The sequence below is a fragment of the Procambarus clarkii genome, chromosome 50, assembly GCF_040958095.1.
Source record: "Procambarus clarkii isolate CNS0578487 chromosome 50, FALCON_Pclarkii_2.0, whole genome shotgun sequence".
Classification (NCBI taxonomy): domain Eukaryota; kingdom Metazoa; phylum Arthropoda; class Malacostraca; order Decapoda; family Cambaridae; genus Procambarus; species Procambarus clarkii.
The window spans coordinates 20,441,381-20,673,661 of record NC_091199.1 but is presented as its reverse complement, the minus strand read 5'-3'; the positions used below and the strand labels follow the sequence as shown (position 1 = coordinate 20,673,661).

Sequence of the window (232,281 nt, the reverse complement as noted above, 5' to 3'; positions counted from 1 at the left end):
CACCACACTGCCACCCCTGGCACCACCACCACAACCACCATACTGCCACCCCTGGCACCACCACCACCACCACACTGCCACCCCTGGCACCACCACCACCACCACACTTCGAATTCTGGTACCAATATCACCACCTCACTGCCAGCCGTAGCACCACCACCACCACCACCGCACTGCCACCCCTGGCACCACCACGACCACGACACTGCCACCCCTGGCACACCACCACCACGACACTGCCACCCCTGGCACCACCACCACCACGACACTGCCACCCCTGGCACCACCACACTGCCACCCCTGGCACCACCATCACCACCACGACACTGCCACCCCTGGCACCACCACACTGCCACCCTTGGCACTACCACCACCACACTGCCACCCTTGGCACCACCACTACCACACTGCCACCCTTGGCACAACCACACTGCCACCCCTGGCACCACCACCACCACACTGCCACCCCTGGCATCACCACACTGCCACCCCTGGCACCACCACTACCACACTGCCACCACTGGCACCACCACCACCACACTGCCACCCCTGGAACCACCACCACCACACTGCCACCCCTGGCACCCCCACCACCAAGACACTGCCACCCCTGGCACCACCACACTGCCACCCCTGGCACCACCACCACGACACTGCCACCCCTGGCACCACCACACTGCCACCCTTGGCACTACCACCACCACACTGCCACCCTTGGCACCACCACTACCACACTGCCACCCTTGGCACAACCACACTGCCACCCCTGGCACCACCACCACACTGCCACCCCTGGCACCACCACCACCACGCTGCCACCCCTGGCATCACCACACTGCCACCCCTGGCACCACCACTACCACACTGCCACCACTGGCACCACCACCCCCACCACCACACTGCCACCCCTGGCATCACCACACTGCCACCCCTGGCACCACCACTACCACACTGCCACCACTGGCACCACCACCACCACACTGCCACCCCTGGAACCACCACCACCACACTGCCATCCCTGGCACCACCACCACCACGACACTGCCACCCCTGGCACCACCACACTGCCACCCCTGGCACCACCACCACCACCACGACACTGCCACCCCTGGCACCACCACACTGCCACCCTTGGCACTACCACCACCACACTGCCACCCTTGGCACCACCACTACCACACTGCCACCCTTGGCACAACCACACTGCCACCCCTGGCACCACCACCACCACACTGCCACCCCTGGCATCACCACACTGCCACCCCTGGCACCACCACTACCACACTGCCACCACTGGCACCACCACCCCCACCACCACACTGCCACCCCTGGCACCAGCACCACCACCACACTGCCACCACTGGTACCACCACCCCACCACCACACTGCCACCACTGGCACCACCACCACCACACTGCAACCCCTGTGACCACCACCACCACCACTCAGCCACATTTAGTACCACCACCACCACACTGCCACCCCTGGAACCACCACCACCACACTGCCATCCCTGGCACCACCACCACCACGACACTGCCACCCCTGGCACCACCACACTGCCACCCCTGGCACCACCACCACCACCACGACACTGCCACCCCTGGCACCACCACACTGCCACCCTTGGCACTACCACCACCACACTGCCACCCTTGGCACCACCACTACCACACTGCCACCCTTGGCACAACCACACTGCCACCCCTGGCACCACCACCACCACACTGCCACCCCTGGCATCACCACACTGCCACCCCTGGCACCACCACTACCACACTGCCACCACTGGCACCACCACCCCCACCACCACACTGCCACCCCTGGCACCAGCACCACCACCACACTGCCACCACTGGTACCACCACCCCACCACCACACTGCCACCACTGGCACCACAACCACCACACTGCAACCCCTGTGACCACCACCACCACCACTCAGCCACATTTAGTACCACCACCACCACACTGCCACCCCTAGCACCACCACCATCACGACACTGCCACCCCTGGCATCACCACCACCACCACCACACTGCCACCCCTGGCACCACATCGAAACTCCCACCCCTGGCACCACCACCACCACGACAGTGCCACCCCTGGTACCAACCACACTGCCACCCCTGGCACCACCACCACCACACTGACGCCCCTGGCACCACCAACACCACACTGCCACCACTGGCACCACCACACTGCCACCGCTGGCACCAGCAACACCACACTGCCACCGCTGGCACCACCACACTGCCACCTCTGGCACCACCACCACCACACTGCTACCACTGGCACCAACCACCCCCACCACCACACTGCCACCCCTGGCACCACCACCACCACGACACTACCACCCCTGGCACCACCACCACCACGACACTGCCACCCCTGGCACCACCACCACCACCACAATGCCACCCCTGGCACCACCACCACCACCACAATGCCACCCCTGGCACCATCACCACCAGCACACTGCCACCCTTGGCACCACCACCACCACACTGCCACCCCTGGCACCACCACCTCATTGCCACCCCTGCAACCCCCACCACCTCACTGCCATCCCTGGCACCACCACCACCACCACACTGCCACCCCTGGCACCACCAATACAACGACACTGCCCCCATGGCACCATCATGACACTGCCACCCCTGGCACCACCACCACCACCACACTGCAACCCATGGCACCACCATGACACTGCCACCCCTAGCATCACCACTACCACCACCTCACTGCCACCCCTGACACCTCCACCACCACACTGCCACCCATGGAACCACCACCACCACCACGAAACTGTCACACCTGTCACCACCACCACCAGGACACTACCACCCCTGGCACCACCACACTGCCACCCCTGGCACCACCACCATCACGACACTGCCACCCCTGGCACCACCACACTGCCACCCCTTGCACCATCACTACCACCACCACACTGCCACCCCTGGCACCAGCACGACACTGCAACCCCTGGCACCACCACCACCACCACGACACTGCCACCCCTGGCACCACCACCAAACAGCCACCCCTTGCACCACAACCACCACACTGCCACCCCTGGCACCTCCAACACCACCAAACTGCCACCCCTGGCACCACCACCACCACCACATTGCTACCCATGGCACCACCACCACCACCACCACCACCACACTGCCACCCCTCGCACCACCACCACCACCACACTCCTACCCCTGGCACCACCACCACCTCATTGCCACCCCTAGTACCACCACAACGACCACGTCACTGCCACCCCTGGCACCACCACCACCTCACTGCCACCCCTGGCACCACCACCACCACTACCTCACTGCCACCCCTGGCACCACCATCACCACCACCACACTGCCACCCCTGGCACCACCACCACCACTACCTCACTGCCACCCCTGGCACCACCATCACCACCACCACACTGCCACCCCTGGCACCACCACCACCTCACTGCCACCCCTGGCACCACCACCATCATCACCTCACTGCCAACCTTGGCACCACTACCACCTCGACACTGCCATCCCTGGCACCACCACACTGCCACCCCTGGCACCACTACCACCACCACAATGCCACCCCTGGCATCCCCACCACACTGCCACCCCTGGCACGACCACCACCACACTGCCACTTCTGGCATCACCACCACCGCACTGCCACCCATGGCACCACAACCACCACCACAATGCCACCCCTGGCACCATCACCACCACCACAATGCCACCCCTGGCACCATCACCACCACACTGCCTCCCCCGGCACCACCACCATCACCACAATGCCACCCCTGGCACCACCACCACCACCACACTGCCACCCCTGGCACCACCACCACACTACCACCCCTGGCACCACCACCACCACACTGCCACCCCTGGCACGACCACCACCACACTGCCACCCCTGGCACCACCATCACCACACTGCCACCCCTCGCACCACCAACACCACACTGCCAACCCTGGCACCCCCACCACACGGTCACCCCTGGCACCACCTACACCACCACGACACTGCCTCCCTGGCACTACCACTGCCACGACACTGCTACCCCTGGCACCACCACCACTGCCACGACACTGCCACCCCTGGCACTACCACCACCATCACACTGCCACCCCTGGCACCACAACCACCACACTGCCACCCCTGGCACCACCACCACCAGATTGCCATCCACTGGCACCACCACACTGCCACCCCTTGCATCACCACCACACTGCCAACCCTGGCACCACCACCACACTGCCACCAATGGCACCACTACCACCACACTGCCACCCCTGGCACCACCACCACCACACTGCCACCCTTGGCACCACTACCACCACACTGCCACCCCTGGCACCAGTACCACCCACTGCCACCTCTGGCACCACTACCTCCACACTGCCACCCTTGGCACCACCATCACCACCACCACACTGCCACCCCTGGCATCATCACCACCACACTGCCACCCTTGGCACCACTACGGCCTCACTGACACTCCAGGCACCACCACACTGCTTCCCCTGGCACCACCACCACCACACCTCTATCCCTGGCACCACCACCACCACATTGCTACCCACTGGCACCACCACACTGCCACCCCTGGCATCACCACCACACTGCCACCCCTGGCACCACCACCACACTGCCACCCCTGGCACCACCACCACCACACTTCCACCCCTGGCACCACCCCCACCACATTGCCAACCCTGGCACCACCACCACACTGCCACCCCTGGCACCACCTCCACAACCACGACACTGCCACCCCTGGCACCACCACCACTACCACGACACTGCCACCCCTGGCACAATACCACCACGACAGTGCCACCCCTGGCACCACCACCAACACCACACTGCCACCCCTGGCACCATCACCACACTGCCACCGCTGGCACCACCACCACCACCACGACACTGCCACCCCTGTCACCATCACCACCACGACACTGCCAGCCCTGGCACCATCACCACACTGCCACCCCTGGCGCCACCACCACTACCATCTCACTGCCACCCCTGGCACCACCACCACCTCACTGCCACCCCTGGCACCACCACCACCACCTCTCTGCCACCCCTGGCACCACCACCACCACCACACTGCCACCCATGGCACCATCACCATCACCACACTGCCACCCCTGGCACCACAACCACCACGACACTGCCCCCCATGGCACCCCCATGACAATGCCACACTTGGAACCACCTCCACCACCACACTGCCACCCCTGTCACCACCACCACCACTACACTGCCACCCCTGGCACCACCATGACACTGCCACCCCTGGCACCACCTCCACCACCACATTGCCACCGCTGGCACCACCACCACCACCTCGCTGGTAGTGCGGGTTAATTAGGGTAATTTAGGTAAAGAACAGTGTTGGAAAGTGTCTACTCTTGACTATTTTCAGTTGATTGACGATGGATAAAGTTAGTTTTGAACAGTGCTGGATATTTTCCTTGACAATTCTTTAGCTAAGAGAAAGGCCATTTTAGTTAAGAACAGTGTTGAACGAGGCTAATCCTGACTATTTTTAGTTGATTGAATAAAAAGTTTAGGTGAGAAATGACGAAAGTGACTATGTTTTTAGCTGATCGGCAAAATATTTTTTTAGTTAAGGAACGTTAAATAACATGTAAGGGAATGAACATGGAGAACATAAGGGGAATATGAACTTACACAGAAAACATGTAAGAAAAGTTGATGAACACAGTCAACATGCTGGGAATATGAACTTACAGAGAACATAAAGACATGATAAGGAACATAGGGAATACAAAGAATGAACAATGAACTTGTGAAGAACATAGAGAATATGACAAAGAATGTAGAAAACATGTAAGTGAAGGTGATAAACGAAGTGATCTTGTGGGGAACATGAACTTGTAGAGGAACATGAATATTGCCAAAGAACACCAAAAAATATGGAAGACAGCATGAATATTGAGTATAAACGTTGTACAGAGAACATGCGATGAACATGAAAACCATCCCACTTAACCTTCCTTCCTTCTTTTACTTTGTTTCTCCTACTCCTTCTCTCCCCCTTTTTCTCTCTATCTTCCTCCTTCTATCTCCCCTTTTTCTCTCTATCTTCCTCCTTCTATCTCCCCTTTTTCTCTCTATCTTCCTTCTTCTATCCCCCCTTTTCTCTCTATCTTCCTCCTTCTATCCCCCCTTTTCTCTCTATCTTCCTCCTTCTATCTCCCCTTTTTCTCTCTGTCTTCCTTCTTCTATCCCCCCTTTTCTCTCTATCTTCCTCCTTCTATCTCCCCTTTTCTCTCTATCTTCCTCCTTCTATCTCCCCTTTTTCTCTCTATCTTCCTCCTTCTATCCCCCCCTTTCTCTCTATCTTCCTCCTTCTATCCCCCTTTTCTCTCTAACTTCCTCCTTCTCTTTCCCTTCTCTCACTCTCTCTCATTCTCTTTTTTTTCTTTTTCTCAAATTCAAGTCTTAGTGCTCCCATGCTCTCACTCTCTCTCATTCTCTCTCTTCCTCCCCCTCTCTCTTACTTCTTGCTCCCACTCCCTTGCTCTCTTGTTTTTCTCAATTTCAAGTTTTAGTTGATCTGATTCTTAAAACTGTACTTACTAAGATAAAGAAAAACTTATATGTAAAATCAAAGTAAAAGAAGGAAGGAAGGTTAAGTGGGATGGTGGGTTTGGGTAAAATATACAAAAAGGAGAAAGAAAACTACATCTGAATGGTTAGGATAAGGATAATATATTCAACAAATACGTCAAACACAATAAACAAATAAAGTACATCTGAAAGGTTAGGATAAAGGGTGGGGAATAAGAACATACGATAAAAAACCTAATAAATACACTAAGATCACAAGAAGTTAGGTTAAAGGGTGGAAGAATAAGAAAAATTATAACAAACATAATAAATACAACTTATGAGCAACTTGATGAACTTTAACAAATAAACCCTGAAATGCAAAAAATTACCATATGAGAAATTAACCCTTGAAACAAGTAATTGCCCATATATAACAAAAATCCTTTGAAATGCTTAAATACCCAATCTTTAACAAATATCACTTGAAATGCATAAATGGCCATTTGAGAAAGTAACCCTTGAAACGAGTAATTGCCCATATATAACAAAAATCCTTTAAAATGCTTAAATCCCCAATCTTTAACAAATAACACTTGAAATGTATAAATGACTATATGAAAAATTAACTATTGAAACGAACAAATGAATATGAGACATTGATTGATGAAACACAAAAGGCAAGCAGGAATAATTATGTACGCTAGGGAACATCAGTTTGGATATGTAAGGTTAAGTTAGGTAATTTACGTTAAGTTAGGTTAGGTTGGGTAATTTAGGATATGTAAGTTAGGTTAGGTAAGTTAGGTTAGGTAAGTTAAGTTAGGATAGGTAAGTTAGGTAAGGTAAGGTAAGTTAAGTTAGGTAATGTAAGTTAGGATAAGTTAGGTTAGGTAATGTAAGTTAGGTTAGGTAATGTAAGTTAGGATAAGTTAGGTAATTTATGTTAAGTTAGGTTAGGTTAGTTTGGGTAAGTTAGTTAAGTTAGGTTAGGTTAGTTAAGTTAGGAAAGATAGGTTAGGTAAGTTAGGTTAGGTTAGTTAACTTTGGATAGGTAAGTTAGGTTAGGGTAAGTTAGGTTAAGCTAAGTAATTTACATTAAGTTAGGTTAGGTTAGGTTGGGTAAGTTAGGTTAGGTTATGTAAGCTAGGCTAGGTTAGGTTAGGTTAGGTAGGTTTGGTTAGGTTAGTTAAGTTAGGATAGGTAAGTTAGGTTAGGTAAGTTAGGTTAAGTTAGGTAATTTACGTTAAGTTAGGATAGGTAGGTAAGTTAGGTTAGGTTAGGTAAGTTAGGATAAGTAAGTTAGGATAGGTAAGATAGGTTAAGTTAGGTTAGGTAAGTTAGGTTAGGTAAGGTAAGGTTAGGTTAGGTAAGTTAGGTTAGGTAAGGTAAGGTTAGGTTAGTTAAGTTAGGATTGGTTGGTTAGGTTAGGTTATGTCAGCTAGGTTAGGTAAGTTAGGGTAGGTAAGTTAGGTTAGGTTAAGTTAGGTTAGGTTAGTTAAGGTTGGATAGGTAAGTTAGGTTAGGTTAAGCTAAGTAATTTACGTTAAGTTAGGTTAGGTTGGGTAAGTTAGGTTAGGTTATGTAAGCTTGGCTAGGTTAAGTTAGGTTAGGTTAGGTAGGTTTGGTTAGGTTACTTAAGTTTGGATAGGTAAGGTAAGTTAGGTTTGGTTAAGTTAGGTTAGGTAAGGTAAGTTAGGTTAGGTTAGTTAAGTTAGGATAGGTAAGTTAGGTTAGGTAAGTTAGGTTAGGTCAAGTTAGGTTAGGTTAAGTTAGGTTAGGTTGAGTTAGGTAATTTATGTTAAGTTAGGATAGGTAGATAAGGTAGGTTAGGTTGGGTAAGTTAGGTTAGGTTAGGTAAGTTAGGATAGGTAAGTTAGGTTAGGTAAGGTAAGGTTAGTTAAGATAGGTAGGTTAGGTTAGGTTATGTCAGCTGGGTTAGGTAAGTTAGGGTAGGTAAGCTAGGTTAGGTAAGTTTGGTTGGGTTAAGTTAGGTTTGGTTTAGTTAGGTTAGGTTATGTAAGCTAGGTTAGGTTTAGGAACGTTATGCTAGGTAAGTAACATTAGGTAGGGAGGATAGGTTAGGTAGGTTTATGCAGTGTTGTTCAGAGAACAGTTTTAAGGTAAAGTGACGAAGAAAATATATTTTAACAGAAATGTAAGTTTGATATGAAAAACTGAACAAGTTACATTTTGGAGAGAAATTTTATGTCTGAGGTTGTCTTAGAGAACAACTCTGATGAACGAAGATATCTTAGAAAGCTTCTCTGATGAACGAAAGGTTACTTAGAGAATAACATTTGATGACTGAGATTAACTTTTTGTTGACTGAGATTAATTTTTTAATGTCTCTGGGAATAACTTTTATGACTTACAGAATAACTTTGATGAATGAAAGTGACTTAGAAATTACCTTTGATGACAGAGAATAAGTTTTGATGACTGAGAATGACTTTGATTTCTTAGAGAACAACTTTGATGACTTAGAGAATGACTATGATGAACGATGGCGAGTTAGAGATTACCTCTGATGACTCTAAGAATATCTTTGATGACTTTGATAATGACTTTTGTGAACATGAGTAGTATTTTTGATAGCTCAGAGATTAACTTTTGATGACATTGAGAATAACTTTTTATGTCTTAGAGAACAACATTGATGTCTTAGACAATAACCTTGACTCTGGAAATACCTTTGATGACTCTGAGAATAACTTTGATGAACGAAGATGTTTTGGAAAGTTTCTCTGATGAACGAAGGTGTCTCTGAGAATAACTTTGATGACTTACAGATTAACTTTGATGACTTAGAGATTAACTTTGATGACTGAGAATAGCTTTTGCTGACTCTGAGAAAGACTTTGATGTCTCTGAGAATATCTTTGACGACTTTGAGAATAAGTTTGATGAACGATGATATCTTACAGAGCAACTTTGATGTCTCGAAGAATAACTTTGATATCTCGAAGAGTACCTTTGGTATGTTTGAGAGTGTCTTTGATGATTAGAAGAGTGTCTTTGTTGTCTCGAGAGGTGTCTTTGATGTCTTAAAAGATGTCTTTGATGTCTCAAAGGATGTCTTTGATGTCTCAAAGGATGTCTTTGAGTGCAACTTTGATGTCTTTGAGTAAGTCCGTGATGTCTGGAAGAGTGTCTTTGACTATATTTCTTACTTAACGACATATAATTTTAGTTACGAAAGTGCTGAAAAAGTTACATTTGACTATTTTTTACCGAAGTGAAAGGTTAATTTAGTTAAGAACAGTGTTGGAAAGTGTCTACACTTGACTATTTTCAGTTGATTGACGATGGATAAAGTTAGTTATGAACAGTGTTGGATAGTTTCCTTGACAATTTTTTAGCTAAGAGAAAGGCCATTTTAGTTAAGAACAGTGTTGAACGAGGCTAATCCTGACTATTTTTAGTTGATTGAATTAAAAGTTTAGATGAGAAATGACGAAAGTGACTATGCTTTTAGTTGATCGGCGAAAGATTTTTTTAGTTAAGGAACGTTAAATAACATGTAAGGGAATGAACATGGTGAACATAAGGGGAATATGAACTTACACAGAAAACATGTAAGAAAAGTTGATGAACATAGTCAACATGCTGGGAATATGAACTTACAGAGAACATGAAGACATGATAAGGAACATAGGGAATACAAAGAATAAACAATGAACTTGTGAAGAACATAGAGAATATGACAAAGAATGTAGAAAACATGTAAGTGAAGGTGATAAACGAAGTGATCTTGTGGGGAACATGAACTTGTAGAGGAACATGAATATTGCCAAAGAACACAAAAATATGGAAGACAGAATGAATATTGAGTATAAAAGTTGTACAGAGAACATGAAAACATAGAAAATATGACCAGAATTTGTAGAGAACATCATGAGACTAAGAGAAAGATGATAGAAAAAATGGAGATAATTGTGAAAATATGAACTGAATGGGCAGTGAACATTTAAAGAACATGGAGTGAACACAGAAAACATGGATGAGAATACGAAGAACACAGTGAACATAGAGAAAATATGCAAATACAGTACGATTATTGAAGGTTTAGATAAGTTGGGGATGAGAAGGTAAGAGAGGGAAAGAGTAAGGCGAGTTCTTTGACCGTGTGATTATTGCTTACTTGGGTAAACAAAAGGTATTGAAGGTAAGGTGTTATATTACCGTGTAAATATTACATACCTGAGTACAAAAAGGGTATTAAAGGCGATGATGTTTACTTTGATAAATGGAGAGGGGCTTGATCTGAAATAATTTGATGAACATTGAACTACGGTGGAGGACATGAGCTGAAACTCGGTTAATGTCTTGATTTATTTTACTACGTAGAAATATAGTGATCTTAAATTTCAGGGGAATTGATCTGATAGTACTGAATTCACAGGAGTGAACTTGGACAGAGGACAAGAGCTAGAATTTTGTAACACTATTTTTTCTTTATTTACTTAGTTAGAAGTGCGATGGGTTTAAATTTCAGGAAAATTGATGGGTTATTAGCTGTTACGGCCCTACTGGGACACAACCGGGTTCTTCTCTGATGGTAGTAGAGTTTGGGAATCCGGCCCCAAGTTAGTAGAGGCTTTCAAGGGGTGTGTTCCGTAACGCAAGTTAAATTAAGGGGGAGGGATACAAATGTTCCAGTTTTTCTGATATATATTTCCACCACCATGTATAAATAAAGAACAGTCACACACGGGGATTATAACTACACAATTATGTACAGGTTCGTCTTCCTCGGAAGACACTGGATGCTCGACGGTGCTCACTCTGGGTAGCCCTGGTTCCTTCTTCCGTGGCCCACGATGAATCCACTATGACTATGACGAATCTACCCTGGCCACAGGCCAGCCAAATCACAGTCCCACTGGGTGCTTCGTCGTGGAGGCCTTCAACCACAATCCAGCCTGTAGCTGGCAGGTACCGATCAGCTCTGCTGTGTAGGCCACTCCACGACCGATACTAGGGTTGCGAGCCCTAGGCAGGAGCCTCGTGTGACCCGCTGATCACTCTCCTCACTAAGCACCACAGTGGCTAGTCTCTTCCACCAGCCAGCCCCGGATAAGGCGATTCCCGACACTGCCACGCCTCAGGCAGGCTATTACACTTTCAACAGAGTTCGTCCGGGGGTGACTCACAGCTTCTTCAAAGCAGACTCGTGAAGAGACCTTGGCTGCCTTGGGTAGACTGCCCCATCGTCCAACGCAGCAGTCCCAGGTCGACTCTGCAATCAGATACGTCATTAATACTGGGACGCTCTAGGGCACCTCACTTACAGGCTTAGACACAAACGTCCACCTCTCTGCTCCATAGATGGCGTTCACTGTCTAAGTGCCACCTCACCAGAGGTCAGCAGCGGCTACGTTATGAGCTGATTAAGACGGGAATCCAGCACCAGTGGCCGGTATATCCCGTCCTCACTAGATGGCGTTGTCCATTTGGAGGGGGTTTCGGGAGCGGACTCACATATGGCATTGTCGTCACTGCTTCGTGCTCCGACGCTGGACTCGGGTCCATAACATTAGCGAAGATACGAGAGGGAAGTAAGGTGGAGGACGAGAGCTGGAGCTCGGTAACTAAATTGTTGTATTGTACGACGTTTTGAAATAGCTACGTTTAAAATTAAAGGGGGTTTTGTTAGATACTAGGGAAGATATGAGAGGGTACTAAGGCGGAGGACAGGAGCTGGAGCTTGCTTACTGAAATGATTTGATTGATTTATTAAGTCTGAAAGAAGTCTGTTTTAAAATTTCAGGGAGATTGGGCTGATAGTATTCAATCTACAAAAGGGGACTAAGGAGGAGGACAGGAGCTGGAGCTTGCTTACTGACTCGGTTGATTTGTGTAAACTGACTTGTTTAATGTAAAGGAACTAGAATTACGAAGTCTAAAATATCTGTACGGATTTTATGCAAGAACAATATTAATGATAATGAATAAGGAAAGAGAGTAAAGTAACAGGTAGAGCGGGACGGTCTATATAAGATTACGGCGGTGAGTTGGCGGCAGCGTTTGGTGGGGTCGGCGTAGGTGACGCGGGAGTGAGAGGCGGGGGCAGGTGATGAGAGGTGCGAGGTAGGAACAGGCGTTGAAGGCCTCGGGGCAGGTAGCCGGCGGCAGATTAGATAGTCTCGGAGGTAGCTTAAGTATTAAAGGTTACATTGAGATGCCTCGGTTGATTTGTGTAAAACTGACTCGTTTAATGTAAAGGAATAAACATTATGATGTCTAAAATAGCTGTACGGAATTATGAATGAACAATATGAAGACGGAGAGGGGGCAAGGTAACAGGTAGAGAGAGGGGGAGGGACGGTCCAGATATTATGGAGAAGATAAGATAAGATTATGGAGGTGACCTGCAGGCGGCGTCTGGCTGGCTGGCTGGAATGAGGTCGGAACAGGTGACGCAGGGGAGGGAGAGGGTGTGAGGTGAGGCTAAAGGGGTGAGAGGTAGGAGCAGGCGATGCAGGGAATGGGTGGGGGTGAGCGGGGGATGGCTGGGTAATGTCACAGTTTTAGTTATATAGTCGTACTTGTTTCTAAGTAAGAATTTCTACTTAAAAGTATACGGACTAAAATTACTTTTTATGACATTTATTCTCGGTAATAAGAAAGCTAACTTGCCCTGACTTTTATAACAAACTTCTAAAATCTCAGAAATTGTTTTCCTCATAAGAATTCCTTAATTCCAAAACTGTGACTGGCCAAATTCACCTGGAACACCTGACACCGTAGCGTCTTCTTTCTAAAGTTCGTTGAATCCGGTGTGCCGTATCGTCCTCTGCCCTAATTTACCTGAAACCCCTGACGCTGTATGCGCCTCTTTCAAAAGTTCGGTGAATCCGGTTTGCCATATTCGCCTCTTTCAAAATTGGTGTAAACCCCGACGCCGTATGCGCCTCATTTGCCCAAAATCCAATGAGGCGCATACGCCCCTGAGGTAATATCGGCCCTTTTTTCCCGAAATCCAATGAGGCGCATGCGCCGCCATCCCTACTACTCACCGTCACCACCACACACCACCGTCACCACCACACACCACCGTCATCACCACACCCCACCTTCACCATCACACACCACCACCGTCACCACCATACACCACTGTCTCCACCACACACCACCGTCACCATCATAATCCACCGTCACACAACATCGTCACCATCACACAACATCGTCACCACCACATGCCACCGTCACCATCACACTCCACCGTCACCATCAAACTCCACCGTCACCATCACACACCACCATCACCAACACACACCACCGTTACCATCACACAACACCGTCACCACCACACACCACCGTCACCATCACACAACACCGTCACCACCACTCACCACTGTCACCACCACACACCACCGTCACCATCACACACAACCGTTACCACCGTCACCATCACACATCACCGGCATCACTACACACTATCATCACCATCAAACACCACTGTCTCCATCACTCACTATCGTCACCATCACACTATCGTCACCATCACACACTACCGTCACCATCACACACTATCGTCACCATCACACACCACCGTCACCATCACGCACCACTGTCACCACCACCAATGTCACCACCACACACCACTGTCACCACCACCACTGTCACCACCACACACCACTGTCACCACCACACACCACCGTCAACATCACACACAACCGTCACCACCAAACACCACCATCACACATCACCGTCACCATTACACACTATCATCACCATCAAACACCACCGTCTCTATCACACACTATCGTCACCATCACACACTATCGTCACCATCACACACTATCGTCACCATCAAACACCACCGTCTCCATCACACACTATCGTCACCATCACACACTATCGTCATTATCAAACAGAACCGTCTCCATCACACACCACCGTCACCATCACACACCACCGTCACCACCACCACACCACTGTCACCATCACACACCACCGTCACCACCACCACACCACCGTCACTATCACACATCACCGTCACCACCACACACCGCCTTCACCATCACACTCCACCGTCACCACCACCACACCACCGTCACTATCGCACTTCAACGTCAGTAGTAGGGTGTAAGCCACACAGGTCATTTTTTTTTTCTGGGGGAAAAAATTACCTGTGTGGCTTAGGGTTTTCAGGTCCAGAGGGAAAAAGTTACCTGGGTGGCTTAGGGTTTTTCAGGCGAATTTGGGCAGTCACAGATTTGGAAGTAAGGAATTCTTATGAGGAAAATAATTTCTGAGATTTTAGAAGTTTGTTAAGGTTTCTTATGATGAAAATAAGTAGGAAAATCTTAAAGAAAAATTTTAGAAAATATCGTGTTTGTGTCACAGCATTTCCAGGTGAACTCTACGGACATATTTTGCCTGTTTTCAACTTCTGAAAAAGTTACCTGTGTGAGCCATGGTTTTCAGGTCCAAAGGGGAAAAATCCCCTGTGAGGGCCAGGGTTTTCAGGTAAATTTAGAATATGTTTATGACCAAATTTTGTAAAAAAAGACCATTTTCAGAGAATATTGTCTTAGATGTTTTGTTAAGGAAAACAGACAACTTAGCCTAACATTTAGTTTATATCCATTTACAGCTATTTCACCTGTAAAGACCAAAATTGAACAGAGACCAGTTATAGACAGAATTTTTGTCAGAGAGCATTTTATACCTAAAAATGAATAGAGTCCACTTTGTGAGCAAAATTAGTCAGAGACAGTTTTTAGCTCATATTTCATCAGAGTCCAATTATCAACAGAAATTCGCCAGAGTCTACTTTGAGAGCAAAATTAGTCAGAGACAGTTTTAAGCTCAAATTTCATCAGAGTCCTGTAATCTGCGAAAATTTGACAGAGTCCATTTTATACCCAATTTTCGTCAGAGTCCACTTTGCTAGCAAAATTAGTCAGAGACAGTTTTAAGCTCAAATTTCATCAGTGTCCTGTAATCTGTGAAAATTCATCAGAGTCCAGTTCTTGATCGAAATTCATCAGAGTCCAGTTTTCTAGCAAAATTCGTCAGAGTCCAGTTTATACCGAAAATTCGCCAGAGTTCACTTTGTGCCAAAATATTCAGAGTCCAGTTCATGATCGAAATTAATCAGAGTCCAATTAAAGACCCAAATTTGACAGAGACCACATTTTCGCTACTAGCAGTCCAATCCCCCTGAAATTTTAAACAGTCATATTTCAGACGTAGTAAATAAGATCAAGTCAGTTACTGAGCTCCAGCTCTTGTCCCCCTGTATTTGCATATTTTCTCTATATTCAGCTGTGTTCTTCACATTTTTTCCATTTTTTCTGTGTTCATTCCATGTTCTACAAATGTTCACAGCACGCTCAGTTCAATTTTTTTTCACCTGTTTTTCACATTTTTTCTGTTTTCTACAATTTTCCCCGTATGTTCTCTATGTTCTTTGTCATGTTTTCATGTACATCATATGTTCTCTGTATAACTTTTATACTCAATATCCATGTTCTCAATGTTCTTAGCTTGTTCTTCACATGTTCTGTGTTCATTCTTTGTATTCCCTATGTTCCTTATCATGTCTTCATATTCTCTATAAGTTCATATTCCCTGCATGTTCACTCTATTCATCAACTTTTTCTTACATGTTTTCTGTGTTCACCGTATGTTCACTGTGTTCATTCCCCTACTTAACCTCATTTTTTTTATGTTCTTTGTTTCTTTAAACCAATTTGTTTTCTTCCATTCACTAACTAGTTCTTTGCCAAATATTATACAGCAATACAGTTCCCTCAACAATTTTAGTCACTCAGTTTCATTTGCAAAAATAATGTCAAAGTAATTCTCGTTGTCAACTTAATAGTTCTACCAACCCCGTTCTTAAACAAATCTACACTTTATTCAGTTCCAAATTTACAAAGACAAACCTTTCTTGTAACTTCTTAACTAAAAATCTTTCGCCAATCAACTAAAACATAGTCACTTTCGTCATTTTTCAACTAAACTTATCCATAGTCAACAGAAAATAACCGTGTTCATCATGTTTCATTGTCATTTCTTATCTAAAAATTATCCGCCAATCATCAGAAAAGTCATGTTCATCATGTTTTGTCTTTTGCTCAACTAAAGTATTCATCGGTCAACTAAAAATAGTTACTTCATCATGTTTCCTTGTCATTTCTTAACTGAAATATCACTTCTCTCATCTGAAAATAGTCATGTGTAGCCTCTTTCCAACACTGTTCTTAACTAAAGTAACCTTTCACTTCGCTAAAATAGTCATATTCATCATTGTTCCTAACTAAAATTATATGTCGTTAAGTAAGAAATATAGTCAAAGACACTCTTCGAGACATCAAGGACTTACTCAAAGACATCAAAGTTGCACTCAAAGACTTCCTTTGAGACATCAAAGACATCCTTTAAGACTTCAAGAGGACACTTCGAGATACCAAAAGACACTCTCAAACACTCAAAATTTACTCGCATCCTCAAAGTTATTCTCAGAGTCATCAAAAAGTTAATCTCAGTCATCAAAATGCTATTCTTTAAGTAGCCTTTCGTTCATCAGAGAAACTTTCTAAGACATCTTCGTTCATTAAAGTTAATCTCAGAGGCACAAAAGTTATTCTCAGAGTCATCAAAAAGTTAATCTCAGTCATCAAAATGCTATTCTCTAAGTAACCTTTCGTTCATCAGAGAATCTTTCTAAGACATCTTCGTTCATTAAAATTAATCTCTGAGGCATAAAAGTTATTCTCAGAGCTATCAAAATTATTCTCGATGCCATCAAAAAGTATTTTCTCGTTCATCAAAGTTAATCTCAGAGTTAAAAAAGGTAATCTCTAACTCACTTTCGTTCAACATATTAATTCTCAAAGTCATCAAAGTTATTCCAAGAGACGTCAAAGTTAATCTAAGACATCATCTTTCATCAAAGATATTCTCTCTAAGCCATCAATGTTCTTCTCTAACTCACTTTTGTTCATCAAAGTTGATCTCAGAGTTAACAAAGGTAATCTCTAACTCACTCTCGTACATCAAAGTTGTTTCAAAGACATCAAAGTTATTCTCAGAGTTATCCAAAGATTTTCTCATGTCCACAAAAGTTATTTTGAGCTATCAAAGTTAATCTCAGACATCTCCGTTCATGAAAGTTATTCTCTAAGAGCTATCAAAAGTTATTCTCAGTCATGAAATGTTATTCTCTAAGTAACTTTCCGTTCATCAAAGTTATTCTCTCTAAGCCATCAATGTTCTTCTCTAAGACATAAAAAGTTATTCTCTGTCATCAAAAAGTTATTCTCTGAGCTGACAAAATACTACTCATGTTCTCAAAGACATTCTCAAAGTTATTCTAAGAGCTAGCAAAAGTTATTCTCAGAGTCACCTTCGTTCTTCAGAGAAACTTTCCAAAACATCTTTGTTCATCAAAGTTATTCTCGGAGTCATCAAAAGGTATTCTCTAACTCACTTTTGTTTCATTAAAGTTAATTTCTATGTTATAAAAGTTATTCTCAGAGACCTCTAAAGTTATTATGTAAGACATAAAAGTTATTCTCAGAGTCATCAAAGTTGTTCTCAAAGACATCTTTGTTAATCAAAGTTGTTCTCTAAGACATGTTGTTCTCTAAATCATAAAAGTTATTCTCTAAGTCACCTTCGTTTATTAGAGAAACTTTCCAATCCATCTTCGTTGATCAAAGTTATTCTCAGAATCATCAAAGTGATCTCTAATTCACCTTCGTTCTCCAAAAGTTGTTCTCTAAGACACCTTCGTTCATCAAAGAAACTCTCCTTCTTCCATCATGTTATTCTTTAAGACATCTTCAGTCATAAAATTTATCTCCAAAATGTAACTAGTTCAGCTTTTCATACCAAACCTGCACTTCTGTTAAAACATATTTTCTTAGTTGCTTTACCCTAAAACAGTTCTCTGAACCACACTGTTCAAACCTAACTTTACCTATCCTAACGTAACTTACCTTACCTATCATACCTAACTTACCTAACCTAACTTACCTACATTTACCTAACTTAACCTGCTTAACCTAACTTTACCTATCCTAACTTAACTTACCTAACTTATCCTGCTTAACCTAACTTACCTACATTACCTAACTTAACCTGCTTAACCTAACTTTACCTATCCTAACTTAACTTAACCTAACTTACCTAACTTACCTACATTTACCTAACTTATCCTGCTTAACCTAACTTAACCTGCTTAACCTAACTTACATAACTTAACCTAACTTACATAACTTAACCTGCTTAACCTAACTTACATAACTTAACCTAACTTACCTAACTTACATAACTTAACCTAACTTACCTAACTTAACCTAACTTACCTTACCTTACCTAACTTAACCTGCTTAACCTAACTTACCTTACCTTACCTAACTTAACCTGCTTAACCTAACTTACATAACTTAACCTAACTTACATAACTTAACCTGCTTAACCTAACTTTACCTATCCTAACTTATGTTACCTAACTTAACCTAACTTTACCTATCCTAACTTAACCTAACTTTACCTATCCTAACTTAACTTAACCTAACTTACCTAACTTACCTACATTTACCTAACTTATCTTGCTTAACCTAACTTACCTTACCTTGCCTAACTTAACCTGCTTAACCTAACTTACATAACTTAACCTAACTTACATAACTTAACCTGCTTAACCTAACTTACATAACTTAACTAACTTAACCTAACTTACCTTACCTTACCTAACTTAACCTTCTTAACCTAACTTACATAACTTAACCTAACTTACCTAACTTACATAACTTAACCTAACTTACCTTACCTTACCTAACTTAACCTGCTTAACCTAACTTACCTTACCTTACCTAACTTAACCTGCTTAACCTAACTTACATAACCTAACTTACATAACTTAACCTGCTTAACCTAACTTACATAACTTAACTAACTTACCTAACTTAACCTAACTTACCTTACCTTACCTAACTTAACCTGCTTAACCTAACTTACCTTACCTTACCTAACTTATATAACTTATCTTACCTATCCTAACGTAACCTAACTTGCTTTACTTAACTTATTCTCACATTCCCAAACTGATGTATCCTAACTTATCTAGTCCAGCCAGACATGATCTAACTTACATAAGTATTCCTGCCTGTCTTTTGTGTTTCGTCAATCATTGTCTCATATTCATTTACTCATTTCATTAGTTAATTTCTCAAATGGTCACTTATGCATTTCAAGTGCTATTTGTTAGAGATTGGATACTTAAGCATTTCAAAGGATTTTTGTTATATATGGGCATTTACTCATTTCAAGATTTCAAGGGTTAATTTCTCAAATGGACGTTTTTGCATTTCAAGTGTTATTTGTTTAAGATTGGGTGTTTAACCATTTCAAAGGATTTTTGTTATATATGGGAATTTACTCGTTTCAAGGGCAAATTTCTCAAATGGTCATTTTTGCAGATCAAGGGTTATTTGTTAAAGTTCATCAAGTTGCTCATAAGTTGTATTTATTATGTTTGTTATCATTTATTCTTATTCCCCAACCCCTTAACCTAACCTCTTGTAATCTTAGTGTATTTAGTAGATTCTATCATATGTTCTTATTCCCCAACCCTTTAACCTAACCTTTCAGATGTAGTTTATTGTGTTTTTGACGTATTTGTTGAATATATTATCCTTTTCCTAACCTTTCAGATGTAGTTTTCTTTCTCCTTTTTGTATATTTTTACCCAAACCCACCATCCCACTTAACCTTCTTTCCTTCTTTTACTTTGTTTTCACATATAAGTTCATTCTTTATTTTAGTAATAATAAAATTACAATAGTAAAGAAACAGATCTACTAAGACTTGAAATTGAGAAAAAACAAGAGAGCAAGTGAGTGAGAGCATGAAAAGAGGAGAAAAAAGTAAGAGAGAGGGGGAGGAAGAGCATGGGAGCACTAAGACTTGAATTTGAGAAAAAGAAAAACTAAGTGAATGAGAGTGAGGGTGAGAGAATGGGAGCATTAAGACTTGAATTTGAGAAAGGAGAGAGCATTTGAGCAAATGAGGGAGAGAGAGGGGGAGGAAGAGAGAGAATAAGGGAGAGAGATAGAAAAGGAGGGTTAGAAGGAATAGGAGAATCAAAGTAAAAGAAGGAAAGAAGGTTAAGTGGGATGGTGGGTTTGGGTAAAAATATACAAAAAGGAGAAACAAAACTACATCTGAAAGGTTAGGAAAAGGATAATATATTCAACAAATACGTCAAAAACACAATAAACTACATCTGAAAGGTTAGGTTAAAGGGTTGGGGAATAAGAACATATGATAGAACCTACTAAATACACTAAGATTACAAGAGGTTAGGTTAAGGGGTTGGGGAATAAGAATAAATGATAACAAACATAATAAATACAACTTATGAGCAACTTGATGAACTTTAACAAATAACCCTTGATCTGCAAAAATGACCATTTGAGAAATTAGCCCTTGAAACGAGTAAATTCCCATATATAACAAAAATCCTTTGAAATGGTTAAACACCCAATCTTAAACAAATAACACTTGAAATGCAAAAACGTCCATTTGAGAAATTAACCCTTGAAATGAGTAAATGCCCATATATAACAAAAATCCTTTGAAATGCTTAAATATCCAATCTCAAACAAATAGCACTTGAAATGAATAAGTGACCATTTGAGAAATTAACTAATGAAATGAGTAAATGAATATGAGACAATGATTGACGAAACACAAAAGACAGGCAGGAATACTTATGTAAGTTAGATCATGTCTGGCTGGACTAGATAAGTTAGGATACATCAGTTTGGGAATGTGAGAATAAGTTAAGTAAAGCAAGTTAGGTTACGTTAGGATAGGTAAGATAAGTTATATAAGTTAGGTAAGGTAAGGTAAGTTAGGTTAAGCAGGTTAAGTTAGGTAAGGTAAGGTAAGTTAGGTTAAGTTAGGTAAGTTAGTTAAGTTATGTAAGTTAGGTTAAGCAGGTTAAGTTATGTAAGGTAAGGTAAGTTAGGTTAAGTTAGGTAAGTTAGGTTAAGTTATGTAAGTTAGGTTAAGTTATGTAAGTTAGGTTAAGCAGGTTAAGTTAGGTAAGGTAAGGTAAGTTAGGTTAAGTTAGGTAAGTTAGTTAAGTTATGTAAGTTAGGTTAAGCAGGTTATGTTATGTAAGTTAGGTTAAGTTATGTAAGTTAGGTTAAGCAGGTTAAGTTAGGCAATGTAGGTAAGTTAGGTTAAGCAGGATAAGTTAGGTAAATGTAGGTAAGTTAGGTAAGTTAGGTTAAGTTAAGTTAGGATAGGTAAAGTTAGGTTAAGCAGGTTAAGTTAGGTAATGTAGGTAAGTTAGGTTAAGCAGGATAAGTTAGGTAAGTTAAGTTAGGATAGGTAAAGTTAGGTTAAGCAGGTTAAGTTAGGTAAATGTAGGTAAGTTAGGTTAAGTAAGTTAGGTATGATAGGTAAGGTAAGTTACGTTAGGATAGGTAAAGTTAGGTTTGAACAGTGTGGTTCAGAGAACTGTTTTAGGGTAAAGCAACTAAAAAAATATGTTTTAACAAAAGTGCAGGTTTGGTATGAAAAGCTGAACTAGTTACATTTTGGAGAGAAATTTTATGACTGAAGATGTCTTAAAAAATAACATGATGGAAGAAGGAGAGTTTCTTTGATGAACGAAGGTGTCTTAGAGAACAACTTTTGGAGAACGAAGGTGAATTAGAGATCGCTTTGATGACTCTGAGAATAACTTTGGTCAACGAAGATGGATTGGAAAGTTTCTCTAATGAATGCAGGTGACTTAACGATTAACTTTTATGATTTAGAGAACATCTTTGATGTCTTAGAGAACAACATTGATGTTTTAGAGAACAATATTGATGTCTTAGAGAATAACTTTTACGTCTTAGAGAACAACTTTGAAGAGCAAGATTAACTTTAGATGTCTCTGAGAATAACTTTATAAAATAGAAATTAACTTTAATGAACAAAAGTGAGTTACAAAATAACTTTGATGACTTTGAGAACAAGTTTGATAGCTCTTAGAATAACTTTTGTGGACATGAGAATATCTTTGGATAACTCTGAGATTAACTTTGATGTCTTTGAAACAACTTTGATGAACAAGAGTGAGTTAGAGATTACCTTTGTTAATTCCGAGATCAACTTTGATGAACAAAGTGAGTTAGAGATTACATTTGATAACTCTAAGATTAACTTTAGATACCTCTGAGACAAACTTTTATAACATAGAAATTAACTTTAATGACCAAAAGTGAGTTAGAGAATACCTTTTGATGACTCCGAGAATAACTTTGATGAACAAAGATGTTTTGGAAAGTTTCTCTGAAGAACGAAGGTGACTCTGAGAATAACTTTGTTAGCTCTTTGAATAACTTTGATGACTTTGAGAATGTCTTTGAGAACATGAGTAGTATTTTGTTAGCTCAGAGAATAACTTTTTGACGACATAGAGAATAACTTTTTATGTCTTAGAGAAGAACATTGATGGCTTAGAGAGAATATCTTTGATGAACGGAAAGTTACTTAGAGAATAACATTTCATGACTGAGAATAACTTTTATGAATGAAGATGTCTGAGATTAACTTTGATAGCTCAGAATAATTTTTGTGGACATGAGAATATCTTTGGATAACTCTGAGAATAACTTTGATGTCTTTGAAACAACTTTGATGTACGAGAGTGAGTTAGAGATTACCTTTGTTAACTCTGAGATTAACTTTGATGAACGAGAAAATACTTTTGATGGCATCGAGAATAATTTTGATAGCTCTGAGAATAACTTTTATGCCTCTGAGATTAACTTTAATGAACGAGAAAATACTTTTTGATGACATCGAGAATAACTTTCATGTCTCTGAGATTAACTTTTATGTCTCTGAGAATAGCTTTTATGCCTCTGAGAATAACTTTGATGTCTCAAAGGATGTCTTTGAGTGCAACTTTGATGTCTTTGAGTAAATTTTGAGTGTTTGAGAGTGTCTTTTGTTATCTCGAAGAGTAACTTTGGTGTTACGGAGAGCACCTTTGACTATTTTTCTTACTTAACGACATATAATTTTAACGAAACTGCTGAAAAAGTTACATTTGACTATTTTTAGTGCTCCACAAAGTATAAATGTCAGTTAAGAACGACGATGATAGATATCTTTGACTATATTTTCTTACTTGACGAAAACATAATGGCTGTTACGAAATAATGAATATGACTTTTTCTGTTGATTGATGGATAATTTTAGTTATGAAATGACAATGAAACATGAAGAACACGGTTATTTTCTGATGACTAGGGAATAAGTTTAGTTATGAACAGTTTTGGAAAGTTTCCTTTGACAATTTTTTCTTACTTGATGAAACATAGCGGCTGTTAAGAAAGTGCTGAAAGAAGTTTCCTTTGTCAATTTTCAGCTAAGAGAAAGGTTGTTTTATTTAAGAACAGTGTTGAACGAGGCTATTTCTGACTATTTTTAGTTGACTGGATAATAAGTTTAGTTGAGAAATGACGAAAGTGACTATGTTTTAGTTGATTGGCGAAAGATTTTTTTAGTTAAGGAACGTTAAATAACATGTAAGGGGAAAAACCCAGAGAACATATGGGGAACATGGCAAAAAACATATGTAAGAAAAGTTGATGAATACAGTGAACATGCTGGGAATATGAACTTACAGAGAACATGAAAACATGATAAGGAGAATAGGGAATACAAAGAATGAACAATGGACTTGTGAAGAACATGGAGAATATGACAAAGAATGTAGAAAACATGTAAGTGAAGGTGAAAAACGAAGTGATCTTGTGAGGAACATGAACTTGTAGAGGAACATGAATATTGACAAAGAACACAAAAATATGGAAGTTAGCACGAATATTGAGTATAAAAGTTGTAAAGAGAACATGTGCTGAACATGAAAACAGAAAATATGACTAGAATTTGTAGAGAACATAATGAGACTAAGAGAAAGATTACAGAAAAAATGGAGATACTTGTGAAAATATGAACTGAATGGGACTGTGAACATTTGAAGAACATGGAGTGAACACGGATGAGAATACGAAGAACACAGTGAATATAGAGAAAATATGCAAATACAGTACGATTATTGAAGGTTTGGATAAGTTGGGGATGAGAAGGTAAGGGAGGGAAAGGGTAAGGTGAGATGAGATGAGATGGAGGAAGGTGGGAGGGGGTGAAAGATAATTACACAGGTTGGGGTTATGTGTGTACTCGGATAAGAGTTAGGCTGGAGACGGACTTGATCGAATATATTTATGTCTGATGATCTAAGGCCGAGGAAATGGAGCTTGGCTAATGTCCAGATTAATTTTACTACGTTAGAAATAAGGTGATCTTAAATCTCAGGGTGATTTAGTTAGAAAAATAAAGAACTTGTACAAAATGAACTAAGCTGGGGCACAAGAGTTGAAACTTGATAACTGAACTGGTTTTTATTTACTATGTCTGAAAATGTAGTTGGGTGTTTAAATCTCAGGGGGATTTGGACTGATAGTAATGAATTTACATGAGTGAACTTGGACAGAGGACAAGAGCTAGAGTTTTATAATTGTTTACATCATATTTACTATGTCTGAAATACAGAGGGTAAAAATTTGGGGGAAATTGATGGGTTATTTACAAAGACTTGAGGGTGGAAGAGGGTGGGGGGACGAGAGCTGGAGCTCAGTAACTGACTTGATCTTATTTTACTATGACTGAAATATGACTATTTAAAATTTAAGGGGGATTGGGCTGCTAGTAGCGAAAATGTGGTCTCTGTCAAATTTGGGTCTTTAATTGGACTCTGATTAATTTTGATCATGAACTGGACTCTGAATATTTTGGCACAAAGTAGACTCTGGCGAATTTTCGGTATAACCTGGACTCTGACGAAAATTGGGTATAAAATGGACTCTGTCAAATTTTCACAGATTACAGGACACTGATGAAATTTGCTCTCAAAGTAGACTCTGGCGAATTTCTCTTGATAATTGGACTCTGATGAAATTTGAGCTTAAAACTGTCTCTGAGTAATTTTGCTAGCAAAGTAGACTCTGGCGAATTTCTGTTGATAATTGGACTCTGATGAAATATGAGCTAAAAACTGTCTCTGACTAATTTTGCTCACAAAGTGGTCTCTATTCATTTTTAGGTATAAATGGTCTCTGACGAAATTCTGTCTATAACTGGGCTCTGTTCAATTTTCACAGATTACAGGTGAAATAGCCGTAAATGGATATAAAACTAAATGTTATGGCTAAGTTGTCTGTTTTCCTTAACAAAACATCTAAGACAATATTCTCTGAAAATGGTCTTTTTACAAATTTGGTCATAAACATATAAATAAACTTCTATGATTATTTGAAACTCTGAAAATAGTTGTAAGGAAATAGGAGGAGAGAGAGAGAGAGGGACGGTCCAGATATTATTATGGAGAAGATAAGATACGATTACCGAGGTGACCTGAAGGCCGTGTCTGGCTGACGTCTAAAGTAAACACAGGTGAGGTGACAGATTGCGAGGTAAGGGGGGAGGGAGGGGGGTGTGGTTCAATTACAGGTACACATAAACACACATAGCTTCACGTGTCTGTCGGTCTTGACAATAGTACACATGGATATGCACACAAAACAGTCCATACTCGTATGACATTATTTTTAATTATAAGAACTTTAACAACTTCTAAAAATCTGTGACTGACAAAATTCACCTGAAAACCCTGGCTCATAAACACTTTCTCCATACATAAACACAACATAAACAACATAAACACTTTGAATTTCTCCCATAAGGCCTTTAACAATTTTCTAAGTCTCGGAAATTATTTTCATCATAAGCCCTTTAACAAACTTCTAAGTCTCGGAAATTATTTTCATTATAAGAAACCTTACAAAACTTTTAAAATCTCAGAAATTATTTTCCTCATAAGAATTCCTTAATTCCAAATCTGTGACACAAAATTTACCTGTAAACCCTGGCTCACAGACACGATATTTCCCTGAAAAAAAAAAAATTACCTGTGTGGCTTACACCTCACAGGGGATCTCTGGCATGAAAAAAAAAATTACCTGTGCGGCTTACACCTCACAGGGGTTCTCTGGCCTGAAAAAAAATGACCTGTGTGGCTTACACCCTACTACTAACGTCACCACCACACACCACCTTCACCACCGTCACTATCACACTCCAGCGCCACCATCACACTCCACCGTCACCACCACACACCACCGCCGTCACCACCACACACCATCGTTATTACCACCGTAACAACCACACACCACCGTCACCACCACACACCACCGTCACCACCACACACAACCACACACCACCGACACAACCACACACCACCGACACAACCACACACCACCGACACAACCACACACCACCGTCACCACCACACACCACCGTCACCACCACCACAGACCACCGTCACCACCACACAGCACCGACACCACCACCATCACCATCACACACCACAGGCACCACCACCACACTACCGTCACCATCACACACCACCGTCACCACCACCACACCACCGTCACCACCACACACCACCGTCACCACCACATACCATTGACACCACCACCACACTACCGTCACCATCACACACCACCGTCACCACCACCACACCACCGTCACCACCACACACCACCGACACCACCACACACCACCGACACCACCACACATCACAGTCACCACCACCACACTACCGTCACCATCACACACCACCGTCACCAACACCATCACACACCACCATCACCACCACACACCACCATCATCACCACACACCACCGACACCACCACCGTCAACATCACACACCACAGTCACCACACCCACACTACCGTCACCATCACACACCACCGTCACCATCACACACCACCGTCACCACCACCACACAACTGTCACCATCACACACCACCGTCACCACCACCACACCACCGTCAATATCACACATCACCGTCACAACCACACACCACCTTCACCACCGTCACCATCACACTCCACCGTCACCACCACACACCACCGTCACCACCACACACCACCGTCACCACAACACACCACCGTCACCACAACACACCACCGTCACCACCACACACCACCGTCACCACCACACACCACCGTCACCACAACACACCACCGTCACCACAACACACCACCGTCACCACCACACACCACCGTCACCACCACACATCACCGTCACCACCACACACACCCCGTCTTCACCACACACACCCCGTCATCACCACACACCACCGTCACCACCAAACACCACCGTCACCACCAAACACTACTGTCACAACCACTCACCACCGTCATCACCACACCCCACCTTCACCATCAAACACCATCGTCACCATCACACACCACATTCACCACCATCGTCATCACCACACCCCACCTTCACCATCACACACCACCGTCACCATCACACACCACCGTCACCATCACACACCACCGTAACCATCACACACCATCGTCACCACAACACACCATCGTCATCACCACACACCACCGTCACCACCACACACCACCGACACCACCACACACCACCGACACCACCACACACCACCGACACCACCACACACCACAGACACAACCACACAAACCACCACACACCACCGTCACCACCACACACCACCGACACCACCACACACCAACAAACACCACCACACACCACCGTCACCACCACACATCACCGACACCATAACTAACTTCCGTCACCACCACACACCACCTACACCACCACACACCACCGTCACCACCACACACCACCGTCACCACCACCACAGACCACCGTCACCACGACACACCACCGTCACCACCACACACCACCGACAACACCACACACCACCGACAACACCACACACCACCGACACCACCACACACCACCGTCACCACCACACACCACAGTCACCACCACCACAATACCGTCACCATCACACACCACCGTTACCATCACACACCACCGTCACCACCACCACACCTCCGAAACCATCACACACCACCGTCACCACCACCACACCACCGTTACTATCACACATCACCATCACCAAAACACACCACCTCCACCACCGTCACCATCACACTCCACCGTCACCACCACGACACCACCTTCACCACCGTCACCATCACACTCCACCGTCACCACCACGACACCACAGTCACTATCACACTTCAACGTCACCACCACACACCACCTTCACCACCGTCACCATCACACTCCACCGTCACCACCACACACCACGGTCACCACCACAAACCACCGTCACCAACACACACCACCTTCACCACCACACTCCTCCGTCACCACCACACACCACCGTCACGGTAAAACACCACCATCACCACCACACACCACCTTCACCACCGTCACCATCACACTCCACCGTCACCATCACACACCACCATCACCAACACACACCACCGTCACCATCACACAACACCGTCACCACCACACATTACCGTCACCATCACACACAACCGTCATCACCAAACACCACCGTCACCATCACACATCACCGTCACCACTACACACTATCATCACTATCAAACACCACCGTCTCCATCACTCACTATCGCCACCATCACACACTATCGTCACCATCACACACTATCGACACCATCACACACTATCGTCACCATCACTCATCACCGTCACCACCACACACCACCGTCACGGTAACACAACATCGTCACCATCACACACCACCATCACCAACACACACCACCATCACCAACACCCACAACCGTCACCATCACACAACACCGTCACCACCAAACACCACCGTCAAGATCACACATCACCGTCACCATCACACACTATCATCACCATCAAACACCACCGTCTCCATCACACACTATCGTCACCATCACACACTATCGTCACCATCAAACACCACAGTCACCATCACACACTATCGTCACCATCACACACCACCGTCATCACCACACACCACCGTCACCACCACCACAGACCACCGTCACCACCACCACAGACCACCGTCACTACCACACACCACCGTCACCACCACACACCTCCACCACACTACCGTCACCATCACACACCACCGTCACCACCACCACACCACCGTCACTATCACACATCACCGTCACCACCACACACCACCTTCACCACCGTCACCATCACACTCCACCGTCACACACCACCGTCACCACCACACATCACCATCACCACAACACACCACCGTCACCACCACACACCACCGACACCACCACCACAGACCACCGTCACCACCACCACAGACCACCGTCACCACCACACACCACCGTCACCACCACACACCACCGTCACCAAAACACACCACCGTCACCACCACCACAGACCACCGTCACCACCACACACCACCGTCACCACCACACACCACCGTCACCACCACAGACCACCGTCACCACCACAACACCCCGCCGTCACCATACAACAGCAACCACTACACAACGGTCACCACCACACACCACCGACACCCACCACACACCACCGATAGCACCACACACCACCGTCACCACCACACAACACCGTCACCACCACACACCACCGTCACCACCACCACACTACCGTCACCATCACACACCACCGTCACTATCACACATCACCGTCACCACCACACACCACCGTCACCACCACACACCACCGTCTCCACCACACACCACCTTCACCACCACACACCACCGACACCACCACACACCACCGACACCACCACACACCACCGTCACCATCAAACTCCACAGTCACCATCACACACTACCATCACCAACACACAAAACCGTCACCATTATACACCACCGTCACCACCACACACCACCGTCACCACCACACACTACCGTCACCACCACACACCGCTGTCGCCATTATACACCACCGTCACCACCACACACCAAAGTCACCACCACACACCATCGTCACCACCACCGTCATCACCATCAAACACCACCGTCACCATCACACACTATCGTCACCATCACACACTATCGTCTCCATCTCACACTATCTTCACCATCACACACAATCGTCACCATCACACACCACCACACACCACCGTCACCAACACACACTACCGACACCACCACACACCACCGTCACCACCACACACCACCGTCAGCACCACCACAGACCACCGTCACCACCACCACACCCCACCGTCACCACCACCACACAACAGCAATCACTTCACAGCGGCCACAACCACACACCACCGTCACCACCACACACCACCGTCACCACTCACCACTGTCATCACCAAACCCCACATTCACCATCACACACCACCATCACTACCACACACCAACGTCACCACCACACACACCACCGTCACCACCACACACCACCGTCACTATTATACATCACCGTCACCACCACACACCACCGTCACCACCACACACCAATGTCACCATTATACACCACCGTCACCTCCACACACCACCATCCCCAACACACAAAACCGTCACCATACTGTAAGTAGGCAAATATTCAGCTCACCTGCATCACTGTCAATGTCACTGCCCTTATCTTCCTTTTCAGTGGAAGCTACTTCCTCACTTGCTTTTGTACCTTGTGCCTCACTTTCCTCTTTCTCTTCGGCTTTCAAATGCCGGTTAACCTTGGACAAGATCTCCACACGGGAATCACTGGCACGTATCTTGATCTCCAGGTAGGCACTAACTAAGACGAGTTCTTGTTTCCCCAGATATTTTAATCTGGCAAGACAGTCCTCCCTGTTCAGAAAGGCCTGAACATCGTTCAGATCATCGATGGTCGCTTTTTCCGCCATTGTCACTGAGATGGAGCACTAGCACTTAACACACCGCTTTCACTTTAGCACTTAACGCACTGAGCACTGTTCTACATCAATATTGCACTTTATCGCACCTTATACCGCACTTGCCAATATTGCACGTAATTACACCGGGCACCGCACTACACAATATTGCACTTAATCACAGCGAGCACCGCACTCTACAATATTGCACTGAATCACTCCAAGCACCGCACAGGACGTATAACATCCTAATAGTTACACACAGGGGGAATTATTTACAGGGATTGCGCCACTTCACCACCCGTCAAACATACTTGACAAGGGGTCGGATCCGCTGGGGATGCCAATTATGTTACGGCCCTATTGGGTCGCAACTGGGTTCTTTCTCTGATGTTTGTAGAGTTTGGGTATCCGGCCCCAAGCTAGTAGTGGCTTTCAAGGGGTGCGTTCCGTAAAGCAAGTAAATTAAAGGGGAAGGGATAAAACTGCACTTAAACTTAAATATATAATTACACCACCACCATAAATAAATATATAAATTATCACACGGGGGGGATATAAACACTATAATATACAATATGGTCTTCCTCTGAAGACTCGGAGTGTTCCACGGTGCTCAACGATGCTTAGCGCTTGGTCATATTCTTGTGGCCTCACGTTGAATCCTTCGATTCTCTCGAGTCTACCCTGGCCACAGGCCAGCCAAATCACAGTTCCACTGGGGGCACTGTCGTGGAGGCCTTCAACCATAAATCCAGCCTGTTGCTGGCAGGTTCCAATCAGTTCCGCTGGTTAGGCCACTCCACGACCGATACTAGCGTTGCGAGCCCTAAGCAGGAGCCTCGTGTGATTTCACAGATCACTCTCCTCACCACAACACCCCAGTGGCTAGTCTTCTCCACCAGTCAGCCCCGGGTACAACAATCCCTGGTTCTGCCACCTCACAGGCAGGCTAACACAACAGTGTTCATCCGGGGGGTGACTCACAGCTTCAGCAGCAAATGCGTGAAGGTTCTACGGCTGCCTTGGGTAGACTGATCCAACTTCCATTACAGCATTACAGCAGGTCGACTCTGTAATCAGACACGTCATCAGTACTGGTTACACTCTAGGGCACCTCACTCACAGGCTTAGACACAAACGCCCACCTATCCACTCGATAGATGGCGTTGCTGTCTAAGCGTCACCTCACCAGAGGTCAGCAGCGGCTGTGTTATGAGCTAATCAGGACGGGAAACCAGCCCCTGTGGCCGGTATATCCTGTCCTCACTAGATGGCGTTGTCCATTTGGAGAGGGTTTCGGGAGCTGACCCACAGATGCGCGGTCGTCACTGCTCCATGCTCGGACGCTGGGTTCGGATCCGTAACACACCATAACACACCACAGTCACCACACCCCACTTTCACCATCAAACATCATCGTCACCATCACACACCAACCTCACCAACACACTCCACCGTCACCATTATACACCACTGTCACCACCACACACCACCGTCACCACCACACACACCACTGTCACCATTATACACCACCGTCACCACCACACACCACCGTCACCAACACACACCAAAGTCACCACCATCGTCACCAACACACACCAAAGTCACCACCATCGTCATCACCACACCCCCCCTTCACAATCACACACCATCGTCCCCACAACACACACCACCGTCACCACCACACACCACCGTGTTATGGCTGTACTGGGACGCAACCGGGTTCTTCTCTGATGGTAGTAGAGTTTGGGAATCCGGCCCCAAGTTAGTAGAGGCTTTCAAGGGGTGTGTTCTGTAATGCAAGTCAAAGCTATCAAGGAAGGTACATTGAAGACAAGTATTCTAATTTATATATATATAATATATATATATATATATATATATATATATATATATATATATATATATATATATATATATATATATATATATTGTGACGGTAACACGTTGGTGTCCGGCTGTTTAAGGCTAGGGGTATGGCCTCGTCACATAGTTATAAAAAAAAAAAATAGAAAAACTGGAACTTCGTCTGTGGTAAGGTAAGGAGAAGACACACAAAACACAAGAAAATTTTAACAATGAAATTTTAATTACGTTAAATAAATCAAAACATGAAAAAAAGGGACTAACAAATTCTTATAATAAAATCAATCAATCAAAATAATAAGAATAATTAAATGACACAATGAAAAGTTACGTTAAGACAAAATAACAAGAAGTGCAATACAAAAATAAAGGGAAGGTGCTGGAATATTGGCTTTAAGCTACCACCTCTCTCAGTACACGTATTCAAAAGCTGTACGTCTAGCCGGGAGAAGTGGTAACTGTGGAAGCACAGAATATTCTGAGGTCTGAGGTCGTGGCGACCCCAGACATCAAGTAGTATGGGGGGGGGGGCGAGTGCAGTTGCAGCCAGACCGGCGACCAATCAGCGAGGAGCCGGCAGCGATCAACAGGTAGTTTGGCGGTTTGAGTCTGAACAGGTGTCTCTGGCTGCATACGTTTTGCGCTCTGGCAAACCTTGCTGGTGTTGTTGTCGTTGTTGGACATTTCTTCCATAGTAGTTTTACATAATTTCAACGACGTAATTGTGGAGGGAAGAGCAGGCTCAATCTCTTGAAGGAGATTATCGTCACAACTCTCCCCCGAAGCCTGCGGTTCTGGAAGAAGTACGTCGTTATGTGGTGGAGTAATGGATGGAGTCGCTTCTACTTCATAAACTCTGGAGAGATCATGGGCTAAGATGTTGTCAGACTCTTGGTATAGCGTGTCTCCAGGTTGAATTTCTGCAGTTAGCAAGCCCATAGTAGAAGACGTTGAGATGAGAATTGGGCGTGCTGCAGGAGGTGTAGGGTGGTGTGGTCCGTATTGATGGTGGACCGAGCACTTTTCAGGTGTGGAGTGAAGTGCTGAAGCTTCAGGATGAGGAAGAGTAGCTCCTTGCCAATTGTTCCGTAGTTCCTTGTAGCAGTAGTCGCTGACAGGTGTATTCTTCTCGCCTCGTTGCTGCATCACGACACCACCAACGTCGGTACCATTGGCGTCGACATGGAGGATGAAGGGCTTATCTGACGAGGTGAGAGTGGAATTAGAAGAGGGCAAAGGAGCACGATTATTATCCTGAAAGCATTTGGGAAGATCATTAAGGATTTCGGAATTAGAAAGCGCTGACTCCTTGTCAGTGCTTTCGGGAGGAGAAGCTGGGAAGGTCTCACTGTGGATGTAGGGTTCTGTGAAGGTAGAACAATTAGTCAGGACAGTGGGAGGAGTACCATTATATTGCTTCAGGAGGTTGACGTGGCACAGCTGGGTCTTCCGCCGCCTATCTGGAGTCTCTATTACGTAGTTGTTATTATTCCTGCACTCTTTGACGCAGTAGGGTCCTGAAAACCTGTTTTGTAAAGGTGAACCTGGGATAGGGAAGTAGGCAAGGACGAAGTCTCCCGGCTTGAATTTTCTTACTTTGCTGGTCTGGTCATAATGAGTCTTCATTCTCTCCTGGGTTTTCAATAGATTATTATGGGCAAAACGGTGGACTCTCTCTAGAATGTGTTGAAGGTTTTGAAGAAACTGGGGCACATTCTGATGCTCACTGAAGGTGGCATCTCGGAGAGAGTCTTTGAAAGCCTTAAGGGGAGTACGGCACTTACGGCCGTAGAGCATCTCATAAGGAGATACTCCTAGGGACTCATTGGGGAGACTTCTGAAAATACACATTATAAGGTCAATCTGCTTATCCCAATCCTTCGAGGTTTCACTACAAAACTTTTTCAAGAGTGCTTTGATGGTCTGATGACTACGTTCAAGAGAACCCTGTGAAGCAGGATGATAGGGGCTGGACAATACCTGTTTGATGTTGAACTCCTCCAGTGTCCTTTTGAAGAGATCACTGGTGAAGTTGGTACCACAGTCGCTTTGAATCTCCCTGGGAAATCCGTATTGAGTGAAGATCTTCAATAGATGTTTTATAAACGTAGCAGCCGTGATGTTCTTCACTGGAACTGCTATGGGAAATCTGGTGGTAGGACACAGGATGGTTAGGATGTAGGCATTACCTGAACTGGTCCGAGGTAAAGGACCAACACAGTCTATTATGAGTCTGTGGAAAGGTTCCGCAGGCACCTGTATGGGAATCAGTGGCGCTCTGGGAATGGAGATGTTCGGTTTGCCTGCCATCTGACATGTATGACACTGTTTTACGTACTGTTTGACGTTATTTACCATACCTGGCCAGTAGTAGTCTTGACGAATTCCATGGTAAGTCTTGTTGAAGCCGTAGTGGGAGAATGCTCCGTGGGCCAGTTGTAGAATAGTGGGCCGCAGGCTGGTGGGAATCACAAGTTGTTCGATGTTGGCCCAATCGTCCTCCTCCTTCAGTTTACTGGGTCTATATCTGCGGTAGAGCAAGTCGTTCTCTAGGAAGAACCCAGGAATACTGTCGGGTTGAGTCTCAGCCTGGAAAAACAATGGTGTTAAAGTAAGATCTTCCCTCTGGAACTTACGGAACTCCAACTTGGTCAGATGCGGGGGGGAGTTTCTGAGGGTCTTGAGGGACAGCGGTAGCAGTACAGTCAGCTGGCTGTGGACGTGCGGCTTGTGCACGGGTGGTCACGAGAACCGGAGGAGAAACTTCATCACTCTCTTGAACCTCTGCTGGAACATACTCTAGAATTGGGTTACTTGGCACAGAGTTACACACCTGGGGTTTGTCCATGACGATCAGGTTGGTCGGTTGCAGGTCTTCTGCCAAGTCGTTGCCTAGGAGAAGTTGCACTCCAGGCATGGGAAAAGGTTTTTCCCTGACGGCGACTTGGACTTCCCCGTTCACGTAGGGACAATCCAGGTGGACTCTGGCGAGAGGGTATGGAGTGGTAGCAGTGAGGTCAGTGATGAAGACAGTTTCTCCGGTGTAGGTGATGTTGGGCACAGCCGACTTCAAGATGATCGATTGAAGAGCCGCTGTGTCCCTCAAGATCTTCAATTTGAAACGTCCCTCCGGATTTGAATCGTTGGCAGAGACAGTTCCAGTATACAGGTGGTTACTGAAAAGAGAAAGATCATTAACATTAACACCAACATTCATCACAGGCTTACCGGACTTAGGAGGAGTTGGTTTGGGTTTTTGTTGGTCAGTGGTTCCCTTGTATTGAGACTTACCACACTTGTCTATGGTATGTCCATAGAGTCTACAATACTTGCAGTACAGTTGTGAACCAGCTTGATCGGGGCTCACCTTCTCGTAACTGTACCACGACTTCTTACTGGAGGATGGTTCGGGTGTCAGCCGGTGGATGAGGCTGTAAGTGTCAGCCGACTTAGCACACTTCAGGTAGTCGGTTTCTTCTTTATCTGCTAAGTAGAGGCGGACAGGAGGCGGCACACGCCTCAAGAATTCTTCAACAAGCATCAGGTTGACGAGTTCTGTAAAAGTAGAGACATGTGCTGCTTCCAGCCATTTCATGAAATACCTCCGTTTCGTGTTAGCAAACTCAAGGAAGGTAGTGGTACTTGCCTTCAGGTGGTCACGGAATTTCCTTCTATAACTTTCGGTGGAAAGTAGGTAGGCGTCCAACACTGCTTGTTTCAGAGTGTGGTAGTCATTTTCAGACGCCAAAGTACTGAGTGTGACTGCAGCTCTACCTGTAAGATGGACTCTGAGAAGTGTGGCCCATTGGTCGACAGGCCAACTGAGTTGATTAGCAAGAGTTTCAAAGGTGGTGAAAAACACATCAACTTCTGCTTCTACAAAGGATGGCATTAACTTACTTGCATGTGATATATTAAAACTGACGGGAAGATTGGCAGTAGCTTGCTGGCGTTGAGCGAGGTGTGAAGTTTCCAACGTGTATTCTCGTTGACGACACTCTAGAGCCAGAGTCGCTTGTTGCTTGTCATGCTCGCGTTGCATCTCCAACTCGCGTTGTTTGGTTTCAAGCTGTACGCGTTCCCGCTCCTGGAGTGTTTCAAGCTGTACTCGTTCACGTTCACGGAGTAATGCGACCTCGCGTTCTTGTTCGTCTCTCCTCAAAGCAGTTTCACGTTCTCTGAGGGTGATTTCTCGTTCTTGTTCTTCCCTTCGTATGGCAGCTGCTTCTCTTTGCTGCTCACGTTCAATCTTGGCCAGCTCAAGTTTGAGTTTCAGCGTTGCCAAGTCAGGTTTATCTGCAATATAGTAAGTTTCATGAGTTTCAGAGTCTATCTTACCTTGCTCTAAATAGTAATCCAGCAACAGGTTGTGTAGGTCATTTTTGTTGGCTTGGTAGGGAACTTCTAGTTGATACTCATGTGCAAGAGTTTGTAATTCAGTCTTCTTGGCACGACTTAAAGTCCCTATTTCACCTGCTGGATTTGTACGGAAAGCTTGGAGACGAAACATGGTGAAATTAGCAAATAAAGGTACACGAATATTCAATAGTGAATGTCAGAAACAGGACAACGTGGCAACTGGTACCTATCCTGTGAGATCTTTAACAATTAAAGTTAAGTAAAAGATGTTAAATGATTAAATTAAATCAAGGGCGCAGGAAATCTTGTACCCGGTACTCATGTAAGAGGATAAGGGCAAGAAAATCCTACTAACAAATGAAACAGAGTTTCGAAAACAAATGAAACAGTTAAATGCTTCAAAAGTAAAATTGGTAGTCCAAGGATGTAGGCATACCTTGCCAAGTCTCTATAGGACATAAAGCAAGTTTTTCCTACTGAATTTAATATGATACTTACAGAATTAGCGAACTTTTGTGCTCTGAAATGTAAGCTAATTCCCTACCGTTGTATGTATCATCATCTCTGACTGACGTGTAGGGGTGCCAGGTGTCAACTGGTGACGAGAACTGTTGCCGAGGTCCCAATTCAGCAACTAAAGTTCGAGCTAGAGGAACTATGGCCCTCTTTGTCCTCCTACAGTCAGATTGCAGAAGATTGGGTACTCTTGACCCGGGGCAGACCACAGTACCAGGGTACCAATATGATGATCTGTCAAAATGAGAAATTTTCAAGGGACAAAGATGGTAAACACGAGTAATAACACGGAGGGAGAGATGACCAATTAAGAGTATGACTGCGGCCTACAGTCACCACGTAATCCAAAGTTGTCTCACCTTCACCATATGTTACTCTCGTAATGCACAATACACCGCACCTTATAAAAAATGAAATTGAATATGAAAAATAGTAAAGCTACGTTAACAAAGTTAAATACGCTTACCATAAATTACCACTTGGCACCAGTACCTGAGTGAAGCTCCTAGGACAGGCCCCCATATAACTTGTGACGGTAACGCGTTGGTGTTCGGCTGTTTAAGGCTAGGGGTATGGCCTCGTCACATAGTTATAAAAAAAAAATAGAAGAACTGGAACTTCGTCTGTGGTAAGGTAAGGAGAAGACACACAAAACACAAGTAAATTTTAACAATGAAATTTTAATTACGTTAAATAAATCAAAACATGAAAAAAAGGGACAAACAAATTCTTATAATAAAATCAATCAATCAAAATAATAAGAATAATTAAATGACACAATGAAAAGTTGCCAACGGTTCAAATCCGGAGGGACGTTTCAAATTGAAGATCTTGAGGGACACAGCGGCTCTTCAATCGATCATCTTGAAGTCGGCTGTGCCCAACATCACCTACACCGGAGAAACTGTCTTCATCACTGACCTCACTGCTACCACTCCATACCCTCTCGCCAGAGTCCACCTGGATTGTCCCTACGTGAACGGGGAAGTCCAAGTCGCCGTCAGGGAAAAGCCTTTTCCCATGCCTGGAGTGCAACTTCTCCTAGGCAACGACTTGGCAGAAGACCTGCAACCGACCAACCTGATCGTCATGGACAAACCCCAGGTGTGTAACTCTGTGCCAATAAACCCTATTCTAGAGTATGTTCCAGCAGAGGTTCAAGAGAGTGATGAAGTTTCTCCTCCGGTTCTCGTGACCACCCGTGCACAAGCCGCACGTCCACAGCCAGCTGACTCTACTGCTACCGCTGTCCCTCAAGACCCTCAGAAACTACCCCCGCATCTGACCAAGTTGGAGTTCCGTAAGTTGCAGAGGGAAGATCTTACTTTAACACCATTGTTTTTCCAGGCTGAGACTCAACCCGACAGTATTCCTGGGTTCTTCCTAGAGAACGACTTACTCTACCGCAGATATAGACCCAGTAAACTGAAGGAGGAGGACGATTGGGCCAACATCGAACAACTTGTGATTCCCACCAGCCTGCGGCCCACTATTCTACACCTGGCCCACGGAGCATTCTCCCACTACGGCTTCAACAAGACTTACCTTGGGATTCGTCAAGACTACTACTGGCCAGGTATGGTAAATAACGTCAAACAGTACGTAAAACAGTGTCATACATGTCAGATGGCAGGCAAACCGAACATCTCCATTCCCAGAGCGCCACTGATTCCCATACAGGTGCCTGCGGAACCTTTCCACAGACTCATAATAGACTGTGTTGGTCCTTTACCTCGGACCAGTTCAGGTAACGCCTACATCCTAACCATCCTGTGTCCTACCACCAGATTTCCCATAGCAGTTCCAGTGAAGAACATCACAGCTGCTACGGTTATAAAACATCTATTGAAGATCTTCACTCAATACGGATTTCCCAGGGAGATTCAAAGCGACTGTGGTACCAACTTCACCAGTGATCTCTTCAAAAGGACACTGGAGGAGTTCAACATCAAACAGGTATTGTCCAGCCCCTATCATCCTGCTTCACAGGGTTCTCTTGAACGTAGTCATCAGACTATCAAAGCACTCTTGAAAAAGTTTTGTAGTGAAACCTCGAAGGATTGGGATAAGCAGATTGACCTTATAATGTGTATTTTCAGAAGTCTCCCCAATGAGTCCCTAGGAGTATCTCCTTATGAGATGCTCTACGGCCGTAAGTGCCGTACTCCCCTTAAGGCTTTCAAAGACTCTCTCAGAGATGCCACCTTCAGTGAGCATCAGAATGTGCCCCAGTTTCTTCAAAACCTTCAACACATTCTAGAGAGAGTCCACCGTTTTGCCCATGATAATCTATTGAAAGCCCAGGAGAGAATGAAGACTCATTACGACCAGACCAGCAAAGTAAGAAAATTCAAGCCGGGAGACTTCGTCCTTGCCTATTTCCCTATCCCAGGTTCACCTTTACAAAACAGGTTTTCAGGACCCTACCGCGTCAAAGAGTGCAGGAATAATAACAACTACGTAATAGAGACTCCAGATAGGCGGCGGAAGACCCAGCTGTGCCACGTCAACCTCCTGAAGCAATATAATGGTACTCCTCCCACTGTCCTGACTAACTATTCCACCTTCACAGAACCCTACATCCACAGTGAGACCATCCCAGCTTCTCCTCCCGAAAGCACTGACAAGGAGTCAGCGCTTTCTAATTCCAAAATCCTTAATGATCTTCCCAAATGCTTTCAGGATAATAATCGTGCTCCTTTGCCCTATTCTAATTCCACTCTCACCTCGTCAGATAAGCCCTTCATCCTCCATGTCGACGCCAGTGGTACCGACGTGGGTGGTGTCGTGATGCAGCAACGAGGCGAGAAGAATACACCTGTCAGCGACTACTGCTACAAGGAACTACGGAACAATTGGCAAGGAGCTACTCTTCCTCATCCTGAAGCTTCAGCACTTCACTCCACACCTGAAAAGTGCTCGGTCCACCATCAATACGGACCACACCACCCTACACCTCCTGCAGCACGCCCACTTCTCATCTCAACGTCTTCTACTATGGGCTTGCTACCTGCAGAAATTCGACCTGGAGACACGCTATACCAAGAGTCTGACAACATCTTAGCCCATGATCTCTCCAGAGTTTATGAAGTAGAAGCAACTCCATCTAATACTCCACCACATAACGACGTACTTCTTCCAGAACCGCAGGCTTCGGGGGAGAGTTGTGACGATAATCTCCTTCAAGAGATTGAGCCTGCTCTTCCCTCCACAATTACGTCGTTAAAACTATATAAAACTACTATGGAAGAAATGTCCAACAACGACAACAACACCAGCAAGGTTTGCCAGAGCGCAAAACGTATGCAGCCAGGGACACCTGTTCAGACTCAAACCGCCAAACTACCTGTTGATCGCTGCCGGCTCCTCGCTGATTGGTCGCCGGTCTGGCTGCAACTGCACTCGCCCCCCCCCCCCATACTACTTGATGTCTGGGGTCGCCACGACCTCAGACCTCAGAATATTCAGTGCTTCCACAGTTAACACTTCTCCCGGCTAGACGTTAGCGTATACTGAGAGAGGTGGTAGCTTAAAGCCAATATTTTAGCACCTCCCATTTATTTTGTATTGCACTTCTTGTTATTTTGTCTTAACGTAACTTTTCATTGTGTCATTTAATTATTCTTATTATTTTGATTGATTGATTTTATTATACAAATTTGTTTGTCCATTTTTTCATGTTTTGATTTATTTAACGTAATTAAAATTTCATTGTTAAAATTTACTTGTGTTTTGTGTGTCTTCTCCTTACCTTACCACAGACGAAGTTCCAGTTTTCTATTTTTTTTATAACTATGTGACGAGGCCATACCCCTAGCCTTAAACAGCCGAACACCAACGCGTTACCGTCACAATATATATATATATATATATATATATATATATATATATATATATATATATATATATATATATATATATATATATATATATATATATTCCCACCACCGTAATTTAAAGTCATTAAAGGGAATTATTACTACACAATGTACAAAGAGGTCTCCCTCTCTGAAGACGCTCAACACTCGGTGATGCTTCTTCTGGGTAGCCCTGGTCTCTGCTTCCGTGGCTCACGATGAATCCATGATAACTCTACGACGAGTCTACCCTGGCCACAGGCCAGCCAAACCACAGTCCCACTGGGTGCCCCGTCGTGATTGCCTTTAACCACAATCCAGCCTGTAGCTGGCAGATACTGGTCAGCCTCGCTGTCAGGCCACTCAACAACTAATACTAGGGTTGCGAGCCCTAGACAGGAGCCTCGTGTGACCCGCTGATCACTCTCCCCATTAAGCACCACAGTGGCTAGTCTCTTCCACTAGCCAGCCTCGGATAAGGCGATTCCCGACACTGCCACGCCTCAGGCAGGCTATTACACTCTCAACAGAGTTCGCCCGGGGATGGCTCACAGCTTCTTCAAAGCAGACTCGTGAAGAGACCTTGGCTGACTTGGGTAGACTGGTCCATCGTCCAACACAGCAGTCCCAGGTCGACTCTGCAATCAGACACATCATTAATACTGGGACGCTTCACTCACAAGCTTAGACAGTAACGTCCACCTCTTCACTCCATAGATGGCGTTCACTGTCTTAAGCATTACCTCACCAGAGGTCAGCAGCGGCTACGTCGCTAGTCGACTAGGACAGGAATCCAGCACCTGTTGCCGGCATATCCTGTCACCACTAGATGGCGTTGTCCATTTTGTGGGGTTTTCGGGAGCGGACTCACAGATGGCGTCGTCGTCACAGCTCCGTGCTCCGACGCTGGACTCGGGTCCGTAACACACCGTCACCACCACACACAACCGTCACCACCACACATCACCGTAACCACCACCCACCACCGTCACCACCACACATCACCGTCACCACCACACACCGCCGTCACTACCACACACCACCGTCACGACCACACACCATCGACACCACCAAACACCACCGACACCAACAAACACTACTATCACCATTATACACCACCGTCAGCACCACACACCACCGTCATCATCACACACCACCATCACCAACACACAAAACCCTCACCATTATACACCACCGTCACCACCACACACCACCGTCAGCACCACACTCCACCGTCACCACCACACACCACCGTCACCACCACACACCACCGTCACCATTATATACCACCGTCACCACCACACACCACCATCACCAACACACACCAAAGTCACCACCACACACCACCGTCACCACCAAACACCACAGTCACCACCACCGTCATCACCACACCCCAGCTTCACCATCAAACACCACCGTCACCATCACACACTATCGTCACCATCACACAATATCGTCACCATCACATACCACCGTCACCACCACACACCACCGACACCACCACACACCACCACACACCAACGTCACCACCACCGCACCTCTGTCACCATCACAAACCACCGTCACCACCGCCACACCACCGTCACTATCACACATCACCGTCACCAACACACTCCACCGTCACCATCACACTCCACCGTCACCACCACACACCACCGTCATCACCACACCCCACCTTCACCATCACACACCACCGTCACTAACACACACCAACATCACCACCACACACCACCGTCACCATTATACACCACCGTCACCACCACACACCACCGTCAGCACCACACACCACCGTCACCACTACACACCACTGTCACCACCACACACCACCGTCACCATCACACACCACCGTCACCACCACACACCACCACCACACATTACCGTCACCACCAAACACCACAGTCACCACCATCGTCATCACCACACCCCACCTTCACCATCACACACCACCGTCACCACCACACACCACCGTCACCACCGTCACCATTATACACCACCGTCTCCACCACACACCACCGTCACCACCACGCACCACCACCACACACCACCGTCAGCACCACACATCACCGTCCCCACCACACACACCACCGTCACCACCAAACACCACTGTCACCACCACACACCACCGTCACCACCAAACACCACTGTCACCACCACACACCACCGTCACCATCACACACCACCGTCACCACCACACACCACCACCACACATTACCGTCACCACCAAACACCACAGTCACCACCATCGTCTTCACCACACCCCACCTTCACCATCACACACCACCAGACACCACCGTCACCACCAGACACCACCGTCACCACCGTCACCATTATACACCACCGTCTCCAACACACACCACCGTCACCACCACACACCACCACCACACACCACCGTCACCACCACACACCACCGTCCCCACCACACACCACCACCACACACCACCGTCACCACCACACATCACCGTCACCAACACACACCACCGTCACAACCACACTCTGCCGTCACCACCAAACACCACCGTCACCACCACACACCACTGTTACCACCACACACCAAACACCACAGTCACCACCACACACCACCGTCACCACCACACAAAACTATCACCATTATACACCACCGTCACCACCACACCCCACCTTCACCATCACACACCACCGTCACCACCACACACCACCGTCACCACCACACACCACCGTCACCACCAAACACCACCGACACCAACAAACACTACTGTCACCATTATACACCACCGTCACCACCACACACCCCCGTCATCATCAAACTCCACCGTCACCATCACACACCACCATCACCAACACACAAAACCGTCACCATTATTCACCACCGTCACCACCACACACCACCGTCAGCACCACACTCCACCGTCACCACCACACACCACCGTCACCACCAAACACCACAGTCACCACCACCGTCATCACCACACCCCAGGTTTACCATCAAACACCACCGTCACCATTACACACTATCGTCACTATCACACACTATCGTCACCATCACATACCACCGTCACCATCACACACCACCGACACCACCACACACCACCGACACCACCACCAAACTACTGTCACCATCACACACCACCGTCACCACCACCGCACCTCCGTCACCATCACACACCACCGTCACCACCGCCACACCACCGTCACTATCACACATCACCGTCAACACCACACACCACCCTCACCACCGTCACCAACACACTCCACCGTCACCATCACACTCCACCGTCACCACCACACACCACCGTCACTAACACACACCACCGTCATCACCACACCCCACCTTCACCATCACACACCACCATCACTACCACACACCAACGTCATCACCACACCCCAGGTTTACCATCAAACACCACCGTCACCATTACACACTATCGTCACTATCACACACTATCGTCACCATCACATACCACCGTCACCATTATACACCACCGTCACCACCACACACCACCGTCAGCACCACACACCACCGTCACCACCACACACCACCGTCACCACCACACACCACCACCACACATTACCGTCACCACCAAACACCACAGTCACCACCATCGTCATCACCACACTCCACCTTCACCATCACACACCACCGTCACCACCACACACCACCGTCACCACCACACACCACCGTCACAACCACAATCCGCCGTCACCACCAAACACCACCGTCACCACCACACACCACCGTCACCACCACACACCACCTTCACCACCACACACCACCGTCACCATTATACACCACCGACACCACCACACACCACTTTCACCACCACATACCACCGTCACCACCACACACCACCAACACCACCACACACCACCGACACCACTACCGTCACCATCACACACTACAGTCACCACCACCACACTACCGTCACCATCACACACCACTGTCATCATCACACACCACCGTCACCACCACCACACCATTGTCACCATCACACACCACCGTCATTACCACCACACCACCGTCACTATCACACATCACCGTCACCACCACACACCACCTTCACCACCGTCACCCCTCACACTCCACCATCACCAACACACACCACCGTCACCACCACACACCACCGTCAGCACCACACACCACTGTCACCACCACACACCACCGTCACCACCACTCACAACAATCACCATTATACACCACCGTCACCACCACACACCACCTTCAGCACCACACACCACCTTCAGCACCACACACCACCGTCACCATCACACACCAAACACCACAGTCACCACCAAACACCACCATCGTCATCACCACACAACACCTTCACCATCACACACCACCATCACCATCACACACCACCGTCACCATCACACACCATCGTCACCATCACACACCATCGTCACCAACACACATCACCGTCACCACCAACGTCACCACCGCCGTCACCACCACACACCATCGTCACCACAACACACCACCGACACGAACACACACCACCGACACCACCACACAACGCACACCACCGTCACCACCACACACCACCGAAACCACCACACACCACCGACACCACCAAACACCACCGTCACCACCGACACAACCACACACACCACCACACACCACCGTCACCACCACACACCAACCAACACCACCACACACCACCGTCACCACCAGACATCACCGACACTATAAATCACTTCCGTCACCACCACACACCACCTTCACCACCACACACCACAGACACCACCACCACACTACCGTCACCATCACACACCACCGACAACATCACACACCACCGTCACCACCACCACACCACCGTCACTATCACACATCACCGTCACCACCACACACCACCTTCCCCACCGTCACCACAACACCACCGTCACGGTAACACAACATCGTCACCAACACACAACATCGTCACCACCACACACCACCGTCACCATCACACAACACCGTCACCATCACACACAACAGTCATCACCAAACACCACCGTCACCATCACAAATCACCGTCACCACTACACACTATCAAACACCACCGTCGCTATCACTCACTATCGTCACCATCACACACTATCGTCACCACCACTCACCACCGTCACCACCACTCACCACCGTCAACATCACTCACAACCGCCACCACCAAACACCACCGTCACCATCACACATCACCGTCACCATCACACACCACCGTCACGACCATACACCACCGTCACAACCACACACCGCCGTCACCACTAAACACCACCGTCACCACCACTCACCACCGTCATCACCAAACCCCAACTTCACCATCACACACCACCGTCACTACCACATACAAACGCCACCATCACACACCACCGTCACCACCACACACCACCGTCTCCATTATACACCACCGTCACCACCACACACCACCGTACTCACCACACACCACCGTCACCACCACACACCACCGTCTCCATTATACACCACCGTCACCCCCACACACCACAGTACTCACCACACACCACCGTCACCACCACACACAACTATCACCATTGTGCACCACCGTCACCACCACACACCACCTTCAGGACCACACACCACCGTCACTACCAAACACCAAACACCACAGTCACCACCAACATCACCATCACCGACACCACCACACACCATCGTCACCACCACACACCACCGACACCAACACACACCACCGACACCACCACACACCACCGTCACCACCACACACCACCACCACACACAACTGTCACCAACACACATAAACGTCACCACTACACACCACCGTCACCACAGACCACCGTCACCACCCCACACCACCGACACCACCACACACCACCGACACCACCACACACCAACCAACACCACCACACACCAACCAACACCACCACACACCACTGTCACCACCATACATCACAGTCACCACCACACACCACCGTCACGACCACACACCACCGTCACAACCCCACACCACCGTCACCACCAAACACCACCGTCACCACCACACACCACCGTCATCACCACATCCCACCTTCACCATCACACACCACCGTCACACACCATCGTCTCCATTATACACCACCGTCACGACCACACACCACCGTCACAACCACACACCACCGTCACCACCACACACCACCGTCACCACCACACAACACCGTCTCCATTATACACCACCGTCACCACCACACACCACCGTCACAACCACACACCACCGTCACCACCACACACCACCGTCAGCACCACACACCACCGTCACCACCACACACCACCGTCACCACCACACACCACCGTCACCACCACACACCACCGTCACCACCACATACAAACGCCACCATCACACACCACCGTCACCATTATACACCACCGTAACCACCACACACCACTGTCACCACCACACACAACTATCACCATTATACACCACCGTCACCACCACACACCACCGTCACCACCACACACCACCGTCACCACCACACACCACCGTCAGCACCACACACCACCGTCACCACCACACACTAAACACCACAGTCACCACCACACACCACCGTCACCACCACACAAAACTATCTCCATTATACACCACCGTCACCACCACACACCAAACACCACATTAACCACCATCGTCATCACCACACCCCACCTTCGCCACCACACACCACCGTCACCACCACACACCACCACCACACACCACCGTCACCACAACTCACCACCGTCACCACCACACACCACCGTCACCACCACACACCACCGTCATCACCACACCCCACATTCACCATCACTACCACACACCAACATCACCACCACACACCACCTTCACCACCACACACCACCGTCACCATTATACACCACCGTCACCACCTCACACCACTTTCACCACTTCACACCACTTTCACCACCACATACCACCGTCAACACCACACACCACCAACACCACCACACACCACCGACACCACTACCGTCACCATCACACACTACAGTCACCACCACCACACTACCGTCACCATCACACACCACTGTCATCATCACACACCACCGTCACCACCACCACACCACTGTCACCATCACACACCACCGTCACCACCACACACCACCGTCACCACCACACAACACCGTCTCCATTATACACCACCGTCACCACCACACACCACCGTCACAACCACACACCACCGTCACCACCACACACCACCGTCAGCACCACACACCACCGTCACCACCACACACCACCGTCACCACCACACACCACCGTCAGCACCACACACCACCGTCACCACCACACACTAAACACCACAGTCACCACCACACACCACCGTCACCACCACACAAAACTATCTCCATTATACACCACCGTCACCACCACACACCAAACACCACATTAACCACCATCGTCATCACCACACCCCACCTTCGCCACCACACACCACCGTCACCACCACACACCACCACCACACACCACCGTCACCACAACTCACCACCGTCACCACCACACATCACCGTCACCACCACACACCACCGTCATCACCACACCCCACCTTCACCATCACTACCACACACCAACATCACCACCACACACCACCTTCACCACCACACACCACCGTCACCATTATACACCACCGTCACCACCTCACACCACTTTCACCACCTCACACCACTTTCACCACCACATACCACCGTCAACACCACACACCACCAACACCACCACACACCACCGACACCACTACCGTCACCATCACACACTACAGTCACCACCACCACACTACCGTCACCATCACACACCACTGTCATCATCACACACCACCGTCACCACCACCACACCACTGTCACCATCACACACCACCGTCACCACCACCACACCACCGTCACTATCACACATCACCGTCACCACCACACACCACCTTCACCACCGTCACCCTCACACTCCACCGTCAGCACCACACACCACAGTCACCACCACACACCACCGTCACCACCTCACACAACTATAACCATTATACACCACCGTCACCACCACACACCACCTTCAGCACCACACACCACTGTCACCATCACACACCAAACACCACAGTCACCACCAAACACCACATTAACCACCATCGTCATCACCACACCCCACCTTCACCATCACACACCACCATCACCATCACACACCACCGTCACCATCACACACCATCGTCACCATCACACACCATCGTCACCAACACACATCACCGTCACCACCAACGTCACCACCGCCGTCACCACCACACACCATCGTCACCACCACACACCACCGACACGAACACACACCACCGACACCACCACACAACGCACACAACCGTCACCACCACACACAACCGAAACCAACACACACCACCGACACATCCGACACAACCACACACACCACCGTCACCATCACACACCAACCAACACCACCACACACCACCGTCACCACCACACACCACCGTCAGCACCACACACCACCGTCACCACCACACACCAAACACCACAGTCACCACCACACACCACCGTCACCACCACATACAACTATCACCATTATACACCACCGTCACCACCACACACCACCTTCAGCACCACACACCACCGTCACCATCACACACAAAACACCACATTAACCACCATCGTCATCACCACACCCCACCTTCACCATCACACACCACCATCACCATCACACACCACCGTCACCATCACACACCATCGTCACCATCACACCACACCATCGTCACCAACACACATCACCGTCACCACCAACGTCACCACCGCCGTCACCACCACACACCATCGTCCCCACCACACACCACCGACACGAACACACACCACCGACACCACCACACAACGCACACCACCGTCACCACCACACACCACCGAAACCAACACACACCACCGACACAACCACACACACCACCAAACACCACCGTCACCACCGACACAACCACACACACCACCACACACCACCGTCACCATCACACACCAACCAACACCACCACACACCACCGTCACCACCACACACCACAGACACCACCACCACACTACCGTCACCGTCACACACCACCGACAACATAACACACCACCGTCACCACCACCACACCACCGTCACTATCACACATCACCGTCACCACCACACACCACCTTCACCACCGTCACCACCACACACCTCCGTCACGGTAACACAACATCGTCACCAACACACAACATCGTCACCACCACACGCCACCGTCACAATCAAACTCCACCGTCACCATCACACACCACCATCACCAACACTACCACATACAAACGCCACCATCACACACCACCGTCACCACCACACACCACCGTCTCCATTATACACCACCGTCACCACCACACACAACTATCACGATTGTACACCACCGTCACCACCACACAACTATCACCATTGTACACCACCGTCACCACCACATACGGTGGTGTGTAGTGGTGACGGTGGTGTGTGGTGGTGACGGTGGTGTGTGATGAAGGCTCATCACACACCACCGTCACCACCACACACCACCGTCTCCATTATACACCACCGTCACCACCGTCACCACCACACACAACTATCACGATTATACACCACCGTCACCACCACACACAACTATCACCATTGTACACCACCGTCACCACTACACACCACCGTACTCACCACACACCACCGTCACCACCACACACAAATATCACCATTGTACACCACCGTCACCACCACACACCACCGTACTCACCATGTTATCTATCGTTCGTTACGGCTCGTGACCCTACAGCAGCCAAACTTTAATTACGTCTATGGATACGAGACAACTGCTGTTCTCAATAGCGAATCACCAGTATAACCCCTTGATAAGTAATGAGCACAATAATAAATCTTCCTTAGGACTGAAGAATAGAGACAAAATCTTATATATATATATATATATTAAATAAATCTCAATAGCAAACAGATGATTATATGGTCACAATATATCACATTAAAAATATCACTGTATCTTCCAGACATTAAATTAATATTATTATATGTATGGCTATGACAGAACAAAAATGTATAACTTAACTCCAACAAGATGTTATCTCTCTGGTTCCGGATCAGCTACTGAATAACATAACGCGAGAGTCAAAACACATTGCCTTGCCCCGCGAACAAATTGCCAAAGTTACAATATTTATTATTTCAACAATGGAGCAATACATTGTGACAAGAGTAATCTTAAACTAACTTAATGAATAATAAATACATATTGATATACACAAATAAGGTACTTATTTCTTTACATAGTAATTAAAATATGCATACAGAAGGGAATAATGGCATGCACACCCAGCAACGGACGGTCCCACGACAATTTGCCAGATACAGTTCACTCAATTATTATTCACCTCTGTTACCCACATATGATCACATATAAATCATTAGTTCCCGTGGGAAAACTGAGCACACAAAGAAATAAAACAATCATTCCCACGATACGTTGGGCCTAACGCCAACACTGTAACATGAATGTACGTTTGCATAGAACATATAAGTATATCAATATACATGCTTGTAATTTACACACAATTATAAATGTACATATTAATTTATTTACTTACGTATCTTATAGGGGTACGTAACACACCACACTCCACCGTCACCACCACACACAACTATCACCATTATACACCACCGTCACCACCACACACCACCTTCAGCACCACACACCACCGTCACTACCAAACACCAAACATCACAGTCACCATCAAACACCACATTAACCACCATCGTCATCACCACACCCCACCTTCACCATCACACACCACCATCACCATCACACACCACCGTCACCATCACACACCACCGTCACCATCACACACCATCGTCATCAACACACATCACCGTCACCACCAACGTCACCATCACCGTCACCACCACACACCATCGTCACCACCACACACCACCGACACCAACACACACCAACTGTGTGGTGCTGAAGACGCCAAAATTATGAGAAGGATTAAGACAGAGGAGGACAGCTTGAGGCTTCAAGAAGACCTGGACAAGCTGCAGGAATGGTCGAACAAATGGATGTTAGAGTTTAACCCAAGCAAATGTAATGTAATGAAGATAGGAGTAGGAAGCAGGAGACCAGATACAAGGTATCACTTGGGAGATGAAATACTTCAAGAGTCAGAGAGAGAGAAAGACCTGGGGGTTGATATCACGCCAGACCTGTCCCCTGAAGCTCATATCAAGAGGATAACATCAGCAGCATATGCCAGGTTGGCTAACATAAGAACGGCCTTTAGAAACTTGTGTAAGGAATCTTTCAGAACATTATATACCACATATGTCAGAACAATCCTGGAGTATGCGGCTCCAGCATGGAGTCCATATCTAGTCAAGCATAAGAGTAAACTGGAAACGGTTCAAAGGTTTACCACCAGACTAGTACCCGAGCTGAGAGGTATGAGCTACGAGGAGAGACTACGGGAATTAAACCTCACTTCGTTGGAAGACAGAAGAGTTAGGGGGGACATGATCACCACATTCAAGATTCTCAAGGGAATCGACAGGGTTGATAAAGAAAGGCTATTTAACACAAGGGGCACACGCACTAGGGGACACAGGTGGAAACTGAGTGCCCAAATGAGCCACAGAGATATTAGAAAGAACTTTTTTAGTGTCAGAGTGGTTGACAAATGGAATGCATTAGGAAGCAATGTGGTGGAGGCTGACTCCATACACAGTTTCAAGTGTAGATATGATAGAGCCCAATAGGCTCAGGAACCTGTACACCTGTTGATTGACGGTTGAGAGGCGGGACCAAAGAGCCAGAGCTCAACCCCCGCAAGCACAACTAGGTGAGTACAACTAGGTGAGTACACCACCGACACCACCACACAACGCACACTACCGTCACCACCACACACCACCGACACCACCACACACCACCGTCACCACCGACACAACCACACACAACACCACACACAACTGTCACCACCACACACCACCGTCACCACCGTCACCACAGACCACCGTCACCACCCCACACCACCGACACCACCACACACCACCGACACCACCACACACCAACCAACACCACCACACACCAACCAACACCACCACACACCAACCAACACCACCACACACCACCTTCACCACCATACATCACCGTCACCACCACACACCACCGTCACGACCACACACCACCGTCACAACCCCACACCGCCGTCACCACCAAACACCACCGTCACGACCACACACCACCGTCACGACCACACACCACCGTCACAACCACTCACCGCCGTCACCACCAAACACCACCGTCACCACCACACACCACCGTCATCACCACATCCCTCCTTCACCATCACACACCACCGTCACTACCACATACCAACGCCACCACCACACACCACCGTCTCCATTATACACCACCGTCACGACCACACACCACCGTCACAACCACACACAACCGTCACCACCACACACCACCATCACCACCACACACCACCGTCTCCATTAAACACCACCGTCACGACCACACACCACCGTCACAACCACACACCACCGTCACCACCACACACCATTGTCACCACCACACACCAAACACCACAGTCACCACCACACACCACCGTCACCACCACACACAGCTATCACCATTATACACCACCGTCACCACTACACACCACCTTCAGCACCACACACCACCGTCACCACCACACACCAAACACCACAATCTCCACCAAACACCACATTAACCACCATCGTCATCACCACACCCCACCTTCACCATCACACACCACCGTCACCATCACACACCACCGTCACCATCACACACCATCGTCACCAACACACATCACCGTCACCACCACCGTCACCACCACACACCATCGTCACCACCACACACCACCGACACCAACACACACCACCGACACCACCACACAACGCACACCACTGTCACCACCACACACCACAGTCACCACCACACACCACCGTCAACACACACCACCGTCACCACCACACACCACCGACACCACCACACACCACCGACACCACCACACACCAACCAACACCACCACACACCAACCAACACCACCACACACCAACCACCACACACCACCGTCGCCACCACACATCACCGACACTATAACTCACTTCCGTCACCAACACACACCACCTACACCACCACACACCACCGTCACCACCACACACCACCGTCACCACCACCACAGAACACCGTCACCACCACCACAGACCACCGTTACCACCACACACCACCGTTACCACCACACACCACCGTCACCACCACACACCACAGACACCACCACCACACTACCGTCACCATCACACACCACCGTTAAAATCACACACCACCGTCACCACACCACCGACAACATCACACACCACCGTCACCACCACCACACCACTGTCACTATCACACATCACCGTCACCACCACACACCACCTTCACCACCGTCACCATCACACTCCACCGTCACCACCACGACACCACCGTTACTATCACACTTCAACATCACCACCACACACCACCTTCACCACCGTCACCATCACACTCCACCGTCATCATCACACTATACCGTCACCACCACACACCACCGTCACCACCACACACCCCTTTCACCACCATACACCACCTTCACCACCGTCACCACCACACACTACCGTCACGGTAACACAACATCGTCACCATCACACAACATCGTCACTACCACACGCCACCGTCACCATCACACTCCACCGTCACCATCAAACTCCACCGTCACCATCACATACCACCATCACCAACACACACCACCGTCACCATCACACAACACCGTCACCACCACACATTACCGTCACCATCACACACAACCGTCATCACCAAACACCACTGTCACCATCACAAATCACCGTCACCACTACACACTATCATCACTATCAAACACCACCGTCGCCATCACTCACTATCGTCACCATCACACACTATCGTCACTATCACACACTATCGTCACCATAACACACTATCGTCACCACCACTCACCACCGTCAACATCACACACAACTGTCACCACCAAACACCACCGTCACGATCACACATCACCGTCACCATCACACACTATCATCACCATCAAACACCACCGTCTCCATCACATACTATCGTCACCATCACACACTATCGTCACCATCACACACTATCGTCACCATCACACACTAACGTCACCACCACACACTATCGTCACCACCACACACTACCGCCACCACCACACACCAACGTCACCACCAAACACCACCGTCATCACCACACACCACCGTCACCACCACCACAGACCACCGTCACCACCACCACAAACCACCGTCACCACCACCACACACCACATTCACCACCACACACCACAGTCATCACCACCACACTACCGTCACCACCATACACCACCGTCATCACCACACACCACCGTCATCACCACACACCACCGTCACTCCCACACACCACCATCACTACCACACACCAACGTCACCACCACATACCACCGTCACCACCACACACTACCGTCACCACCACACACCACCGTCACCACTACACACCTCCGTCACCATTATACACCACCGTCACCATCACACACCACCGTCACCACCACACACCATTGTCACCTTTATACACCACCGTCACCACCACACACCACCGTCAGCACCACACACCACCGTCACCATCAAACTCCACCGTCACCATCACACACCACCATCACCATCACACACCACCATCACCAACACACAAAACCGTCACTATTATACACCACCGTCAGCACCACACACCACCGTCACCACCACACACCACCGTCACCATTATACACCACCGTCACCATTATACACCACCGTCACCATCACACATCACCGTCACCACCACACACCATCGTCACCACCACACACCACCGACACCAACACACACCACCGACACCACCACATAACGCACACCACCACACACCACTGACACCACCACACACCACTGACACCACTAAACACCACCGTCACCACCACACATCACCGTCACCACCACACATCACCGACACCACCAAACACCACCGACACAACCACACACCACCGTCACCACCACACACCAACCAACACCACCACACACCACCGTCACCACCACACACCAACCAACACCACCACACATCACCGACACTATAAATCACTTCCGTCACCACCACACACCACCGTCACCACCACACACCACAGACACCACCACCACACAACCGTCACCATCACACACCACCACACACCACCGTCAGCACCACACACCACAGACACCACCACCACACTACCGTCACCATCACACACCACCCACAACATCACACACTACCGTCATCACCACCACACCACCGTCACTATCACACATCACCGTCACCACCACACACCACCTTCACCACCGTCATCACCACACACCACCGTCACGGTAACACAACATCGTCACCAACACACAACATCGTCACCACCACACGCCACCGTCACCATCACACTCCACCGTCTCCATCAAACTCCACCGTCACCATCACACACCACCATCACCAACACACATTACCGTCACCATCACACACAACCGTCATCACCAAACACCACCGTCACCATCACAAATCACCGTCACCACTACACACTATCAAACACCACCGTTGCCATCACTCACTATCGTCACCATCACACACTATCGTCACTATCACACACTATCGTCACCATCACACACTATCGTCACCACCACTCACCACCGTCACCACCACTCACCACCGTCAACATCACACACAACCGTCATCACCAAACACCACCGTCACCATCACAAATCACCGTCACCACTACACACTATCAAACACCACCGTTGCCATCACTCACTATCGTCACCATCACACACTATCGTCACTATCACACACTATCGTCACCACCACACACTATCGTCACCACCACTCACCACCGTCACCACCACTCACCACCGTCAACATCACACACAACTGTCAACACCAAACACCACCGTCACCATCACATATCACCGTCACCATCACACACCACCGTCACGACCACACACCACCGTCACAACAACACACCGCCGTCACAACCAAACACCACCGTCACCACCACACACCACCGTCATCACCACACCCCACGTTCACCATCACACACCACCGTCACTACCACATACCAACGCCACCATCACCACCACACACAACTATCACCATTGTACACCACCGTCACCACCACACTCCACCGTCATCACCACACACCACCGCGTCACCCCTCACACAACTATCACCATTATACACCACAGTCACCACCACACACCACCTTCAGCACCACACACCACCGTCACTACCAAACACCAAACACCACAGTCACCATCAAACACCACATTAACCACCATCGTCATCACCACACCCCACCTTCACCATCACACACCACCGTCACCATCACACACCACCGTCACCATCACACACCACCGTCACCATCACACACCACCGTCACCATCACACACCATCGTCACCAACACACATCACCGTCACCACCAACGTCACCATCACCATCACCACCACACACCATCGTCACCATCACCGTCACCACCACACACCATCGTCACCACCACACACCACCGACACCAACACACACCACCGACACCACCACACAACGCACACCACCGTCACCACCACACACCACCGACAGCACCACACACCACCGTCACCACCACACACCACCGTCACCACCGACACAACCACACACACACCACCACACACCACCGTCACCACCACACACCACCACCACACACCACCACCACACACCACCACCACACACCACTGTCACCACCACACACCACCGTCAGCACCACACACCACCGTCACCACAGACCACCGTCACCACCCCACACCACCGACACCACCACACACCACCGACACCACCACACATCACCGTCACCACCACACACCACCGTCACCACCACACACCACTGTCATCACCACATCCCACCTTCACCATCACACACCACCGTCACTACCACATACCAACGCCACCATCACACACCACCGTCATCACCACACACCACCGTCTCTATTATACACCACCGTCACCACCACACACCACCGTCACCACCACACACAACTATCACCATTACACACCACAGTCACCACCACACACCAAACACCACAGTCACCACCACACACCTCCGTCACCACCACACACAGCTATCACCATTATACACCACCGTCACCACCACACACCACCTTCAGCACCACACACCACCGTCACCACCAAACACCAAACACCACAGTCACCATCAAACACCACATTAACCACAGTCGTCATCACCACACCCCACCTTCACCATCACACACCACCGTCACCATCACACACCACCGTCACCATCACACACCACCGTCACCATCACACACCATCGTCACCAACACACATCACCGTCACCACCAACGTCACCATCACCGTCACCACCACACACCATCGTCACCACCACACACCACCGACACCAAAACACACCACCGACACCACCACACAACGCACACCACCGTCACCACCACACACCACCGACACCACCACACACCACCGACACCACCACACACCACCGTCACCACCACACACCACCGTCATCACCGACACAACCACACACACCACCACACACCACCGTCACCACCACACACCACCACCACACACCACTGTCACCACCACACACCACCGTCACCACCACACACCACCGTCACCACAGACCACGGTCACCACCCCACACCACCGACACCACCACACACCACCGACACCACCACACACCAACCAACACCACCACACACCAACCAACACCACCACACACCACCGTTACCACCACACATCACCGTCACCACCACACACCACCGTCACGACCACACACCACCGTCACAACCACACACCGCCGTCACCACCAAACACCACCGTCACCACCACACACCACTGTCACCACCACACACAACTATCACCATTACACACCACCGTCACCACCACACACCAAACACCACAGTCACCACCACACACCTCCGTCACCACCACACACAGCTATCATCATTATACACCACCGTCACCACCACACACCACCTTCAGCACCACACACCACCGTCACCACCACACACCAAACACCACACTCACCACCAAACACCACATTAACCACCATCGTCATCACCACACCCCACCTTCACCATCACACACCACCGTCACCATCACACACCATCATCACCAACACACATCACCGTCACCATCACACACCATCGTCACCACCACACACCACCGACACCAACACACACCACCGACACCATCACATAACGCACACCACCAACACCACCACACACCACCGACACCACCACACACCACCGTCTCCACCGACACAACCACACACACCACCGTCACCACCACACACCACCGACACCACCACACACCACTGTCACCACCACTCACCAACGTCACCACCACACACCACCTTCAGCACCACACACCACCGTCACTACCAAACACCAAACATCACAGTCACCATCAAACACCACATTAACCACCATCGTCATCACCACACCCCACCTTCACCATCACACACCACCATCACCATCACACACCACCGTCACCATCACACACCACCGTCACCATCACACACCATCTTCATCAACACACATCACCGTCACCACCAACGTCACCATCACCGTCACCACCACACACCATCGTCACCACCACACACCACCGACACCAACACACACCAACTGTGTGGTGCTGAAGACGCCAAAATTATGAGAAGGATTAAGACAGAGGAGGACAGCTTGAGGCTTCAAGAAGACCTGGACAAGCTGCAGGAATGGTCGAACAAATGGATGTTAGAGTTTAACCCAAGCAAATGTAATGTAATGAAGATAGGAGTAGGAAGCAGGAGACCAGATACAAGGTATCACTTGGGAGATGAAATACTTCAAGAGTCAGAGAGAGAGAAAGACCTGGGGGTTGATAAAACGCCAGACCTGTCCCCTGAAGCTCATATCAAGAGGATAACATCAGCAGCATATGCCAGGTTGGCTAACATAAGAACGGCCTTTAGAAACTTGTGTAAGGAATCTTTCAGAACATTATATACCACATATGTCAGAACAATCCTGGAGTATGCGGCTCCAGCATGGAGTCCATATCTATTCAAGCATAAGAGTAAACTGGAAACGGTTCAAAGGTTTACCACCAGACTAGTACCAGAGCTGAGAGGTATGAGCTACGAGGAGAGACTACGGGAATTAAACCTCACTTCGTTGGAAGACAGAAGAGTTAGGGGGGACATGATCACCACATTCAAGATTCTCAAGGGAATCGACAGGGTTGATAAAGAAAGGCTATTTAACACAAGGGGCACACGCACTAGGGGACACAGGTGGAAACTGAGTGCCCAAATGAGCCACAGAGATATTAGAAAGAACTTTTTTAGTGTCAGAGTGGTTGACAAATGGAATGCATTAGGAAGCAATGTGGTGGAGGCTGACTCCATACACAGTTTCAAGTGTAGATATGATAGAGCCCAATAGGCTCAGGAACCTGTACACCTGTTGATTGACGGTTGAGAGGCGGGACCAAAGAGCCAGAGCTCAACCCCCGCAAGCACAACTTGGTGAGTACAACTAGGTGAGTACACCACCGACACCACCACACAACGCACACTACCGTCACCACCACACACCACCGACACCACCACACACCACCGTCACCACCGACACAACCACACACAACACCACACACAACTGTCACCACCACACACCACCGTCACCACCGTCACCACAGACCACCGTCACCACCCCACACCACCGACACCACCACACACCACCGACACCACCACACACCAACCAACACCACCACACACCAACCAACACCACCACACACCAACCAACACCACCACACACCACCTTCACCACCATACATCACCGTCACCACCACACACCACCGTCACGACCACACACCACCGTCACAACCCCACACCGCCGTCACCACCAAACACCACCGTCACGACCACACACCACCGTCACGACCACACACCACCGTCACAACCACTCACCGCCGTCACCACCAAACACCACCGTCACCACCACACACCACCGTCATCACCACATCCCACCTTCACCATCACACACCACCGTCACTACCACATACCAACGCCACCACCACACACCACCGTCTCCATTATACACCACCGTCACGACCACACACCACCGTCACAACCACACACAACCGTCACCACCACACACCACCGTCTCCATTAAACACCACCGTCACGACCACACACCACCGTCACAACCACACACCACCGTCACCACCACACACCATTGTCACCACCACACACCAAACACCACAGTCACCACCACACACCACCGTCACCACCACACACAGCTATCACCATTATACACCACCGTCACCACTACACACCACCTTCAGCACCACACACCACCGTCACCACCACACACCAAACACCACAATCTCCACCAAACACCACATTAACCACCATCGTCATCACCACACCCCACCTTCACCATCACACACCACCGTCACCATCACACACCACCGTCACCATCACACACCATCGTCACCAACACACATCACCGTCACCACCACCGTCACCACCACACACCATCGTCACCACCACACACCACCGACACCAACACACACCACCGACACCACCACACAACGCACACCACTGTCACCACCACACACCACAGTCACCACCACACACCACCGTCAACACACACCACCGTCACCACCACACACCACCGACACCACCACACACCACCGACACAACCACACACCAACCAACACCACCCCACACCAACCAACACCACCACACACCAACCACCACACACCACCGTCGCCACCACACATCACCGACACTATAACTCACTTCCGTCACCAACACACACCACCGTCACCACCACACACCACCGTCACCACCACCACAGAACACCGTCACCACCACCACAGACCACCGTTACCACCACACACCACCGTTACCACCACACACCACCGTCACCACCACACACCACAGACACCACCACCACACTACCGTCACCATCACACACCACCGTTAAAATCACACACCACCGTCACCACACCACCGACAACATCACACACCACCGTCACCACCACCACACCACTGTCACTATCACACATCACCGTCACCACCACACACCACCTTCACCACCGTCACCATCACACTCCACCGTCACCACCACGACACCACCGTTACTATCACACTTCAACATCACCACCACACACCACCTTCACCACCGTTACCATCACACTCCACCGTCACCATCACACTATACCGTCACCACCACACACCACCGTCACCACCACACACCCCTTTCACCACCATACACCACCTTCACCACCGTCACCACCACACACTACCGTCACGGTAACACAACATCGTCACCATCACACAACATCGTCACTACCACACGCCACCGTCACCATCACACTCCACCGTCACCATCAAACTCCACCGTCACCATCACATACCACCATCACCAACACACACCACCGTCACCATCACACAACACCGTCACCACCACACATTACCGTCACCATCACACACAACCGTCATCACCAAACACCACTGTCACCATCACAAATCACAGTCACCACTACACACTATCATCACTATCAAACACCACCGTCGCCATCACTCACTATCGTCACCATCACACACTATCGTCACTATCACACACACTATCGTCACCATAACACACTATCGTCACCACCACTCACCACCGTCAACATCACACACAACTGTCACCACCAAACACCACCGTCAAGATCACACATCACCGTCACCATCACACACTATCATCACCATCAAACACCACCGTCTCCATCACATACTATCGTCACCATCACACACTATCGTCACCATCACACACTATCGTCACCATCACACACTAACGTCACCACCACACACTATCGTCACCACCACACACTACCGCCACCACCACACACCAACGTCACCACCAAACACCACCGTCATCACCACACACCACCGTCACCACCATCACAGACCACCGTCACCACCACACACTACCGTCACCACCACAAACCACCGTCACCACCACCACACACCACATTCACCACCACACACCACAGTCATCACCACCACACTACCGTCACCACCATACACCACCGTCATCACCACACACCACCGTCATCACCACACACCACCGTCACTATCACACACCACCATCACTACCACACACCAACGTCACCACCACATACCACCGTCACCACCACACACTACCGTCACCACCACACACCACCGTCACCACTACACACCTCCGTCACCATTATACACCACCGTCACCATCACACACCACCGTCACCACCACACACCATTGTCACCTTTATACACCACCGTCACCACCACACACCTCCGTCAGCACCACACACCACCGTCACCATCAAACTCCACCGTCACCATCACACACCACCATCACCATCACACACCACCATCACCAACACACAAAACCGTCACTATTATACACCACCGTCAGCACCACACACCACCGTCACCACCACACACCACCGTCACCATTATACACCACCGTCACCATTATACACCACCGTCACCATCACACATCACCGTCACCACCTCACACCATCGTCACCACCACACACCACCGACACCAACACACACCACCGACACCACCACATAACGCACACCACCGTCACCACCACACACCACTGACACCACCACACACCACTGACACCACTAAACACCACCGTCACCACCACACATCACCGTCACCACCACACATCACCGACACCACCAAACACCACCGACACAACCACACACACCACCACACACCACCGTCACCACCACACACCAACCAACACCACCACACACCACCGTCACCACCACACATCACCGACACTATAAATCACTTCCGTTACCACCACACACCACAGACACCACCACCACACTACCGTCACCATCACACACCACCATCACCAACACACACCACAGTCACCATCACACAACACCGTCACGACCACACATTACCGTCACCATCACACACAACCGTCATCACCAAACACCACCGTCACCATCACAAATCACCGTCACCACTACACACTATCAAACACCACCGTTGCCATCACTCACTATCGTCACCATCACACACTATCGTCACTATCACACACTATCGTCACCATCACACACTATCGTCACCACCACTCACCGCCGTCACCACCACTCACCACCGTCAACATCACACACAACCGTCATCACCAAACACCACCGTCACCATCACAAATCACCGTCACCACTACACACTATCAAATACCACCGTTGCCATCACTCACTATCGTCACCATCACACACTATCGTCACTATCACACACTATCGTCACCACCACACACTATCGTCACCACCACTCACCACCGTCACCACCACTCACCACCGTCAACATCACACACAACTGTCAACACCAAACACCACCGTCACCATCACATATCACCGTCACCATCACACACCACCGTCACGACCACACACCACCGTCACAACAACACACCGCCGTCACAACCAAACACCACCGTCACCACCACACACCACCGTCATCACCACACCCCACGTTCACCATCACACACCACCGTCACTACCACATACCAACGCCACCATCACCACCACACACAACTATCACCATTGTACACCACCGTCACCACCACATTCCACCGTCATCACCACACACCACCGCGTCACCCCTCACACAACTATCACCATTATACACCACAGTCACCACCACACACCACCTTCAGCACCACACACCACCGTCACTACCAAACACCAAACACCACAGTCAACATCAAACACCACATTAACCACCATCGTCATCACCACACCCCACCTTCACCATCACACACCACCGTCACCATCACACACCACCGTCACCATCACACACCACCGTCACCATCACACACCATCGTCACCAACACACATCACCGTCACCACCAACGTCACCATCACCATCACCACCACACACCATCGTCACCATCACCGTCACCACCACACACCATCGTCACCACCACACACCACCGACACCAACACACACCACCGACACCACCACACAACGCACACCACCGTCACCACCACACACCACCGACACCACCACACACCACCGTCACCACCACACACCACCGTCACCACCGACACAACCACACACACACCACCACACACCACCGTCACCACCACACACCACCACCACACACCACCACCACACACCACCACCACACACCACTGTCACCACCACACACCACCGTCAGCACCACACACCACCATCACTACATCCCACCTTCACCATCACACACCACCGTCACTACCACATACCAACGCCACCATCACACACCACCGTCATCACCACACACCACAGTCTCTATACACCACCGTCACCACCACACACCACCGTCACCACCACACACAACTATCACCATTACACACCACTGTCACCACCACACACCAAACACCACAGTCACCACCACACACCAAACACCACAGTCACCACCACACACCTCCGTCACCACCACACACAGCTATCACCATTATACACCACCGTCACCACCACACACCACCTTCAGCACCACACACCACCGTCACCACCAAACACCAAACACCACAGTCACCATCAAACACCACATTAACCACAGTCGTCATCACCACACCCCACCTTCACCATCACACACCACCGTCACCATCACACACCACCGTCACCATCACACACCACCGTCACCATCACACACCATCGTCACCAACACACATCACCGTCACCACCAACGTCACCATCACCGTCACCACCACACACCATCGTCACCATCACCGTCACCACCACACACCATCGTCACCACCACACACCACCGACACCAAAACACACCACCGACACCACCACACAACGCACACCACCGTCACCACCACACACCACCGACACCACCACACACCACCGACACGACCACACACCACCGTCACCACCACACACCACCGTCATCACCGACACAACCACACACACCACCACACACCACCGTAACACCACCACACACCACCACCACACACCACTGTCACCACCACACACCACCGTCACCACCACACACCACCGTCACCACAGACCACGGTCACCACCCCACACCACCGACACCACCACACACCACCGACACCACCACACACCAACCAACACCACCACACACCAACCAACACCACCACACACCACCGTTACCACCACACATCACCGTCACCACCACACACCACCGTCACGACCACACACCACCGTCACAACCACACACCGCCGTCACCACCAAACACCACCGTCACCACCACACACCACTGTCATCACCACATCCCACCTTCACCATCACACACCACCGTCACCACCACACACCACCGTCTCTATTATACACCACCGTCACCACCACACACCACCGTCACCACCACACACAACTATCACCATTACACACCACCGTCACCACCACACACCAAACACCACAGTCACCACCACACACCAAACACCACAGTCACCACCACACACCTCCGTCACCACCACACACAGCTATCATCATTATACACCACCGTCACCACCACACACCACCTTCAGCACCACACACCACCGTCACCACCACACAGCAAACACCACACTCACCACCAAACACCACATTAACCACCATCGTCATCACCACACCCCACCTTCACCATCACACACCACCGTCACCATCACACACCATCATCACCAACACACATCACCGTCACCATCACACACCATCGTCACCACCACACACCACCGACACCAACACACACCACCGACACCATCACATAACGCACACCACCAACACCACCGACACCACCACACACCACCGTCTCCACCGACACAACCACACACACCACCGTCACCACCACACACCACCGACACCACCACACACCACTGTCACCACCACTCACCAACGTCACCACCACACACCACCGTCACCACACACCTCCGTCACCACCCCACACCACCGACACCACCACACACCACCGACACCACCACACACCAACCAACACCACCACACACCAACAAACACCACCACACACCACCGTCACCACCACCACAGACCATCGTCACCACCACCACAGACCACCGTCACCACCACACCCCACCGTTACCACCACACACCACCGTCACCACCACACACCACCGTCACCACCACACACCACAGACACCACCACCACACTACCGTCACCATCACACACCACCGTTACCATCACACACCACCGTCACCACACCACCGACAACATCACACACCACCGTCACCACCACGGCATCACCGTCACTATCACACATCACCGTCACCAAAACACACGACCTTCACCACCGTCACCACCACACACCACCGTCACCACCACACACCACCTTCACCACCATACAAGACCTTCACCACCGTCACCACCACACACCACCGTCACGGTAACACAAAATCGTCACCATCACACAACATCGCCACCACCACACGCCACCGTCACCATCACACTCCACCGTCACCATCAAACTCCACCGTCACCATCACACACCACCATCACCAACACACACCACCGTCACCATCACACAACACCGTCACCACAACACATTACCGTCACCATCACACACAACCATCATCACCAAACACCACTGTCAACATCACAAATCATCGTCACCACTACACACTATCATCACTATCAAACACCACCGTCGCCATCACTCACTATCGTCACCATCACACACTATCGTCACTATCACACACTATCGTTACCATAACACTCTATCGTCACCACCACATACCACCGTCAACATCACACACAACCGTCACCACCAAACACCACCGTCACCATCACACATCACCGTCACCATCACACACTATCATCACCATCAAACACCACCGTCTCCATCACACACTATCGTCACCATCACACACTATCGTCACCATCACACACTATCGTCACCATCACACACTATCGTCACCACCACACACTATCGTCACCACCACACACCACCGTCACCACCACACACCGCCGTCACCACCAAACACCACCGTCATCATCACACACCATCGTCACCACCACTACAGACCACCGTCACCACCACACACCACCGTCACCACCACACACCACCGTAAGCACCACCACACACCACCGTCACCATCACACAACACCGTCACAACCTCACATTACCGTCACCATCAGACACAACCGTCATCACCAAACACCACCGTCACCATCACAAATCACCGTCACCACTACACACTATCAAACACCACCGTCGCCATCACTAACTATCGTCACCATCACACACGATCGTCACCATCACACACTATCGTCACCATCACACACTATCGTCACCACCACTCACCACTGTCACCACCACTCACCACCGTCAACATCACACACAACCGTCACCACCACACACAACTATCACCATTGTACACCACCGTCACCACCACACACCACCGTCATCACCACATACCACCGTCACCACCACACACAACTATCACCATTATACAGCACCCTCACCACCACACACCACCTTCAGCAAAACACACCACCGTCACCACCAAACACCAAACACCACAGTCACCATCAAACACCACATTAACCACCATCGTCATCACCACACCCCACCTTCACCATCACACACCACCGTCACCATCACACACCACCGTCACCATCACACACCACCGTCACCATCGCACACCATCGTCACCAACACACATCACCGTCACCACCAACGTCACCATCACCATCACCACCACACACCATCGTCACCATCACCGTCACCACCACACACCATCGTCACCACCACACACCACCGACACCAGCACACACCACCGACACCACCACACAACGCACACCACCGTCACCACCACACACCACCGACACCACCACACACCACCGTCACCACCACACACCACCGTCACCACCGACACAACCACACACACACCACCACACACCACCGTCACCACCACACACCACCACCACACACCACCACCACACACCACCACCACACACCACTGTCACCACCACACACCACCGTCAGCACCACACACCACCATCACTACATCCCACCTTCACCATCACACACCACCGTCACTACCACATACCAACGCCACCATCACACACCACCGTCATCACCACACACCACAGTCTCTATACACCACCGTCACCACCACACACCACCGTCACCACCACACACAACTATCACCATTACACACCACTGTCACCACCACACACCAAACACCACAGTCACCACCACACACCAAACACCACAGTCACCACCACACACCTCCGTCACCACCACACACAGCTATCACCATTATACACCACCGTCACCACCACACACCACCTTCAGCACCACACACCACCGTCACCACCAAACACCAAACACCACAGTCACCATCAAACACCACATTAACCACAGTCGTCATCACCACACCCCACCTTCACCATCACACACCACCGTCACCATCACACACCACCGTCACCATCACACACCACCGTCACCATCACACACCATCGTCACCAACACACATCACCGTCACCACCAACGTCACCATCACCGTCACCACCACACACCATCGTCACCATCACCGTCACCACCACACACCATCGTCACCACCACACACCACCGACACCAAAACACACCACCGACACCACCACACAACGCACACCACCGTCACCACCACACACCACCGACACCACCACACACCACCGACACGACCACACACCACCGTCACCACCACACACCACCGTCATCACCGACACAACCACACACACCACCACACACCACCGTAACACCACCACACACCACCACCACACACCACTGTCACCACCACACACCACCGTCACCACCACACACCACCGTCACCACAGACCACGGTCACCACCCCACACCACCGACACCACCACACACCACCGACACCACCACACACCAACCAACACCACCACACACCAACCAACACCACCACACACCACCGTTACCACCACACATCACCGTCACCACCACACACCACCGTCACGACCACACACCACCGTCACAACCACACACCGCCGTCACCACCAAACACCACCGTCACCACCACACACCACTGTCATCACCACATCCCACCTTCACCATCACACACCACCGTCACCACCACACACCACCGTCTCTATTATACACCACCGTCACCACCACACACCACCGTCACCACCACACACAACTATCACCATTACACACCACCGTCACCACCACACACCAAACACCACAGTCACCACCACACACCAAACACCACAGTCACCACCACACACCTCCGTCACCACCACACACAGCTATCATCATTATACACCACCGTCACCACCACACACCACCTTCAGCACCACACACCACCGTCACCACCACACAGCAAACACCACACTCACCACCAAACACCACATTAACCACCATCGTCATCACCACACCCCACCTTCACCATCACACACCACCGTCACCATCACACACCATCATCACCAACACACATCACCGTCACCATCACACACCATCGTCACCACCACACACCACCGACACCAACACACACCACCGACACCATCACATAACGCACACCACCAACACCACCGACACCACCACACACCACCGTCTCCACCGACACAACCACACACACCACCGTCACCACCACACACCACCGACACCACCACACACCACTGTCACCACCACTCACCAACGTCACCACCACACACCACCGTCACCACACACCTCCGTCACCACCCCACACCACCGACACCACCACACACCACCGACACCACCACACACCAACCAACACCACCACACACCAACAAACACCACCACACACCACCGTCACCACCACCACAGACCATCGTCACCACCACCACAGACCACCGTCACCACCACACCCCACCGTTACCACCACACACCACCGTCACCACCACACACCACCGTCACCACCACACACCACAGACACCACCACCACACTACCGTCACCATCACACACCACCGTTACCATCACACACCACCGTCACCACACCACCGACAACATCACACACCACCGTCACCACCACGGCATCACCGTCACTATCACACATCACCGTCACCAAAACACACGACCTTCACCACCGTCACCACCACACACCACCGTCACCACCACACACCACCTTCACCACCATACAAGACCTTCACCACCGTCACCACCACACACCACCGTCACGGTAACACAAAATCGTCACCATCACACAACATCGCCACCACCACACGCCACCGTCACCATCACACTCCACCGTCACCATCAAACTCCACCGTCACCATCACACACCACCATCACCAACACACACCACCGTCACCATCACACAACACCGTCACCACAACACATTACCGTCACCATCACACACAACCATCATCACCAAACACCACTGTCAACATCACAAATCATCGTCACCACTACACACTATCATCACTATCAAACACCACCGTCGCCATCACTCACTATCGTCACCATCACACACTATCGTCACTATCACACACTATCGTTACCATAACACTCTATCGTCACCACCACATACCACCGTCAACATCACACACAACCGTCACCACCAAACACCACCGTCACCATCACACATCACCGTCACCATCACACACTATCATCACCATCAAACACCACCGTCTCCATCACACACTATCGTCACCATCACACACTATCGTCACCATCACACACTATCGTCACCATCACACACTATCGTCACCACCACACACTATCGTCACCACCACACACCACCGTCACCACCACACACCGCCGTCACCACCAAACACCACCGTCATCATCACACACCATCGTCACCACCACTACAGACCACCGTCACCACCACACACCACCGTCACCACCACACACCACCGTAAGCACCACCACACACCACCGTCACCATCACACAACACCGTCACAACCTCACATTACCGTCACCATCAGACACAACCGTCATCACCAAACACCACCGTCACCATCACAAATCACCGTCACCACTACACACTATCAAACACCACCGTCGCCATCACTAACTATCGTCACCATCACACACGATCGTCACCATCACACACTATCGTCACCATCACACACTATCGTCACCACCACTCACCACTGTCACCACCACTCACCACCGTCAACATCACACACAACCGTCACCACCACACACAACTATCACCATTGTACACCACCGTCACCACCACACACCACCGTCATCACCACATACCACCGTCACCACCACACACAACTATCACCATTATACAGCACCCTCACCACCACACACCACCTTCAGCAAAACACACCACCGTCACCACCAAACACCAAACACCACAGTCACCATCAAACACCACATTAACCACCATCGTCATCACCACACCCCACCTTCACCATCACACACCACCGTCACCATCACACACCACCGTCACCATCACACACCACCGTCACCATCACACACCATCGTCACCAACACACACCACCGACACCACCACGCAAAGCACACCACCGTCACCACCACACACCACCGACACCACAACACATCACCGTCACCACCGACACAACCACACACACCACCGTCACGACCACACACCACCGTCACCACAGACCACCGTCACCACCCCACACCACCGACACCACCACACACCACCGACACCACCACACACCACCGACACCACCACACACCAACCAACACCACCACACACCAACAAACACCACCACACACCACCGTTACCACCACACATCACCGTCACCACCACACACCACCGTCACGATCACACACCACCGTCACAACCACACACCGCCGTCACCACCAAACACCACCGTCACCACCACACACCACCGTCATCACCACATCCCACCTTCACCATCACACACCACCGTCACTACCACATACCAACGCCACCACCCCACACCACCGTCACCACCACACACCACCGTCATTGATACCAAAATGAAAAACGTAGCTCGAGAATTGATGTTAGGAGCGTGAAAAGATTATACACTTTTTTTGTGTTTACGCTTGAGCGCCCAGAACGCCGCACGCACAACCCGCTTTATTTTCAGCAAGTGCCGCGAGCACTAAAGTGTTAAACAAACACTCTACCCGTCGAGCATTCAATGAATATATCCCATTAATCCCTGTACTTCCAGACCGCTGTTTTTCTCTTTATTAGTTTCTACTACTACTACTTTAGTAGTAGTAATTAGTTTTATTTATTAGTTAAATTAACTGCAATCGTTAATTTACATTATCGACTACTATCACTCAAAGATGGTAAACTCTGATTTACAATGTCCCAAGTGCTAAGAGAACTGTAATCACTCGTGATTATGTTTAGAGCAATTAATTACTATCCTCAAGATCAATAGTTAAACAATTAAATACGCAACCTTTCACACAGCTCAGCAATTTACATTAAGGTATGAATTCCGTCTGAGCCTTCCATACTCAGACCAATTCAGGTGATTAAGGACGCTAATCACCACATTTACGTTATTCTAAAATGACGTTACTCTTCCTACGAGTCAATCAAGTGCCGGTAATTCCGGACGTATAAATAACGACGATACGTTAATGGAACAATGGAGCCTTCGTGTGAGTCGATCAAACATGAATCGAAGTTAATTACTTTGACTTCCTGAAACACGTCAATTACCTGGCCCACTGACCGTTAATTACGACAGACAATACTCAAATTTCTTATCTGGCTCATGGCTAGGCTACCCTGAGACTACCGTAGCTGTTTGCAGGAAAATAATTAACCCAAACGTATTCTACGTTACTCAAATTGTCAAAGAATAAATTCTCTTAAAGCAATGGGTGTTCCCTAGGTTACGTTACATTAATTGCCTCGCAATCACCTCATTGAATACTGGACATCGATGTCCTACCAGAAAAACAGGAGAATATAAAACCCAAGTACTCGTCTTCAGCCGAGTTCACCCATGACAATAATAATCACACTAACAAATCACAGTGATTTACGTTACAATCCAGTTGCAATGACAATAATGCAGAACACTAGTAAATAACCTTCAGATCATGAACCCTCAAGAACACGGCCCCCACAATGACTTACTGAACTGCAATCACAAACGGTGATCGATCCACACTAGCAACAATCACCATCAATGACAACCCTTTTGCAATAACACACACGGCAATGTGCACTAAATCAAACTATATTAGTACACTGCCCAACACTTACTGTTGCAAATGACCCCAGTGCTCTAATTACCACTTAAAACACTGGTTCATACGTTGCAATCACCACAGTAAATAACAGACAATAACACTGGGCTTCGTGACACTACGATCATATATATATATAAATATATATATAATTACTGCTGACACATGTAGCCTACAGCTATCAAAAGGTTAATGGAACAATAAGAAGAACACAACTCCTTAAATCACTTGGGTGAGTGATTTATTACGCGACGCTTGAACGCATTTCCCTAATAACTTATTACATTTTCAAAGACTTTAGCTTACACACACAACTGTAGTAGGCCAACTATAAAATAAAAAAAACGGCCAACCTACTCATGAAAAACTCTCCAGACAAAAAGCAAAATGCCTTGAAAGAGACCAACGTCGTCTATGCCTTCAAATGCCCACTTGGGGGCTGTAAGCCCCAAAGAACTCAGTATATAGGCAAGACAACAACGTCTCTTTCCAGGCGATTAACAATGCATAAGCAACAGGGCTCCATAAAGGAACACATAATCTCCTCTCACAACCAGACCATCACCAGAAAAGTCTTAACAGACAACACAGAAATCATCGATAAGTACAGCGATAGCAGGTAGGTCGACATCTGCGAGGCACTACACATCAAAAAGTCAACACCAGCAATCAACAGCCAATTAATGCACAACTATATTCTACCCACTTCAAGACTCCGAACTAATATAGAAGCATCAAGAGGAACTATGTGCCAATAGGCCCTCTGCAGTTACTTCCATTCTTATGCTCTCATATCCATCTAATACCCATTGTTTCGTGTTCTGTCTTCCATTTGTCACAAATTTGTTCACCTCATCCAAAACTGTTGTACCATATAACCTCACCCAAGTGCGAGTACATATAAGACGGATAAGCTGTTTAGTGTTAGAATAAGTAAAACTGTTTAGTGTTTTCAGGTTACAGTTGTGTGTGTAAACTAAAGTCATTGAAAATGTAATAAGTTATTACAAAACACGTTCAAGTGTCGCGTCAGACTAGAAATAAAAATGAATTTTGGATATTTGATTTTTCAATTACCATCGACAGTAAAAAGAAACATAACAAAATATTGAGAAAATTCATGTTAGAATTATTAATCTCACTTTTTCGGTCATATTTAACAACATATGTTTACAAGAAACACTGCTACCAAAATATACTAATATATATATATATATATATATATATATATATATATATATATATATATATATATATATATATATATATATATATATATATATATGTCGTACCTAATAGCCAGAACGCACTTCTCAGCCTACTATTCAAGGCCCGATTTGCCTAATAAGCCAAGTTTTCATGAATTAATGTTTTTTCGTCTACCTAACCTACCTAACCTAACCTAACCTAGCTTTTTTTGGCTACCTAACCTAACCTTACCTATAAATATAGGTTAGGTTAGGTTAGGTAGGGTTGGTTAGGTTCGGTCATATATCTACGTTAATTTTAACTCCAATAAAAAAAAATTGACCTCATACATAGAGAAAAGGGTTGCTTTATCATTTCATAAGAAAAAAATTATAGTAAATATATTAATTCAGGAAAACTTGGCTTATTAGGCAAATCGGGCCTTGAATAGTAGGCTGAGAAGTGAGTTCTGGCTACTAGGTACGACATATATATATATATATATATATATATATATATATATATATATGTCGTACCTAGTAGCCAGAACTCACTCCTCAGCCTACTATGCATGGCCCGATTTGCCTAATAAGCCTAGTTTTCATGAATTAATGTTTTTTCGACAACCTAACCTACCTAACCTAACCTAACCTAACGTTTTCGGCTACCTAACCTAACCTAACCTATAAAGATAGGTTAGGTTAGGTTAGGTAGGGTTGGTTAGATTCGGTCATATATCTACGTTAATTTTAACTCCAATGAAAAAAATTGACCTCATACATAATGAAATGGGTAGCTTTATCATTTCATAAGAAAAAAATTAGAGAAAATATATTAATTCAGTAAAACTTGGCTTATTAGGCAAATCAGGCCTCGCATAGTAGGCTGAGAAGTGAGTTCTGGCTACTAGGTACGACATATATATATATATTATATATAATATGACATATTGCAACACTCAACCGTGGCCAGGATGGACCTCCCAGCAACGCCTCCCTTCAGTACATGTTGTACCTCACCACACGAGGGGGGGGGGGGAGGGTTTCAGGGGTGGGAGCTACGAATGGTTAGATGGTTGTTCGTAGACCGAAAATGGGATAGTTGTTAGTTTATGAGGGTAGGGAATTGTGGGGTGGTTGTTAGTGGAACTAGGGTGGAGGTGGTTGAGGTAGTGTAGATGGCGGGTGGTGGTAGTTGGTGAAGAGAGAGCGGTGGAAGGTGGGGTGGTAGTTGGTGGAGAGTGGTGGATGGTGGGGTGGTAGTTGGTGGAGAGAGAATGGTGGATGATCGGGTGGTAGTTGGTGGAGAGAGAATGGGGGATGGCGGGGGGGGGGTAGTTAGTGGAGAGAGAATGGTGGATGGTGGGGTGGTAGTTGGTGGAGGAAGAGTGGTGGATGGTCGGGTGGTAGTTGGTGGAGAGAGTGGTGGATGGTGGGGTGGTAGTTGGTGAAGAGAGAGTGGGGGATGGTGGGGTGGTAGTTGGGGGAGAGAGAGTGGTGGATGTTGGGGTGGTAGTTGGTGAAGAGTGGTGGATGTTGGGGTGGTAGTTGGTGGAGAGTGTGGAGGATGGTGAGGGGGGGGGGGGTTAGTTAGTGGAGAGAGAGTGGGGCATGGTGGGGTGGTAGATGGTGAAGAGAGTGTGGTGGATGGTGGAGAGTGGTGGATGGTGGGGTGGTAGTTGGTGGAGAGAGAGTGGTGGATGGTCGGGTGGTAGTTGGTGGAGAGAGAATGGTGAATGGTGGGGGGGGGGTAGTTGGTGGAGAGAGAGAGTAGTGGTTGGTGGTGTGGTAGTTGGTGAAGAGAGCGTTGTGGATGGTGGGGGAAGTAGTTTGAGGAGAGAGAGTGGTGGATGGTGAGGTGGTAGTTGGTGGAGAGAGTGGTGGATTGTGGGGGGTAGATTGTGGAGAGAGAGTGGTGGATGGTGGTGGGGGTAGTTGGTGGAGAGAGAGTGATGGATTGGTAGAGGTAGTTGGTGGAGAGAAAGTGGTTGATGGTGGGGTGTGGTAGTTGGTGGAGAAAAAGTGTTGGATTGTGTAAAGATAATTGGTGGGAAATTGGTGGATTGCGGGTGGTAGTTAGTGGAGAGAGAGTAGGGGATGGTGAGGTGGTAGTTGGAGGAGAGAGAATGGTGGATGGTGGGTTGGTAGTTGGTGGAGAGAGTAGTGGATTGTAAGGGGTAGTTGGTGGAGAGAGAGTGTTGGATGGTGGTGGGCGTAGTTGGTGGAGAGTGAGTGGTGAATGCTGGTGAGGGACTAGTTGGTGGAGAGAGTGGTGGATTGTGTGTGGGGGGGGGGTAGTAGTTGGTGGAGAAAAATTGGTTGATGGTGGGGTGATATTGGGGGGGGGTGGTAGTTGGTGGCGAGAGAGGGGGGGGGATGTTGGGGTGGTAGTTGGTGGATAGAGAGTGGTGGATAGTATGGGTATGTTGGTGGATAGAGAGTTGTGGATGGTGGGGTGGGTAGTTGATGGATAGAAAGTCGTTGATGGCGGGAGGGGGGGGGTGTTGGCGGAGAGAGAGTAGTTGATTATGTAGAAGGGGGGGGGGTAGTTGGTGGGGAGAGAGTGTGGTGGATGGTGGGGGGGAGTAGTTGATATAGAGAGAGATTGATGGATGGTGGAGCGGTGTATTTAATGGAGAGATAGTGGTGGATGGTGAGGTGGTAATTTGGGGAGAGAGAGTGAGGGGATGGTGGGGTGGTAGTTGGTGGAGAGAGTGGTGGATTGTGGGGGGTATTGGTGGAGAGAGAGTGGTGGATGGTGGTGGGGTTAGTTGGTAGAGAAAGAGTGGTGGATGGTGGTGGGGGAGTAGTTGGTGGAGAGAGTGGTGGATTGTGGGGGGTATTGGTGGAGAGAGAGTGGTGGATGGTGGTGGGGTTAGTTGGTAGAGAAAGAGTGGTGAATGGTGGTGGGGGAGTAGTTGGTGGAGAGAGTGGAGGATGGTGGGGAGGGAGGGTTGGTAGTTGGTGGAGAAAAAGTTGTTAATTTTTTTTTATTTTTACATGCAAGCATGCCAGGGAAATACAATAAAACAAGTGAAATATAACAAAACAAAACAAGAAACCGCCGGCCAGAAGGACCAACAGCCCAGTACAACAATTATCAAAACATGAGAAGGCAACAACGTATACATGAAACACACACATCAAGACACAAAACATGAGAAGGCAACAACGTATACATGAAACACACACATCAAGACACAAAACATGAGAAGGCAACAAGGTATACATGAAACACACACATCAAGACACAAAACATGAGAAGGCAACAACGTATACATGAAACACACACATCAAGACACAAAACATGAGAAGGCAACAACGTATACATGAAACACACACATCAAGACACAAAACAAAAAACAAGTACAAACAGGCAAACAATGCAAGCAAAACAATAAAACATAGTAAGGTTATCTTGAGGTTATCTTGAGATGATTTCGGGGCTTTTTAGTGTCCCCGCCGCCTGGTCCTCGACCAGGCCTCCACCCCCAGGAAGCAGCCCGTGACAGCTGACTAACACCCAGGTACCTATTTTACTGCTAGGTAACAGGGGCATAGGGTGAAAGAAACTCTGCCCATTATTTCTCGCCGGCGCCTGGGATCGAACCCAGGACCACAGGATCACAAGTCCAGCGTGCTGTCCGCTCGGCAGACCGGCTCCCAGTAACATTACAAAACATTATAACATTTTAGAACAAAAAATCACCGGCCTGAAGGACCAACAAACAAAGTACATCAGCATGAACAACATGAAATACAACAAAAAAGCACAGCAGACAACAAACAAGCACAACACGTAAAGCATAAATAGGACACACAGTGGAAAATAATAACACAAAAACAAACACATGAATAAAAACACTCACACTAAACCACCTGTCTCGTCCCAAACAAAGGGAGAGGCACGGGCATAAACTACAAGAGGGCAATCAAACAGCCAGAAGGGCATACAGTACAAAAGGAAGCACAGAAACAGGAAATCAGCGGACATACTTGCCCGGAAACATGTCCCGAGGGAACCGTACATTAAACGCTTCCCAAAGCAACCACATCCAGGAGCCTGGACCATCCACCGGGGACGCCATTTCATCCGGCACCTGGGCAACAAACACCCGTAAACATGGGACCCAGACGGTATCACACCTGAGGTGAGTGATCGCCACACGCACCCACACCATGGGACTCGCCCCATCATGAAAGTCCCTCGGGTCCTCGAATCTCTGCAATTCTCTGCAAATTATCTCTGCAATCCGCGACCAATGACCCGGCGGCATCACGGACCCCAGCAACACGTCCTCCAGACCCCCAGTGCACACCCCAATAGGAGGGACCCGGACAGAGGGTACCACTACAGGGTCACCAACTTCCACAGACCCACTACCGGACGACTGCCAGGAACCCAATCGACGCGCATCCTTCCTTAAGGTCATCACCAGGCCACGCCCATCACCAGTATCCCCACCATCCCTGGCAACGGAAGCCACCACACCCCACCGCGTAGAGGCTCCCGGCGGAGAAGGAACAGAAGGCACACCCGCGACACGGTCACCATCACCAGCAGGCACATATACCTCCACCTCCACTAACCATGGAGCCACTGACGCATCCGGATCCACACCGTCGACACCCGAAGACCCACAGTCATTGAATTCCCCAACATCGGCCCAGGCAGACGACGAATGCCTAGAACGTTTGGGCTCCGGCCGGAGATCATAAGAGCCGGAAGCGGACTCAGAAACACGGCCACCACCAGCCGGACGAACAGACGCTCGACGCAGAACGGCAGCAGCCTCTACTACAGGGGGAACCAGGCCACACACAGCAGGAGGCACCGCAGCAACCCCAGCACCCAGCACAGCCGGGACCCGAGGGGAGGATGCAGGGCCAGGCGCAGCAGCCGAAGACGAGTAAGAAGATGACGACGCCTCACAGGGAGCACCAGGAAGGCCCACGGAAGCAGCAGGGACAGTGACATGAGCAGGACAAACATCCGATGGCACTGCAACATCCGGAGGAGGGCCTGCGACAACTGGAGGAATGTCGGGCGACGCTGGGGGAGCCTCATCAGCTAATGGAACGTCCACCTCCTCACCCCCGGAGTCCTGCTCCAGAGGGAGCGGCGAGAAATCCTCTTCACGGAACAAATTTACGGGAGCAACCGGATCAGCAGTGCACCCGGCAGCCTGATGCCCCAACATGCCACACCGGAAACAAGTGCGGGGTTGTCGGGCATAAAAGACCCACACGTAGTACCCTAAAAGCCAGACAGAGGATGGAATGTCCAACCTCAGTCGCATCCCGAGGATACGAATGTTGGTCTTCACACCCGAATATTTCCCAGAAGACAGCGAGTTCACCCGCACACTGACGACGGGGCCATACCTCTGGAAGAAACGCCGGAGGAGGGTCTCGGGAAACTCCATGGGGGCGCCATGGACACTTATATGTCACCGCACCACTTCAGTCCGAAATGGCCACAGACCTGTTGCCGTCCTGCAGCTGCAAAGTACGCCAATCGTACCGTCGGAGAAAGTCACGGTACACCGCCTCACCCACAAAGTTGATGACCACACTGCGAGCAGTGACCAGCTCGACACTGTAGACGTCCATGACCGGGACCTTGAGCATGTCACTCAAGACCAAATCCACGAGAGGGTAACCCGCACGGCCAGTAAACTCCAAACCTATGGAGTTTACCCTCACGACAGGGGGAAGATGGCCGCCCATCGCAAAAGCGTCACGTCCACACCACCAGGAACAGCAGGGATGGTAGAGACACCCACACCCCCTTCCGGCAAAAACGGCAACCACCCCAAACTACCGGAGAGGACAGGCGACACGTCCTCACTCCACGACAGCTCAGGTTGGACTCAGTAGAGAAAAAGTGGTTGATGGTGGGGTGGTTGTTGGTGGAGAGTGGTGGATGGTGAGGTGGTAGTTGGTGGAGAGAGAGTGGAGAATGGTGGGGTGATAGTTGTTGTAGAGAGAGTGGTGGATGGTGGGGTAGTAGTTGGTTTAAAGAGAGTGGTGGATGGGGGCGGGGTAGTTGATGGAGAGAGAGTGGTGGATGGTGGGGGGAGGGTAGTTAGTTAAGAGAGTGTGTGGTATGTTGGGGGGGGGGGGTTGTTGGAGGAGAGAGAGTGGTGATGGTGGGGTGGTAGTTAGCTGAGAGAGAATGGTGGATGTTGGGGGGTAATTGGTGGAGAGAGAGTGGTGGATGGTGGGGTAGTACTTGGTGGAGAGAGAATGGTGGATGGTGGGGTGGTAGCTGAAGGAAAGAGTGGTGGATTGGGAAGGTAGTTGGTGGAGAGAGAGTGGTGGATGGGGTGGTGGTAGTTAGTGGAGAGATAGTGGTGGATTGTGGGGGGTAGTTGGTAAAGAGAGAGTGGTTGTTGGTTGGGTGTGGTAGTTGGTGGAGAAAGAGTGATGGATTGCAAGGGGGTAGTTGGTGGTGAGTAATGGACTGTGGGTGGTAGTTGGTGGATGGTGAGGTGGAAGTTGGTGGAGAGAGAGTAGTGGATGGTGGGGTAGTAGTTTGTGGAGAAAGAATGGTGGATGGTGGGGTGGAAGTTGGCGGAGAGAGGGGGGTGTTGGGGGTAGTTGGTGGAGAGAGAGTGGTGAATGGTGGGGGGGGGGGGGTAGTTAGTGGAAAGAGAGTGGGGGGGGTGTTGGTGGGATAGTTGGATGAGAGAGAGTGGAGGATGGTTGGGTGGTAGTTGGTGGAGAGAGAGTGGATGATGGTGGGGTGGTAGTTGGTGGAGAGAGAGTGGGGGATGGTGGGGTGGAAGTTGGCGGAGAGAGAGAGAGAGAGGGGGATGGTGGGGTGGTAGTTGGTGGCGAGAGAGTGGTGGATTGTGGGTGGTAGTTGGTGGAGAGAGAGTGGTTGATGGTGTGGTAGTAGTTGGTGGCAAGAGAGTGGTGGATGGTGGGGGGGGGGGGGGTAGCTAAGTGAGAGAGAGAGAGAGAGAGAGTGGTGGATGGTGGGGGGGGGGGGTAGCTAAGTGAGAGAGAGTGGTGGATGGTAGAGGGGGGTAGTTAATGGAGAGTGAATGGTGGATGGTGGGTGGGAAGTTGGCGGAAAGAGACTGGTGGTATGTGGGGTGGTAGTTAGTGGAGAGAGAGTGGAGGGATAGTTGGTGAGGAGAGAGTGGTGGATGGTGACGGGGGGTAGTAAGTATGGAGAGAGTTTGGTAGATGGTGGGGTAGATGGAGGGAAGAGAGTGTGGTGAATGGTGGGGGTAGTACTTGGTGGATAGAAAGTGGTGGATAGTAGAGGGCATTGGTGGAGAGAGAGTTGTGGATGGTGGAGGGGGGGGTAGTTGGAGGAGAGAGAATGGGGGATGTTTGGGTATATATGGTGGAGAGAGAAAGGTTGATGGTGGGGTGTAGTTGATGGAGAGATAGTTATGGATGATGGGGGGGGGGTAGTAGGTAGAGAGAGAGTGGTGGATGTTGGGGTAGTAGTTGGTGAAGAGAGAGTGGTGGATGTTGGGGTAGTAGTTGGTGGAGAGAGTGTGGTGGATGGTGGTATGGTTAGTTTGTAGAGAAAGGGTGGTGAATGTTGGGGGGGGGGGTAGTTGGTGGAGAGAAAGTGGAGGATGGTGGTCGGGGTGTAGTTGGTAGAGAGAGTGGTGGATGGTGGGGGGTAGTTGTTGGAGAAAAAGTGGTTGATGGTGGGGTGGTAGTTGGATGGAGAGAGAGTGGTGGATGGTGAGGTGGTAGTAGGTGGAGAGAGTGGTGTATGGTGGGGTGGTAGTTGGTTTTGAGCGAGTGATGGATGGGGGGCGGGGTAGTTGGTGGAGAGAGAGTGGTTGATGGTGGGATGGTAGTTGGTGGAGAGTGGTGGATGATGGGGTGGGGGGAAGGTAGTTAGTTGAGAGAGAGTGGGGGATGTTTGGGGGATAGTTGGTTGAGAGTGTTTGATGTGGGGTGGTAGTTGGAGGATACAGTGGTGGTTTGCAGTGGGGAGTTGGTGGAGAGAAAGTGGTGGATGGTGGTGCGGCTTGGGGAGTAGAAGAACTCCCTGAACCCCATCAACCAGGTATCAACCAGGAGGAGAAAGAGTTGTGGATGGTGGGTGGGGGGGTGGGGTAGTTTGTGGGGAGAGAGTGTGGTGGATGATGGGGGTGGCAGTTGGTGAATAGTGGAATAGTGAGGGGGGGGGTAGTTGGTTGACAGAGAGTGGTGGATAGTGGCAGAGGGGTGGGAGGGTAGTTGGTGGAGAGAGTGGTTGATGATGGGGGATAGTTAGTGGAGAGAGAGTGGTCGATGGTGGGGTGGTAGTTGGGGGAGAGAGTGGTAGTTTGCCAGGGGGTAGTTGGTGGAAAGAAAGTGGTGGATGGTGATGGGGTAGTTGATTAAGAGATAGTTGTGGATGGTGGAGGGGTAGTTGGTAGAGAGAGAGTGGGTGATGTTGGGGGTGGTAGTTGGTGAAGAGAGTGGTGGATGGTGGGGTGGTAGTTGGTGGAGAAAGAATGGTGAATTGTGGGGTGGTAGTTGATGGAGAGAGTGGTGGATTGTGGGGGGTAGTTGGTGGAGAGAGAGTGGTGGATGATGGTGGGGGTAGTTGGTAGAGAGAGTGGTGGATGGTGGGGTGATAGTTGGTGGAGAGAGAGTGGTGGATGGTGGGGGGGGGGTAGTTTGTGGAGAGAGAGTGGTGGATGATGAAGGGGGGGGGCAAGTACGTGGGGGGAGAGTGGTTGATTGTGGGGGGTTGTTGGAGAGAAAGTGGTTGATGGTGGGGTGTGGTAGTTGGTGGAGAAAGAGTGTTGGATTGTGTGGGGGTAGTTGGTGGAGAGTAGTGCATTGTGGGTGATAGTTGGTGGAGAGAGAGTAGTGGATAGCGGGGTGGTATTTTCTTTTCTTTTTTATTACATGCAAGCATGCAAGTGAAATACAATAAATTACAATAAAACAACATAGGAAACATAACAAAAAAAAAAACGGCCAGAAGGACCGATAGCACAGTACAACAAGAAACAAAACTGGAGAAACGCAAGACACACACAGCAAACATTAAGACAAGAACATAAAACAAAATAGAAAACAATATAAAGACATTCAAATCAAACAAAATATTATAAGAAAACAAAACATAGTTACATTAAACAAATCAAACAGAAGCACCGGCCGGAAGAACGGACTACAAAGCACATCATGAAGAACAACACGAAACAGAAGACAAGAAAATCGTAACATACAACAAGCCAGATATAATAATAAAAAACAATACAACATGTAAGGCATAAATATCACACACAGGGCATAGTAACAACACGAAACAAATACATGATCAAGAACATGCACACCAAACTACCGGCCTCACCACAAACAAAGGGAGAGGCACGAGCACATAATATAACAGGGCAAACAAACAGCCAGAGGGCCACACAGCATTACATACAGCAAAGAAACCGGAAATCAGTGGACATACTTGCCCGGGAACTGTACATTGAAAACTTCCCAGAGCAACCACTGCCTAGGGTCTAGACCATCCACCAGGGACGCCATAACATCCGGAACCCTGGCAACAAAAACCTTCAAATAGGGGACCTATATGGTAGTACTGACAAGGCGAGTAGTCGCTACTCGTCCCCACATGCAGGGAACCTGCCCACCATGAACGTTCTCCGGGTCGTCAAACAACAGTAATTCGGCAATCTCTGTCCAGTGACCTGGCGGCATCACAGGCGCTGGCAACACATCCCCCAGGTCCTCAACGTGCACCCTGACAGGAGCGTACCTGACATAGGGCACCACAACAGGGGCACCTGTGGCAACGGGCGCACCACCAGACGACAGCAGGGAACCTGGACGGCGACGTCCTCGGGCGACGCAGGGGGGTGGGGGGGGGGGGGGGGGCGCAGCAGCTAACGGGATGCGCACCTCCTCATCCCTGGAGTCCTCGTCCAGAGGGAGTGGCGGGAAATCCTCTTCCTAGAACAAGTTGACAGGAGCAGCTGGGGCCTCAGAGCACCCGGCAGCCTGATGCCCCAACAGGCCACACCAGAGACAGGTACGGGGCTGCCGGGCATAATACACCCGGACATTGTATCCCGTAAGCCGGACAGAAGATGGTATATCCGACTGCAGGTGCATTCCCAAGGTACGGATGTTCGTCCAGCTTCCAGCATACCTCCCCGAGGAGAGTGTGTTCACCCGGACACTTACAACAGCACCAAACCTCCCAAAGTAGCGCCGGAGGAGGTCTTCAGGAAACTCCAGCAGCGCCCCATGAACACTGACATAAGTCAGGGCACCACTATAGTCTGAAATTGCCACAGAGCCGGCATCACCCGACAACGGCAACGTACGCCCCTCGTAACGACGGAGGAAGTCCCGGTACTCCTCCTCCCTCATGAAATTGTGAAAAGCTCCCGGTGGGCTGTTACAAGCTCCACACCGTAGATAGCCTCCACCAGGATACGAAGCATGTCACACATAACCACCTCGATTTCCTGATATCCAGCCCGACTAATGAACTCTAGGCCCACGGAGTTCACACGCACAACAGGGGGAAGATGGCCACCCATGTCAAACTCGTCACATCAACTCGCAGCCAGGCAGCAACAACTGAGAGGGCAGAGACGCCCACACCACCTGGCGACCAAAACGTCAAACAAACCCAACAACCAGGGAGGGTCGGCAAGACGTCCTCACTCCACGACTGCCAGAGCACATCCAGTGGGGTGGTAGTTGGTTGAGAGAGGGTGATGGATGTGGGGAGGGGGGTAGTTTGTGGAGAGAGAGTGGTGGATGATGGTGGGGGGTAGTTGGTAGAGAGAGAGAGGTGGATGATGAGGGGGTAGTTAGTGGAAAGCGAGTTGGGGATGTTGGTGGGGGGGGGTAGTTGGATGAGAGAGGATGGTGGGGGTGGTAGTTGGTGGAGACTGATTGATGGTTGGGTGGTAGTTGGAGGAGAGAGAGTGGTGAATGGTGATGGGGTGGTAGTTGGTGGAGAGAGAGAGTGGTGGATGGTAGGGGGGATGTAGTTGGTGGAGAATGAGTGGTGGATGGTGGGGTTGTAGTTGGCAGAGAGATAGTAGTGGTTGATGGGGGGGGTTGTTGGTGGAAAGAAAGGGGGGATGGTGGGGTGGTAGTTGGTGGCGAGAGAGTGATGGGTGGTGGGGTGGTAGTTGGTGGAGATATAGTGGTGGTTGGTGGTGTGGTAGTTGGTGGAGAAAGAGTGGTGGATGGTGGGGGTGGTAGTTGGTAGAGAGGGAGTGGTGGATAGTGGGAGGCATTGGTGGAGAGAGAGTGGTGAATGGTGGGGGGGTAGTTGGTGGGTAGAAAGTAGTTGATGGTGGGAGAGGGGGTGTTAATGGAGAGAGAGTAGTAGATTGTTGAGGGGGGGGTAGTTGGTGGGGAGAGTGTGTGGTGGATGGGAGTTGGTGGAGAGACAGTGGTGGATGGTGGCGGGGGGGGGGGGGGAAGTTTCTGGAGAGAGAGTGGTGGAGGATGGGGGGGGAGGTAGCTGGTGGAGAGAAAGTGGTTGATGGTGGGGTAGTTGGAGAGAGTGGTGGATGGTGTGGGTGGAAGCTGGTGGAGAAAGAGTGGTTGTTGGTGGAGTGGTAGTTGCAGGAGAGAGAGTGGAGGATGGTGGGGGGGGGTAATTGGAGGAGAGAGAGTGGTGGATGGAGAGGTGGTAGTTGGCGGAGAGAGAATGGGGGGACGCTGGGGGGGTAGTTGGTGGAGAGACAATGGTGGATTGTGGGGGGTAGTTGGTTGAGAAAGAGAGATATGGATGGTAGTGGGGGGTAGTTGATCGAGAGAGAGTAGTGGATAGTGGGATGGTAGATGGTGGAGAGAGTTAGAGTGGTGAATGGTGGGGTGGTAGTTGGTGGAGAGAGTGGTGGATGATGAGGGTGTAGTTGGTGGAGAGAGAGTGATGAATGGTGAGGGGGTAGTTGGGGGAGAGAGAGTGGTGGATTGTGGGGTGGTAGTTGGTAGAGAGATAGTTGTGGATGGTGGGGGTGCGTAGTTGGTGGAGAGAGATTGGTGGACGGTGGGGGGGGGGATAACTGGAGGCGAGAGAATGGGGGGATGGTGGATGGTGGGATGGGTAGTTGGAGAGAGAGTGGTGAATGGGGGGGGGATAGTTGGTGGAGAGAGAGTAGTGGATGGTGGGGGGGGGGGGGTATTTGGTGGAGAGAGAGTGGTGGATGGCGGAGGGATAGTTGGTAGTGAGAGAGTGGTGGATGGTGGAGTGGTAGTTGGTAGTGAGAGAGAGGTGGATGGTGGGGTAGTAGTTGATGGAAAGAGAATAGTGAATGGTTTGCTTGATAGTTGGAGGAGAGAGAGAGGTGGATAGTGGAGGAGTAGTGGGTGGAGAGAGAGAGTGGTGGATGGTGGGGGGGGGTAGTTAGTGGAGAGAGAATGGTGGTTGGTAGGGTGGTAGTTTTTTTTTTGCAGAGATATTCCTGCGCGGGCCCTAGGCCTCTGGCTGTCCCACTAAGTGTTGCTTGTTTCTGCTTTACTTGGGCGGAGTATGAGTATTTATGACTCGTATGGTCGCTTCAGTAAGATTTTACCTTGGTAGTTGGTGGTGAGTGAGTGGTGGATTTTGGGGTGGTAGTTAGTGGAGAGAGAGTGGTGGTTGGTGGGGTGGTATTTGGTGGAGAGAGAGTAGTGGTTGGTGGGGTGGTAGTTGGTGGAGAATGAGTGGTAGATGGTGGGGTAGTAGTTAGTGGAGATTGGTGGTTGGTGGGGTGGTAGTTGGTGGAGAGATAGTGGTGGATGATGGGGGGTGGGTAGTTGGTGGTGTGAAAGTGGAGGGTAGTGGAGCGTGATGGTTGGTGGAGTGATGGTGGAGGGCAGTAGAGGGTGGTGGTTGATTGTGTGAAGGAGGAGGGTAGTTGGGGATGGTGGTCGGTGGTGTGAAGTTGGAGGGTAGTAAGGGGTGGTGGTTGGTTGTGTCAAGTGGAGGGTTGTGGTTAGAGTTGTGAAGGTGGAGGGTAGTGGGGGATGGTGGTTGGTGGTATGAAGGTGGAGAGTAGTTGGGGATAGTGGTTGGTGGTGTGAAGGTGGAGGGTGGTAGGGGGTGGTTGTTGATTGTGTGAAGGTGAAGAGTAGTTGTGGATAGTGGTTGGTTGAGTGAAGGTGGAGGGTGGTGGTTGGTGGTGTAAAGGTGGAGGATAATGGGGGATGGTAGTTAGGGGTGTTAAGGTGGAGGGTAATAGGGGATGGTGGTTGGTGGGTGTGAAGATGGTGGGTGTTATGAACCCCATGATCCTCATGGTGAAGGTCTGCCCCACACTGAGAGTTATTCCCCACCTGACCATAGTGAGGAGTCAGGGAAGTTAAATGGTGCAAGCAACCATCATTAAATGTGACTAAGGAGGAGATACGTTCCCGAGGAGCACTTGGATAAGTCACTTGGAGGTCAGAGGTCGACTGTATGCGGCGACTCGTGTGCAAAAATGACGTCATCGCAGGAGCATGTTGCGTGCAATGGTCTTAAGACGTCACTTGTGAGGAAGTCTGAAAAGAAGGACGCAGGTCATCTCTCCAGAGGAAAATAGTTATTTGTGACTTGTGTAGAAGAATTTGTAATGAATTTCACTGAGTGAAGCGTGAGGAAGCTTTGGGAGGGCAATGACTGCACCATACAAATGTTGGGACCCGTGTTTATGTTGAGAATGATAAGAGTTTCAAAAGTGTTTGTGCGTTGTACTGCGACGAGGCAGTTGCTTTGTGTGTTTAGCTGTTGGTGGCGCCAGGTATAAATGTGGCACGGGTCAAATGTAGCTTAATTTGTTAGTCGAATGGAGATATTTAGCCAGTGTTATGACTATTTTATATTTTTCCTGTAACGAGAGGTCACCTCCTCCTAATATATACTCGATGGTAAAGGGTATTTTAAGTGCAGTAAATACTTGTTTGAAGTTTAATCTGGCACTATGATGTCAGAAACAGTGAAGGAGATAGTGTTCGATTGTCTGAAGCCCCTGACAGTGGATGCAGAGTTTGTTGATGTCTGATCTGTACTTAGAGCTGAGTGCTGCCAGTTTGGTGTGTCCAAGCCTGAATCTGGTCATCGTTACATCAGTTTCTCTGCTTTTTATAACTGACGTGTTTCCAAGTTTCCGTTTTCTTTTTAATGGACCCATAGTACAAAACTGAGCATGACGTTTTCCATTTCATTAAAAAATCTTGGGTGATAGTATATTTGAAGGCTACTTTTCGTGCAATATGAGGAAATGGATGACGGGTAATGTGAGGTGTGTTGTGCATCGATTTGGCCAGTTGATCTACAAGTTTATTATGGAGTATACCACAATGCGCTGGGATCCAATGGATAGAGATGTCATAACCGTTCAATCGATGTTCATGAAGAAGTTAAAGGCATGGGTAAACAAACTCTTTGCAAGTCGTTGAAGAGTACATAATTGCTTGAATCGCACTCTTGGAGTCACTACAGATTGTATCTCTCCCAACTGGTAATGATGTGATTATTTGGAGAGCTTGGTATAAGGCATATAATTCAGCAGTGAAAATAGATAGTTGGTTTAGTAACTGCCATCCCTGCTGGAGATGGTATTCCGGTATCCATACAGCGCTAGTGACCGAAGGTGCGTTGTTCATGAGGATGCGAGATCCATCTGCATAAATCTCTGTGGTATTTGGGTACCAATTTTCCAATCTTGAGACAAAGACTGAGGCTATGGCTGAGAATGGTGCAGACTTTGGAATGTTTTCTTCGAGTTGTATTGATGTATTAGGAGTTGTATAAAGTCAAGGTGGAATTGGGGGGCACAGTAAGTTGAGTTTCAGAGTTTTGGAGTAAAGTGAGGTCTATATTGAGGTTATCTGTAGCCCGTGTGAGGATCGGTTGTGATTGGTGGGGAAGTGGGGATTATGTGGGTTAATTGTTGGGTTAATTTTTTATCTGTATGGGTGTGTCTGGTGAGCAGTGGTACAGAGTGACAGATAGTTGGCACACATTATGTCCCGTCTGGTGGCTAAGCTTGTGAGGCCTGTTACCACGTGAAGTCCAAAGAAACGAGTGGAAAGCATTGCGCCACATGTAAGTCGCAGAACATTGTTTTGTATGACCTCAAGGCTCTGTGGCTGCTCTGTAGGAGCAGCCGATGCAAATGCCTACCAACAATAGTCTAGTTGGCTGCGAATGTAGGCTGTATATAAACAGGGCAAAATTTTATGGTGTGCTCCCCAGGTAGTGTGGCCAGGGTCAGGGGCTGACTGAGGGGGAGAGCCTCCTGGCGGATCAAGATTTTTGGTGTGGACTCGTCCATGTGGGGGAGTACCCCCCACAGTACAGGCCGGTGCACGGAATATAGAATTGCGAGGATAATTTTATTTAATGAATGTTATTTGTATTTCGATAAAAGGATATAGTTTATTATTTTGTGGTAATGGAATTACAGGTTCATGTATGATAGTCATGGTGCGTCCAGAGTTGATGTAGCAGTGGTACATGGTGGCCATTATCCATCATTAGTTGAGGTAGCAGCGATATAGAAGAAGCTGCAAGAGGATATACTTAATTTGCGGACCCACTGATTGAAGGTCCCTGTAGTGATTCCCAGGAAGATCAATCACCATAGAGGAGACTTGTTGTGTAGCGAGAGTAGCTGATCTTGCGGGTGACATATAGAGGGTTGTGAGGGCAACAATATATGCTTCAGAGATAGATGGATTTATGTAATATGCCTGACACATTGCAAGGTGAAAGTGTTGATATTTTGTTGTTGGTGTTAAATTACATTTAAAAAGCCTAGTCGCCCAAACAGATGGCGAGATGACTGAGGCACTGTGGGTAAATCTGGCTCAGAATATTATTTATAATGATAATTAATTTCGATAGCTGCGAAGGACCACCCAATAATTAAAAGGAAAATAAAATGAATAAATAATATTAGAAATATATCCTAGAACTAGTGCCTATGGATCTCTCAATAATTAATCATGTAATTCAAGAGCATTAAGTGAACTGTTGATGGAAATTAAAATATTGAGCCACATCGCACCACATCCTTTGGGGGGTTAAATTGGTACACAGAAACTAATGCGTTACTTGCACAATAAAATAGATACAAATTCGCATGAAATATTAGCCATTAAGATATCAAGAATATCAGAAATAATTACATGACAAATAATAAATGGTTAGTAAACATATGATCTTATATTGAAGATCAGTAATTAAATAAATGTTAGTGATTTACTAATTTAGAAAATAAACAGCAGCTTAGCTGTGTTGCAGAAATAGATGTAAGCGTTAGGGCAGTCACGTCAAGAGAACTTGTCGAAACAATCTGTCCTAGAACACGCCTTGGGGGTAGAGGCTTTCTTCTCTTCTTGTCACTATGGAACAAGCTGAAATATGGGTAAAATGTAAGAATTGCCTATACCAATGTTGATTTACATCTATTTCTAAATGAAACTGTGGAGGCGATCGAGCGTGGGACTGACGTGTTGATATTAAGAGTCCATGCCGCCTGACAACGAACATCCTACAAATTCATTACCTTGTGATCACAAACTACCAACTATTAGTAGGACTTATCGTTATAATGTTCGCCAAGTTGAAATACTTGGCGACTCCATTAATGATGGAGTCGCTCTAGCACTCTGACATCCGCTGATGCTGGGTGGCACAAATACGGGCTGATAAAATACGCAAGGTCCAGACACTGCTTGTCGCCAGGAAAATGGCTGCCGTCTCTCTCCACCTTCCTCCTCGAGGTGGCGCATGCGCAGTAGCTCCCAGTAGGATCCCCGAGCATAAATTATATTATTTATTTAATGGTAAATATGGAAGGAAGAGAGTATTACGAATATTTACGTCATAAATAAATGTGTTATGCGGCCATATATTTTCTCGTGGTGCAAGTCAATTAATTTAGACTCCGTTAAATAAACGAAAATGAGTTAGAGTGGAAATTGTTTTACATTATATTATTATTCACTGGAACAGATAGTCTAGCTGGGTAAATGAATTCCAGTAAACGGTAATATACTAATTAAAGTAAACTTATTAGTAAATGTTTATCCTTAATAAAGGTAGGTAAAGAACTGGACTCTATTTGATCAACAGATATGTGAAAATTTATTCTCTGTGGCTAGCTGGCTGACGCAACTTCGACATAAACAGTAGGAAAGATTTGACGCGGTTATTACACAGTAACAAATGAATTAATATTATTGCACTACTGGTTAGTGGTATTTGAAAATATAATTGTTAGTACAAGAATTCTTCTTGAAGTACTAATTGTGAGTGATTATGTGTTGGAAATTTCCAACAGACACAATGGGTTGCTGAAAAGAAGCAGGCAGCAGCCTAGCCCAGATGGCGAAGTGACTGAGGCACAGCGGGTGGCTGAATCAGAGCAGGCAACAGAGTACCCCAGATGGCGAGGTGACTGAGGCACAGAGGGTGGCTGAATCAGAGCAGGCAACAGAGTACCCCAGATGGCGAGGTGACTGAGGCACAGCGGGTGGCTGAATCAGAGTAGGCAACAGAGTACCCCAGATGGCGAGTGTTGGGTTTTCACCTCACTTCACTCTTACTCTAGTCTTGCTCTGGGGTGAGCAATAGTTATGCTCAAGGTCACTCACCGTAGCCCTGCGGGTCTTCACTCGATCCTCACGGCGCCTCTGCACGCCAGGAGAGTCTCCCAGTCAATCTTAACGGCCTCTGATTAAGAAAGAGTGAGAACACGACCCGTGCACTTGACTGTCGTGTGCCCTCCCCAACAATCGGGCTCTACGGTTAACCACAAGGTCGCCAACTGGTATTTTAGGTGGCCAGTAACACCATCAGTGGACTGGTGGAATTAGTGGTAGCCTTGGCAAGGTCACACTCAAAAGATCAGGAATCAAGCAGGTACTTATTGTTATCACTCTATGCTTTCAGTGTAATATAGCCACAAGATCAATGGAGGGAATGATAAAAACACAAAGGTGATTTTGTATTTTACTTAAAATGTATGAAAGATGTCACAAGGCCAAACAATAATCAATAAATCAACTGATCCTGACGCGGCCGGTAATTTCCACGAGTAGTATGCAATCACTAGGTGGCAACACCTCCCCTCCTCATCAAGTGTCAAGAACAGCTGATCGCCTGGCCCCCGCGCGGAAGCTCTTTGCTTGTTTTCAGAATCACGCGCGCTGTTTCTTTAAGTTCTCCAATATTACTATGAACTCGCACACATGATATTGGCTACAATAGCACGTATCACTTGGTTACACTGTACTCAGGCTCAAACAGTCTTTTCTACAATCAATGCTACCATGACTCACTGTAATGGTCTTACACTGTTATTCATCCAACAATATATTATGACATATTAACACTGGAGTTTTCAGTACTTTCTCTCGTGGGCGATAACGCAATAATTCACTGTACTCACAAATGAATAATCACTGCATGAACATAGCATATATAATGTAGATACATCAAATATCAATACATGGAAAATAAATGATTTCTGGGTACACAGCCTAACTTTCAAATACTGGCATAATATTATATATAATTTACCACTATATGTTCATATCAAAATCTATAGAAAGATATACACAACACAGTAAATTTATCACTTGTTCCTGGTGCCTGTACACACCAATAATCAACATGAATATTACAAGTACTCTTGATAGTACTGTCTAGCACACTGGTGCTTTACCATGACATGGGTGAGACTTGCTCACGACATATAAAATCCTCAGGCTAGATAATATAGCCGAATAACATAGCTAACTAAAGGGGAATGGGGAGGGAACTAGAAACACCTACTTCACCCTATCCTCCGATGAGAGTCGAGATGTAGCTCCTGGTCCTCGTGTCGGGAACGCCCCCACACACACGTCGTCGTGTCCTACCAGAGCCTCTCGTCGTCCCACCGTTTAGCGCGTCGTCTCCGTGCCTCCTCACTGCAGGTCCGTCCTCCTTCTTGACTTCTTGAAGGTTGGAGTCGGTCTCCTGGCCGTCGTCTTCTCCCAGCAACGGCTGTCGCCTACGTCTCAGCTACAGTCGTCCGGTTTCCCCAAATAGTCCTCTCTTCCTCAGCTACCCAGTGGCTCTGTCTGCCACTACGCTGTCACGAACTGGTGAATTGCCACAGACGTCACATACGTCACTGCACGGCTTCACAGCTTCTTGCACAGCACCTGACTGGAGCACTTGTTGCTCAAATAACCGTCAATTCCCTCTTCTGGTTCAACACATGAACTAGGGAAGACTTCTCAGAGTACTGGCGGACTTCAGGTGACGCGTAAATCCACGGGAGCGGGAAACAACTGTCCAACTGACAGGACCAACCATCGCACGTCCGACCTCTATGACGTGTCGTGTCTGACTGCTGGCGCCAGCCCGGCTCGCGGGCCGGACCCCCTTCCTTCGTGACGTCACTTTTGCTACGGGAGGTTTTCATTGGCTCCCGGTGCCACATTGCTGTCGGTGACCAATCCGGTGCCACTGACGTCACACGGTTTTGGCGGGAGATCAGGGAGGCAAGCGCCATCTTGGCTCCCAAAAGGGCCTAAACCACAGGCCAAAATATTGCTATTTCACAAATTTCTCGGCTCTCCGAGAACACTTCACTCTCTCCCATATATCAAATTGTAGCCTGCAACGTAGAGAACGCTTGGGAAAAGTAGACATGACTCTTACTGCAGGCGTGGGAGAAATATAAGGGGGAGAACACCGTCACACGAGGTGAATGAGGCACAGAGGGTGGCTAAAGAGGAACAGGCAGCAGACTACCACAGAACTGTCTCACACACACACACACACACACAGAGCTTGTGTCTGAAACGAGTGCCTTACCCACAGCCTGAGTCTGAGAGCAGGTAACTGTTATAAGCTCGTGTAACTGCAGGTCGAGTTATTTCTCTCTCTTTTAGTCAACTCAAAGGACAAGATGCATAAGGTGCAAATGTTTGTTGATTTAGGGAAACCTGAGGCCTTGGAAGGATGTACAAAGGAACAGATGAGACACATTGCAGGGAGATGTGGCATTAGGATAAAATCATCCAAGGAAGCACTGATGAAAGATTGGATCCTTAAGGATTTGAGAGTCAAGAGTGAAGTGGTAAAGCAAGGGGCTCAAAATGGAGCTGAGAGGGGAGTGGAAGATGATGGGCAAGATGGAGTGAGGTCACAGGTGTCAAACAGTAGTAGTAAGAGTAGCCACAGTAGCAGAAGCAGCCAGAACAGATGCTTGGAATGGTTCCAGCTTGAATTGCAGATGCAACTGAGGCGAGTCAGTTCCAACTAGAGAAGTTGAAATTAGAACTGCAGAGAAAAAAATAAGTAGAAAAAGAGTAGACTAAACTAGAAGCTAAACTGGTTGTTGGTGGAATGAAGGTGGGGGGTGGTGGGGGATGGTGGTTGGTGGTGTGAAGATGGAGGGTAGTGGGGGATGGTGGTTGGTGGTGTGAAAGTGGGGGGGGGGGGTGGTTGGTGGTGTGAGGATGGAGGGTAGTGGGGGATGGTTGTTTGTGGTGTGTAGGTGAAGGGTAGTGGGGGATGGTGGTTGGTGGTGTGAAGGTGGTGGGTGATGGTGGTGTGAAGATGGAGGATAATGGGGGATGGTGGTTAGTGGTGTGAAGATGGAGGGTAATGGGGGTTGGTGATGTGAAGGTGGGGGGTAGTGGGGGATAGTGGTTGGTGGTGTGAAGGTGGTGGGTGATGGTGGTGTGAAGATGGAGTATAGTGGGTGATGGTGGAAGGTAGTGGGGGATAGTGGTTGGTGGTGTGAAGGTGGTGGGTGATGGTGGTGTGAAGATTGAGTATAGTGGGTGATGGTGGTTGGTGGTGTGAAGGTGGAGGGTAGTGGGGGATAGTGGTTGGTGGTGTGAAGGTGGGGGGTAGTGGGGGATAGTGGTTGGTGGTGTGAAGGTGGTGGGTGATGGTGGTGTGAAGATGGAGTATAGTGGGTGATGGTGGTTGGTGGTGTGAAGGTGGAGGGTAGTGGGGGATAGTGGTTGGTGGTGTGAAAGTGGTGGGTGATGGTGATGTGAAGATTGAGTATAGTGGGTGATGGTGGTTGGTGGTGTGAAGGTGGAGGATGGTGGGGAATGATGGTTGGTGGTGTGAAGGTGGGGGATAGTGGTTGGTGGTGTGAAGATGGAGGGAAGTGGGGGTGGTGGTTGGTAGAGGGTAGTGGGGGATGGTGGTGTGAAAGTGGTGGAGGTGGTGGCTGGTGGTATCATGGTGGAGGGAAGTGGGGGATGTTGGTTGGTGGTGTGAAGGTGGAGGGTGGTGATGTGAAGGTGGAGGTTGGTGGTGAGAAGGTGGAGGTTGGTGGTGTGAAGGTGGAGGGTGGTGGTGTGAAGGTGGAGGGTGGTGGTGTGAGGGTGGAGGTTGGTGGTGTGAAGGTGGAGGGTGGTGGTGTGAAGGTGGAGGTTGGTGGTGTGAAGGTGGAGGTTGGTGGTGTGAAGGTGGAGGGTGGTGGTGTGATGTTGGAGTTTGGTGGTGTGAAGGTGAAGGTTGGTGGTGTGAAAGTGGAGGGTGGTGGTGTGAAGGTGGAGGGTGGTGGTGTGAAGGTGGAGGGTGGTGGTGTGAAGGTGGAGGTTGGTGGTGTGAAGGTGGAGGTTGGTGGTGTGAAGGTGGAGGGTGGTGGTGTGAAGGTGGAGGTTGGTGATGTGAATGTGGAGGGTGGTGGTGTGAAGGTGGAGGGTGGTGATGTGAAGGTGGAGGGTGGTGGTGTGAAGGTGGAGGTTGGTGGTGTGAAGGTGGAGGGTGGTGATGTGAAGGTGGAGGGTGGTGGTGTGAAGGTGGTGGTGTGAAGGTGGAGGTTGGTGGTGTGAAGGTGGAGGTTGGTGGTGTGAAGGTGGAGGGTGGTGGTGTGAAGGTGGAGGTTGGTGATGTGAATGTGGAGGGTGGTGGTGTGAAGGTGGAGGGTGGTGATGTGAAGGTGGAGGGTGGTGGTGTGAAGGTGGAGGTTGGTGGTGTGAAGGTGGAGGGTGGTGATGTGAAGGTGGAGGGTGGTGGTGTGAAGGTGGAGGGTGGTGGTGTGAAGGTGGAGGTTGGTGGTGTGAAGGTGGAGGTTGGTGATGTGAAGGTGGAGGGTGGTGGTGTGAAGGTGGAGGGTGGTGGTGTGAAGGTGGAGGGTGGTGGTGTGAAGGTGGAGGTTGGTGGTGTGAAGGTGGAGGTTGGTGGTGTGAAGGTGGAGGGTGGTGGTGTGAAGGTGGAGGTTGGTGTTGTGAAGGTGGAGGGTGGTGGTGTGAAGGTAGAGGGTTATCTTGAGGTTATCTTGAGATGATTTCGGGGCTTTTTAGTGTCCCCGCGGCCCGGTCCTCGATCAGGCCTCCACCCCCAGGAAGCAGCCCGTGACAGCTGACTAACTCCCAGGTACCTATTTACTGCTAGGTAACAGGGGCATTCAGGGTGAAAGAAACTTTGCCCATTTGTTTCTGCCTCGTGCGGGAATCGAACCCGTGTCACAGAATTACGAGTCCTGCGCGCTATCCACCAGGCTACGAGGCCCTACGAGGGTGGTGGTGTAAAGGTGGAGGTTGGTGGTGTGAAGGTGGAGGGTGGTGGTGTGAAGGTGGAGGTTGGTGGTGTGAAGGTGGAGGGTGGTGGTGTGAAGGTGGAGGGTGGTGGTGTGAAGGTGGAGGGTAGTGGATGATGGTGGTTGGTAGTGTGAAGGTGGAGGGTAGTGGGGATGGTGGTTGGTATTGTGACGGCAGAGGGTGGTGGGGGATGGTGGCGTGAGGGTGGGATTTTTTTTTTTGAGTAAAGAGGGTGGAGAGGCATAGGTGAAGCAAAGTTTAGAAGTGGGAAATACAGTGAGAGTTATGAAAGCAGGCGGGCTGTCCGCCTTGCTGACACGATGTGTAGGTGTTGGCAGCTAAGCTAAGCTTTCTCTCTCTTGTCAGGGAGCTGTGAGTGTGAGGTACTTCACATGTATTTCAGCATATACGGATGTCTATTGATGAATACTGTGTAGCATTTATATATACACACCCTGATGCTTCCAAACATGTTGTTCTGTTTAAGGCTCTTTAGTTCTGTTTTTTATTATTATTGATTTATTTATGCATGCATATATATTCACATATGTACACTGTGACGATAATCTCCTTCAAGAGAGATTGAGCCTGCTCTTCCCTCCTAAGTACATCCCTAACAACAATGCAACTAATATAGAAGATATATCCAACAAGTACAACACCAAGGTTTGCCCAGAGAGCAAACGTATTCAGCACCAGGAACACCTGCTCCACCTCCGCCACTCAAACCAACCAACCGTCGCCTGCTCTTCACTGATTGGCTGGTGCCTGTCGCACCTGCTCCCTCCACCCGCCACACTAGTTGACGTCTGAGCCACCACGACCTACAGACCTCAGAATATCCCGTGCTTTCCACAAGTTAACACGTCTCATTGGTAGACTAAGCCTGGCTTACGTGTACTAAGGGAGGTGGCAGCTTGAAGCCAATATTCCTGCACCCATATATCTCCTTGTATATTATTCACTTTGATATTACTCACTTGTATTAATGTAACTTTTCATTTTGCCAGTGATTATTCTTATTATTTTGTTTGATTGATTTTATGTTGCAATTTTTATGTCCATTTTATTCATGTTTTGCTTTTCTAATGTAATTAAAATTTCATTGTTAAATTTACTTGTGTTTTGTGTGTCTTCCCATTACCTTACCTCAGACGAAAGTTCCAGATTTTCTCTTTTTGTTTCTTTATGTGACGAGGCCATACCCCTAGCTTTTGAAACAGCCGAACACCAACGTGTTACCGTCACAACACACACATGTATCCATATACACACTTATATATACTAAATTGTTTCCAATTATTGGGGGGTTTCTGGTGAGTATTTCACCTGGGAATTATGTACTGTGGGGCGGGGTTTTCCTCTAGTGAATTGAGGCTCTTGGGCCACCAGCTGTGGGAGCGGCGTCTCATCTTGGAGTAATCTTTCTAACATTGGGTCCTCTAACATTTCGATGGTGTTCCACACCCTGATGGGTTGGTGATGTAGTCTGATATTTAGTGGTTGTATGTTCACGAGTTCATGGAGTTCCTGGATTGTCTGGTCATATGGTGGACGGAGTTTTGCTGTTCTCCTTAGTGCCTTAGTTTAAACTGCTTTTAGTTTTCGCAAGTTAATTTTCTTTAAGGTGTGCAGTGGTACTGGGGGATACTCAAGATGCGGCCGAACTAGAGCACTATATAGGTGCATCTGAATGTTCGTGCTGAGGCTTCGGAATCTCCTCAGTTTCCCAAAGGCTGCTTTGACTTTGTTTAATCGGTCCTTTATGTGAATTTTTATCCCTGTTTTATTGATCAAGGGTCCCAGTATTCTGCCTACCTCCGCATATTGCCCGAAACGCTATGCGTACTAGTGGCTTTAGGTATTGTATGTACTACCTCTATCTTTAAATCTAACAGAATGTTTGTACTGTAACTCTGCAACTATGTATGTACTTTTCCTAAATAAATTATTAATATTATTATTATTATTATTATTATTATTATTATTATTATTATTATTATTATTATTATTATTATTATTATTATTATTATTATATTGGATCGGGCAGTTGTCAAGGATAATGGGGTCAGGGTTTCATTTTGCAATGTGTATTATCTGGAGCTTTTGTTTGTTTGTGCTGATTTTCCATTGTTTCTGAAAGATATTTATGGATTTAATTGCTGCCCTGGTCTTGTCGGCTAGTAGTGGCTTTGATGGACCCGTTCCGTTCTGGGTGTGAGAGGGAAAGGGCCACGCTATGCGAGCTCCGCGGAAAACAATATATATCTAGGGATATTTCAGTGATACAGGAACTAAACACAGTCAGATAACTTTTAAAGTGTGTCTCAACATATTAACCAATATGTCATAGTGATTACCATCCGACCGTTTGTGTTCAAGGAAAAATAAGTGAAATTCGTGTGTAGTCAAGGCCTGCACTCATGGTGCCAGGAGACCTTAGGCGATAGTTGCCAAGTCGTCATTAAATCACATCCCTCGCTATTGAAACATCAAGAAATCAGTGTACATAGTGCTAAGCTCTCTATGCAAAACGTGTGTCTATTATAAAAAAAATAAGATAACATATCTTAATATCAAGTTAACAGTTTATACACAAAATAAGTCCGTCGTGTGTATGTAAACAAGGGCCATTTGGATGTAGGCCCACCCCAGTACCCACTGTGTGTGTATTCTTTCAAATAGTGTAACGTACTCAGGTAACTAGTGCCCAGACACAGAAACTAGACGCCTCTACTGTAAAATAACTAGTGGGAAAATGCAAGTAATGTAATCTAACAAGTGAACAAAACAAATTAAGAGTGCTACACGTGGTGACAACACTGCCAGTCCATACAGCCTCCTCCAGGCCTATCTCAAGTTGGTAAACACCCACGGTCAACACCCACGGTCAACCCCCAACGGTCAACACCCCACCTTGTAAGACCTTGTAAGATCACCACCACTGAACAGAAGTGTTCAACAAAAATGGCTTTGATAAGAACGTGCATAGAATGCAACATGAAGGTAGATTACCAACATAGCTTTCACTGCCAACTCTGTTCAGCAGCCATACACAAAATATGTGCCAACATGACTAATAATTCAAGGAGAAATAGTCCCAGTGACCACTCTGTGTACTAGCTCTGCAAAAAGGATGATGTAACTTTTTTGAAGATGATGGAAATCCCGGATAAAACTCCCGCCGAAAACAGAGAATCACTAATAAATGCCTGTATAGCAATTTCTAATGTCTTCAAACAAACTGTACATGACACCAAGGTACAACCAGATGCAGCACAGAGCTCGGTGGCAGCGGCGCCGGAGCAGAGCAGGGAGTCGGGGACGCCTGAGCAGAGCGGGGAGTCGGGGACGCCTGAGCAGAGCGGGGAGTCGGGGACGCCTGAGCAGAGCGGGGAGTCGGAGACGCCTGAGAAGAGTGGGGAGTCGGGGGCGCCTGAGCAGAGCGGGGAGTCGGGGACGCCTGAGCAGAGCAGGGAGTCGGGGGTGCCTGAGCAGAGCACGGTGTCAATGGCGCCGGAGTAAAGCGCGGTGTCGCGGACACTGAAGGAGAGCATGGTGTCAATGGCACCGGAGCAGAGCGCGGTGTCGCAGGCCCCAGAGCAGAGCACAGTGTCGGGGACACCGCAGCAGAGTGCGGTCCCTGGCAAAGGGACACAAACATAACAAGACCCCAAAATCAGTTGGTATTACAAATGGGCAACCTGTAAACATGGGATATCGGGAAGAACAAATGGAACATGCATGTACGATCACCCTAGAACGTGCAGAAACCTCCTCAATACAGGTATATGTACCAAAAGCTGCGAATTCTTTCACCCAGAAGCTTGCAAGAACTCTATGGACAGGAAAGAGTGCTTCAATGCTGAATGTCCAGCTTTTCATATAAGAGGTACCAGGCAAATAAAACCGACAGACCGCCACTATGAAAACAGCCACTACTCCATCGACTGGGATAATTTTTTAGCAAGAGGAGGAGGAGAAAAATGGCTGAAAATTACCAGACTCTACCACCAACTCGGTCAAATGCTAGAGAGGACGCAAACACAGTGGCCTCCTTACCAGAGCCTTAGATATTAACACCAAGTAAGGCATCCAGCATCTCCACTAACACGATAACATCATTTATATTTGCCAACATCCAGGGTATAAAAACACGCAAATCCAACTAAGTTCACTTTATAGATGGTCTCCTTCATGAGGCAAATGCAGTGTTTGCAGCCCTAACAGAAGCCCACACAAAGGACTACCATAATGGTGAAATATGGATCTCAGAGTACAATCTTTTCAGATGTGATAGGAAACACCGGCTTCAGGGTGGGGTCAGCCTCTACGTCAAAGACACACTCATCTGTACTGAGCTGCTAAACACCTCAAATGATATGGTGGAAGTGCTGATAATCAAAATAGAGATCCTAAATGTAGTTATTGTCCTTGCATATAAGTCACCTGAGGCAAACCCTCAGCAGTTTAAAGACCAACTAATGAAAATAGAACACTGCTTGGAAAACCTCACAAATCCAGCTCCGAACATCATCCTGCTTGGGAACTTCAACCTACGACACCTGAAATGGAAGCACCTGGCTAATACAGTAATATCAGAAAGAATACCAGGAAGTAGCCTAAATGAACAGGCACATGCAAATGACCTGCTACGAATGTGTGACAGGTTTACCTTAAACCAGCAAATAGTAGAACCAACTAGGAAGGAGAACACGCTGGACCACATTTTCACTAATAATGATGAATTGATCAGGAACATAATGATTACAAATACCTGTTACTCAGATCACAACTTAATTGAAGTTATGACAACCATGGGGAATAGACCATCAAAACCAGTCCAGATTCTAGGTGGAGGAGATTTCAGCAAATTCAACTTCAATAATAAACAGATAAACTGGGAGCAAATAAACCAGGACTTCACAGAAATAAACTGGGAAGATCAGCTAGAAAATGCAAACCTGAACCAGTGCCTTGAAAAAATAAGCTCAGTAGCACTAGAAATATGTTCAAACCACATACCCCTAAGGAAAAAAAGAGGACGAGATGCAGATTGGAACGGGAACGTCGTTTCCTATATAGGCGAAGAAAACGAATCGCGGAGCAACTTGAGAGTCGCATCCTATCTCAAGAACGGCGAAGAAGGTTAGGTAGAGAAATAGAAACAATTGAACTCAAGCTACAAGAATCATACAAAACCCAGGAGAGGCAAAGAGAGCAAAAGCCCATCAGTGAATTAGAGAAAAATCCGAAATATTTTTTCTCCTATGCAAAATCAAGATCAAAAACCACATCTAGTATCGGGCCCCTGCGAAAGGGAGATGGAACTTTCACCGATGACAACAAAGAAATGAGCGAGCTACTGAGGAAACAGTATGACTGTTCTCAGCGAGCCATTAAACGCACTAAAGATTGATAACTCAAATGAATTTTTCATGGATATGATACCAACATCAAATCATATATCAGACGTCATCCTATCCCCACTGGATTTTGAAGAAGCCATAAACAGTATGCCTATGCACTCTGCACCAGGCCCGGATTCTTGGAACTCCAAATTCATAAAGAACTGTAAAAAACCACTATCGCAAGCCCTCCACATTCTGTGGAGACAAAGCCTAGATACTGGCGTTATCCCTAATATACTAAAAACAGCAGAGATAGCACCACTTCATAAAGGAGGAAATATGGCAGAAGCAAAAAATTACAGACCGATAGCACTAACATCGCACATCATAAAATTTTTTGAAAGAGTGCTAAGAAGCAAGATCATAAAATACATGGAATCACAGCATCTCCATAACCCCGGACAACATGGTTTCAGAACAGTGCGCTCTTGCCTGTCCCAGTTGCTGGACCAGTATGATATGGCATTAGATGATATGGAAGACAAACAAAACGCGGATGTAATTTACATAAATTTCGCAAAAGCTTTTGATAAATGTGACCATGGTGTTATTGCACATAAAATGCGTTCAAAAGGAATTACCGGAAAAATAGGCAGATGGATCTACAATTTACTGACTAACAGAACAAACCGTGAAGAGCTCAGTCCCCCAGGGTACTGTGCTTGGTCCAGTACTTTTTCTCATCCTCTTATCGGACATAGACAAGAACACAACCTATAGCACTGTATCATCCTTTGCAGATGACACTAGGATCTTCATGAGAGTAGGCAACATTGAGGACACGGCAAACCTCCAATCAGATGTAGATCAGGTCTTTCTATGGGCTACAGAAAATAATATGGTGTTTAACGAACATAAGTTCCAGCTCATGCGCTACGGAAAAAATGAAAATATAAAAACGGAAACCACGTACAAAACTCAGGCAAATCATAACATAGAACGAAAAGGCAATGTAAAGGATCTGGGTGTACTCATGTCGGAAGACCTTACCTTTAAAGAACACAATAAAGTAGCCGTCACAATTGCAAGAAAAATGACAGGTTGGATAACAAGAACTTTTCACACTAGAGATGCTAAACCGATGATGATACTTTTCAAAATGCTTGTGCTCTCTAGAGTGGAGTACTGCTGCACAATGACAGCCCCTTTCAAAGCTGGAGAAATTGCTGACCTGGAGAGCGTGCAGAGATCTTTTACTGCTAGAATTCACTCAGTAAAACATCTAAACTATTGGGACCGACTAAAGAGCCTAAATCTGTACTCCCTTGAGCGCAGGCGGGAGAGATACATAATAATTTACACGTGGAAATTATTAGAGGGGCTGGTCCCAAACCTGCACACAGAAATGAGACCACATCACACGAGACCAGAAGACATGGCAGGATGTGCAGAATACCCCCGTTGAAAAGCAGAAGTGCAGCAGGTACTCTGAGAGAGAACTCTATCAACATCAGAGGCCCGAGACTGTTCAACACACTTCCGCTACACATAAGGGACATAACTGGCAAACCCCTCACAATGTTCAAGAGAGAACTGGATAAGCACCTCCAAAGGATACCTGATCAACCAGGCTGTGACTCATACGTTTGGCTGCGAGCAGCCGCGTCCAACAGCCTGGTTGATCAGTCCAGCAACCAGGAGGCCTGGTCGACGACCGGGCCGCGGGGACGGTAAGCCCCGGAAGCACCTCAAGGTAAGGACCCGGTTGGCATATTATTTGGGTGATATCGTCAGCGTACGTGATGTATTCTCCATGTTGGGGTTGGGGTAGGTCACCTGTAAATATGTTGAATAGAGTGGGGGAGAGGCAGCTTCCTTGTGGTACTCCACTTTTCAGTTCTATTATGTCACCCAAGTAGCTGCCGATATTGAGCCTAGCAGTTCTGTTGTCTATAAAGCTGCAGAGAGTAGCTGTAAATCTCACAGGGAATCCTAGCTCATATATCTTATATTTTAGGCCTGTGTGCCATACTTTTTCGAAGGCTTTCGAAACGTTTCTAAGCACTATATTACACTGATCTTTTTTCGACACTGCGTTGGCTATATGCTCGTAGATCAGGGCTATTGCTGTATTGGGCCCTCTGCGGTTCCTAAACCCTTCCTGCCTGGTGTAATACTTCTCCTCCTCTTCCATGTACTTCACAAGTCTCTGACTGATTATTTTTTAAACTATTTTGCCTCGTACTTCGAGGAGGGAAATTGGCCTGTAATTTTCAGTTTGGGTTGGGGGTTTACCTGGCTTGGGCATTAATCCTATTGTGGCATTCTTGAAGTATGTGGGGAATAGTTCAGATGCAAGAGCTGTATTTACTATACAAGTGTATTGATGGAGTGCAATCACTGGTAGGTTGGATAATACCATCTTATTTATCTTGCTGTTGCCCGGCGCCGTGTTCTTGGAACCCATAATTGTTTTATGGACCTCTGCAATGGTTATGTGTTTCATAAGGTGGCAGTCATTGCAGATGTTGTTAAGGTCTATTATTTGCGTCGGGAGTAGTGCTTCAGCTCAGTTAACGACTTGAGTTGTAATTTCCCTTTCAATAATGGGGCAAAAGTTTAAATTTGTTTCCGGGTTTATCCTGAATATTTTTTCACAGAACTTCCTGAATTCCTGTTCTTGTTCACTTTCCTCATAGAGTTTATTTCCTGAGGCATCTATGATTCAGGGTGTTCCTTCAGCTGAGTTTTCCATCACTTTCTTCCAGAACTTTCCTGGGTTTCTGTAGTCGGCTTAAATTTTGCTTATTAGGTCATCCCATTTTTTGGTGTATTCTATTTTGTATAGATCTTAAAGCTCGTCTTGTAACTCTCTTTGTAGTCTTTTGTGCTCGTCCGTCCACCCGTTGTGCGTTATGAGTTGTAGAGGATTGTTATATCTGGTTTGCAGTGTCCTAAGTGTCTCAGTGGCTTGGGGGTGTGGGAGCATTATGTAGTGAGCTACGGGGATATGATCGTTCATGCATTTTTCTATGGTGCTAATACACGTATTTAGCTCTGTATTTATGCATGATGTTTCCTTTCCATTAAAGTCTGTGACACTGATTTCCTGTGCACTGCTTTTGAACGCTTCCCAGTCAGTTTTTTGTGTATTGAAGTCTTGGTGGTGAGGGTTTCTGAATGGGGTTAGTTGACAGCGTCATTATTATTGGTAGGTGGTCGCTTGTGCTCTCTGGGCCCCTTTCTATGCGGGTGTTTAAGAAGTGGTGGTTGTTTGACAGTATTATGTCTGGTTTACCACTGTGTCGTTGTCTGACATAAGTTGGGAAGTCTGGGCCCAGGTGGGTTAGATTGCCGTTCCTTATCATATTGTGGATGGCATCTCCTGCCTGATTGTTCCTTCCGTGTCCCAGTGTTCTGTATCTGGCGTTCAGATCTCCCAGGAAGTAGGCAGGTCTGTTCCTTCTGGTGAGTTTCATGATGTCGGTCAGGGGAAGGTAAGGTCGTCTTGGTGGTTGGTAACACGTTCCTATGAAGATTGTACCTTTCGTAGTTCGGAGTTCCATTGCAAGGAAGTTTACTTGAAAATTATCTAGAATTTTGTTTGGAATATTTTTTCCTTACAGCAATTGCTGCTCCATCGTTGGCTTGGTCAGCTCTGTTGACCTGGTAAATTTTGTAATTGAAAATCTTTATCTTCTCACTATCCTTTTTTCCATGGCTGTTAATGAGTATTAAATCTGGGTCTATTTCTCTGTACAAGTTGCTGAGTTTCAATGCTCTGTATGGAGTCCAGCTTAGAACATTGTGTTGAATTATTGGTAATAACTGGATGGCTATGTTGAAACTGATAGGTCACTTCCACCTCGTGGATTGTTTTGGATCGATGCATGTCCGTTGTGCATTGTGTTAAACAGACTGCTGCTTATCTGTTGAATGGTTATGGGGGTTTGGTTGAAAGCATGCGACATTATATAATTGTAGACGTATTTCGTATTAGCATTAGGGATATTGTGTTGGAATTTTACGTGCTGAGTTCGTATACGTTCTTCGAGGATCTTGCAGTTAACCGTGTGGGTTTCGTTTCTTGAGAAGAATTCGGTATTGTTTGGGATCTCTGCTGAGTCCTGGGTGACTGTGTCTGAGTTTGCAGCATTGTCTGTGGATGTGTGGTCAGCATTCATGCCCACTATGTGTCTGTGATCTGCCTCAGTTACCTCATCGGAATTCGCTAATAGTTGTGTCTCCTGTGGTGCTCATATGTTTGTAGGCCCTCCTTGGGGGTCATTAGTGGTGGATGGTGCAACTGGTGTTAGTTCAACTTCCCCTTCTGACACATCGAGGGTCTCTGCATTCGTGGGTCCTGACACTTGTTGGGAGTTAGTCTCAGATGTGGAAGTGCTGATTATATTGCTGGCCACCAGGGCTATTATGATGTTAAGTGTGGAAGGATTGTCAGGGAATACCATTTCTGGGAGACCATTCCTCCTGTACGTTTCTTTAATTACGGATCCAAATGACCCTGGACTTGCTACGTTTTCTAAGTGAGCAAAGATCCTACTGCTCAGGATCTTTGTTGGTAGGTCCCCAATTACCTGTCAGGTCGTGTTTGCTGGATTGTGTGGGGTAGCGTTTGCTGGATTGTGTGATACCTTATTTGACCAAGCATTGGTGGTAGTTATAACTGCATAGGTATTATTGGTTGTTGCTCTCTTTGTTGCTGAGTCATCGGCCCTTTTTTGTTTTAGGATGTTCTTTCCAGTGGGATAGATTGATGCCAGCATGCGGTGGGGACCCCCACAATTGAGACATTTGGGGTTTGATTTATTTGTGCAATCTCTGAATATGTGTCCCTGCTCAGCGCATTCTGAACATACTCTGTCCGTTTGTTGGCAATCTGCGGCTGTGTGGTCGTATTTATAGCATGTCCAACAAGGGGTTATGTTACAGTATTCTTCTTGCTCAAGGTTGTAGTTGTCCATGCTAAGGTGGTAGTAGTGGCAATGGATACCTTGACTGAGAGCTTTCTGTGCCATGGAGATTTCTTCGAATCTTATTTTTATCATGGTAGACAATCTCGGCATGAGAATTACTTCTTCTACCTTGGCCCAATCATTCCTTTCTTCTATGTGGCGTTTTATATTTTCCGGGGTATTGTTAGTAAGTGATGCATCAAGTCTCTTCAGGACTATTGTCTTCCTGGCCTGCAGCTCTGGGGAAATAATGACCTGAAAATGTTTCCCCGTCAATTTACATATACTTTTTCCCTTGACGACTGTGTCAACATCTTCATCCTGGTAACATAGTGCTATGAATGAGGAGTCCCTTGTGGTTATTAGTTTAGAAAATCGTACCTTGAGAGTGAACAAGAGATTGGCTAGTTCATTCTGTTTATCATAGCTTGTGTCCCCCACCCCCACAAGGGGGAGGATTTTTACCCGGTGACCTCTCATAGTCTCAGTACTAGTTCATTCTTTTCTGTTTTCTTGTTTCTCTTCCTATCCCTTCCTAAGAATAAGCTCTCCTTAGCTGAGGGCTAAGCACTCCGTCCTTCTACTTGGTTGGTTGTGACTCGTAGAGGTTAACCCTCAGTGACTTATTCTCCTATGTCCTATTTGTGGATAGAAGGTCCCCAAAGACAGTCTAACCCTGCTACAAGGGTGAACAGATACACAAATCAATTGGTCTCCCAGATTTTACAGGTAACCGCATGGGCCATGGACCGTTCCACTTGACTTATTGAAATGGCGAAGTGAAAAGAGTAAGAGATAATGAGGAAGTCTTATAACTATGAATGTACAGGTGCTCTATACAAAGCTGGCATCATTTAATGTTGGTGGCTGTGTCACCCTTCTGTTAGGGAGGGGGTGGGAAAGACTGTTGGGACAGTGGGCCCGTGGGGGGTCAGGTTACAATCCCACCACTCTCATTGCTGTAGTTGTTGCCTGAAGCTGGGGATGTCTTTAGATATATCTCTTCTTGCTAGAGAGTCTTACAGTGAGTCCCAAGTACCCTGTGCAAGTAATGCTGTGTTATTAGCACCAGCAATGCATCAAACACTAACGTTTGGTAGGCTTCCCCTGGTAGGGAGCGGTGGAGGCCAGCTAGCCTCTCTCCAGGCCTCCAGCTCCTAAGCCTGAGTGTGCTCCCAGGATATTAGTTCACTCTAGGGTTCCTCTTTTACTAGTGACTTATGCTATAGTGTCAGAACACTCAGCTACACAATAGTATTGTCTCGATACATCCTGGCTATCAAACACAAGAGTTGGGTACGAGGAACTTAACCCCTAGAGGGGAGAAGAGGCACGCACATCCTATCAGCTCAAGGCCTGGCGGAAGTGTCAAGGTGGAGGGTTGTGGGGAATGGTGTTTTTTTTTTTTTTTTTTTTTTTTTTTTTATTGTTAAAACAAGGTAAAACAGCGTACATGAGTTGTTGTTGACCCGGCGAGGGGTGAGGACCTGGTGTCGCTGCTGACATGGCTTGTGTGCCGTGTTATTGCTGAGGGGCCCTTGGGGCCGTGACGGTCTGCGATCATGGGGGAGCCTGTGCCCCGTGTCTCCAGGCAGGCCTCCATTGGCCTGGAGTTTTCTGGGATTGCTTTGTACCACGCTGTGGAGGTGGTAATGATTGATATGTTACGTGTCCAAGTGGAGTCTGTATGTGGTGTGCAGCTGCTCGCCGGCCGGCGGGCAATAGTCAAGTTCAACTCTCCGGCGATTTATCAAGATATCGTCACGCGCTATGATGGGCGCTCTTTCGATCTTCCTGGGGATGGTGGGTCGGTAACCCTATCCGACCGTTGTGGAGCCACGACGTATGTGGCTGTGCATGGGATGCCCTTTGAGTTCCCTGAGGATCTTCTACGTAGGTACTTTGCCCGGTTTGGGCGGGTTCAACATGTGAGGATGAATGCTGTCCCTACCGGGAGATGGAAGGGGGTTCCGTGTGGGACCCGCACTCTCGCCATGCGCCTCCGGGGTTCTGTGCCGTCCTCCATCATGCTGTTGGGGTTCCCGATTCGTGTTTTTCACGCAGGACAACCTCGGACTTGTTTCCGGTGCGGCCTGCCGGGTCACCTGGCCGCCGGGTGTGAGGAGCGCCGGGTCACCCCTGTCAACCTTTTCCAGGAGGAGGATTTTCCCCCGCTGTCGGCCCCGGACCTGTCTCCCCGTGATGGTCAGGATGTTGCTTCCCTGCTGGTTTCTGCCCCGGTGTTGGATGGTGGTGTGGATGTTGACGTAGGGGTTGTGGCGGCCTCACCCCCGTCACCGGCTTCCCCGCCTTCGACGTCCCAGCCCCTGTCGCCCCTGCCCGCTCCGTCTCAGCCGCCCGTGCCTGCTCCGTCCCTACATGTGGCGTCTCCTGCCCCTTTGGATGTTAGCGGCGAGGAGTCTCCTGTGGTGTGTGGTCCAGTGCCCCCGGTCGTGGAGGCTGCGGTTCTTAGGGGCCGGGCCTTGAAAGCGCGTCCATTGGAGTGTTCTACTGTGTTACGGGATGATGGGGGTGATAGCTTGGATGACCGGCAGCCTGTCCCCAAGCGCTCGAGGCGGGTCCGGAGTGTGTCCCCCCTTCGTGGGGTGCCTTGGGTAGAGGTGGAAGAATCCGTGGTTCCGACGTCTCCTGTCGTGGTTGGCGGTGCTGTGAGGGGCTCTGTGCTGCCTCTGGAATCACCCCCTATACCTACTGCTGATGACTCCCCTCGGTGGGAGGTTGTTCCTGCCGCACGGGACCTCGCCGTGGTCTTACGGAAGGATGTGCGCCGAGGTGCCTCTGCTCATCTGTTTGGTGGAGGGGGCCCCGACTCGTCTGTGTCCTCTGCGGGTTCCCCTAGTGTACAGCCTCGTGTGAAGCCTCGTGAGAGGCCTTGTGAGAAGCCTCGTTCGCCGGTTGGTACGGAGCCCTGTGCGGCGCCCGACGAACATTCCAGTGCCAGTGCCGATACCAGTGCAAAACCACCTAGTGTAGACCCCCTCCCTGTGCTCGCAGCCGGCGGGGGCGTGGTCCCTAAGTCACGGGTTTTGGACCTCGTTTGGGACGACCGGGTGCGTGAGGGCCCGTGGTGCTCGTCGACTATTTGGGTACCGAGGTTGAAGGGGTTTATTTATGGGGTGCCTGATTGGATGCCTCGGCCTTGTGCGTCTCCTGGTAGACAAGTGTCCGAGGACGTCCAGCTGATCTGGGAGGCGTACTGCTTGCGCTTCCCAGTCAAGGAGTTTCCAGACAAGTATCGTTAGCGCCTGTGTTTCTTTGGGTACTCTGTTTATTTTCTTACCGTGTCTGCGGTTCTATGTCTGATTTGGTTTCGCCCTGTTGGGCGGTGTGTTTGTGTATTTGTTCTGAGTGCATTTTTTTTTTGGCTGTGCTGTGTGTGTGTTGTGTTCTGATGCTTGTGTTGGTTCTAGGGCTGTTTGTGTGTGTGTTTGTTGCCGGTTCCTGCGTGTTCCAGTTATGAACTTCCTGTCTGTCTTGGCTTGTAGTATTGCTTGTGTGGCCTTTCAGGCTGGCTTGTTACCAGATTTGTATTATTTTGTACCGTGTCATTCTGAGTCTTTTTTTTTTGTTTCTGTTGTACGCTTATTTGTTTTTTTTGTTTTCTGTTTTTTTTGTTGTTCTCATGTTTCTTTGTGCTATATAGATCACTGCTTGTACTGTTTTGACTAGCTGTTTTTATGTGTAGTTCATGTACTTTCCTATGTATTTTTTTGTTCTTTGTTTTCCCTTTTCTGTTATGTTGCTCTGTGTTATTTTATGTCTTTCAATGTTCTTTGTAATTCTATGCTTTACTGTTTATATGGTTGCATGTACGCTGGGGGATGGTGGTTGGTGGTGTGTAGGTGGAAGGTAGTGGGAGATGTTCTATTGTAATTTATAGAGCATAGATGCAGGGTAGTGGATGGTTTAGTGAAGGTGGGGGTGATGGGGTGGATGATGGTGGTGGTGTGTGTAGTGAAGGTGGTGGTGGGGTAGTGAGGAAGGGGGGTGGTACTTACCAATCAGTGACCAAGGGCAGCGCGTCCTCGTAAACGAAGACCAAAGACCAATCCATGCACCCGCCAAACCACCCGTTTATGAATGATAAATGGTTTACACACTACTCATGTGGGGAAACTGACCTGTGGGCTTTATTTTGCAATTTACATTAAACTTTATTGCATTTTAAACAGGAATTTATTTCTATGTTTATTTATTTCGATAGTAAACTGTATGATGTTTAAAATGGACTGTATGATGTTTAAATTTCCCACAAATCTCTTTCCTTACACATTCTGGGGGGTTTATTATTTATATACTTCGTCTAGCAATAAAAATTTTTGATTGGTAGACATCCACTACAGTATTAGACTACATAGTAATTAAATGGGGAGGCCTTATCTTGTATTGCTGATTTTGTCCTAGGCAACCAGATATGAACTCGGATGAAGAAGCCAGTTGATACACTTTGTTTGTGAAGCTAGCTGCCAACTCATGTACTGCAGTACTAGATAACTAGTAATTCTTGTTCCTCTTCAATTACACCTGTCAAAGGGCACACACTGTACTGGCAGTAATCCTAATATGACAGCTATATCAGAGGAAATAGAGGCAATTTAAATAATGAGAGGTGAATATCTATCACCTTGTTGTTTGTTCTCGCTTTGCATTCTGACCGGTTTACCCTATAGCTACATAACATTACTGACCAGAAATGAAAGATAATAAATGGGTTTCGGAAGAACACTTCCCCTTATAGTAGACATATATCATGTGTTGACAATGAGAGTACTTTATTCACATAACACTGTGTTCCAAGGGAAATTATTGGGGCTAGATTTGCCCCAGCAAGACTGGTATGATGTTAATGGTGACTGCTCTCTCCCTCCCTCTTTCCACTGATGCCTCGGCTATGTTGTCCAGATGTCAAGAAGTGAATGGAAGGCTTACATTTATTCTATTTTAGTACTGATAATTAAGTTGATTCAAGTGAAATGTTTTTAAGATGTTTACAGTCCAAAAACTATGGTATTAAGAAGATTTCCCATTAATATAGCTGGTGAATCTCATAGTGATGTGGCAATGACATCCCCCGTTTTCTACTGCCGGAAATTTCCACTGTGTCTCATTTTCTATGTGTTAATTTGAGAGTTGGTAAATGGTGTCGGTTTTTCCAACAATTCACGACTGATGACGTCAGAACACTTCCAGAACATGTGATTCACTGAGGCCTTTTGTTTGAACCACATCGCTGTAAATGCTTTACCTGCTTATATACAAATACAAATAAGCGCCAACAGAACCTAAACACCTAACCTAACAAATGCCTAAATATGCGCAATTTGATAATATACTAATTTATATTTCAGAAAACTTCTGTTTTAAATGAACAAAATGTTAAAACTGATGAATGTGTCTTATGGGTCAGCCACTGGATGGAATGGACTTGGTCTTTGGACGTGTTGCTAAGGTAAGTGAAGCGTAGCTCTCTAAACCTCTCCTACTCGGGCTTTGTTGTACTTGTTGTATTACAGTTTAACTATTCTCACGTTCACATTCTTTGTCGGATCTTGTCTTAAAAGTTTTGAAGAGAGGTGGCTTCTGCAACTTCTTCTTCCAGTGCATACTACTTGTTGACTACACATACAGGGTATGAGTATGTCCTTATCTTTTTCTATTAATTTGTGTTTCTATCCTCAACTTAGGTTCTATTAATCTTTCTCTCATTAAAAACAAGCTGTCCCTGTTCACCTTGTACATTACACTCAGTATTTGATGTTATGATCAAATCCTCTCAGTTAGTTATAACCTCCCTGGTTGTGAGGCGCAGTTCTCTTAACTCTCATAGCTTAACCTTCTTATTAACAGATCTCTACATTCTTTCTTATTCTTTTATGCTCATTATTCTCACAGGACTTCTCCTCTTTGTAAAAGCATGTATAAGAACTGGCCATATTGAAGGAGAGTTTCCTGGTGATTCAACGCCCCACTACCTATCAGTGTGGGCGGTGAGCGCGGGTGTACTTAGTGCGTGGTGGCCAGCCAGCCAGCCAGCAGTCATGCAGGGTGTTGGTTAGTGTGTAGTGTGAGTGTGGTGGTGAGAGTCATGTCTGTCTGTCTGCTGCCTCTCCTCTGTGTCCTGGTGGTCTGGTCGGCCGCCTTCCCGGAGGCCACCATGGGCCACACAGAGGAGTTGGACCTGACAGCGACCGTCATTATTAACCAGATTGCTATACACCAGCTGCAGGAGGAGCAGCGAGGCGTCCAGGAAGGTGAGAGTAAGAGCAAAGTTATGTTCACAGTTCCTTGTGACTTATTTAATGAGTTAGAAAACTGAATATTAGCGGCATATATATAAAAATCACGATAAGGCACCAGTACACACCATAAGGCACCAGTACACACCATAAGACACCAGTACACACCATAAGGCACCAATACATACCATAAGGCACCAGTCCACACCATAAGGCACCAGTACACACCATAAGGCACCAATACACACCATAAGGCACCAGTACACACCATAAGACACCAGTACACACCATAAGGCACCAGTACATACCATAAGGCACCAGTCCACACCATAAGGCACCAGTACATACCATAAGGCACCAGTACACACCATAAGGCACCAATACACACCATAAGACACCAGTACAAACCATAGGGCACCAGTACATACCATAAGGCACTAGAACACACCGTAAGGCACCAGTACACACCACAAAGCACCAGTACACACCATAAGGCCCCAGTACACACCATAAGGCCCCAGTACACACCATAAGGCACCGGTACACACCATAAGGCACCAGTATATACCATAAGGCACCAGTACACACCATAAAGCACCAGTACACACCATATGACACCAGTACACACCATAAGGCACCGGTACGCACCATAAGGCACCAGAACACACCATAAGGCACAAGTACACAACATAAGGCACCAGTACACACCATAAGGCACCAGTACACGCCATAAGGCACCAGTACACACCATAAGGCACCGGAACACACACCATAAGGCACCAGAACACACGCCATAAGGCACCAGTACACACCATAAGGCACCAGTACACACCATAAGGCACCGGAACACACACCATAAGGCACCAGAACACACGACATAAGGCACCAGTACACACCATAAGGCACCAGTACACACCATAAGGCACCAGTACACACAATAAGGTACGAGTACACACCATAAGGCACCAGTACACACCATAATGCACCAGTACACATCATATGGCACCGGTACACACCATAAGGCACCAGAACACACACCATAAGGCACCGGTACACACCATAATGCACCAGTACACACCAAAATGAACCAGTACACACCGTAAGGCACCAGTACACAATAAGGCACCATTACACACAATAATGCACCAGTACACACCATAAGGCACCAGTACACACCATAAGACACCAGTACACTCCATACGGCACCAGTACACGCCATAAAGCACCAGTACACACCATAAGGCCCCAGTACACACCATAAGGCACCTGTACACACCATAAGGCACCGGTAAACACCATAAGGCACTGAAACACACAATAAGACACCAGTGCGCATTATAAGGCAACAGTACACAGTATAAGGCACCAGTACACACTATAAGGCACCAGTACACACCATAAGGCACCAGTTCACTCCATAATGCACCCGAACACACCATAAGGCACCAGTACGCACCAAAAGGCACCAGTACACACCATAATGCACCAGTCCACACCATAATGAACCAGTACACACCATAATGCACCAGTACACAGTATAAGGCACCAGAACACACCATTAGGATCCAAAACACCCCATAAGGCACCTGCACGCACCATAATGCACCAGTACACACCGTAAGGCACCAGTACAAACCATAATGCACCAGTACACATCATAAGGCACCAGTACACACCATAAGGCACCAGTACATACAATAAGGCAACAGTACACACCATAAGGCACCAGTACATACCATAAGGCACCAGTACACACCATAAGGCAAGAGTACACACCATAAGGCACCAGTACACACCATAAGGCACCAGTACACACCATAAGGCACCAGTACACACCAAGAGGTACTAGTACACACCATAAGGTACCAGTACACACCATAAGGCACCAGTACACACCTTAAGGCAACAGTACACAGTATAAGGCACCAGTACACACCATAAGGCACCAGTACACAACATAAAGTACCAGTATACACCATAAGGCACCAGTACATACCATAAGGCACCAGTACACACCAAAAGGTACCAGTACACACTATAAGGCACCAGTACACAGTATAAGGCACCAGTACACACTATAAGGCACCAGTACACACCATAAGGCACCAGTACACACTATAAAGCACCAGTACACACTATAAGGCACCAGTACACACCATAAGGCACCAGTACACAGTATAAGGCACAAGTACACACTATAAGGCACCAGAACACACACCATAAGGCACCAGTACACACCATAATGCACCAGTACACACCAAAATGAACCAGTACACACCGTAAGGCACCAGTACACAATAAGGCACCATTACACACAATAATGCACCAGTACACACAATAAGGCACCAGTACACACCATAAGACACCAGTACACTCCATACGGCACCAGTACACGCCATAAAGCACCAGTACACACCATAAGGCCCCAGTACACACCATAAGGCACCTGTACACACCATGAGGCACCGGTAAACACCATAAGGCACTGAAACACACAATAAGACACCAGTGCGCATTATAAGGCAACAGTACACAGTATAAGGCACCAGTACACACTATAAGGCACCAGTACACACCATAAGGCACCAGTACACTCCATAATGCACCCGAACACACCATAAGGCACCAGTACGCACCAAAAGGCACCAGTACACACCATAATGCACCAGTACACACCATAATGAACCAGTACACACCATAATGCACCAGTACACAGTATAAGGCTCCAGTACACACCATTAGGATCCAAAACACCCCATAAGGCACCTGCACGCACCATAATGCACCAGTACACACCGTAAGGCACCAGTGCACACCATAATGCACAAGTACACATCATAAGGCACCAGTACACACCATAAGGCACCAGTACATACAATAAGGCACCAGTACACACCATAAGGCACCGGTACATACCATAAGGCACCAGTGCACACCATAAGGCACCAGTACACACCATAAGGCACCAGTACACACCAAGAGGTACTAGTACACACCATAAGGTACCAGTACACACCATAAGGCACCAGTACACACCTTAAGGCAACAGTACACAGTATAAGGCACCAGTACACACCATAAGGCACCAGTACACAACATAAAGTACCAGTATACACCATAGGGCACCAGTACATACCATAAGGCACCAGTGCACACCAAAAGGTACCAGTACACACTATAAGGCACCAGTACACAGTATAAGGCACCAGTACACACTATAAGGCACCAGTACACACTATAAAGCACCAATACACACTATAAGGCACCAGTACACACCATAAGGCACCAGTACACAGTATAAGGCACAAGTACACACTATAAGGCACCAGTATACACCATAAGGTACCAGTACACACCATAAGGTACCAGTACACACCATAAGGCATACGTACACACCTTAAGGCACAAGTACACACCATAAGGCACCAGTACACACCATAAGGCACCAGAACACACCAAAAGACACCAGAAAACACCATAAGGCACCAGTAAACACTATAAGGCACCAGTACGCACCATAAGGCACCAGTACACACCATAAGGCAACAGTACACACCATAAGGCACCAGTACATACCATAAGGCACCAGTACACACTATAAGGCACCAGTACACACCATAAGGCACCGGTACACACCATAAGGCACCAGTACACACCATAAGGCACCAGTACACACCAAAAGGTCCCAGTACATACCATTAGGTACCAGTACACACCATAAGGCTCCAGTACACACAATAAGGCACCAGTACACACCATAAGGCACCAATACACACAATAATGCACCCGTACACACCATAAGGCACCAGTTTACACCATAAGGCACCAGTACACATGATAGAGCACCAGTACACACCATAATGCACCAGTACACACCATAAGGCACCAGTACACACCATAAGGCACCAGTACACACCATAAGGCACCAGTACACACCATAAGGCTCCAGTACACACCATAAAGTACCAGTACACACCATAAGGCACCAGCACCAGTACACACCATGAGGCACCAGTACACACCATAAAGAACTAGTATACACAATAAGGCACCAGCACCAGTACACACTATAAGGCACAAGTACACACTATAAGGCACCAGTACACATCATAAGGCATCAGTACACACTATAAGGCCCCAGTACACACTATAAGGCATCAGTACATAGTATAAGGCACCAGTACACACTATTTGGCCCACGTACACACTATAAGGCACCAGTACACACCATAAGGCACCAGAACACACTATAAGGCACCAGTAAACACTATAAGGCACCAGTACGCACCAGTACACACAATAACCAAAGTACACACCATAAGGCACCAGTACACACTATAAGGCACCAGTACACACTATAAGGCACCAGTACACACCATAAGGCACCAGTACACACCATAAGGCACCAGTACACACCATAAGGCACCAGTAAACACTATAAGGCACCAGTACGCACCATAAGGCACCAGTACACACTATAAGGCAACAGTACACACCATAAGGCACCAGTACATACCATAAGGCACCAGTACACACTATAAGGCACCAGTACACACCATAAGGCACCAGTACATACCATAAGGCACCAGTACACACCATAAGGCACCAGTACACACCAAAAGGTACCAGCACACACCATAAGGTACCAGTACATACCATAAGGCACCAGTACACCATAAGGCACCAGTACATACCATAAGGCACTAGAACACACCATAAGGCACCAGTACACACCATAAAGCACCAGTACACACCATAAGGCCCCAGTACACACTATAAGGAACCAGTACACACCATAAAGCACCAGTATATACCATAAGGCACCAGTACACACCATAAAGCACCAGTACACACCATAAGCCACCAGTACACACCATAGGGCACCACTACGCACCATAAGGCACCAGAACACACCATAAGGCACCAGTACACACTATAAAGCACCAGTACACACCATAAGGCCCCAGTACTCACCATAAGGCACCAGTACACACCATAAGGCACCGGTACACACCATAAGGTACGAGTACACACTATAAGGCACCAGTACACACAATAAGGCACCAGTATACACAATAAGGTACACGTACACTCCATAAGGCACCGGAACACACCATAATGCACCAGTGCACACAATAAGGTACGAGTACACACTATAAGGCACCAGTACACGCCATAAGGCACCAGTACACACCATAAGGCACCAGAACACACACCATAAGGCACCAGAACACACCATAAGGCACCAGTACACACAATAAAGTACGAGTACACACCATAAGGCACCAGTACACACCATAATGCACCAGTACACATCATATGGCACCAGTACACACCATAAGGCACCAGAACACACACCATAAGGCACCAGTACACACCATAATGCACCAGTACACACCATAATGCACCAGTACACACCGTAAGGCACCAGTACACAATAAGGCACCAGTACACAATAAGGCACCAGTACACACAATAAATAACCAGTACACACCATAAGGCACCAGTACACTCCATAAGGCACCAGTACACTCCATACGGCACCAGTACGCACCATAAGGCACCAGAACACACCATAAGGCACCAGTACACACCATAAAGCACCAGTACACACCATAAGGCCCCAGTACTCACCATGAGGCACCTGTACACACCATAAGGCACCGGTACACACCATAAGGTACGAGTACACACTATAAGGCACCAGTACACACCATAAGGCACCAGAACACACACCATAAGGCACCAGTACACACCATAATGCACCAGTACACACCATAATGCACCAGTACACACCATAAGGAACCAGTACACTCCATACGGCACCAATACACACCATAAGGCACCGGTACACACCATAAGGCACCAGTACACACCATAAGGCACCGGTAAACACCATAAGGCACCGGTACACACCATAAGTCACCGGTACACACCATAAGGCACCAGTACACACCATAAGGCACCGGTAAACACTATATGGCACTGAAACACACCATAAGGCACTGAAACACACCATAAGGCACTGAAACACACCATAAGACACCAGTGCGCATTATAAGGTAACAGTACACAGTATAAGGCACCAGTACACACAATAAGGCACCAGTACACACCATAAGGCACCAGTACACTCCATAATGCACCAGTACACACCATACGGCACCAGTACACACCAAAAGGCACCAGTACACACCATAATGCACCAGTACACACCATAATGAACCAGTACACACCATAATGCACCAGTACACAGTATAAGGCACCAGTACACACCATTAGGCACCAATACACCCCATAAGGCACCTGCATGCAACATAATGCACCAGTACACACCGTAAGGCACCAGTACACACCATAATGCACCAGTACACATCATAAGGCACCAGTACACACCATAGGGCACCAGTACATACAATATGGCACCAGTACACATCATAAGGCACCAGTACATACCATAAGGCACCAGTACACACCATAAGGCACCAGTACACACCATAAGGCACCAGTACACGCCATAAGGCACCAGTACTCACCATAAGGCACCAGTACACACCAAAAGGTACCAGTACACACCATAAGGTACCAGTACACACCATAAGGCTCCAGTACACACCTTAAGGCAACAGTACACAGTATAAGGCACCAGTACACACCATAAGGCACCAGTACACAACATAAAGTACCAGTATACACCATAAGGCACCAGTACATACCATAAGGCACCAGTACACACCAAAAGGAACCAGTACACACTATAAGGAACCAGTACACAGTATAAGGCACCAGTACACACTCTAAGGCACCAGTACACACCATAAGGCACCAGTACACACTATAAAGCACCAGTACACACTATAAGGCACCAGTACACACCATAAGGCACCAGTACACATTATAAGGCACAAGTACACACTATAAGGCACCAGTATACACCATAAGGTGCCAGTACACACCATAAGGTACCAGTACACACCATAAGGCAACAGTACACAACATAAGGCACCAGAACACACCAAAAGGCACCAGAAAACACCATAAGGCACCAGTACACACCATAAGGTACCAGTACACACTATAAGGCTCCAGTACACACTATAAGGCACCAGTACACAGTATAAGGCACAAGTACACACTATAAGGCACCAGTATACACCATAAGGCACCAGTACACAGTATAAGGCACAAGTACACACTATAAGGCTCCAATACACACCATAAGGCACCAATACACACCATAAGGCACCAGTACACAATATAAGGCACCAATACACACAATAATGCACCCGTACACACCATAAGGCACCAGTTCACACCATAAGGCACCAGTACACATGATAGAGCACCAGTACACACCATAATGCACCAGTACACACCATAAGGCACCAGTACACACCGTAAGGCACCAATACACACCATAAGGCACCAGTACACACCATAAGGCTCCAGTACACACTATAAAGTACCAGTACACACCATAAGGCACCAGCACCAGTACACACCATGAGGCACCAGTATACACCATAAAGTACCAGTATACACAATAAGGCATCAGCACCAGTACACACTATAAGGCACAAGTACACACTATAAGGCACCAGTTCACACTATAAGACACCAGTACACACTATAAGGCACCAGTACACATCATAAGGCACCAGTACACACTAGAAGGCACCAGTACACACTATAAGGCATCAGTACATAGTATAAGACACCAGTACACGCAATTTGGCACAAGTACACACTATAAGGCACCAGAACACACTATAAGGCACCAGTAAACACTATAAGGCACCAGTACGCACCATAAGGCACCAGAACACACCATAAGGCTCAAGTACACACCATAGGGCACCAGTACACACTATAAGGCACCAGTACACACTATAAGACACCAGTACACACCATAAGGCAACAGTCCACATTATAAGGCACCAGTACATACCATAAGGCACCAGTACACATAATAAGACACCAGTACACACCATAAGGCACCAGTACACACAATAAGGCACCAGTACACATCATAAGGCACCAGTACACACTATAAGGCACAAGTACACACCAAAAGGTACCAGTACACACCATAAGGTACCAGTACACACCATAAGGCACCAGTACACACCTTAAGGCAACAGTACACAGTATAAGGCACCAGTACACACCATAAGGCACCAGTACACAACATAAAGTACCAGTATACACCAAAAGGCACCAGTACATACCATAGGGCACCAGTACACACCAAAAGGTACCAGTACACACTATAAGGCACCAGTACACATTATAAGGCACCAGTACACACCATAAGGCACCAGTACACACTATAAAGCACCAGTACACACTATAAGGCACCAGTACACATCATAAGGCACCAGTACACAGTATAAGGTACAAGTACACACTATAAGGCACCAGTATACACCATAAGGTACCAGTACACACCATAAGGTACCAGTACACACCATAAGGCATACGTACACACCTTAAGGCAACAGTACACAGTATAAGGCACCAGTACACACCATAAGGCACCAGAACACACCAAAAGGCACCAGAAAACACCATAAGGCACCAGTACACACCATAAGGTACCAGTACACACCATTAGGCTCCAGTACACACAATAAGGCACCAGTACACATCCTAAGGCACCAGTACACACTATAAGGCACCAGTACACACCATAAGGCACCAGTACACACCATAAGGCACCAGTACACACAATAAGGCTCCAGTACACACCATAAAGTACCAGTACACACCATAAGGCACCAGCACCAGTACACACCATGAGGCACCAGTACACACCATAAAGTACCAGTATACACAATAAGGCACCAGCACAAGTACACACTATAAGGCACCAGTACACACCATAAGGCACCAGAACACACTATAAGGCACCAGTAAACACTATAAGGCACCAGTACGTACCATAAGGCACCAGTACACACCATAAGGCATAAGTACACACCATAAGGCACCAGTACACACTATAAGGCACCAGTACACACTATAAGGCACCAGTACACACCATAAGGCACCAGTAAACACCATTAGGCACTAGTACACACCATAAGGCACCAGTATACACCATAAGGCACCAGGACACACCATAAGGCACAAGTACACACCATAAGGCACCAGTACACACCATAATGCATCAGTACACACCATAAGGCACCAGTACACTCAATAAGGCAAAAGTACACACTATAAGGCACCAGTACACACCATAAGGCACCAGGACACACCATTGGCACTAGTACACACCATAAGGCACCGGTATACACCATAAGGCACCAGTACACACCATAAGGCACAAGTACACATCATAAGGCTCCAGTACACACCATAATGCATCAGTATACACCATAAGGCACCAGTTCACACCATAAGGCACCAGTACACACCATAAGGCACCAGTGCACAATGTAATCTCTAGAGCTGAACTCATCATAGAAACATGTAAGGATACGATCTTAATGATGGCAACTGTTAAAGGTGTGAGAAGTATGCTGATGGTGATAGCCAACATGACTGAAGGTAAGGAGTCATTTATAGAGTCGACTTGTCGATGTTGCTTTGTCTGTCAGTTTCCTCACTCGATTCATGTCTGTTTGACTTCACTCAAGATTTTAGGCACAGACTACAGAAAAGTGCACTCTGTACCTTTTGTGTACCTGTTGAACACTTTTGTTCTACACTAAAGTATACAACAATAATTTTGTTAAAAAACTATTCTCTTGTTCCAAGCGCCATTATGTCGCCAATTTGTTAATGAAACTTGGGATTGAACTATTCAGTCTTTTCGCCTTCAGCATCAAGCACTGCCTGTCATCCACAGACGATAGTACCTATAGCGTCTATGGATTGACGAAAATAGTATCTATAACCACTAATGATGGACGAGAAAATTACCAATACTTACAATGGATGGACGAGTATAGTACCTATAGTTACTATGAATGGACGAGTAAACTACCAATACTTACTATTGATGGACGAGCATTTTACCAATAGTTACTATAAATGGACGAGTATAGTACCTATAGTCACTATAGATGGACAAGCATAGTACTTTTAGTCACTATGGACGGACACATATAGTAACTATAATAACAATGGATGAACGAGCATAGTTCCAATAGTCACTATGCATGGACGTGCATAGTACCAATAGTAACTATGGATGGACATGCATAGTACCAAAAGTCACTATAGACGGACAGGCATAGTACTTATAGTCACTATGGATGGACGAGCATAGTACTTATAGTCACTATGGATGGACGAGCATAGTACTTATAATCACTATGGATGGACGTGCATAATACCAAAAGTCACTATAGACGGACAGGCATAGTACTTATAGTCACTATAGATGAACGAGCATAGTTCCTATAGTCACTATGGATGGACGAGCATAGTACCTATAATCACTATGGATGGACGACCATACTAACTATAGTCATTATAGATAGACGAGCATAGTACTTATAGTCACTATGGATGGACATATATAGTAACTATAATCACTATGGATGAACGAGCATAGTTCCTATAGACACTATGGATGGACGAGCATAATACCTATAATCACTATAGATGGGCGCGTATAGTACCTATAATTACTATGGATGGACGAGCATAGTACCTATAGTCACTATTAATGGACATATACAGTAATTATATTCAATATGGATGGACATATATAGTACCTATAGTCACTATGGATTGATGAGCATAGTACCAATTGTCACTATAGATGGACGAGCAAAGTAACTATAGACACTATGGATGGACAAGCATAGTACCTATAGTCACTATGGATAAACGAGCATAGTACCTATAGTCACTATGGATGGACGAGCATAGTACCTATAGTCACTACGGATGGACGAGCATAGTACCTATAGTCACTACGGATGGAAGAGCATAGTACTTATAGTCACTATGGAAGACCATGCATAGTACCTATAGTCACTATTGATGGACGTATATGGTACTTATAGTCACTATGGATAGACGTACATAGTTCCTATAGTCACTGTGGACTGACCTGCATAGTATGTATAGTCACTATGAATGAACGAACATAATATCTATATTCACTATATATGAACAAGCATAATACCTACTGTCACTCTAGATGGACGAGCATAGTACCTATAGTCTCTATTGATGCACGTATATAGTTACGATAGTGTTACGGCCCTACTGGAATGCAACCGGGTTCTTCTCTGATGGTAGTAGAGTTTGGGAATCCGGCCCCAAGTTAGTAGAGGCTTTCAAGGGGTGTGTTCCGTAACGCAAGTTAAACTAAAGGGGGAGGGATACAAATATTCCAATTTATATATATATATTTTCCATCACCACGAATAAATAAATATCAGTCACACGCGGGGTTTATAACTACACTTATTATGTACAGATTCGTCTTCCTCTGAAGACACTGGATGCTCCACGGTGCTCTCTCTCTGGGTAGCCCTGGTTCCTTCTTCAGTGGCCCACGATGAATCCACTATGATTCTATGACGAATCTACCCTGGCCACAGGCCAGCCAAATCACAGTCCCACTGGGTGCTTCGTCGCGGAGGCCTTCAACCACAATCCAGCCTGTAGCTGGCAGGTACCGATCAGCTCCGCTGAGTAGGCCACTCCACGACCGATACTAAGGTTGCGAGCCCTAGGCAGGAGCCTCGTGTGATCCCGCTGATCACTCTCCTCACTAAGCACCACAGTGGCTAGTCTCTTCCACCAGCCAGCCCCGGATAAGGCGATTCCCGACACTGCCACGTCACAGGCAGGTTAATACTCTCAACAGAGTTCGTCCGGGGGTGACTCACAGCTTCTTCAGCAGACTCGTGAAGAGACCTTGGCTGCCTTGGGTAGACTGATCCATCATCCAATACAGCAGTCCCAGGTCGACTCTGCAATCAGATACGTCATTAGTACTGGGACGCTCTAGGGAACCTCACTTACAGGCTTAGACACAAACGTCCACCTATTTGCTCCATAGATGGCATTCACTGTCTAAGCGCCACCTCACCAGAGGTCAGCAGCGGCTATGTTATGAGGTGATTAAGACGGGGATCCAGCACCTGTGGCCGGTATATCCCGTCCTCACTAGATGGCGTCGTCCATTTGGAGTGTGTTTCGGGAGCGGACTCACAGATGGCGTTTTTTCACTGCTCCGTGTTCCGTTGCTGGACTCGGGTCTGTAACAGATAGTCAATATGGGTTGACGGACATAGTACCTATAATAACTATGGATGGACGAGCAAAGAACCTATAGTCACTATGGATGGACATATATAGTGAATATGGTACCAATGGATGAATGCGCAGTGTATCTATAGTCTCTATAGATGTACAAGAATAGTGCTTATAGTTACAATAGATGGACGTACATAGTACCTATAGTCACTATGGATAGACGAGCATAGTACCTATAGTCACTATAGATGGACGAGCATAGTACCTATAGTCATTATGGATGGGCGAGCATAGTACCTATAGTCACGATAGATGGACGAGCATAGTACCTATAGTCATTATGGATGGACGAGCATAGTACCTATATTCACTATGCATTAACATTGTGTGGGAAAACTCGACTCATATAATTCATTTAAATTGATGCTAGATTTCGATAGCGGCGAAGGACCACCACTTTTTAAAGGAAAAGTGGAAACTGGGTAGAGCATGTGGTTTACTATTAAATCCATGAACTAGTGTCCTATGGATATTATTGATAATTATTATCTTGAATATTAAAGGGACTGTAATTTATCAATCAAATGTTCTCACCCAAAATGGGGGGTTATATGTCAAAAGACTATTGTATTCCTGACATCATTTCAGTGTGGTTCGTTCACTGAAGTAAATCAAATAAGTAATTGCAAGTTGGGCAATAATAATTAGAATCGAATTGACCTCAAGATACTTCGATAGACAAGTATTACTACCAGGGGTTAGTAACATGGGTCTCAATGGGAGATCATTAAAATGTCTACGTAAATAGTATCTACATTAATTTATACAGCTTAGCTGTGAATTGCGAGAGATGTGAAGTTAACTGCCACACTCCTGACGACATATTGCGTCTGACAAAATTGTTGCCTGAAGGTGGGACAGCCTAGTACCTCGCTTGATGCGGACCCGGTGTGGGATATCTGGGGCTTGACTCAATTTATTTAATTATTAAATTAATGAAATCAATTACGAAGGACCACCCACTTTTAAGAAAAGAGGGAAACTAATAAAAGGTGATCATTAGAAACACAAGGAAGAACCAGTGTCTATGGATAAATATTAGGAAGCATAATCACTTAAATAATTAATGGGCTGTATGGTTAATTACCTAAAGTCAGAGCCTCAAACACCTACATTGGGGGGGTATTGCTAGAACTTCATATACGTCTAGGAACTAGTGTGGTTCATGCACCAGTTCATTGTTTGATAAATAATATTGTGACCAAATATTAAAGAATCAATAGGCAATTACCAATAGAAATTATAAAGATTATTAGCATTAGAAAGCAATCATCCAAATAAACACATTTTATCTCCAGTGTACATGAAGAGTATTCAATTTGATAGTATCATGAACAAGTAGCAAAAATTGAAGTAATTAAATGTGTACAAAAAGTCTTAGCTTTAAGACGATTTCTATGACATCATTCACGCCTCGTACTCGTGATCTCAGGAATTCCTCGTAGAAGCCCTTAGAGGTGAATAACACGAATGTAGGTAACAGCTCGTTGACTCCTCACATACGAGCTGTAATTTAAGGGATATTACGTAGCATTGAACTAGGCTACTTAAATCTCAATATTCATGAAATATAAAATAAAAATTAGTGCGGTACTAACGTTGGATTTTTTGTAGTCGTTCGATATAACGACAGGCTGCCCACGACATATACAATCTCTAATGATGCATCAAAAATGAACTATATACTTATCGAAAGGTGCAAATTATGTTGAAGCCTGCCGGTATTGCGTCTCAGTCTCAAACTTCCACAATGTCGTACACGTGGTTGAGACCTTGGCCTGAATATCGACGCGTTATTAGTTGACCGAGCACTGCAGATCACGTAGAAGAATAATTATTCGTTCTGGGTTGAGTATCAGTGTAATTCTTGCTGATAATCCCAACGTCACGTGTCTCAGACCCTGACGCCACGACTTTTGTTGCTCAATTCCGCAACACGAGTTCACCACTCCCCTTTCCAGTGGATGGAGCAGTCCTAGGTTTAAATTTATTAGACTTATTTAAAGTCGGTTTGGGTTTGACTGAGGTGTCAATATTAGGTGGTTTAGACTCAGGTTTAATCTCATCATGGGTCTTCAACCTGTTAACCGTTATTCTCAGTCCCTCGAATATTTGTTCGAGAGTGAGAAACTCGGTTTTATAGTGTGAGCAGATTTCTGCTAAGATATTTCGAGGTAATTTCCTCTGCAGAAGTAACTTGATTGACCATTCTGAGGCTGGTATATCAACTTTAGTACCTAAGGCTTTTACTAGAGACTCTACTTCTAGCCTGAAGCTTTGAAGTGAGTCTGGTCTGTTACTTGGTGCATTCAGATCTAGCAACTGGTATTAAAAGGTTAGCTATACTCAACTCCTTGTTGCAATAGTTCAACTGTAGCAGTTTTATAGCTTCCTCATAATTACTCTCAGTGAGAGCTAGGTTATTTATGACTTTTTTAGCCTCTCCTTTGAGAAGACTAATCAGGTATGAGAATTTAGAAATCTTGTCAAGAGAAGATTATCTATGTATATGAACTTCAAATGAAGTCCAAAAGTTGTCCCAATTTTCTTTATCAAGCCCTGCAAATGTAGGTAAGTCTATAGTAGGTAAACGAACCTCAGGTAATTGGTTACTGGATTGAGACATAGTATTATTTGTATTAGATTTAGATTGTGTTACTAAATTGGATAGTACGTCAAGTTAATCTTGAGTCTCATCTTCATACTGGGAAATATCTGCTATAATTCGATCCATTTCATCAGGATCAGTTTCTATGGTATTCAGTAGGTCGAGATAAGACTGGCTTGTAGATCTAACTTGATCATATTTCAGATCAGCCACTCTCACTGATGTTTCTAATCGATGGGAATCAATGGGAGTTGCTTTAGACAAGGCCTCAGACTTGTTAATTAGTCTAGTTAAATGACCTTTGAGGCCAATATAGGTTCTCCTTAATTGTTCAGGAGTAGCCATGATGGTTTTAAGTCCAAACTTCATGGGACTTGAATAAGTATTAATAATGAAGCTTGGGTACTTGCTCGTTGGTTGACAAGTAATATTAAGTATAGCCGAATTTAATGTGGCTAAATTACACTCTACCTCACTCGAGGTTAAATGTACCTACCTAACAATAAGTAGCTAAGGATTTTGAGCAGTGCTTGAACTTCACCATTAACTTTCTTCCGGCTAGCTCATCTTTATCACCATTAGATGTAATAGTGATCATTCAGCAGCACTCAAAATATATACACAGAAAATAATGAGTACAAGAAGAAATAATATGGATATACTCTAATTAGAGTTATCTTAAGGTTTAATCCCACCCTTGCTAGGGTCAGCACAAAATGAATAATATATGTACTACTAACTAGCTCAAGCCTAGTCGTGAGAATTTCTACCTAAGAAACTACAAATTTATTTAGTCTGTGTTTGTGCCAAATTCAGCACAATCACAGCCTAAATTCCTACCTAATAAAGGTTGGCAAAGATTATTGTGGTGCAGTAATGTGAATATATAGTTGTGCTGTATTTTTGTTTTTTTTGGATTTTATAGTTTATATAAATGTGCCACTTGCACACACAAGTGAAAAACAATTATGTACAGTTAATTTTGGCTTGCTAGCCACAGCCGTTTGTGATAATTGATTGTGTTGATCAATTTGTCAACTACATGTGACCTAGACTCACCTGACAGGTGTACACCATCTCTTGCCAGGTTTTGCCTGTATGGTCTGGCTGTAAATTGGATATAAGTGGCATCCAATCGTACTCGTTTTTTCAGCCTGAAGTTTATGTATTTGGCAGCTCTCTGGTAATATTCTGGTGTTACTCCCCAACGATTATCATTATTCAGTTGGCGAGGTTCCACTAATGTGAATACTACCGAATTGCTGATGAGTTTAAATGAAGAAATTATGGTTTTAAGGTGATTAATCACCTCAGCTGGATGACGAGTAGGATGGATGTCATTACCACCTAAATAAATAATGGTTAGATGGTGAGGCCACTCTAACGCAGGTGTTAGTGTGGAATTGTTGTAGAAGTTATGAGCTGTTGCTCTTGGTGACCTAAAGATTCTCACCTCAGTATGAGGTATAGGTCTAAGTGTTGTGGGTAACTGACTGTGTCCCACGAGTGCTACCTTATACATGAGGTATAAGTAGCAAAGTATTGGTGTGAATTAGGCTAACCTATGTGTTACGCTGCCGGTAGTCACAATTAATTAATGTGGTTAGTCTAGACTACTTCACACGATGATTAGTTATTACTAATTAGTATATTTATATTTATATTTATCCGGTTCGATAAGGACCAAAATGTGGGATATCTGGGGCTTGACTCAATTTATTTAATAATTAAATGAATTGAGTCAAGCCCCAGATATCCCACACCCGGTTGCTGCAAGGCAAGTAGACTAGAGAATCTTTCTACTTGACTATTAATAATACTTCCTAATTAAAGGAAATATTCCTACTGAATATAGCAATCAGTGTAGAATTTATCTACAGGTATTAATGCAATATTGATTCCTATATAAATTAAGAATATTGTTAAAGAGACGTACTGGGGTTTTGTTTTAATTGATTGGCCTAACGACAACTAGTCTAAATGTTAAATGTGTACACAGTATAACAAATAGAAAAAAATTATAGTTGCCGAGCCGCGTGTCCGTTTATGGCGAGAAACACGCAATCCTTCGTCTTCAGCTGCTGTGTGAAGGACATTGACTTCGGATTTGTTATCACTCTGATTCCAGGACACGGCTATTGATTGTAAATTTAACGTTGAAACGCTCTTGTGATTGTAAGAACGAATAATTAAACTAAGCAAATGCTTTACTATTGCGTTGTCTCTCTCGCACGCTGCTAATATGGCGTCACTCGTCGGGGTCGGGCAGCAAGCACGTCGCTCTCCTTCCTCCCAGGCTGTGCTACGCATGCGCAGCCCGCTCAAAGTATTCTCGAGCTTAAAGTACTTTATTTTTACTTGCAATTAATTCGGAAGGAAAGGACTGGTGACAAGTGCTTACGTCACTAAGTAATGCATTAACGTGCAATATATTTTGCACAATTGAGGTCAGCTTATTACGACTGCGTGAAGAAATATCATATAAATTGCTTTACTTTGCAATATTTTCTACTATATTTGTTAATACACCTAAATGAACGAATTAAGTATGTAATAATATGTTACGTAAATAATCAACTTAATATATGATTATCCTTAGTAATGGAACGTAATTAACTAAACTTTTTTTTAGATGCAACTAAATGTTGAGAGATTAATGTTTTAGCCTGTAGCTTCCTCCCGGCGTCATTGAGACTGTGGGAAGAATTTGGCAAATATTGCGTCGCAATAGAAACATTAATTGAATTAGTTCTACATAATAGTAGAGTTAGTAAATACTATGGTTAATACAATAATGATGTATGGTAATACAAGAAATGGTGTATTAGTGTTGGAAGATTTCCAACACATAGTACCTATATTCACTATGCATGAACAAGCATAGTACCAATAGTCACTATGGAAGGACGTACATAATATATATAATCACTATGTATGGACGAGCATAGTATCTATAGTCACTATGGATGGACGAGCAAAATATCTATAGTCACTATGGATGGACGAGCAAAGAACCTATAGTCACTATGGATGGACATATATAGTAAATATTGTCGCAATGGATGAACGCGAAGTGTACCTATAGTCACTATAGATGTACGAGCAAAGTGCCTATAGTCACTCTAGATGAACGAGCATAATACCTATATTCTCTATTGATGCACGTATATAGTAACTATAGTCACTATAGACGGGCATAGTCCCTATATTCACTATGGATGGACAAGCATAGTACCTATAGCCACAATGGATGGACAAGCATAGTACCTACAGTCACAATGGATGGATGAGCATAGTACCTATAGGCACTAAGGATGGACGAGCATAGTACCTATAGTCACTATGGATGGACGAGCATAGTACCTAAAAACATTAAGAATTGACGAGCAGAGTATCTATAGCCACAATGGATGGACAAGCATAGTACCTACAGTCACAATGGATGGATGAGCATAGTACCTATAGTCACTATGGCTGGACGAACATAGTACCTATATGCAGGCGATGAGTCACAATAACGTGGCTGAAGTATGATGACCAGACCACACACTAGAAATTGAAGAGACGACGACGTTTCGGTCCGTCCTGGACCATTCTCAAGTCGATTGTGGACGAGCATAGCACAATCGACTTGAGAATGGTCCAGGACGGACCGAAACGTCGTCGTCTCTTCAATTTCTAGTGTGTGGTCTGGTCATCATAGTACCTATAGTCACAATGGAAGGACGAGCATTGTAATAATTGTCACTCTTGATGGACGTGCATATTACCTATGCTCAAAATGAATGAATATACTCAGTACCTATAGTCACTATAGATGGAGGAGCATAGTACCAATATTCACTATGAATGGATGAGCATAGAAACTATAGTTACTCTGGATGGACGAAAATAGTACGTATAGTCATTATGGATGGACGAGCACAGTTCTTATAGTCAATATGGATGAACAAGCATAGTACCTATATGCACTATGCATGAACAAGCATAGTACCTATATGCACTATGCATGAACAAGCATAGTACCTATAGTCACTATGGATGGACGTACATAGTATCTATAGTCACTATGGATGGACGAGCAAAGTATCTATGGTCTCTATGGATGGACGAGCAAAGTACCTATAGTCCCTATATATGGACTTATATAGAACCAATATTCACTATGGATAGACGAGAATACTACCTATTGTCACTATGGATGGCCATATATAATAATGATAAGGATTGTGATGTTGTGTACCTTGACTTTAGCAAAGCTTTTGATACAGTGCCACATGAAAGACTAATTAAAAAAAATAGAAGCTCATGGTATTGGGGGTGCTATATTAACTTGGATTAGGGCATGGCTATTCCAAAGGAAACAGAGAGTTAGTATTAATGGGGTTAAGTCAGAGTGGGATAATGTTGTTAGTGGAGTACCTCAGGGCTCTGTCCTGGGACCTCTGTTGTTTATAATATATATAAATGATTTAGATTCAGGTTTGAGTAGCAACATTTGCAAATTTGCCGATGATACGAAAATCGGTAGGGAAATTAATTCGGAGGAAGACTCACTATCACTTCAAGTTGATCTAGATAGGGCTTTGAAATGGTCAAATGATTGGTAAATGCAGTTTAATGCTGATAAATGTAAAGTTCTGAGGCTAGGTAATGATGATAGAGTTACAAGATACGAGCTAGATGGTGTTGAGATTGTGAAGTCGGATTGCGAAAGGGATCTGGGAGTTATGATTAGTAAGAATTTAAAACAAAAGGATCAATGCATGAATGTTCGTAATAAGGCGAATAGGACACTGGGATTTATTAATCGAAGCGTTAGTAACAAGACACCTGGTGTGGTTCTTAAGCTATATCTTGCTCTGGTTAGGACCCATTTAGATTAGGCAGTTCAGTTTTGGTCGCCATATTATAGAATGGATATAAATTCACTTGAACGTGTCCAGCGTAGGATGACTAAGTTAATTCCCCAAATTAGAAATCTTTCATATGAAGAAAGATTAACAAAGCTTAAGTTGCATTCACTTGAAAGGCGAAGAGTTGGGGGTGACATGATAGAGGTTTACAAGTGGGTGAATGGACATAACAAAGGGGATATTAATAGGGTATTAAAAGTATCAACACAAGACAGAACACGAAACAATAGGTATAAATTGGATAAGTTTAGATTTAGGAAAGACTTGGGTAAATACTGGTTCAGTAACAGGGTTGTTGATTTGTGGAACCAATTGCCGCGTAACATTGTGGAGGTGGGGTCCCTCAATTGTTTCAAGCGCAGGTTGGACATGTATATGAGTGGGATTAGGGGGTTATAAATAGGACCTGCCTCGTATGGGCCAAAAGGCTTTCTGCAGTTGCCTTTGTTCTTATGTTCTTAGTCAATATTGATGGACATACAAAGTAACTATATTCACTATGGATTGACGAGCATAGTACCTATAATCACTATGGGTTGATGACCTTAGTACCTATAATCACTATGGATGGATGGACATAGTACCTAGTCACTATGGATGGACGTATATAGTATCTATAGTTACTATGGATGGAAGTATATAGTACCTATAGTCAATATGGATGGACGTATATAGTATCTATAGTTACTATGGATGGACAGATACAGTACTTATAGTCAGTATTGATGGACGAGCATAGTACCAATAATCACTTTGGATGGATGAACATAGTACCAATAGTCACTATGGATGGACAGATACGGTACTTATAGTCAGTATTGATGGACGAGCATAGTACCTATAGTCACTATAAATGGACTTACATAGTTCCTATAATCACTAAAGATGGGCAATCAATGTTCCAAAAGTCACTATGGATGGACGAGCAAAGTACCTATAGCCACTATGGATGGATGAGCATAGCACCTATTGTCACTATGGATGGACATGCATAGTTCCCATAGTCACTATGGATGGACAAGCATAGTACCTATAGTCACTATAGGTGGACATGCATAGTACCTATAGTCACTATGGATGGACGAGCATAGTACCTATATTCGCTATTCATGAACAAGCATAGTACCTAGAGTCACTATGGAAGGACGTACATAATATATATACTCAATATTAATGAACGTACATGGTATCGCTAGTCACTACGGATGGACAAGCAAAGTACCTATAGTCACTATGGATGGTTGTATATAGTTCCAATATTCATTATGGATGGACGAGTATGCCTAGCAAACATTTTCACGTTTAAAAAACATGTTAAAAACGATATTTCATTGTTTTCGGCTCGTTTGTAATTACTTTTAAAAAACGTATTATGAGAATTTTTAAAAAGACCTTAGAATGTGAGTTGGAAACGTTTCAAGAAACCTTTTAATAATCTTTTAATTACTTACTTTAAAACTTTTCGAATAAACGTTTTTAATACCTTGTTCCTAATTTATATTGTAATATAAATTAGGCTATAATCGTATTTTCTAAATTCAGATCTGTAATAGAAAGGGACAGACATCCTATATATGTCAATCTATATAAATAAAAATGGAAATGTTTATTTGTTCAAAATCGCTAATCCCCGAAAGTTTTTCACCGATTGCTTTGAAATTTTCAAACAATGTTCCATTCGCATCCGAGCAGGTTTTTATATACATACTATATAGATGTCACTTCTGTGATGAGAAAAAACATGCTTTTTCTGATAAACTGTGTTTTCATGTGAGGGAAATCTTTGAAACCTCTTTATTGATTGCTTTGACATTTTGATATAATGGTGCATTCGAATAGGTGAATGTTTTTATATACCTACTATATAAAAGCTTCACCTGTAACAAGAAAAAAACAGTTTTTTTTAAACAGTGCCATATGTAGGTAGTAAGAGCAACACGCTGCAATCTCCAAAAGTTTTCAAAGCTCTCCAAAAGTTTTCACAGATTGCTTTGAAATTTTTACACAACATTCCATTCGAATATGTGTGTGGTTTTATATACCTACTATTTAAATGCCACACCTGTGAGAGGTAAAAAATTTTTTTTTTTAACAGCGCCATCTGTTGCACATAAGAGGAACACGCACTAAATAGAATATGCTACGATTTCATTTCAATGTTTCCGATTGCATTGATAAATTGAATTTTCATAGATTTTGATTTTTTTTCATTTTGATATAAATATTTTGTGTGACATTGCATTGGAATTGAGCTGTGTTGTTTACCATACTGCTCATTTCGTGAGTATAGTTTATTTGATTCTATTTTAATTTCTTTTCATTTCGTTTTTTAAACTGATCTTCATATTTTTCAGTGCAATTGGTGGTGAAATTGAGTTGTGTTGGTTGATCTGCGTTTGAATTAAAATATTTCTTTAGTATTTTTTGTTTTTGTTTTGAAACAAGAAAATGGACAAAACGTTTATTTCACAGCTGCAAATGTACAACAAACAACCATGAATCCACCGGCTGCAACGTTATCTGCTTTCTTCACCTTATGTCAAAATGAGGCATTTGCAAAAACACTGCTGTATTCTGAAGTTCCTACGTATTACACATGGAATGCCAATAGGAAATCATTTGAACGACGCAAACGAGGAGAGCGAGTCGACGGACGACCTGGCATATTTAAATAAACTACGATAGGCAGACTGTACACTGTGCTTCCCAATCAAGATGAATGCTTCTCTCTTCGCATGCTGTTCGTAAATGTGTCCGGTCCAACGTCTTTCCAGCAATTGAGATTTGTCAACGGCGTAACAGATGCTACTTCCTGTAGTGTATGTCAAGGTCTGAATTTATTGGAAAATTTCTGACACTGGGATGTATGTCTTAATATGCGTTCAACACGTCACATCCAAATCAAATTCGTGTATTGTTTGTAATCATATTGACCGCCGGCTCTCCTTCATCTCCAACAGAGTCATGGGAGAAATATAAATCGCACATCGCGGAAGATATTGTCCGTCGAATACGCAAGGAAAATTCAAATATGAACATGGATTTCACACCAAAAATCTACAATGAAGCGTTGATAATGATTGAAGATTTGTGCTTAGAAATCGCGAACAAAGTTCTCAATCAGTTGGAAATGCCATCACCGAATCGATCTGCTGAGGCTTCTTCAATGTAGAATTGGGTCGTGAACAAAATTACATCGCAGGTGATCTGTTGTCGTATGTGCAATCAAATATTCCTAATCTAATGCTTGAGCGAAAAGGCATTTACAATCAAATAATTCAAACTGTCAATAACGGGCTTGGAGAAATCTTCTTTGATGCGCCAGGAGGAACTGGTAAAACCTTCTTAATTAGATTGATTCTTGCAGCATTTCGATCCTAAAATGGCATAACCTTAGCTCTTGCATCGTCCACAATTGTTGCAACATTGCTACCATGTGGAAGAACTGCTACTTCAGCTTTGAAATTGCCATTGAACATGCAATTCATTGAAACTCCCACGTGCAACATTTCCAAAGCATTCTTCATAGGAAAAGTATTGCAGAAATGCAAACTTATTGTTTGGGATGAATGCACAATGGCCCACATAAAATCGCGCGAGGTTCTTGATCGATAATTGCAAGATTGGCCTGTAAACATCAGGCCATTTGGGAACGCAGCAATATTGCTTGCAGGAGTTTTCAGGCAAACATTACCTGTAATTCCTCGATCGACACCAGTGGACAAAATAAATGCTTGCCTGAAATACTCTGCTACATAAGGACATTTAAATTAACTACAATTATGCGTTTCCAGCTGCAAAACGATCCACCAGCTGAGATATTCTCACATCAATTGCTGGAAATTGGGAACGGAAACACGCCGGTTGTACTGACCTCAGGACGAATTTCGTTGCCTCATAACTTCTACAATTTAGTGACGTCAAAAGAAAAATGTGTTGAAAAAGTATTTCCCAATATCCAAACCAATTATAAGAATCACGTTATAGCATATAGCAAAGCTGTATTCAGTTTCAGTTGTGTGTTTGTAAACTAAAGTCTTTGAAAATGTAATAAGTTTTACGAAACGCGCTCAAGTGTCGCGTCAGACTATAAATAAAAATGAATTTTGGAGAATTGATTTTTGAATTACCACCAGTAGTGAAAAGAAATGTACGAAAGATTGAGAAAATTCGTGTTAGAATTATTAATCTTACTTTTTTGGTCATATTTAATGATATATGTCTACAGGAAAGACTGCTACCAAAATATATATATATATATATATATATATATATATATATATATATATATATATATATATATATATATATATATATATATATATATATATATACATATATATATATATATGTTACAGCCCTCTCGGGTCGCAACTGGGTTCGTACTCTGATGTCGTTAGAGGAAGGGTATCCGGCCCCAAGCCAGTTGTGGCTTTCAAGGGATGAGATCCGTGACGCAAGAAACTTAACCCTTAAACTGCGCATGGCGTATATATACGCCCTGAGTAACATGTCCCATGGTGCGCATGGCGTATATATACGCCATAGGGTGCCAGGCCTGATTCAAATGGCCCGCGGCTACACGGGGTTCACAGTAGCTTCTTCAGGGCTCTTGTAAACAGATGCCATTTTAAAAAAAAATCGTGGGCAATATTCTCAGGTGTGAGAGGCACAGTACTGTTGGAGCAACCAAGGCCGGCGCATGCAGCATGAGCGAACAGCATTGATGTTCAGCTTGTGACCACAGCATCGCCGAAAAATGTCAAAATAAATATATAATTGTTATTATTTAGCGATGACAATATTACAGATGACCAATGACTGTTATATAAATAACCAGGGTTGTGATAATAGCAGGATTGTTGTAATAATTAGCACTGTGTGAGGAGTGATGCTGAGAGACGGAGGGAGACAGCATCGTTTACTGACTGTGTGGCCACCTGTTATTGTTTGCGTTCACCATACCAGGTCAGTGGTTCTCTATGGTGAACACAAATGTAGATACTTATATATAATGTGTGTATTAGTGTAATAACAGCAAAAGGATTATGCTGGGAGGAGCCATATGGGTGACGGAGGTGACGTCGTCTGCACGATTTCTCTAGCTGTTTAGAGGGTGGCCACTATGCTCTTTGGGCGCTCTACAAGCTTAGGTGTACAGTTACGGTGCATAAAACATGTAGATATTTATATATAATAAGTGTATATAGGGTAATAACACTGCAAAAGGTATTGTTGGGGGAGAAAGTTTAGTGCGTGTGACCTTGAAAGAGTGAGGGAGCCGCCAGCCGCCATCTGTGTATAGCGACGACTCTTAGTGCCTGAACTAACTATATCAGCTTAGCTGTACAGTTGTGGTGAACAAAATATACACATACTTATATATAACGTCTGTATATAGTGTAGTAACACCACAACTGGTATTGTTGGGGGAGAAAGTTTAGTGCGTGTGTTGAGGGAGTGGCAGCGAGTGGCTGGCTGGTGTGTGGCGGTAACTCCTCGTTGCTTTTCGACTCTCAATACCAACTTAGTGGTTCGTTATGGTGACCAAAACATGCCAATACTTAATATAACCTGTGTATAGAGTGTAATAGCAGCAAAACTATTTGTTTATTGTTTTATAAACATAATAATTGAATCACTAATATGCACATCATACTTTTGAGTATAGCGATTATTAACCACTTTTATTATATAAATATATTACAATACACACTATTGAATAATATTACTGCAAAAAAACTAAGAAAAAATCAATCGGAGACATTGAAACAATTAGGTAATAATATCTTTGTGGCAACTCCCATCTGTCAACGCGGGTGACGCTGACCAGGTCTGACGACCGCTCTGTCAATGCCCACTTTTTGCCAGACTTCCTCGGTCAATTGCGCCCAAAATATGTCACCTACGATTTTTTTTTTCCGTGCTCAGGGGACACAAATTAACATGTTTAGAAGACGAAAAAATTTGTTTGAATTTTTTTTTTCTTGCGCACAGGGGTGTAAATGTCCATATGACCCCTGAGCAGTGTAAGGGTTAAAGGGGAAGGGAAATAAAGTCAAGAACTTAATACTATAATTATTACCATCACCAATAAATAATTTATAAAAGATTACACAGGGGGAGGGGTATTAACACTGCACAGGGGACTTATTTACACTGTAGTCTTCTTCTGAAGACTCTGGATGTTCTTGGTGCCAAGTTCTCGGTGCTCTTGTGGTCTCTCGACAAATCCTTCAACAAGCTGAGTCTACCCCGGACACAGGCCAGCCAAAACACAGTTCCACTGGGGGCACCGCCGTGGAGGCCGTCAACCACAAGTCCAGCAGAACAGCTGGCAGGTTCCGGATCAGCAACGCTGTTCAGGCTACTCCACGAGCGATACTAGGGTAGCGCCCTAGTCAGGAGCCTCGTGTGATACCACAGATCACTCTCCTGTCCTCAATACCCCAGTGGTCAATCGTCTCCAGCAGTCGGTCCCGGGTACGACAATCCTTCTACTGCCACTTCACTGGCAGGGTAACACCACAGTGTTCCTCCGGGAGGCGACTCACAGCTGCTGCAGCAAAGCACAAGGTACGGGGACGGCTGCCTTGGGTAGACTGACTCAACTTCCCTTACAGCAGTCCCAGGTCGACTCTGTAAACAGACACGTCATCAATATCAGGGACACACTAAAGCACCTCACTTACAGGCTCAGACACAAACGCCCGACATATCCACTCCATAGATGGCGTTGTAGTCTGAGCACCACCTCACCAGAGGTCAGCAGCGGCTGTGTTGTGACCCGAACAGGACTGGAAACTGGCCCTTGTGGCCAGTACTCTTCGTCCTCACCAGGTGTCGTCGTCCATTGGGTGGGGGTTTCGGGAGCTGACCCACAGATGGCGTGGTCGTCACTGCTCCAGGCCCGGACGCTGGATTCGGGTTCGTAACACCTCCCCACCAAAAAGAATTTGGTTTGGGTTTCTAGAAAGAGAATTACAAACCAAATTAGTACGGTGACACAACTCCAAATGGACTCACTTATACCGTAAACTGGAACGGCGAGGCTGTCTCGTCCACAGAACTGTCCTACTGGGCAATTCCGGCACAACGGGAACTTGCAGATAGAAGGCAATGACCTGCCTGACGTAATCTTCCACGTCTCCACTGCGATGTCAAGCAGGGGCATCATCTCGCCTCTCTCGAGTAAGGATCGGTATAGACACGATGAGGGGCGACTCGACACTTCCCTGTGTCGGGGCACCGATGATGGCTGGTCACAGACGGCATTTCTAGTGCCGGTCCGGTAGTCCTTCTGGGAGACAGGAACCTGGAATACAGAGGTCTGATAATTCAGAGTGACAGCGACAGCGGGTAAAACAGTACTTACAGCATACTCTACTAGGTCCACACCTAGTTCCAACGGGGCTGTTCGTACATCGAAGATGGCATTCGCTCTGCCACCGTCAGGTCGACCAACGTTCCGCATAACGCTGCATCCAGGCTCAGCAATCACGCGGGGGGTGTCAACCTGTCGGAAACAGTCACTCATATTATCACATGTCGTACCTCCTGTATCAACCATCACCTTCCAGGTCCCTTCTTCGACTGCAACACTCACAGTGCATGTCTCTAATCCCTGGGATCTCTTCACGATGTTCAAGGGAGCCATCATCCTTCGGGTCGTCCACTGGTCCTTACTGAGAGCACACAGGAGAATAAAACAAAATACTGCTAAGAGACATGCGGCCAACTGAGGGATAAGCTTCCTGAGCTTGTAATGTCCATAGCCGGCTACATCCACTAGCCTGGTTTGGACCAAAGAGGGCACTAGACCTTTCGAACACACCTCACATACCTCTGACGTCTAGGGAATCTCTGGCCGGTTCAATGAACGCTGTACAATGCCATACCGCAAGTACACATCCGCCTTCGCTCCAGACTCGTTGGTATCCGTGGGTGCCTGCACACAAGGCCTCTCTTCTAGCTCAGGTACTTCTACTATCGTAACCGCATGTTCCTTGTCGAGAGAAGAATCAGGAGACTCTGCTAGAACACTGTCGATCTGCGGGTGAGAGGACAAATTAAACATGTTTAAATCCGGGTCTGTTTTTACCTGGACATTACCACTGCCTGTTGTCACCTCTGACTTTGCTGTTTCGGCTGACTCGTCCACAATCTTGGGATGATTGGTGCTCCAATCCGATACCAAGTCATTGGCTAGTACCACGTCAATCCCAGCTATAGGGAGGGTATCGACTACTGCCAACGCACATGTGCCGCTGAAGTAAGGCGAGTCGAGATGTACTGGCACTAAGGGGGCGATGTACTGCGTCCTAGGAAACCCAACCAGGACAACCTCTGGTCTCCCATCCACACTTACTCGCTCGGGTAACGAGTTCTTCACGATCAGGGACTGGGCTGCTCCACTATCTCTGAGAACTACAACCGATCTACCAGTATGATCACTCGATACATACCCGCCTGAAGTGTGAGGGGAAAACAATCTGGGTTCTTCCTGCGTCGCCGTCGACTGGCTTCCTGCTGGTGGTGTAACATAGCTCATCATCATCACCTCCCTACGTGCGCCGCCACCTCTTCTGCCTCGGCACATAGCAGCTACATGCCCTTTCTGCCCACAGGTCCAACACACCACATTCCTCCTCGGACTCCGATGTTTCGGAGTGCTAGGACTCGTCCTTCGAGGGCTACTTGGGGGCGTCTTCTTAGCGCTTCGTGGGACGGGGGTCTCCTCTTCGTCCTGAGGTTTATCAAACCGACGTTGGTAATGCCTTGAGACGTACTTAGCAGAAGGCCTATGCGTCAGGATATACTCTTCAGCCATGGTGGCTGCCGCACTCAAGGTCTCTATCTGCTGTTCCTCTAAGTACGTCTTCAGGTCTCCAGACAAACAATCCTTGAAGTCCTCTAGCAGTATGAGCTGCTTGAGGTCTTCTTTGGTCTCCAACTTCCGAGAGGCACACCATTCCTGAAAAAGTCGCTCCTTGATGGTGGCGAATTCGGTGAAAGTGTGCTCTGAGGTCTTCTTCAGGTTCCTGAACTTCTGCCTGTACGCCTCAGGTACCAATTGGTACGCCATGAGCACAACCTTCTTCACCTTGTCATAATCGCCGGAGTCGTCAAGGGATAACGTGGAGTAGGCGATTTGGGCCTTCCCAGTCAAGACTGACTGTATCATGATGGCCCAATTCTCCCTTGGCCACTCCAAAGAGGCAGCGACTTTCTCGAGGCTGCGAAGAACTTTGAAACTTCCTTTTTGTTGAATTTGGGGACCATTTTGATGTTCCTTACCGGATCGAAACTGCTCGTTTCCGTTGTTGGCCTCCAACCGCCGCCTAATCGTAATACTTCTAGTTCATGTTGTCTCTGTCTTTCTTTTTCTTCTCTCTCTCGCTGTTTCTCTTCCCTTTCTCGCTCTTCTCTCTCTCGTCTCTCTTCTCTTTCTCGCTCTTCTCTTTCTCTTTCTCGTTTCTCTTCTCTTTCTCGTTCTTCTCTTTCTCGTTTCTCTTCTCTTTCTCTTTCTGCCTTCCTTTCTTCTAATTCTAAACGCCTCATCTCTAATTCTTTATCTTGTCTCTCTCTTTCCATTTCTAATTTCTTCCATTCTATCTCCCGATTTATCTCTAAGGCACGCATTTTGACTGTAAGAAAGCTAATATTCAGCTCACCTGCATCACTGTCAATGTCACTGCCTTTATCTTCCTTTTCAGTGGAAGCTACTTCCTCACTTTCTTTTGTACTTGGTACCTCACCTTTCTGTTTTTCCTCGGCCTTCAAATGCCGGTGAACCTTTGACAAGATCTCCACACGGGAATCACTGGCACGGATCTTGATCTCCAGGTAGGCGCTCAACAGTACGAGTTCCTGTTTGTTCAGATATTTTATTCTGGCAAGACAGTCCTCTCTGTTCAAAAAAGCCTGAACATCGTCCAGATCATCGATGGTAGCTTTTTCTGCCATTGTCACAGATGGAACACTTAGCACTTAACACACCGCTTTCACGTTAGCACTTAACGCACCGAGCACTGTTCTACGTCAATATTGCACTTTATCGCACCTGGCGCCTCACTTGCCAATATTGCACGTAATTACTTCGGGCACCGCACTACACAATATTGCACTGAATCACAGCGAACACTTCGCTCTACAATATTGCACTGAATCACGCCGAGCACCGCACTACACAATATTGCGCTTAATCGCTTAATCACAGCGAGCACCGCACTGCACAATATCGCACTTAGTCACTCTGAGCACCGCACGGGACGTATAACGTCCCAATCGTCACACACAGGGGGAATTATATATAGGGATTACGCCACTTCACCACCCCTGTCAAACATACTTAACAAGGGGACGGATCCCGCTGGGGATGCCAATTATGTTACGGCCCTCTCGGGTCGCAACTGGGTTCGTACTCTGATGTCGTTAGAGGAAGGGTATCCGGCCCCAAGCCAGTAGTGGCTTTCAAGGGATGAGATCCGTGACGCAAGTAACTTAAAGGGGAAGGGAAATAAAGTCAAGAACTTAATACTATAATTATTACCATCACCAATAAATAATTTATAAAAGATTACACAGGGGGAGGGGTATTAACATTGCACAGGGGACTTATTTACACTGTAGTCTTCTTCTGAAGACTCTGGATGTTCTTGGTGCCAAGTTCTCGGTGCTCTCGTGGTCTCTTGACGAATCCTTCAACAAGCTGAGTCTACCCCGGACACAGGCCAGCCAAAACACAGTTCCACTGGGGGCACCGCCGTGGAGGCCGTCAACCACAAGTCCAGCAGAACAGCTGGCAGGTTCCGGATCAGCAACGCTGTTCAGGCTACTCCACCTTGGGGAGCATAACTAGTGCTCACCCCAGAGCAAGACTAGAGTAAAGTAAGTGAGGAAAACCCCAATGTTGTCGTTTTACCTCACCTACTCTTACTCTAGTCTTACTCTGGGGTGAGCAATAGTTATGCTCAAGGTCACTCACCATAGCCCTGCGGGTCTTCACTCGATCCTCACAGCGCCACTGCACGCCAGGAGAGTCTCCCAGTCAATCTTAACGGCCTCTTATTAAGAAAGAGTGAGAACACGACTCATTCACTTGACTGTCGTGTGCCCTCCCCAACAATTGGGCTCTACGGTTAACCACAAGGTCGCCAACTGGTGTTTTAGGTGGCCAGTAACACCTCAGTGGACTGGTGGAGTCAATGGAAGCCTTGGCAAGGTCACACTCAATAGATCAGGAATCCAGGCAGGTACTTACTGTTATCACTCTATGCTTTCAGTATAATATAGCCACAAGATCAATGGAGGAGATGATAAAAACACAATGGTAATTTTGTATTTTACTTAAAATGTATGAAAGATGTCACAAGGCCAAACAATAATAAATAAACCAACTGATCCTGACGCGGCCGGTAGTTCCCACGGTTAGTATGCGATCACTAAGTGGCAACACCTGCCCTCTTTGTCAAATGTCAAGAACAGCTGATCGCCTGGCCCCCGCGCGCGAAAGCTTTGCTTGTTTCCTAGATTCACGCGCGCTGTTTCTATAAGTTCTTCAATATTACTATAAACTGGCGCACTCGATATTGGCACAATAGCACATATCACTTAGTTACACTATACTCAGGCTCAAACAGTCGTTTCTACAATCAATGCCATAATGATTCACTGTAATGGGTTTCACTGCCCTTCATTCAATAACATATTATAAAGTATTAACACTGGAGTTTTCAGTACTTTCTCTCGTGGGCGATAACGCAATAATTCACTGTACTCACAAATGATTATTCACTGAATGAACATAGACATATATATGGTATATAAATCAAACATCAATACATGGTAAATAAATAGTTTCTGGGCACTTAGCCTAACTTCCAAATACTAGCATAATATTACATATAATTTATCACTGTATGTTCACCTCAACATCTGTAGAAAGATATACAATACACAGTAAATTTATCACTTGTTCCTGGTGCCTGTACACACCAATAATAAACATGAATATTACAAGTACTCTTGATAGTACTGTCTCGCACACTGGTGCTTCACCGTGCCGTGGGTGAGACTTGCTCACGACATATAAAATCCTCAGGCTAGATAATATAGCCGAATAATATAGCTAACTAAAGGGGAATGGGGAGGGAACTAGAAACACCTACTTCAACCTATCCTCCGATGAGAGTCGAGATGTAGCTCCTGGTCCTCGTATCGGGAACGCCCCCACACACACGTCGTCGTGTCCTACCAGAGCCTCTCGTTGTCCCACCGTTTAGCGCGTCGTCTCCGTGAATCTTCACTGCAGGTCCGTCCTTCTTCTTGACTTCTTGAAGGGTTGGAGTCGGTCTCCTGGCCGTCGTCTTCTCCCATCAACGGCTGCCGCCTACGTCTCAGCTACAGTCGTCCGGATTCCCCAAATAGTCCTCTCCTTCCTCAGCTACCCAGTGGCTCTGTCAGCCACTACGCTGTCATGAACTGGTGAACTGCCACAGACGTCACAGACGTCACATACCCCTTCCCTTAAAATAAGAGTCATGTCTGGTTAGTGTATGCGGGATAGGGCGTCCGCTACTACGTCGTCCTTCCCCTTTATGTGCTCGATCTTGATCTTTGTCAGTCTCTCTGTGGTGAGACGGGCCCCGTCCGCCCTGGACCACTTTTCTTCCTCCTCCGGGAGTTCTCGGTCCCCCTGTACACACAGAACCATCTTCCGCTGGGGTTCTCGGGTACTCGTTCCGTCCTGCCTGGCGGCTCTTCCTTCCACATTGAAGAAAGGTTTTAGGTGGCCTACGTGACACACCTGTTTCTTTCGGGGTTTGTCCGGCTTCCCAATCTCGTACGACACTGGACCCAACCGTCGCGGCACTTGGTTTGGTCCCTTGAACCACGACTTGGTCACCTTACCTTTACCTGGCAGCACAACCATTACTTGGGATCCAACCTGAAAATCCCTCTGCGCAGCTCTCCTGTCGTACCACTCCGACATCTTACGTTGCGCCTCCTTCAGGTGTTTCCCAGCCAGTTCCTTTGCTCTAGTGAGACGTTCTTTGAACTTCTGGACATATTTATTCACCGTTCCCACGGTCGCTCCTGGTGTCCATCGTTCCTTCATCATAGATAGCATGGCATATATAATATAGATAAATGGAAAGTAAGCCTTCTCAGGACCCACACGTCCTCCTTCGGCCTTACTAACCAATTCGGGGAACTCCTCCTGCTGCAACTCTCCGAGACGAGTGCAGTCTACCCCAGGAGAACTGGTGAGGGTCACCTGCAACTCACCATTCGGGCTACCTTCGCCCTCCGCTCGTTCTCCGGGTCCTACGCAGAGGTGATCTGTTCCCAGGCTGTCTGTCGTCACCTCAGCCCCATCAGATCCACAACCTCCTGGTTCTTCGCGTTGCCTCGGTGTCACAGTACAAACTGGGATCGCCACTGGTGTGATTCCCTTCTCGTCCCCACAGGCGTTCAACTCCCCGCCTGTCTCCTTGTATTGTTCTAGGCATTCTTCGCCTTTCATGAGATGCGGGAGGACGTATCCTCCACATGCGTCATTCCCCAAGATGACCTGTGCCTCCATCTTGGGCATTGATGTACAGACTCCCACCACAAGGGTCTGGCAGCCATAATCGGAATCCAAAGTTACCTGGTGTAGGGGCACACTCACCGGGCCTCTCACAGTGGTCACACTTGCCACCCCCACACTGGTACTCTTGTAACCCTCGGGGAACAGGGTTTCACTTACCAGGGTAAAATCAGCCCTGGTGTCTCTTAGCATCTTCACGGGGATGGGGTCTGCGACCCCCATCCTTACGGTTCCTTTACACATGAATGGGTGAACTTTCTTCTCCCCATTCAGCACGGGTTCATCCCGCACTCCCTCGGCCCTCTGGTCCTCGAACATCACTAAAGCAACGTGTCCCCGCTGCTTAAAGCGTCTGCACTCCCGCGCGACGTGTCCGATTTTCCCGCAGTTGTAGCAGCGGACCCTAGGCGGATACCATTCGCCACCGCTCGCCTTAGCACTGCTTTCAGAGGCCGTCGCTCCCTGTGTCCTTCTCGCCTCATTGGTCGTTTCCTTCGTTGCGGTAACAGTTCCCGAGCTTTCAGCTTGGTTCTCCTCTATCAGCTCTACAGCACCTTTTGATCCTCGGGTGTTCCAACTTGAGAGGTGGGACTTGGGAGAACTCGCTCCTGTCCTCCATCCATCCGTCCTTCTATAACTCCTATCGTTTCCGACGTATATGGGTGGTCGGTGCTGTCCCTCTCGGCGTGGGCGTAGGGCTTCTTCTAACATGTCGGCTCGGTCGGCTGCGGCCCTCAGGTTCTTTATGTCCGCCTCCTTTACCCTCATCCTGATCTCAGGAGGGAGCACGGACATAAACTTTTCCATGACCATTAGTTCCTTGATTTCTTCGGCCGACCCCGCTTCTTCAGAGTCCATCCACTTAAGGAACTTTCTTTCCATGTCCCTCGCCGTCTCCGCATACGATTTTCCTGGCGACCGGGTACATTCTCTAAACCTCTTTCTGTAACACTCTGGCGTGAGCTTAAAGGAACGGAGCACAGCTCGTTTTACCACATCGTAGTTGGTGCATTCTTGGAAGTCGAGCATAGTGAAGGCTTCGCGCGCTTCACCTGTGAGCCTCCCTTGGACCAACTCCGCCCACTCCGCCCTCGGCCACCTCTTCATAGCAGCAACTCTCTCAAAGTGATCGAAGAAACTTTCGGCTTCACTAGGCACAAAGACCGGCAGGTCTCGTTCCCTCACTCGTCGGTCTTCCTGTGGCGGCGGAGCAGGTGCAACCATTCCTAGTTCAGCTCGCTTCAGCTCTACCTCCTTGTTGGCTTCTATTTCCAGTTGTCTCAGCCCTCGCTCTTCGCTGCGCTGCTGTGCTTCTCGCTCCTCACGCTTCATCTGGGCTTCTCACTCCTCACGCTTCATCTGGGCTTCTCGCTCCTCATGCTTCAACTGTGCTTCTCGCTCTTGCTCTTCTTTGCGCTGTTGTGCTTCTGCTTCTCGCTCTTCTTTGCGCTGCTGTGCTTCTCGCTCTTCTTTGCGCTGCTGTGCTTCTCGCTCTTCCTTGCGCTGCTGTGCTTCTTCTCTCCTCAGCTGCGCTTCTAGCTGCAGTTTCATTATTTCCAGCTTCACGCTGTGCCTGCTGCCGCTGGATCCCCTGCTGCTTCCACCAACACTCAGGTGTTCACCCACGCTGGCAGGTGTTTGGGGCCGTTCTTCCCCCAAAGCTTCCTCTCGAGCCCCGAGTTGAGCCATTATCTCTAGTCTTCTTTCACCAACTCTGGCAGATTTCAGCTTTATTCCAAAATGATCCGCTATAGCCTGTAACTGTGCCTTGGTGCACTCTTCCAGCACCTGTTCATCTCTAGAGTCAATAAACCTTGCTACTTTATCATCCTCCATCTTGTGCTATGAGTGATAACCTGCGCCTGATCTCTAACACCACCGCCAAGTATCACCACTGCAACCTTTACTTCGATCGTATCCTGGCAAGGTCGCCAATGTTGGGGTTTTCCTCACTTACTTTACTCTAGTCTTGCTCTGGGGTGAGCACTAGTTATGCTCAAGGTCACTCACCGTAGCCCTGCGGGTCTTCACTCGATCCTCACGGCGCCACTGCACGCCAGGAGAGTCTCCCAGTCAATCTTAACGGCCTCTGATTAAGAAAGAGTGAGAACACGACTCGTTCACTTGACTGTCGTGTGCCCTCCCCAACAATCGGGCTCTACGGTTAACCACAAGGTCGCCAACTGGTGTTTTAGGTGGCCAGTAACACCATCAGTGGACTGGTGGAATTAGTGGTAGCCTTGGCAAGGTCACACTCAAGAGATCAGGAATCCAGGCAGGTACTTACTGTTATCACTCTATGCTTTCAGTATAATATAGCCACAAGATCAATGGAGGAGATGATAAAAACACAATGGTAATTTTGTATTTTACTTAAAATGTATGAAAGATGTCATAAGGCCAAACAATAACAAATAAACCAACTGGTCCTGACGCGGCCGGTAGTTCCCACGGTTAGTACGCGACCACTAAGTGGCAACACCTTCCCTCCTTGTCAAATGTCAAGAACAGCTGATCGCCTGGCCTCCACGCGCGAAAGATTATTGCTTGTTTCTAGATTCACGCACGCTGTTCCTTTAAGTTCTCCAATATTACTATAAACTCGCTCACTCGATACTGGCACAATAGCACATATCACTTTGTTACACTATACTCAGGCTCAAACAGTCGTTTCTACAATCAATGCTATAATGATTCACTGTAATGGATTTCACTGCCCTTCATTCAATGACATATTATAAAGTATTAACACTGGAGTTTTCAGTACTTTCTCTCGTGGGCGATAACGTAATAATTCACTGTACTCACAAATGATTATTCACTGAATGAACATAGACATATATATATGGTATATAAATCAATCATCAATACATGGAAAAAAAATAGTTTCTGGGCACGTAGCCTAACTTCCAAATACTGGCATAATATTATATATGTGGCAGTCTCCGTGGTGTAGTGGTAAGACACTCGCCTGGCGTTCCGCGAGCGCTATGTCATGGGTTCGTATCCTGGCCGGGGAGGATTTAATGGGCGCAATTCCTTAACTGTAGCCTCTGTTTAACGCAACAGTAAAATGTGTACTTGGATGAAAAAACGATTCTTCGCGGCAGGGGATCGTATTCCAGGGACCGTAGGATTAAGGACTAGCCCGAAATGCTACGCGTACTAGTGGCTGTACAAGAATGTAACAACTCTTGTATATATCTCAAAAAAACAAAACAAAAAAAAACAACAAAAAAAAAAATATAATTTATCACTATATGTTCACCTCAACATCTGTAGAAAGATATACAATACACAGTAAATTTATCACTTGTTCCTGGTGCCTGTACACACCAATAATAAACATGAATATTACGAGTACTCTTGATAGTACTACACGGCAAACTGGTGCCTTACTGTAACACGGGTGAGACTTGCTCACGACATATAAAATCCTCAGGCTAGAATATATAGCCGAATAACATAGCTAACTAAAGGGAAATGGGGAGGGAACTAGAAACACCTACTTCAACCTATCCTCCGATGAGAGCCGAGATGTAGCTCCTGGTCCTCGTGTCGGGAACGCCCCCACATGACACGTCGTCGTGTCCTACCAGAGCCTCTCGTCGTCCCACCGTTTAGCGCGTCGTCTCCGTGCCTCTTCACTGCAGGTCCGTCCTCCTTCTTGACTTCTTGAAGGGTTGGAGTCGGTCTCCTGGCCGTCGTCTTCTCCCAGCACGGCTGTCGCCTACGCCTCAGCTACAGTCGTCCGGATTCCCAAATAGTCCTCTCCTTCCTCAGCTACCCAGTGGCTCTGTCAGCCACTACGCCGTCACGAACTGGTGAACTGCCACAGACGTCACATACGTCACTGCACGGCTTCACTGCTTCTTGCACAGTACCTGACTGGAGCACTTGTTGCTCAAATAACCGTCAATTCCCTCTCTGGTTCAACACATGAACTAGGGAAGACCTCTCAGAGTACTAGCAGACTTCGGGTGACGCGTAAATCCACGGGAGCAGGAAACAACTGTCAAACTGACAGGACCAATCGTCGCACGTCCGACCTCTGTGACGTGTCGTGTCTGACTGATGGCGCCAGCTCGGCGCGCTGGCCGGACCCCCTTCCTTCGTGACGTCACTTTCGCCATGGGAGGTTTTCATTGGCTCCCGGTGCCACATTGCTGTCGGCGACCAATCCGGTGCCACTGACGTCACACGGTTTTGGCGGGAAATCAGGGAGGCAAGCGCCATCTTGGCTCCCAAAAGGGCCTATACCACAGGCCAAAATATTACTATTTCACAAATTTCTCGGCTCTCCAAGAACACTTCACTCTCTCCCATATATCAAATTGTAGCCTGCAACGTAGAGAACGCTTGGGAAAAGTAGACGTGACTCTTACTGCAGGCGTGGGAGAATTATAAGGGGGGGAACTCCGTCACAATATATATATATATATATATATATATATATATATATATATATATATATATATATATATATATTGTTCTGTCTTGTGTTGATGAAATTAATACCCTATTAATGCCACCTCACCCCATCCACCTCACTCAAATGTAGATATAAACAAAATCGGAGATGCGTAAGTTCTATTCAGTTGTGTATTTGTAAAGTAAAATCTTTGAAAATGTAATAAGTTTTACAAAACGCGCTCAAGTGTCGCGTCAGACTAGAAATAAAAATGAATTTTGGAGAATTGATTTTTGAATTACCTCCAACAGTGAAAAGAAATGTACGAAAGATTGAGAAAATTCGTGTTAGAATTATTAATCTTACTTTTTCGGTCATATTTAATAATATATGTCTACAGGAAAGACTGCTACCAAAATATACTAATATATATATATACATATATATATATATATATATATATATATATATATATATATATATATATATATATATATATATATATATACCGTTTTATATATATTCTATATATATATATATATATATATATATATATATATATATATATATATATATATATATATATATATATATATATATATATATATATATATATATATATATATAGAACTTTAGAACACTTTCCCACCAGGAGACTCGAACCCTAGCCAGCACAGAAGCCTTCCAGCAACTGGCATAACAGGTACGCCTTAACCCGCTCCACCACCCGCTTAAAAGAGATGGTAATTTCGGAGTATTTAAATACACCAAAGATCACCACCTCCCAAGAGCACTAGAGCAAGTGAGGGGTCATTTAGACGTTAATTTCATCAAGTCCCTGTTAATATGGGAAGACACAGTGTCTATGCTTAAGGCACAACTCTCCTAAACACGAGAGTGAAGTATAGAACTTTAGAACACTTTCCCACCAGGAGACTCGAACCCTAGCCAGCACAGAAGCCTTCCAGCAACTGGCATAACAGGTACGCCTTAACCCGCTCCACCACCCGCTCAGACCCTTAAAAGAGATGGTAATTTCGGAGTATTTAAATACACCAAAGATCACCACCTCCCAAGAGCACTAGAGCACTTGCTCTCACTTGCTCTAGTGCCGGCGGGAAAGTGGTTAAAATAGCTTCGGCTATCACTTCCTTTTGTCCGGCCGTGATGGTCAAGCGGATTAAGGCGCCCTGTAGTTACCAGTTGCGTGCCCAAGATTACCATCCGAGTTGCCGGCGGGGAAGTGGTTAAAATAGCTTCGGCTATCACTTCCTTTTGTCCGGCCTTGATGGTCAAGCGGATTAAGGCGCCCTGTAGTTACCAGGTGCGTTGCTCCTGGGAGTATGGGTTCGAGTCACTTCTGGGGTGTGAGTTTTCAGTCGCATATAGTCCTGGGGACCATTCAGGCTTGTTCGCATTTGTGTTCCTCACGTGTGCCCCAAAGAATGAGATGATTTGGTGAAATGCTATGCCCAAGATTACCATGCGAGTTGCCAGCGGGGAAGTGGTTAAAATAGCTTCGGCTATCACTTCCTTTTGTCCGGCCGTGATGGTCAAGCGGATTAAGGCGCCCTGTAGTTACCAGTTGCGTTGCTCCTGGGAGGATGGGTTCGAGTCACTTCTGGGGTGTGAGTTTTCAGTCGCATATAGTCCTGGGGACCATTCAGGCTTGTTCGCATTTGTGTTCCTCACGTCTGCCCCAAAGAATGAGGTGATTTGGTGAAATGCTATGCCCAAGATTACCATCCGAGTTGCCGGCGGGGAAGTGGTTAAAATAGCTTCGGCTATCACTTCCTTTTGTCCGGCCGTGATGGTCAAGCGGATTAAGGCGCCCTGTAGTTACCAGTTGCGTTGCTCCTGGGAGTATGGGTTCGAGTCACTTCTGAAGTGTGAGTTTTCAGTCGCATATAGTCCTGGGGACCATTCAGGCTTGTTCGCATTTGTGTTCCTCACGTGTGCCCCAAAGAATGAGGTGATTTGGTGAAATGCTATGCCCAAGATTACCATGCGAGTTGCCGGCGGGGAAGTGGTTAAAATAGCTTCGGCTATCACTTCCTTTTGTCCGGCCGTGATGGTCAAGCGGATTAAGGCGCCCTGTAGTTACCAGTTGCGTTGCTCCTGGGAGTATGGGTTCGAGTCACTTCTGGGGTGTGGGTTTTCAGTCGCATATAGTCCTGGGGACCATTCAGGCTTGTTCGCATTTGTGTTCCTCACGTGTGCCCCAAAGAATGAGGTGATTTGGTGAAATGCTATGCCCAAGATTACCATCCGAGTTGCCGGCGGGGAAGTGGTTAAAATAGCTTCGGCTATCACTTCCTTTTGTCCGGCCGTGATGGTCAAGCGGATTAAGGCGCCCTGTAGTTACCAGTTGCGTTGCTCCTGGGAGTATGGGTTCGAGTCACTTCTGGGGTGTGAGTTTTCAGTCGCATATAGTCCTGGGGACCATTCAGGCTTGTTCGCATTTGTGTTCCTCACGTCTGCCCCAAAGAATGAGGTGATTTGGTGAAATGCTATGCCCAAGATTACCATCCGAGTTGCCGGCGGGGAAGTGGTTAAAATAGCTTCGGCTATCACTTCCTTTTGTCCGGCCGTGATGGTCAAGCGGATTAAGGCGCCCTGTAGTTACCAGTTGCGTTGCTCCTGGGAGTATGGGTTCGAGTCACTTCTGGGGTGTGAGTTTTCAGTCGCATATAGTCCTGGGGACCATTCAGGCTTGTTCGCATTTGTGTTCCTCACGTGTGCCCCAAAGAATGAGGTGATTTGGTGAAATGCTATGCCCAAGATTACCATCCGAGTTGCCGGCGGGGAAGTGGTTAAAATAGCTTCGGCTATCACTTCCTTTTGTCCGGCCGTGATGGTCAAGCGGATTAAGGCGGCCTGTAGTTACCAGTTGCGTTGCTGGTTGCGTTGCATTTGTGTTCCTCACGTGTGCCCCAAAGAATGAGGTGATTTGGTAAAATACTATGCCCAAGATTACAATCCGAGTGCCGGCGGTGGGGTGTTTCAAATAGCTTCGGCTATCACCTCATTATGTCCGATCGTGATGGTCAAGTGGATTAAGGCGTCTTGTACATACCAGTTGCGTTGCTCCTGGGAGTATGGGTTCGAGTCACTTCTGGGGTGTGAGTTTTCAGTTGCATATTGTCCTGGGGACCATTCAGGCTTGTTCGCATTTGTGTTCCTCACGTGTGCCCCAAAGAAAGAGGTGATTTGGTAAAATGCTATGCCCAAGATTACCATCCGAGTGCCGGCGGTGGGGTGGTTCAAATAGCTTCGGCTATCACCTCATTATGTCCGGTCGTGATGGTCAAGTGGATTAAGGCGTCTTGTACATACCAGTTGCGTTGCTCCTGGGAGTATGGGTTCGAATCACTTCTGGGGTGGGAGTTTTCAGTTGCATATTGTCCTGGGGACCATTCAGGCTTGTTCGCATTTGTGTTCCTCACATGTGCCCCAAAGAATGAGGTGATTTGGTAAAATGCTATGCCCAAGATTACCATCCGAGTGCCGGCGGTGGGGTGGTTCAAATAGCTTTGGCTATCACCTCATTATGTCCGGTCGTGATGGTCAAGTGGATTAAGGCGTCTTGTACATACCAGTTGCGTTGCTCCTGGGAGTATGGGTTCGAATCACTTCTGGGGTGTGAGTTTTCAGTTGCATATTGTCCTGGGGACCATTCAGGCTTGTTCGCATTTGTGTTCCTCACGTGTGCCCCAAAGAATGAGGTGATTTGGTAAAATGCTATGCCCAAGATTACCATCCGAGTGCCGGCGGTGGGGTGGTTCAAATAGCTTTGGCTATCACCTCATTATGTCCGGTCGTGATGGTCAAGTGGATTAAGGCGTCTTGTACATACCAGTTGCGTTGCTCCTGGGAGTATGGGTTCGAGTCACTTCTGGGGTGTGAGTTTTCAGTTGCATATTGTCCTGGGGACCATTCAGGCTTGTTCGCATTTGTGTTCCTCACGTGTGCCCCAAAGAATGAGGTGATTTGGTAAAATGCTATGCCCAAGATTACCATCCGAGTGCCGGCGGTGGGGTGGTTCAAATAGCTTCGGCTATCACCTCATTATGTCCGGTCGTGATGGTCAAGTGGATTAAGGCGTCTTGTACATACCAGTTGCGTTGCTCCTGGGAGTATGGGTTCGAGTCACTTCTGGGGTGTGAGTTTTCAGTTGTATATTGTCCTGAGGACCATTCAGGCTTGTTCGCATTTGTGTTCCTCACGTGTGCCCCAAAGAATGAGGTGATTTGGTAAAATGCTATGCCCAAGATTACCATCCGAGTGCCGGCGGTGGGGTGGTTCAAATAGCTTCGGCTATCACCTCATTATGTCCGGTCGTGATGGTCAAGTGGATTAAGGCGTCTTGTACATACCAGTTGCGTTGCTCCTGGGAGTATGGGTTCGAGTCACTTCTGGGGTGTGAGTTTTCAGTTGCATATTGTCCTGGGGACCATTCAGGCTTGTTCGCATTTGTGTTCCTCACGTGTGCCCCAAAGAATGAGGTGATTTGGTAAAATGCTATGCCCAAGATTACCATCCGAGTGCCGGCGGTAGGGTGGTTCAAATAGCTTCGGCTATCACCTCATTATGTCCGGTCGTGATGGTCAAGTGGATTAAGGCGTCTTGTACATACTAGTTGCGTTGCTCCTGGGAGTATGGGTTCGAGTCACTTCTGGGGTGTGAGTTTTCAGTTGCATATTGTCCTGGGGACCATTCAGGCTTGTTCGCATATATATATATATATATATATATATATATATATATATATATATATATATATATATATATATATATATAAATATATATATATATATATATATATATATATATATATATATATATATATATATATATATATATATATATATATATAAATATCCATAAAACTAAACCTGAAGACAGCACACTCCTAGGAGCTCCCCTGGGGTCGAAAGCTATCGATGAGGTCCTTGATAAGAAAATCGCCGACCTTAAGAGGATGGATGGGAGGATTGAGGATATTGATGCTCATGATGCACTCTACCTCATCACAAGATGTCTGTCCCTCCCCAGGTTAACCTGCTTTCTGAGGTGTTCACCATCTTACAGTAGCCAAAAACTAAGTGAGTATGACCGGTTACTGAAATCAATGCTAGAAAAAGCCCTTAACCTCTCTCTTGATGACCTACAGTGGAAACAAGCCTCTCTTCCCATAAGACTTGGGGGCCTCGGAGTTCGAACAGCAACGCAAATCGCTGTTCCAGCCTTCCTGTTCTCCTTGTCAGCATCCGACGACCTTGTGAAGGAAATTCTACCTGCCCACTTACATCGGCTGGCAGGTGTACATGATCCCAATTTTACACGCTGTGCCACAGAGTGGGCCTCTCGTGCAGGCCCATCACCTCAACCACCATCCCCAAAAGCCCACAAGCAATCCAGCTGGGATGGCCCCATTGTAGACCAAGATGCTGCAGAGTCCCTGGGTGCTGCAACAACACAACACAACATTGGTCGCCTCACAGCAGTAGCAGCCCCACATGCAGGGAATTTCCTGTTAGCAACCCCAATGTCGGCAACTGGCACGCGTCTCACACCACACGCCCTCCGAATTGCTGTGGCCCTTCGCCTTGCTGCCCCAATCCACACCAGATATAGGTGTATTTGCGGCGAGGTGGTGGCTGACAGGTACGGCCACCATGGCCTACTGTGCCAAACACAGGGGGATGGCACTCGAGGCACAGTGAAGTTAACGACATCATCAAGAGGAGCCTCACCACAGCTGGATGCCCAGCTGAAAGAGAGCCCCATTACCTAACACCCCGTAACTCTGATGCTCTTATTGTTCGCCCGGATGATATCACAGTGAACCCCTGGAAGAATGGCAAGCAGTTGGTATGGGACTACACGTGCGTATCAACCCTGGCTAACACCTACATTAACCTCAGTGTTGCACAACCAGGTGGCGCTGCCACCCACAGGGAAGCAGCCAAATCCCGTAAGTATAGAGAACTGGATCACCACTACAATTTTGTCCCCATTGCTTCTGAGACACTCGGCGCCTGGGGTAGAAGTGCTACCAAATTTTTTGAAGGAACTGGGTTCTAGGCTCATTGAAACAACAAGGGACCCTAGAGCAGCCAGCTTTGTTTTCCAGCGCTCAGTGTGGCGATACAGAGGGGAAATGCGCACTGCATCCAGGGTTCCTGCCTGCCATCTGAGGAGCTGGAGGAACTCAACAACCTATGATAACCATCTTTGTAACCAATTTGTAACTTTTTTTTGTAACAAGGTTCAAATAAAGCAAATATATATGTGCACATAAAAAGGAATGGGGGTGGTAGAAGATAATATTAGTGTTCAGTGAGAGACCACAAGGTCTCCTCTGAATACTTTTTATAAGCCAAGTTTTCATGAATTAATTGTTTTTCGACTACCTAACCTAACCTAACTTAACTTTTTCGGCTACCTAACGTAACCTAACCTATAAAGATAGGTTAGGTAGGGTTGGTTAGGTTCGGTCATATATCAAAAAAGCATGTTTTTACCTGTCACAGGTGTGGCATCTATACTAATGCTCATGAAATGAATGGTACGGTAAACAACACAGTTCAATTCCAATGCAATGTCACACAAAATAATTAAAACAAAATGAAAATAAATTGAAAACTATGAAAATTCAAATTATCAATGTAATCGGAATCATTGAACTGGAATTGTAACATTTTAGTATGGTGTGTGATGCTCTTACGTGCAACAGATGGCACTGTTACTTAAAAAAAGAAAGTTTTTACCTGTCACAGGTGTGGCATCTATTCTTATACTTACGAAATGAATGGTATGGTAAACTACACCGCTCAATTCCAACGCAATGTCAAACAAAATAATTAAATCAAAATGAAAATAAATTAAAATTTATGAAAATTCAATTTACTAATGCAATTGGAAACATTGTATATAGTATAGCGTGCATTGCTATTACATGCAACAGATGTCACTGTTTTTCAAAAAACCATGTTTATACATGTCACAGGTGTGGCATCTATATAGTAGGTGTATAAAAACACAGGCATATTCATACTTTCAAATTTTGTGGCAAAATTTAAAAGTAATCGGTGAAGAACTTTCGGAGATTATAGCGTGTGTTGCTCTTACGTCCAACAGATGGCGCTGTTTATCAAAAAACCATGTTATTTCCTGTCACAGGTGAGACATGTATATAATAGGTACATAAAACACTCGCCTATTCGAATGCAACATTGTATCAAAATTTCAAAGCAATTGGTAAAGAGGTTTCGAAGATTTTCCTCAGTCAAAAAACACATGAAAAACGCAGTTTAAAAAAAAAACATGTTTTATCCCGTCTCAGACGTAACATCTATATAGTATTTATATAAAAACTCGCTCGGATGCGAATGGAACGTTGTGTGAAAATTTCAAGGCAATCGGCGAAGAACTTTCGGAGATTAGCGATTTTGAACAAACGAGCATTTACATTTTAATTTATATTGACAAGCTGTAACTGGCCATGCGTTGCTTTGGCTCAGCAATGTATGTATGTTGCTGAGCGACAGCAACCTTCACCTGTCTTTCTGTCCTCCCCAACGTTCCCTCTCTCCCATCCCCTCGTTCTCCCAACCATACCCCACTCCCCCGTCCCCTCATCTTTCCCACCATCTCCCTCGTCCCTTCGTCCTCCCACCATCCTTCACTTCCCCATCCCCTCGTCCTCCCAAACTCTCCCTGACCCCTCGTCCTCCCCACAATACCTAACTTCCATGTCCCCTTGTCCTCCCTACCATCTCCCCCCCCCTCCCCTGTCTCCTCGTCCTCCCCACCATCCCACACTCCACTGTCTCTTTGTCCTCCACACCATGTTCCATTCCCCCGTCCCCTCGTCCTCCTCACCATACCACACTTCCCCGTCCCCTCGTCCTCTCCACCATTACCCCCCTTCCTTGTCCTCTCGTCCTCCCATTCATCCCCCACTTCCCTGTTCCCTTGTCCTTCCCACCATTCTCCACTCCACCATCCCCTCGTCCTAAACATCCCCCACTCCCCTATCCCCTCCTCCTCCCCACGATTTCCCCCACCAACGTCCTCTGGTCCTTCCCACTATTCCCCACTCTCATCCCCTCCACCTTCCAACCATTCCCTAATCCCGTCCCCTTGTCTTTCCCATCATTCCCCACTCACTCATCTGGTGCATTCCCAAATGATCTGATGTTCCCATCAGAGAAATGCGAACATCAAATAATCTGATGTTCCTATCACTGAAAAATAAGTAGAATAACGAAATGAAAAAAAATAAATAAATAAATAAACTATACTCATGAAATAAACAGTATGGTAAATAACACAGCACAATTCCAACGCAAAGTCACACAAAATAACTAAATCAAAATGAAAATAAATCGAAATCTATGAAAATTCAATTTATCAATGCAATTGTAACACTGAAATAGAATCATAACATATTTATTATAGCATGTGTTGCTATTTCGTGCAACAGATGGCGCTGTTCTAAACAAAAAAAAAATATATTTTTACCTGTCACAGGTGTGGCATTTATATAGTAGATATATAAAAACACAAGCATATTCGAATCAAACATTGTGTCAAAATTTCAAACCAATCGGGGAAGAGGTTTCGAAGATTTCCCTCTCACGAAAAACACAGTTTCTAACAAAAAAAAACATGTTTTTCCCGTCTCAGATGTGACGTCTATATAGTATGTATATAAAATCTCTCTCGGATGCGAATGGAACAAAATTTCAAAGAAATTGGTGAAAACTTTCAGAGATTAGAGATTTTGAACGAACGAACATTTAAATTTTTATTTATATAGATGATGGTAATTACTTAGCTACTAGAACCACAGCAATTATTAAATACAGTATTGAATATTAAAATAAATTTCTCTAATTTAAATGAATAATACACAAGAAGGTTGATAGCAATTTGCTACCATGGACGCCTCAAGCGTCTCTACCAGGAGAAACTAGTTCCCATATCCTAAATGACTCATCTGCCCTTGTCCCAGCATCATCATCCCTTTAGAAGGATTTTTTTTAGGATATATACAAAAGTCGTTACATTCTTGCACAGCCACTAGTACACGTAGCGTTTTGGGCAAGTCCTTAATCCTAAGGTCCCTGGAATACGACTCCCGCGAAGAATCGTTTTTACAACCAAGTACCAATTTTACTGTTGAGTTAAACAGAGGCTACAGTTAAGGGTTTGAGCCCAGTAAATCCTCCCCGGCCAGGATACGACCCCATGACAGAGCGCATGCGGAACGCCAGGCGAGTGTCTTACCACTACACCACGGAGACTGGTGAAACTTCTAAGGTGAAACTCCTTTCATAATGATTACCTTGGAGGAAGACTCAGATATACAATACTCTCAAAACTAAGTAATACTCTTTCACATAGCATATTAACTAAGATGGAGTCTCGGAGTAGAAGGGGGGGAGAGGAGTGGATGGGGTGGGAAGCTGTATCACTGGTGACCTGGCTTAGTTCAGTGTTGCCCGATCAAAAGTCAAACCGCTCTGCCTTAGTTCTTTAGCAAAATGGTAGAGCCCCTATCTAAATTAAAAAAACATTTTATTATCTCTTTTGCATAACATACAAGGAGGGCTCATACCTTTATTATGCAAGTGCAGTCCGTGGATGAACAGTCCCAGGTCATATAAAATACATGTGGCACCCTTGCTTCCACACATAAACTCTTAATCCCCATAGTCCGAACTTTTGCAAGAATTAGGTCAGAAATACACTCTGCCTCCCACCCTAGATTGACCCCCTGTATACATTATCATACAATCACTACAAGATATATTATCTTCAACTAAACAGCTGAACTGTTACAGTAGAGGGAATTGTGATAGAGGAAACGGTGGACGAGGAGTGGTGGTGGTAGAGGAAATGGTGGTAGTGTGGGTGGTGGTAGAGGGAGTGGTGGTAGTGTGGGGTGGTGGTAGAGGGACTGGTGGTAGAAGCAGTGGTGAAGAGGGAGAGGTGGTAGAAGGAGTGGTGGTAGAGGGAATAGTGGTAGTGTGGGTGGTGGTATAGGGAGTGGTGGTAGAGGGAGTGGTGGTAGTGTGGGTGGTGATAGACGAAAGGATGGTACAGGGAGTGATAGTAGAGGGGGTGGTGGTAGTGTTGTTTGTGGCAGAGTTAGTGATGGTAGAGGGACACACACACACACTACCACACACACACTACTACACACATTACCACACACACACACACACTACTACACACACTACCACACCACACTACCACACACACTACCACACAAACTACCACACACACACTACTACACACACTACCACACCACACTACCACACACACTACAACACAAACTACCACACACACACTACTACACACACTACCACACACACACACTACTACACACACTACCACACCAAACTACCACACACACTACCACACACACTACCACACATACTACTACACACACTACCACACCACACTACCACACACACTACCACACACACTACCACACAAACTACCACACACACTACTACACACACTACCACACCACACTACCACACACACTACTACAACACACCACCACATGTACTACCACATAACCACACAGGTGTGCCACTAGACTAGTCCCAGAACTAAGACGCATGAGTTACGAGGAAAGACTGCGGGAAATCCACCTTACGACACTCACCAGACCACATTATATCACTAGACCACCAGACCAGGCCACATCACCAGACCACCACACCACACCACATCACCAGACCACCAGACCTCACCACATCACCAGACCACCAGACCACACCACATCACCAGATCACCACACCACACCACATCACCAGACCACCAGACCACACCAGATCACCAGATCACCAGATCACCACACCACACCACATCACCAGACCACCAGATCACATCACATCACCAGACCACTAGACCACACCACATCACCAGACCACCACATCACCAGACCACCAGACCACTAGACCACCACATCACCAGACCACCAGACCACTAGACCACCCCACATCACCAGACCACCAGATCACATCACATCACCAGACCACCAGATCACATCACATCACCAGACCACTAGACCACACCACATCACCAGACCACCACATCACCAGACCACCAGACCACACCACATCACCAGACCACCAGATCACATCACATCACCAGACCACCAGATCACCAGACCACCAGACCTCACCACATCACCAGACCACCAGACCACACCACATCACCAGACCACCAGACCACACCACATCACCAGACCACCTCTATACCATCACTATCACGTCACAACCATCAACTATCAACACCAACAATCACTACCATTAACCACTATTGCCACCAACACCACTGCCACAAACCACAGTTATCATTCGCATCAACAACCATTACCACCAACCACATCAACATCAATTACCACTACCATCAAACATAACCACCATTACCACCAACTATAACTACCACTACCTCCAATCACAACTATCAACCACAAATGACACTAACCACAACCACCAACAACAATCATTACAACCACTACCACTAACCACAATCATTAACCACAAATGACACCAACCACTTCCTTCAACCACCAGTTCCACCAACCATCACAGTCATCAACCACCAATTATCAAACACAATAACCATCAACCACCACTATGGTCAACCTCCATAACCGTCAACCACCACTATGGTCAACCTCCATAACTATCAACCATCACTACCACCATCCACCACTATCAGCAACCAAAACCACCAACCACGACAACAATCAACCACCACAACCATCAACCACCACAACCATCATCAACCACAGCCATCAACCACGACAGCCTTCAACTACCGCATCCATCAACTACCATGACCATTTACCAGCACTTTTAGCAACCACCATAATCATTAACCACCACAATCATCAACCACCACAATCATCAACCACTATAACCATCTACCACCACTACCACCAACCTAAACCATCTACCACCACCACCACCAACCATCACTACCATCAGCCCCGACTACCATATTCAACCACTTAAAATGAACCACCACTTCCATCATCAACTGCTTTCGTCAACCACCACTTCCGTCAACAACCACTTCCATCAACCACCAATTCCATCAACCTCCACTTCCATCAACCACCACAATCTTCAATCACAATAACCATCAACCCCCAATTACCATCAACCACCAGTACCACCAACCAGCAGATTCATCAACAACCTTCGTCCGTCACGACACCTTCCTCCACTACCACCAACACCTCCACTACCACCACCACAAACAGCACCTCCACAACCACTACCACCACCACCTCCACTACCATTACACTACTATCGCAATCAACTCCACTACCACCGCCTCCACTACTATTACACTACTACAGCAATAAACTCCACTACCCCCACCTTCACTATCAGCACCACCAACAACAGCACCTCCACTGCCACCAGCACCTCCACTACCACCATCACCGCCTGCACCTTCATTATTACCACCACCAGCACCTCTAGTACAATCACTAGCACCTTCACAACCACCACAAGCACCTTCTCGACCACCACAATCAGCACCTCCACTACCACAACATGCACTTCCACAACCACCACCAGCATCTCCACTACCACCTCCACCAGCACTTCCACTACCACCAACAGCACCTCCACTACCACCACCAGCATCTCCACTACCACTGCCACCACCACCTCCACCAACAGCATCAACACACACTACCACACATCATTAACACACTTCACCACACCGCCACCACCACACCTTACCACACTGACACCACACACTACCTCTATCACAATACACCACCAACAATACAACAATACTCCACCACCATTTCCACACGAAACCACCACCAACACACATTTCCACACTATACCACACACCACTATCACACTACTCCACACCACCACCACACACCACCACTACCACACTACAATACAATCACATAGGCAGCAGAAGCAAGGAAGAAAATGCAGGGCGAGAGGAGAAAACCAGGAAATCACAGCTCCCAACACAACATCCCCAGAGGTGAGGGGAGAACCCACAACCAGCAACCTAGTAACCCCAGAAGGAAGGGCAACTCCACCACCCTCCTCTGCATAGAAACCCCCCCAACCCCATACCCTCCCTGCCCCCATTCAAGTGCTCAGCCAAATCTCCCACCCCCCACACCCCATTCTGACCCTGCAACACCTACCCTCCTCCCACGATGTCCTCCTCCCCCTTTTCCTTCCTGTCCTCCCTCCACCTCCCCCTTCATCCAATACCCTCCCTGACCCACTTCACATGACCCCTCCCCACCCATCACCCCAGTATCCTCTGAGACGCTGTTATCCACCTCACAAATCCTCACACCCATGGAACAGCTTCCCCATCAGCAGAACGCTCACCAAGGAGGCGATATCAGAAGAGACAGAAGAAAGTGAGCCTCAAGGCAATGTACACTAACATAGATGGAATTCAAATAAAGCAACTGAACTTGGAGAATGGGTACTTGAAGAGAACCCAGACGTAACAGCACTCACAGAAGCAAAGCTAACGAAAACCATAACAAATGCAGTGTTCCCACAGGACTACTGTGTTGTGAGGAAAGAGAGAGAAGGAAGAGGATGCGGTGGTGTAGCTTTGATGGTAAGAAAAGACTGGGGTTTGAAGAGATGGTTATGCAGGGCTGTGAAGGTTTCAGTGACTACAAAACAGGTACCATAGCAACTGTAGGACAAAAAAAATTGTATTCGTAGTCATATATAACCCACCACCAAATGACAGAAGACCCAGACAGGTATATGATAGAAACAACATGGCCACCATTAACATAATAGAGAGAGCAGCTTCTGTCGCTAGCAGGAAAGGATCTGGACTACTAATCATGGGAGACTTGAACCACGGGAACATAGATTGGGAGAACAGAGACCCACAAGGCGGACAAGATACATGGGAAGATAAGCTGTTGGATGTGGCAACAAGAAGCTTTTTAAGCCATCACATCAAGGGACCAATAAGAATGAGAGGGGAAGATGAACCAGTTATGCTTGATCTAATATTTACCCTTAATGAGTGGGATATAAGGAAAGTTAGGTTGGAAGCACCCTTGGGAATGAGTGATCACTGAGTATTGATCTTTGAGTACCTGGTAGAGCTAGGATTTATCTCTCCCCGAATAGAACTAGGAAACAAAAGGCTGGCATACCGAAAGGGAAATTATGAGATGAGACGTTTCCTAAGGAATTTACCATGGGACACAGACCTCAGAGCTATGTCTGTACAAGACATGATGGACTATGTCACCCAAAAGTTTCAGGAGGCAGTAAACAGGTTCATCCAGGCCCAAAAAGAAAAATACGAGAAGCAAAAGAAGAATCCATGGTTTAACAGGGCATGTATGGAAGCAAAGGAACTGAACAATAGGGCGTGGAGGAACTTCCGAAATAACAGAACACCAAAAAGCAGAGAGAGATACCAGAGAACCAGGTATGAGTATGTTAGTGTGAGAAGAAAAGCATAGAAAAATTACGAAAATGATATAGCAAGCAAAGCCAAGACCGAACCAAAGCTACTCCATAGTCACATCAGGAGGAAAACAACAGTGAAAGAACAGGTAATGAAACTTAGAACAGGCGATGACAGGTATACAGATAATGACAAAGAGGTGTGTGAAGAACTCAACAAGAGGTTCGAGGAGGTCTTCACAATAGAACAAGGTGAGGTCACTGTGCTAGAAGAGGTGGCAGTAAACCAGGTGGCCTTGGAAGGGTTCGAAATTATGAGAGATGAGGTCAAGAGACACCTGTTGGATCTGGATGTGAGAAAAGCCGTTGGTCCCGACGGGATTTCACCATGGGTATTGAAAGAGTGTGCAGAGGCATTCTGCTTGCCACTCTTCATAGTGTATTGTAAGTCACAGGAGACCTATCAGAAATATGGAAGATGGCTAATGTGATCCCAATATACAAAAAGGGTGACAGACAAGAGGCACTGAACTACAGGCCAGTGTCCTTGAATTCTATACCATGCAAGGTGATGGAGAAGATTGCGGGAAAAACCTAGTAAAACATCTGGAGAGAAGGGACTTCGTGACAAATTGCCCACATGAGTTCAGGGAGGGTAAATCTTGCCTTACAGGCTTAATAGAGTTCTACAACCAGGTGACAAAGATTAAGCAAGAAAGAGAAGGTTGGGTGGACTACATTTCCTTGGACTATTGGAAAGCCTTAGACAGTACCCCATAAGAGGCTGGTGCATAAGCTGGAGATAAAGGTAGGAGTGACTGGTAAGGTGATCCAGTGCATAAGCGAGTACCTAAGCAATAGGAAGCAGAAAGTTACAGTGAGTGGTGAGACTTCAGATTGACGTGAATTCACCAGTGGATTCCCACAGGGCTCTGTACTCAGTCCTTTCCTGTTTCTGATATACGTAAATGATCTCCCAGAGGGTATAGACTTATTCCTCTCAATATTTCCTGACGATATTAAAATTATGAGAAGGATTAAGTCAGAGGAGGACTGCTTGAGGCTTCAAGAAGACCTAGACAAACTGAAGGAATGGGTGAACAAGTGGTTGTTAGAGTTTAACCCAACTAAATGTAATGTAATGAAGATAGGTGTAGGGAGTAGGAGACCAGTTACAAGGTCTCACTTGGGAGATGAAATTCTTCAAGAGTCAGAGAGGGAGAAAGACTTGGGGATTGATATCACACCAGACCTGTCCCCTGAAGCCCATATCAAGAGTATAATATCAGCGGCACATGCCAGGTTGGCCAACATAAGAACGGCATTTAGAAACTTGTGTAAGGAATCAGTCAGAACTTTGTATTCCACATATGTCAGACCAATTCTAAAGTATGCAGGTCCAGCATGGAGTCCATATCTAGTCAAGCATAAGACTAAACTGGAGAATGTTCAAAGATTTGCCACCAGACTAGTTCCCGAGCTGAGAGGTATGAGCTACGAGGAGAGACTGAGTTAAACCTCTCGTCGATGGAAAACAGAAAAGTTAGGGGGGGACATGATCACCACGTACAATATTATCAAAGGAATTGATAGGGTAGATAAGGACATGCTATTTAACACAAGGGGCACATGCACTAGGGGACACAGGTGGAAATTCAGTGCCCAAGTGAACCACAGAGATATTTGAAAGAACTTTTTTAGTGTCAGAGTGGTTGACAAATGGAATGCATTAGGAAGTGATGTGGTGGAGGCAGACTCCATACACAGATTCAAGTGTAGATATGATAGAGCCCAGTAAGCTCAGGACCCTGTACACCAGTTGATTGACAGTTGAGAGGCGGGACCAAAGAGCCAGAGCTCAATCCCGGAAGCACAAATAGGTGAGTACACATTACCATTACCATACTACACCGCACCACCACCACCCACACTGGCAGCTGGTGGCTGAGTGGACAGCACTCTAGACTCGTGGACCGGGGACCGGGGTTCGATCACCGGCGCCGGCTGAAAAAACAAATGGGCAGAGTTTCCTTCAGTCTGATGCCCGTGTTAAATAGCAGTAAATAGGTACCTGGGAGTTAGACAGCTGCTATGGGCTGCTTCCTGGTGTGTGTGTGTGTGTGTGTGTGTGTGTGTGTGTGTGTGTGTGTGTGTGTGTGTGTGTGTGTGTGTGTGTGTGTCTGTGTGTGTCAGTGTGTGTGTGTTTGTGTGTGTGTGTGTGTATGTGTGTACTCACCTAGTTGTGTCTGCAGGATCGAGCATTGACTCATGGATCCCGCCTTTCGAGCATCGATTGTTTACAGCAATGACTCCTGTCCCATTTCCCTATCATACCTGGTTTTAAAATTATGAATAGTATTTGCTTCCACAACCTGTTCCTGAAGAACATTCCATTTTCCCACTACTCTCATGCTAAAAGAAAACTTCCTAACAACTCTGTGACTCATCTGAGTTTCAAGCTTCCATCCATGCCCCTCGTTCTGTTACTATTCCGTGTGAACATTTCGTCTATGTCCACTCTGTCAATCCCTCTGAGTATCTTATACGTTCCTATCATGTCCCCCCTCTCCCTTCTTCTTTCTAGTGTCGTAAGGCACAGTTCCCTCAGGCGCTCCTCATACCCCATCCCTCGTAGCTCTGGGACGAGTCTCGTTGCAAACCTCTGAACCTTTTCCAGTTTCATTATATGCTTCTTCAGATGGGGACTCTATGATGAGGCGGCATACTCTAAGACTGGCCTTATGTAGGCAGTGTAAAGCGCCCTAAATGCCTCCTTACTTAGGTTTCTGAATGATGTTCTAACTTTTGCCAGTGTAGAGTACTCTGCTGTCGTTATCCTATTTATATGTGCCTCAGGAGATAGATAAGGTGTTACGTCCACCCCCAGGTCTCTTTCACGCGTCGTTACAGGTAGGCTGTTCCCCTTCATTGTGTACTGTCCCTTTGGTCTCCTATCTCCTAGTCCCATTTCCATAACTTTACAATTGCTCATGTTGAATTCCAGTAGCCATTTCTCTGACCATCTCTGCAACCTGTTCAGGTCCTCTTGGAGGATCCTGCAATCCTCATCTGTCACAACTCTTCTCATCAACTTTGCGTCATCCGCAAACAACGACGTGTAGGACTCTACGCCTGTAAACATGTCGTTAACATATACAAGAAATAGAATTGGTCCCAACACCGATCCTTGTAGTACTCCACTTGTTACTGTTCGCCAGTCCGACTTCTCGCCCCTTACCGTAACTCTTTGGCTCCTTCCTGTTAGGTAGTTCCTTATCCATGCTAGGACCTTTCCCCCCACCCCCGCCTGCCTCTCGAGCTTGAACAGCAGTCTCATGTGCGGTACTGTATCAAAGGCTTTTTGGCAGTCCAGAAATATGCAGTCTGCCCAACCATCTCTGTCCTGTCTTATCCTCGTTATTTTATCATAGAATTCCAGAAGGTTTGTTAGGCACGATTTCCCTGTCTAGAACCCATGTTGATGTTTGTTCACAAACCTAATGTTCTCCAGGTGTGCAACCAGTCGTAGCCTAATCATTCTTTCCAGTATTTTACAGGGGATGCTTGTCAGTGATACAGGTCTATACTTAAGTGCCTCCTCCCTATCACCTTTCTTGAAGATCAGCACGACATTTGCCTTCTTCCAGCAACTGGGCAATTCTCCTGACATAAGTGACTCATTAAAGATCATTGCCAGAGGCACGCTGAGGGCCTGTGCTGCTTCTTTTAGTATCGACGGTGATACTTTGTCTGGTCCAACTGCTTTAGTTGCATCTAGAGTTGTCAACTGTTTCATTACCTCCTCTGCTGTCACCTCTATATCTGATAGTCTTTCATCTAGGGTAACCCCTTCCAACAATGGGAGCTGCTCAGGCTCGGTAGTGAACACTCCATGGAAACTGGCATTCAGTGCCTCGCAGATTTCCTTGTCACTTTCAGTATATGCCCCCTCTGTCTTCCTTAGTCTTGTCACTTGGTCGTTCACCGACATTTTTCTTCTTATATGACTGTGTAGTAACTTAGGTTGTTTTTTCGCTTTGATTGCAATATCGTTCTCATAGTCCCTTTCCGATGTTTGTCTTATGTTAATGTAATCGTTCCTAGCTCTGTTGTCCTCTGTTCTTTGTCTTCTGTACTTCCTCCACTCCCGCCTGCTGGCCATTTTTGCTTCCTGACACTTTCTATTAAACCATGGGTTATTATATTCCTTCTTATTTTTTCCCTTTACCGTTGGTATAAATCTCTCTTTGGCCTCCTGGCATTTCTGTATGACTAGGTCCATCATATCTTGGACTGTTTTTCCTCTAATTTCTTCCTCCCACTGCACTTCACCCAGATAGTCCCTTATCCTCATATAGTCCCCTTTCCTGTAGTCAGCTCTCCTTTCCCAGATCTCTTGTCCCATGGTCATAAGTTTGAATTCCATCATGTAGTCAAAGACTAGGACACAATGGTCACTGGCCCCTAGAGGTATTTCATGCTCTAAATTCTCGATATCTTCTACGTTCTGGGTGAAAATCAGGTCTAATAGGCTCGGTGCATCTCCTCCTCTTTCCCTTGTGTCTTCCTTCACATGTTGTGTCAGAAAATTCCTGTCTAGAACATCTACTAATTTTGCTCCCCGCGTTTCGTCCCCTCCATGGGGATTCCTTGATTCCCAATTTATCTCTCTATGATTTAGGTCCCCCATGATCAGCAGCTTCGCTCTCATTCTGTGGGCTAGTGTTGCTGCCTTCTGCAGTTCATCTATACATGCTTTGTTGTTGTCATCATACTCCTGCCTGGGTCTTCTACTGTTTGGTGGGGGATTGTAGATTACCAAGATCACAATCTTCCTCCCATCTACTGTCAGAGTTCCATGTATGAAGCTTGTGCACTCATTGGTAACTCGATTTCCCAGGTCTTCAAACTTCCATTTCCGCTTTATTAGGAGTGCTACTCCCCCTCCCTGTCTCGTGTCCTCTCTTTTCGTATCACCTGGTACCCTTCAGGAAAGATTGCATCTGAGATCATGTCATTAATTTTAGTTTCCACAATTGCAACTATGTCAGGATCTGCTTCACTCACTCTTTCTTTTATCTCTTCTGCTTTATTAGATACCCCATCAGCACTGGTGTACCAAACCTTGAGATTCTTCATGGAAACTCTTGTACCAGAGTTCTCCCTTTCTCTGGGGGTCTGGGGGGATCTGGAGGGTGTCTGGGGGGTGACTGGTGGCAGGGGGGGTCTGGGGGATCTGGGGGGTGTCTGGGGGATGACTGGGGGCATGGAGGATACGGGGGATGTCCGGGGGGATCCGGGGGGTGTCTGGGGGGGTCCGGGGGGGTGTATGGGGGGTGAAAGAGGTCAGGAGGGGTGCTTGGGGGGCTACTGAGGACTGGGCTTCTAGGAAGGTAGGTAGGAGGGTCTGGGGTAGGGCCTGGGTAGGTAGGTCTGGAGTAGGAAGGGCATACTGGGTCTGAAGATTAGGGAGGCCATAGAGGGGTTGGGAGATAGCGTAAGGTTGGGAGTCAGATAGAGGTTGAGAGGTTGGGAGGGGGAAGGATAGAGGGGGTGGGGGGAACCTCCCACCCCCCTCGCAAGGGTGGGGGGTCACATGGAAGGAGAGGGGATGAGGAGGGGTGAGGGCTGGGTAGGCTTTGGGTGTTGAGGGGATGAGGGCTGGGTGGGTTCTTGGGGTAGAGGGGATGAGGGCTGGGTGGGTTTTGGGGGTTGAGGGGATGAGGGCTGGGTGGGTTTTGGGGGTTGAGGGGATGAGGGCTGGACGGGTTTTGGGGGTTAAGGTGATGAGGGGGTCCTTGGAATGTGGGATGAATTTGACTGCAGTGGGGTCAGAGGGGTCAAGGGATGTGTTGGGGAGATAAGCAGGGGGCGGCTGATTTGGGGAAGGGGTGACCTGAGAAGCAGGTGTGAGCTGGTTAGCATGGGGTGGATTAGAACTGGGGTGTGTAGCTACTCTCAAATGGGAAGAGTTGTATTGTTGTTTGCTTGCTCTGTGGGCAATCTGTTCCTCCTTCGACATGAATTTGTCAATATATACGTTGTAGTAATTTTCGCTACTTCTGAGTAAGTGTTTGTGATGCAGTATGTAATCCACTGCCTCTTTGTTAGTGAACTGTACCAGGACAGGTCATTTCCTGTTACAGTTGTATGGTCCAATGCGTCGTTGAACTTGCACCTCATTCCCTGCCATCTGGGCTCTCATGTCTCTCAAGATCGCCTGTAGCTCCAAATCCTCAATCTCCATCCTTTCCTGCCTCGATGGTGCCCTGGCTTCAAGCAATCCATGGATTATGATTGTCCTCTTTCTCAGTTCAGGGTCATGCTGGTGGCCCTCTTCCTGGCTGACCCCCATCCCTCCTACACCCGCTACTCCACCTACTACTACTCCCCCTTCCCCTGCCAAGCTTCCCTTATTCCTGCCAAATTCATTAGTAAGCCTGTGTGTGTGTGTGTGTGTGTGTGTGTGTGTGTGTGTGTGTGTGTGTGTGTGTGTGTGTGTGTGTGTGTGTGTGTGTGTGTGTGTGTACTCACCTAGTTGTGTTTGCGGGGGTTGAGCTCTAGCTCTTTGGTCCCGCCTCTCAACCGTCAATCAACAGGTGTACAGATTCCTGAGCCTATCGAGCTCTGTCATATCTACATTTGAAACTGTGTATGGAGTCAGCCTCCACCACATCACCCCCTAATGCATTCCATTTGTCAACCACTCTGACACTAAAAAAGTTCTTTCTAATATCTCTGTGGCTCATTTGGGCACTCAGTTTCCACCTGTGTCCCCTTGTGCGTGTTGCCCTTGTGTTAAATAGACTGTCTTTATCTACCCTATCAATTCCCTTCAGAATCTTGAATGTGGTGATCATGTCCCCCTAACTCTTCTGTCTTCCAGCGAAGTGAGGTTTAATTCCCGTAGTCTCTCCTCGTAGTTCATACCTCTCAGCTCGGGTACTAGTCTGGTGGCAAACCTTTGAACCTTTTCCAGTTTAGTCTTATCCTTGACTAGATATGGACTCCATGCTGGGGCTGCATACTCCAGGATTGGCCTGACATATGTGGTATACAAAGCTCTGAATGATTCTTTACACAAGTTTCTGAATGCCGTTCGTATGTTGGCCAGCCTGGCATATGCCGCTGATGTTATCCGCTTGATATGTGCTGCAGGAGACAGGTCTGGCGTGATATCAACCCCCAAGTCTTTTTCCTTCTCTGACTCCTGAAGAATTTCCTCTCCCAGATGATACCTTGTATCTGGCCTCCTGCTCCCTACACCTATCTTCATTACATTACATTTGGTTGGGTTAAACTCTAACAACCATTTGTTCGACCATTCCTTCAGCTTGTCTAGGTCTTCTTGAAGCCTCACACAGTCCTCTTCTGTTTTAATCCTTCTCATAATTTTAGCATCGTCCGCAAACATTGAGAGAAATGAATCGATACCCTCCGGGAGATCATTTACATATATCAGAAACAAGATAGGACCGAGTACAGAGTGTGTGTGTGTGTGAGTGTGTGTGTTTGTGTTTGCGTGAAAAAATAGTAGTTTGTAAAAATTTATTGATTGACAGTTGAGAGGCGGGCCGAAAGAGAACTCAACCCCCGCAAGCACAACTAGGTGAATACAAGGGAATTCAAGATTCTCAAGGGAATTGACAGGGTTGATAAAGACAGGCTATTTAACACAAGGGGCACACGCACTAGGGGACACAGGTGGAAACTGAGTGCCCAAACGAGCCACAGAGATATTAGAAAGAACTTTTTTAGTGTCAGAGTGGTTGACAAATGGAATGCATTAGGAAGCAATGTGGTGGAGGCTGACTCTATACACAGTTTCAAGTGTAGATATGATAGAGCCCAATAGGCTCAGGAACCTGTACACCTGTTGATTGACGGTTGAGAGGCGGGACTAAAGAGCCAGACCTCAACCCCCGCAAGCACAACTAGGTGAGTACAACTAGATGAGTATACACCACCACTACCACATTACACCAACACCACATACTCCACACTACACAACACCCCACACCACGATTACCACACCATCCTATCACACCACCCCACCACACTACTCCATAACACCATATTATCACACAAACACATAACCACACCACACTACAACATCACACTGCCTCACAACACTACCTCACTACACTACTACACCCCACTACCACACTACCACAGCACATTACTACACCACACTAACACACCACACTACCACACCATGCCACCACACCACATCACCACACTACCCCACCTCACTACACCACCACACCATATTACCACACTACCACTACCATACTATCATTACCATGCCACACCACCACACCACAATTACCACACCACCCCACCACACTTCCATCACCATTACCACATCACCACACAATACTACCTTAACACACTTCCATCACCGCCACAACTTGTACCCCACCACATCTACCACCGTGAAATTACTGCACAATGCCATCATACTACCACACCACACTACCACACCACACCACCACCGCACCACCAGTATACCATAACAACTGCATCACACTACCATGCACAACACAACCACAAACACCATCAATCACTACCACCAACCACAGCAACCAACCACCACTGCCTCCAACCACAACCCACCAAGAACAACCACCAACACCACAATGGATTCTCCATTAGTTAAAAATAATGAATACAAATTGTTGAAACCACCTTTATTATGCTCCTGTTTTATTTTTACTGAATGTAGAATATATATTTTTTTTATTTCTTTATTTTTATATATAACATCAGTCAAGAAAACTACTTTTTTCAATACTATCTGTACCCCGACACGCGTTGCTGTGGCTCAGCAACGCATGTGCGTTACTGAGCCACAGCAACCTTCTCCTGTCTCCCAGTCCTCCCCACCATTCCCCCCTCCACCGTCCCATCGTCCTCTTAACCATTTCCCACTCTTCAGAGCCCCTCGTCCTCCCTATCATTCCCCCCTCCCTGTCCCCTCGACCTCCCCACTATCCCCCACTTCCCTGTCCCCTTCTCCTACACACCATTCTCCATTCACCCATCCCCTTGTCCCAAATATCCCCAACTTCCCCTGCCCCCTTGTCCTCCCCACTATTATTCCCTCCCCCGCCCCCTCGTCCTCCTCACCATCCCCCACTCCCGTCCCCTCATCCTCCCCACCATTTCCCACTTCCTCGTTTGGTGCATTCCCATATGATCTGATGTTCCTATCAGAAAATTGAGAACATCAAATGATCTGATGTTCCTATCACTGAAATGTAAGAAAAACAGTTAAAAAACGAAATGAAAATTTTTTTAAATAACAAAATAAACTATGCTCACCAAATGAACAGGATGGCTCAATTACAACGCAGTGTCACCCAAAATAATTAAATCAAAATGACAATAAATCGAAATCTATGAAAATTAAATTAATCAGTGTTATCTGAAACATTGAAATGGAATCATAATATATTTAGTACAGCATGTGTTGCTCTTACGTGCAACAGATGGCACTGTTTTTCAAAAAAGCATGTTTTTACCTGTCACAGGTGTGGCATCTATACTTATATTCATGAAATGAACGGTATGGTAAACAACACAGCTCAATTCCAACGCAATGTCACTCAAAATAATTAAATCAAAATGAAAATAAATCGAAATCTATGAAAATAAATTTATCAATGCAATCGGAAACATTAAAATGGAATCGTAACATATTTAGTATAGAGTGTGTTGCTATTATGTGCACATGGCACTGTTTAAAAAAAACGTTTTTACCTGTCACAGGTGTGGCATCTATATTGTAGATGTATAAAAAACACGCGCATATTCGAATGGAACAATGTGTCAAAATTTCAAAGCAATCGGTAAAGAGGTTTCAAAGATTTCCCTTACATGAAAAAACACAGTTTTTCAAATAAATCATGTTTTTTTCCCGTAACAGACGTTACATGTATACAGTATGTATATAAAAACCCGCTTGGAGGCGAATGGAACGTTGTGTCAAAATATCAATGCAATCAGCGTAGAATTTCGGAGATTAGCGATTTGGAACAATCGAACATTTCCATTGTTATTTATATTGATCTAAGGTTGCCACAAGGTCTCAAATTTTGTTTAACCAACGTTGTGCAGTAAGTTGTGGAAACCTATTTACGATTCTACACAATAACATATCTAAAATGTGAAAACAAATGTTGCTGCTGCTTTCAAACACTTTCCTGGAACGTTGTGGCAACCTAAAATTGTTTCCTGGAATCTTCCAATACAGCCACCAACCACCACCATCTACCAACACTGCACCCTTAAACTACCATCTACCAACACTGCCACCAACCACAACCATCTACCAACACTGCCACCAACCACAACCATCTACCAACACTGCCACCAACCACAACCATCTACCAACACTGCAACCTTACACTACCATCTACCAACACTGCCACCAACCACAACCATCTACCAACACTGCCACTAACCACAACCATCTACCAGCACTACCACCAACCACAACCATCTACCAACACTGCCACCAACCACAACCATCTACCAACAATGCCACGATACACTACCATCTACCAACACTGCCACCAACCACAACCATCTACCAACACTGCCTCAATCACAACCGTCTACCAACACTACCACTAACCACAACCATCTACCAACACTGCCACCAACCACAACCATCTACCAACACTACCACCAACCACAACCATCTACCAACACTGCCACCAAACACTACCATCTACCAACACTGCCACCAACCACAACCATCTACCAACACTGCCTCAACCACAACCATCTTTCACACTTTCACGTCTTTCACACTTTCACGTGAAAGGCACGGAACGCTACATAAAGAGTGGCAAGCAGGATAATGAATTTGGAGGAAACTCTATGAATTTTTTATACCAGACCGAAAGAGAATTCAAAAGGAGAAGCATGGAGAGTGTATGGAACTGAATGCCAGATCCACTTGCATTCCAGAATTACAGATACAATTACACACCGAAAGGGAACTACAACTACGACAGGCAACTGCCCTACAACAATCAGTACTGGTCAGAACAAACTCATTATGTCCACGCATAATGGGCTTGCCGAAAAAGTCTCCCATTCAAACTATCACAAATAGAATAACTTCATTCATCTTTGCCAACATACAAGGACTGAAAACACGAACAAACAACAAAGTACAGTTCATAAATGGCCTCCTCACGGAGTCAAATGCAGTATTTGGAGCTTTCACAGAAACCCATGCCACTCCGCCACTCTTTATGTAGCGTTCCGTGCCTTTCACGTGAAAGTGTGAAAGACGTGAAAGTGTGAAAGATGGTTGTGGTTGAGGCAGTGTTGGTAGATGGTTGTGAATTGTTGGACAGTGAGATCTGGATTCCAGGATATAACCTATACAGGTGTGATAGGAAAATTAGGTCACATGGAGGAGTGGGTCCGTATATTAGCGAAGACCTTGTATGCTCTGAGCTCCTAAACGTTACAAATGAGGTGGTAGAGGTACTGGGATTAAAAATAGAGAAAATAAATTTAGTGATTATTCTAATTTACAAACCGCCAGATGCAACGGCTGAGGAATTCACAGAACAGATAAACAAAATAGAGAATAGCCTTGATAATTTGGAGAACCCGATACCTGATATTATCTTCCTAGGTGACTTCAACTTGCCTAGTCTCAGGTGGAAAATAGCAAACAATAATATTATACCAGGAAATCTATCAGGACCTAACCAACCACAGATTAGAGAACTACTTAGATTCTGTGACAAATTTTCACTCAATCAGCAGATATCGGAGCCAACGAGAAATGAAAATATTCTAGATCTGGTCTTTACGAACAATGAAGACATTATCAGATACATTACGGTATCAGATACCACATACTCAGATCACAAGCTCATTGAAGTGCAAACGACCATTAATAATCAGAATAGACCTAAAACGTTGATAAAGCGAGAGGGGCTATACAGTAAATTCAATTTTAATAGTAAAAGGATAGACTGGGAGATAATAAACAGGGAACTTACAAACATTCCATGGGAAACTGTTCTAAGTAATATAAGTCCTACAGAAGGAATAGAAAAACTGACTTCGGAAGCGTATCAAGTCTGTCTGAAACATGTTCCTTTGAGGAAAGCCAGAAAGAGATCCATCGTAGAAAGAGAACGCAGACGACACTATAAACGCAGGAAAAAATAACGGAACTGCTTATGCAGACACGAATTTCCCGTCAAAGAAGGAATAATTTAAATAGGGAGATTGAAGAAATCGAGCGGAAATTGAAACACTCATATGAAACTGAAGAAAGGCAGTTAGAACAGAAAGCAATTCAGGAAATAATAAAAAATCCTAAATATTTCTTCACATATGCGAAATCAAAAGCAAAAACCACTGCCAGTATTGGACCTATTCGTACAAGTGAAGGTTCATACACGCAGGATGACAAAGAAATTAGTGAAATCCTAAAAAAGCAGTATGAGGACACGTTTAGCACTCCAATAAACAACATGAAAGTGGAAGATCCAGACAATTTCTTTATGCGGGATATTCAAACCCCTGTAAATATAACTGATATCAACACGAGCGCACTAAATTTTGAAAGAGAAATTGAAAACATGCCCATGCACTCGGCCCCAGGTCCAGACTCATGGAATTCAATATTTGTAAAGAAATGCAAAGTGCCGGTAGCACAGGCACTCAGTATAGTGTAAAGGAAGAGCTTCGACACGGGGGAGATACCAGATGCATTTAAAGTATCAGACATAGCCCCTCTACACAAGGGAGGGAGCAAAGCATTGGCAAAGAATTATAGACCAGTTGCACTAACATCGCACATCATAAAAGTATTTGAGAGAGTGATTAGGAGTCAGGTCACCAATTTCATGGAGACCAATGACCCTCACAACCCAGACCAACATGGATTTCGAGCGGAAAGATCGTGCCTCTCACAGCTACTTGAGCACTACGACAAAGTCACTGAGGCATTAGAAGAAAAACAGAATGCTGATATGATATACACGGACTTCGCAAAGGCTTTCGATAAATGTGACCATGGCGTGATAGCACACAAAATGAAGTCAATGGGAATAAGCGGTAAAGTAGGACGCTGGATACTCAGTTTTCTGTCAAACAGGACTCAGCGAGTAACGGTCACCCATATAAAATCTAGTCCAAGTGCAGTTAAAAGCTCTGTACCTCAGGGTACAGTCCTTGCACCGCTGCTTTTCCTTATTCTCATATCAGATATAGACAAAAATACAAGTCACAGCTTCGTATCATCCTATGCAGATGACACAAAAATCAGTATGAAAATTATCTCGGCTGAAGACATTGAAAAACTTCAAGCTGATATTAATAAAGTTTTCGACTGGGCATCAGATAATAACATGATGTTTAACAGTGGTAAATTCCAAGTACTCAGGTACGGTAAATATGAGGACCTTAAACAAAACACAATCAAATGTACCCATAGTAGGAAAACAGCATGTAAAGGATTTGGGAATAATAATGTCTGACGACCTAACGTTTAAGGAGCATAACCAAGCAAATATTGCGACAGCCAGAAAAATGAAAGGATGGATTACGAGAACTTTCAAATCCAGGGATCCAATCACAATGGTTGTACTCTTCAAGTCACTTGTGTTTTCTCGTCTTGAGTACTGCTCAGTACTCACTTCCCCCTTCAGAGCAGGAGAGATTGCTGAAATAGAGGGAATACAGAGAACATATACGGCACGCATAGACGCAATAAAGCACCTAAATTATTGGGATCGTCTCAAAGCCCTCCAAATGTACTCACTAGAAAGAAGACGAGAGAGATATCAAATAATATACACCTGGAAGATACTGGAGGGCCAAGTACCAAATCTACACAGTAAAATAACCACGTACTGGAGTGAACGATATGGAAGAAAATGCAAATTAGAACCAGTGAAGAGCAGAGGTGCCATATGCACAATCAGAGAACACTGTATAAACATCAGAGGTCCGCGGTTGTTCAACGTCCTTCCAGCAAGCATAAGAAATATTGCCGGAACAACCGTGGACATCTTCAAGAGGAAACTAGATTTATTCCTCCAAGGAGTGCCGGACCAACCGGGCTGTGGTGGGTATGTGGGCCTGCGGGCGGCTCCAAGCAACAGCCTAGTGGACCAAACTCTCACAAGTCAAGCCTGGCCACGGGCCGGGCTTGGGGAGTAGAAGAACTCCCAGAACCCCATCAACCATTTATCAACCAGGTATCATCTACCAACACTACCACCAACCACAACCATCTACCAACACTGCCACCAAACACTACCATCTACCAACACTGCCACCAACCACAACCATCTACCAACACTGCCATCTAAGAAATAAATACAAAGGTGAACTCGCCTTTATTATGCTCCTGTTTTATTTCAACTAATATTTTGTATATTTATAGTTTCTATATTTATATATCATAAATAATAGAAACTACTTTTATGCAGTAATTAAGGTTGCCACGAGGCCTCAATTTTTTGTTACCCAACGTTGTGTAGTAAATTATGACAAACAATTTATGACTGGACACAAAAACGTATTGATTATATAAAAACTAACTTTGCCCCAGCTCTCAAAAAATTCCCAGGCACATTCTGGCAACATAAAGTATTTGCTGGGTAGTTTACCTCAGGATCTGGAGTGTATTGCAATGCCTGGAGTGTACATTTCGTCCAGGAGTGTACTTCAGGGCTTGTCGTTTACTTTAGAGTCTTGAATATATATCAGGGCCTGAAATGTACTTCAGGGTCTGATGTGTACTTCTCATCATTATGTGTATTTCAGGGTCTGGAGTGTTTTTCAGGGTCTGGAAAGTACTTCATGGTCTGTAATGTCTTTCGGGATTGGGGTGTTCTGTAGGACCTGGACTGTACTTCAGGGCCTGGAGTGTACTTCACTTTCTGGAGTGTACTTCAGTGCCTATAGCCTTCTTCATGGCCTATAGTTTACTTTATGTCCTATAGTGTGCTTCAGGGCATGAAGTGTGCTTCAAGTCCTGATTAGTGCTTCAAGGTCTAAAGTATACCTCAGGCCCTGCAGTGTGTATAAGAGTCAGAAGTGCACCTCAGGTTCTTCATAAATCAGGGTCTGAAGTGTATTTTTCATTCTTGAATGTACTTCAAGGTCTGGAGTGTACTTTAGGGTCTGATGTGGTCATGGTACACTTCACGTCTTTGAGTGTACTTCAGTGTCTGGAGTGTTCTTCGTGGTCATGAGTGCAATTCATGTCATGGAGAGTATTTCAATGTCTAGAGTGGACCTCAGGTCCTTGAGTTAACTTCAGGGTCTGTAGTGAACTTTAGGGTCTGGAGGTTTTTTTCAGGATCATGAGTGTTCTTCAAGATCTGGAGTGGAATTCAGTTTTGGAGTGTACATCAAATCCTGAATTGAACTTCAGTGTTTGAAATGTGCTTCAGGGTCTGCAGTGTACTTCAGGGTCTAAAATGTAGTTGAAGGTCTGTAGTACACTTCAGATACTGGAGTGTCCTTCAGGGACTTTAATGTATTTCAGGGGTCTTGAGTGTAGTTTAAAGACAGGAGAGTACTTTGGTCCTGGAGTGTATTTCAGAGCCTGAAGTCTACTTCATGATCTGAAGTGTACGTCAGGGTATTGATTATACTTCTGGATCTTAAGTGTACGTCAGGGCCTGGCATGTACTTCTGCTCCTGGAGTGTACTTCAGGTCCTTGACTGAATTTCAGGTACTGAGTGCATTTCAGGGTCAGCAGTATATATCTGATATATACTAGTAGTAGTAGTTGTGGGTGGTGGTAATATATATAGCAGTATATATTTAATATTTGATGTGTTGGCAGGTGTGAAGGAGAGGGAGAACGCCACCCGCCGCCTCCTGGACACTCTGGACCAGCTGGAGTGTGTCAACAAGGCTCACCAAGCTGACAACCTCAAGCTGGAGGAGGAAAACACTCGCCTAAATACAGCGAATCATTTGCTCGAGGAGGACAACAGGAAGACTAAGAACGAAGTGCGCCTTGCTCAGGAGGAGATTGTTCTATTAAAGTCCCAGATCCGTCAAGTGGAGGAGGACTCGAGGCTGGTCAAGGAGGAGATCCGTAAAGTGGAGGAGGACTCGAGGCTGGTCAAGGAGGAGATCCGTAAAGTGGAGGAGGACTCGAGGCTGGTCAAGGAGGATAACATGAAGACTAAGAACGAAGTGCGCCTTGCTCAGGAAGAAAACATTCAATTAAAGTCCCAGATCCGTCAAGTGGAGGAAGACTCGAGGCTGGTCAAGCAAGAGATCCGACAAGTGGAGGAGGACTCGAGGCTGGTCAAGACGAGGAACCAACAGCTGGAGCTTGCGGAGACCCAAGCCCAGGAGAGGGTCAAGACGGCGTTGACGAGGATCGCTGAGCTAGAGCGAGAGACACAACAGCTGCAAGAGATGAATAATAACACAGCAAGAGAGAAAGGACTTGTTCAAGAGCAACTCTCACTCCTGGAAGAACAGGTCAGGGTCCTTCAAACAGCAAACGCTGCTCTAAATGAAGAAAAGGAAGAAACAATCAGGAAGACTAAAGAGGAGAAACGACTTGTTGAAGAGCAACTCTCCGTCAGTGAAGAAGAGGCCAGTAAGTTACGGGAAGCAAACACGGCTCTACAGAGTGATAAAGACAGACAGGCACAGCAACTCAGAAGTACTCAAGAAGAACACGAGAAGTGCAAGCGGAATGTCAGTGAGCTGTACACAAGGTAAACTGTGCTACTTCACTTCTGACCTTCACTCTCCTTCCTGCTTATTTTGCCTTACTTCTGAGGGAGTAAGAGGGAGTGAGGTGTGTATGAATATGTGTGAATGTTTATGAATGTGTGAATGAATGTGTGTATGAATGTGTGTGTATGAAAGGCAGACCATGATAGACACACCGAATGATAAATGCAAAATGAGAAATTGATTGAGACAGAGACGTACAGAGACAGAGAGATGTACAGAGACAGAGAGACGTACAGAGACAGAGAGATGTACCGAGACAGAGAGATGTACAGAGACAGAGAGACGTACAGAGACAGAGAGATGTACAGAGAACGAGAGACGTTCAGTGACAGAGAGATGTACAGAGACAGAGAGACGTACAGAGACAGAGAGATGTACAGAGAACGAGAAACGTACAGAGACATAGAGATGTACAGAGACAGAGAGATGTACAGAGACAGAGAGATGTACAGAGACAGAGAGACGTACAGAGACAGAGAGATGTACAGAGAACGAGACGTACAGAAACAGAGAGATGTACAGAGACAGAGAGATGTACAGAGACAGAGAGATGTATAGAGAACGAGACGTACAGAAACAGAGAGACGTACAGAGACAGAGAGATGTACAGAGACAGAGAGACGCACAGAGACAGAGAGACGTACAGAGACAGAGATGTACAGAGAACGAGACATGTACAGAAACAGAGAGACGTACAGAGACAGAGAGATGTACAGAGACAGAGAGACGTACAGAGACAGAGAGACGTGCAGAGACAGAGAGATGTACAGAGAACGAGACATGTACAGAAACAGAGAGACGTACAGAGACAGAGAGATGTACAGAGACAGAGAGACATACAGAGACAGAGAGACGTACAGAGACAGAGAGATGTTCAGAGACAGAGAGATGTACAGAGAACGAGACATGTACAGAAACAGAGAGACGTACAGAGACAGAGAGATGTACAGAGACAGAGAGACATACAGAGACAGAGAGACGTACAGAGACAGAGAGATGTACAGAGACAGAGAGATGTACAGAGAACGAGACATGTACAGAAACAGAGAGACGTACAGAGACAGAGAGATGTACAGAGACAGAGAGACATACAGAGACAGAGAGACGTACAGAGACAGAGAGATGTACAGAGACAGAGAGACGTACAGAGACAGAGAGACGTACAGAGACAGAGAGACGTACAGAGACATAGAGATGTACAGAGGCAAAGTGGAACGGGTCGAACAGGACTATGTTACCCTTGAAGGGGGTGGTTGGGGTCGGCCCATTTGTTACCCTTAAAGGGGGGTGGTTGGGGTCGGCCCCTTTGTTACCCTTGAACAGGGTGGTTGGGGTCGGCCCCTATGCTACCCTTCACGGGGGGTGGTTGGGGTCGGCCCCTTTGTTACCCTTGAAGGGTGAGGTTGGGGTCGGCCCATTTGTTACCCTTGAACAGGGTGGTTGGGGTCGGCCCCTTTGTTACCCTTGAAGGGGGAGGTTGGGGTCGGCCCCTTTGTAACCCTTGAAGGGGGAGGTTGGGGTCGGCCCCTATGCTACCCTTGAAAAGGGGTGGTTTGGGTCAGCCCCAATGCTACCCTTGAAGAAGGGTGGTTGGTGTCGGCCCCTATGTTACCCCTCTAAGGGGGTGGTTGGTGTCGGCCCCTATGTTACCCCTCTAAGGGGGTGGTTGGGGTCAGCCCCTATGTTACACTTGAAGGGGGGGGGCTTCGGCCCCTATGCTTCCCTTGAAGGGGGTTTGGTTGGGGTCGGCCCCTATGCTACCGTTTAAAGGGGGGGGGGTCGGTCCCTATGGCCCCTATGTTACCCTTGAAGGGGGTGGTTGGTGTCAGTCACTATATTACCGTTGAAGGAGGGTTGGTTGGGGTCGGCCCCTATGCTACCGTTGAAGAGGGGGAGGGGGTTGGGGTCGGCCCCTATGTTACCCTTGAAGGGGGGTGGGGGTTTGGGGTCAGCCACTATGTTACCGTTGAAGGGGGGTTGTTTGGGGTCAGCCCCTATGCTACCCCTTAATGGGGGATGGCTAGGGTCTCCCACTATGTTACCGTTGAAGGGGGTGGTTGGGGTCACCCCCTATGTTACCCTTGAAAAGGGAGGTTAGGGTTAGCCACTATGTATTGTGTGTGTTGGTGGTGATTGGTACTGTGTGTAGCTGGTGATGGGTATGGTGTGTGTAGGTGGTGATAGGTATAGTGTGAAGATGCTTTCAATGACCGGAGGATATGATGGTGACCCGGGAGGGTGTGTGTAGGTGGTGATGAGTATGGTGTGTGTAGGTGGTGATGGGTATAGTGTGTGTAGGTTCTGATGGGTATGATGAGTGTGTATAGGTGGTAATGGGTAACGTGTGTGTGTGTAGGTGATGATGGGTATGGTGCGTGTAGGTGGGGATGGGTATGGTATGTGTAGGTGGTGATGAGTATGGTGTGTGTAGGTGGTGATGGGTATTATGTGTGTAGATGGTGATAGTATGGTGTGTGTAGGTGGTGATGTTTATTATGTGTGTATTTGGTGATAGGGTATGGTGTATGTATGTGATGATACGTATGGTGAGTGTAGGTGGTGATGGGTATGACGTATGTAGGTGATAATAGGTATGGTGTGTGTAAGTTTCGATTTGTATGGTGTGTGTAGACGGTGATGGGTAAAGTGTATGTAGGTGATGATGGGTATCGTGTGTGTAGGTACTGATTTGTATGGTGCTATTATGATTACATTGACATGAGAGTAAAGGAGGGTATGGTCGTGACCCGGGAGGGGGTGTGTAGGTGATGACCGGTATGGTTTGTATAGGTGGTGATGGGTATGGTGTATGTAGGTGGTGATGAGCATGCTGTGTGTCGGTGGTGATGGGTATTGTGTGTGTGTAGGTAGTGATTGGTATGGTGAGTGAAGGAGGTGATGAGTATGGTGTGAAGATGTTTACTTTGAAAGGAGGGAATGGGAGGGTATGAGGAGACTCGGGAGGGTGTGTGTAGGTGGTGATGGGTATGGTGTGTGTAGGTGGTGATGGGTATGGTGTGTGTAGGTGGTGATAGATATAGTGTGTGTAGGTGGTGATAGGTATGGTGTGTCTAGGTGGTGATAGATATAGTGTGTGTAGGTGGTGATAGGTATGGTGTGTCTAGGTGGTGATGGGTATAGTGTGTGTGTAGGTGGAGAGGGGTATAGTGTGCGTAGGTGGTGATGGGTATGGCGTGTGTAGATTGTTTTGGGAATGGTGTGTGTAGGTGGTGATATGTATAATGTGCTTAGGTTGTCATGGATATGGTGCATGTAGGTGGTGATGAGAAAGATGTGTGTGGTTGGTGATAGGTATGGTGTGCGTATGTGGTGATGTGTATGGTGTGTGTAGATTGTTTTGGGTATTGTGTGTGTAGGTGTGTATATGTATGGTGTGTTTATTTGGTGATGGATATGGTGCATGTAGGTGGTGGTGTGAATGGTGTGTGTAGATGGTGATGGGTATGGTATGCCTAGGTTGTGATGGATAACGTGTGTGTGTGTAGGTGGTGATGGGTATGATGTGAAGGTTCATAAATTTACAGGAGGGTATGGGAGGGTATAGTGGAGACCCTGGAAGGGTATGTGTAGGAAGTGATGGGTATGGTGTGTGTTGGTGGTGATGGGTATGGTGCGTGTGTAGGTGGTGATGGGTATGGTGCGTGTGTAGGTGGTGATGGGTATGGTGAATGATAGTGGTGATGGGTATGGTGAGCGTAGGTGGGGATGGGTATGGTGTGTGAAGGCTGTTATGGGTATGGTTTATGTAGGTGATGATATGTATGGTGTGGGAAAGTAGTAATGCGTATGGTGTACTCACCTAATTGTACTTACCTAATTGTGCTTGCGGGTGTTGAGCTTTGGCTCTTTGGTCCCGCCTCTCAACTGTCAATCAAGTGATGTGCAGATTCCTGAGCCTACTGGGCTCTGTCATGTCAACATTTGAAACTGTGTATGGAGTCAGACTCTACCACATCACTGCTTAGTGCATTCCATTTAAGTGGAGATGGATATTATGTGTGTAGGTGGTGATGGATATTGTGGAGATCGATATGGTGTGATGGATATGATTGGTATGGTGTATGTAGGTGGTGATGGGTATGGTGTGTGTAGGTGGTGATGGGTATGGTGTGTGTATGTAGTGATAGGTATAATGTGTGAAGGTAGTAATGGGTATGGTGTGTGTAGGTGGTGATGGGTATGGTGTGAAGATGCGTACATTGACAGGAGGGTATGTGAGGGTGTGGTGAAGACCCGAGAGGGTGTGTTTAGGTGGTGATGGGTATGGTGTGTGTTGGTGGGGAAGGGTATGGTGTGTGAAGGTTCTGATGGGTATGATGTGTATAGGTGGTGATGGGTATGGTGTGTGCAGATGGTGTTGGTATAGTGTGTGTAGGTAGTGATTGGAATTATGTGTGTTGGTGTTGATGCGTATGGTGTGTGTAGATCGTGATATGTGTTGTGTGAGTAGGTGGTTGTAGGTATGGTGTGTAGGTGGTGATGGGTATGGTGTGTGTAGTTGGTGATGGGTATTGTGTGTGTTGGTAGTGAAGGGTATGGTCTGTGTAGGTGGTGATTGGTATGGTGTGTATAGGTGCTGATGGGTATGGTGTGTAAGTGTAGGTGGTGATAGGTATGGTGTGTGTGTAGGTGGTGATGGGTATGGTGCAAGGATGATGACATTGACAGGAGGGTATGGGAGGGTATGGTTGAGACCTGGGAGCGTGTGTATTGATGGTGATGGGTATTGTGTGTATAGGTGGTGATGGGTATGGTGTGTGTTGGAGGTGATGGGTATGGTGTGTGTAGGTGGTGATGGGTATGGTGGGTATGGGTGGTGATGAGAATGGTGTGTGTAAGTGGTGATTGGTATGGTGAGTGAGGGTGGTGATGGATAAGGCGTGTGTTAATGGTGATGTGTATGGTGTGTGTAGATGGAGATGGGTTATGGTGTGTGTAGGTGGTAATAGTTATGTTGTGTGTAAGTGGTGATGGTTATGCTGTGCGTAGGTGATGATGTATATTGTGTGTGTAGGTGGTGATTGGTATGGTGAGTGAAGGTTGTACTCACCTAGTTGTACTCACCTAGTTGTGTTTGCGGGGGTTGAGCTCTGGCTCTTTGGTCCCGCCTCACAACCGTCAATCAACAGGTGTACAGATTCCTGAGCCTATTGGGCTCTATCATATCTACACTTGAAACTGTGTATGGAGTCAGCCTCCACCACATCACCTCCTAATGCATTCCATTTGTCAACCACTCTGACACTAAAAAAGTTCTTTCTAATATCTCTGTGGCTCATTTGGGCACTCAGTTTCCACCTGTGTCCCCTTGTGCGTGTTTCCCATGTGTTAAATAGACTGTCTTTATCTACCCTATCAATTCCCTTCAGAATCTTGAATGTGGTGATCATGTCTCCCCTAACTCTTCTGTCTTCCAGCGAAGTGAGGTTGAATTCCCGTAGTCTCTCCTCGTAGCTCATACCTCTCAGCTCGGGTACTAGTCTGGTGGTAAACTTTTGAACCTTTTTCAGATTAGTCTTATCCCTGACTAGATATGGACTCCATGCTGGGGCTGCATACTCCAGGATCGGCCTGACATATGTGGTATACAAAGTTCTGAATGATTCTTTACACAAGTTTCTGAATGCCGTTCGTATGTTGGCCAGCCTGGCATATGCCGCTGATGTTATCCGCTTGATATCTGCTGCAGGAGACAGGTCTGGAGTGATATCAACCCCCAAGTCTTTTTCCTTCTCTGACTCCTGAAGAATTTCCTCTCCCAGATGATATCTTGTATCTGACCTCCTGCTCCCTACACCTATCTTCATTACATTACATTTAGTTGGGTTAAACTCTAACAACCATTTGTTCGACCATTCCTTCAGCTTGTCTAGGTCTTCTTGAAGCCTCAAAGAGTCCTCTTCTGTTTTAATCCTTCTCATAATTTTAGCATCGTCCGCAAACATTGAGAGAATTGAATCGATACCCTCCGGGAGATCATTTACATATATCAGAAACAAGATAGGACCGATTACAGAGTCCTGTGGGACTCCACTGGTGACTTCATGCCAATCGGAGGTCTAACCCCTCACCGTTACTCTCTGCTTCCTATTGCTTAGATACTCCCTTATCCACTGGAGCACCTTACCAGCTACACCTGCCTGTCTCTCCGGCTTATGTACCAGCCTCTTATGCGGTACTGTGTCAAAGGCTTTCCGACAATCCAAGAAAATGCAGTCAGCCCAGCCCTCTCGTTCCTGCTTAATCTTTGTCACCTGATCGTAGAATTCTATCAAGCCTGTAAGGCAAGATTTACCCCCTCCCTGAACCCATGTTGGTGATTTGTCACGAAGTCCCTTCTCTCCAGATGTGTTACCAGGTTTTTTCTCACGATCTTCTCCATCACCTTGCATGGTATACAAGTCAAGGACACTGGCCTGTAGTTCAGTACCTCTTGCCTGTCGCCCTTTTTGTATATTGGGACCACATTCGCCGACTTCCATATTTCTGGTAGGTCTCCCGTCTCCAGTGACTTACTATACACTATGGAGAGTGGCAAGCAAAGTGCCTCTGCACACTCTTTCAGTATCCATGGTGAGATCCCATCTAGATCAACAGCCTTTCTAACATCCAGATCCAGCAGATGTCTCTTGACCTCCTCTCTCGTAATTTCGAACTCTTCCAAGGCCGCCTGGTTTACCTCCCTTTCTCCTAGCACAGTGACCTCACCTTGTTCTATTGTGAAGACCTCCTGGAACCTCTTGTTGAGTTCTTCACACACCTCTCTGTCATTCTCTGTATAGCTGTCCTCGCCTGTTCGAAGTTTCAATACCTGTTCTTTCACTGTTGTTTTCCTTCTGATGTGACTGTGGAGTAGCTTTGGTTCGGTCTTGGCTTTGTTTGCTATATCATTTTCAAAAATTTCTCTCCTTCTCTTCTCACCCTGGCGTACTCATTCCTGGTTCTCTGGTATTTCTCTCTGCTTTTTGGTGTTTTGTTATTCCGGAAGTTCCTCCACGCCCTTTTGTTCAGTTTCTTCGCTTCCATACATGCCCTATTATACCATGGATTCTTCTGTTGCTTCTCGGATTTTTCCCTTTGGGCCGGGATGAACCTGTTTACTGCCTCCTGACACTTTTGGGTAACATAGTCCATCATACCCTGTACAGACTTGTCTCTGAGGTCTGTGTCCCAAGGTATTTCACTTAGGAAACTTCTCATCTGTTCATAATTCCCCTTTCGGTATGCCAGCCTTTTGATTCCTAGTTCTTTTTGGGGGGAGATAAGTCCTAGCTCTACCAGGTACTCAAAGTTCAATACACTGTGGTCACTCATTCCCAAGGGCGCTTCCATCTTAACTTCCCTTATATCCCATTCATTTAGGGTAAATATCAAATCAAGCATTGCTGGTTCATCTTCTCCTCTCATTCTTGTTGGTTCTTTGGTGTGCTGGCTTAGAAAGTTTCTTGTTGCCACGTCCAGCAGCTTAGCTCTCCATGTTTCTGGTCCTCCATGCGGGTCTCTGTTCTTCCAATCTATCTTCCCATGGTTGAAGTCTCCCATAATTAGTAGTCCAGATCCATTCCTGTTAGCAACAGAAGCTGCTCTTTCTATTATGTTAATGGTGGCCATGTTGTTTCTATCATATTCCTGTCTAGGTCTTCTGTCATTTGGTGGTGGATTATATATGACTACGACTATAATTTTTTTCCCTCCATTTGTTACTGTACCTGCTATGTAGTCACTGAAACCTTCACAGCCCTGAATATCCATCTCTTCAAAATCCCATCCTTTTCTTACCAGCAGAGATACACCACCCCCACCTCTTCCTTCCCTCTCTTTCCACATAACATAATAGTATGGTGTGATGAGTATGGTGTGAAGATGCTTACATTGACATGAGGGTATGGTGTGTGTAGGTGGTAATAGGTATGGTGCGTGTGTAGGCAGTGCTAGGTATGGTGAGTTTAGGTGGTGATGGGTATGGTGAGTGTTGGTGCAGATATTTATGGTGAGTTTAGTTTTTTTTCTACCACATACGTGGCCATACATTTACAATGCTAATCAGCATATGTACATTTTCTTCTGTCCTACTTGGACAGGGTTAGAAATGTGTTAAACATATAGTTCAGGGTTTATTGAACAACTGTGTGTATTGTGTATAAGTGGTGACGAGTATGTTGTGAAGATTCATAAATTTACAAGAGGGTATGGGAGGGTTTGATGGTGACCCGCGAGAGTGTGTGTAGTTGGTGATGGGTATGTTGCGTGTAGGTGGTGATGGGTATGGTGTGTGAAGGTGGTGATGGATATGGTGTGTGTAGGTGGTGATGGATATGGTGTGTTTAGGTGGAGATGGGTATGGTGTGTGCAGGTGGTGACGGGTATGGTGTGTGTAGGTGATGATAGATATGGTGTGTGTAGGTGGTGGTGGGTATGGTGTGTGTAGGTTGTGATGGATATGGTGTGTGTAGGTGGTGATGGGTATAGTGTGTGTAGGTGGTGATAGGTATATTGTGTCTAGGTGGTGATGAGTATGGTGTGTGTGTAGGTGGTGATGAATATGGGGAGTGTAGTTGGTGATGGGTATGGCGTGTGTTGGTGGTCATGGGTATGGTGTGTGTAGGTGGAGATGGGTATGGTGTGCGTAGGTGGTGGTGGGTATGGTGTGTGTAGATTGTTTTGGAATTGGTGTGTGTAGGTGGTGATATGTATAGTATGTTTAAGTGGTGATGGATATGGTGCATGTAGGTAGTGATGAGAATGGTGTGTAGATGGTGATGGGTATGATGTGGGTAGATGGTGATGTGTTTGGTGTGTGTAGATTGTTTTGGGTATATTGTGTGTAGGTGTTGATATGTATGGTGTGTTTATTTGGTGATGGATATGGTGCATGTAGGTGGTGATGTGAATGTTGTGTTTAGATGGTAATGGGTATGATTTGAAGATTCATACATTTTCAGGAGGGTATTGTAGGATATAGTGGAGACCCTGGGAGGGTATGTGTAGGTGGTGATGGGTATGGTGAGTGTTGGTGGTGATGGGTATGGTGTGTGTGTAGGTGGTGATGGGTATGGTGAGTGTTGGTGGTGATGGGTATGGTGAGCGTAGGTGGTGATGGGTATGGTGAGTGTTGGTGGTCATGGGTATGGTGCGTGTGTAGGTGGTGATGGATATGGTGAGTGTTGGTGGTGATGGGTATGGTGAGCGTAGGTGGTGATGGGTATAGTGCATGACGCTTGTTATGGGTATGATGTGTGAATGATGATAAGTATGATGTGGGTAGGTAGTGATGGGTATGGTGTATTCATCTAATTGTACTCATCTAATTTTGCTTGCGGGAGTTAGGCTTTGTCTCTTTGATTGAAAGTTGACAGCCTCTCAACTGTCAATCAAGTGGTGTACAGATTCCTGAGCCTACTGGGCTCTGTCATATCAACATTTGAAACTGTGTATGGAGTCAGACTCTACCACATCACTACTTAGTCCATTCCATTTAATTGGAGACGGATATTATGTGTGTAGGTGGTGATGGATATTGTGGTGATCGATATGGTGTGATGGATATGATTGGTATGGTGTGTGTAGGTGGTGATGGGTATGGTGTGTGTAGGTGGTGATGGGTATGGTGTGTATAGGTTGTTAGTGGTATAGTGTGTGTAGGTGGAGATATGTATGGTGTATTTAGGTGGTGAGGGATATGGTGTTTAAGTGATGATGTACTCACCTAGTTGTACTCACCTAGTTGTGTTTGCGGGGGTTGAGCTATGGCTCTTTGGTCCCGCCTCTCAACCGTCAATCAACAGGTGTACAGATTCCTGAGCCTATCGGGCTCTGCCATACCTACACTTGAAACTGTGTATGGAGTCAGCCTCCACCACATCACCCCCTAATGCATTCCATTTGTCAACCACTCTGACACTAAAAAAGTTCTTTCTAATACATCTATGGCTCATTTGGGCACTCAGTTTCCACCTGTGCGTGTTTCCCATGTGTTAAATAGACTGTCTTTATCTACCCTATCAATCCCCTTCAGAATCTTGAATGTGGTGATCATGTCCCCCTAACTCTTCTGTCTTCCAGCGAAGTGAGGTTTAATTCCCGTAGTCTCTCCTCGTAGCTCATACCTCTCAGCTCGGGTACTAGTCTGGTGGCAAACCTTTGAACCTTTTCCAGTTTAGTCGTATCCTTGACTAGATATGGACTCCATGCTGGGGCTGCATACTCCAGGATTGGCCTGACATATGTGGTATACAAAGTTCTTAATGATTCTTTACACAAGTTTCTTAATGCCGTTCGTATGTTGGCCAGCCTGGCATATGCCGCTGATGTTATCCGCGTGATATGTGCTGCAGGAGACAGGTCTGGCGTGATATCAACCCCCAAGTCTTTTTCCTTCTCTGACTCCTGAAGAATTTCCTCTCCCAGATGATACCTTGTATCTGGCCTCCTGCTCCCTACACCTATCTTCATTACATTACATTTGGTTGGGTTAAACTCTAACAACTATTTGTTCGACCATTCCTTCAGCTTGTCTAGGTCTTCTTGAAGCCTCAAACAGTCCTCTTCTGTTTTAATCCTTCTCATAATTTTAGCATCGTCCGCAAACATTGAGAGAAATGAATCGATACCCTCCGGGAGATCATTTACATATATCAGAAACAAGATAGGACCGAGTACAGAGCCCTGTGGGACTCCACTGGTGACTTCATGCCAATCGGAGGTCTAACCCCTCACCGTAACTCTCTGCTTCCTATTGCTTAGATACTCCCTTATCCACTGGAGCACCTTACCAGCTACACCTGCCTGTCTCTCCAGCTTATGTACCAGCCTCTTATGCGGTACTGTGTCAAAGGCTTTCCGACAATCCAAGAAAATGCAGTCCGCCCAGCCTTCTCTTTCTTGCTTAATCTGTGTCACCTGATCGTAGAATTCTATCAAGCCTGTAAGGCAAGATTTACCCTCCCTGAATCCATTTTGGCGATTTGTCACGAAGTCCCTTCTCTCCAGATGTGTTACCAGGTTTTTTCTCACGATCTTCTCCATCACCTTGCATGGTATACAAGTCAAGGACACTAGCCTGTAGTTCAGTGCCTCTTGTCTGTGTGTGTGTGTGTGTGTGTGTAGGTGGTAATGGGTATGTTGTGAAGATTCATAAATTTACAAGAGGGTATGGGAGGGTTTGGTGTTGTCTCGGGATGGTGTGTGTAGGTGATGATGGGTATCGTGTGTGTAGGTAATGGGTATGGTGTGTGTTGGTGGTGATAGGTATGGTGTGTGTAGGTGATGGGTATTGCGTGTGTAGGTGGTGATGGATATGGTGTGTGTTGTTGGTGATAGGTATGGTGTGTGTAGGTGATGATCGGTATGGTGTGTGTGTAGGTGATGTGGAATGGTGTGTGTAGGTGGTGATGGGTATGGTGTGTGTAGGTGGTGATAGCTATGGTGTGTGTGTAAGTAGTTATGGGTATGGTGTGAAGATGCTGACATTGACAGGAGGGTATGGTGGAGACCCGGGATGGTGTGTGTGTAGGTGGTGAAGGGTATGATGTAAAGATGCATACATTTACAGGAGTATGGGAGGGTATGGTGGAGACCCGGAAGGATTTGGGTAGGGGGTGATGGGTATCGTGTGTGTAGGTGGTAATGGGCATGGTGTGTGTGTGTGTAGGTGGTGATTGATATGGTGTGATGGATATGATGAGTATGGTGTGAGATTGTGTTGATGGGTATAGTGTGTGTGTACGTGGTGATGGATATGGTGTTGTTATCATGAGTTGATTTCAGTGTTCAGCGTCCCTGCAACCCAGGCCTCCTTTTTGTTATGCACCCCCAGGAAGCAGCCCGTAGCAGCTATCTAACTCCCAGGTACCTATTTACTGCTTGGTGAACAGAAGCATCAGGGTGAAAAATATTGCCCTTTTGTTACTGCCTAAACCAGGCATCGAACCCCGAACCTCAGGTCTACGAAATCGAAGCGCTGTCCACTCAGCTGTGAGGCCCCTACATACAATAATATATTTTTCCCTATGTATTTATAATCAATTTATATTATATTTTTTTTTTAGTTATGTAGTTAGTTTTAGTGACTCTTTTCTATATTACTGTACTTCCACTCTTCTAACTAAGTCTTACCAATTCTCCACATTGCAATGAGTTGCCCTTTTCAACGACTTCCATATTTAGAATTATCTCTTTCAATTTGGCCTCCATCAAATCAATGATACCCAGCTACTTAAAGTGAACTATATGACATATAGCAGATAATTTGATTTATACTTGTGTGTACAAGTTTTATATTGCAATTTGATTAGCCATCCTTTTAGTTTCAATTGCTTCCCATGTTTGGTCCATGTCCAGTACCAATTGTTCAGTCATGTTTCCCTATAGCATGGGTGGGCAACCTTTTTGAGAGTGCGTGCCAAAATCAGCCAAGTCTCTGACACAAACTTTTTCCACGTGCCAACCATTTTTTTAGAACATATTTGGTATCTCTTAAGAACTTTTTAAACGAAAAAATAATAAATTACCTCAGTGCAGTAAAACATAATATAAAAAAAACAGAAAAAAAATTATTTAACCTTCAGAAGTACATTTCAACAGCCTTTAAGCTTTTGTAACTTTAATAGAATACAACAGATAAAAAACTTGTTGACTCCTTTTATATACTGTCAGTGAGACTTCTGCTGCTGCTGCATAACTAATGACAGAGATTTTACATCGGGTTTATATTTAGTAACATTGAGAGATATGCATGCAGCGCTAGTTTCATCTGTCATGCTACTCCTGTTACGAGACTTAACAAAGTTCATAATTGAGAACAAAGATTCGCAAGCATATGTAGACGAAAACATGGTTAGCAATGGTTTGCAAGGTTTTTTAAACAGACATAATTTTCTGGAATAGTATTCCAAGTCCTTAATACTTCGTTTTCCGCATTTCTCTTTGCTACTTTCATCTCTAATCTCTCTCTTTCAATATTTTCCAAGTCAACTCTAAGGTCAACAAATTTCTGCTTCCAAATTGAGCTACTCTGAAATTCAATCAACTGCTTCTCAAAATCATCCATGTCTATCCATGAAAACATTTGCAAGTTTAGTTCATCCATTTTGATGCTGTCTGGAAACTTGATGAACTTTACTGTGTCTTCCAGTTCTCTGAATTTGGCAAATCTTGTAGAGAACTGCCAAACTGTTGACTCGATAATGTTTACAAACAGCTTTTGAAGACATTTGTGGTCAGTTCTGTCATCTTTTAGATCACTGATGTACCGCTTTAGGTTTGGAAAGTATCTAAATCTCTCATTATCTACAACACTAAAAAACTTTAAGCTTCATTTCAAAAGCTTTATGTAACAAAACATAACATCAAGTGTCTTACCAGCGCCCTGTAACTTAATATTCAATTCATTTAAATGTTCACAAAAATCTGCAAAAAACATCAGTTTACAAGCCCACACGATGTCAGAAAATTCCTGGTATGACACTTGTTGGTCGTTCAGATAGAGCTTTATCTCATCTTAGCATTCAATAAATCGTTTCAGAACCAAGCCTCTGCTAAGCCAACGAACATGGTTGTACATTTTCAGTCCTTTATACACAGATTCTACCTCATCCAGTAGAGTTTGAAATTGTCTTTTATTTAAAGGCCGACCACAAATGTAATTAACAACCTTGGTAACTGTTTGCATCACTTCTTGCAGTTCTTTTAGGCCAGCTTTTGCACATAAAGCCTCCTCATGTATGATGCAATGGAAGCCAATCAGTGGATGACCAACACTTTTTGCAAACAGATTTACAAATCCTGCCTTCTCACCAGTCATGTTTGGGGCACCATCTGTTGTGACGGATACTACTTTTGAAATGTCAATTTGCCGAGTAGAGAATTCGTTCACAACTGTTTTACATATTTCAGCCCCGGTAGTACGCTCAGGTAGTGATGCAAGAGCAACCATCTCTTCACATACTTCATCACCCTTCACAGATATGATTGTCAGTGTACACTATGGTTATGGGTGCAGCCTTTAGGTTAGAAAGGCTTATTACATAAAATATGAGCCAAAGTAAATAGAGGGGAATCATCATACATCGGCATGATCGATGACGTAAAAAAAAAAGGTAACTATGGCAACAAGATCAACTTCTTTTTCTTGAGACCTCTTTAGCTTTGTAGAGCTTAAACCTCTTCACCACCAGGACGTACATATACTGTCATGGCATGTAAGCTTATACCCCAAGGAAAGTAGTTTTTTTTGTCTGTGCTTAGGGTAACCTATGCTCTTGCGTGCCAGAGACAAGTCATCGGCGTGCCAAGTTTGGCATGCGTGCCAGAGGTTGCCCACCCCTGCCCTATAGTATACCATTTCATGCACTTTCTGAGCTCTGTCACTTTGAAGAAAAACTAGTTTGTCCCCTCACTCCGATGCTAATTTTGTTATATATTTTATATGTTTTTAATGGGGGCCCTGTTCTCTTTTGATAAATCTATCACCTACCTTAATATTATTTAACATTCTTTGTCTTTCTACAAATCATTGTGCTTTAAAGGTCAATTTCAGAACTTTCATATTTTCCAATTCTCCTCTAGTCTATTCCTTAACATTAAGTTCTTTAATGTTTAGCCCCTCAACCACATTTGGAAGGAATGGAATGTGTGAAATAGAGTGCATTTGCCAGCTCACTGAAAATATAGATGATAATGTATCAGATACAAGTAAAATGCAAGATGTACTGTCTATACATTTATAGAAAAATAATGTATCTATAAAGATAATGACTCCAATTACTAAAATGTTTTGCAAAGATATTGATTTATTCTTATTGGCGATAACATCAGAAGTTAACATTCTTGGCTGTCCAATGGTCCCAAGTTGGAATTTTCCTGAGAAGGGCAAATGTTAGTTTTATAATTTGGTACAAGCTTGTTTCTGGAGCAGCAGCTATATATCCCTTAGTTTGTCATAATTTATTTATGTTTTATTTATTTATATATACAAGGGTTCTTACGTTCTTGTACAGCCACTAGCATACATAATGTTTCGGGCAAGTCCTTAATCCTAATTTTCACAAACACGCATCCCCAGGAAGTAGCCCATAGCAACTGTCTATCTCCCAGGTCCCTATTTTCTGCTAGGTGAACAGGGGCTGGACTGAATAATAATCAGACTGGTTTACAAAATATTTTTCCGACTCCAGCACAGAATACACAAGTGTGCCCTTATTAAGAATAACATTCATAAAAAATATTCTATGACAAATATCGTTAGTTTTCTTGAGTTCAATAAAAAGTCAAGATGTTTTTGACTGGAAAGAGAAACATTATCCTGCTGACCAAAGTAAATGAAAATATAGTTGGTAACTGATTTAACCTTGAACTTAAGCAACTTTTCATCTCTTCAGAAACAATGGAAATGTGCAAATTCTGATCATCTGAAGATGAGGATGAAATGCAGACAGATAGTAGCTTTGCCTGGAACAGCAGTCACTTACAATAAGTAATAACCCATGCTTACTTCTATTTTCCATATCTCTCTAGATATTTTTTAATTAAAAGTGTGAAAGGCTAATTACTTTTAGATGCTGAAGGAATTTATCAAGGAAGAAACAGTGCAAATGCAAAGGAACTTCTTCATATATAAGACACTACTAACAAAATCAAGCAAACTATCCACAACATTAATTAGATTTGTTGTTGATGACGCTTCCCACAGGGATGGTTCTAATGCCTTATTATGACTATATTTTTTACTCACCAAAACTCTGAAAGAACATTATTACATCATTTTAAAATTAAAGTACAAGCCTAGAATTATTCTTGGTGAATATAAGAGTGAGAGAACATTATTGAGAGAGCATATGTACTCACCTAATTGTGTCTGCTGGACCCAGTATCAGCTGTTGAGCCCGGATTTTTCAGCTGTCAGCCATCTAATACAATGGCTCTCAACTCACCAGGCTATCTAATGGCTAATAATGCTAATAATGTATCTGTCAACTTAAAAAAAATTTTTGTCTAATATACAATCTTGCATTTTAAACAATAGGGAAAGATAGTAAACAATAGTAATTTGATAGTTTCTTAAACATTACATTTTCCATCACAATTAAAGAAACATTTGTAAAAAAGCTACCTTTGGCTAAACACTACTGGTCATGTCACAAATCTAACAATATTACACTTGCTTATATATCATAACAATAATAGGCAATAGCCCCCTCACACATGAAGGAGGATGTATTAATATTACTCCTAACTACCCCACTCAAACGTACAAAATGTGTTATCAAACCACATCCCTCTTGACATATTCAACAGGTAAGGCAAGCAGGAGTTGGAAAACAATTGCCACTTCAGAAGCATACCACTTATGTTTTAGTGTGATGCCAAGGCAAAATTGGAACTATGAAATAAGATAGATTAAAGTTACTATCTTAGACATGGCAGACTGGGTACGTAACAATCCTGAAGTGACATTTTGTACGTGTTTACTCTGTGACAGGTATTGTTGTCAGGCAAAATGACATTCAAGCAGTTCTATGTGAGCATGACCAAATATTATTCATATTTTATTTTACATCAATACTGTGACCTACATTCTTGCATGCTCAACAAAAAATCCAAATTCCACTGAATTTTAACTAATATCTAGAATAAAAAGGTTTACACAAATTACAAGTCATGTTCACCATTCAAAACTGTGCAGCAGTAACAATAGCCCAGTAATCCACATCCTTGACAACATAGGCAGCAAGAGCATGAGAAAATTGAGAAGCAGATCTCTAAGGAGATGCTGGCATGTTGTACATGAAGTTGAGTTTCCTACAGTCCTTGGTGTTGTGTAGATCAAGGTGGTCAGGTTGATCGGTTGAGCATTGATGAGAGCCAGGCGATGATGAATACTCGCGTGACAAAACACACAAGAATTCCATGTAGTTTTCACTTCCATAACTATACTGAGATCCATATACTGAGTGTGATGAATATGATGGGTATGGTGTGTGTAGGTGTTTTGGGTATGGTGTGAAGATGCTTACATTGACAGGAGGGTATGGTGAAGACCCAGGGTGTGTGTAGGTGGTAATAGGTATAGTGAATGTTGGTGGTGATGGATATGATGTGAAGATTCATACATTGACAGGAGGGTATGGTGGAGACCCGGGAGGGTTTGTGTAGGTGGTAATGGGTATGGTGTGTGTAGGTGGTGATGGATACGGTGTGTGTTGGTGGTGATGGATACGGTGTGTGTTGGTGGTGATGGATACGGTGTGTGTTGGTGGTGATGGGTATGGTGTGGTTTGGAGGTGATGACTATGATGTGAAAATGGCTACATTGACAGGAGGGTATGTTGGTGATGGGTATGGTGTGTGTAGGTGGTGATGAGTATGGTGTGTGTTGATGGTAATGTGTATGTTGTGAAGATTCTTAAAACGATAAAGTCAATGAGGTTTCCAAATGGTTATAATGAAAAAGCGAGACTGGGAAGGTGTGTTAAGGTGGGGGGGGGAGGCTCTCATCCTCTAACTACACTTAATTACCTAAGTGCAGTTACAGGATGAGAGCTACACTCGTGGTGTCCCGTCTACCCAGTACTCTTTGTCATATAACGCTTTGAAAAAAAAAACGGTAGCTCTGACGAGTACAAAGATTTCGAAATGGTGACTCCGTGAACACCGGGTCCGACCTTAAATAAAAGAAGCAACTGTTAGTAACTGGGTGGACCTCAGGACTGCGAGGCCGACGAGGACGCCCCCAAAGCTGTGCTACGACGGCTTCCAAGGAAAAGTATGTATTTCCCTTCTGGGCTCGAGCTGACGACCGTCCGGCCACCGGCGGCATACCCCACTCTGAGGCCGTGACTCTTCCTATAAAAGTTTGATGAGAAAATCAAAAGGAAGAATATAACTTAGACAATGGGCTCGACCTGGAGAACCAGAGGACCCCAGAGGACGCTCCTAATTACATTTTATAATTTAAATATAGAAAATAAAATAAAAGAATACAACAAAGATAATTACCAAGGTCAGCACACATGCACATCCTACATGGACTGCTAAGGTCAGCAGTCACATCCCACCCAGACAGTTAAGCCAAGGTCAGCACACATGCACAACCTACATGGACTGCTAAGGTCAGCAGTCACATCCCACCCAGACAGTTAAGCCAAGGTCAGCACACATGCACATCCTACACGGACTGCTAAGGTCAGCAGTCACATCCCACCCAGACAGTTAAGCCAAGGTCAGCACACATGCACATCCTACACGGACTGCTAAGGTCAGCAGTCACATCCCACCCAGACAGTTAAGCCAAGGTCAGCACACATGCACATCCTACACGGACTGCTAAGGTCAGCAGTCACATCCCACCCAGACAGTTAAGCCAAGGTCAGCACACATGCACATCCTACACGGACTGCTAAGGTCAGCAGTCACATCCCACCCAGACAGTTAAGCCAAGGTCAGCACACATGCACATCCTACACGGACTGCTAAGGTCAGCAGTCACATCCCACCCAGACAGTTAAGCCAAGGTCAGCACACATGCACATCCTACACGGACTGCTAAGGTCAGCAGTCACATCCCACCCAGACAGTTAAGCCAAGGTCAGCACACATGCACATCCTACACGGACTGCTAAGGTCAGCAGTCACATCCCACCCAGACAGTTAAGCCAAGGTCAGCACACATGCACATCCTACATGGACTGCTAAGGTCAGCAGTCACATCCCGCCCAGACAGTTAAGCCAAGGTCAGCACACATGCTCATCCTACACGGACTGCTAAGGTCAGCAGTCACATCCCGCCCAGATAGTTAAGCCAAGGTCAGCACACATGCACATCCTACACGGACTGCTAAGGTCAGCAGTCACATCCCACCCTGACAGTTAAGCCAAGGTCAGCACACACACACATCCTACACGGACTGCTAAGGTCAGCAGTCACATCCCGCCCAGATAGTTAAGCCAAAGTCAGCACACATGCACATCCTACATGGACTGCTAAGGTCAGCAGTCACATCCCACCCTGACAAGGACCGCTGGCAGGGCAGGGCTCGACCCAGCCGCCTCAGAGCCAGACGGACAACTAAGACAATCAAGCCACCCAGGAACGGCCAAAAAAAAAATATAGGTCGACATGCCTTGAAATGTCTTTCAGAAACAATGTACCCGCGGCCCAGTCCCCCTAACCAGGCCTCCTTAGGGCCTGTCTCCTGTCTCCTCCAGACACACACACACACACACACACACACACATAGTGTGTGTGTGTGTACTTACCTAATTGTACTCACCTAATAGTGCTTGTGGGGGTTGAGCTTTGTGTCTTTGGTCCTGCCTCTCAACTGTCACTCAACTGGTGTACAGATACCTGAGCTTACTTGGCTCTATCATATCTACATTTGAAACTGCGTATGGCGTCAGCCTCCACCACATTACTGCCTAGTGCATTCCATTTATTAACTACTCTGACACTGATCTTTTTTTGGGGGGACTCTGTGGCTCATCTGGGTACTACGTTTCCACCTGTACTCACCTTGTTCTTGTCCCAACCGTGCTGAAGAGTTTGTTTTTGTCCACCCTGTCAATTCCCCTGAGAAATTTGTAAATGGTTATCATGTCTCCCCTTACTCTTCTGTTTTCCAGGGACGTGAGGTTCAGCTCCTTTAGCCTTTCCTCGTAGCTCATACCTCTCAGTTCCGGGACGAGCCTGTTGGCATAACGCTGAATAAATAAATAAATAAATGTTTATTTAGGTAAGGTACATACATACAAGAGATTTTTACAAAGATTGGTGGACTTATAGATAGAGCTAGTACATACAATGCCTAAAGCCACTATTACGCAAAGCGTTTCGGGAATCTTCTCTAACTTTGTTTTGTGTTTAACTAGATAGGGACTCCAGGCTGGAGCTGCATATTCCAGGATTAGTCTGACATAAGTGGTATACAGGGTCCTGAACGATTCCTTACACAAGATTCTAAAGGCCGTTCTTATGTTGGCCAGTCTAGCATATGGCGCTGTTGATATCATTTTGATGTAAGCCTCTGAGGACAGGTTCGGTGTGATATCAACCCCCAGATTTTTCTCTCTATTTGATTCTTGCAGGATTTCATCTCCCAGACGGTACCTTGTGTTCAGCCTCCTGCTCCCATCGCCTAATTTTATTACCTTACACTTTCCAGAGTTGAACTTTAGCAGCCATTTTCTAGACCATTCCTCCAGTTTGTCTAGGTCATCCTGTAGTCTGTGTCTATCTTCATCCGTCTTGATTCTTCTCATATGGGTTACACACACACACACACCTTCTGTGTGTGTGTGTGTGTGTGTGTGTGTGTGTGTGTGTGTGTGTGTGTGTGTGTGTGTGTGTGTGTGTACTCACCTAGTTGTGTCTGCAGGATCGAGCATTGACTCTTGGATCCCGCCTTTCGAGCATCGGTTGTTTACAGCAATGACTCCTGTCCCATTTCCCTATCATACCTGGTTTTAAAATTATGAATAGTATTTGCTTCCACAACCTGTTCCTGAAGTGCATTCCATTTTCCCACTACTCTCACGCTAAAAGAAAACTTCCTAACATCTATGTGACTCATCTGAGTTTCAAGCTTCCATCCATGTCCCCTCGTTCTGTTACTATTCCGTGTGAACATTTCATCTATGTCCACTCTGTCAATCCCTCTGAGTATCTTATACGTTCCTATCATGTCCCCCTCTCCCTTCTTCTTTCTAGTGTCGTAAGGCACAGTTCCCTCAGGCGCTCCTCATACCCCATCCCTCGTAGCTCTGGGACGAGTCTCGTTGCAAACCTCTGAACCTTTTCCAGTTTCATTATATGCTTCTTCAGATGGGGACTCCATGATGAGGCGGCATACTCTAAGACTGGCCTTACGTAGGCAGTGTAAAGCGCCCTAAATGCCTCCTTACTTAGGTTTCTGAATGATGTTCTAACTTTTGCCAGTGTAGTTTTGCCGCTGCTGTCGTTATCCTATTTATATGTGCCTCAGGAGATAGATTAGGTGTTACATCCACCCCCAGGTCTCTTTCACGCGTCGTTACAGGTAGGCTGTTCCCCTTCATTGTATACTGTCCCTTTGGTCTCCTATCTCCTAGTCCCATTTCCATAACTTAACATATGCTTGTGTTGAATTCCAGTAGCCATTTCTCTGACCATCTCTGCAACCTGTTCAGGTCCTCTTGGAGGATCCTGCAATCCTCATCTGTCACAACTCTTCTCACCAACTTTGCGTCATCCGCAAACAACGACATGTAGGACTCTACGCCTGTAAACATGTCGTTAACATATACAAGAAATAGAATTGGTCCCAGCACCGATCCTTGTGGTACTCCACTTGTTACTGTTCGCCAGTCCATCTTCTCGCCCCTTACCGTAACTCTTTGGCTCCTTCCTGTTAGGTAGTTCCTTATCCATGCTAGAACCTTTCCCCCCACCCCCGCCTGCCTCTCGAGCTTGAACAGCAGTCTCATGTGCGGTACTGTATCAACGGCTTTTTGGCAGTCCAGAAATATGCAGTCTGCCCAACCATCTCTGTCCTGTCTTATCCTCGTTATTTTATCATAGAATTCCAGAAGGTTTGTTAGGCACGACTTCCCTGTCCAGAACCCATGTTGATGTTTGTTCACAAACCTAATGTTCTCCAGGTGTGCAACCAGTCGTAGCCTAATCATTCTTTCCAGTATTTTACAGGGGATGCTTGTCAGTGATACAGGTCTATACTTAAGTGCCTCCTCCCTATCACCTTTCTTGAAGATCGGCACATTTGCATTCTTCCAGCAACTGGGCAATTCTCCTGACATAAGTGACTCATTAAAGATCATTGCCAGAGGCACGCTGAGGGCCTGTGCTGCTTCTTTTAGTATCCACGGTGATACTTTGTCTGGTCCAACTTCTTTAGTTGCATCTAGAGTTGTCAACTGTTTCATTACCTCCTCTGCTGTCACCTCTATATCTGATAGTCTTTCATCTAGGGTAACCCCTTCCAACAATGGGAGCTGCTCAGGCTCGGTAGTGAACACTCCATGGAAACTGGCATTCAGTGCCTCGCAGATTTCCTTGTCACTTTCAGTATATGCCCCCTCTGTCTTCCTTAGTCTTGTCACTTGGTCGTTCACCGACATTTTTCTTTTGTGTGTGTGTGTGTGTGTGTGTGTGTGTGTGTGTGTGTGTGTGTGTGTGTGTGTGTGTGTGTGTGTGTGTGTGTGTGTGTGTGTGTGTGCGTGTGTGTGTGTGTGTGTCTGTGTGTCTGTGTGTGTGTGTGTGTGTGTGTGTGTGTGTGTGTGTGTGTGTGTGTGTGTGTGTGTGTGTGTGTGTGTACTCACCTATTTGTGCTTGCGGGGGTTGAGCTTTGGCTCTTTGGTCCCGCCTCTCAACTGTCAATCAACTGGTGTACAGATTCCTGAGCCTACTGGGCTCTATCATATCTACATTTAAAACTGTGTATGGAGTCAGCCTCCACCACATCACTGCCTAATGCGTTCCATCCGTTATCTACTCTGACACTGAAAAAGTTCCTTCTAACGTCTCTGTGGCTCATGTGGGTACTCAGTTTCCACCTGTGTCCCCTTGTTCACGTCCCACCAGTGTTGAATAGTTCATCCTTGTTTACCCGGTCGATTCCTCTGAGGATTTTGTAGGTTGTGATCATGTCTCCCCTTACTCTTCTGTCTGCCAGTGTCGTAAGGTGCATTTCCCGCAGCCTTTCCTCGTAACTCATGCCTCTTAGTTCTGGGACTAGTCTAGTGGCATACCTTTGGACTTTTTCCAGCTTCGTCTTATGCTTGACAAGGTACGGGCTCCATGCTGGGGCCACATACTCCAGGATTGGTCTTACATATGTGGTGTACAAGATTCTGAATGATTCCTTACACAGGTTCCTGAACGTTGTTCTGATGTTAGCCAGCCTCGCATATGCCGCAGACGTTATTCTTTTTATGTGGGCTTCAGGAGACAGGTTTGGTGTGATGTCAACTCCTAGATCTTTCTCTCTGTTCGTTTCATTAAGTACTTCATCTCCTATTCTGTATCCTGTGTTTGGCCTCCTATTTCCACCACCTAGTTTCATTACTTTGCATTTACTCGGGTTGAACTTCAACAGCCATTTGTTGGACCATTCACTCAGTCTGTCTTGGTCATCTTGTAGCCTCCTACTATCGTCCTCAGTTTCAATCCTCCTCATAATTTTTGCATCATCGGCAAACATTGAGAGAAACGATTCTATACCCTCTGGAAGATCATTTACATATATCAGAAACAGTATAGGTCCAAGGACTGACCCCTGCGGTACTCCACTCGTAACGTCTCGCCAATCTGAGACCTCACCCCTCACACTGACTCGTTGTCTCCTGTTACTTAGGTACTCCTGTATCCAACGGAGTACCTTCCCTTTCATCCAGCCTGCATCTCCAGTTTTTTCACTAGCCTCTTGTGTGGCACTGTGTCAAAGGCTTTCTGACAATCCAAAAATATGCAGTCTGCCCACCCTTCTCTTTCTTGCCTTATTTTTGTTGCCTGGTCGTAGAATTCAAGTAACCCTGTGAGGCAGGACCTGCCATCCCTGAATCCATGTTGATGCTGTGTTGCAAAGTTCTTTCGCTCCAGGTGCTCCACTAGCTTTCTTCGCAGAATCTTCTCCATCATCTTGCATGGTATGCAGGTTAGGGACACTGGTCTGTAATTCAGTGCCTCCTGTCTATCCCCTTTCTTGTATATCGGGACTACGTTAGCTGCTTTCCAAATTTCTGGCAGTTCCCCTGTTGCCAGTGATTTGTTATACACCATGGAGAGCGGGTTCTTCTGCTCCTTCCTTTAGTATCCAAGGGGAGATTCCATCTGGGCCTAAAGCCTTTGTCACATCCAATTCTAGTAAACACTTCCTTACTTCCCCGCTGGTAATCTCAAACTCTTCCAGTGGTTCCTGGTTAGCTATTCCCTCTCTTATCTCTGGGATTTCTCCTTGCTCTAATGTGAAGACCTCTTGGAATTTCTTATTCAGTTCCTCACACACTTCCTTGTCGTTTGTAGTGAATCCTTCTGCCCCTAACTTTAATTTCATAACCTGGTTGTGTGTGTGTGTGTGTGTGTGTGTGTGTGTGTGTGTGTGTGTGTGTGTGTGTGTGTGTGTGTGTGTGTGTGTGTGTGTGTGTGTGTGTGTGTGTGTCTGTGTTTGTGTGTGTGTCTGTGTGTGTGTGTGTGTACTCACCTATTTGTGTCTGCAGGTTCGAGCATTCACTCTTGGATCCCGCCTTTCGAGCCATCGGTTGTTTACAACAATGACTCCGATCATATTTCCTTATTTATCATATTTATCTAGTTCTAAAATTATAAATCGAGTTTGCTTCCACAACCTGTTCCTTAAGTGCATTCCATATTTCCACGACTCTCACGCCAAAAGAAAACTTCCTAACATCTCTGTGACACGTCTGAGTTTCCAGCTTCCACCATGTCCCCTCGTTCTGTTACTATTCCGTGTGAACATTTCGTCCATTTCCACCCTGTAATTCCCATCAGTATTTTATATATTCCTATCATATCCCCCTCTCCCTTCTTTTTTCTAGTGTCTTAAGGCCCAGTTCCTTCAGGTGCTCTTCATACCCCATCCCTCGTAACGCTGGGACGAGTCTGTGTTTTTTCAGGTGGGGACTCCATGATGGGGTGGCATACTCTAAGACTGGTCTCACATAGGCATTGTAAAGTGCCCTAGATGCTTCCTTATTTAAATCTATGAATGATGCTCTGTCTTTTGCCAGAGTAGAGTATGCTGCTGTCAATATCCTATTTATATGTGCCTCAGGAGTTAGATTAGGTGTTACATCCATGCTCAGGTCTTTCTCGAATTGACACAGGTAGGCAGTTTCCCTTCATTGTGTTCTGCCCCTGTAGTCTCCTATCACTTAATTCCATTTTCATAACTTTACATTTGCTCGTGTTGAACTCCAGTTGCCAATTCTCTGACCATCTCTGCAACCTGTTCAAGTACTCTTGGAGGATCCTACAATCTTCATCTGGCACAGCTCTTCTCGTCAACTTAGCGTCATCCGCGAACATCGACATGATAACTCTATTCCTGTAAACATGTCGTTAACAGATATTAGAAATAGAATTGGTCCCAGCACCGATCCTTGAGGTACTCTAACCGTTACTGTTCGCCAGTCCGATTTCTTGCCCCTTACCGTAACTCTGGCTCCTTCCTGTTAGGTTGTTCCTTATCCACGCTAAGACCTTTTCTCCCACCCCCGCCTGCCTCTCGAGTTTGAATAACAGTATCGTGTGCAGTACTGTATCAAAGGCTTTTTGGCAGTCCAGAAATATGCAGTCTGCAAAGACAACGTGGATATAATTACCACAATTTTGTATTTAGAAGCAGTAGATACAGGGAAAGGACTCAACATCATCTTAAGCCGGATACCATTCCATGTTGGAATCCCATTAAATGAGAAAGCCGGTGAAACTGATAAATTGGCCAATCGTCATTCAATGATCCACAAACGAATTTAATCCATCCTTGAGTACATAAACAACAGCATCACCAGAAAACTCGCACACATCAACAAAGCCCATCTACAACAGAGAGTAGAAGAAGGTTCGCCCTCTGCAATATGGTATCTTCAGGTCTCCAAGTTAGACAGGTTAAATATTCCAAAATGAATCCATAGGAAAATAGCAGTTCGGTTATATAGACTACGTCTAGGTTACAGATCTTGTGTCTTGAGCTGGGTGTGGAAAATTTACCACCACAATTATAGCATGAAATGTCTGTGTTTCCTTACCGTGAGGCATATTAGTTTCCAGTTATTGGGATTACTCATTTCACAATTCGGCTTGGCATTTTACCTTTTCGGGCTTCACGATTAACACTTTACGGGTACGCCAGGCCGCGTCCGATCCCACGATCGTCGTCGCCCCTATAATCGACAACAGCAACACGGTGTTGAAGCACCTTTATTTGTAGCCGTTTAGCATCCGTGGACCTGATAGGTGGTGTAAACAGCACATACAATGTGTATTAACTGCAAGACACTCTATTTAAGTGATAAGTGGGTCTTGCTACAGTGAAAGAAGTGTGTGATCATATCGTCGCCACAGCATGCGACGCCTCACTCCCTCACACAGAATAAACAAGATGCCACCACCTCATGGGGGACACTCCATGGTTGTACAAGCTTAGTTTTAATCGTTTGTCTTTTGTGAACCTCCTAGTTGGCGGTTTAAAACTACACATAAATGTGTATAAACATCAAGGTACTCTGTGAATGTGAAATAAGGATGTCTTGCCAAGAAACAGTGATAGAAGTGTGTGACCACACCGTCACAAAAGTTTTGACACACACACTGTTTATAAGAAACTCTGCCACGAATTCAAGGATTAGGACGTTGGGGTAAAACTACACATAAATGGGTAGAAACATTAAGGCACTCTGTTTAATGTGAAATAAATGCGTGTTTTACCATAAACTGTGAATGGATTGTGATCAACACCGGACTCCCAGATACCAGAAGCCGGCACAATACCCACCACAATACCAGAAGCCACAATACCCACCACAATACCAGAAGCCGGCATAGACTAGACTACACCATTCCAACATCACTAGTGAACAACACTACAAGCTCTGGCCCAACAAGAAGGCTAAATCTTAATACTAACAAACTGAGATCCGTTCCTGCATCTTAATAAAATAAGGGAGGTTGGTGGTAGTAACTAGAGATTGGATCCGGTGTCTTTTGTGCCACTAACCTCATTAAATTGCAGCTTTGTTAACAGTCTCAACTCTCACACCCCTCTCAGCCAGGCATGGAAGGATATTAAAAGAATTAAAGGCGATAAGATCGGCCAAGTAGCACACCCTCACCCTCTACACAGAGCAAACGAGTTAGTCGATGCTTGGGCAACCACCTCTAGCTTCAATAATTTTCCCCCAGACATACAGTTCAGATTAAATGCTGGTTACGGAGATCGAGAAAGGCTCGTTGACTTCAGCTCCACAAGGAAGATAAATGCAACGTGCCATTTACTGAGTTTGAATTACTTGCGGCCCTAAACAAGGCAAAGCCACATCCCCCGGTGAAGATGGTATCACTTATGACATTGCGTCTGCTCCCTTTAGTACCAGGAAATCCCCTGCTTGAGCTGTATAATATGAGCTATGTTACTGGGGAGCTTCCTATCTCTTGAACCAACAGTATAATCATTCCAATTCCCAAGCCAAATCAAGAGAATGCTTTCCGCCCAATTTCCCTTACTAGCTGCATTTGCAAAACATTCGAGAGAATGGTCCTAAACCGTCTCCTCCATAGAATAAGAACCATGCTATCCCCCCAGATATATGGCTTCATGCATGGAAGGAGTGTGCATCATTGCATCACCACCTTTCTTACCCTGCACACTGAAAAGTCATATACCACCTTCCTAGATCTTAAGTCTGCCTTTGATGTTGCAAATAGACATGTTATCTTGAGTGAGCTTGCAAGAATGAATATTGGTGGTCGGCTTCTTTGTTGGATCAGGGGTTACTTATCCAACAGGAAGTCATCTGTATTTTTCCAGGGGCATAGGAGTGTAACAAGAGACTTTGAACTAGGTACCCCGCAGGGTGGTGTCCTCAGTCCTTATTTAATATCTTAATAAACACGCTGTTAAACTCTATACCGAGCAAACCCAACGTCCACATCATTAGCTATGCTGATGATATAATGATACACACCACTGGGTATGCTAACACGCAGAACACTCTTAACTCTGTATTAGACTCATGTCAGTACCTAGGTTTAATTATCTCAGCAGAGAAAACAAAGATACTAAATCGGCGCCCACCCAGGCAGGGAGGAGCTGTTCGCAAGATGCAACTGTCTGCTGGCTCCCAGCTTGACTATGTAAACAGATTCAAATACCTTGGCCTTGAGGTGCCACTGTATGGTCCTGTTGTATTCAGACTCTGTCGTCAGTATAAAGAGAGGCTCCGAGCTCTCAAGGCTGTTGCAGGTTATCACTCAGGCTATGGTGCCAATGTCAGAATTGTCAAAATGATGTACTTTGCATACATCAGATCTTTAGTGGATTATGCTGCACCTCTGCTTGTTTTGATGCCTGAAAGAAAGCTAGGAGGGCTTGAAAAATTGCAGAACGAAGCCTTGAGGATAATCCTTGGGTGCCCTCGTACCACAAAGATACTTAATATGAGAAAGGAACTTAATATTCTGAGCGTTGTTGATCGTGTTACTGAAATTAACTATCAAATTGGTATAAAAATGCTTAGGCTAACTCATCCTAATCCTTGCACAGAAGTCTTCCAGAATTTATTTATTGAAGATCAGCATTGTTCCAAATGGATAACAAAAACTGTAAATCAACTCAGAATGTATGGGGTTCATGATTTGTACCAAGAGAAACAACAACGGCACTTTCCTGCACCGTGGGAGGTTACACCTTTTCCAGTTTTAATCCCTCCCTTTCCACCCAAGCATGAGCCCTGCAAAGTAAGCACCCACCCAGAGCCCAACGAGTCGACAATATCGTACTGCTACCAGCCGACATCATTTCAGACGCATTAACTGTTGGTGAATCTGAGGTCTACAGAGCAGCTCCTTCTTTTCCACCTGGGTCAGCAGGCGGCTTTACAGGATTAAAATCCCACATCAAATAAATATTAAATCCTGCAGTTGGTGATGCTGCACAAGATATTATGGAACTCACAAGGTTCGTCAACATGTGCCTGGCTGTTGATATATGTGAGGTCGTCAGGCCACTCTTTTTTGGTGCCTCTGTTCTCTCAACAAGAAGGGTGGGGATACTCAGGCCGATCGCTGTTGGCAACACTCGCCGACGCCTGGTTGCCAAGGCTGCCACGAGGGTAGTCAGCCAGCAAGTGGCTGAATTGCTGAAATCAATTCAGCTAGTATTTGGGATCCCCCAAGACAGTGAAGCCGCTGCTCATGCAGCACGAGCATACATCACCAACATTTCTGATGAAAAGGCTCTGCTCAAACTGGATTTTAGGAATGCCTTGAACATGTTCAGAAGATATGCTGTGCTCTGTGCCGTACATTGCCATTTCCAGCCTCTCTACCCGTTCATACTATCTTGCTACAGTGGTGAATAAAAACTGCTATTTGGCGAATACGAAATATGATCATGCGAAGGAGTTCAGCAAGGTGATCCTCTAGCTCCTTTTCTTTTCTGTTTAGTCTTAAAAAAATCCCTGAAAGCTTGTCCAGTGAGTTCAACATCTGGTTGTTGGATGATGGCATCATAGCTGGCCTCCTAGACCACGTCTTGGAAGACATCAGAAAAATAAGGGAGCAAGAAGTAACCCTGGGTTTCTTTCTGAACCCTTCCAAGTGTGAAGTAGTCTCCTCCAACCCAAACGTCATTGCTAGAATAAAGACTGCCTTGCCTGGAGCCCATGACATTAGGGCAGTGAACAGCACTCTCCTTGGAGCCCTCCCTCGGGTCTAATGCCATTGAGGAGACCTTTGATAAGAAAATCACAGACCTCAGAAGGATGGAAAGCAGGATAGGTGACATCGATGCCCACGACGCTTTTTATCTCCTCACTAAATGTCTATCCCTTCTGAGACTAACCTACTTTCTGAGATGCACCCCATCCTACGACAGCCCAAATCTTAAAGAGTATGACCTATTACTGAAGACCATGCTAGAAAACGTTGTCAACCTCTCCCTCAATGAATGCCTTTGGAAACAAGCCACTCTTCCTGTCAGGCTCGGCAACTTGGGTGTCCGCACTGCCACCCAAATTGCTGTCCCAGCCTTCCTGTCTTCCTCCTCAGCATCAGATGACCTGGTTAAGGAAATTCTACCTGTCAACCAGTGGGACTTAGTAGGGATGCAGGACTCCCACTACTTGGAATGCGACACAAAATGGGGTACCTTGGCGGACTCAGCACTCAGACCAACCATGCTGAAGACCAAAAAAAATCCAGCTGAGACAGCCCCAGTGTAGACAAAGAAGCCACAGCTTTGCTGGAGGCAGCAACAACCCCCAGTGATCGTTCACGCCTCATAGCTGTGAACGATCATAGCTCATAGTCTTGATTCGCAGGACCTCTGTAAGGGCAGCTCCACACTGTTCATAGGTGTATTTGCGGCAAGGCAGATGCAGACGAAAATGGATTGCATGGCCTGCACTGTGAAAAATCAGGTTGGTGGCACTCTAGACACGACGAAGTCAATGATATCATTAAGAGGAGCCTTGCCTCTGCCCAGTGCCCAGCAGAGAGAGAGAACCCTGCAATCTATTGAACCATAACTCTGCTAGCTTTGCCGACTGACCAGACGGAATCACCCTTGGAAGGGTGGCAGACAGTTGGTGTGGGACTATACTTGTGGATCCACCCTGGCAACCACATACGTCAACGTCTCTGCTGGCTAAGCATGAGCCGCAGCAGCACACAGAGAAAGATACAAGTCGACCAAGTTCAGGGAATTAGATCACCTGTACAACTTCGTTCCAATAGGATCTGAGACCCAAGGTCCATCGGAAGAGAGTGCAAGAAGATTTCTTAAGTATCTTGGTTCCAGCCTCATAGACACTACAAGAGACCTTAGAACAGCACGTTTTCTCTTCCAGTGTCTCAGTGTCGCGATCCAGAGGGAAATGCCTGCTGTATCCTTGGTTCCTGCCCGGCGTCGGAGGAATTTGAAGAAATTTACAGCCTTTAGGAAACAAACTTTCCCTTATTTCCTCTTAATGTTCATTTTTTTAAATACTTAAATATGTAACTGCATAACCTTGTATATTAAAGTGTACAACATAAAAAAGGGTGGTAGAAGAAATGAGCACTCATACTTATTCAGAGTTAAATGACAAGTTTCTCTCTGAATGCTTTGTGTTCCCTTCTTCGTTCCCTTTTTATTTTTAATAAAAACAATTTATTGAAAATAAAGAAAATCACTCGGTCTATTAGGCAAATTGGGCCTTGCATAGTATGACGAGACGTCATAAAAAGAAAGGTGAAACGCCATGCAACCTCTGAAGAGTCAACTAACATAACACCTGTACCCACTATTAGACTTTTCTACAGGAACTTCTTTTCGGCTCATAAAACAGTGGAAAGGGTCCTGAAGATATTATTAATAGGAACGTTATCCCTACAGACAAGAATCAGAAAATACAATTGACAATTTACTGAATTCACGTATCTTTTCACGCTCCATCACATAGTGTCACACACCCTCCGTCACTATGTGATGGAGTGCGAAAAGATACGTGAATTCAGAGGCAATTCTATAACCAATGTTCCAACAATGTGTAAATATTTTATTAAAAATGATCTGCTACCAGAAATTTTAGCCAAATATCCCCAGTTTGCTAACTGTAGGTAGTAACTGAGTGATTGTAACCTATCCACCGCTGCCCACTGGATGGGGGGGGGGGGGTGTGCAGGACAAACATCAATTGTGACACTAGTTCCCCACATGTCAGTTGCTTAATTTAGAAACTATACTTGTGGTCGATCTCGAACTCGTTGTTGATGTGACGACTTATACCGAATTTTGTAACTAGCTCATCAAGATTGTAACTTGCTTTGCTAAATGAATTGTGCGGTTCAGTCCCTGAGCCCATTATGTGCCTCTGTAACCCTTTCCACTACCGCCCACAGGATTGGTATGGGGTGCATAATAAATGAACTAAACTAACTAACTATAAAACAAAAAAAACGGCCAACCTACTCAGGAAAAACTCCCCAGACATCAAGGAAACCAACGTCATCTATGCCTTCAAATGCCCACTTGGGGACTGTAAGCTCCAAAAAACCCAGTATATAGGCAAGACAACAACATCTCTTTCTAGGCGTTTAACGATGCATAAGCAACAGGGATCCATTAAGGAACATATAATCTCTTCCCACAACCAAACCATCGCCAGAGAAATCCTAGTAAACAACACAGAAATCATCGATAGATACAGCGATAGCAGGCGGCCTGACGTCTGCGAGGCACTACACATTAAGAAGTCAACACCAGCAATCAACAGCCAATTAATGCGCAACTATATTCTACCCACCTCAAGACTCCGCTCCAATATAGAAGCATCAAGAAATATGGACCAATAGGCTTTCTACAATCACTTCCATTCAATACCCATTGTTTCGTGTTCTGTCTTGTGTTTATGAATTTAATACCCTATTAATACCACCTCACCCTATCCACCTCACTCAAATGTAGATATAAACAAATCGAAGATGTGTAAGTTCTATTCAGTTGTGTATGTGTAAACTAAAGTCTTTGAAAATGTAATAAGTTTTACGAAACGCGCTCAAGTGTCGCCTCGGACTAGAAATAATAATGAATTTTGGAGAATTGATTTTTGATTTACCACCAACAGTGAAAAGAAACGTACGAAAGATCGAGAAAATTCGTGTTAGAATTATTAATCTTACTTTTTCGGTCATATTTAATAATATATGTCTACAGGAAAGACTGCTACCAAAATATATATATATATATATATATATATATATATATATATATATATATATATATATATATATATATATATATATATATATATATATATATATATATAAATATATATATATATATATATATATATATATATATATATATATATATATATATATATAAATATATATATATATATATATATATATATATATATATAAATATATATATGCATTACATATATATATACATATATATATACATATATATATATATATATATATATATATATATATACATATATATAGATATATATATATATATATATATATATATATATATATATATATATATATATATATATATATATATATGTATACATAAATGGAAATGTTCGTTTGTTCAAAATCGATAATCTCCGAAAGTTCTTCACCGATTGCTTTGAAATTTTCACAGAATGTTCCATTTGCATCCGGCCAAGTTTTATATACATACTATATAGATGTCACGTCTGTGACGGAGAAAAACATGTTATTTTTTAAACTGTTTTTTCATGTATTTTTCATGTATGGGAAATCTTCGAAACCTCTTTACCGATTGCTTTGTAATTTTGACACAACGTTGCATTCGAATAGGCGCCTGTTTTTCTATACCTACTTCATACATGCCTCACCTGTGACAGGAAAATACATTTTTTTTTTTTTTTAAATAGCACCCTCTGTTGGACGTTCTATTCGAATACATGAATGATTTTATATACATTCTATCTAGATGTCACACCTGTAACAGGTAAAACATGCTTTAAAAAAACAGCACCATCTGTTGCATTTAATAGCAACACTTGTTATGCAAACTATGTTACGATTCCATTTCAATGTTTCTGATTGCTTTGACAAATTGAATTTTCATAGATTTCGATTTATTTTCATTTTGATAAAATTATTTTGTTTGACATTTTGTTGGAATTGAGTTGCGTTGCTTACCATACCATTCATTTCCTAAGTATAAGTAGAGATGCCACATCTTTGACAGGTAAAAACATTCTTATTTTAAGACACAGCGCCATCTGTTGCACGTAAGAGCAACACCCCCTATACTAAATATTTTACAATTCCATTTCAATGTTTCTGATTCCATTGACAAATTGAATTTTCATAGATTTCAATTTATTTTCATTTTGATTAAATTATTTTGTGTGACATTGTGTTGGAATTGGGCTGTGTTGTTTACCATACCATTCATTTTGTGAGTATACGAATAGATGCCACACCTGTGACAGGTAAAAACATGTTTTTTTTTTTAAACAGCGCCATCTGTTGCACTTAGGAGCAACACACTGCTATAATAAATATGTTACGATTCTATTTCACTGTTCCAGATTTCATTGATAAATGGAATTTGCATAGATTTCGATTCATTTTCATTTTGATTTAATTATAGTGAGTGACATTGAATTGGAATTGAGCTGTGTTGTTTACCGTACTGTTAATTTCCTGAGAATAGTTTGTTTTGAATTTTTTCATTGTTTTTCTTTTCGTTTTTTAACTGTGTTTGCTATATTTTAGTGATGGAAACATCAGATCATTTGAGAATGCCTCGGACGAGGAAGTGGGGAATGGTAGGGAAGATGAGGGGATGGGAGTGGGGAATGGTAGGGGAGGACGATTGGATGGGAGTGGGGAATGGTGGGGGAGGACAAGTGGACAGGGGAGTGGGGGATGGTGGAAAGGATAATGGGATGGGGAGGGGAGAATGGTAGGGAGGACAAGAGGACGGGAGAGTGGGAGATGGTGGGGGAGGACGAGGGGACGGTGGAGTGGGGAATGGATAGGAGGACGATGGGCACGCTGGCGTGGGGAATGGTAGGGAGGTCAAAGGGATGGGGAGGGAGGGGGTTATTAGTGGGGAGGACAAGGGGACGTGGTGGGTGGAATGGTGGGAGTGGACTGGGAGACAGGGGAAGGTTGGTGTGGCTCAGCCACGCACATGCGCTGCTGAGCCACAGCAGCGCATGGCTGGGTACAGCTAGTGTGTGTGTGTGTATATATATATATATATATATATATATATATATATATATATATATATATATATATATATATATATATGTATATATATATATATATGTATATATATATATATATATATATATATATATATATATATATATATATATATATATACATTTTTGTTCTAATTTGAATATGAAATAACTGGAGCAATTTTTTTCTACAGTTGAAACAATGAACATCAATTGAAGGAAACATTACAATGGTCTAATATTGGCAGGGTGACAACGCCCAAGGACTGTGCTGACCTGTACCACCGAGGAGAGAGGCTGGATGGCGTCTACTTCATCAAACCTGACAGGTAATAGTATATCATCCAAACAATACCAGGTTAACCATCCAGGTCGTGCCAAGTTAATTATCCAGGTTGTGCCAGGTTAACTATCCAGGTCGGGCCAGGTCAACCATCCAAGTTTAGTGAGATCAACCATGCAGGTCGACAATCCAGGTCATGTTAGGTCGACAGTACAGGCCGTGTCAGGTCGACAGTATAGGCCGTGTCAGGTTGACAATACAGGCCGTGTCAGGTCGACAGTATAGGCCGTGTCAGGTTGACAGTACAGGCCGTGTCAGGTTGACAGTACACGCCGTGTCAGGTCGACAGTACAGGCCGTGTCAGGTCGACAGTACAGGCCGTGTCAGGTTGACAGTACAGGCCGTGTCAGGTTGACAGTACAGGTTGTGCCAGGTCGACAGTAAAGGTCGAGCCAGGTCGACAGTTCAGGTCATGCCAGGTATACAATGCAGGTCATGCCAAGTCATCCATCCAGGTCATCCATCAAGGTCGTGCTAGGCCAACAATCAGTATCATGCCAGGTCAGTCATCAAGTTTGCGCCAGTTCAATCATTGAGGTCGTACCTGGTCATCCGTCAAGGTCGTGCTAGGCAACAATCAGTATCATGCCAGGTCAGTCATCAAGTTTGCGCCAGTTCAATCATTGAGGTCGTACCTGGTCATCCGTCAAGGTCGTGTTAGGCCAACAATCAGTATCATCCCAGCAAACATAAAACGTTGTTTGACGTTTTTATTTGGTCTCAGAAAGGTGACTCTGTAACTATTTATATTAAGACGTCTTTTTAACATCAAATATGTGTGTGTGTTTTTTGTGAATGTATTCACCTAGTTGTGTTTGTGGGGGATGTGCTCTGCTCTTTCGGCCTGCCTCTCAACTTTCAATCAATCAACTGTTAATAACTACCAACTATTTTTTTCTCCGCACTCACACACATACCCCCAGGAAGCAGCCTGTAACAGCTATCTAACTCCCAGGTACCTATGTACTGCTGGATAACAGGCGCCTCAGGGTGAAAGATAATTATCATTTTATTTCTGCCATCACCAGGGATCGAACCCGGACCCTTGGATTACGAGTACAGAGCGCTGTCCACTCAGCTATTAGGCCCCTCTCCTGATGTGTGTGCGTGTACTTACATAATTGTACTTACCTAATTTTGCTTGTGGGGGTTGAGCTCTGGCTCTTTGGTCCCGCCTCTCAACCGTCAATCAACAGGTGTACAGGTTCCTGAGCCTATTGGGCTCTATCATATCTACACTTGAAGCTGTGTATGGAGTCAGCCTCCACCACATCCCTTCCTAATGCATTCCATTTGTCTACTACTCTGACACTGAAAAATTCTTTCTAACGTCTCTATGGCTCATTTGAGCACTCAATTTCCACCTGTGTCCCCTAGTGCGTGTTCCCCTTGTGTTAAAAAGTCTGTCTTTATCTACCCTATCAATTCCTCTGAGAATCTTGTATGTGGTGATCAGGTCCCCTCTAACTCTTCTGTCTCCCAGTGACATGATGTTAATTCCCGTAGTCTCTCCTCGTAGCTCATACCCCTCAGTTCTGGTTCTAGTCTGGTGGCAAACCATTGAACCTTTTCCAGTTTAGTCTTACGCTTGACTAGATATGGACTCCATGCTGGAGCCGCATACTCCAGGATTGGTCTGACATATGTGGTATATAATGTTTTGAGAGATTCTTTACACAAGTTTCTAAAGGCCGTTCTCATGTTAGCCAACCTGGCATATGCCGCTCATGTTATCCTCCTGATATGAGCTTCAGGGGACATGTCTGGCGTGATATCAACCCCTAGGTCTTTCTCTCTCTCTGACTCTTGCAGGATTTCATCTCCCAAACTATACCTTGTATCTGGTCTCCTGCTCCCTACACCTATCTTCATTACATAACATTTGCGTGGATTTAACTCTAACAAGCATTTGTTCAACTATTCCTGCAGCTTGTCCAGGTCTTCCTGAAGCCTCAAGCTGTCCTCCTCTGTCTTAATCCTTCTCATAAGTTTGGCGTCGTCAGCAAACATTGAGAGGAATGAGTCTATACCCTCTGGGAGATCATTTTGAGCCCTACAGAACCTTGTAGGACTCCACTGGTGACTTCACGCCAATCTGAGGTCTCACCCCTGACTGTAACTCTCTGCTTCCTATTGCTTAGATTCCCCCTTATCCACTGGAGCGCCCTGCCAGTTACTCCTGCCTGTTTTTCCAACTTAAGCATCTGCCTTATATGGGGTACTGTGTCAAAGGCTTTCCGACAGTCCAAATAAATGTAGTCCGCAGATGTATGGATCTGTTAGTGTACTCACCAAATTGTACTCACCTATTTGTGCTTGTGGGGTTTGAGCTCTGGCTCTTTAGTCCCGCCTCTCAACCAGGGGACGTGTGTGTGTGTGTGTGTGTGTGTGTGTGTGTGTGTGTGTGTGTGTGTGTGTGTGTGTGTGTGTGTGTGTGTGTGTGTGTGTGTGTGTGTGTGTGTGTGTGTGTGTGTGTGTGTGTGTGTGTGTGTGTGTGTGTGTGTGTGTGTGTGTGTATGTGTGTGTGTGTGTGTGTGTGTGTGTGTACTCACCTAATTGTACTCACCTAATTGTGCTTGCGGGGGTTGAGCTCTGGCTCTTTGGTCCCGCCTCTCAACCGTCAATCAACTGGTGTACAGATTCCTGAGCCTATTGGGCTCTATCATATCTACATTTGAAACTGTGAATGGAGTCAGCCTCCACCACATCACTTCCTAATGCATTCCATTTGCTAACTACTCTGACACTGAAAAAGTTCTTTCTAACGTCTCTGTGGCTCATTTGGGTACTCAGCTTCCACCTGTGTCCCCTTGTTCGCGTCCCACCAGTGTTGAAAAGTTCGTCCTTGTTTACCCGGTCGATTCCCCTGAGGATTTTGTAGGTTGTGATCATGTCCCCCCTTACTCTTCTGTCTTCCAGTGTCGTGAGGTGCATTTCCCGCAGCCTTTCCTCATAACTCATGCCTCTTAGTTCTGGGACTAGTCTAGTAGCATACCTTTGGACTTTTTCCAGCTTCGTCTTGTGCTTGACAAGGTACGGGCTCCATGCTGGGGCCGCATACTCCAGGATTGGTCTTACATATGAGGTGTACAAGATTCTGAATGATTCCTTACACAGGTTCCTGAACGCCGTTCTGATGTTAGCCAGCCTCGCATATGCCGCAGACGTTATTCTCTTTATGTGGGCTTCAGGAGACAGGTTTGGTGTGATATCAACTCCTAGATCTTTCTCTCTGTCTGTTTCATTAAGTACTTCATCTCCTATTCTGTATCCTGTGCCTGGCCTCCTGTTTCCACTGCCTAGTTTCATTACTTTGCATTTACTCGGGTTGAACTTCAACAGCCATTTGTTGGACCATTCACTCAGTCTATCCAGGTCATCTTGTAGCCTCCTACTATCATCCTCTGTTTCAATCCTCCTCATAATTTTTGCATCGTCGGCAAACATTGAGAGGAACGAATCTATACCCTCTGGGAGATCATTTACATATACCAGAAACAGTATAGGTCCGAGGACTGACCCCTGCGGGACTCCACTTGTGACGTCTCGCCAATCTGAGACTTCACCCCTCACACAGACTCGTTGTCTCCTGTTGCTTAGGTATTCCTCTATCCACCGGAGTACCTTCCCTCTCACTCCAGCCTGCATCTCCAACTTTCGCACTAGCCTCTTGTGTGGCACTGTATCAAAGGCTTTCTGACAATCCAAAAATATGCAGTCTGCCCACCCTTCTCTTTCTTGCCTTATTTTTGTTGCCTGGTCGTAGAATTCAAGTAACCCTGTGAGGCAGGACCTGCCATCCCTGAACCCATGTTGATGCTGTGTTACAAAGTTCCTTCGCTCCAGATGCTCCACTAGTTTTTTTCGCACAATCTTCTCCATCAGCTTGCATGGTATGCAGGTTAGGGACACTGGCCTGTAGTTCAGTGCCTCCTGTCTATCCCCTTTCTTGTATATCGGGACTACGTTAGCTGCTTTCCAAATATCTGGCAGTTCCCCTGTTGCCAGTGATTTGTTATACACTTTGGAGAGTGGTAGGCTCAGTTCTCTTGCTCCTTCCTTTAGAACCCAAGGGGAGATTCCATGACAAGACTTGACTTGATGTGTGTGTGTGTGTGTGTGTGTGTGTGTGTGTGTGTGTGTGTGTGTGTGTGTGTGTGTGTGTGTGTGTGTGTGTGCGTGTGTGCGTGTGTGTGTGTGTGTGTGTGTAGTCATTTAGTTGCATTCACCAAGTTGTCCTTTTGGGGGTTGAGCTCTGCTCCTTTGGCCCGCCTCTCAACTGTCACTAACTACTACTATTTTTTTAACACACATACACACACACACACTCAGGAAGTAGCCCATAACAGCTGTCTAACTCCCGGGCACCTATTTACTGCTAGGCAACATGGGTATAATTGTGAAAAAAACGAAATTACGTGTCCAGCGTGCTGTCCACTCAGCCACCAATGCCCTTCGATATGTGTGTGTGTGTGTGTACTCACCTAGTTGTGTTTGCGGGGGTTGAGCTCTGGCTCTTTGGTCGCGCGTCTCAACCGTCAATCAACAGGTGTACAGATTCCTGAGCCTATTGGGCTCTATCATATCTACACTTGAAACTGTGTATGGAGTCAGCCTCCACCACATCACCCCCTAATGCATTCCATTTGTCATGGGAGACCAAATTTGCCGAAATCATGGGCAATTTCGAACTCTTCCAAGGCCTTGTGCGTGTTCCCCTTCTGTTAAATAGACTGTCTTTATCTACCCTATCAATTCCCTTCAGAATCTTGAATGTGGTGATCATGTCCCCCCTTACTCCTCTGTCTTCCAGCGAAGTGAGGTTTAATTCCCGTAGTCTCTCCTCATAGCTCATACCTCTCAGCTCGGGTACTAGTCTGGTGGCAAACCTTTGAACCTTTTCCAGTTTAGTCTTATCCTTGACTAGATATGGACTCCATGCTGGGGCTGCATACTCCAGGATTGGCCTGACATATGTGGTATACAAAGTTCTGAATGATTCTTTACACAAGTTTCTGAATGTCGTTCGTATGTTGGCCAGCCTGGCATATGCCGCTGATGTTATCCGCTTGATATCTGCTGCAGGAGACAGGTCTGGCGTGATATCAACCCCCAAGTCTTTTTCCTTCTCTGACTCCTGAAGAATTTCCTCTCCCAGATGATACCTTGTATCTGGCCTCCTGCTCCCTACACCTATCTTCATTACATTACATTTGGTTGGGATAAACTCTAACAATCATTTGTTAGACCATTCCTTCAGCTTGTCTAGGTCTTCTTGAAGCCTCAAACAGTCCTCTTCTGTTTTAATCCTTCTCATAATTTTAGCATCGTCCGCAAACATTGAGAGAAATGAATCGATACCCTCCGAGAGATCATTTACATATATCAGAAACAAGATAGGACCGAGTACAGAGCCCTGTGGGACTCCACTGGTGACTTCACGCCAATCGGAGGTCTCACCCCCTCACCGTAACTCTCTGCTTCCTATTGCTTAGGTACTCCCTTATCCACTGGAGCACCTTACCAGCTACACCTACCTGTCTCTCCAGCTTATGTGCCAGCCTCTTATGCGGTACTGTGTCAAAGGCTTTCCGACAATCCAAGAAAATGCAGTCCGCCCAGCCCTCTCTTTCTTGCTTAATGTTTGTCACCTGATCGTAGAATTCTATCAAGCCTGTAAGGCAAGATTTACCCTCCCTGAACCCATGTTGGTGATTTGTCACGAAGTCCCTTCTCTCAAGATGTGTTACCAGGTTTTTTCTCACGATCTTCTCCATCACCTTGCATGGTATACAAGTCAAGGACACTGGCCTGTAGTTCAGTGCCTCTTGCCTGTCGCCCTTTTTGTATATTGGGACCACATTCGCCGTCTTCCATATTTCTTGTTGGTCTCCCGTCCCCAGTGACTTACTATACACTATGGAGAGTGGCAAGCAAAGTGCCTCTGCACACTCTTTCAGTATCCATGGTGAGATCCCATCTGGACCAACAGCCTTTCTAACATCCAGATCCAGCAGGTGTCTCTTGACCTCCTCTCTCGTAATTTTGAACTCTTCCAAGGCCGCCTGGTTTACCTCCCTTTCTCCTAGCACAGTGACCTCACCTTGTTCTATTGTGAAGACCTCCTGGAACCTCTTGTTGAGTTCTTCACACACCTCTCTGTCATTCTCTGTATACCTGTCCTCGCCTGTTCGAAGTTTCAATACCTGTTCTTTCACTGTTGTTTTCCTTCTGATGTGACTGTGGAGTAGCTTTGGTTCGGTCTTGGCTTTGTTTGCTATATCATTTTCAAAACTTTTCTCTGCTTCTCTTCTCACCCTGACGTACTCATTCCTAGTTCTCTGGTATCTCTCTCTGCTTTCTGGTGTTCTGTTATTCCGGAAGTTCCTCTTCGCCCTTTTGTTCAGTTTCTTCGCTTCCATACATGCCCTATTATACCATTGATTCTTCTGTTGCTTCTCGGATTTTTCCCTTTGGGCCGGGATGAACCTGTTTACTGCCTCCTGACACTTTTGGGTAACATAGTCCATCATACCCTGTTCGAAGTTTCAATACCTGTTCTTTCACTGTTGTTTTCCTTCTGATGTGACTGTGGAGTAGCTTTGGTTCGGTCTTGGCTTTGTTTGCTATATCATTTTCAAAACTTTTCTCTGCTTCTCTTCTCACCCTGACGTACTCATTCCTAGTTCTCTGGTATCTCTCTCTGCTTTCTGGTGTTCTGTTATTCCGGAAGTTCCTCTTCGCCCTTTTGTTCAGTTTCTTCGCTTCCATACATGCCCTATTATACCATTGATTCTTCTGTTGCTTCTCGGATTTTTCCCTTTGGGCCGGGATGAACCTGTTTACTGCCTCCTGACACTTTTGGGTAACATAATCCATCATACCCTGTACAGACTTATCTCTGAGGTCTGTGTTACAAGGTATTTCACTTAGGAAACTTCTCATCTGTTCATAATTCCCCTTTCAGTATGCCAGCCTTTTGATTCCTAGTTCTTTTTTGGGGGAGATAAGTCCTAGCTCTACCAGGTACTCAAAGTTCAATACACTGTGGTCACTCATTCCCAAGGGCGCTTCCATCTTAACTTCCCTTATATCCCACTCATTTAGGGTAAATATCAAATCAAGCATTGCTGGTTCATCTGCTCCTCTCATTCTTGTTGGTTCTTTGATGTGCTTGCTTAGAAAGTTTCTTGTTGCCACGTCCAGCAGCTTAGCTCTCCATGTTTCTGGTCCTCCAAGCGGGTCTCTGTTCTTCCAATCTATCTTTCCATGGTTGAAGTCTCCCATAATAAGTAGTCCAGATCCATTCCTGCTAGCAACAGAAGCTGCTCTTTCTATTATGTTAATGGTGGCCATGTTGTTTCTATCATATTCCTGTCTAGGTCTTCTGTCATTTGGTGGTGGATTATATATGACTACGACTATAATTTTTTTCCCTCCATTTGTTATGGTACCTGCTATATAGTCACTGAAACCTTCACAGCCCTGAATATCCATCTCCTCAAAATCCCAGCCTTTTCTTACCAGCAGAGCTACACCACCCCCACCTCTTCCTTCCCTCTCTTTCCTCATAACATAATAGTCCTGTGGGAACACTGCGTTTGTTATCGTTTTCGTGAGCTTTGTTTCTGTGAGGGCTATTTTGTCTGGGTTTTCCTCTAGTACCCGTTCTCCAAGCTCATTTGCTATATTTGTAATTCCATCTATGTTAGTGTACATTGCTTTGTGGCTCACTTTCTTCTGTCCCTTCTCAAATCGCCTCCTTGGTGAGTGTTCTGCTGGTGGGGGAGGCTGTTTCATGGGTGTGAGGACCTATGAGGTGGATAACAGGGTTTCAGAGGATACTGGGATGAGGGGCGGGGATCTATTGAAGGGGGAGGGCCAGGGGGGGTATGGGGTGAAAGGGGAGGGAGGACGGGAAGGAAAGGGGGGGAGGGAGGACTCGGGAGGAGGGGAGGGGTAGAAGGGTGGGGATTGGGTGTGGGGGGAGGGAGATTTGGCTGATCATTTGAGTGGGGGCAAGGAGGGTTTGGGGTAGGGGGGTTTTCTATGCAGAGGAGGGTGGCGGGTTGTCCTCCCTTCTGGTATTACTGGGTAGCTGGTTGTGGGTTCCCCCCTCGCCTCTGGGGGTGTTGTGTTGGGAGCTGTGACTTCCTGGTTTTCCCCTCTCGCCCTGCGCCTCTTCCTTGTTTCTGCTGCCACGGCTCTCTCCTCCCTTGTCATGTCTCTCTGGAGGAATACATTTTTGAATTTTCCCACGTTTTTTAGGGAGCTCTTCCTTGATAGGATCTTCTCCTTTGTGCTCTCATTTGCAAACACTATCTTTATCATTCGGTCTCGGTCTTTGTTGTACCAACCTAGCCTGAAAACCTTCTCAATGCTTTGCTCAGCCCCTTCCATGTCTAGTGCCTTTAGTACTTCATTCACTGCTGCTTTGTCCTATTCATTCCACTCTGTCCTATTAGAGACTTCCTGATCTTTAATACCCACAGCAACCACTTATCTGTTCCTTTTCAGCAGTTGGCTAGTGGAGCGTGCGGCCTCCTGTGAGGTGGCTGCTTTCATGGCCACCTCCATCACTGCAGTCATTACTTCAGTATTTTTTTTTAGTATTTCCGCAAATGTTGCTTTTCTTGTGGCATTCTCATCCAAAAAACTATTACCACCTTCCCCTGGATAGTTTTCTGAGTCTCAGCCTCGATACCATTCTCTTTGAGGGCTATAATCTCCTTCTTTGCTGCTGTCAGCTCTCTTTTCAGGTTGCTTATTTCGTTCTTCATTTCCTGCATCATTTCTTGCATCTCACTCTTGATGTCCTCCAGAAACTGGGCGAACATTTCCTTCATTTCGTCACCTTGACTCTTCCCTGTTCCCCTGGTACCTCTGGCTGCCATGCTTGCCCCTGTTCCTATAGTTGTGCCGTAATAGGATTTGTCAGGAGGGCAGAGCGGGATGGGGGAGGGAGAGAGAGAGGAAGAGAGAGAGAAAGAGAGAGAGAGAAAGGGAGTGATAAAGGGAGAGATAAATGGGTGGGTGGGGTGATCCGACCCTTCCACTAAAGTGAGAAGAAAGTAGAATAGGAGGAGATGGAGAGAGAGGCGGGAGGGAGAGAGAGAGGGAGAGAGAGGAGAGGGAGAGAGATGGAGAGAGAGAGAGGGGGGGAGGTGTGTGTGTGTGTGTATGTGTGCATGTGTGTGTGTGTGTGTGTATGTGTGTGTGTGTGTACTCACCTAATTGTACTCACCTAATTGTGCTTGCGGGGGTTGAGCTCTGGCTCTTTGGTCCCGCCTCTCAACCGTCAATCAACTGGTGTACAGATTCCTGAGCCTATTGGGCTCTATCATATCTACATTTGAAACTGTGAATGGAGTCAGCCTCCACCACATCACTTCCTAATGCATTCCATTTGCTAACTACTCTGACACTGAAAAAGTTCTTTCTAACGTCTCTGTGGCTCATTTGGGTACTCAGCTTCCACCTGTGTCCCCTTGTTCGCGTCCCACCAGTGTTGAAAAGTTCGTCCTTGTTTACCCGGTCGATTCCCCTGAGGATTTTGTAGGTTGTGATCATGTCCCCCCTTACTCTTCTGTCTTCCAGTGTCGTGAGGTGCATTTCCCGCAGCCTTTCCTCATAACTCATGCCTCTTAGTTCTGGGACTAGTCTAGTAGCATACCTTTGGACTTTTTCCAGCTTCGTCTTGTGCTTGACAAGGTACGGGCTCCATGCTGGGGCCGCATACTCCAGGATTGGTCTTACATATGTGGTGTTCAAGATTCTGAATGATTCCTTACACAGGTTCCTGAACGCCGTTCTGATGTTAGCCAGCCTCGCATATGCCGCAGACGTTATTCTCTTTATGTGGGCTTCAGGAGACAGGTTTGGTGTGATATCAACTCCTAGATCTTTCTCTCTGTCTGTTTCATTAAGTACTTCATCTCCTATTCTGTATCCTGTGCCTGGCCTCCTGTTTCCACTGCCTAGTTTCATTACTTTGCATTTACTCGGGTTGAACTTCAACAGCCATTTGTTGGACCATTCACTCAGTCTATCCAGGTCATCTTGTAGCCTCCTACTATCATCCTCTGTTTCAATCCTCCTCATAATTTTTGCATCGTCGGCAAACATTGAGAGGAACGAATCTATACCCTCTGGGAGATCATTTACATATACCAGAAACAGTATAGGTCCAAGGACTGACCCCTGCGGGACTCCACTTGTGACGTCTCGCCAATCTGAGACCTCACCCCTCACACAGACTCGTTGTCTCCTGTTGCTTAGGTATTCCTCTATCCACCGGAGTACCTTCCCTCTCACTCCAGCCTGCATCTCCAACTTTCGCACTAGCCTCTTGTGTGGCACTGTATCAAAGGCTTTCTGACAATCCAAAAATATGCAGTCTGCCCACCCTTCTCTTTCTTGCCTTATTTTTGTTGCCTGGTCGTAGAATTCAAGTAACCCTGTGAGGCAGGACCTGCCATCCCTGAACCCATGTTGATGCTGTGTTACAAAGTTCCTTCGCTCCAGATGCTCCACTAGTTTTTTTCGCACAATCTTCTCCATCAGCTTGCATGGTATGCAGGTTAGGGACACTGGCCTGTAGTTCAGTGCCTTCTGTCTATTCCCTTTCTTGTATATCGGGACTACGTTAGCTGCTTTCCAAGTATCTGGCAGTTCCCCTGTTGCCAGTGATTTGTTATACACTATGGAGAGTGGTAGGCTCAGTTCTCTTGCTCCTTCCTTTAGAACCCAAGGGGAGATTCCATCTGGGCCTATAGCCTTCGTCACGTCCAACTCTAGTAAACACTTCCTTACTTCCCCACTGGTAATCTCAAACTCTTCCAGTGGTTCCTGGTTAGCTATTCCCTCACTTACCTCTGGAATTTCTCCTTGTTCTAAGGTGAAGACCTCCTGGAATTTCTTATTCAATTCCTCACACACTTCCTTGTCATTTGTAGTGAATCCTTCCGCCCCTATCCTTAATCTCATAACCTGTTCCTTTACTGTTGTTTTTCTCCTAATGTGGCTATGCAACAATTTAGGCTGAGTCTTTGCCTTGCTTGCGATGTCATTTTCGTATTGTCTTTCTGCCTCTCTTCTCATCCTGACATATTCATTCCTGGCATTCTGGTATCTTTCTCTGCTCTCCAGTGTCCTGTTATTCCTATAGTTTCTCCATGCCCTTTTACTTTGCTGCTTAGCTAGCCTACATCTTTGATTAAACCATGGGTTTCTCATCTTCATTTCTCTGTTTTCCTTTTGGACTGGGACAAACTTGTTTGCTGCGTCCTTGCACTTCTGCATGATGTAATCCATCATATCTTGGGCCGTCTTTCCCCTGAGCTCTGTTTCCCATGCTATATCTGTTAGGAATTTTCTTATCCCCTCATAGTTTCCCTTTCGGTATGCTAACCTTTTGGTTTCGGTATCCCTCCTCGAGTTCAATAACCCTTCTTCAATCAAGTACTCAAACACCAGTACACTGTGGTCGCTCATTCCTACTGGGTCCTCAAAACCGATTTCTCTTATGTCGAAGTCGTTCAGAGTGAAGACTAGGTCGAGTCTCGCTGGTTCGTCATTTCCTCTCATCCTTGTGAGTTCTCCGACATGCTGCGTTAAAAAGTTGCTTGTCACCACCTCCAATAGTTTGGCTCTCCACGTATCCTCGCCTCCATGCGGTTCCTTGTTCTCCCAGTCAATCTTTCCGTGATTGAAGTCGCCCATGATGAGCAGGTGGGATCTATTTCTACAGGCAGCAGAGGCTGCCCTCTCAATTATAGTGTTAACTGCCTTGTTGTTGTTTTCATACTCTTGACTGGGTCTCCTGTCATTAGGTGGAGGGTTGTATATTACTGCTACTACTATTCTTGGTCCTCCCATTGTTATGGTGCCTGCTATGTAGTCTCTGAACTCCTCACAGCCCGGGATGGCCATCTCCTTAAAACTCCATTCCCTTCTCATGAGTAGGGCCACTCCGCCTCCTCCTCTACCTTCCCTCTCTTTCCTTATTACTGTATACTCCTGGGGAAACACGGCATTCGTTATGATTCCAGAGAGTTTTGTTTCAGTGAGTCCGATTACATCTGGGTTAACTTCTTGTGCTCTTTCCCTTAGTTCACTTGTCTTGCTTGTGATCCCATCTATGTTCGAGTACATCACCCTGAAACTGACTCTCTTCTGCTTCTTTTCTGGGGGGGACCTTTGGGATCAGGGGTGAGTGGGAGCTGGGGGGACCTGGCACGGGGGGATTGGTGGAGGAGGGAGGGCTTGGGGTGGTGGGGGAGAGGGGGAGGGTACTGGGGGTGGATAAGAGGGGGAGGGTACAGGGGGTGGATAAGAGGGGGAGGGTACAGGGGGTGGATAAGAGGGGGAGGGTACAGGGGGTGGATAAGAGGGGGAGGGTACTGGGGGTGGGTAAGAGAGGGAGGGTTGGGGAAGCATGGGGGGAGGAGAGGCTGTGGGGGATAGGGGAGATGGGGGGGCTTGGGGGGAGAGAAAAGGGTGGAGGGCTTGGGGGGCGTGGGGGAAAAGGGAGGGCTGAGGTGGGTGAGGAAGAGGGGAGGGTTTAGGGGAGTGGGGGAGAGGGGAAGACTTAGGTGGGGTGGGGGAGAGTGGGGGGCTTAGGGGGGAGGGGGAGAAGGGAGGGCATGGGGGTGGGAGAGACGGGAAGGCATGTGGGAGAAGGGAGGGCATGGGGGATGGGGGAGAAGGGAGGTCCTGGGGAGAGGGGTGAGGGGGAGAAGGGGGGTGAGTGGGGGGAGGGGTGTGGGTGGGGGGAGGGTGCCCTAGGTGGGTACTTAGTGGGGGGCTGACAGGGGATGGGGCAGGTTGGGTGTCTGTTGGGTAGAATTTGGGGGTGGTGCCCCAATCCCTGTGGCTGTTGCACTGTTTGAGGAGGGTTCTCCACTTCCCTCTGGGATTGTAGGGTTCTGGGTTGTGGTACTCTGATTTCCTTCTCTCTCCCTGCGCTCCTTCCTAGCGTCTGCTGTCCGTATTCTCTCTTCCCTTGTCATATCCCTCTGCAGG

At 46.3% G+C, this 232,281-nt stretch overlaps 1 protein-coding gene across 1 annotated transcript; it reads left to right on the top strand.

Moving 5' to 3' along the window:
- Positions 1-115,202: 115,202 nt before the first annotated feature.
- Positions 115,203-219,248, top strand: LOC138351679 (putative golgin subfamily A member 6-like protein 3). The gene is made up of 4 exons (XM_069303698.1): positions 115,203-115,407; positions 124,903-124,944; positions 183,526-184,420; positions 219,164-219,248. Exons 1-4 carry the CDS (start codon positions 115,242-115,244, stop codon positions 219,246-219,248), a joined length of 1,188 nt encoding a protein of 395 aa, XP_069159799.1. The 5' UTR covers positions 115,203-115,241.
- The last annotated feature ends 13,033 nt before the right edge of the window (positions 219,249-232,281 follow it).

Coding starts and splice junctions, on each gene's coding strand:
- LOC138351679 (XM_069303698.1), top strand. CDS start 115,242: ATGTCTGTCTGTCTGCTGCCTCTCCTCTGTGTCCTGGTGGTCTGGTCG. Junction 115,408..124,902: donor GCAGCGAGGCGTCCAGGAAG/GTGAGAGTAAGA, acceptor CAACTGTTAAAG/GTGTGAGAAGTATGCTGATG. Junction 184,421..219,163: donor GTCAGTGAGCTGTACACAAG/GTAAACTGTGCT, acceptor TAATATTGGCAG/GGTGACAACGCCCAAGGACT.